This window comes from Pseudopodoces humilis, chromosome 7, assembly GCF_049639895.1.
Source record: "Pseudopodoces humilis isolate 2021_Gansu_Grassland_sample_001 chromosome 7, ASM4963989v1, whole genome shotgun sequence".
NCBI classification, from domain to species: domain Eukaryota; kingdom Metazoa; phylum Chordata; class Aves; order Passeriformes; family Paridae; genus Pseudopodoces; species Pseudopodoces humilis.
This window is the reverse complement of record NC_142206.1, coordinates 40628852-40916458: the sequence shown is the minus strand read 5'-3', so window position 1 is coordinate 40916458 and position 287607 is coordinate 40628852. Positions and strand designations below refer to the sequence as shown.

General features: G+C 42.0%; 2 protein-coding genes and 2 long non-coding RNA genes across 21 annotated transcripts; 2 read left to right on the top strand and 2 right to left on the bottom strand.

The window, feature by feature from the left end:
• The first annotated feature begins 33607 nt into the window (after nucleotides 1-33607).
• LOC148184013 (uncharacterized) lies at nucleotides 33608-35023 on the top strand. Its single transcript, XR_015773003.1, has 3 exons — nucleotides 33608-33721; nucleotides 34204-34254; nucleotides 34426-35023. It is a non-coding gene; the product is annotated as an uncharacterized LOC148184013 (long non-coding RNA).
• Nucleotides 35024-82850: 47827 nt separating this feature from the next.
• Nucleotides 82851-204958, bottom strand: ESRRB (estrogen related receptor beta). Of its 5 annotated transcripts, none has more exons than XM_005520242.3 (7): nucleotides 204833-204958; nucleotides 118610-119019; nucleotides 110672-110788; nucleotides 96312-96422; nucleotides 95528-95689; nucleotides 89435-89704; nucleotides 82851-83351 (listed from the first exon to the last, which is right to left on the bottom strand). In XM_005520242.3, coding segments are annotated over exons 1-7 (1317 nt in total). In that variant the 5' UTR covers nucleotides 204835-204958; the 3' UTR covers nucleotides 82851-83106. The 5 variants fall into 5 exon arrangements, with proteins under 5 accessions (XP_005520299.2, XP_087914316.1, XP_087914319.1 ...); XM_088058190.1 differs by lacking the exon at nucleotides 204833-204958 and adding an exon at nucleotides 160298-160372; XM_088058191.1 differs by lacking the exons at nucleotides 82851-83351; nucleotides 204833-204958 and adding exons at nucleotides 86871-86952; nucleotides 160298-160372.
• Nucleotides 91359-93216, top strand: LOC148184012 (uncharacterized). The gene is made up of 3 exons (XR_015772988.1): nucleotides 91359-91511; nucleotides 91650-91766; nucleotides 92965-93216. It is a non-coding gene; the product is annotated as an uncharacterized LOC148184012 (long non-coding RNA).
• Nucleotides 204959-245241: 40283 nt separating the features above from the next.
• On the bottom strand, nucleotides 245242-286682 carry GPATCH2L (G-patch domain containing 2 like). Of its 14 annotated transcripts, none has more exons than XR_015772883.1 (11): nucleotides 286581-286662; nucleotides 285050-285717; nucleotides 278827-278891; nucleotides 275195-275371; nucleotides 274729-274808; nucleotides 272597-272664; nucleotides 271652-271706; nucleotides 269532-269617; nucleotides 259999-260090; nucleotides 247225-255030; nucleotides 245243-246424 (listed from the first exon to the last, which is right to left on the bottom strand). XR_015772883.1 is itself a non-coding variant. In XM_088057387.1 (11 exons), the coding sequence occupies exons 3-11, from the start codon at nucleotides 285706-285708 to the stop codon at nucleotides 254858-254860; spliced, it is 1455 nt and encodes a 484-aa protein (XP_087913513.1). In that variant the 5' UTR covers nucleotides 285709-285720; nucleotides 285830-286156; nucleotides 286630-286672; the 3' UTR covers nucleotides 245243-254857. The 14 variants fall into 14 exon arrangements, 13 of the variants coding, with proteins under 13 accessions (XP_014105378.1, XP_087913520.1, XP_087913513.1 ...); XM_088057387.1 differs by adding an exon at nucleotides 285830-286156 and having other exon boundaries at nucleotides 245243-255030; nucleotides 285050-285720; nucleotides 286630-286672; XM_088057386.1 differs by adding an exon at nucleotides 285830-286156 and having other exon boundaries at nucleotides 245243-255030; nucleotides 285050-285720; nucleotides 286581-286648.
• Between the last annotated feature and the right edge of the window lie 925 nt (nucleotides 286683-287607).

Sequence of the window (287607 nt, the reverse complement as noted above, 5' to 3'; positions counted from 1 at the left end):
TTTAAATTACCTATATTTGTAATGTTTCCTGTATGTACAGTGACAGCAGCAGTGGCTGATGAAAGGAGCAGGTACTGAGTAGGTTACATGTATACATATTATGCTGAAAGCAGTAAAAAGATAATCTCCTTCCCACTACTGCTGGAAGGTAGGTATTCATAATTTCATTATATTCCTTCTGCCTAGAGGTGAGTGTGCTTTCTTCTAAACTAATTCTAGGGTTTTTTTTTTCTCTTCACTGTGGAGCATGCAAATAGATTAATGAAGCACATTACACACTGAGAGTCTTGGTTTGGTCAAAAATTAGATTAGAGTTAGGGTGAAGGTATTGAGATACTAAATGGTACAAATCTTGACATGTAAAACCAGCCTTAGACTGACCACTCCAGTGTCTCTTCAGCTATTCTAAGAAGATTAATATTGTTCATTCAAAGAAAGAGGTTCTGTTCAGATTTTCTTAAAATTCAGCCTGCATCATTCTTTGCTTTTTGTCACCTGTCAGGTCATCCTCTTGCATTGTCATAATACTACATGCTGAATTTAGCTCCATTTTCTCTGTCTTTGTAAATCTCTACTACCAAACAGTTGACAGCAGGACCCAGCCGTGAGTATGTGTGGGGTAATGCCAGGAGATGAATGTCTATCCCTGTGTTTCACACTGAAATGTCTGTACTTCTGTACACGGGGCACCTGCATTGTACTGTGAACCCCCTCTTCCTTCCTTCTGGGTTCCACTTTTGTCCAGGGAACCTTCCTGCTTTCAGGCTGAGTACCCGTGGTGAGTATGTAACGTTGGTTTCTTTTTTTTTCCCCACAGCTCCCTTTGAATTCTCTCGTTTACTGCCTGGAGCTCTTTTCAGTCAGCTATTCAGTCAGCAAATTTACAGCTACATACTACTTTCCCTTAAGCTTTTTCCCGTAGGTGTGTTTAAAGCGTGGTTTGAAGGAAATCAGGATGGTGGTGACTCTTGCTCTTTTTAGAGTGAATAAATGTCTCCTATTCACACACACACACAAAAAAAAAAAAAAAAAAAAAAAAAAAAAAAGGTAGTGTTCTACTCTCTCTCCCTACTCCCAGGGGAAAAGCCTGCACCCTTTGCTATGTTTCCTACGGGAGGGCTCTTCGGAGAGGTGGAAAGCAGACAGGGCGCTTTCACCATCCTTCATAACAAAGTTGTTGAAGCCTTTTTATCCTAAACAACAAAAACTTTACTGCGATTTTAGCTGCCCCTTAGAAGCAGGGCAAAGTTAGAGCCTCGTGCTTCCTCTGCCGAGGGGACGCGGGAAGGAGCTGTGTCCCGCTCCGGGGCTCCTCGGAGCGCCGCTCGCCGCTCCCGCCGCTCGGCCTCTGCCCACGAGGCGGCGCCAGAGCACCGCGCTTGGCTAGCCAGAGCCGGGGAGAGCAGCGGGCAGGGCCGGGGTTCCCTCAGTGGAGCCCCGCTCTCCCGGCCGGGGGCAGGGCCGGGGGTTCCCTCACTGGAGCCCCGCTCTCCCGGCCGGGGGCAGGGCCGGGGGTTCCCTCACTGGAGCCCCGCTCTCCCCGCCGGGGGCCGGGCCGGGGGTTCCCTCACTGGCGCCCCCCTCTCCCGGCCGGGGGCAGGGCCGGGGGTTCCCTCACTGGAGCCCCTCTCTCCCGGCCGGGGGCGGGGGAACTGCCGGGCCTTCGCCGCTTCCGAGCGCGGCGGTTCCGCGGCTGCTGGAGCTGCCCTGCTCTGCTCCCTGAGGCATCGCAGCCGTCGAGCCCGGGGGAAGGGAATGCTGCCAGCTCCGGCTGCAGCCCTGCATTTGTACTGGGTGACTTACCTGGCCGGTGGGCAGAGAGAAGCCGAACAGGATAGCCGAACTGGGAAGCTTGTCATGTTGCCCCACACAGTACTCGGGTGCTGCCTTCAACCGCCACCATCTCTCAGGGTACCAACCACCTCCTGCCAATCTCTTCTGCATTGCGTTCCGATGCTACATTTAAAAATTACTCAGAAATCTGGAAGAGCTTTTCAAAGTACTGTCTTTAAACCATCTTCCTTTTCATCTGAGATTGACAGATGCTTAGTGAAGATCCGTCCAGGATCCCAAGGGGGTGAAACAACTGTGCAACTGTTTCATGTTGATTATGCTACAGAGACATAGAAATATATATGATATGAGTCTGGCCCGTGTTGCTCTTGTAGCTCTATGGGAAGACAGTTTGGAGAGCCTGATTCTGCACTGTCTGAATGTAATAGAGCATATGAATGTTGGCTACTTTGGGGGTCAGTGCACACTGAAAGGTACAGTAGACATCTTTGAAGATCACTGTGTTATGGTTTCTCTCCATTAAACACCACTGTTTTGCTAAACAGAGATGTAGGGAAGCTCTTGTGTGCCTGTTGCCATCAGTTTAGTGTACAGGAGCTAGCTCAGTGGTGAGGCCGGGAGGAGGATGGTCATGTAAGGCAAGGTGGCAAGGGAATCCTTGATTACAGTTTGGTCCCATGTGTAACTGAGGTAGGGAACTGATCAGGCCTTTGCACCTGAGGGAGGTTGAGTAGAACATAAGCTAACATAAAATGTATTGATAAAAGGTCTTTCTACCGCATGAAAAAATGTTGTTGCTTGAAAGTCACAAGCCCACAAGTTCTGTCTCCAATGACATTGCCCAGATGGTGCAGCTCAGAACATTGACATTCCTGCTGGCGCTCGCAAAAGGGCTGAGCTCAGAGCCAGCTTTAGCCCAGGGTATTCTTTGGCTTCTCAGACCTAAGTTGCTCTATGGATCATGAGGGAGTGTGGGAGCACCTGGGAACAAACACATCCCTGGACACTAGTGGAGAGTGTAAAAAAACAGATGGCATGTTAGTGAGAAAGCAGCTTAGCAGTTGTGATGTTCAAGAATGTGTACTTGTACCTGCTTGCATAGAGGTTGATAGCTCAAGCAAGGTTGTGAGTGGCTTCCTGTAACTTGTCCAAGCCCTCTGTCTGTCTTGCTTTCTGCCTCAATAGAAGGTTTTGTTCCCAAACCCTTGCTGTATAGCCATGTAGTAACAAACAGATGGTCATGGAAATGCTGAGTACTCAGATGCAGCAGAGTAGAATTCCTTCATCTCTTGATGTAAATACCAAAAGCTGCAGAGACTACAGCAGTGAGGAGTGGGAAGGGTAGTTTGGGACTTCAAGCTTCCTACTGGAGCTACTTGATGACACTAGTCTCTATAGTTTTGAGGCCACCCAGGAAACTAAGAAACATGCTGTGAGACTGAAGTCCAGAGTACAGATTTCTATTCAGGGGATAAATCTCACAGGAAACTCTTTTGCTGTCTGGTGCATGAACCCTAATATCTTGCAATCCTGTTGTATCTTTCTCAGAGTACCCCAAAGTACTTAGCTATGTTTTTAAATGTCCCACTGTCCTACAAGTTGGTTCAGAGTTTAAAGTCCTGACTAACTGATGGAGGCCCTGAGGCATAGAACTAGGTTACATGATTGTTGCAAGGTCATACTAGTTTATTAGCTCCCATTTGCTGGCTTAAAACTTTAAAGGTTTTACAAAGCTTCAGAGCTTAAATCCCTTTTCAATTCTCTGGCTCTGTGATTTTTGCCTTTATTTTTTTAATGTAAACCTATTAAATCTCCTATGGGCAGCCTTTTCTGTTTGTAGAAGATCACATAATCTAACTCATGATGGGAGGAGGCTTCCAAAGCTGTACATGCTAGATAAAAATCCTGCTGATTTTTGTGTATTTATTTAACCTCTTCAGAACCTGACACATGCAAAAAATACTTTTGTTCTATGTCTGAACAGAATAGTGTGCTTGTGAGCCACGTGAGGATCTATTGGCCCTTCTGGTCCATTAGTTGTCACAAGTGAGTGTTAAACAGCATTCAAAATGAGAAAATCCTTTTAAATAAGCAAGTCCTGGGTCTTAGGAAATCTCTGAATTACTGATACTAGCTTTTGTTCCATTTGGGTATTTCTTTACTGTTTCAAGGACTGTAAGATCACCTGGAGAAGATTCGCCCTGGATATGGAATGGAAGGCAGCTAGGGAGGCTGCAATTTCCTATTAGTACTGTTTGGTGGTGTCTTTGGGAAAGACAATACCACCACATATCTCTTCTCTTGCACTTCTCCCATTCCCAGCCATGCTGTGACTGCATACTGCCCTGCCCTTGTATGCCAGAAGTCAAAAAAGAACAAGGGAGTAATGGAAAATCTGATATAGAAGTCAGTTGCTAAAGAATAGGGATATAATTAATGCCAGTCGACATAGTTTTATGGAAACTAGGTCTTGTCAAACAAACTTGATCTCAATAATGTAATCTCAAAGAATGGATGTTGAAGGCAATTGTAAAGATGTGAGTTACTTATACTTTCATAAAGCATTTGACTTAGTACTGTGTGATAGGCTGGCTAAAATTTTAGTATTGCATGATATCAGTAAAGTGCCTGTTAAATGGATTAGGAACTGGTTAGTGAAGAGAGCTCAAAGGCATCATTTGTGGGAAGTATCACTGAATGAGAGAGTGTCCAGGGGATTTGGCAAGAACTGATATCAAGTTCAGTTCTATTCAACAGGTTTATCCATGATTTGGAAGTAACTATCAACCACAGCTGAGTGTTAAGTTTTGCAATGTCACAAGATAGGGTGATAAATAATGAGAAAAACTGTAATATAAAGTGATTAGCATCACAAGTAAAGTTAATTCTACAAAAATGTGTATTAGCAGTCATGTTCAAAGTAGTACACTTGGGAGCAAGTACTGTATCTTTCAGTCCTCCATTCTGTAGCTTTATATTTGAAAAAAAGCTATTGCATTCCTTAGAGTTGACCACAGGAGCAGGAGTGCTCTGTAACCTACATGTATGGCACTGACAGACTGCTAGCAGAATGTCACAGATACCTCTAGTTTAAAGGAAGGTAGACAAGCTGAAGAGATCAAAGGAGAGGAACCAAGATGACTTGGAAAAAGAAAATAGAGCTCAGTTCATTTCAAAAACATTGAGAATGGTAGTGCAGAAATACCTTAATTGAGAACAAATGCCAGGTACACTTTTACCCCCACCATGATCAGAGGACCCTTTCAGGACAGCAGGAACCAACATCTGGAACCTAGAACAGTTTCTATTAAAACTGCTAGAGAAGTTTATATTAAAATAAGGTACATTCCTTTCAATAGAAGAATGAACAAATATTGGAAAGACTTAAAAGGATGCTTTTTGCTTTGCATATCCTCAGCATCTCTCCAGTGCCTTAACAAAATATAAGTAAAGATTAAGTAATGTAAACTTATTATCATTCAGATCAAAGTGTAATTTTGTGGTCTGAAATATAAAGGAGGGCATCCTCATGGTCTTCACTCCCCCAAGTATGTTTCCATGAAGTGAACACAGTGCTAAAATTTCCTGTTGGCTAAGCATCATCTTTGTCTTTGCATCATATGAGGTCAAAGGCAGCCCTGTAGTGTTTCACTGTGCCAATATTCAAAAAGAACAAACCCCATGACCAGGTGATTTATTATGTATACATATACACACACTCTCTATATAACTTGCAAAAACCCATCATTCTTCCAGCTTGTGCTCCCAAGCCACGAGTGTGTTTCTAGCCATGAGAAAAAGGCTTCTGTTGCTAGCAGCTTAGGCTACATGTCCAACCTGCTGCCTTCAGTCATCTTGCTAAGTCAGGCAGCCTGTATTCCAGACCAGTATTCCAGTCCTGTTTTCTGGCCCCTTCACCTACACCTAGAGCTCCTGACTTTGTTTGGTCCATACTGCTCTATTTCCCTCTTCCTCAGCCTAGAATTTCGTTAGTTTATTTCTGGCCTTCTCTACTGGTAGGAGTCAACGTGGGGAGCTCCGAAAAATGAAAAGGGTGCTAAGGAAGTCTCAGTAGGTCCAAGTAAGAAAATGCTCTGCTGTGTCCCCTTTCTTTGCATCTATGAGTCTGCAGAACCAGGGAGGGGCAATATTGGAAATACTCAGAGGCCTTCATCAAAAAATAGTAGGCAAAGATAGGAACAGGCACAGGGAGATATGAGATAGAAGAAGCAGAAAGAACAGTAGAAGAGGTTGATAGGAGGTCTTTCTAAGAAGGTTTTTTTATTAGAAGATTCAAGGAGAATAAGAAAAATTGTTTGCAGCCAAAGTTACAGTTTTGAAAACCCAGAAGTTTATGAAAGAACTCATGAAAGAACTGCAACACCATCCTGTTTCTTTCTCAGAGAGGACATGGGCTATGCCCTCTCTTCCTGTTTTGTACTTCCTGTGGAGCTGGGTTCACTGAGCTCAGGTAACAGCCGATCCTGCTGTAAATACTGATGCTGATCCTGGCAGTACCCCTGCATTCCCACAGGCTGTGACCCTTGCAACAGCTGTGTGCCCTTTACCCTTGCCTTCGTTCTCTGTAATGGCACTACCACTGATTTAATAGCAATAATATTTAAGCCTTTCTCAGATCATTCTACTTCCATTGGCCCTCTTCTTTTATCTTAATTTGGCTGGAAGAAATGGCAGCTTTTCTTGTTGTTTGCTAATGAACCTGCCTAGAGCAACTTTGCAGGTGGCAAGGAAAGCGATGTGTCTGTGGCACAGAGAAAAGCCTGCCAGTGTCTCTGTGGACCAAGACTTTTTCTCAGACATGTTTAATGTTCTCAAATCCAATGACTTATTTTGTGAGTCATATTTTTTTCTGTTCCATGTGTGATTAAATCAGCACTCTGTAAAGTTTTGTCAGAGGAAAAGAAAAATATCTGGCTTGCAGGATAGACAGTATCAAGCTGGTCAGGATTCTTATGTGGGATACTCCAAACATTTACTGCAGCAAATCTGAACTGGACTTTTCCACAGGTTAGTGCAGCTGTAGGACTGTAGCAGCTGAAGGATTGAGCTCTTGCCAGAGAAGCACTTATTAATTCACACACAATGAAAAAGTTCCAACAGAGAGACTGTTCCCAGAAAGAGAAATTACACCACTGAAGGTATTTAGCTATGCTGGGGAGGAGCTAAGGTCAAGTTTCCAGAAAAGTAGACCAGGAATTCAAGCCCAAATCCCTTATATCTGATGTAGATCTCCTTCTACATGCAGGCTTCTGTGCTGCCCAATGCAAATTTAGGAAGCCTTTTTTAGCAAATGTTTCCTTAAGATAGTGAATTCCTGCAAAACATGTAGATTCAATAAAATGAGTATTTCCCAGCAAAGCTGGTTATGCCAGAGACACAAGGAAAAGAACCCCACAGCCCACTAGCAGTTCTGTGGGTGAGATGCTGACAAGTAGGTAGAGAGGGAGATGTTGAGGTAGATATTTAGATAGCTGCGCAAGCATGGGTAGACTTGTGGCAACTGCTTAACCCCTATCTCTCTTTTGAGTTCTCTTTGAGTCTTTTGTGTTTGGGCTGTAGCATGTGGCAAATGAACAAATTTTATTTGGAACCCTAGGGAAGATTGGGAAGTTTAAACAATTCTCTATTGAATGCAATGCATGCCTGCAAAATACTGTACTCCCTTTGCCTATTTCCTTTCTGTGTACAGGAGGAATGGAACTGTGGTTTGATGTGTGATGCTTTTATGTGCAGACATGAATGTTGGGATTTTAGCCTGTATGGAAACAAATCCTACCATTACATTTGGTCTACTTTTCCTGATTTCAGTGCTGTTGTTTTGGACCAGTTCCTAGGGCTGTTTATTTCAGATTCATGGCTGCTTCTCCTTTGTGCCCATTTGGACCGGGGCTACTAATCAGTGCTATCAAAAGATATCTGAGTAGGTCTTTAATTCACCACCTTACTCTTCCTAGAATTATTGTTGTGCTTGCTTGAAACTGGAAGGATGTGTTCTCTCCAGACCCTTGGTATTGCATCATGTAAGTGCAAGGTCACTTCTACAGCCCTGGTTTTCATCCAGCCCCTCTACTGCTTGTGAAATATTCTCTAATAACTGCTTGGCCTCTGGAGTGAGATAGTCTCAGTCTATTGCCTGTGGACTTCTGGATTAGAGTCATGGCTGGCACTGACCAGCCCCCTGGACAGTAGTCTTGGCAAAGAAGTCAGGAGTTGAACAGACCATTAGATAATTAGAATCTACTGCAGTGACTTGCAGCAACGATCCTAAAGAAATGGATGAACATGGTCCTCTTGTAGTCATAGAAGTAATAAGTCCAAAAGAGTAAAATTTGCTCTGAAAATGTTTTGCTTTCTGATACAAATGCCTGTGTGTATGGCAAGCTTTTGCTGAGTTTCCTGACCAAGTACTATCTCTCCTAGGGGGACTTGCAAAGCCAAGAGGTTTATAGGAAACAGGCCTGGATCCTTCTGTGGTTTGTTCACCATCCATATAATGGTTAAATGTTTCAGTTGCAGAGTTTTCTATTGCTAGTTGAGGAATCAGAGAGAGCATAGTTCTGAAGTGTAAGCTGAACTTCAAGATCTCTTTTCTCTGTTCTCCAGGCTGAGCACAAAACAGTGGAGGGCTTTATAAGTCTGAAAATTTGACACTGAAGTTGTTGTTCTTCTAAGGAAACAAAGGGGATGGGAATTGATCTTAGCATCTGTATTCAACCTTTTTTATTTTGTCAGTACTTTTAGTGAAAAATCTCAACCTTTTCCATTTCCCCTCTGCTCTCTTGCTCTCCTGTGAAAATGAACAAGATCCGTAGCTGGGCCTACACACTTAGAGAAGTTTGACACCAACACTGTTAATTGAAGCTGGATTTTCTTTAAACATTTCCTCTTAGCAAAGATATTCCTAAATCAGAGGAGTTTACGTCTATTATTTGCAGCTCCTCTGATAAAGTGTGATGAAATATAAAGTAATTAGTCAGCAACAGCCTGCCTGAATGGCCTTTAGTGAGGCTTTGGGGTGGAGTGCTTTAAGCCTTTTTCTAAATCAGAGCCTTTGCCTGCATTGTATTAGCACCATCTCATAGGCCAGAATCTGTATGGAGAAACTTAGCACCATAGGAGTGTCTGGTAACATGCACATACCCTAATCCAGAGGGAGACCTGACTAACAGGCCCCAAATTTATTTAGAATCAAAGGTCAGGACACACATGTTAATTATGATGTCTGACTGTTTAGGCAGTAGTTTGTAGTTCACTTTTCTCTCTGCATCTGTCCTGAGCTACATTTATTTTCTTTACTGATGGCTTTGACTGATACAGAAACTGCTATTTTTGCAGAGATTTTTGCAGGAAAGACTTCACACTCCAGATAGAATCACCTCCCAAAATGAATATCACTTTTGTTGTTACAGTGACCTATGACAGACATTATTTTTACTTTAATTTGTGGCTTATAACAAGGGAGTTAAACAGATTTCAGGACTGTAGTTCAAACAGGTAGCTGAGTGTGGAAATCCAGTGAGGAATTCCAGCTGTTGGTGAATTCTTGAGGAAAGGTCACTATTGGCATGACTTCCATTCAGCACTCGGAGAACTTCAGTGACAGACCTTGCCAGATTTCAAGATTCTAGTTTAGAGAAAATATAATACTAAATTTAGAAATGGTGTTTCTAAATCAGCCAAGCAAGACAGAGAAATTCATGGCACTTTCCTGGGGTCACAAAGAAAGCCAGTATTGGAGGTGGAGTATTGTGATTGCAGGCCTTTCCTTAGGCTGTGTGTCTCCAGTAGAGAACTGTATAATCTTGTCTCCCTGGGACACTGAGCAGCAAATGCTTCAGAGTTGCCAGGAGATTGTTAGTGGGATCCTCCAGCCAGGCAAAACCTGTACCATCCAACCCTATGGAAACTAACTGCGAGCTGAAAGATTTTATGGTTGTATTGTTATCTATATTTTATTCCACTATGAAAGGGATTAAAATATTACTTTAACACATCTGATCCTCTGAAATACTACCAGGCATTTGAACATCATTCTTTGTGCATGTAGAATATTTTTCTCTCATGAATCTTGCTGATTTTCCCTCATTCTTGATTCTCTCTGCTGTTTGTCACATATCATTTCAAGAGCTAGCCCCATCACTGACTGCAGCTATTCTTTATCAGCCCCTTTGCCTTTACCACTTCCATTTGTAATTTAAACACCCTAATTTAATAGGTTTGTCTCATTATTTTGATTAATCATATTAACTCATATTAATTAAGAGATGGATTTAGGTAATGACAGAGGTTAATGGAGTCAGTTTTCACTTTCCCCTGGTTTTTCAGAGAAGGGGGGACTTGGGTAGGAAGGGAAAATAGAAAGAGAGACTAGAAAGAGTGAAAAAGAGAAACTGTTGGGGGGGAAATCTCAGTTAGCAATCAGAAATTCCCTACTAATTGAATGTCTGATTTTATTAATGATGAAATTTATAAAGGTCCTTAAGAAAAGAAAAGAATTTAGCCAGTTCAGCAGTTAAGTGTGAATATTAACTAACTCCAAGATAAAAGTTAAAATATCCATTTTCTTTTCTTTTCTCTAGTTCTTTAAATAAAAAGCTCTCTTTGACACTTCATCCCATTAGAGCTCTAGCTTCCTTTGCCATCCATTGCTTAATGTCTGGAGACTATGCTGAGAATGTAATGTCCTGTATGATTTAAGAAATGCTGACCCTGGAGGGCAGGAAGTTGATACATGGATCAGCTTAGTGCTTATTTTCCTTGATGCTTGCTCTCTGATGAGGTTTTGGTAAGTGGAAGAAGGTTTCTAGCTCTGCCCTGCACTCTGTCTCTACTCTGTCACTCTTGTTTCCCTGAGGTTTGAGAAAACACAAACCACGAGCAGAGTGTCAGATCCAGACTGAACTTTGTGTTGGTGCTGTGGGCTACATTTCTGTCTTCACAAAGGCACAGGGAATCCTTTGCTTATCCAAGACCTCCATGACAGGGTCTCATGGTTAATATTCCTGGACATGCCCAGATTGCTCCTAATTTGTCTCTTTCCTATTTGCACCAATACTATACAGGCACAGAATCTCATTTAAGGAGCGGAACTCTTTATAGCCCTACTGCCATTGCAACATGCAAATGACAGTATGAGGGTAAATCAGATGAAAGGTCTTTCATCCTGGGCTCCATGACACTTCAACTGACCTGCTTCAGTCAATGTTTGAACCAAAAGTAATTTTGGAGCTGAAATCAGTTGGTGGTGAAGTATGGGGTAGCCATGCAAGATGCCAGAGCAAGCAGTTAGCCTTTTTCCTTACCAGAAAAGACATTTCCATGAAAATAGTAACATCCAAGAGTAATATTTTTGTGAGAATGGTAATAAATTACACAAAATTTAGAGAGGTAACTATACAGGAAGAAAATCTATTATGCAAACCCTAAAGTAATAAACACAAGTAAGCACTTTGTACAATTTGTCACAAATCTAAGTCAAAAACAATTAGAAAAGTTGTTTTGTGAACAAAATGTTACCAAAAATAATTTAACAAAGTTGACATCTTTGTATACACTCTTCCAGCAAATGTTGCTGTTGAAATGTGACACCCACAGGTGACTTGTGAAAGGTAGCCAGTAAAGTTTGTAAGACCAGGTTCTAGTTTGGAGTGGACTATCAGCCTAAAGATTATAGGGCAATAAATGACAAAGCAAAACATCAGGAACATGATGACCATATCCTATAAAGTGTTTGGGGAAATACCCTTTCAGTGAGACCAACTGTAGTCATTGTATTTATGTTAAATTGGTAGAATATAGTGTCTGTGGAAGCACACACAGGACCTCTTGATTATTTTCTGATGATCTCTCAGTAAGATTGCAGAAATCTAAAATGGAATTTTTCCGTAGTGTTTCGGAGTGGATGAATGAGACACATTTTTGTTCAAAAGGCACTAGAGAAGTTGAAATCTGACAGACTAAAGACTGGCTGACCTTTTATGTGACTTTGAAGATAGCATCAAAAATCAATTTTGCTTTATGTATGATGTTCCAAAACAGGTTAAAAAGATACTACATTTCAAGACTGTTGGCAACTCAGAAATGTTGACAGTTTGTTTCTATGAAGGCAGAAAACACTGTAAAAGTAACATTCAATTTGTTGTTTTGTTTAATCTTTGCTTAATATAAGCATAATTCAACTAAGGAATGATTTCTGTGCAAAATGGCAGCTGTTCTCAACAGTGGAGAGCCATGAGTTTGAAAGATCCATTTGGTATTCCCAGTTTAATATCTTTTGGCTTGCTTATAGAAATATAAGCCTGTAGGATTTGCATTTAAAAAGCACGAGGTTCAGAAGGGAGAGAATGCTGGGTATGTAACATTAAGCGACTTCAGAAATAGATGACTGGAAGCATCTGAATGCAGCCTGACATTATGAAATGACCCAGCAAAATTTCACTAAATTGGGAATTAGAACAATATAACTGGCAGCATGTTTTTGTTCAGAGAGCTAAGGTCTTATTGATGCAGGGAAAGCCTCTCAGGCAGACTTTGTCTCTGTGGAGTCTTCCTTCGTGGTTACTGACCCATCACAGCTTCCTCTCTACCTGGGAGTATTTCTAAAACTCCAGACTCTGAAATTCTGCTTTCCCTTGAAGAATTCTTATTTTATTAAAGCCTGCAAAGCTTTTATATCTTCAGAAAAGCATGAAACAGTGGAATATTAATGGCTCAGAAAATGTAAAAGCCTGACAGGAAAATACATGTATATGCATGTGTGTGTATATATATATATATAAAATATTCAACAGTAACTTGTAATGTTTTAAGACATTTAGAAGATTATTTTGGAAACCGAAATTTTGGAAAAGTCTTTTATTTAGCAAAACTGTCAATGATCTCAGTAAAGGTAAGGGATGGACAGGACGTCAGGTACAACGTGGTATTGGGATGACTGAAATACCCTTTTTGAGACTCCTAATGGATACTATTTGAATTAATAAGTGTCTAAAGGGCAAGTTTGAAAAAAAAACCTTGACTTTAAAGGTTAGGATTTTTTTTTCCATGCTCCATCATTATAGTCTGAGGTAGAGATTTTTTTTTTTTTTTTTAATTAACAGTAAACATGCAACCAGAGATTTGCATACTGAGAAAAAGTACTAAATAGGCAAAAGCAGATTGTACTACTGGACTCTGACTATAAATAAAGATTGAAAAAAAAAAAAAGAGCACAGAAAAATTGTGTAAATAGGATATTTTTCACCTAAATAAAACCTGTGGTAGTTAAATCCTGATTTTTCTTGTGTTGAATTTACACCAGATGAAAGTCAGTGGAGTTGCTGTACAGTGTACAGTAGCACAAGGTTAGAACCAAGTGCTGGATCATAAAATACTACATGTAAGTGTATACATGCTTCTTTGTGGGTGCACTGTATCTCTTTGTCTATGCATATTCAAGTGTATATATTTCACAGCTGCTGTCTGCATAATTCACTTCCAAACCCAGCATGCGTTCATTTTCATAACTTTTTGTTCTATTACAATATTAATGGGACTATCAATGGGAAAGGACAAGAGAAGCATTTTTAATGTTTATCTGACAGTTGCAAATTTCACTTGAGGTTGTTTACTGGGATCTGATTGTTGGCAAAGAGGAGTAGGAAAGGCAGCAAGATGAATGGGATCACAGGAAGAAGAGATGTATTTATGGGTCCTCTTAGCACCATCTAAGAGTAATAAAAAGTCCTGATTTACCCCTCCTTTACCCAGTCTTCAGTTTAAAACACCAAAAAATGAGGGATTGTTTTAATTAACTTCTATTTAATCCAGGTGGGCTGTTTAAAGTGAAATACATTGCATTTAAATATGTGAAAAATAGGTGTATATGTATATTCTCATCCAGTGTCTTCTCCCTAGTGGGAAAAATGCCTGCAAATAAGAGAGAGTTTGTGGTCTTGTGTATGAATCTGCAATGTGATGTCAAACTGTGTACCAAATTACTGTCAGAGTTTGTCTTTTTTGACCTTCAGTTCTTGGACTATCCTAAGTGAGGTTTATGGGGAGAACTAAACATTTTCCCAATTTTGCTCTGCAGTTTTACGAACTTGAGCATTGCACATCCACATTTTCTGCTCAGTAGAACACATTACCTCAGACAAAAAAAAAAAGCCCCCAAGCAACAAAACCAACAGTCTTGGAATTCTGTTTGTATTTTAGTTTATATTTTAAAGTATTTAAGTATGAGTTTTTCAGACAGAAATTCAGAGCACCTAACTTTCCATGAACCAATGTTTAAAAACAGAATAAAAAATTTATAGACTATAGGTAGCACAAAAATGGTAGTGTGGTAGCCTAAGAGTATTGTGTTCCTCTCTGGTCACCTTTGTCACAGAGTACTGAAGAAATGGAATTTCAGAGGTAGGTAGCAGGCTGAGTTGTTTGGAAAAACAGGCTGCTTATCTGTAGTGGTAGTGTGAGGGAAGAGTTTAATTTTTCACACAAAATGAAATAAATTTTAAGTCGTTATGTAGATTTGAACTGCTAAATTCTCCTTCCTGGGAATTACAACTCATGTGCTTCTCTTGCTGTTCTTCTCATTAGGCTGGGCTTTTTGGGTGGGCTCTGTCTCCTTTGATGCATCTTGACTGCTCCACTAAGAAACTTTTGTGGGGACTTAGGCCAGCACTACAGAGCACTGTGGCAGATCTTTTTTTCAAATAAAGTAAATGAAGTTTCTACAGGAAGCAGAAACTTTCCCCAAAATTGTAATTATGTCAAAGGTATTTAATTTGAAGGAAAGCTTGCAAGAGCTTTCGTTTGTCAATGTATAAAATAATAATTGTCACAGTACACAGTACATAAATTCTTACTGTGTTTTACCAGTGGAGAAAAAATAAATTTGGAAAGGGACAGATACAAAACCCTTGGGGGCTAAATCAAACAGCTGTACAAAATGGGGTAATGATGGCTTCTACCATTTGCTGTCTTGTGGCAAAGCAGCTCTCAGACGGAGACTGCTTTTTCCTGCGCTGAAAGTACTGTGGTAGAAAGAGATGTATCACAGGTAGTACATGGGAAAGACAACTTGGATGGGTAATGAGGGAGTTTGACAATGAACCAGTCAACCAAAACAGTGATCTCTCTGAGATGCTGTTGTGAGCCTGTGAGCATTTGGGCTGGATTTTTTTGGTAGGGACTTCCTTTTCTGGCCTGCAGTCCTGCTTTTCCTGGATCCCTCTCTTTCCCATTCTGTGAGCTGGGGAGAGCCATGGAGGCAGACAGTGTATAGTCATGCACACAGCTCAGCTGCTTTGAAAACTGTCTTGTGGGAAAAAAGGGGGAGAAAATGCTTCACTGCTGCTTGTGACAGGGATTCCAGAGAGACACAGGGACATCAGTGGTGTCTACACATCACTGCCTGTTAGCTCCACTCACTGTTTATTAACTACCAGCACTAATTTCTGTTCAGTGTTATGTTTGGGTTAATTACAGCTAGGTTCCTTTCAGTAGTTAGGTTAATTACAGTTGTGTATTCCCTGTTGTCACTGCCCCCAAAAGAGGGTCCCATCCTGGCTTGGTTTCCTACCTACGAAGTCCAAATTCAAACTGGGACTAAGGTGGTCTGGGGCAGTACTTTGTTAAAAAGCCAATAGAGCATCAGCCATGTTGCAGGTGTCTTTACCAAAGCCTTCCCCAGCACTTTTAAATCAATGTAGATTTAGTGTGTTCCTGTTTAGAGATCCTTCCATGCACTATACACAACAGGCAGTACAGGCTTAGCTATTCACTTATCCCTGGGATCCATGTGCAGCTCTCTCTACAGTGCCACTGGTCCCTGCCTACCTTGAGAGCCAAAGCCTCCTCATTTGGAAAGCCTCCAGAAAGAGTCCTACCCTTTGGTTTAATAGTGAAATTGTTGGTATAGTATCCAAACATGTATTAACTGGCTGCCAGGGCCAAATCCACTGTAATTTCCCCCCAGTTTACTGCAAACTGGCCTTTGGATTCCAGTTCTTTGTAGTGAGATGACCTCAGCAATCTGCCACCATGAAGGTGGCATCAGCAGTGCCTTTATCTCTGGCATGCAAATGTCTACATCTTCAGTCCCCATTACTGAATTTTTCTAACCTGATTCTTCTGGTAAGAAACTAGAGTGGGTTTTGGTCATAGACACAGCCCTCTGCACAGGGAACACTCCCATTTATTGGTCTAACCATTAAAATGAAAGCCCCTGTCTAAAGACACAAGCCCCTCTTCAGTGCAAGTGACTTGACTTCACTGTCCCAGCTTTTTACTTTGTGGAAAGGAATTCGGCTCCTTCTTTCAGGGCAAGGGCTGAGGGGTGCAGCTGACAGACTGGCAAATGAGCCTACTGGAATGGAGTAGGCTCATTTCTTCCTGTTGGCTGTACCTGATTCTATTTTTAGGGCCCCTGTGGTAAAAAGTACATTCTGGGGGCAGATACCTCTCACAGCAAAGGTGGCAAATACTTGCTAGCCTCTGGAAAAAGCTCTGCAGAAGTGCTTTCAAAAGGTGTCTTTATGAAAGAAGATAATATATAGGTAAAATGGATAAGAGTTACATGCTGAATTCTACTGTACTAGAACAAGGCAGAGGTCTGCAATGCTGACAGGAGGTTGGTTTGAAGCAGCTAAACTGCTGTGCTTGGCAGCTGGGGGCTGTGGCACCTGAGAACACTAGGATGTTCAAAGAAAATTTGTGGAAAACAGACTAATTAAATAAGTGCCAAAGAGAACTTGGGGAGGTATTGCTGAATGTTACAGCTCTGAAGGAAGTAAGGAGCTACCAAAGGTGGATTTAGAAGAGGTGGTACATGGCTCTGCTTAGCTGGCTTTGTTCTGGGGTGTTGTGTATGACAGAAAACTGGTATGGCAGGACTAAACATGAAGTGATCTGTAGACAGAATTACCAGAAGAGCTTGTGGGCCTACCTGAGTTTTACGTAAAAGTAAATACGACTACTTGCTCTGAGGTGGGTGTAGTGCTCAATGAGTTGTTTTCTCAGGGTGATATTGACTGATATCATTATTTATGCGCTGTAATTTTCCTTATCATATTCTAGGCTGGCTGGTGAATGAAACTGGATGCACATGAAGAGAATAAGCCCTTGACAAGATATCTTCAGTAGTGCTATGTGTGCAGCGATGCTGGAGCTTGTTCTGTGGCTTGGGATGTTTGGGACAGACTGTGCTTTCTGCCTCTCCTTATTCTTCAGAAGTCACTTCAGCAATGAGCATTGATGTGCAGTAGACTCTGCAGCACTGATTCTCAGCTGAGTGACATGATCACAGATGGTACCTGTTCATGCATCATGCTTATCCCAGAAGCTTGTTTCACCGGATCATCCCAAAATGTTGAGAACGACTATGTTGTTAATGTAGAAATATTATTACAGTGCCTTCAAAGCTATCTGTGATGATGAAAGTCATGTACCATCTGCTTATGTGAAGCTCTGCTCCAAGACAACTTGATTCCATTTCCAGGTCATATCCTGAAGTAATAAGGGTGTTATATTCATTCTCTCTTTCCAAGGGAATGTCTTGCAGCTGTACACAGCTTTTTTCAGAATAACCTTTCATAGGACACAATGGGGAAATTTGGGAATTATGTTTAATATGTTTAGGGATACCTTTATTCATATTAAAAAAATGCTTTGCAGGTGTTTATAATGCATTTTCAGATCCTGCTCCTAAAAAAAGAAAGTGTTATGTCTAACTTGAATGAAGAAGGTGAGTAATGGTCAAAGAAGGTAAAGGCTTTTGCTCAGGTCTGCAGATAGAGTCACTAGGCATTGACGTATGAAGTCTGATGCTTTTCTTTGTGCCTCAAAACTTGGCTACTCTGCTGATGGCCTGGGGAATCACTAAATAATAACTTTGCTATGCTTGGTATTAATAAAGGTACTGTCATCTGTATTTATTGGAAGGATGGCACTGGAGTGTGCATGATGGGAAGGTTGTACAGACTAGTGAATAAATCTCTGGGTTTCACTGGGTGCTGGTTGTGTGAAGATGAGAAGGAAGCAATCTGAAGTATCAAGTTGCATTTAGCAGTAGAATTTATTCTCTCTGGATGTTGTAGGTGACCAAGAACATAAACGATATTAGGTATTCAAGTCCATTGATGGGTAATACATGAAATGGTTTTAATACAGCCTTTGGCTTTATTAACTCCCTAAAGGACTGCGTATTAGAAGAGTAGGTGGACACTTTCCCAAGCACCTGGCACCAGCTGTTGGTGAGACAGGATATTTGCTGTGATGGACCTTTAGTCTGTCTGCTCTGATGAATTTCACAATGCACGTTTTGCTATGACAATCAATGTAAGTTTTAGTCTTGAGAATGATGGACAGTTAATAATATTAAAAGCTATGACAAGGTCCTACAGCAACATTTCCACTTCAATATTCCTTGCTCTGTCCTTGTAGCACTCTGTGCAAAACCCAGTTCTCTACACTCTAAGAAGTTGACAAGTATCAGGTAGCACAGGTCCTGCTATTAGAACTGGTGATAGGGACTTGCTCAGCCTGTGATTACGTAAGTCATACTGATCTACTATGCTGTGCTCATGAAAGTGTTTCAGAAGCAGTCTGAGGTCCTTTTGTGTTGATACACGAGCTGATGTTAAATGTCGTTGTTCTAGACTTTGACAAATAAGTTAATTATATTCTGTGTTCTCTAAGTGCTGGTACTGCAATGCTGGTCACTTTCTGTCATGACTTTTGCTGCCTGTGTTGTGAAGCAGCCTGACATATATCTGGTTTGCAGGTGCCAGTGTTTTCAAGCAAGGTGAAATGATTCCAATATATGAATTCCAAGGTCTTTTTGAAATGAACCACTACGGGTGCCTAGGAGTAGCACATAATAAGTCTTCTTTCAAATGCCAATTGAGCAACAAAGCTGCTGCCATCTCAGTGTTTTGTATACTTTTGAGAAGTCAAATGGCCAGTATTAAGAAAAGCATATATCCTATATCAAAAGTGTGAGACATAAATGAAGCAACTGGGGACAAATCTTCCCCAGACCCTTCTTTATTTTCAAAAATTTTAAATAAGTATAAATTTGAAATCTGGTGTTCATTCATGGGCTAGGTGTGTAACATTCAGATTTGTTTCTGTGACTTACATGGCTGGGAAAGGAAGAAATTTTGGAGCATAGTGAAGTTTTTTCAGAAATCACACACCTTTTTGTCTGCTTGGGAAGAATGTAAATGTGGCTGTGTTTCCTTGTGATTGTCCAGAAGATAGCCTCTTCGGCATTCCACTGGATGGCCACCTGTCTGCCTGTAATAAATGATGGCTATAAAGGGAAGTGATTGCAGCTGTGATACAGCCAGAGGCATTTGTTTATATTCTTATAATATGTATCAGATTGAATAGAAATTATCACAATTGACAAATGGAGAGTGAAGATAGTTGGTGGGTATGCTCAGTAAGAGCTGGGCCAGCTGCAAACTTTCTCCAGTGAAGGCTGTCACCAGAAAGCAGGTGTCAAGCCAGCTAGTGCTGCATGGTGAAGCTGGAGGCTTGCTTGTGTTAATGATCGACATATCTTTGTATAACAGCTCAGTCAGTAAAGCCTTTTGTTGCTACTCAGGCTCCTGATGGGTAAAGGGTATAATTTTGGGCGTGGAGCCTGTAATTCAGTAAATGGGGGGCAAAGTAGAGGAGTATTCTTGAGCATGTCTGCAGAAGAGTAGTACTGCCATGTAGTGTTCCCCCTCATAGTTTAATCTTGGCAAGACCAAATGTCTGAACCCAAGCAGAGCACACTTGGCTGGATGCAGAAATGCTATTATATGTTACTATAATGATAATACTGTTGTGTAAATAAGGGAAAGGGATATTCCTCAGAACATTTTCAGATCAATAAATTGCCTTACATGGCTGTTTTCCTGAATGGAAGCTACTATTTCTCCCTCTTGTCTCTGTGTAGATACAACACTTCCTTCTCCAGATCAAGAAACTCAGTATGTGCAAGTGAGAAGTCTAAGAACTGATTAGTGGGCTGGAGAGAGAAAGTGCATTCAATCTGAAAACAGGCTGAATGTTTTAAGCTCCCACTAGCATTTGATTTTTTTTTGTCAAGTCTTGAGAGGGATACTGAAACTGAAATAAAATCTTGGACCAGAGATGGAAAAATGTCATGGCTTAACCCCAGCTGGCAATGAAGCACCACCCATCTGCTCCCTTGTTCCCCCATAACAGGATGAGGGGAGAAAGGATGAGAATCAGAAGAGTAAAAGTGAGAAAACTCATGAGTTGTGAAAAAAGACAGTTTAATAGGAAAAGAAAAAGCCATGCATGCATGCATGGAAAGCATAACAAATAATTAATTCACCACTTCCCATGGTCAGGCAGGTGTTCAACCATCTCCAGGAAAGCAGAGCTCTATCATGTATGGTGACTACTTTGGAAGATAAATACCATACCTCTGAACATCCCCCCTTCCTTATTCTCCCTCCTCCCCTTATAGGCTGAGCATGATGCCATATGATATGTGATAACCCTTTGATCAGCTGAGGTCAGCTCTCCTGGCTGTGTCTGCTTCCAACTCCTGCTGCATGCCCAGACTCCTCACTGGTGGGGTGGTGTGAGGAGAAACTATCTGAACCAAAATCAGCATAAGAAACTATTTCTCAAGATAAGTACCCATCCAAGATGCTTGACATAAATATAACACACGAGTGGACAAATCTCTACACAATTTGCTGCTGGTATAAGTAGTGAACTATATGCCCTCTATGATTTGCAGGAGAGCTTTTTGGATTCTGCATGTGAAGATATATTCCTGCAGATACCTGTAGCGATGTGCTACATCGATATTCTTGTTTCCTGTATGAAGCCATTTGGAGGTGGGGTTGTTGAAAGAGACGAGGTAGGAATGGCTGCAGAAGTAAAGTGCAGGTAAGGGTGCTGCATTACAGGTCAATTCCATTCTTTGTGTCTTTCTCCCATTTTTGTATGAAGGAATAAAGGTAGCATCACCATCTATATTATATTGTGCAGAGAGAAACCCTATGGAACATGCAACAAGATCTAGAAGAACTTAATGTCTTCTCACCCTTCTGTTGGTCTCTGAAAATGTTCCATATGGGCCCAGTCTATTTGTGAGTCTATGGGATACAGAGCTGACTTGACTGAAAGCTCCTCAAGAGAGAGGCTCATCACATAGCTGCTGTCAGGAGTAGGAATAAACTGGGTTATTAGGTGCCTTGTGTTCTTTCTGTTTACTAGAGTACTGCCTTGTGGCTGGTAAGGAATTCTTGGAGTCTTGACCTGAAGCTGTCTTTTCAGTTTGGTAGAAAACCTATGTCCCAGATCTCTGAGAACTCATTACTCCTGCTGGATGATAAGTTCAGGGAGTGCTGCCAGTCAACCCTGTGCAAGGACTTTCAGCTTGGAAAGGAATATTCTCTCTCTTAATTTTCTGTCCAGATACTGAATACTACTCGGGATAGTGTTATACATGAGTTGGGTAATTGAAAACAACATTACAGAAAAGTGAAACATTTAAAAGAAACTCCAGGTTTTTTCTTCATGCAATAGCTCTGCTGAGGGCTGCTACTTTAGGTTTCCCCAACAACACAGGAAGCTATTGGATACTAATAAACTCTCCTTTCTTTTTTTATGCTGCTTACAGTTAGATGAATGGTTATTTGTCTGGCTTCAAATGGAACAACAGACCCATTGGCTTTGGCTTGCTTCCATGTCTTAATTTCTTTTCACACTTCATGTTTGTGTAGTGAGAAGGCTCCTCTCCAGGGACCTGGTTAGATAGAGTTCACTGCTCTGCACACTGCTGTCTGGTCTTGCTAGGACAGAATGTTCCTTACATAAATTCATAAATCACAGAATGTGTGATCTGATCAATACATCCCTTACATAGTGAAATTTTGCTAATAAGCTTCTCCAAGAAGGTAGAAGGCCAAACTTGGTACGTATACACTTCAAATCCTGTTATGTCTATCAACATACTGTTTTGGGGGATTTTGTCACAGATATTGGCACTGTATAGTCTCTAAAGTAGTAATTATGATGTGTTTCTACTTATGAACCACTGTTCCACAGTAGAACATTATTTTTATCCCTGTGTTTAGAATTATGTGTTTAAGTTGAATGTCGCAGCTGTGGGCTTGTATTCTTAGTTCTGCCATCAGCTCCTGTGCCCTGGATAATTCACTATTGGTCTCTGTCCTGTACTTTAGATGGGACAGCAATACTTCTAAAACCACTCCTAAGTCTTTAGGCAAGATGAACCACTCAAGGAATGTTTTTTGAACAAACTGCTTGGCTGAAAGGTAAAGCAGAAACACAAAAATTCCTTTGCCGATTTCTTAATATCTAATTGTTTGGAAGAAAAAATCAACTATCTTTCTTATAAAGATTTCAACAGAATAATTTTGATGCTTGTTTTACACCTGAAAATCTTTACAGTAGGAAAAAAACTGTTTATTGTTTTAGCTCTACTATACTTTTGTGTGTTACATTGACAAATTCTTGTTGTCTTTTAATACAAATGGTGTTTTAAGGGTGAATCTAAGGCAGTCTGAATTTATCCACTCAGACCTTGTACTGAGAAGAGGTGATAATAAAGTTATAACTTATAACTTTGCTTAGGTAAGTGCCACTTTGTTGTGGTACCAGAAATAAGGTCTGTGCAGTTTTAACAATTAAATTAGCTACTAGCAGCAATTAGGTGTTGGCTCCTAAATATATTTGTTGGTGGGTGCAGACACATACCTAGACTTGTGATGTGTGATTGGGTGAAAGATATGTCTTTAAAAAACCCCAAAACATTGAAAACCAAAATCACGTAACAAAATAATCAACTCCTCACCTTTGGAAGTTCACTTTCTGATGTCTGATGGAACATTACGGATCTGAAGGGCAGTGCTGTTGCATTCATCTGTCTGGCACTTGAGTAATAACTTAATTTGCTGCAGCTTCAGCATAGCTGTGCTTACCCACTTCAGAGTTTAACTGAGTATTATCTTTCATGTTCTTACTCCGCTGTCTTCTTGTAGCTGAAGCTGAAAGTGTCTACTGCCATATTCATTTGGGAACACTGACTTTCATTCAGAGATGCATTTGAGCTATGGAAACATTTAAAATTAAATAGAAAGAGATAACAGGCAGCAGTGACAGTATATCTCACCTGTATAGTGCTAAATTAATTAAACACTGTGAACTCATTAGTAAAGTTATGGAAGATACAGGAGGCCATAGTATATATTGATTACATAGCTACCACCTGGATATTTTCATAGCTGCAAAGGCTTTTCCCCTAACACAAACTGCTCTGGGTTTGGTGTGGGTTTTCTTTTTCCAACCAGGACTTTCATACATAGAATAGTGGCCTTTACTCCAGTCTGGAAAGTCCTCTGCTTCATCAGCACAGATGTATGAAAAAAAACCAAACCAGTGGAGAATGAGAGGAACAGAAAAGGATCAAATTAGTCTGTAGAGGATATTGTCAGTGGAGGTAAAAATGAGTGTGAGCTGCTAAAAGCTGTTGTAGGGCTAATGAGAAGCAATGGGCTGAGCACGGCTGTTCAGTGTGCTTCCTAGAGAAGAGTGTCTTAATTCTGCTTTTGGTAGGGAAACTTTCCATCTTTGTCCTCTCTATTCACATTGACAAAATGCATGGGAACTTTGACAGTATGAACCAGCTGTATATGTTTCAACAAGAGTTCATGTAGTTTGGTATCCTGTTTGATGGTGGCACTTTGAGAAGAACGGTAGTGTTTGGTAATTCAGCAGTTTTGGGCCTTCCTGAGCCAAAAGTTTCCTATTAACTGCTGTGATGAACTACATTTAACAAAGCAAAAGGCAGAGCTGTGTAACTTAGATCTTCATTGATAGCTGAAATATACTCAGAAGTGAAACCAAAATACCTTTAATCAACTGTAGAGGTGGTTGTAGGGCAGCAGTGCCCTGGCTGTTTGATGTACTCAAAAGTGCGAAGTTCATCTTTAAAATAGGTGATAAGGGGTTAAATGAAATCCTGTGACCTGGAAAAATGTAGGACTGGAAAATACAATCTGTATGGAGCATTCTTTCAGTCCAGAAGAGGTCTCGTTTTTTTGGTGTAGGATATGGATCACAAGAGCAGCCAGTTCTCACTCCATAAATTTGTGACTAATTTGTCTTGTTCTGGAGAGAAAATGTATCCTTGTTAATATGGTTGCAAAGAGGCCTGCCATTGTGTAAAATAGAATTTTAATTATGCCAGGGTCCCTTCAACACTTAGAGCTTTCTTGGAGCACTCACAGTTTGTATATGAAACAGAACTGATTATAGCTATCTGCCTTCCTGTGAGACTAGAAAGTTAATGGCTAATGGCTCAAGCAATCAACCATTTGCAAAAGCAGCAGTGATTTGCTGACGATGTGCAAGGTCACAGCCCAGGTGCAGAGTGGATAAACACCAACCACAGGATGCTACAAGCTGGAGTTTGAGCCAGATAAGGGAAGAGGCCGATATGAAGCAGATCCTGTGAGGTGGGACTTTAGCATGTGTGCTTTTTGTCATGGCAATATCCTTATACAAGTGTCTCAGGTGTGAAAACTTCTGAGAAGTACCGACATTCACATGTAGACCTCAAGGTATTTGTCCCTTCTAATGAGCCATAGTTGGCTCAACAACTGATGTGAGAGGCAGCTGTAATATCCTAAAAGTTGTCATAAATCATTAAATACTCTGACAGGGCTCTGTGATCCCCATGTGTTATATCAGACAGTGTAAAACTCCCCAGCCCAGGGGAGGTACCTGGACATTTCCACCTGGAACCTGAGCATATATCATCCCATTGAACTTTGTGTTTTGTGGGCTTCCCCACCCCTGGGTTAAGACTGACCATCTCTTCAACCAATGGACATTGAAATTGCAACAGTCAAGTCTCATCACTGAATCCAAGGGTGGTGACTGTGTACCTTTCTACTCTTATCCTTTCTTTCTCTTTCTTTCCTTTCTGTTATACATTTTCTTAGGTGTTATTTTTATGCTTTTAGAGTGTTGCTTTTCTAACCAAGATGACTGCAAGTATCTTGTTCTACTCTAATGTTCTAAAGTTTGCAAGTAAAAGTTTGTCATTGAACCTCCTGAGAATTTTGTTATTTCTCTGTACACTGTGCAGAGTAAATCAAACACGCTTCCCCTAAACCCACTGAGCAGACCAGGGCATAATCAGCCAATGAATTCCAAGCATGCCTTGCTTGGAACTGGGCCATGAGGCTTGGAGTATGAAGAACATTTATGTGTGAGTGGCTGGGATGAAGATGTACACTAGGAAAGGGACAATTATGCAGTACAGGAGCCTGCACTGTTCTTACTTGTGCATGTTATTAGCCCAAAAAGGAACAGGCTGTGAGCAGTCCAGCCAACTCAGTCTCAGCTACAGATTCCTGGCAAGTAGATGCTGTTCAGGACTGGCATTTGTTTTGAAGAAACATAAATCAGAAAGCTATTACTTGTATGACAAAGTGATAAAAACATAGTGTGTGGGATTTCCACTTTCTTACAGGTTTACTGCTTGTTCTTTCTCTCCACCTTTTAAGGAAAATCAGGGATTTAATAGGTTGTAATAGGTTGTGTTTTGCATGTGTGTTATTTTCTTCTTTCTTTTTCCCAACCTACTGGTTTCTCTTCTCTTTTCTGATTCTGGGCTTTCCAGGCTGGCATATATCTGTAGCATGAATGTGGAGTCATGCAGCTCTGGTACAAGGCCATCCCCTTTCCCTCCTTTACCCTCAGACACATGTACCAATGCATTAATCAGTCAAGAGGACTCCTACCAAAAGAAAAATAGCACTGACTTACCTCTGTTCATCCTACCACCCTAAGGCTCCTTGTGCAGTATTTAAGCATTACTGTTTGCAGGATGGTGATCCAACCTCCCTTTGGGCTGCTTGGAAACCCTAAATGGATTAGGCTTTTATCTCACTCTTGAGAGTTTCCTACACACACACATACACACACACACAGTCTCAGCTGTGTACTTATTCTCAAATTTCAATCTAGATAGTGACCTCTGCATTTTGGTCTGTTGCAGTGGGTGGGACACAAGGGGACTCTGTTCTCTCTCCTTTCTTTTCCCAGACATCCTGCATGGAGCATTCTTCCCATATAGAACTGATGGCACTTCCCTCTCAAGTAAATCAGTGATGCCCTTACCTGGGCTGCTGGATAGGAGCAGGAGGTACAACATCTCTGGTCCTCCTTTTGTAACAGTTTCACCCCGTGTGAGGGGTGTGTCCCATGGCAGTATATCTCAGCTTATCCTTAGTGTATAATTTGCTCTGGAGCTGAGTTTTAACAGTGATAATTACCTTCCCTGTAGTTTTCCAATAAGGAACCACCACATGCGTTACATGGGTTAATGAATTAAGTACCCCATGTGACATCAGTCTCTCTCATTATGTTTGTTCCAGGGGAATGAAGGAAACTAAGCATTATTATGGGAATTGACAACAACTTGTAGCCTCATGCAGACCACCCAGCTCTTTCCACTAAATGAAAGGGCACATTCACTCTGAGCTGGATCGCTTTTGGGTCCTGACTCGCAGCCACTAGCTCATGACACTAGGCAATGCTTCCTCTTCTCCTTGTCTCTTTCTTTTTCACTTTGGCTCTTCCATCTGCTCATCTGAACAACATCCAAGAGAAGAGAGCTAACAACAAATAACACAGGGTGGGAATCTTTCCACTGCACCGTCTCCCCACTCCCTGCTCCTGTCCATACAAGATTGATAATGAAACCGATACCTTTCACCAGCGTAATTTTCATATTTAATGAGCGTGACTCAGAAACTATTACATTAATTAGTCAAATCCCACAAACCGTTAATGGTGCACACGGTAATTAATATTGTATTCAATTAAAAGCTGACCTGTTTCAGGTGCCTTCCCCTGGTTTGGGGGGCTCTTTGCAGACAGCGTATGTTCCAATGCCTGAGGCCAAGCCTTTTATTTTGTTCCAGTGGTGGGCAAGGGAGGTATTTTTTTTCCTGTTTAGATTGTATGGGTTTTTTTCTCCACGAACATATGCTGGCTTCTCCCCCTGGCCCCCCGCCCCTCCATCTCCAAACGTGCTGCTCTCACTGTACAGACAACCTGCTTGCTGTGATTTATGGGTTAGCACGGCGCGGGGCTCACAGACTGGAAAATTTCCAGTTTACACAAGAATTCCCTGAAAAATGAGCTTGGTTAATTTATTTCTTTCATTAACGAGTTTGAACTGTGAGATAATCTTTCTGAAACCTGCTATCCTTGCCTTCACAAATCCTGAGAAGCAAATAGGGTCCCTGTTCTGCTTCCACAGGTCTCAAAATCGCACCTTAAGTAGTTGTGGACAAAAATGTGTGGTCAAAACTTATTTTTGAAACTTATTTAAAGACGAGAGGTTTGTTTTTCCTCACCTGAAGGTAAGGGGTGGAGGTCCTAAGTCCTAATGTTAATTATGCAGTTCTGCTCATCTGAGTTGGCTCACTGCTATATCCTGCTGAAGCCTGTGGAGACACTGCTCATTGGTTCTGTGGGAGGAGGGTGCAAGCTTTAAGGTAAGCCCCCTCCTCTTCATTTGTGGTTCACTGGTTGCCTAAAATCCACAGACTACATCCAGTAATTTCCTGTGCTGTTTCCTCCTGTTCAGTATGAAGTGAGGAGTTGTGCATAGGTCCAGTCTTGATGCTTCCATCTGCTGATGTCATCTGAGGACCACTGGTTACAGCTGGGGTTGTTGCTTCATATCAATTTGGGCCATTCCTTCAGAATCATTAACAGCATTGATTGTTTGTGGTATACTACTGTTATGATGATGATGATGATTATTATTATTACTACTACTTCTACTACTACTATTACAATTACTATTATTATTATTTATTCATTTATTTATTTATTTTTGTGGTGTGTGTCCATTTTGTTTGGGGGTATTATTTTCCTTTTTCATTTCTCCTCTGTTGTCCTGGTCACAGTTATGGGATGTTTCCATAATACTGCTACCCCATGCTGAGTGGCTTGGAGTGTGGTAGCTAATCCCTTCATCATATACTGAGATCTTGCTTGAGCTCTCTCTGATTTTCCTGTGTTCTGACATAAGAATGATGTGGACCTGTTGGAGCAAGTCCAGACAAGGGCCATGAAGTTGATAAGAGGACGGGTGCCTATGAAGACAGGCTGAGAAATGTGGGGCTGTTCAGCCTGGAGAAGAGCAGGTTATGTGAAGACCTCACAGCAACCTTCCAGTTTCTGAAGGGGGCCTACAGGGAAGCCAGAGAGAGCCTCTTCATCAGAAACTGCAGTGATAGACTGTGGGTACAGACTGAAAGAGGAAGAGTAGGTATTAGGAAGAAATTCTTTACTGTGAGGGCAGTGAGACACTGGAACAACTTGTCCTGGGAGGTTGTAGATGCCCCAGTCACAGCAGTGTTCATGTCCAGGTTGGATAAGGCCTTCAGCAACCTGGTCTATTGATGTCCCTGGCCATGGCAGGGAGTGGTTGGGACAAGATGATCATTGAAACCCCTTAACATTCTATGATTTTGTGACATGCAAGGGGGAAATATTGAATACTGTTCTAAACCTTGTCACTAAAGCTGAATAGTGAGGAGCCATTGTCACGCATGGGTCTCACAAAAGTTGTGTATGTAGATAAATATTAAAACCTCATTTGTAATAAAGTCACCCTGCTTGCTGCTTAACAATTTGATATCTGCTTTGGCCAAAGACTTTTCCCCTGAATCACTGCTCTCTAAACAAATCTCTTGGTTTCTGTTGCATTTTTGTTCCCTAAAGAAAAATATATTGCTATTTGTACTAAGTTTCTGCAGAACAGAAGGGAAAAATATGCTCATCTTGAAAATATGCTATTGTTAGAAAGACTTTGAATGAAAAACTCATGAAATATCACTGTGATTTCTTTCTAAATAAATTTAGTTATCTTTTAAGAAATTTTTAAAAATACCTGCTTTGAAACAAAATAATACCACAAATTCTTTTAACCTGCATATGCTTCCTTTGGAAGGGCAGGTTATATAGTGACCATTTTGAATTTTCTGTTATTTTCAAGGGCTGGAGTTTTCCACTGAGCAACCGGTGATATTGACTAAGAAAAGTGGGGGCAGGGCAAAGTTGAGAACATATTGAAGCTGGGTTCCTGTCTTTCCTCTAGAGACTGAAGTTAAGGGGGTAGCATGTGAAATCCCCTTGGTGCACAACTAGTCACTGAATGTCTGCCAGTTGTTTTCCTCCCATCATTAGGAAGTTTATTGTGCCTAAATGAAGGAAAGTCTAAGTTTTGGTTTTTTTTTTGGGGGAGGTGGGGTGGGGAGTGGCATATAAATGTACATACTTCATAACAGGAAAAACATAAGAATTCTGTAAATCTTGCTGACAGTGCTTTAGTCTCAGTCTAAGGGTAAGATCTAGAATAGGTGAGCAAAAAATTCTTTGATGCTGTATTAAAGTGTGGATGGTAATACAGCTAAACTGAGGAGAAATCGTGGGATGAGTATTGCTTGATAAACTTGGGATGAAAGAGCCTTTTGCATTTAGGTTTCTTATCCTTCTGACTTAAAAGGAAATCAAAATGTGAGTAGGAACATATTTTTTCTGCCTTTGATTCCTAGGACAATCCCACTCTAATGTAATTTACAAATGAGAACATATTCAAGTAAAACTAATTGACAATGTCTAAAAGGAATCAGAGAAAGAAAACATGATCCAGCTCTTTTTCTTGAGAAAAGACATTTCTAGATCAAATTACATTAGAACAGTAGATATCTGCTTTTTTTCTCTCTCTTTCTTTGTAGAAATACCTTCATTTGATTTTCAAAAATCATGAAAACTGAGCATATTACTTGCTAAGTAATATGGAGAATAGATGAAAACAAATAACTTGGATGTACCTACATTTTATATTTTAGATTTTTCATCAGTTAGTGAACCACAAGTGATTAGATTCAATATATTTATAAAAATGGAATGTCATCCTAGAACATGGTTCCACACTGAAGCAGCTGTCTGCTTTATCTGCTTGCAAACATGCTGTGTTTTTAGCAGCTCTATCACAGGTACCTTGCAGAGGATCTTTGTAGGGCCTATGCACAGTTCTTAGCCTTCAGCCGTCATAATTCAGAAAGGCAACAGGGTTTTAAAAGCTATTCATATCTGAGTTTTACTCTTCTTAAATCTCTTAGCCTTGACATTCCTTTTTGCCTCATACTAATTTTCTCTCATAAATGGCTGTTCTTGCTCCTACATCCATTGAGGTCTAGCTGGCCTGGGGCTGCTAATTTGTGCCTTTCTCATCCAACAAGTTCTTCAGGGACCTCACTGGTTCTCTCTGTAGGGAAAAGGACATTTTTCACTGCCACTATAATATGCTGAACCTGCTGTAGTTGAGCTTCTGGATGAGTTTCATTGGCATAATCAGTTCTGTAAACCTGCCTATAATATGTCCAAAGTGACAGGCATGTAAATACAGATATGACTGCCAAAATCTGGTAATGCACAACTGTAAGGGTGCTCTAAGAGCATAATGTTTCTGTTACTAGTTAGCTACTTTCTGTGGAGCAAATCTGTAGTTGAAGAACGCAGTTGAAGAACTTACTGGCAGTCCTTTACCTTATCTTTTCTGTTCCAGCTCCAGCTGTTTGTTCCCTGGATGCTAATACAGCATAGTCCTTTTTATCAGTGGCTTCTTCATCATTTCTGTGGCTCACAGTCCTGTGTCTGATATTTACTAAATCTTCTAGCCCTGAGCCCAGAGACTTTTCATTAATCTGTTTTTTTTCCCTGGAGAAGAATGAGTAACTCCTTGGTTGATGCTCAGTTTGTAGCTACCTGGAAAACACCTGTTTTGGGAGTACTTGCTTTTTTATATATATTTACATATCTTATTTCATATGTAATGTAGACAAGGGCACTGTCTTGGCTTTTATCAAGAGTCCTGGAGGCCAGGTTCTGGGCTAATGGAAGATACATGAATGTGCCCTACCTGTGAACATTTTTGCACACCATCATGGTGGGTTTCGCTTGTTAGGACAGTTACCCTTCCTTTCTGTTCCAGCTGAGGCTCCTCTCCCTTCATCATCTCTGCTGCTATGCTTCTTTCATTATGTGCTTCTCTCTGACATTGCTTGTCCATTCCACTTGGAATGGAAGCCACCAAGCTCTTCTCCTTGTATGGATCTGCAGCAAGATGGTCAAGACAGTAGTAGCTGTGGTCCAAAACATATGATTCTCTTAGTTCAAAGGAAAAGATGTCTGGGAAAATGCTGTATGTTGATTTTCTTTTTCTGGTTTATGAAGAAGGGCAAACAAAAAGGTTTTTTTTGTACTGTTATGAGTAGATAAATCACAGCCCTGGTCAAAGTTGTCTCTCACCTTCCTCCTGAAGCTCTCTCTCTTTGCTTCCATATCTACCTTCATCTGCTACTATAAACATGTCCACCAGTATAGGTGATTGCTGTTACATTTCATTTCTCCTGGCAATCTGAGCAAGTAACTCAGATTCAAAAGATTATCCTTTGTAGCTCCTCATCTTGGATGGAGCATCTAAGCAAGGCAGATGTAGTGGCATGCAGCGTTAGGCTTAGAGTTTTCAAGGAGCCTCAAGTACAACATAAAATGATCTTAAAATGATCATAAAATTTCTAAGAACCATTTTGAAGCCTTAAAGATGAGAATCTTCTCATTAGTCCTACTTGATTCATGGCAGCTGGGTTAGAGGGCATAAGATTTGGCTTGCTGGACATGGATGCCTTTCAGAAAGCAGGAGACATCTGATCACAATGCTGAGAGCTGCTTGTGAGGATGGCAGTACCCGAGCATGAGGACAGCAGTTGTGAACTCCGTGCATCTGTGTCTCTGTGTATATCTTGTGTGTGTGTCTCCATTTCCAGCACAGGAGAGAATCCAACAATATTTCACCCAAGTGAGAAATGTTATTCTGCAGATTAAAGCCACGCAGTGCCTGGTTTTGTCTTTATTTATGCCTTTCTATTTCCTTCTCTGCTGACATGGGTGCAGATGCCGGGAAGCACTGAAGGACATAATTGGCGTTGTGAAAAATTATTGGGAAGCCAGGACGTTCCCTTGCAGTGATCCCCCCCTTCTCTTTCCCATCTGTCACCATCTAATGTGACAAAGTTTTTATCGGGCATTGAGGCAGAGGAGATTAAAAGTAAATACTGCAATCAGGAAGCAGCTGGGGGGAAAATGTAACACATTTCACACTAAGCTGAACAGCTCATCAACTTAGCCTTGTATATCTACGGCGGATGAGAGGGAGGGAGGGCTGCAGGGGGATGGTGTGGTTCAACATGCTTCTCCACACTGGGAGTCTGAAGAGGATCCTCTGCAAACAGGACTTGTACTTTCTGGCACTTGCTTGCTTTGGGAAGGAAAAAGCCTCAGGAGCCCTGTAGTTCTTCATTTGCTTTTGCAACAAGCTCCTGTAAAACACTGTTTTCTCAGTCCTCAGTTCATGTATTTTTGGAATTCCTGCTTTAGTGATGATCCAGGAGCTACCATGCCCTGTTCAGAGAGGAGGGCTTTATCAGACTTCTATCTGGCTGTTGTGGGCATCCAGATGCCATCCTATCTCTGGGGAGCTGCAGAATGAGATGTTTGTTGGCTAAATGGGAGATACTATAGGCAGATACAATAATGTTTCAGGCTCATGGAACTGGACACCAAGATATTTAGTATGCCCTGTGCTGGGCACTGTTATATTCTGTCCAAACTGATCTGCCTGCAAAGGCCAAGAAACCGAAAGCTTATGTATCATATTACTATATTCTTATTTGTGTATATAAAATTTAAGTTTGTTGAGAACTACCAGTCATATTTTCTTCTTGCAAGGCTTTTGGAAATATTGCCACAAATGTTGCCTGCTTCATTTTTTGCTGTGATATCACATGAGCTCAATGCTGTTGAACATGAATAGACTGGTACATGTGGAGGACTGTGAGAATCTTCTCCTCATCCCTAGGATAAGCAAAGCTTTGGAAAATGATCCAGACTTCCCTAGTATCCCTGCCCCTCTAAATGTGTCACCTGTTACGGAAGGTCGAGATCCTCCTGCTTCAGGAGAATCTTAGTCTCCAGCATTTGTTTGGTCCTTGGCTTTACAGCTGAGTGGCAATAAAATCTAATATCTGTCATTTCTTGTAAGGCATTTTTTCTTCAATTTTGCTGGGAAATCCCTGGTTTTTAATTAATTTTATGTGATTTCCTTAACTTACAATTATTTTGTCGTTTTCATCTCACTTGCTCTTCAGTGTTGATGAGATGTCCTGTCGTTGACAAGTTTTCTAAGGATAAAAAAATTCTAAAATCTTTACAGCTAGTTGCTGAACAGTTAGATTGAACAGTATCTTCTAACATGGGGATCCTTTTGCTGTGCTTGGTAATCTTTCAGGATTCCTAAAACTATAGACAGCCTTGACTCTGAGGTAAGTTATTGTAGCTTTTGTGCTTTGTTTATTTGTGTTTTTTTAGCGGTGGTCTTCAGTTTCTAAACACTACTGGTGCAGCTGTGGTGGGGAGACACCTGGTTTGGCCTTATGTTGCCTTTTGGTGCCCTGCTGTGGTGGTGCCACTCTGGGGCCATCCAGCTAGAAAAACTTGACCAGCTTGTAGAACATATGCCAGCAGTATGTACTTTGTCTGCATAGTAACATTTTCATTATTGGCTAAGGAACCCTTTTATCTCTGTAGTGTGAAGGTAATGAGGTAAGGATGTCAGGCTGAAAAACTTGATGGGATCTAACGACATACACTTGCAGCCCAGAAAGCCAAATATATCCTGGGCTGCATCAAAGGCAGTGTGCCCAGTGTTCTGCTCTCCTGGGACCCCAGGGGAAGTACTGCATCCAGGTCCGGGCTCCTCAGCACAGGAAAGGTGCAGACCCGTTAGAGAGGGCCCAGAGGAGGGCCACAAAGAGGTTGAGAAGGACGGAGCACCTCTCCTAGGAAGATGGGCTGAGAGAGTTGGGGTTGTTCAGTCTGGAGAAGAGAAAGCTTTGGGGAGACCTTAGAGCAGCTTTCCAGTACCTAAAGGGGGCTACAAGAAAGCTCAAGAGGGACTTTTTACAAGGGGATGTACTGATAGAACAAGGGAGAAGGGCTTTAAAGTGAAAGAGGGTAAGTTTAGATTGGATATTAGAAAGAAAATCTCTACTGTGAGGGTGGTAAGGCACTGAAACAGGTTGTCCAGAGAAATTGTGGATTCCCTGTCCCTGGAAGTGTTCATAGTTAGGTTGGATGGGACTCTGAGCAAGCTGATCTAGTGGAAGGTGTCCCTGCCCATGGCAGGGGTTTGAAACTAGATCATCTTTAATATCCCTTCTAATCCAAACCATTCCATGCTTCTATGATTTCCAGGAAGGCAAGGGATCATTATATGCTTTCTTCAGTATCCCTGCATTATAAAAAGTAGGTAACTTACTGAATTTTTTTTTCCTGTAGCTCATATGAAATCAATAACTGCTTGCTAGTGCTTGGCAGCCAAATTCTCATAGTGCTGTCTGTAGCAAGCAAGTACCAGCCCTCACTAGGGACTACTTGTATGCTCTTCTATTGATGCAATTATATGCTTCATCTTAGGTCACTGGGCCTTGAGCTGGTCTTCTATGTCATTGTTTCTCCAAACATCTGAAGGGCACTGTCATCTTACAGACCAGAACTGGAAGCTTGCCCTTATACTGGCATCAAAGACAGAAGGAGAAAAAGGAGCCACTGTCATGCAGAACATAAGACACAGAAAAAGTAAAATTAGGTGGGAGGAGCTTGGGAAAAGTGCTGGATGGGCAGAATAATGTCTGTAGGAAAGATCAGACTGGACCATTAAACCCTCTAAGGATGGAAGGTTTCTGTGCCTACAGCCTCCTTAAAACCTCATTTGATGTCTGGAAGATTTTACATCTTTTGGTATTGTGTAAGGTATTGGGCAAACTGCTAGAGCTGAGCAAAATAGAGATGGAACTCACATAATATTTGGGGACTGACAGTAGCTGCATTGGCTTTAACCTATCAAGAAACTGCTGGATAAATCTTCCCATGTTTTCCACCTGCCCCAGGAACCCAAGTTACATAGGACCTTTCAGGCTGGTGCTGTCAATCCTCTAGAAGGATTTTTTGCCCTGTCTTAACCTGTGCTCTATTTCTTTTTAGCTCTGGTGTAAATAAAGTATATGGCAAACAGTCCATAATGTAGCAAAGGAGGAAAAGATTTTTTTCTCTTTTTATTTTTGACTGTACTTATCGCTGCAATATGTCAGCATGCTGATTCTGATAGGCCAAGAAAGAAAAGACAATGGTCAACACCTGGAAGTTTTGTGTAATTCTAGCACTAGATAATTAACTTTTACATTCAAATATCTATGAGCTATTTCTTTTTGGGCTCCAAGGGAAAAATTTTTGATTAAAATCCCTGAGGAGGTGGATGTTTCACTCACATTGAATAACTTGGCATGACTTGGTCTTTGGTCAAATTAGAACCAGCATTTGTACTGCAGCCATTTCAGAGCTGATATGGTGGAGAAAAAGTAGGTACTCGGGTTACACCATGGTAAGAGCCACTGTTGGCATCTCATCTTCCCAGGCACCTTATTTATTAGAGAATCTCGGCTTTTTTTTTAATGCACCTCACTTAATTCTCTGACAAAGTCATGGAGGTAGAGATGGTGTTGCTCCTTTAAAAAAAGCTCCAGCTTTTAGACTGGGTGAAGAAAATATTTAAGTTGATTACCTATCATCTCAGTCATGAGTTCCCTGCTTCACTTTGTATCCTTTAGGTTTGGAAATGTAATGGCTAGATCCCAGATCTGGGATTCCCTTAGATGGGGAACAACAGCAGCTGATCAACCCAGGCACCTTGCATTTCCTTTCCCACTCCAAGTTAAACAGAGGAGAAGGGAATTGGGTGATTTGCTTCAAAACATTTGTGCAGAGCATCATATTGTAGCTAAATATTTTCTCAAAATTCTTGCCAGGAAGTTTGCCTGAGCATTCCTCCCATTTAATTTTTTTTCAAGCCTCAAGAAGCACAAGCAACTTATATTGATGACTCCTGATGTTTCATTGCTACTGACATTTCATTGCTAGTAGCTTTCTGTCTAATAGTATTTTTTTAAAACAGAAGGAACTGATTATTTTGGCAGCTACTGCCTGAGGGTGCAGTCATGTGAGCAGGCAGCTCTGGGTTGTGTCCTCTTCAAGGAATGCTTTACTGCAAGAAGCATTATTAGAAGTAGTGCAGAAAGTAGTACTTTTCTAGCGTTAGGTGGATGCTCTCCTGCTAAAGATCCTGCCTTTTGGATAAGACATAGAACTGAAATTCTGAACTCTTCCATATTTTTGTAAGTGTTCCCTGACTCTCTGCTGGGTGTATTGCTTGTGCTTTGTTTGGGCAATACCAAGTACTGTGATGAAGTGCAAGTAACTCAATGGGATTTATATGAGCTTATGAAGCGGAGAATAAACCCCATAGTTTGCACAGTAAATCAATTTGTAAAGTGCTTTGGGATCTTTCTGGATGAAAGGCCCTATATAAAAGTAAGCCATGACCATTCATCATTATTGAATATGAAATAGAGATATACACTCTATCAAGCTAGAAGCAATAGGCTTGGGCTCATGATTGCTCACAGGACCCAATCAGTCATCAGATCACGACATAATGCAGCTAGAATAAAAAAAGAAAACCCACAGCAAATCATTTCAAGCAAAGCAATTAATGGGCATCCAGTATAAATAGTGATCTCGGTCAGGAAGACTGGGCTTTTCCCAAGCAGTAGAGTTGACGCCAGAGTGTTAGCAGGGGAAGGAAAGATTCCTCACCAGCAGTACACTATATAAACCTACAGTTAGATAAGAAAACGTTGTATGTATGCTTTTCAGAATTGGCTTTCCATTTGGGAAATGAAACAGAAAATGGTTTTGTAAAGAAAGTATTAGCTTTTGTTCTACAATGAGCCACAGAGATATTAATTTTTTGCATCAATTTGTAGTCCAGGTACCTAGCGTTGTCACCTAAACTTGGTTGTCAGATGTAGCATCTGTGGCTCTTGCAATGCAACATGCACATGCATGGCAGGGTATATAATCTGTTTCCTTGAAGATACCGACTGCTGTGCTCTGTTTTGTGGCAATTAAGTCAAAACATAGGCTGCTCCAGTCCTCTGCTTCAGGAGCCAAGCAAACTGAGGGCTTTCTTCACTTGTGCTAGAGTTCTCTCTGTCTGTGTATTTGCCTTCTGAGGCAAGACAGTACTTTGTACAAACTTCCCCTCCTCCTCCTCCTCCTTTCTGTTGTGGTGATATGTCTGTCTCAGACTGCTGTGATGCCATGGATATAATATTATACTCTTGTTTGCTGTTTGTTTGTTATGTAGGAGAGATTGAGCATTTATAAAATATAAGGAAAGGAGGTGAAAACTGAAATAAGAAAGTGAAATAAGAAATATGAACGATCCCATTTCATAAAATCCTTCTTACCACAGATCAGGTTATGAAGAATGGGAAACTCCCATCAGCTCTTCTACTGCCATGACCACCAAGCTGCAGCCTCAGATTGTATAGAGTCTATAGCACCCTATATTGCTGCCTGCAGCTATCTTAATCTCTAGTATAGGCTTGCAGCCTGACATGTTCTGAACTCTAGAAATGACATGAAAGAAATAGAAATATTCTAGAAATAGAAATGAAAATCAAGAAATCTAGAGGGAGCAGATTAAGAACAGTGTCTTAAACTACCCTTCTGTGCCACAGGTGCTGCTAACACAATTCAATATCCCATCAGAAGTATGACTGTAGGGAAGACGGGTAGAAAAGGCCTGCTTGGCCTCACTGCTCCATATTGTGGTGTCCTCTCTGGAATGCTAGACTGTTTTGTATTGCTTTGTCGACAAGATAGGCCATCTTTCTTCCCCTTCTCTCTCTTTTATTTAAACTCTGAGTGAGATGAGGGGAATGTTAACTCCTGACCTTTCCTCCACCCCTCACTCCCCAGCCTTGTCTCTGAACTAGATACTATGAACCAGAGACCTTTCTTTTACCCACAGGCTAGAGATCGTGAGGTGCAAGGATGTGTCCCTTTTTCTTCCTTTGACTCTGGTAACAAATATTTGGACCTTTTTCCCCCTCCCCAGTGGAGCATGGATATCAGGCTGTCCTGCTACATCTGATCCACGAGGCCTCACAGAAGGCAAAAGTTGTGGCATCTGGCACAACCATTTAAGGGTCAGATACTGCATTAGGAAAAAAGTAAAGTAGGATGTGGGGGAATACAATTTGAAAATTATTCCTAAATATGTCCTAAATTGTCAGTTGCAAACAAATTCAGCTGCTGTTCCCTCTGTTTTCTGTTCTGCACATGAGGTGTATTTACTACCCTTGAATTACAAATCACATGTTGATTTTGTGGTGCTGCTATGGCACATCAAAAAGCAATTTTTGCGAGAAGTGTGAGTTAAAATCCATGTGGTTAGAGAGAAACTCTGCAGTAAAGGACCTGGGGGTTCAGGTACACAAGTCGAAGATCAATCAGCAGTGTGACTTTGAGGTAGTGAAAGCTGAGCACATACTAGATTGCATTAATGGGACTTTATCTAGCAACTCAAGGAGTGATTATTCCCCTCTATTCAGCAATCACAGGACTGCACCTGTTGTCCTGTCTTCATTTTTGGGCTTCTTAGTATAGGTAAGATGTGGACAAAGCAAAGCAAGTCCAGCCAACAATGACAAAGGTGGTCAGAGGGCTGGAGTAAATGAGATAAAATGAGAGACTGCAAGACCTGAATTTATTCAGCTAGGAAGAAAAAGCAAAAAGTGGTCTAATTGTAGTCTTCAGCTGCTAATGTATAGTTGAAGAAGAAGCAGAGAGAGTCCCAGAGAAAGAATGAGAGGCAATGAATACAACCTGCAACAGGGAAGTTATGATAGCTCTAAGGAAAAAGTTCTTCACAGTGGAAGTGGTTACAGAGAGGCTGTCTTCTTCAGAAGAGACTCAAAATTCACCCTGAGCAGCTTGATCTAAGTCTGAAGCTAGGACTGCTTTGAGCAGGGGTTTGGATCAGAAGACCTCTAGGATTCCTTTCCAATCCTATTTCTGTGATTCTAAGTGTGATTTATAAGACAATTACACTAAATTATGCAGTGAGCTAATTTGAAACATGGTGGAGCAGACCAAAACTTGTTCTTTGCTTTAGCCAGAGAAGTGGACAAAGAGCTGAATGATGTACATGTGTTTTGGTTCTTTTGCCTTCTCTTGAACTGAATCAGAATAATATCCTGAAGAAAAGGCTCCCTGAAGTCAATACATGCTTTATTTGGTATTATACAATGGGGTTTTCTTGATGGATGGTTGCATGTGTATGAGCTGCCCTCATACACCTAGCTAATGATGAGTTTCAGTGGCATTAATTAGAACTAGAGGGGACAAGTGTGCCCCTGTGAGTTTATTTGCACTTGATAACTACCTTAGAGAACTGAGTAGCATAAATGAAGGGTCATAATCAGAGATTGAAATCTCTGCTCTGTAAAACGCCCTGCTGAACAGAGAATGCCATGGAAGTTAGGCTTGCAGTCAGACATTGTTTAATGTCTTCTTGATTGTTTTTGTGCTGCTTTATTCTGTCAGAGGGAGTATCAGAGTACCATAATCTTTCTTCAGTTCTGCTGACTGAGAGAGCTTTTGAAAACAGAAATCCTGAAGGAGTTCCTGTAGTTAGTTCTAAGTTTCAGGTAGTATGAGAAATGCATTTGTACTTTCTCCTTGTGAGTCTGTTTCCAAATGTTTGCTTGTTTTTACTCATTTTTCTCTTACCATTTTTAAAATAGTCTAGGTAGGACTTGGTCTTCTGCAAGCTGTGGCCAGGAGTACATCCTGTGTGGATATTTGAAGCAGGCATAGGGAAAACTTTCCTATGGAGCCTGTGCTGCAGTGAAAAACATTACCCATAGATAGGATGGAAGTTCAAGACTCAACTAGACAAAGGCACAGCTGATGAGTTCTTGTGATGGTAGATGTCCCAGAGAGCTTCCCTCCAAATGATTCAATGAGGTCATGAAAATGCCTCTTCTCTCAAGACCCCTGTTCTCAGAAGAACAGATACGTTCCTAGGGTAGCCAGGTGTCTTGTATCAAACAATGCTGCAAAGACCGCTTGGGCTGAGACAGGTGGCCTGTGCTGCACCTTGGGGCTGGCCTGGGTTTGCTGGAGAAGGTGAGGTGTGAAGGTGCTTTAGGTGCTGTACCTGTTTTCTTCTGTGAAACTGCTGGCTTGCTGCATCTCCACATCAGCTTGTCTCCATGTTCTCACTCTGTGTCAGAGGCATGGAGCCAGCAGCAGCCTTAGGAATTGGCAGAGAAATCGTGTGTGTTTTTCATAACCTTGCGCAGCTCAGCCCTTTCTTCCACTTCACTCTGGAGGTTTTGGCCTCACGCTTAGAACCACTCTGCAAAGATCAAACTATAGTGGGGAGCAATAACCCATTCTCTCCTGGAGATCAAGAAGAATATGAAGGACCCATAGTTCCTCCAGCCTAACAGACAATTGGTGTAAAGATGTAATATTTAATGGGAAGACTAAGGCCTGTTAGAGACAACTAATTAAGCTGATAGATGACCTCCATGTCTGTTTAGCAAAATCAGTGCTGGTTCCACTACAGCATCCTTGTCTGAGAGCAGCTCCTTACCTTTTGGCTGGTGAAGGTAGAGAACTGGTTTAAAATGAGATTTTGCTTGAACTGGTTATACAGGTGTTTGTATATTATTTTCAAGACTTCACTGCTAGGTTTATATGGATGGAAAAGTTTCGCAAGTCATTGCCTGGATTATCAAAAATTGCTATGATGAGTTTCACTGCAGTGGTGTAATCCCAAGGCTGCAAATAGACATGTTCTCTTGCTCTTCTTGGGTTTGATAGACAAAACCATGGAGACTGGCTGATCTCATGTTGCTGGACCCAACAGTGAATATGAGACCAGTTACTGTATCACAGACCTGTTCCATTGTTTTGCTTTTGTACATTTCCATGTTGCTACATTACAAAGCTGCTCCTCAGGCAGGATATGCCAACCCCTTCCAGGTGGAAGCATGATGGCTCTGCAGGGCCATACACTCACGCGCAGTAGCTGTGCACTTGCTGGCTGAGTGCTTACACAGGTTTCACACTAGGATCTCTGGAGGAAAAGCCCAGAGTTCTCCGTGTTGCGCTAACCTGAAATTATCTTTCTGCATCATGCAAGAACTTCCCAGACTCTCCTGGGGCTGTGTGCACAAGTGCTGTCTGTGTGCCTTTGTACCAAGTGAGTCCAAGTGTGTTCCCCTTCAGTCCATCCCCTCCTATGAGTGAACTGTGGGACAGCACGTGTGCAAGTGCTCCTCTGCCTATGACTGCATTGCTTATTGCAAGAACATTCAAAGGAAGGCCATGGAAATGTGATTGAGTGTTTTAACTGAACTGTGCAGTGAGCACTGAAAATTTGTCAGGCTTGAGGTCTTCCTCTTCTTAAAAAATGAATAAATTCAGGCATTGGTGAGCCACAGCAAAAAAACCCAAACAAACCCAGACTTGTGCAAATATTGGCAGGGTTATATTTCAGGAAACACAGACAATGGGACTTAGAGGCAGCAAAACAGTCAGCCCTCAAAATTGTGCTGTGCATGGAGACTATGGGAATGCCAAATTCTGACATGAACAGGGGCTTTTTTAACATATTATGGCCACAGGATTCCTTTCAGGTTGTTTGGGGTGATCCCGTGGTGCTATGTAACTATGTGTGTACTGGCATGGGAGACCGATGAAGAGATCAGCTTGTGCTGAAATACATGACATGCTCACTAAATCAGTAAGTGTAACTTCAAGTAATGAGTTCAAAGTAGTCTGGAATAAATCATTCCTTGTATATATACATTCCACCCTCACCCCTCAGCTGGAAACCGTCCTGTATCACATTAGAAGGGAAGAAGCATGACTTAGCACTTTGCACAGAATCCAAAGGAATTCTGTGGCACATCGTAAAGTTGTTATCCGTGTTAAGTTACTAATCAGAACTCAGGACCTTTTCCATTTATACCACAGATTTCTCAACATTGAAACACAGATGAGTTTTATGCCCACTTTTTATCCCTCGGGCATGCCCTGATCAATCCTTAAAAAAGAATCACAGGGCAGTGTCCTAATGGACAGTGTGGCCTGTTCCAGGACTTCCTCTGACCCTGGGCTTTTGGGACTTTCTCGATTGATATCTTCTTGCCTTTTTCCAGAAGCTCACCATGAGTAATGGTAAGGCCTGTTCTTGTTGTAGTGTGAGCTTTCAGCCTCATTACCTGGAGAAGAGGTAGATATACCTGATCTGTTAACTTCTGCTCTGTCCCTGTGAGATTATATCTATTTGCAGGTATATCCAATTGAAAATTTTAATTATGGTCATATGTAGGAGAGCCAAACATATTGCAGTATGGGTCTACATGGATATCTCAGAGCACCCTACATTAACCCGGTATTCAGGGACCCTTTGCACTTCTGGAAGTTTTTTAAAATTTGTGTTTCTGTCATCAAATTAATCTGACTTTTGAAATAACTGGATTTTCCTGTAATGTTGTCACAAGAGGGCAGAATCGGGGTTTGTACATGCAGTAACATTTAGCACAACTGAACAAATTGCTACGTATCAGCTGAGCTGTGGTAACAGCTGTGTGCACAACTAGCCTGCAGCAGACATAGGGTAATTCCACTTAACGCTGTCTTCTCCTAGGTTAAGTCAAATGACCTTGCATTTATCACATGCCAGAAGCATGCACATGCTCAATTATGAAGCTAGGATTATATGCCACAACTTCTTAAGGCTCAGTAACTTAATCCTCTGAGCCCTAAAGGCTGTTTGTGTACCTTGAATGAGTATCTTCCCTATTTTTATAAAGCCAGACACTGGCAGTCAGAGTAGCATAGTATGTTCTTTGGAATGCTCTGAAGAATATGCAGGTCATTTCCTTACAAAAAACTGGCTTTGGAAATCTGGGACTGTGTGAGTAGCTGTGTCCCAAGCACGGTTACCGTCACCCACTGATAGTTTCCCAGCATGAGCTACTTCCATACCCATGGCTGAGTTATTTCAACTGTTGCTACAATCTCAATGTAAGGGTGACTCAAGTTGTTGACTTCAATCTGTTTGGCAGCTACAATAACCACACAGATCACTTTGAATTAATTCATTGGCAAATACATAATTCAAAGAAATTGCTGTGATTTTCCTTCCCATTTTTAATGGACTTTGAAACTATCTTTCATTTATAAAGAAACTACTCATAACTCTGGAATTAACAAAGCACTCAGTGAGAAAGTGCCTACTGAACTGGTCTGCAGCTATCTGACCAACTTCTGAGACAAGTTAATGGATACATATTTACCTGTACAGAGACAAATCTTCAGATATGTTTGGGTTAATTCTAGAGTTAGTTTAAAAAGTACACCCCTAAGAAATACCCTCTAAGAAATAAAGGCTTTTCAGCTTCTGACTTTTAAATAATCATTAGTGACAGCACAGAATTGCATGTCCTCTGCTTTTTAGGTGAGAACCATAAGATTGTAGTCCAGAAAGGACCTAAAAATATGCCCTTTCTGATGACTAAGTCTTTACTAGCAGGTGGCACAACTATAGGAGGTGTTGCACGTAATGTTTTCCTGTTGATATGCTTGAAACTACAAATGTAAGGAAAAAAAAAATAAAAGAGACTAAGTGCACAGACTTCACCTCTGAGCCATCCAGGTTCCTGAATGAACCATATCATAACTGACCAAATATATTCTTCCTAAATTAGCATCTCTTCTAGTTTATTAAGCAGAACCTGTAAGAGTCTGATATTAGTGTCTTCTACAGTGTTGCACACAGCTACATCCGCAATCGCCCTTACTCGAGAAGCATCTCTAAGGAGATTACATTGCATGGTCCCACCATGCAATGACCTCAGTCTGAGTCATGGATATTTTTCTTCCTGTTTTCCCCTTTTCCCAGCTGCTTCTGAACACTTGATATGGCACTGGCTTGTTATCTTGCTCCTCATTGTGGGTACAGAGGAACCTGTGCTCTGTGTGTGAGCATGCATGTGTGTGTCTGGCTGCCTGTCATTACAGCACTAATGGAAATACTGCACGGATCACAACTCTCAATTAGCTCCTCGGGAGATTGCTGTGACAGCCAGTTACTGAACAGCAAGGCCTGAAGGAATGAATTAATTTGTACTACACAGTGGTTAGAGTCACAGCGTTAGCAATGGAATAAGACAGCAATAGAACCTGATTAGATTTTGGCTGCACAGTGCAAGAGATGCTTACCTGGGGGACTGTTACCTGTTACCTTTTTTTATTTGTCTATCATTCCTCCTGAGGTTAGAAAAGATCTTGGACCATGAATGAATGAGTTTAGAGCTCTTAGTTTGGTTCTTGGAATCGCTGTCTGTCTGCCTGAGGCTGTTTGGCAGCAAGCAATGGGCTTTCATTCAACACAGACAAGGGCATGCTGCTCTCCTCCTGGCCTGGAGCCAGGCCACAGCCACTAAGTGAGTTGTGTTCAGTGGAGGTAACCCAATCTTTCTGTCCTCTTCAAACAATAGCTCTCTTCCTTATTCCTTCAGATACTCCTCTGTCACAGAGGGTGTCCTAAGGCTGCTGCACCAGGGCATGCTGGTGTCTTGCCTTTGCAATGATATATTTATACACATAGAAGAGCAAAATGTGCTTGATAAGGCAGTCTTGGGGATCTTTATAGACAGTGTGAAGTATCCAGGGCATCTGCCCACAAACAGGCACATGTTCCCTGTACCCTGGTACCTGGTTCAAAGATTAGCAGTCTCCTATTCTGTCAATCACAAAGATAAGCATTGGCTTTTATCAGTTATGCAATCACTTTTTCTTGAAACTTGTTTTTAACTTATTTTATACAGATGGTTTATTTCTGTGCAGAAAGTATTTGTCACAGTAGGACACCATCCTTTCTTTACCCTTGATCAACCACCCATTGAAAAGCCATGTGAAGCCAATGTAGTTTTGCACATGGTACTTGTTTTATCTGGGTCAGATCTGACCGTCTGAACTGTGTGACATGCAGTGCTGGGAAGGAATATGGTGAAAATAAAGGAATGTTCACAGAGCAGTCCTTTGTGAAAGGTAAGAAACATTAAAAGAAAGTTTATTCTGAAACTGTGTTGCTCTGCTAGGCTAAGCTCTTCATGTTCTGGAAAGAGAGATTTCTGAGTGGAGAGGGAAGAAGAAGTAGTTAACTGACAGCGCAACCCCTAAAGGCCATTGTCCTCTGTTTATCTGTAAAAGGACATGGAAGCAGCACCAGCCAAGTCTTTTTATGCCATCCTGGTTTTCAGGCACAAGAGGAATCTTTTGTTTTGACCGAATTCTCAAGAATCATTTGGTCTGTGGTCCCTGCACTGTCAACCAATAAATGGAGCAATTAGCATTACCTGTGTTAATAGGAGGCAGGAAATCAAGCCCAAGCTCCTCTCAGTACTGGTGCCTTTGTAACTTGCAAGTCAGCAAAGTGGTTGTAAACAGATTTGCATCTCTGGCAGAGCTCCTCCCGTGAGCAATATTGCATTGGTGTGCTTTTATTTTCCCTCATTTTGAGTACAAACTAAAGCCCAAACAGTCGATCCTTTCCTCTTTGCAGCCTGTGGCACTTCTTTGATCTTTGTGTCTGCTGTTTGTATGAAGCACGTCCCTTGCTGCACATTCTGGCCAGTAAGTGGTGCTCCCCCCTTCCTTCCTGCAGCTCCACTCTTTGTGCAGAGCTGAGAGTGCTCTCATGCATTGCTGGTGCTTTCAGGTGTGTCTCACCCAGACAGTACGTCATGCTTTGATGTACTGTATTGATACAATAATGGTATTTCTTAACGGGACTTCTAATGGTGTGTTTATAATGACATTCTTTGTCCGTACATACTGCTACAGAGGTCCTTGAATAGGTTCCTCTGATGCAGACCTCCAGATGAGAGGCATCTCAACTGGGTTTATGTGTGTCATGTTGAATGTGGCATGGCTAGATGGAGACTAGAAATACTGGGAAAATGAGACCTTGTGATTTGGTAGTTTTTGGATCCACTCGTCCCAGTAGTGTATTCTTGCCAGTTGAAGAAACATGTTTCTTTGCAAGGCTATGTGATTTGGCTGGTATATGGGATTTGCCTTCTCCAGTGGCCCTTTAAAGACAGGATCTTTTCCAGTAGCATTATTCCACAATGAATTTGGATGAACTCTGTTGTGATATTTCCACACTTGATCACTGTTGTCCTGGGGTTTTTGCCTGGATATAAAATTCTAACATGCTGACCTGATACCTGTGTTGAGTTTGTTCTTCTATGTAAAAAGCATGATACCAGGACCAAGGCAGAAGAAGTAGTTTATCCTTAAGTGGTGGTACATTTTTTGAAAGTAGCAAATAGCTACCCAAATAGTTGCATTTCAGAGACTGGGGAGTAAGACATATCTGAAGAACAGGGAGGAAGAAATGGACTAAAAGAAGCAAAGATGGGAGTACAGAAAGAGAGGAAAATTGATAAATAAAAAAAAGAGAAGTGACTAAAGCAAGAGAAGAGAGCGGGAGATTCTCTCCTGATTAGAATTCATGAACTCCATTCTTACATTAAGTCTATATATGACACCTGGCCTTTAATGTGAAGCTGCCTACGAGCATTAAAAATTAAAAGCAGAAGGTAGGATCCATCCATCTCGGGCAGCGCTGCTCCCCTCCTATCTGAGCTCTGCACAAAGCTATTACACATTGATAAATTATTTTGGGTAATAGCTGAGATATTACATTGTTTCTGAGTGAAGGTAAAATCTCTCCATGACATGGGCATTTATCAGGAGCGCATTTCATCCTATTTATTATGGCCGAGACGAGATCGCAGGCTGCGGGCAGAGCTGGCACGTCGTGCTGATCACCTCCCCCATCGCCTCCCTTCCCTCTGTCACTTAGATGATGGGATATTGATGGAACTCATGACAAGTTAATTATTAACTAAAGATATGCAGTTCACCTTTGCCAGGGGAGGGGGCATAGAAGAGAGCAACGATAGTTCTTATAAAAATAAATATATCCATTGTATCTTAGGATTCCTTTCTCCACCTTCCTCTCCCTTCTACCTGTGGTATTTTGCAGCCCCCCAAATAAACCAGATACATTATATGAATACCTGTATGGTCTAGAAAGCCAACAGAAACAAAGAAGCTCTAAGAACCTTCAGTTTTCTTCAAAAAAAGTTTACACAAAACTTTTTATCCATTGACTTGGTACTGGAAATAACTAGGGAGAAATTTTTGTTGTGAGTAGCATTGATTTCTCTCACTCTTGAGAGGGCCAGAAAGCAGAGGCATGGAATTTTGAATCTGTCCAATAAATGAATACATTCTTTCTTTATAAGGAAGATATGTCTTGACACCATCTAAATATTTCAGCTACTCCCTTCCACTGAGTGCTGGATGTTCCCCTGAAGGCTGGTTGGTTGTGCAGGAAGGTGATTACTGCAGAGATAATGCCTGCTTGCATGCTCATCTGAGCTCTCAGGCTAAACAGGATGAGTTTGCCAGCATGTGAAGGAGAGTTGCTCAATTGATCTGATCCTGCAGTTTGTTGACTAGGTTGGAGCCAAGGAACTAAAAGGCAGTCAGGTGCCAGAGGTAACTAGTATACCATTTTACACTCAGTTGTTTCTGGTTTGTCCATGAAGTATCTTAATATTATGTTGTTCAGGTAGTTCTAGAAGAAAGGTGCCATGGCTGTAAACCACTATGACAGTGGTCATTTAAAAAATAATCACAAGGCAAAATAAAACAGTCTATCAAAGGAATAATTCCCTCCATATGGTCACTTAGCATGACCTGCCAAGTAAGTTTTCATCACTTAAGAGTCCTTCCGGAGAAGATGAATGTCTGTTTGTTTTTCAAATCCCAAGCTGCTCTAGATGCCAGACTAAACTATGGGCATGGTAAATTTCATGCAGGTTGGATTTGAACCATATAGCTCATTTAGAACTCATCTAATTCCCTTCCTAAAAGAAAGCATAAGATCATTACTTTTGCATTGGGGAAAAACAAAAAAGGTTATTTTTCTTGTTGTCTTCTTATGAGCTGTGGTAGGGGGTGCAAGATTACTGCCTTTGTGTCTGCAACAAACTGGTCTCTCCAGAGTAAAATTGTACATACTTTCTTCATGCTGTTCTACTTGAAGTATTCCAAAGCTTGCGAAAGCTGATGCGTGGTCTCTGTTCTTTTGGTGTAAAACATATATGCCTGTGAAGCAGCACTGATCATGGTAAGGGAAAGCCAGTGCCATTCTTTGAAATCCACCAGTTCTGTTCACTTGGATTAGTGCCTTATACAGAAATTTCAGGAGTAGACATTTTGTTTTATTGATTTTAGGTTTCTCCTATGAAATCTAAAGTTTTGGTTCTGGACTAATGCTGAAAGTTCCTTTTAAAAAATTAAATTATTTAAATAAGTAATTTCCTATTCTACAGCTGTGAGGACTCTCTTTGAAAATATAGATTTCTAATTATTTGCCTCAAAATGGGAAATTTTAAGTACATTTGAGCAGATCAGTTTGGATTGTCAGGTGTAACTCTTCCTCCTTGAGACTATGCTAGATTCACATGCATTGAAACAGCTGCATATAAAAGCAAAACTTTCAGAGCCTTCATTTGCTTCGTATACTTCGGCTTTTTGAAATCTCTGAAAATCTAAGCTGGTTGCTATCAAAGGTGTAAGAAAGAGAGATGGGCTCCCAAGTACAGATAAAGTGAGTGCTGTCTGAAACATGGTGAGTAGATTAGCTGTCTGGTTTCCGAGTAAGAAACTGCCCATCACTGCAGTAAGGCTAATCTCCCTGTCCTTGTCTGGTCATAGTGATCAGTTTGCCCTCTACTTAATATAATAAGATATATAATAAAAATGTATTAACAACTGTGAACCACCCTCATCCCCCTTCCAAAACCCCCTGGGATCTTCCAAGGTTAGAAGATGTGCAGTATACTCACCTCAAAGTAAATTCATGGTCATTATCTTCACCTTTTATTGCACACCTTTCTCCTTGTCTGTTGCCTCTATTGCAGCTGCTTTTTACTCTGGGCCTTAGTCTGTAGTCCCTGACTGTTCAATGTAGCTGTGTTGACATCACTGGCAAAATACTAATGGTGTGATACCTGGTGGTCCCATTTATCTTCCAGAGATACCTTTCTGGTGAGCTTTGTGAGAACCACACCAGGCTGTGAACTTGTAAATATGTGTTCAGGGTGTCTGGGCTCATATGCTGTCTGTAACTCCTCCAAGGCAGAGGCTCCATCACTGTTTCCAAGCAATGTGCCCACTTGCTGGTTTTGGTAATGACAAGGCTTATAGTTTTTTTCCTAATTTTTTTACTTTACCTAGACTTTCCTCCTAGACATCTCACAACTCAAGCTATAATTTCTTATTCAAAGAATGCCTCTCACACTAACATAGGTAATAGCAGGAGTTGACTGCTCCCATGTTGCTCATTAACACACAGTTCTGTATTGGTATGAATAAGGAAGTGATGGAGAAAGGGCTATGCTTGAACTTGGAAATCAAAGCACTGAAAGCCCATATGAAGAAGCCTTGTATTGAGAGACAATAGATGAATACATTTTTGTTGAGGTCCAAAAGTACCTATCCATAATATTAGTATTTTCTGGTGAAAAGATAGTGGTACATAGTTATATTACCTGCTGGCTCTGAAAATATAAGAGAAATCTGAGTTAAGTTTATACAGGCTTTACTGGACTTAGTTTTGAACGTAACTCAGTGTGATTTAGCTGATCTGTACCTAGGAGAGTGTTTTTGGCAGTATGGGATATGTCACAGGGCAGAGAGTAGCAGCAAATCAGACAGACCAAGATGCATCAGGACAGGGTTCCTTCACAAGAGCTAGAACTGAATGTGCAGTTTAATCAGTGTTGTGTCCTGTTGTATGTGATAGAGTCTTCCCTGAGTGTGAGCTGTCAGGCAGGCAGCCTACTTGTTCCACAAGGCTTTTTGGCTGTGCTGCCCTAGATGGGAGGACATAGGATGTGCCAGATCTGGTATCCTTTGCTAACCTGCTTCCTTGTCTTTTGTTGTGACTGATGCAAAATCAGCTGAGAAGGTGCAAGGATTCCAGGCAGGTGGAAAGTTAAGGAACAGCTGGAATGTGAGGTCACATCTACTGAGATTGTATATATAGAAATTGTGCAGGGGCTCAGCTATAAGTCTCCACACCAACATAGGTCTAGATCTATCCTTGGACCTGCCTTACGTTTTTCAATTGTGCCAAGCTCCTGGCATTAATAGCAACTGAAGTGAAGATTGCACAAATTATTTGTGTTTGGAAATATTACTTTGTCATCTTTTCATTGTAGGAAATATCCCCTTCTTTTTATATTCTATTTTAGACTAATGGAAATAACAACCCAACATTTAGCTTTTCTTTTCCTGTTCTTTATACCTCAAAATCATTAGCAATTTGCACTTTGTGTTTCTTACTCTTTCTTACTTGTTACTTATAAGGGAAGATAGCAGAAACCTATCTGGTCTGTCTTCTGTGGTGCCCTTTATACTTTTTCTTTTATATTCCCTGAAATGACTGGCAAACTCACTTCATCCTTCAAATCTTTTTGTGTGATCCACTTCAGTATTTTGATGCTTTTAGTAAAATAACTGGTTCTGATGTCAGTACAAAACTTGGTATTTATTACTATCTATTTGTCTTAAATTTTATATTAAAAACATATTTTAAAATAAGTTTTTCCTAAAGTCATCTACTCTTGCTTCTGGCGAGTCTATCACTGTACACCACCTTCTTTCTGCCACTTGTTTCAGTCTGGCATGTTGTGCCTCAACTGAGTCTTCACATGACTTTAAGTGAAGACTGAACAGTGAGACCTTGTGCTTGAGGGAGGTGTGGTGGCTTTGAGTAGTACCATAAAATAAATCATTCCTACTAATGGTGTTTTCTAGGCCAGACTTGTGCTGCCTTCCTTCCAAACATGGCAAGCACAGGGTGAAACATGATGTTCCACTGTACTCATTCTGTACACCTGCAGACATTGGACACCCCCGTGCCCCCCACCTTCTCTCCTCCATAGCATAAATGGAGGATCATGTTCTATATGCTCCCAGGTCAACCCTCAGAAGCAGTTTAAGCAGCTTGGAGAAACTCACAACAACTTAAAGAATTAACCCTACAGTAATTGGGAGGGAGAGGGGGGAAACAGTGTAATGGAGGGGTGAAGAGTTTCCATAAACCTATTGCCTCAGCTCAGAGAACCTGCTAAGGGGCAGTGGTCAGAGAGAAACAGAAGGAGAGAGAGAGATATCAAGTGTAGTAATCAGAATGAAAAATGGAGCTCCGGTTACTTTAAACAAGAGCTAATTTATCACGGGAACGAGTGGATAAGTAGCTGAGTTTCAGGCGTTCAGTAAGTTCCCCGTTCTGCTCCAAAAATTATTCCACCCCTGTCTCCATGCTCCCATAAATCATCCCCTTCTTCACTTCTGCTCCGATTACCAATTACTCCTGCCTACGACACGCTTTCCCCTGCCCGACACAATCTGATGGGCCCCTGCCTTTTAATTTTACAAATGCTTTTTCCTTCTTGCTTCTCAGCTCCATGTCCCTACTCCTCCCCTCCCCAGTTTCCCTCTGGATCTTTGTTTCCCCTTTCCCTTCTCATCTACTTTTTTTTTTTTTTAATTTGTAGAAAGGGAGGGCAGTAATGTTTCCTGGCACCTCCCCCCATGAGGTTGACTGAGCTGAAGGAGAGGAATAGAAATTAATTATTTTCCCAAACCTGAACTCTCTTTGGGTTTGTGAGTCTTCTCCCTAAGCACATGATGAATTCTAGACCCAGTACAGCTGTATCAAAGGTGAAAGTCTTGTTCTTGAAAGGATATGTTGCTTTTTGTTGAGTCTTTGAAGGAAAATATAAGGTTTTTTCTTTTTTTCCCTTTTCTTTATTGTACACAGAACTTTTTTCAGAATGGAGGTATTTTGTGAGCTGTACAGCTGCAGGCAGAAGAATTTTAATTTATATTGTATTGTGCAATTTTTCCGCCTATGCTTCACTGCTGCTAATATTTACACTGGAGTACTTCTAGCTAGCTGTCATACAAATGCAGAAAGACTGATCTGTATCAAAACCCTGATAATTTAGAAAAGGCTCACACAAGAAACTTTTGTTGGTTTCAATGACTCCATACATGAAATCAACTTAAACCAAGGTTGTACTAATTAGCAATTATCTACTTTAGGAGCATATGTTGAATTTATTGATACAGCTACACCTTACTAATATAAAATCCTTTGATGCTGCTAATGAATGGTAATCTAGTGTATCATAAGTCTGGTACATTATTCAGATGCTGCATACATATGCACTTGGATTGCACTTATAAAAATCCTAGAAAGATATTTCAAACATCAAAGAACTGGCATAAAACAATGTATTGTTTTGCTTCTATAAATTTTCTTTTCACAACATGAATTATTTCTGAATGTTTGCCCAGGCTACAGTTAGAGTGTTTGAAAATCACTCAGTGATTTGAAAAGCAGTGTTTTGAAATCACTGTATGTTTATGAGTTCAGCATAGACTCAACAGTTGTGTTTGATTGTAGCAAAATAGTTTCTGGATGCTTCATTAATTGAGACTTAAATAGCCTGTGTTCAGGAGGGCTAACTTGCATGAATCTAGTAGATGCTGGCAGCTGCTAAGTTGGAAGAGCCATGCCAACTGAAGGGAAATGTTTATGCAGGTCATCAGTATGGCCCAATGTGCAAAGAGCTGTTATTTCTACCTGTAAGACATTCAATAAAATTGCTATGAGACTTACTGAATCCGAAGAGAGAAAATTCCCTTGCCCTGCTGAGAACAGGGTAGGCAAAGTGACAGCTCTGCCTGCTGTGCCACAGAGAAAGCGGCTGTCCGGAGCTGATTTTTGTGTGGGATAATGGATGGAGGAGATGGATTACCAAGTGATAAATCACACAAAGGAATTGGCTGGTGCCAGAACCCATGTGCAAGAAAATAGCTGGCATGCTCTGCAGTGGGCATTAGCATCTCCATCTAAGGAGCCACAGCCTTTATGCATAAACAGTAAGACAAAACAGGAGTTAATTATAGTACAGCTTCTTGACATGAGGCTTGTACAGCAAAACAAGAATGGTGAAGGGAATACATCAGTTCATGTTTATAGGACAGTTTATCTTTTTCTCTTCAGGGAAAGAGTTGAGGAAATCCTCTCTGCTCTCATTTCCCCCTTTTATTCTCATTTTTGCTTTATTCACATTCTTTAAAGCCATGTTAATCTCTGACCAAGGAGTATTGCAGGAGTCTTTCAATAAAGAAATAGAGGAGCTAACTGAGCATGACTCAAGTCATTCCTATCCCACATGATACATATGTAGTCCCTCTGTCCTGTCAGGGAAAGGATGGTTGCTGGCATTCACTATGTAACTCAGTAATCAATAATACTGCTCCACATCACCCTAAAGACCAGTGATAGTCTGAGCTCAGTATACTCTGGGCTGGGAAATCCATGCATAGAGAAGAGTTACTTGGAGATGGTGGAAATTTGGCTTCATCCTACAGCATCTTCCTGTGATCCAAAAGATAATATTATGTTGTATACTTTAAGTGCACCCAGAAAGTGTGCAGAGGTGCACTTTCCATGTGAAATATTTTTCCTTTAAGTTATAAGGTAATTCTTAATTCTTCTATTGACTGTGCACATGAAAATAGAGCAAAAAAGAGCACCATGCTTCTACTGTGCAGGGAAAGTTGCTGGCTCAAGGTCAAGACTTGTCAGAATGAAGTGTGCTCTGTTTACCTGTCTTTAATAACAATACTTTATTATCATTAAAAGCATAATGGAGAACGAGATTGTTGGTATTGTTATCTAGAAAGCTGTCTTTGCTGAAGAGAGAAGAATCGCAGAATCTCAGGCTGGGTAAGATTGGAAGGGACCACAGCAGGTAATCTGGTACAACCTCCCTGTTCAAGCAGGGTCATCCCAGAGCACATGGCACAGGGTTGTATCCAGACATTTCTTTAATATCTCTGGTGAGGGAGACTCCACAATCTCTCTGGACAACCTGCTCCAGTGCACAGTCACCCACACAGTAAAGAAATTCCTCATGTTTTCAGGTGGAGTTTCCTGCCCATCAGTTTCTGACTGTTTCCTCTTGTCCTGTTGCTTGGTGCCACCAAGAAGAGCCTGGCTCCATCCTCTTGGCACCCTCCCTTCAGATACTTAGAGATATTGATGAGACCCCCTTTCAATTGTTTCTTCTTGAGGCCTATACAGGTCCAGCTACCTTAGCCTTTCCTTGTAAGAGAGATGCTTCTCTCTCTCAGCCATCTTTGTTGCCCTCTCCTGGACCTGCTCCATGTCTCTCTTGTACTGAGGAGCCCAGAACTGGACACAACTCCAGGTGTGGCCTCCCCGGATCTGAGCAGAGGGGCAGGATCACCTCCCTCAACCTACTGGCCATGCTCTTCCTAATGCACCCCAGGATATTTTCAGGTGTCCAGTACTGGGCTGGCATCACAGTGGAAACTATACTCAAGTAAATCGAATTATTCCTGGCTGGGGAGTATCCTAGTGTGCATGGCCTGTGTCAGCATGAAGATGACAATGATGATCTTCTTTTGACAGAACTGTAGCAGAAAGCATTGGCAAAGAATCAGAAGGGGAAGATACAAAAATGGCACTTGTGCAAGGTTTTTTCCAACAAATTTCCTGAAATGTACAGCAAAACTAGAGGTTATGCAGCTCTCTAGGAGGTGCTAGAAGTCATCTTCTAGTCACCATCACTGCTAAATGACAGCAGATCTTTAACTCATCTTTTCAGGACAATAGTCCTTCAAACTAGTCTTTTCAGGATGGTAGTCCATGAGCATGAAAACGTAAAAGTTTTAGATATAATGGCTGAAGCCTTGGTGACTTGATACTTTTTTTAGTAATTGTAGCCTGACAGTTGTTTTTAATAATGTAAAACATTTGACCGAATCTTGACAAAGTCATCCATTACACATGGAATTAGTCCGTATGTTGTTCCATGACTTGTAGAGCAAGCGAGATTCACTCCACTCAGACATATGGGCACTGGGTTAACATCTGACACATCAGCAGGCCCTCAGCAGCATGTGTCACTGACTGTCTCTTTTAGACAAAGATCCTTGAAGTTTTACTTATATATTTTGAACATAATTTTAAAAGGTAACTTGATAGTAGATTAATCTTCCAGCTGGCTCCTCCCAAGGACTTGGCATGTGAACACTGAACACTGACATGACAGATCCACTACCTTTCTCTGCTCATTGTTGAAAACTCTATGTGTGATTTAACGTTCAGAGTTTTTCCCAGAAATCCTTACTATTGCACAGCAGTATCATCCTAGAGAAAAAGAGAGTGACCTTAGTTTGCCTTGAATCAAGCATTCTTAACCTTATGTTTATTAGGTGCTCTGAGAGGCACACTGTTTTGTGGGCCTATGAAATTTGCTATGGAAAGAACCTTTAAAAGGGTTCTTTTTTTTGTTGTTATGAAGATTTGGCTGCTAGAAATCTCTGTTTCCTTCCTGCAGCTGGTGTTTTTCTAGGACAACACTGACACAGCAAACATGCAGACTTTGTGTCCAAGCAGAGACAGACAGTTGTGTTGTAGTCTGAAACCTGGTAGAGCTACCCAAGACTGCAATAACAGACAGCTGGGCTTGCTGGGGCTGCCTCCCACCTCATCTCACCTTCCTTTGGATCTGATAGGGAGTTTTGCCAGGGTCCTCACATACAGGAAGGAAGAGCACTGCATTCTCTTTATGAACTCTCAGCCCTCCTTTGGTGTGATGCCAGCTGTCCACTCCCCACTTCAAAATGCACTGACTCAGCTGGTTGGGAGCAAGAGCAGATCTGAGAGTTTCACTGGCAGAATGCCATTGAATTTGAGGTGGAATAATTTTTTTGAAACCTAGATTTGATGTGGAGTCATAGATGTGGCTGAGGCTTTCTCTGCAGAGCAACTGTGGCAGAAGCAATGGCTATTACACTTCTCTTGGCTTCCTGTTCTCAGTACTGACACCTTCCAGTGAGAATACTTTGCTCAAATTCCTAGACAGATTTGTCCCTCCCATCTCAGCTGGGTGAGTGTTTATGCATCAGGAAGGGAGCTGAGAACTTCCTATTTGTTCCATAGGTGACTGAATGTTTATGATACCATCGCTGTGAGAATAGGCCCTTCCCATAACGAGACATCTTCAGGCTAATAATACCTGCCACATCCATTTTGTCTTGAAAACAAATCTCACTGAGGAAGGTTATCATGGAGCTCTTTAACTGATCCCCTCATATGTCCATCACAACAAAGAAAAACCAATTTGGCTTTACTGCCTGCTTGCCTAATCATCACTTAGGAAAGAAAGGAGCTGACAGGATTAGGGATACACTGGGGTAGAGGAAAATGGCTCTATTTCAGAATCCTTACCTAGAAAAAGTATGCCTTTTAGTTCTTCTGTTTTTCAGTGATAGTAACACTGTAAAGGGACAGTACTTAGCACTTGATCTGCCTAAAGCATAGTTTGAATGACTCATCTAATGCATTCAGTCTCTTCCTACACCAACACTTGTCTGCCATTTTCTTATCATCTGACATTGAATTTTCCAAATAATACTGTATAGTTATTAATTTTCTGCAATGAATTTAGTTAAAGAAGCCCGTTTTACTTCCCCAGAGGAAGAAGCAGAGTTTATGTGTGCTATGAGGAGAGAAACACAGTTTCTTCAAGCATACAGCAAGATTCCTGCTTGCAAAAACTTTAGCCAGAAGTACAGCAAGGTACAAAGAGACAAGTGGATTTCAGAAGTAGTACACCATGAAAATTCTTCACTTAGCATTTTCTGGGAGTTGACTCTGGTATTTCTTATGACAACTGCAAGTGTAACACTGACCTGTCTGTAGTCCCAGAGAAGCAGAGTTTAGCTCTGTTGTGAGCAGTGTGAAGTCTTCATTAACAGAGAGTACTGGGATACCACAGCCACAGAAAATAGGGAAAATGGAAAACACATCTCTGAAGTCTGTGTTTGAATGTGTTGCCTTCTTGTTAGCTGTTATGTACAGTTAATCTTATTGACTTTGGAATCAAAAAGAAGCATTTGTGATGTTTTACATTGCAGTTTGATTAAGTCAGGAGGAAAAGATGCAGGTTTCTGTTCCTCCTTTACCAATTGAATCTGTGCCTTCCCAGAACAGACGTGGAGGGAGGCAGGTGAACAGTTGCATTGTGCCTGTAGCTTTCGTCAGGGTCAGACACATTTATGCAGTAGAGCATTTCTTACTGACAAGGCACAAGAAGTCAGAATACAGCATGATTTTGTGAGACTTGACTGAGTTTACTCATGACAAGTAATGATAGCTTTATGAAAACAAGCACATAATTTTTGAAGTCATTAGGCTTCAAGTACTCACACCTTCCCATATGGGTCTAACCATCATTTCATTTATAGAACTACAGGAGAGATAAATAGTGTATACATTGCAGCATGCATGGATGGCCAGAAGTTTTCAACAGAAACCAGTCATGTGGTGCACCAGAGCCCAGCTATGGCTATATGACCTTCGAGCTTCTACAGGGCTGGTCTATTTCTTCTGGAGGAAAAACCTCCAGGGTTTTTGGCAATAGGCTTTCAACTTCTGATTAAGAAAGATTTAGAGCTCGTGCAGTTTCCAGTGAAGTAACTGGTGCTTCCAGGTGCTCAGTGTTATTCTGATTTGGAGCTTAGCAAGATTTTGGGGTAGCCTGGATATTTTTATTTATGTGCTTATTAATGAGGATGTTCTGGGTAGAGATTTTTTATTCTTTTCTATGAACATGCCTGGATTTTTATAATAAGATGTGTCCGTAAATTAACAGATAAATGTTTCTTGTGGTCCCTTCAAATATTCCCCATGGTTCACAGTACAGAAATGTGATGCTTTGTAAAGGAACAGCCTGCCTAATTCAGCTTGCTTTCTCAAGTCTCTCCTGCTGTGGGAGGGCATTTCTCAGGCCACCTACCCAGCTGTGGTTTTATTGTTAAAGACCTTCATTCCTAAGTGCTAGAAATCTATCTTCTTTAATTCCAGACACTAATATCTCTGGAGAAATTTTTTTTTGTATTAAGTCAAAACAAGAAGAGGCTATATTAAAAAAAAAATAAATGGAGAAGTATGAAGAGTCTGGTTATGCAGCTGAGCCCCCAAGAGTGTGTTAGAAAATATACTATTATGGTAAAGAGACCACTGCACATCACCATTGCTCACCCCTAAAAGGGGCAGAATTACCTAATATTGTACTGTAAACTATATACCACTAACTGGAAATAGGGATTTTTCTCTAGCTTATACAGTAGTTTTGTACTCTTAAAGGAAAAGAACCTGCACAAGAGCAAACCAGAAAGTGGGATAAAAAGCAAAGAGACAGCTAGCACTGATAACTGGCTAGAGTGTTTGTCATGAGTTCAGAAAATCTTTAGATAAGGTGGCACGAGGCGATTAGTGGAGGAATCATAGGGGTGATTGAGTGGGGGGACAGCAACAGGTGCTGCTGAAAGTTGAAATCTTATGCTGAAAGGAACTTTTCTCAGAACTCCTCTTCACCATTGGCCTTGGACAAATGATCAACATGGTTCTGATGAAATGTCCAAAGCCAAGAGGCATTTTCAGCATAGAGATGCTTCCGGTATAGAAATGGAATTATTGTGCAATAGTCAAAAAGCCTGTTATGACCACTCCTGAAGCAGCACATATAATTCCCTTCACCACCATCCCAGTGGGAAATGGACAAAAGGAACTGAGCACAGAAAGGTACTAGGATGACCAGTGATATGGGGAATGTGTTTTGCAGGATAATAAGGGATTTGCTAATTCAGCCAGGCAAAATGAGGAAAGAGGGGATATGATTTCTATAAATACATCAAACTGCAAAACCCTCAAGAGAGAGAACAGCTATTTAAGCTTAAGGAAATGTTGGCACAAGAAAAAAATATGTATAAACTGTCTGAGAATAAATTAGCATGGAAATTAAACAAAGGATTCTAGCCATCAGAAAGAGAAGTAAGATTTTATAATAGACTTCCAAGTGAAAAGAAACAGAATAAAATTTAAGATGGAACTTGATCTTTTATGAAAGATCTTCTGTAATGGAAGAGAGTAGACTACATGACCAAGGAGTCTCTTCCAATCTGTACTCCCACTCCACTCCCCTTTCCTCACCCTATACTGTGCCACTTCTCTTCCTTGGTACCCTGAGCTCCACCTGCTCCTGCTCTGAAGGCACCATGGATCCCTTATCAGAATTCTGCACTGCAATAGGTTGTTTTTAATCCTTCCCGTATCTCCCTATTTTTTTCCTTGCCAAGCTTGCTGGGCTGTAATGTTTCCCTTCGTGTAATCCATCACAGGCACAATGTCGCTTGTGCAAATTAAAATGCACCTTGGAATAATAAAAAAGGGTGGGTTTTTTTTTCTTCCTTCCCAGCAGCAGTTCCTCAACACAAACCATTTGTCTCTGGAAAGAAATTCAAGAATGTTAACCCTGTGTATGCTCCTATGGGGTACACAGCACCTCCTGTGAGAACAGCACTTACAGGAGACCTTGCAGTTGTGGACCTTGCAGATGTGGAGTTAAATAGCTTGCAAATAGCTGGAACTGTAACTCACTAATTTTCTGGGGAAAACATTGGTGATAGGATCCAGTGTAACAAATTAAAGATACCCCATGTCAGGACAAAGAGATACAATCCAGAAAAACTACATAACAAACCTTGTGGTGCTCCACAGAACTCAAACTGGACATTGGACATTGGGACCTTTAGAAGGAAACACTGGAAACTATTTGAGTGACAAAAGAGTCACCAGGCTATCCCATACTGATGTACTGTTCTGGAGGGTATAATTGGCTCATGGATCAGGCACTGGTCACTTGTGATACAGAAACAAACTTACAATGAACTGTTGCTGAATGAATTCTATCCTTGATGAGATGCGTCATGTAAAAGGTTTCGTCAAGGACAGGATTTTATATTTCTTCCTTCTTTCATTTCAGGGGAGGGTGTGAATTTCTCCTCAGTGGCATATAAATTCCATTTAGTTAAAGATGCATTTTAAAATCCGTTTTATGTCATAAGAAAAGTCCAGAGTTGGATTGAGAGGTAGGCAGGCACTAGATGATTTGAGTGCTTGGCCATAGGGGTGGTGTGGCATTGCACAGCCACCTAGGCTGCAATGATATGGGAATAGTAGTGTAGGCAGTAGACCAAGATGAACTACATTCCCTGTGGAGAAGCACTGGTGCTTTGATAGAAGATGCTTTCACAAGGTCATTGGTGAGAGATAGGACATCTTTCCTGTTTGTGGCATAGGCTTTTGGCTTATGGCTTGTTGTGGTTTTAAACCAATAACTAAGAAAATTACTTATTTCTTGCTGTGAGATATGGATTAGAACAAGAGCAAAACAGGCATAAAACTTAAAAGGAAAAAAAAAGAAAGTTTATTGACAAACTACAATAATAAGAACACCAGAATAAACTTCCAGAAAAACCTTTTCATCCCCTGTCTACCCACTATTCCCTTGTTCACATGACAAAAGAGACAAAAACTTTGGAACTTTGATGGTTAAAACAGTCCAAATTCTTGCTACAGTCTTTTCACCAGTCTTTGTAGAGAAAAAGAAGTTTCTTCCTGTTAATTTATGGAGTTTCTCACAAGAAAAACTATTTTTGTTATAGTTTTCCATTGCCCTAATGTTAGCTGCCCAGAGCTGCTATTATTAGAGCCCACTCCTCCCATTTTCACATCACTCTCAAGTGTGTATGGGCCATGAGTCTAGGGATGGGATTTTTAAGGATAAGTTATTCAAAGGCAAAAAGTCTTCTTCATCTGTTTCTGTGAGCTTCACTAGAAAACAGTTTTCTCATTGCCTCTCAAGGCTTCAAATCTTCCAGCACTTCACTGTACCATAATTACTCTACTTTTTACTCAAAATTTACACCTTGAACACTCTATTCCTCCCTATACACTGTCATGAATTAAAGGAGTGTTTTCAAGACCTTATTGTCCATTTCCATAGTTTTAACAGAAAGATATTTCAGCTTAATTAAAGCATCTTCTTAATTCTCTACCTTTTCTGAAGCTTCTTTTCTTTCCTGTCACTGGTAGTTTATAAAGTCTCTTTTCATGTTGATCACTCTCTTTTTCTCTGTCTGGATAAAAAGATTAATCCACAAGTCTCATCTGGGTAATGAAAGAGTTAAAATCTTGCCCAGGCTGTTGTAGGTAGTTCTGTGGCCCCGGCCGGTGCAGGAGCTGGAGCCGTCTGCGATGGAAAGTTCCTCATGGCTGCTCTGGAGAGTGTAGTCGCCGCGCCCAGCCCGCTGCAGGTCCAGAGCCTCTCTCCTTCTTCACTCAGCAGTTTCTAGTGAATTTAGTTACAGCAGAAAACCTGCAGCCGAGCCAGAGATCGGCTCGGCCCGGCCCGGCCGGAGCCCAGAGAAAACCTTCCGCAGGGCCCGCATCCCCCGGCCGGGAGACGCTGGGCCCAGCCCAGTCCCCGCCCGGCCGCATGGCCTGGGCAGGGAACGGGAGGCCTGGAGCTCCGCCACCCTTCCCAGCCAGGAAACAAAGAGAACCAAGAGAGCTCTGGTTTTACACTTTAAGGTAGGGTTCACAAGTTGATCCCACTTTTCAATGGCCTAAACTGCTGTCAGTTCTCAGCAATGACCGATAATTGGTCAGGAGAAAAGACTCCAGACAGTTCCCAGCAACTTAAACTTTCTTAAAGGTAAAGTAACTCCATGACATGGCTTCAGCTTTTGTGCACTCTAGATTTTGCTCAGACATAGATGGATGATTTTTCTTCCCCCAAAAACTGTTTCCCATAGACTTTGACTCCCATCACAGACGTTTTATTTACTATCATAGTAAGAGGACCAGTGGGTCACCTCATACTCCCACAGAGTCAGTATTCTTTACTCTCCAGGTCCTCTCTTTCTTGATGTTTTCCAGTTCAGGAGCTTAGTAACTTCTTCAGTGTGTGATCTTATTGGGAACTTATGTTGATGTCAGTGCAGTAACACTTACTTGGCTTTCTATATCAGGCACAGGGCTGGAATCATCCACTTCAACATGGGGAGAAAGCATATCCCCAAAACAGGAGCTAGACTAGGCCATGCAGGATGCAGAAAAGACAGCTGGTGTGCGAGAGAAAAAAGAGGGCCAAGCTTGGCTGGAAAACAGCTACTCAAAACTTCAGGTCTCCAAGAGAGGGGATATCTTGATTGCTCTTCATCCTTACTTGGAATAACAAGACCAGGAGTGGTTAGACAGATGGGCATGTGTTCAACAGTTCAAAATGCACAGGCATACTGAACATTACTAGCTAGGCTTCCAGAGGAAGCTCTTCTCTCTTTGTGATGGCCTGATTTGTCCTCACTAATTCAATGTTTGGTTTTTTTTTACTGTTTTGTAGAGGCTGGATAGGTGGCTGGAATTCACTCTGTAGAGTAGCAAATTCTGTTTCTATATTGTGTTTTGTCTCAGTAGCAAGGCTGTTCTACTTTTCATTTTCTTTAGGGTCCCAAACAAAAGACATAAAATCCTGGAGGATTGTTGCTTTTGAATTTATTTTTTCCCCCCAGTTTTTCTTACTGTGAGCCTTGCTGTTTCCAAGCATCGTTATAACCTGAAAATAATAATTCTAAGTGCAATCTCTTCTCAAAATTTTTGTTGTGAAAGAAATAGTGCTGTTTTCTTACAGTGTGATTGTCTTCCTTAGGCTCCCTCTTATAATGCAAATTTCATAATTTAAAGAACCACCAATTTTCTGGTAAACTTTCTATCTCCAGTGGAGACTTCCACTTTGGAAGTGGATACTTCCAAAGGAAACAAGGCTTAAGAGATCACACTGTCTGTCCACAACAGTCTTTATCTGTCTATTTCACTCATTCCTCACAATAAGTTTTGAGTTGAACCTCTCACACACAAATAAATATACCTGAAAGAGATACATAGATCTTAAATGTGCTATGTCCCATAAATTTCCCTGGACAGAGATGACAGTTTTTCAGTATCAGCTCTGAGTGAAAGATTCCTAATCTCACTACTTGCTAGAGAAACAAGAAGTCCTGAAAAGGGAATGCATGGACATCTTAATTGTGGGGAAAACTCTGACTGGAGCTCACCTGTTCTGATATGCATAGTAAATTCAGCACAAGACACAAATCTCTAGGAAGCTGGGATTCATTCATCCCCTGCTCACAAAGCTACTTGTAATGGGTTCATTATGTGCTTTCAGGATTCCCCAGACATGGTCATTTGAGTTCAACCTACTATGTGAATTTGTGTATTTCTCTCTACTGCTTTCTTCTAGACTGAACCTGCCTTCTCCACTGAATCCTCATGCTTTTCCCATTTTGCTTGTGCTCTTTATCTTCAGGTGTCTTTAGCAGTGTGTTCTGTTTAAGTGTCTGTGTCCATGGTCACCCTTCACAGCAGGAGGGCAAGTAGCCAGCAGTCTTCAGATCCTAAAGAGGACAAGTCCAAGCTGGTGTGGCAGAGCCTTCCTGCTTGATGGGGTCTTACACAGTTGTTGTCTGCAGTGAGATGAGGGTGTTGACCTAGTTCGTGAACAATTGAATATGTGGTTGACTGTCCTTGTGGTTGGCTGTGCTGGTTTGGGCTGGAGTAGAGCTTATTTTCTTCTCAGTGGCTGGTATGGGGCTGTGTTCTGGATTTGTGCTGAACACAGTGATAGAGGAATGTTTTTGTTATTGCTCAGCAGGGCTTATACAGGGCCAAGGCTTTTTCTGTTTTATGTACTGCCACACTGGTGAGGAAACTGGGAGGTGACTCAGCAAGGACAGATGATACCAACTGAACAAAGGGATATTCCAGACCTTGTGACATCACGATCAATATTTGAAATGGAGGGAAGGAAGAGGAAAGGGGAATGTTTGGAGTGATGGTGTTTATCTTCCCAAGTCACCATTATGTGTGATGGGGCCCTGCTCTCCTGGAGACAACTGAACACCTGCCTGCCATGGGAAGCGGTGAATCAATTCCTTGTTTTGCTTTGCTTGCGTGTGTGGCTTTTGCTTTTCCTATTAAACTGTTTTTATCTCAACCCATGAGTTATCTCACTTTTACTCTTCTGATTTTCTCCCTGATCATACTGGTGAACAACCAGATCACACTTGGGGGAGTGAGTGAGTGAGTGAGTGAGTGAGTGAGTGGCTGCTTGGGGCTTGGTTGCTGGCTGGGGTTAAATCATGACAATTGCTAAGAGTTTTAGATCAGCTTGAGAGACAGCATTTGCTAAAGGAGGAGATTACAAACAGTAGGGAGAGTAGGGAGTTGAGAAAGCCTGTATATGAACCCTTGCTGTGTTTGGCCTTGGAAGCTCCCTTCCCTTGCAGAGTCTCAGTTTGCCAAGATGCAGGCTAAGCTATCTGTGTCTCTTGCCATTAGTGGAGCAAAATGAGATGTGCTTGCCAGTGGAAGAATCACCGAGTATTGTTCCTGTTCTGTTAAAGAGAACTGGGACTTTAGCAGGATATATTCTCACTGGAATTAGCAGGAATTACTTTCCAGTGTCACCTAATATTGAGAGGAACGATCTGTCAGAACAGTAGTGCTTGAAAATCCTTCCTGGCTCAGGCACACAGGTTCTCTGGGTGTCATGTTTTCTGTTTGATTCAGTATGGGAAGAGGGCCAACTTGGGTCATAGATGGAGACAACAGGGAGCTGGTAAAGGCAAAACCGGGCATGATACCCCATCCCATTCTTAATTCTGTCCTGACCAGTAACCTTTTCCTCACTACCAAGCCTTGGAGTACAACAAGGGCAGCTGCACTGAGCAGAACACTAATTCATCAAACCTGGTGCTCAGGAAGCCTGACAGAGGTGATTGCTTTAGAAGTCTTGCCTTCACTAGTTACTGCCATTGCCATAGTGACCTCCTCCTGTGAAGAAGAGGTAAGCCCTAGGAAGGGATTTTTATGCTCCTCTGAAGGAAGGCAAAGCTTTGTGTGGAGTCTGAATCTGGGGGAGCACTGAATGGTATTGTACATTGTGATACTCATCTTCTGTAGCACTTTTTCCAATCTGCCTTACAGCAGTGTCCCATCAAAGGGTACTCCCTTTGATAACTACTAGGGCAGTGTGAGAAAGTTCATGATCATCTGGAGTTCTGTGATACACATCCTCTTACAGGTCTTCTGCACTGGCATCCAGTGCTGTTCTGGCCCTGTCTATTGAATTCAATGCTCTATGGAGCAGCTGAAGTTCTTGGCTAACTGAAGAGAAATTATTGCCTCTTTCTCCCCTGCCCTTTTCTGCAGGAACCCAGGGAAGATGAATTGGTCTGTTGACTGAGAGCAGAAGTAACTTGATTGTTGTGTGCTTCTCTGGAAAAAGATCACACTGCCCTATGCCCACATCTTGGTGTTTGCTGGTTTTACTGCTCTGACAGCATGAAAGATGTTTGGTTTTGTTCGTAATACTGTTATCATTTATCATTCTCTTGTAAAGCCAGAACCTGCTGCTCACCCGTCCTCCCTCTATGTTAGGTTTTCTGCTCCCCCTCCACTCCTGCCCTGGTAGGGAAACCGTTTGTATGCCAGAAACAAACTGTCTGTCCATTGGGTACTAGAAAAGACACAGGATTCTTTTTGCTTCCTGAAATCACTGTTGCCATCAATAGTGATGGTTTGACTGGGTTTCAGCTCTTGGATTTTGGAGGAGCAGCTCCAGTCATGGAGTGGAGAGCTGATAGTAACCTTATTTTATCCCATAAAGATGGTAATTGGTCCTGAAACCAGGGCACTCTTATATAGCTGGTGACTGTGGAAGGACATAATCATTCAAATGCTAGAGATGGTGAAGGGGATGGAGTGTGTAATATCCCCGTCCTTCAGCTGAGTAAGTATCTCAAAGCTGCTTGGGCTATAGCATGCATGTGTGGAATATGTGGGGCTAGCACACAGCTGAAAGAGCGTCCTGCCATCTTCTGTTTTGTATGCATGTCCCCAAATAATCCACAGTCAGCCCTCTAACTGCAGATCAATGGTACATCAGTTTCTGTGGATAAGCTGAAGTAATTCAGCGGGAAGCAGAAATATCTGATAGGACTTGGAGATGACAGGGTGAAGGAAGAAGACCTACCATTCATCCCTTCCTTCTCTCTGGCAAGGTTTTCAGATAGCTACAGCCTGAAACCTACAAAAATGTAGTTTGGGGCTAAAGATATGCAGCACACTGCTACTGTTTGTGGTGTTAACTTGGACTGTGCTGAAGGATTTGTTTCTCCTCCCTTCCCTGTCTCACATCTGCTTCAGCAGGAAAGTTTCATCTCTAGAAGCCTACAAATACTGTACTGTGTTTCTAGAAATATTGTGTACACCCTGTATGGGATTTCTCACCCACCTTGGAGAGCCAGGCTGTGATGGCAAGACTGCTTGCAGAAGGACCAGCTGTGTGAGGTTTTTAATGATGGGAGCTCCTATTGTGGGAGGACAGGGTCTGGTGTCCTCCTAGTGGTTTAGAGGGGCAAGCATCACAAATCTGCAGCTGGGATGGTGGTGCCTTCTCTGATGTCAAGTACTTCGTGGACCAGGGTGACCCTATGCTTTCTATGTTTTCTAGGAAGGCAGAAGTTACTTTTCACTGTCTAGTATCCCTGGACATTACTTTTCATGATAATTCTTCGTAATTCTGTGTTGCTTGGCAGCCAGACGTGCACTTGTGGGAATTGTTGCATCAAATTGGCTTCTTAACACAGCACTAGATTTGCTCTTGCTAGATGGAGAAGGATTTTGATAGGTGTTGGACCTCATGCAGAAGCCCATTTTGATATAAAATCTTCCCGTAAGCAGAATGATTTCATTCCATGGGCAGGCCATCATCCTTTTACTATACATTTGCCAGAGTTGCCAGCATTAGACTCTTACTATCCTTATTTATAGAGCAATATAAAGGCTCTGAGCATTTTACAGATATATGAAAGAGAAGATTCTCTCTCTTCAAGATGCTGACAGTATCTCATATATATTGGAAAGATGGGGCAATAACTCATGTTCTGAGGAGGGCCAACGCAGTGCAAGAAGAGCTCAGAGCAGAAGTCTGTGACAGGGGGCTGTGAGAGGAGGGAAGATACTGGTGAAACTTTGGTGTAGGAAGCAGGTGTGGGTGATGTGGCCAAGGGTGGTGATGAGAGAAGGTGGCAAGGTAGAAGCCTTAGGACTTGACTAGTAAGAGAAGGGGCATTAAAACTGCTATTGATGAATGGATTAAAGCCAGTCTAGCAAGCAGTGCTCCATTCCTTTTCTGCTCTCAGCACTGAGGATATTGAGAACTTCTGCACCCTCCCCACTCCCCTTCTGCTGCTCTGGTTGCTGAGAAAGAGAGGGAATGGTGTTAATGACTATCATTAGGAGTACTTACAATTTGTCTGCCAGAATGGGGAAAGGACTGAAGTTCACTTGTAGTTGGTACGATGAGAGTTGTGGTTTTTCCCTAGTGACTGCTGGGGTCTCTGTACAATGTGTTTTGCTCTTCCCTCATGACATGCTAAACAAATCCTTCATTGTTTCTGTGCAACTCTAGTGTCAGCTTGTGGGTTCCTAGGCTGGATGCAGACCCCTGTTTTAGGTCTGTATAAGCTTAACAGCAGTGGAGTTGCATGCTTTTTTACCTCTCCTTTATGGATTCATGTTTCCCTGTGACTACCAACCACAAGTCAGCAATGTCATCTGTTCAAGTCAGTGCATGTGGTCTGCACTGACCTTCCTCCACAAGTATGATAATGATTGTGGGAGAAGGCTGCAAGTTTTGCTTTGTTGTGTGTCTGTGGTAATGGGCAATCGCTGCTAGACTGAAAGACACCCTTGTCCCCCCCTCACCTCCCTCCCTGACTTTGTGCCCAACTGGGGCTAAGTACTCCTGCTGCCTTTTATTAATCTTCTCCTGGGACAGCACTATCAGTGGCCCATCAGCATCAACATGCCCTCAGTCACTAGTGCTAACTCGATGAGGGCAGTGAGGAGTGACTTACAGGGGAAGCTCTTCTCCACAGGCTATATTTGCATACAGTGATTGATGCTGGTACCTCCTCTAAACACATCCACATTTTGCATTTTAAACAAAGCAATTGCTGTACAGCTGCTCTCTGCCGCTCTGTGGGATTCCCAGTACCAGCACAGGAAGTACATACCCTTTCTTGAAATGGCCTCTCCTTCTCAGAGGACACTACAGTGAGATGAGGAGAAGGTCACTGACCCCACCTCATGTTTGAGAGCATGACACTAAATGCTGTTGTGTGTCCTGTCGGGTGAAGTGGCTTGTGGAGAGTTCTGGCTGTGTGGTCAGTGCCACACAGTTGGTAGGCTTTCACCAAGAAGGTTAAGCTCACATGGGGTACATAGCCTGAAGCCTCCTGAGTTTCCTTAAGTCTTCCCTTGTCAGATTTCAGGCTCATAGTAGGCTCCCACAATATTCACCAGTGTCTCTGTCTTGGGAATATATGAGCTGACTGCACCATGGAGCACTGAATATACATGTGTATTATCCACAAGCATTTTTCATATTATATGTATATAATATACACCCCCTCCCCCCACATATGTGTATATATAAAAAAAAAAATCCATCTTACAAATTGTCCAAAGACGCAAAAGGTGCCATACTTTATTACAGCTCCAATTGTGGATTTTTTAGCAGGGTGTATCCAAGTGAAATTCTGATTTGGATGGGGTTGTCCTAAGCTATGTCTCTGAAGAGGAAAGTGTACAAGGATGGAAATGGGTGTGTTTAACTTCTGTTTGAGAGAAGGACAAAAGGAACAAAAATAAACCTGTGGTGATACTGCTGGTATCACAGATTGCTTTGCAAAGAGGCAGTTGTTTTATCTTCTTTATTATATTTTAAGTGTTTTCTTTTGTTCAAAACAAAAGAAAATTTTCCCAGAAAGTGCCCTTTGAACAGCAGCAGGGACTTATCTATGGCTGAGGCTGTGAGTCCCTTGGAGCAGGTACTCAGTCCTCCCCTTTGTCCCTGGGGTGCATGGATCACTATGGAGGCTAAATAAACAAATATCACTTACATCCACTGTCTGGTGGTCCCAGAAAGAATGGCTCTAGAGGCTGCCAGTGCTCTTTGCCTTGCCTGCTGCACTGTGAGGGTTTAACACCTTCAACAAAATTCAGAAGCCTGCTGGCACACTGTTCCAGTGAGGCCCAGAAGAATTTTGATGAGGTTTAGTAGGAAATACCTGTTTTCACTCATTCCTGTCATTACTTTCTCATCTTTGTGCTTAGCTTAAAGGACTTGCCATGTACTTCTAGTTGCCCATTTAGTTTCTGAAAACTTCATGGTTGTGCAAAACCAGACAATTCACTATTGGGCTCTCACTGTCTGGCTCTGTAGACGTGGGAGCTCTATGGTGAAGGTGGCCCATTCATCTCCTGCCACATCATATTAATTTTGCAAATGTGACAAGCTCAGCTTTGCAAAATAACACATTACCCATGTCTTGTTCTATTTAATATTGTATTCAAATGGTCCAAGTGCTCAGTGATGTGGGCTGACATGGGGATGGCATGATGGGGAACAGCTCTGCAGACTTTGTCACATGAGTGGCAGCTGGCTTCCAGGAGTAATTACAGCTGTTCAGTGCTGTGGTACATCAAACCTCTTGGGGATTAGTGAGGCATCAGGTGCATGGGGACTGAGAGTTAAGAGCAGAGATGCTCCAGTTCCCAAGCCATAAGGCTCATAATCTTTAGAAATCCTAAAGACTGGACTTAGAGTTTGGACTTCAGTGAAAAGGAAGCATTGCAGTGACCTTGCAGAGAGCATTCTAATTTTCCAGAAATCCGGACAGAGTAATTTAAACCTTAGGAGTTTGAGAGTGAATTGCATTGCCATCATGTGGATGCATGGAAGCTAACGTCTAGTCAGAAAAATTCTGGAACCCTTTTCTATTAGTTAGAAATAAAAACAAATTCATAATAGTTATGAAGGTTGTTAAGTCAGAATGCTTATCAAAATGTGGAATGAAATGATAATAATTTAACTACCTGTCCAAGTAAACACTGAAGTTAGTTTGACCCAAATAATATGGGTTATTAGTATGAATTCTAGTCCAACATGTACATTAATGTCACTACTTAATGACATTTGGGGCTTACAGAATCAGGTGTTAGGTGTTAGAAAAATTAAGTAATTAGAAAATGAATACGCAAAATAGCTAAAATGGTATGGGATCAACATGATTCTTTTATGTCTTCTTTAGGGTGGTATTTCCAGACTTGGAACTGCATGAAGGGGTGTTAGGGAAAATCCTATCTGCTCTCCTTGAACAATTAAAGCTGTTAAAACGAGTAACTAGCTTCTTTTCTACTTATGTAAATGTGATTTTATGCAGCAATTGCAGTACCAGAAGCAAACTGGCAAAATTAATGAGTGTTTATTAGGCTTTGTGTAATCTTAAATTCATCTAAGTCAACAACAAGTACTTGAGATAGGATAGGTTTGCAAATACTCATGGTGCAAAGATCTAAACAGATGTGAAAACGTAATCATGCCTGTCTGTGCTCTTTTAGGACGTGTCAGCTGCAGGCTGGCTGGCTGTGTGCCTCCAGCTTTTTGGAGGACACGTGCCTGAGCTCCTGAGTTTTCTGATTGGGATCTTCTACTATCTGCCTCTAGCCTCTGATATTCCCCATGGGTAAGAGCCTAGCATATTGCCTGGCTGTCCCAGAAGATTCCCATGCTGGTTTCTGTCTTCTGCTTCAAGCTCCCCTGCACCCAGTTCCTCCAGTGGAGCACACTCTGTATCTATCACATGCTCTGCTCCTGACTCGTCATCTCCGGGCTGTGCCCTCAATAGCCTGGCCATAGCTTGGCCAGCGTCTTTCACAGGTCACTGCTACCTCCCACCGCTTGTTCAGAAAAAGGTATTGTGCTGCAATATAAAAGCAAATCCTGAGTCAGGAACAGAACTGAGACACCTGCTGGATCATTCTCTTCTGTGTATCTTACCAAGGAAACTGAAGGGGTGATCTGGCCTTTTGTTTCATCCTAAGACTCCATCTAGATCAGGAATCATGTAAGGTTTTGTGTAGAAAACTCTTTGCTTAAATGTGCTTACAGGTGGTTGCATGGTCTTAACATGGTACAACACAGTTTGCAGTGGTTTAAGCAACTGTCCTCATAGAATTTATAGTTCTTGTCTGTTAAGACTGGGACAAGTAAGAGACTGATGGTGGATCACTGGGACATCAGGTAGGATTTCTGCTATTGCCGCTTTTCTCTGTAGTACCCACAATGGCAATAGAGTTATGACATGAATAAATACAAATATTTCCTTATGCAGTTTTCCCCAGGACAGAAGTGGGTGGGAAAAAGGAAGATAAAAAGCCTTTTTTTTTTTTTTTTTTTCCCTGCAGGACATAGACAAATGCACAAAAAGTAAAAAGGAATAACCTAAGCAGGAGACTTCAGAAGAATCAACAGGACTTTTAAAGTAGTGAGAAGCAGTGGAAAGATGGCGAGGACACTGGAGCAAAACTAAATTAATTATTTGTGGTAGTCCTTCCCTGTGATTCTAATTTTACTTCATAATTCAACCAATTTACCTGATTCAGAGTAAAGTTCAGTGGTCTGTGACTTTCCAGATCATCCCAAATGCCTTTTTTAGAACAACTTACAGTATTTGCTACCCTTCATTACTCCAGTATAACAGCTGACTTTAATGAGAGAATTCATGTCTTCAGCAGCTCAGCCACTTCCATTCAAAACTCCTGCAGATCTCTTGGGTGTACATGATACACTGTGCTGGTGATTTATCTGTTATTTAGTAGCTTGTTCCAACACCTTCTCTCCTGACACTTTGGACTCAGGTCTCTTTTCTTCATTACTTGGAAAGGGTAATTCTAGGAGAGATGTCTCTCCAGTGGGTCTCTCTCTGGTGCAGTCTGGAACAGAGAAGCACCGTCTTTTGATGTCTGGGCAAGTACTTGTCTTTAAGGCCTGGTTCTCTTTCTTGTGTGCTGCAGAGACACAGCCATCTCTTCTCCACAAGGGAGAGCACTAGGAACCACATGAATGTGGGAGCAAGAGACACCCTGTGTCTCACACAAATGTATACAAAATGCATTTCAGCAGCTGCAGTTTTTGCTGCTGGGAAGCAGTCTCAGAACTTCTAACACTCTTCACTCCCTCCTGTTTGGATTCCTTGCTCCTGGCTATCAAAACACATATCTGGGGTAATAGGTTAAATTCTGCTTTTTAGACAAAGAGATGATTAGATATTTGGAAGATTAGATATTAAAAAGAAATTCTTTACTGTGAGGGTGGTGAAACACTGGACCAGAGAAGCTGTGGCTGCCACATTCCTGGAAATGTTCATGACCGGACTAGAAGGGGCTTTAAGCTGGGCTGGTAGAGGAGGTCCCTGCACATGGCAGAGGGGTTTGAACTAGATGATCTTCACAGTCCCCTTCCAACTTAAACCATTCTATGATTCTGTAATCCAATAGAAAATAATATTGTGCCCATGTCTCCCTACTTCCATTAAGTGGAGGTTGGGGACTGTGAAGGAGAGAAGTAACAGAAGAGGGATTATTTATTTATTTAACCTGCTTAGCAGCAGTGGCTGTGAAGCATAAAGCTATCTGCAAAGGGTGATTAATTCCTCAGCAAAGTCTGAAGCACAGAGATGCTGTGGTATTGTTTAATGTTCCCTTTGTGTTATTATATTTTTTCTCTTTCCTGTTTGTTTCAGAGGTACTATGTGTTCCTGACTTGCTGGGTAGCTAGTTACCTTGTGAGTGCTCATGGAAGAGATGGTTATTTCATTTCTCCATCACGGCTAGGAGGTCAGGTAGATACTTTTGTGAAGGACATCTAGCCAGCTCTGCTCACCTTGTGAAGCACTGTCCCAGTGCAGATTAGTTGCTGTCCCTTGGCATCTAACAGGTGAATTGCAACTATTCATAGACATAGCACAGAGAGTTTCTGTTGCAGTTTCTGTTCTTTGACTCTTTTGAGTCTGCCAGACGAACACTTTGTGCTGTGGACGGTGCGGAGCCAAAGTCAGTGAAAAGGGCATTTGCTGTGGTGACCTGTGTGAGACTTAACACAACCAGCAGAGTATGGGACCTGCTACCAAGGAGGTGACAGTATCAGTATCAGTGCTTAGCATGATGTCACTGACTGCTTGGGGGTAAGTTATTTATTCCTTGTATTGAAACAAATAGCACACATAGCAGGCAGCTGTAGGTAGCCTGCTTGTGGAGATGCTTTTGCTTGTGAGAATATCCAGAGGATTGACAGGAGCAGCTTAGCAACATGCTCTAGGACACATAGCATCACAAGCTCCAGAATGAGTCATTGATGCACCCTTTTGTGAATGTGTTCACGTGAAAAGCAAAACCCAAAAACAATTGTCAGGTCTCAGTCCAGGCTAATTCAGCCAACACAGTGAATAGGTCTCCCAGAATTTGAGAGGTCCCAGGCATGTTTTATAATAGGTTTTCAGTAATTTTTAAACTGATTTTCAAGCCCCATTCACTGGGGAGGAAGAGGTGAGCCAGGGGCCTGCTGGGTGTGCAGTGAGCAGCCATAGAATGAAATGGAGGACCCTGCCCAAAACACTTGCAATAGGCAATGGATGGCAGGAGGAGGTGCTGAGCTATAATGGCTCAATGTGCTGGGCAGAGGTGTTATCCAGCTGCAATCTCTCTTACAGAGTTAAAATACACCCAGGGTGTATTCCTCTCATACAGTTTTACTCAGCTTGCAGCACAGGCTGGTGGGCTCAGAGGAGATCTGCAAAATGGTGTCGCATTTGCTTATCTATCAATTAAAATTCTACATAGTATTTTTATAGTTATGATAATAATATTATCATTTTGGTAAATTCAAAATATTTTATTTGCCTGTCCATGGAGGTTTTGTTTGTCTCTTGCTCACTTGCAGATGCCACTACCCAGTCCTAAGGTAGACCAGGTATTTTATTTTCCTTTTAAAAAGGCAGGGTGGTCTCTTGATTCAAGCAAATTGAGAAACAGATCTTAATGTATGTCCAGGCAGGCTTTGTTCTTTTTTACTGGTTGTTTCTCTCATGTTTACATCATGTTTACATTTCTGGGCACATTTTGAAGGTGTCCATGATTTATTTATAAAAGATTTTTATTTTCTGTCATAATTTAGTATGAATTTTTAGTAGTGTTTCTATAATTGCTATAACTCAGTTTGCATTAATAACTATTTGCAAAGCAAACACAGCATCATGGGAATGCAACTATTCTTGTTAAAGCACTGGCAACACCACATGTGGCTGTGTGCTGTCCTGCTGCATGGCCTCACTGGCTTATGCTGACAGGATTTCGAGGTTCTCTCGAGTTGTGCAGTGGAGCCTGAGGTCAGTGTGGTATTTCTCTGATTTGGAATAGTTTGTTCAATTAACATGAGTTGCTGCAGCAGCTGCTGTGATCTAATCTGGCTGTGGACAGAAGTTTGAGAATGATAGGAAAGGATAACCTGACCTAAAGGGTGTCAGTGGTGTAATTTTACAAATATCCTCCTGTAGCCGTTCCTTTGGTTTGGAGAATGTCATTTAGGTGACACTGCATTTCTTGCAGCACTGGAAAGCCACCACATCTGAGCAAAGCTTCAGCAATGGGAACAGAATAAACACTGTTAGCTGGGGTGACTCTCCTTCCAAGTGGAGGGTGTCCAGAACAGTGAGCTGGCTGCCAGCCACATGGGCCTTGTTTTTAAGGAAGCTGGAACAGTCTATCCCACCAGAGGTCTGGAGAAGTTCAGTGAGATTGGCTGCCACAGGGGATGGGATATTCACTTGTGGCTTCCTCACCCACATGTTTCTGGCAGTGTGCCAGAAACGGGACAGGAGGAGGGAGCCAGCAGAAAAAGAGACTGACTAGTAGTGTAAAAACCAAAAATATATCCAAGCTAGCCAGGGAAACAGGCTGGATCAGAGCAGGAACCTTGTGATGTGAAATCATAGAGCTCTGATGAAAAGAAGAAATGTGCAGAGGGAGTGATTTAGGATTTTCTGCAGCTAGAAAAAGTGAGTTTGAGCTAGAAGAGCTCAAGACAGTGCAAGAGCTGGGGATAGCACCTCTAAAAGCTGATGTCTGTGCCAATGCTGGAAACATCACTTCCTTAGGACACTGCTGATTTTTTGTGGTGTAATGACAAAACCAATGGGGGACGTATCACCAATAAGTGATTACCCAAGTCTTGGTTACAAGGGTTCATTAGATTGAAAAATATCTGATGAAGCCATACTTCCTAAGACTGAGCCAGAGTATCACTGATTTGTAGTAGCATTAACAACTGGCAAATATATAAACAAGAGTTTGGTTGATGTGTTTGAGTTTAATAATGTAATAGAAAATTATTTGCAGCACTGACTGTTTTCAGTGTCGCGATGGAAAAGAATTTGCAATGTTGGAAATGCAATTATTGAAGGTGATTATAATTTTGGCTTCAGTTAAATAATTTTCATTCCAAGTATAACACTCTTCACTCCAATGAGATTATTTATAACTTATGTATTGCACTTGAATTAATTGGCATATGGTGCAAATTAACCCCTCTCAAAAATATGATTTATGTGCTTTGTTATAACTGATCTAATAAATGCAGCTTTGTTTTATGTTGATTCTTGCCAATTTAGGCAAAGTGATTTGAGTTTACACTGTCCTGGCTTCTCTTTATCTGATCGCTGCCCCGCTTTTTATAATTTAACAATTGCAGTTACGTCAGGGATATATGATAAAGCTTATTGAAAATATAATGCCAGTTTCTTAAAATCAGAGGAAAAAAAGTATAACAATTTCATTCATCAGAATAATGAACTTGTTTCTGAACCTTTTTATAGAACGGGCAACGTGCTGATTTTAAGCACTTAAAGAAGTAAGAGGTTGGTATTTCTGAATGAAGGAAGCTGGGATTCCTAAACAGAAATCAACTTTGTACTGTGCAATAGGAAGAAATACATTAAAAAACTATTTTGTTCAATATGTCAAGGAATGCCTTAAAATATCCAGTATTTAAAACATTCATTTGTATTATAATAAAAGGATTACATCAGAAGAAGTGCCTTATTAGTTTCCTCTGTTTTTCAGGTGGATAAAAAGAGAAAAAGATTGAGGAAAAGACTGCATCCATATAAAGGAGGAAGGAATCCAACCTGTTATTTTTATTATTAGGAAAATGTGATTTAAATAGGCTAATCTTGTTTCTAAGTTACTTTGAAGGCAATTGCGCGCTCCAGTAGTGTTGTGAATGAAAACATAACTAAATAATGCAACGGGTGTGTACATTTGTGTGTAGCTAGCTACAGCAAGAGGGGTCTCTGTATGTCTGTGTATTTCAGATTGGGATAAGATTTTTGTACTTGTCTTTAAAGCATCAAGATCAAGTGATAGAAGGCAGCCATTTGCCTTTCTCATGGTCACATTTTCCTAGCTTAATTGGTGCTGAGTGTACCCAGGGAAGGGGTAAGGCTTGCTGTCATACTTCCTCCCTGAAAAGAAATGACTGTGGGTAAAATCAACACACCTAGAAGATTATGAGTGGTAAAGAAAATTGAGCAGGATTTTTGATCCTTAAATTGCTTGGAGACTTGGATCCTTAAATTGAGAGATTTATTTATACCTCTTTGCCATGTTCTAACATTCTTCCTTGGTCATCTGCTGCTGGCTGTGTTAGCCGAGAGGGGTGCCAGGCTAAAGGCTCTGTGGTCTGAACCAACACAGATGTTTCTGCATGTGCTGTGTGTGCTTCCAAGAGAGGTTGCAGTAGGCATGTGACTCATATTTATGAATAACTCTGTCAAGCACTGAAGTCTTCAGCAAATCTGTGATATGCCATTGGTAGCTGTTTTCTTTCTTCTGTTTTTCCTTTGAGACTCTAGCCAGTTCTGATCTTTCCTGTGACTTCACCTCTACTTACGATTATTTGGATGCTGCTGCTCACAGCACACTGCTAGGTTAGTCCTCCTGCTCCCCAGGTGCAGGTGTTCCACTTTTCCTATGGTGTCATTTCAAAAATGCTGCAATAGGAGAAAATGTCTTTCCAAAGAAAGCCAGGCACACAGTGCAAGCTCTCCAGCTTTCCATTACTGCAAGTTGAACACTAAAGTTTCCTGTACCTCAATCAATGTTTGCTTTTATTTTCTGTGTCATACCTTGGCCTGAAAGAGAAAAATCATCATAGAATCATAGAATGGCCTGAATTGGAAGGGACAGTTCTCTTGCTGGTTTTCCTTTTACTTTGTGTGTAGGTAGCCACAAAAAACTACTGCACTCTTGTTTTAACATTTGAAATTTAAGAACATATCCCAGCGTTAAGCATGCCCTTAACTTTTGTTGAGAGAAATGTGTTTAGAGAACTTGACATTGATTAGTAAAGAAACCTGTTTTCCTCTCCAGCTAATCAGAGAAATTAGAGTATTTTCTTAGTATTTCCTGTGAAGCTCATGTCTAAGAGGAAATATCAGGGTCGGCCTCAGTTTCTCTCAATGCTACATGGGCTTACTATGAAGATAATCCCCTTCTCTTTTTTTCTTTAATTCCAGTGTGAGTGAACACTGTAAGCAAAGCAAGGAAAACCTCAAAAAAACCTAGACAAAGAAGGACACCCAGGAAATGCCAGTAAGGCAGCCACAACTTTAAAGGGACCAAGGAATGTTATAAAAGCCCTTAAAAGGTGTTTGAAGAGCGGGGCTCAAACTCTCTGTAGTCCACTAGCCATCCTTACCAATCTCTTGACACCATCAACTCCAGTGCCACGTGAACTTTTCAGAACCCTAAAAGCCAAAAATTGACATCCTTTTGCTATATTTAATCTGAAGTAGGACCATTTTAAAGTCCTACAGAGGTGGCCAAATCCAAACCTTCTGTGAGTGGATACAACATTCATAGGACTTATGCACGCAACGTAGGTGGGCTGTGTGTGACTGTGAGCTCTGTATGTGAACTTGGAAGGGAACTGAGTTGGTTCCAAGACTGCATCTGTCACAGTCAGACTGCTGCTGACTGTGGGGCTGGGGATAACTGTTTCCAGTGTAGAAGAAGGTTGTCATACTTCAGGTCTCACTACAGCTCTGTGCTCAGTTTGTTTTTTCATTCAGGCTCACTTTTAGCCCCTGGTCTTTCCCACTGGCCACCACTAATTCACCTCCTTCTCAGAGGGCAGGCTGGGCAGCCTCTTGATTGCCTGGTTTGATGCATCATCCCAGTGAGCGCCACTGCCTAAAAGAAGGGCATTAGCAGTGTTGGCTGAGTTGTGTTGGAGATGGAGGAGCTTAAAGAGGGTGGGATGGTGCCTGGTACACTGATAGAATCAGAGGTAGAACAAAACCCTGGGGTCCTTGTTTCTCACATCTCTGCCCCAATTAGCAAAGTGCATTTCCTTCTGTTTTCTCAAGCAGCTATGAGCTTTCCCTCTTGCCTGACCACCAGATCAATGTGAATGCCACAACTTTAGCACTTGCTTCTACTTCATAAGCACTGGGGAGCTGCTGTAATGCTTACAACACTCATGATGTCACTGCTGGGTTTAAGCCAGTGGTCTATTTTATGATTAGAGGGGTTTTTTTCCACTGGAACAACTTCAAGATTTTTTCATCGCTTGCCCCTGTTTGTTCTGTGCACCACTGAAGTGTAGAACATGGAAAGAAAAGGAGTGAGGGGGAGAAATTGACTGGTCTGTGGCAGAGACTGGCAACAGTGCCTGTCTTAAAAGTTCTCAGCAAAGCTCATCTCACAAAAACTCAGAAGCCTGCAGAGAATTTTTTCTTTTATATGGAAAAACATGAAATGAGCATTTCTAAGTGAGAGGGCTGTGGTTTTCCTGCTCTCCTGCAGCCAATACAGACAGATCATGCCTTCCCCCCACCAGCTTTTTCTGTGGAGCCATGTGCATCCCAAGGGACAGAACAGAGCAGCTCCTAAACACAATAAACATTACTCTGTCTGCATTTGTTTTTACATTTCTTTGTTTTATTTCTTGGTTTGTCTGAAATGACCTGTACCACAGGAATACAATTTATTTAACAGGTTGTTATTTTTTTTAGGAGCAGATAATAGTTAAGTAGATACTGTTTATTTCACTGACTGTCTATGACTCCCTGCATCATTCTCACAGCCTCTGTCTCTCTCTGGCTTCTCCACATAACCCAGCCACAAGAACAACAGAGCAGCCATTGGCCATATGATTGATTATAGATTGTGGATACAAAGTGGAAGCTCTGTTTTCTTAGCTCCAATTGGTAATAAAAGCTCAACATGTTACATTCTAGGGTCTTTCTCAATTACTTGCCCCTCTAATAGCTGCTTACATGTTTCTGGTGAAGCATGTTTTATTTTATATATTTATAATAGTTAAAAAGAAAAAAAAGATGACATAGCTTACAAAGAGAAAAATAATGCCCCCTTAGCATGAGCAATACTGCAAGGTTCCGATTGTTGTGGGGACAACACAGTTGTAGCTTCACAGTTTTGCTGCGAGGTGTAATGCCCAAGTTTCCCCAGAAACCTAAATTCAGAGTGGTAATTTACCTTTTAATTGATCCCCGTGAAATTTGTTTTGCATTACAGGTCAGACACTGCTGTTCCCAGAAAAGAACGAGCCCAAAACAGAAGAGCTGGTCACTTGGGAAAAACTGCCTTTTGTAGTAGCTGACAGGTACATGGTTTCTGTTATCCACACATGCAAATCAGGGGCTGGAACTGCTTTTACCATAGTTGCTGGTGTTGGTTTATTCACTGTCACTGATACACTTACCTCTACTGCTTCTCTTTTCTTTAAAGTCCTAGAGCCCATCTGTGTCCCAAGGCTCAAGCTCCATCATCTTTTGCCCCATGAAGGACAGCTGTATGACGCTGACTCTGTGAATCCTGTATTACAAATGAGCAGCATAAAGAGCACTGACCCAGAACCCACTTCCTAGTTCATGTCTCACCTTCCACATCCCCAGACCTTTTTGTAAGAGACTGTGAGCATTCAAAAGACCTAAGCAGTTGCTGAAGCTTGATTTCCTACTTCAAAGTGCATTGGGGGGACTATACTACGTTAGACTACTGTGCAATCCCAGCTCATTGCATAGCTGGAAATGCTCCTCAGCTGTGTCAATGTGATAGCACTTGTGATGCACAGCAGATCAGAGTAACTGGGAAGAGATGATTGTGATTCCTGCACTCGTTTGAAGGGCTCAAGAGACCTGATCTTCCCAACTTAGGATGGTACAAGCCTTTTAAGGGTTAAATCTAGACAGGTGTTTGTGTCCCAGTTCCTGGGGAAGAGTTTGCATTCCTTGGTTGTTAAAGATTTTAATATGTCCTAAGTAGTGTCTGGTTCACTTCCCATCCTATTTCAGAAGAAATGCAAACATTTCCCTGCATATTATCTTCAAGCAATGGAGAATATTCAGATGGGCTCCAATGTTATACAGCTTTAATGGAGAAAGAAGTTCCTGGAAAAAATGTATTTGGTATCTTCATTTTGCTGTGCCAAGGCAGGAGATGTCTCCATCCTGTAGCCCTAATCTAAATAGCCAGCAGTCTCTGTGGGTTAGAAGCTAACTCGGCAGATCTCCACAACCATGTTTTGTAGATAGTTTCCTGTTATGGAGAGCAGGCCTGAGTTAAAATACAACAAAGCTAGAAGAGACTTTTGGGGTTGTTTTGGGGAAGTTTTGGGGTTTTTTTTTGAGGATATTTGGTGGGTGTGTTGGTGTGTGAGTAAATGACCTTTCCAGCAGGGCCCAACAGAGTAAGAACTGCTTCTTAGGATCTTTTCAACCCATTTGGGACAGCTACCTTTGCACAGCAGGTTGGGACACAGTGTGCTGCAGCTCAGCTGGTGGGACTGGGAAGCATTGCAGCAGTGGTCAAGTGAGTCAGACTTACAGATGATAATGCAACCCAGCACATCTGTGAAAGCACTTACACCACAGCCAGAAGGAGTTACCAAAGTGCAGCACAAGGCAAGCTGGCTCTGTAATGCATTTCACTTTGGTCCCTCAGTCACAGATGGATACAGGGATCATGAGTGCAACCAAAAGCCTCTCATTTTCTCCCCAGCTTTCTCTGGGAGGGTGTGAGGGAGAGAAGCACAGGTACCTGCTTGAAGCACAAGGCCACTGTGTAATTGCTACTGCTGTGAGCACAGAAGGAGTACCAGTTCTCCTGTGCCTTCTGCCCCTTAGGTCTTGGTGGTTTACTAAAATACCTGAAGCAAGACAACTCCTTTACCAAGTGAGTACAAAATGAGTGGCTGTGTAACACAGGAAGACTCAAAGGAGATGGAACGTAACTAACTTAAGTACAAGGTGTGGCCTGGCTATGAGAGCTGAGAGGTCACCGTGCCAGCACCCTGTGTCTGAGCCTGCCAAAACAGGGTCCTGCAGTACTGACAGCCCTGCTGGGACATATTCTGTTCCAGCAGAAAAGCAGCCAGTGTCTCTGATCACTCACCTCAACCCTGGTTTGGAAGACTTACTCCTGAGGACAAGCTACTCCTCTGACACACCACCTTTCTCCTGGGGAAGCCAGGAAGGGGTGGAGAACAGAGGCAATAGTTAGTAGTGTCTCAAATGTAGATCAGAGGTTTTTTCTCACCTCTGGTGCCACGCTGCTGACCACAAAAAGAAGACAATATGCTCAGGTTTCATCAGCTCAGGATGACTTAAAACTAAGTGACCTAGAAAATAAAGTTTCAGAGAACACCAATAGTCAGTTTTGTCAGTCACCTACATTCCCCTCTGGCTACTGGGAATGCAGCGGTTATGGCTTAGGCAGCAGATCTAAACCAGGGCTTGGAGACAGCAGGAACCTGGTTACATAAGAGGAGTAAATAAACATTCCCCCTGTTCTTCTCCTGCCACCTCAAGGTCAGGTATTTGGTTTCTGATCAGCAAGAGAACCTCATACCAGCCCCAGGTATAATCTATGCTAGCTCTTTTCCTGCTGTTGAGGATAATGGGATGAGGCAGGGAAAGACAGTAGTTGGAATATCAGGGGTTTCATGCCATCCTCTAATTTATTTCCCTAGGCTGCCACAAGAAAGCAATCTCTCAGGCTCTAGAGCTGCCTCCTCTGAAAAGCAGTGCCCTTGATTCCTAACTAGAATTTGGCAATAAGCCTAAAGTCTCTGTGGAGCCAAAGAGCTCTAATGAAGTCTAGGAAAGATCTGGTTTGGGGTGTATTTATACTTGGGCAGTAACCATGCAGAAAAAGCCTTGTGTTCTCTGCCACAAGGAACAGGTGGGCAATGGCACTCAGCTGAGCTGAAGAGGCAGGTGTGATACACTATGGGGTGAAAAGTGTGGAAGAATTGTAGTTAGCACCACATAGGAGATGATGCAGAGATTATCAAGTCAACCCAGCACTGAAGCATAACATCAGGCTCTTTTCTCTGGCCATTTGGGAACGACTTGCATTTTCTCAGGGACATACATCCTACCTCTTCAGGGGCCTGCGGGGATTGTACATGGGAGGGACTAGCCAGGCGTAATGACACACTGTACAAGGTCGCAGAATATCTTACACAGTTAGGAGCATCTTTCCCAGTAAGAAGTGGGGCCTGTATGTACAAGTGTTAGAGGAGTCTGGGAGGCAGCCTGTTTGTTCAGGAGAGGTCCAGCAGCATTGTTCTCCAAAGGAGCATCTACTCTATAGTAAGAGGCAGAAAGGTGACAAAAAGTAGGACCATGGCTGCTTCCTTTTCTAACTGACCCCTCGTAACACCAGATAAAGTTTATATTGACTCTATTCTTCCTCTCTTCCTGCTTCTGTCCCCAGTCCCCCTCCAGAACTGGCAGAGGGAGCTGGGGAGCAGGCAGCCTGGACAGCGCTGAGAGCATCACTGATCAGAGGGGCTGAGCCCCAATGATGCCTCAACAAGTGCAAGAGCATAATCTGGTATTTCCCACAGAGAAAACAACAAAAAAAAGAGAAACAGGTGACTGATTAAAAGTTTCCCCCCTCCTGTACACAAGATTCTGCAGTCACGCCGACAGATAGACATTAAATAATTCTTCCATAATAAATGATTGGAGATAAAAGCCGGCGGTGGCTGCTGCTGCTGTTTGGATTGCTCCGTTGTCTGCATCTTTGTTTCTAGTTTGTTCCCCGGCCACTGTCAGCTGGTGCTGGGGCTGTCAGACCTTTGCCTCTAGCATTTCTAGGAAGAGTTTATGCATGGGAACCTTGCCCTGTAGTTTGATGCTGTAGAAGTGCTGCACAGCTTTAGCAGCTGTCTGCCGCAGGAGAGGCAAGGTCAGGAGCAGCTTGCCTGCTCGCCGGGGCTCCTCATTGCGCTGACTCAGCTCGTAGTCCTGCAGGGCTTCGTGGAGAAGGTCCTGGAGTTTCTGCACTGCATCCATGTCCTCTATGTGCATGGAGTCTGGGATGAGGGAGAAAAGACAGCAGATGAGTCACACATGAGAAAGGAAATCCTTTATGTTTCTGAAGCTAATGATGTTTTCTTTCCTTCTTATCTATTCTTGTGGGGATTTTTTTTTGTTGTTGTTTGTTTTTGTTACCCCCACTCCACCCCCACAACCCAGGGCAGGGGGTGAGGGTTTGTTTCTTAAGCAGAAAAAAACAGCTTGCTGGCAGGTGTGGTGCTGCTGCATGAAGTGTGGCAGCAGCCCAGCGTGTTGGCCCTAGCAGTGCAGGGACAGTAAAGGTTGCCAAGGCTAGGTGGGTGCCACACGTGCCATTTTGCCAGCCACCCCAATGCAACGCAGGGGTCAGGCAGGGGCCTTTGCGATTTGCACTTCCACTTGCCCTCTGTGCTCCTTATGGGGAGAGTCACCCTGCAAGGGGCAGCAGCAGCTGTGCTGCCGCTTGGGAGCAATCTCATTAAGAATAATTAACGCTGCTATAGCGCTTCATCTGTCTAAACTGCCTAATTGCCGTGCAGCTGCTAAGGGTGTCAGCAAGACAGAAAAGCCCCAGTAGGTCACAACCAGCGTGCCCAGGGGTGTTTCCAGACCCACCTTTGTTCATATGGCCCTGTTTTCAGAGACCACCAGCAGCTGCTCAAGGAGCTTCCTGCTGAAATAAAGGAAACCTATGGCTCCTGAATGGCATCTTCCCTTAGGCTGCCTGTTAGATTTCTATGAGCTGTTGGAGGGGCTAGCAGGGTTTGCAAGGCTCCCTGGAGAGTCTATGAAGCAAAGGTAGCTAGCTGGTAAGGACCCAGTCCAGAGCTGAGATAGGCAGCCAGCTTAAACAGACTGCTAAACTTGTGGGTAAATCATGGTGTCAGAGGGCAGCACTGAAGAGCAGAGAGGCACAGCATCACCAGATTTTCTTCTTTTTCATCTTGCTGATATGTGCTTCTTTCTTACAAAACCATGACAGAACTGGAGACACAGATGCCTCGTCTTCGTTGTTCAGAGACTTAATACTGAACCTACTGATAAAGATTCCTGCCACAAGGCAACAGATCCAGAAGCAATGGCAAAGAGAGACAGTGTGGCAAGCACACATGCACACACGTAGTTGCACCGCCTGCCATCACAGCCTGGGCTTTGCAGTGTGGCAGTGCTCTGGCTCAGCCTACGCACAAACATAAATGTGAGGACATGGGTTCCCCAGAGTGACAGCAGTGAAGGGGAGGGAAGCTGACTGAAGTGCCAAAATCTCTCTAGAAACATGTGTCATCTTTATGGAGAGCACAACACAAATTAGAGACTGTGGATTTTGTAAGATATTTGTGGTAAAAATGCTATTTATGATGCATGATTTATAAAGTATTACAACAGTTGGGAAAATATTATGTCTAGCAAGAAAGCTGTTTAAGAAGCTGTTTAGAAGGAATGCACTAATTAAGAAGGTATTAAAGGGAAGTATTCCTAAGAAGCCTACTGAAGAATGATTCTTGATGCATTTTATACTTTTTATCCAAGAGACCAGGCAAAGAAGCTCAGAAGAGGGCTGCTAGGTCATCACACTGACCTGAGCTAGACATAGAGGTTGATTCTGGAAAGAAGAGGGGAAGAAGCATGTTGCCAAGTCAGTCTGGCAACTTCTCCCAGCCAGGTAGCACCTCTGAAAAATTTCCATACACAATCCAAGAGAAGTGAGTGGGATCTGTTTCCTGCCAAGTTGCAGAGGTCATTTTGAAGACTGGAAGTATCAAAAGCTGGAGTGTCCTCTATCCTTTCTGCTTAATGTCCTTCTGGCTAGGGGCACAAAAGGGAGAAGTAATCACAGCCTGTCAGAGTTTGCAGATCCCAGCGAGTGCTAGAATTACTGTGCAATGAGCCATGCTTCAGGGCCAAGTAGGTGCTCTGCCTTTGGATACTGATGCTGCTGTACACTAGACAGAATCCCAAAACTGCCCTTCTGCTACCTGCCTTCTGTAAGGTGACAAGAATTAACAGCACTAAATAACTTAGCATATACAGTGAAGAGACTGGGGAAATAAAGATCAAAGCCTGCCCCACCCCCACGACACGCGGCTGAAAGAAGCTCAAAATTGGCAGCTGACTGCAAAAAATAAAACAACATTGCAGGATTAATTTCCTTGCAATCCATCAGTGAACTGGTGTCGATGGCATTGATAAACTGTTAATTACGAAATCAATAGCTATGAATTTTTACAGCTATCAGAGCACTGAGGTGGGGGCAGGCTGCCTGACCATGTCCCTGAGGGTCAGCTGGCCTAGCTGCTTCATACCAGCAGCCCTTCTCTAGTAGGGCTGGCATGGGGTACAGGGCAGGTGTGAGAATGGATGAGGCCCACTGCTTCCTCACCTAACTGTTCTTGCAGCTTCTGATGGGAATGGGAACCTCACAGGACCCATTAGTACAGAATTTGCTATGCATCCCTTTTCCAGATCTAGACGTTGCTCACTCCATCTTAGCATTAAAATGCATTGCAGAAAAAAAAAAGGGGAAAATAAATTTTGTCCACATTGGAATGTCCTAAAATGAATGTGTGCTGTATGCTAACCTAAGGGCTACTTAATACATAGGTTACTCAATTTTTATTCCTAAGGAAAGAGAACTTAGGAATGCTTAAAAATGCACTGCTGACTCTGAAGGGTAACAAATTAAGTCTGCAGTACCCCTATTCTATCAAAAAATGGGTGATCATATTGTTTGGGACTTGGGTGCTGCTCTGGGAATTCAGAATTCATCCCTCAGCAGAATTTCCTTGAATTATCTTTGCCAATCCCAGCAGGTGTGTTGTTGGTGTTTCACACCAAGGACTCAGAGATCAGCCTACTGTCAGCTTCTTCTCTAGTAAAGAGTGAGTGAGCTCCCACTTCTATTTTCATTTGCTTGAATTCTTAGAACCAAAGGGTCTAACCTAAACCAAAGTATACACAGGTCTGCATGACCAATTACACCCAGAATTTATCTATAGGGGAGGGAAGGCAGAAACAGGTTTAGGTAGCACAGATGCTAATCTAGGTGTTCATCTTTAAGCCCTATCTCTGATCCAAAGGAGCTGAAGCCCGGCCCAAACTTCTTTCCTCTCATTTTAGGAATTGGCTGTTTGCATGCAAGCACATACATGCAGGCTCTGTAAGTTTATGCCTGTCAAAAATATACTAAGAAAAATAACTGGCATTAAAAGAATGTGAAGGTTCAATGTTAAGTTACTACAGAAAAATACACCTGCCCTATTCCAGCTTCCTTACCTCTGTGTTGTGAGAAGCTTTAATTACATGAAAAACAAAATCCCATGCTTTACTTTCATATGATTTAATACAAATAACAAAGCAGGACTTTTGTGGATTATGCTCCTACATAGCTACACTTCTAGCTGCACTAGGAGAAACCAGTGAAGTCAGAGTCATTTTTTTTCCATCCAGCTGAGAACATGCTTTGGCCTGTGCCTCCTGACCCTTACCTTGGTATCTTTGCTCCACAGCACGGGAAATGGAACCCCAAAGCATCTGATGAATGTTGGTTGTTCTGCTCTCTGTTCAGTGTTACTCCACTCCTGTGGAGACTGCCTCATAAGGTTTACTCTGGGCTTAGTCCTGAAAGCACAGTAAGCAACAACAGCAGAGAGTGCTTCTGTTGCACTGTGAAGAACTTGACAGCACTGTCCACAACATGGGCCAAGTGAATGTCCCAGTGTGGCACTTCTCCTGTCACAACTGCTACCTTAGCACTTCAGCCTCTCTGAGGAGCCTTCTCCCTTTTTAATCCTGTGACCCTCCAGGTAGACAGGTTCATTTGCAAGTAGATTACATCACCCATGGCCACCACTGCACTGAGAGAGGCTAGCCTTGGCCATCTGCCCATCCTGGTTCAGTGGCAAAGTGAAGGCAGCAATTAAAACTAAAATAGCAATATATGAGAAATTGTAAAATGGAACAAAGTTATGAAGCGCAGAAAAACGATAAGGGAAATGAAGGACATAGGAAGAAAAGCCATGGCTAGAAGGGCTAAGGACAGTAAAGAAGTTTTATAAATATTTAAGGAATAGAAGAAAAATGATCATTTGTAGGGGGGCCTTTTCATCTGGAGATGATTAACCTGTTAATAGCAGTGCAGAGTAGATAGAAGTCCTCTGTAAGTATTTCTGTCTTATTTAGAAAAGAGAATTTATATTTATATACCTGTGTTATATGAGGATGATGAAGACTTCATAGTCTGTTTATGCAAGAAGATATTAGTACTATTAGGACAAACTTCACAGAAATCAGCAGAGCTGGGTAACTTGGCTTTAGGGGTACTAAAAATGCTGGCTGAGGGTCATCTAGGGCAGATTAATGAGTCTTGGTATTTTTAAGAAATTCAAGATGACTGGAAATATTCTAATGATGCACATATTTTCCTAAGTCATATCTGATAATTTCTATGCTAGCCTCATGTGAACCAGGGCAAAAATAAAGGAAAAACTAAAGTTGACATTCAATTAAGTCTAATAGGATGGCATTTATAAGACATGCAAATGTTGTACTTCGGGACATGGTTTTGTGTTGGACTTGGCAGTGCTGGGTTAATAGTTGGAAGTGGTGATCTTAAAGGTTTTTTCCATCATAAATGATTCTGTGATTTTACTGCCAGTCAACATGATACTTGGGAAGAGAGGTCTTCTCAAACAAACTTCATTTCATTCTCTGATGAGATTACAAGTTTGGTTGATAAAGTTAACTGCACAGATATAATAGACTTAGGTTTTTATAAGGCTTTATAAGGCTTAGGACCACAGGACATTCTCATTAAAAAATTAGCACTATGCAATATCAATAAAGAACACTTTCAATTGATTAGTAACTGGCTAGATGACAGATCTCACAGTAGCTATCAGTGGTGAATCATCCCTGAAGAAGGAGTTTTCTCATGGAAATCCAGAGGGATCAGTAAAAATACCAGCTGCTACTCAACGTTTTTATCGATGAGCTGTAAGGATTTTTTTTTTAAATTGCTACTGCTGAGGGGTGGGTGAATGGCAAACTGGGACAGAATGGTGTAAAATGGTTAGGCAGCCTCACAGAATCCTGGGCCACATGCTTACACTTGAAGTAATATATCCATAGCCACGGAACACAACTATGGAACAGGAAGTTTATCGTGTCAAGCTGTCAGGTATAAAAAGACCCAGAGCCATAGGACACAGCTCAACAAAGATCATTCTTCCAAAGCTGAACTCAGGCAAACAGACATTAAGATATGGTGCCTTTTGTTTTGTTTTTTTTAAACTGAGAGAATGATTATTAGAGTCAGCTGCCAAACAAAATGAAGATTCCCCCTCTTTTAATCCTTCCGGCTTCACACTGGATGTTTTTCTGTAAAGTGCCTTTAGTCAAACACAGATACTGGTTTCCCAGCTGGACTGCAAAGGTGAATTCTGTGACCTGCATGATGCAAATTTGGCAGAGACCTGATGTGAGACAATGAGACTCAGGGGATGTAGAGGGAGCCCTTGTCACACAGTAGCTTCAGCAGTTTCTCTTTCAGATGGGACTCCTGAACAAATTTGTGTCTGGCTGGCTTTGATACAATGTAGCCTGCTGGATTGAGGGCTGCAATCTACATCCACACTGTCTCCCAGTTAAAGGGGAGTTCAGTGTCTCTGGTACCTCAGCATCTCCAGGACAGGGCCAGGCAGTCCCAACACCACAGCTTTTTGAGACTGGGACGAGAGTTTGCCTGTTTGCTGTGTCTGACCAACACTACTGAGGTGATGCAAGTGTGGCCCACATCCCTTTTCTGAGCTCATGGCACTGGAGTCAGCTTGCTAGTGGAAAAGGCCTCCACAGCTCTTTTTACTGCTTGAAACCAGCAATCAGTCCATCCCTTTCTGTTCCACTCCCTACTACAGGGTCAGAGCACAGCTAAGTAAGCAGTAAGCCTCATTTCTCCCCGTTTCCCAGCTTTGAGCAGAGCTTTGTGAATGTTGCATGACACAGGCAGAGATTCTTAGGCAGTAGGCCCTAGTCTCCTCCCAGGTCAAATAACAGCATGAGCCTTGACTGGCTGGTTGCATGACTGGCTGGGCCAGGGCTGTACCTGAGTTGGCGAGGGCCAGAGCTTTGAGCGTGACAAACTCCTCCTTTTCCACTTTGAGCTTCTTATAGCGGCGCACCAGTTGTAGGATGGCCAGGTAGAGCTCCAGCAGCCCTGTCAGACGAGAGTGCTCTTCATCCATTATGTAATCCTCAGCGTAGACCAGCTTGTCCTCATACGGCAGGGAGCGGTACACAATGCCCAGGATGAGAATTTCCATCCAGGCACTCTGCAGAAGGCTCATCTGGTCTCCAAGGGAGAGGTTGGAGAACCCTAACAGGGCAAAAGACAAGCAGGGTCAAATGGGTGTGCAGCAAAGCCTCTAGGTCTTTAGTTTCCCTGAGATTCAAACCATCACTCTTTCTACTGGCCTGCTGCTTTAAAAAATAACCCAAAAAAACTCACTAAAGTGACCCTGTCTCTGTGGCAATCAGCACACACAGACCTTACCCTTCCCTTTGCTCCTATGCCCACCCACAGCCTCAAACAGGAGTTCTGATGCTCTGACTGCATTTATGGGAGCCCAAGGTTGGTGACAACCTCTTTTCAATGACCACTGCTTCTTTCATATCAGCAACTCTTTTGTACCACATTACCTCCCCTCTCTTCCTCTGTTGGTCTGTATTGCAGCCCATTTAGTCTGTCCTAGCTGGAAAATGAACAGAGAAGAGCTCCAGATGGCAGAAGAGAGGGCTTCTGATGGGACAGGAGGGAATGACACAGGCCTGAATTACAAGTATACTACAATCTCACATTTTGGCAAGGGTGAGAAAAAGTCCTGCCACAACAGAGCACCAAAATGTGTTCAAAAATAAATACATTTGTGATCAGAATCCTCCTATTCCTCATTGCACTCTGATCTCCATACCAGCAGCTCTGCCTACAACCTTACCCAGAGACAAAAATACCTTTGTTGTGCCATACAAGTACCTAAATCGGAGCCAAACCTAGTAGCAATGGAACCAGCCCCCACAATGAACCAAACCAAATATTCTTACCAAATACAGAAAGAGCAAAGATATACCCTGACAGCCCCAGAGTCCACTTGAGAAAGTGGAGAGGACAAAAAAAAATAGGTAAGGTCCACTTCAAGGCAGGGAAAAAGGGCATGGGAAGTAAAACTGTCTGCTATGCCCTCCATACCTGGTACCCTTGACAGCCAGACCATGAAAGATCCTGAGATGGGCACACTAACAGTCATTACAAACAGGAATGTCAAGCACCGTGTGTTGGTCCTCTCTAGGCAGCTTTTGCCCACCATGGACATGCAGAAATTACACTTTTTTGACAGCCTCTTGCTTCTAAAGGTTCCTAGAGCTGTGAAAGAATGGGACACCCTGGCATGCCTCAGCTGGGAAGGTGATGCTGTACTAGCCTCTCCAGGCAGTTTTCTCCCCAGGTGCTTATGAAGCCTTGGGGATCACCAAGAGACCTGTGAACTCATGAGCCTCTATGCAGAAGCCTCCCAGCTTGCCTGGCTCAGCTGGACTTCCTTATCCCACACCCCACCCTGCTCACAGTTCTTGGCCCCACATCGGGGCTGATGTAGACAGCCACCATGATGATAATTTGATTTCTCTTGTTATCAAGTTGGCAATTAACAAAAGAGCTGATGATTGCTATATTGACTGACTGTGGGATCTCTTTTTCTATCTGCACTATCTCAGCTGGGGAAGGGAAGGCAGAAGGGTGGGTTAGTGGTATTTATTTATCTCTACGCCATGTTTTGTGTTTGTGTTGCCAGGGGAAGCAAAGGGTGATAATGGCCTGGCAGCCCTTGGACATCCAATTTCCCTTATCAGGCCACTGAATAGAAAAGAGGCCCCAGGCCACATTAATTAACAGATACCAATCAGCTGTCACGTGCTGTGTGTGCAAGGTCTAAGGGGAGCAGTGGGTGGGAGGGAAGAATCAATACACCACTGGGGAGGAGTGCCAGAGGGAACAGCTAAAGAGGAGTCCAGGCTACTGGGGAGAAGAGCTGCAAATCCAGCTCCATGACTGTGAGACTGATTCCTGTACAGCACAGTCTGTGCTCCACATAGCCCTGATGAATCCCACCTCTTGCTTGGGCTGGGAGGTGGGTGCCTTGTCCTTTATCTCACCCTTCTGCCCCTTATGCCCTGCTCTCAGAACTGTGCTGCTCTGGAATGCAGCCCTCCTGACAGTCCAAGTGCAGGCTGCTGCAGCTCCAGTGCTTCGGATCCTGTCTCCACAGCTCTGCCTGCTGCACATGGAACTGATGAGGTTAGCCCTGAGATCAGAGGTGCACAGCCACTCTTTAGAACTTGAGAGCTCGCCTTTGGTCACCCCTCACCTAGCTCTGACCATGGAGGTAAGTCCAGCATTTAGGCTGCTGCCTTAAGTCCATTTTCTGGATCAGTCACATGCTCTTTCTGCAGCTTCATTCCCCATCTGGATTACAAAAGGCTTTAGGCCATTGCCTCACTGCAGTCTGCCAACAACACCTCTTAAAGATTGAGACACAGTCACATAGTAGAGTGAGAGGATCCAGGAGAGGCATGGCTCATACTTTTCTGCTACAGAATAAAGTAGAAAAATTGATTTAACTCTAGAAGTAGCCTGAACACAGCAGCTCTATCAATTGCCCTTTCCCAGAGGCTGTTGTGGCAGGTAAGATCAGGAGACAGAATATTTTACCCTTTGCCAAGAAGAACAGAAGAGCCAGCTGCAATTGCCCCACCCACCTGGGAATGCCCCTGGCCAAAAGCACTCCCAAGTAGCCAACAATTCCAGCTCCAGCAGGCGAGTGGGAAGAGGGAGCACTATGCTGTCAAGCCTGGACTTGAAATGTCTGACAGAACTGGGACCCTTTTCCTCCAGTGTTCACACATGTGGAGTGCAAGGGCTAAAAGAACTGTCCTTGAATCACTGCAGTAAAGGGGAAGCATAACTCTCTCATATTATAAGAGTTGAAATCAGGAAAAGTAAATGTTAATCACAGCTAAAATCACCAGCTTGCTATTTATTATATAGTGGGGAACCTCTAGTTGTGAAATTTTGTCATTTTACAGCACCCAGGAATTACTAGAATACAACTGCTCTGCATTCTTGAGCTGTTGAAGGCCCTTAGTGATCCATTTCTTGCTGCTTTTCTCAAGTCTGACCCTGAAAGATGCCCAAATCCACCACTGCCACAAAAGAAAAGCCTCTGTCTCTAGCACAGAGCTGCATGAATGTTTCCTTCCTTCCCAGGTGCACCTTGAGAAAAGCTGCTTTATTTGCAATGTGACAATTTGATGTGACATTCAGGTTGTTGTTTTTTTTTTTTAATTTTGGGGTTTTTTTATTATTATTTCAGTGGTTTGGCAGTGGGAGCTCCCAGAATTTAAAAAAAAAAAAAGTCACATAATTTGTGGCAAGTGGAGTTCATAATCTGTTAATTTATTATCATTTCTGTCATCCTGGAGGGCCATTAGCAGAGGTAATAAAAGGAGATGTAATTATAGGATCTGAGGCCACTCCAGACACAGCTGCTGTCACTCCACTTGCCATATTTCATTCTGTGCTAGTACTAATGTCTTCCTGGTGAGAACAGCACAACAGCTACCCTGGGAGAGCCTTCATCGTCACCCTTCAAGAGAAGTCTTGTCACCCTGCATCAAAGCAAGAAGAAAAGGTGGATGTTGTTCCAAGACAATTTCCATGGGGGGAGAGTGAGTAGTGGGGAGGGGGACTCATACAGAAGGGAACAACCCCACATTGGCTAAATGTGGCTTTTGAGCTCATGGCTAATAAGCTATTGAGCTAATAACATTTGCTAAACCCGATTAAACCATGTTTTATTGTTATCATAGGAAAGTGTGTTTAAGTTTTACTGATTTTATTTACTAATACTGTGGGGTAGAAGTTTGTGTTGGCACCTGGGATCCTTCAGGGTTGGTATGACTTTAATGTCACATCTTTCTTTACTAATTCCAGCGTGAACACAAGACAAGAATATGTGACTTTTTCTCCTTTCTCCATCCTTCTCTGACCATGAGTTTATACACACAGGAAGCAATGTCATGTTTTGCTCAAAATCTTTGGAAGGCAAAAATACAGGGCATAGATAATTTAGACACCTGGCAGGCTCCTGGCCCTGCCCTGCTCTGCCCCCTTGCTGCATAACTCAGTATGTTTCATACTTGTTGCAGAACTACAGAGGTTTTGTTCCATTATTATGAACTATCTTTTATTATCTTTTTTTCTCTCAGTACTGCTCTCTTATGTAACAATTCTTGAGCTCTTGCCTGTGCACAGTCTAGTTATAAAATACTGCTGCTGGTCTGAACTGTGCCAGGCTGATTACTAAGGCTGTTATTGTATTGTAGGGCCTTTGATAGGATAGGAAAATACAGAGAGAAATCTGAGATTATGGCAGGTATGTCCCGATTTCAGAAAGGAGAGGAAGAGCCCCTTTCACAGTGCAGGAGCAATCTCTGCTATACTCCTGTTCTGGGATAGTATTGCCAGGATGGAAAGCTCTGTAGCACCTCAGCACATCCCACAGCCACAAGTAGGTAACTACAGCCAGGCACTCTGTGTGAACAGAAATAGCCAAGGTTAGAGGATGTACAACAGCACCTCACTGGACAGCCATAGCAGCTAATTGCATTGCATTAAAACCATTCCTGTTAACACTCCAAGTACTGGGTTAGTAGAGCAATCCAGGCTGAGTTCTCTAATCACCACTGTAACCCCACTTGTGATGAATCAGCCCCAGATGGATTCCAGCACTAGTGATGGGTATAATCCCTGCAGATATGGCAGATCTCATGTAAGAAGGGCACCACCAAATTAACCTCTTCTCAGAAATACTGTCTCGAAAAGTTTCTTCAGACTTCATAGTCTCATCTTGTAACAATCCATATTCCATATAGCCCAGAAAACCACTAACTCTTGGGTCCCAGGAGAAACACCCTACAGAAAAAGAGGAGCAGCTACCAAAAAGCCAAAACAGGAGCAACAGAAAGAAACAAAATACATGAGAAAACTAGTCTGATCAGTTATGTTAAGATGATTCATCAAAAAAATTAAGAACTTAAAGCCAAGAAGCAAAGCAAAACAACACAGACCCATGCAGTGGAAGACACAGCATGCAGTAGTCCTGTATCAGAACCACATATATTCTCCTGGCAAAAGGACGGGGAACAGAAGGCAGGAGATTGCTGAAGTGAGCTGTTCATAGTGAATATCTGAAGCAATCTTTGTAAAGCAGTCTTATAAACCCCAAGGATATCCTCTAAGTTCCCTGGCGAGCCTTCTCCACACACTAATCCAACCTATATATTTCTGGTGAAGTTGGAGAGAGACTAGAGAGAGGGGAGCATTTTCCCTTCCCAATCCAAATCTGGGAAGAGCCCAGAATGCAACACTGAGGGCCATATCTGCTCCTTCAGCCTCGATCTACCCCACCTGCAGGTGTGGGACACTTGTTATGTCACTCAATCCCACAGACACACACTGCATACAGTCAGTGAACCTTCCAAGGCCAGTCACACTGCCAATAAGTTGTCCTCATTATTTGTCAACAAAGAAGCCTTGAGATTCACTGGCAATAGCACATCGACTATTGCAATGGGATTTGTTCTGTGACAAATCCATTATGACAAGCTTTCCTGCGTATGGACAAGAATGCCCACTGCTGAGGGGGTGTGTATCTGCCTTGTTACTAGCAATAAAGTCCAGTCACTGCCATAATATTTATTCATCTATAAACACAACAGACCTAGGTCACATTGATGTAGTACAAAACCATGAAAGTCCACCATACCATCCCTAAGGCTATTTCCCAAGTGCTTTCACCGGGCCACTCAATGCTAGATATGACAGAGAACTTCACTGCATCATACCAAAGCCTTCTGCATAATCCCAGAGCATACACACATACAGTGAACAATTTATGCACCTCCATCATAGGCTGCACTGGAGTTTGTTACCAGTGAGAGCCCATCACTAGCAGTTTTTTGTAACAGTACTTTTCACCCATCACAATAGGAAAAAGCCCTGGTTGAGGCCAAAACTGATAAGCACAGAGATAAATAATAGCTCCCTTTGCTGTTCATGCTCACACCCTTGTAAGTCCCCATTTACCTGGGATGTGCTTTGCCCAGCCAATGATCACCACCAGTTCCCTGTCTGCCAGGTCACAGAGGGTTGTCAGGGCTTTGATGTCACTCTCCGGCATGGTTGGATCAGGCATGGCATAAATCTTCTCTGGCTCAGCCACCAGCAAGTGGGACACGATCTTAGTCACTGCACATTTCAAAGGAGAAGTTGTTGTATCTCTTGTGACATAAGGTGAACCCTCCTGGGATAAGACATGACTATAGAGCCCTTAGAACCTCAGTAATGGTTTTAGTTGCAACAGAAAACCACACTGCAGCTACACAAGCTGTAGTGATCTGCCTGTGCCGAACCAGCCCTGCACAGGGATGACAAAAGCAGGAAGCTGCTGTAATGTTGTCAGTCATTGTCTCAGGTAGGTCCAGTGAGGGGAGAAGGAGGCAAAAAGTTGGTGGGATGTGGAAAAGTATAAAGAGCTATGGGTAGTATTGAAGAGAGAAATCATCATGGGACAGGTTTTGTCAACATGGCTTGGGTAAAGGAAAATATCAGAATATAACTAAATGGATTTATATAATCTCCTAGGAAAGGTCTGGTATTAAACCCTAGGTACAATGAATACAGTACCTGAGCTGTACCTAGGCCTGTGTAATTACCTCTACACTAGGATCATAAGAAAAAAATCCAGCGGTGTTGGCTGATACAGGAATAGGAAGTGACAATTGCTACACTTTACACTGTACTTTTGGGAGACCAGTGGAAAGAAATACAGTGGCAGCTCCAAGGACCACAATTCAAGACCAATACGTACATGGCTTTTTAGCTGGGGGAGGGATCTGTAAGCTCAGGTAAGTGCTGCTCTCAGAATCCAGTCTCCTTTTGTATTTCTGACGGCCTCCACGGACTCGATCCAGACGAACACCTGCAGGTAAAACCAAAAAAGTCCTCATGTTCCTTAGTGCCTTATAAAACCTTGACATGCAAATACTAAAATTTCCTAAGTAAGATGTTCCCCACACTCCAGAGAGCTTCCTTCTCCCAAACTCTTGAGATCTCAGCTGAACCAATCAATCTCAATACCAGCTAGACTGCCTCCAGCTCTATGCATGCTGCTCTGAGCTTTACTTTTATTCAAAACATTAATGAAGACAGAAATTAACCCATTCAGTCTCTTGAATCACCATAAATCTGATGGGCAGATGAAAAGCTTCAGACTTCAATGTCCTCTACGTGATCCTGCTTTTAAAAAGAAAGACTTGAAATGTCAATCAAACTTGCAGTTATAAAAATAAACTCTTAGATTGTTCTTTAAAATGAGAAGTTAAATGTTCTGTGACCTCTCACTGTTTATATTTGAAAAAAGTGACCTATAGCAAACAGATAATGAACTATGAATTCAACGAAGATGTTTCAGCCTTGATCAAGTAAGGCAACTGTAATAAAAGTAGAATCCAAATAAATAGAAACAACCTTGACTACAATAAAGCAATGATAAAGATGAAGTAGGGAGACACTGAAGAATCTGTTGCAGCACTTTCAAAATGCAGTGAAGCAAATTGGAAACAGCACTCTGAAAAAAATTCCCAGTGACTGGGAAGTACTGCATGCAAAAAAACATAGCATCATCAACAGACCAAGAACAGCAACGAAGTTGTCTTACTAGTACAAAATACAATATTAAAAAGAAACTGTGAAAAAACCCGTACAGATATTTATGCAGTTGTCTTTTATTTCTGAGCAGCCATATGGACTCTGATAATCAGTCTGTGAAATTGGAGTAACTTAGTCTTGCTGGGAGAAACAGTTTTGGAAAAAAAAAAAATCTTTCAAGGTAAATGTAGGAGCATTTGATTAGAATAAAGTTTTGAATTTACACAATACAAGTACTTCCTTAAAAACACACAGGAGTTCACCTAGACTGATCATGGGAAACAATTATGTGATACACTTACTAACCACATTAAGTCATTAATATTTTGCAATTATACCGATACATAAACACAAACAACTAAAAGCAAACACTCCACATCAGTTTTGAAGTGACACTTTTTCAACAACCTGTACACCTGAAAAAATCTGCAGTCAGCTGGCAAATATTCTGCCCTAGAAGGAGGCATGTCTGTCACACTGCATTTCAACACCGTGTTTGCTTACTCTGTCAGGGAAAAGAGAAAGCTTTTACTGTAATGCTCACACCAGCCACACCTGCACCACCTGAAACCACTACTTGCAACATCTATATCCAAATACTCTTCATGGCTAGAGCACCAAAGCAATTTGACTATCAACTGCCCATAAGCAGCAAGAATAGCAGGCCAACAACACTCAGTTGCAGCAGTCTCCCACTGAGCAGGAATGAGCAGGCGTGGAGACCTGCAGAGCAAGGGAACTGCTACTGCGGGTGGCTGCTATGGGAGCACAGCAGATGCTGAAGATTAAGGTATGAAGCTGATATAGGTGAACTCAGGTCACACTGAGTAATTTCTTTCCCCTGTTCCATTTTCTATTTCTTCTTACTCTGTATGGAGAATTCAGTGACATCCCTAAGTACCACCTTTCTTTTCCATCACATGGTAGGTATTCTGAAAATGATGCCTATTGCCTCTTTACTTCCATTTCCAGTGGCAGGTAGCCTGTGGGCAAGACTCCTTCCTGGGAGTCCAAACACACTTCAGAGAGCAATTTTTAAAAGGACAGCTGGGGAATCCCAAACCTGAGGTTATCTAGGGAGGTCCCTGAGGAACTGCAGTAATAAAATCCTGGATGAAGCAGAAAATTTTCATTTCTGTCCATGATTTCTTTCCCTCTATAAATGTGCCCTGGTTTCTTAAGAAATAAGACTCTATTCCATGCTTTGTGGAATGAATGACACCTGCCTATAATACAAGCCTATAATATAAGCCAGGAGAGAAGGAAGGGACACAAATTTCTGGAACTGCCAGTAAACCAAACAACCAGATATGAAAATTAAAATGGTCAGAAATACACTGTTGGAAGATAATAGGGCGATCCAGAACAGGCTGCCAAGACTTCAGGCCTGATTCACATCTTCCCAGGACTTTCCCAGATAAGGATCATAGGTGGGTGCATTCCCTCACACCAGTGGTCAGGGGGAGGGAAAGAAGGAGATGCCATTCTCAGCTGGCAGAAACCAGCACACAGCCCTCCAGGATGCTTTTGCTGTGCAGTTTGCTAAGCAGCAGGGAGGGGAACTAGGAGGAATAGGAAGGAAATGGGAGAAGGAGCCTGTTTCCTCCTTCCAAGGTGAATGCAATCCTCCAGTGCTTGGCAGAGGGATGGCTGCACAGGTTGCAGCAGTATTAGGGACCCTCAATCAGATTATAAGGACACAAGGGACTTAAGTGCATTAAAAAAAGATAAGAAAGACGCAGAGAGATTTACCCTCCATCCCTCCTTCCCCCACCGAGCAGATAGAGGTCTGTTTGCCCAAGGACTTCAGCTTGTTAATTCTGAACAACTGTTTGTCCTCCTCTTGTTCCCCTTCCTGTGCGACACTCCTTGAGGCAAACATTTTCAATCAGCACTTGCAGAGCCACAACTCTACCCTGTCATCACTCCAGCCGTAGAGCTGGTTAACAGGCTGAGCCCACACAGCACATCCCAGCTTCAGCTGCTGAGTGCAGTGACCCACAGGTACTGCAGTAAACAAAAGCATTTCAACCCTCTGAGTCCCTGACTGTGACACTCCAGACATAAGCATCATGGTAAAATCCTTCTTCTAAAGATCTGACAGTCTAATGGGTCATACCTAGATAGAAGGAAAGGGCATGGCCAAAAATCAGTACTGTGGTATCTAGGTACTCGGGTTAATGCCTGCTGCTCTGCTTGATTTCCTCTGTGGTTGATTTTAAGACAGGCAGGCTGGTTACAGTGCAGCTCTGAGAGGGACACTAAAGGAAAGACATTAAAATGGAGTGGGGAGGTGTGGTGGGTGAGGTCAGAGAAGCAGCATGAAGGAAAACACTGAGCAGAGAAGAAACGGAGTGGGATGTAAACTGGGATATGAATGGAAGTGAGACAGAAGTAGGAGTAGGGAGTAAGGAGTAAGGAGGAGGGAGATGAAAGAGAGAGGGCTAGAGCAAAGCTGAGGGCCATATATGCTGTAATCACAAGGGCAGGTTTCACACCACACATGCAGCTACCAGAGCATTAACTGCAAGGTGCAGCAGCCACACGAGATTCAGCTGTCCATACTGAACACACACATAGGATTTGGTACTGCAGCCTCACAAGACAGCAGCAGAATAAAGCTCCTGCTCACATGAACCACAACTGGCCGGTTCAAAGGAGAGAAGACACTCATCCTACAAAAATGTCACTACCACAGGCGGTCACTTCCTGGACCATTCTTAGTGTCAGCAAGGAGCTGAGATCAACAGTATGGGGCAAAGTTATCACTCCTTGATAACTTATCTTGCTGGCAGTTCCTTTAAATTAAGGCTATCTATTCTGGAAACATGCCCTCTCCTCCCATTCCCCTGTATGGCAAGAAAGTGCTGCTGTTCATTCAATTTTGTTACCTTTTGAGAGACCCTGCATGAAAGTCCTCCTCATCTGACCTAGCTATGGAGCTGAGCCTGGTGTATGCCACAGGGATTGAGTTCCAGCTCTCCGGCAGCTTGTTCTCAGCTCCCCTGCCTGCCCAAGGCCCCTCTGACCTTGCAGGGAGGAGGGCAGGGCCAGGACTTGTGCAGAACTTCTCAGCTCAGTATCCTGCCTGGGGCAGGAATGTCAATTTTCTAAGTGTCCTGTGGGTGCCACTCGTGTTCCAAGCACTCTTGCAGAGAGGTCTGTGCCAGCACCAAGCCTCTGCAGTGGGAGAGCTGATCTGCTGATCGTTCAAGCTCCCTGCATTTCTCTGACATGCCCCTTGGAGAGACGTCTGCCCGACAACTTTGGGATCAGATGTCCCCTTACTGACTTGATAACATCAGGCCTTGGGGTTTTTTTCTTAATGGAAGTAAAATAATTCCATCTTTTTTTAAAAGCTGGACCCAGGCCGAGACTGTTGGAAGTAAAAATAGCCGAGTATGCAGAGGCGACAGCACACAGAGTCAGGTTTAGTTTCTCTTTTATTTTCTGGGGACTAAAAATACTCTTAAAAGCTCTGTGAAGCTGAGCCCTGGCCAGTGGGAAATGCAGTCAAGGCCCAGTATCAGCTGTCGTGTCAAATTACCAGCTTCACCTCACTTTCCATCGAGTCCTATCACATGCCCATGGATTGATAGGAACAGAAAGATCTATCTTGCCAAAAGAGCTAACGGAGGAGCCAAACACAGGGTCTGCATGGTACAATATGTGTCTAGACCAAGAAGGACTCAACCAAAGGGAGCACAGGGCAAGTGCTGGCCAGGAAACAAAAGGGCTGCTTTTGCTGAGCTCCCCTGATACACTAGCCAGGTCCTGTGTCCACTGCCCACCTAATCCTTGAGCTGCAGTTTCCACACTGCTTGTTCTCCCGGGGTCTGAGGTGGGGTGCTGCTCTGTAGCTAGCAGAGCACCTGTCTCCAGGAGCTGCAGTCTAAAGCATGTGGATTGGTACTGGCCAAGGAAGCTGGAAGGGATAGGCTAAGAGCAGAGAAGACAGGAGGGGAGAAGGGTTGTATTCGAAGTGTCTCCTACAAAATTTCTCTCTTCCTTTCTGCTCTGAACTTCAGGAGAGATGACAGCATGTGGTAATGGGATGAGTGAGCCAGGAGGAAGTCTATCAAGGAAACAGCAGAGATGATCATTAAAAGTCAGGCCTGCCAGGATGGAGAAAGAAATAGACTATAGGAAAAAGCATCTCAGCCAAACAGGAATGGAGAGGCTACAAACTGACTAGGCTCTCTTTTGTTACTCAGATTCCAGCTTGGGAATGAGAAAAGATCCCTTTATACTATCAGGCTCTAATGCTGTGGCAAAAAGAGGCCAGCCCCTAGAGAGTCTTCTAGTAGGGGACTGATGCAGTTACCCAACTCATCTGAAATACAGGAAAGCAACTTGCGGGTCACAAATCAGCACTGCCAGAAGAACCCAGTGACTAGACTGGTGCAGGTTAACAAGCCTGGAAATTACACTTGGAAAGAGAGGATGGAGAACTATCCTGGGGATGAGGGGAAGTAGAGATGAAAATCCATCTCCTGTGTTACAACAGCCTACAGAGAAATTAGATCAGTTCAAGAAGGACGCTGCAACTTCTTCCACCTTTGATGGTTACAGGGTTATGTTAGTCAGGTAGGAAAGTTTCTTCACTGTCAGGCTGACTGAAGAGTCCCTGGACTTAGACTGGTTAGCCCTGTGATACCTGATGGTACCGGTCCCAGAGGCTCTCACATGCCTTGGAGCAGTGACACAAGGTGTCAGCTCCTTACACACAGAAACACAAGCAGCATGTCCCAAACGGGTGGTCCAAAGCATGGAGAGTCAGGTGAAACCCACAGAGCTTGCAAACCAGTCCTTCTCTGCCAATGCCAGCTGCATGGCTGCCAGCTCTGCAGGGCGGTATGCAGCACTAGCCACTGCCATCTCTCAAATGCACAGCTTTCTTCCCATGCTGAGCCCCTCTCACTTTGCTCACCCCACTTTGCTCCCTCTGGAAACTCAGGAATTAACAAGGGCTTCAAAGGCAAATGGGAATAAAGAATACCTCAGTACTTTGTTTTCTGCAACAACTCTCTATAATAAGCCCCACAACCACATATTCACCCTGTGTCCATGGTCCATGCAAACGTTCTCCTTTGACTGCTTCCCCTCCCAGCCCTCCAAACATTCTGAAGCAGGTCAGCAGCTCTATTGGTTATGTCACCCATGGCCACAGTGCCTGCACAGCAGTGGGCTGAGGGGCACTGTGCAAAAGGAACTAGGAAAAGACCAAGGTTGCCTTTCACAACAGGACCTAAAAGATGACTAAGCCTCAGCCCCACTGACTTTCCCAGAGGTAGAACTCAGAAATAAAGCCCCAAAGCAGTGTTTGCTGCCTAGAGGAATGGGGAGCTCTAGGTGTGATTTAACTCACCTTTAGACTTTAATAGCTCCCTTCTGCGCATCTGGGCTCCCTTGACAGGCAACAGAGAAAAGGCACCTCCACATTCAGCTCACTGGCCAGACACTTGACGTGGCCAGACCATGACAGATACTTCACTGACTACCAAGAGAAACGCAGTGGGGTGAAACCAGTGCTATCTCTAGTCCAGTTTTTTGTCTCAGTGTATTACAGTGAAGCAGATTTTGGAACTGGTAGAGGAGTACAAGCATGGATCAAGAACAACAATTTTTGGTATGTGACAAAATGGAGAGGCCCCCAGCACTACATGGAAAGAGGTCTACTTGTGATGGAGATCCACAGAGGCAAGGGAGTTAAGACTCACCAGCACAATATGCTCTGTTTTGGCCAGCCTCTTACAGCAACTCTGCTCGAGCCTTGAAGCATCTCCTCAAGTCCTCACCTCAGCAATGGCTCTTTTAATGCTAAGAACTACCATCCATTTCTTATTGAATTCTAAAATTGGAACAGCGGTGCCAGGAAGTTCTTACTAAAGACCCTATCAGGATACCCTGCAGGTCAAGAGCTGGCACGATCTTCAAAGGTGAGTCAGGGAAAGGGATTGAGAATCTCAGCAGAGCTGAGTCACTGGTGCACTCAGGTTATCAGAGGCACATGACTAAAGTTACTGTAGAGCAGTGGGGGTGTATATTCAGTCCCATCCCATTCCTGCTTACCTTGAAGAATATTACCTGCTGTGTTGTCAAAACCACCTAAAAGCTTCTAGGAAAACTGCTGGGTTCTAAAAATCCCAGGATGGTTGTTGCCGTTTTTATCTGCTTCCTATTTTCCTTATGTTTTAGAAGAGTACTAAGCATAGTTTTGGTGACTGAATACACAAAGTATTTATTATAAACTTATGCAGAGGTAATGCCTCTCTGAAGCCACCTAGATATATATTGATGGAACCTGGACTTCAAAGTTTGAAAGAATGGAGATCTAGTTAGGTGTGGTAAGAACCACAAAATTCAAAATGAATGGGAGGAACCAAATTAAACAGATTCATAATCCATTAGATAAGGGAGAAAGTGTAGGGATGATACTGGATGTGCCATTCTTATGTCCAGAAAACAGATACCAAGTGCACTCAGCCCAGTGTGCAATTTGTGAGCAGTCCATCTGCTGGAAGCCTCCTCTTTGGAGGATTACCATCAACCTGCCAAAGGCAGCACATGCTCTCTGTCACAACTCAGCTCCAGCCACATTGCAAATGCTCAATTTATGCCTTGGAAAATAGTTGGGTGTGGAAGATAGAGTCATCAAGATGCCACTCACTGCTCCTAGAGATCCTGTTTCAAATGACAGGGGGTTGCCTGTCTGTTTTTAAACACAAAGATATTTTAGAGAAGGAAAAATCATTTTTTCATTCTATTTTTTCATTTGGATACCTCCAGTAGTGATATTTCTGGCAGCGGCTGGAGGCAGAATACTCTATAAATACAAAGCCATTAAATTGCACACAGCAGCAACCTGATCGGGGCTACCTTTTAATTTCCTGACATGAGCTGGCCACTAACCCAATTACCCAGGGTCCCCGGAGGAGCCCTCATCCTTCCCAGGAAACACAAAGCAAGAACCCAAGCATATTGCAGGAATATCAGCTGAGCTTTCACTGAAATCAAATATCTTTTTGTGAACCCATGGTCTGGAAGCAGGGATGGGGGCAGGAGGGAGAGGCTGCTGGAAACACTTTGCTCCATTGAGAGATTCTTTCACTTGAAAACAGAAATTAAACACTCTCCATTTGGTTACATTGCTGAAAAGGAGCTCTGCTGTTGATTCAGTTATCTGGATTTTACAGAAGATGAAAGCTAAGTTGTAAGTGGAAGTGGCTTGAAATCACCAGTGCTTGGAACCCCTTGCTCAGATACTAGATGTCTGCATCAAATTTACAACATCACACACCCAAGTCTGTCCAGGATGACAGATTTGATTCCCTGTGAAAAATTTATGACATCAGCAGCTGGTAAGATAAACCGAAGAGTTAGGAATAAACACCAGGGCAATTCCTGCCCTGAGAACAGGGTTTCCTAATCAGACAGGGTCTTGAAGAGGAGATGGATTTAAGAGATAGCTGCTATTGAAATTTGGAGATTATAGTCTCACCATCTCAGTAGTGGGGATCACCTCCAGTATCCACAGAGATGCAGGCACTTGGGTAACACAAGGGTTACCAGGTTATTGCAAGTTTCTGGGAGGCAGGGTGTTGCCAAAGACACCAGGGAGAGGAAGGAAATGGGAACAATTAATGGGAAGATGAGCTGTATGAACTTTGTGGATCTCTTCTGTAGACTTCTCTTGCCTGTTTCACTGCCTGGTGCTGCAGTGCCAGTATCCACACATTCCAGCAAGCTTTAAGTCAGAAATAATATTAGATAGGAGAACAAGATCTTGGGAGATTTTTAGCAAAGAAATTGGGTTCTCTGTTGAATTTTAATGTTTTCTAGCATTTCTTATCTAAATGCAATAGAAGCAAAGGAACAAAGCCTGGGAAAGGAATGGTTGTACCTGGGCTTACTACAGCATAACAGTTTTGGGAAGAGAGTCATGCAGATAAGATAAATCACACATCTTTACTGGATAATTGCCTAACTTCTCTCTTGCTGTTAAAAAGCCTCCTTTTTCTGCATCCAGATCAAGACTACATATTCTTCTACCTTCCTCCCTTCTATCTGTAGACTTCACCCTCATCACACAAGGCTGATTCTTGAGAGCCAGGAGGCTAGGCCTGAGGACAACTTACCTTCAAAGACATTCAGAGTGGGGTAAAACACCTCATACGGGGCAGGTTTCCTATCCCAGGAATCCTCACTCCTGATTTTAGCACATGCAGTGCATGTACTCCTGCAGACTCCTGTCTTCTACTTTCTGAGATAAAGTATACCTGGTCTATCACAGGACACATCCCCAGGGTCCTTTCAGTCTTTGCCCTCCTTCTTGGAAGCCAACCAGTGATGTCTGCAAGGAACTGGGCAGAAGCCACTCATACATCTCAGAAAATTGTACTTGGAACCCAGTCATGGGTGGGACTCTGAGGAGACAAGTCTCAGCACTGGCAGGGAACAGAGGACAACTTCAGCAACATAATATACATTACTCCTATTAAGAAGGAAAACAAGACTCAAAGGCTGGGGGAATAATCAATGCCATTTCAATGCCTGGATGAGATTTTTTTACTGACATTTTCTTTGCTGTGTGATTTTCTGCTGTGATGTGACACAATTGCATGTGCATGCACTTCATGAAAAGCATTTTGTGACCCAGCTTTGCTTCCTTTTCAGAACTGTTTATGCTCCATTTGGGTCTCTGCAGATGTGCCAGCACAGAACAGGGAACAACACAGCTTAAGAAACAACACAATTCTTTGAATAAAAGTTCTGCAGGTCTTCCACAAGAGAAAGGACCAAATACCTAGAGAATAGCCAGTCTGTTCTCTTTGGTGTGGTATGGTTTGATATGTCTCATACTGCCTCTCCTCCACTTGCCTGTCATTTCCTGCCAAAGATGAGTTCTGTAATGAGAGGCTTTGATGTTTCATTGCAATTCACCTGTTATCCCCATGCCTCTTCTGATGATCTCAGAACCTTTCCCTTTTATGGGCAGCACTGCATTTATGCAACAAGGTTTTGGTAGCAGGAGACTGCAGGGGTGGTTTCTGTGAGAAGATGCCAGAAACTGCCCCTGTGTCCACTCCAGACAGCTCCAAAATGGACCCACCACTGCCCAAAGCTCTGCAGTGCTGGTGGTACCTCTGAGATAACACATACAAGAAAGGGTAAAAGAAGCTGAGAGAAGGCATGAGAAAATACAGAAGAAACAGCCCTACAGATACGAAGGTCAGAGAAGAGGAGGTGCCCCAAATTCCGGAGGACCTGGGGTGCCCCAGGTTCAGAGAGGCAGCAGAGGTGTGGAGGGCAAAGTTGTGAGGTCATGTTTAACCAGCCAATCAATGTCCAAAATGAAACCTCTGTGCCCACATACACAAGCCTCGTGTCATCTGAAATTACATGTGCCTCTTGAAGACAAACAAATTACTGTAGAACAGAAAGGTTATGGGTGGCTAGAGTGTGAATGGCAAGGGTATATTCTTCCTAAAACTGGCAAAGTATACGGAGTTTTTAAAAGAGTTATGAGCAGCCAAACTGCTGAAATTTCTCTGCCTATTATTCCAGAAATCCAGGAAGATCTAGATCTACTATGTAGAGCCCAGAGGTGAAGAACTACACTTAGTCATTACAGGCACAGGACAGACAGTGACGAGAGCAAAGAGAGGCAATGGGGTGGACAAACGCTGGGATTCCCAGCTCTGAACAATGCCTCTCCACTGCAAGTTGCAGGGCACACTTTTCCTGCACTGGCCATCCCCCCATGCCAGACACATCATCTTCTCCATTTGCGGTGAGCAGCATCACTGGTTGCTCAGGTTTCCTGCATTTTTGCAGAGCAGAGGACACGCAATTCTGCTGGACAAAGCTGTGAACATGCCCATCTCCACAGCCTGCAGGCTGGTGGTTCAGCAAGGCAAAGAGCAGCAGAGCACAGATTTTCTAGGGACAGCGTGTCCCTACATGAACACTGGGATTGGAGTCTTCTGGAATGCTGGACTTCAGATTCAGCAGGTTCCTATATGAGCCTGCTAGGGCTAATTAATGCTCCCTGGGGGCACACTCCAGATGGAAGGGGAAAGTAAGAGACAGGCAGCCAGACAGGCCAGCACTTCAGACATCTGAGCCAGTTGGGCTCCACGGGCAGAGCTTTCTGCTTGCCACTTTTCCCAGTGAGTCTTGCCTGCTCTGCAGCATCACGCCAGGAGAACCTGAGACAGCAAAGCTCTGGTGTCCGTGCAGTTCCCTTGTTGCAATACATTGATCAGAGCTCTCTTAAAGAAAGTGGCCTGGATATCTGAGACACCTATTGATTGCTCCATTGGCTCTCTTCCTGCCCTGATCCTCATTCACTCGGCATTGCCTGAATAACCTGCACATCTATGTTAGGGCCAGTCTCCCCAGATCTTAAAGGGCTACATTCACAGCTATTGCCTAGCTTCAGCCTACGTAGGGAAATGTCTGGTGACCCTTATATGCAGTCCCCAAGGGGAGGATCCAAGTCTCTCCTGCAGCATCAAGCTGAGCATTTCAAGTGTAAAGCCGACCTTGAAGTTGTGGTTATTTGTGCTGATGCCATCTGCTTGAAGAACAAGGTTAACGCCACGTGCCCAGCAGGAAGGAGGCGGCATGTACATCATGTATGGAAATAATAATCAGGAAAATGAGAAGAAATCATGAAGCCCTTAACTAGTTACTAATGGAATATCATATTTTTCTTGAACAAAAGGGTAGTTTCTTTACCCAGAAACATCCCCACTAACTTACAAAACCAGTGGCTTGCTCAAGGTCATCAAGGAGAAAACTGCATGGAGAAGAACTCATTTCTGGATCTTGCCTTTAACCAAAAGACTGCTTTTCTCCAAACTTTTGATAATCAAGCAGGACAAAGAACATGGCTTTGGAACCTTCTGCCATGCATGAACCCAGGGATGATGAGAGAGATGTACCAAGGCAAAGTAGGAAGGGGAGCTATTAAAAGGAAAAATAATCACAGCCCAAATATCAAGAGACGTCTTGTCCTAATGAGAGTTTGGAGACTGCAGAATAGGCTCTCTGGGGAAACCAAGACATCAGGGATTTTTAAAAACAGTTAAACTACCAGAATGGTACAGTTGGGAACACTCGTGCCTTGGCAGAGAAAAGGGATGGATGAGCTAATAGGATGACAGATCAGAGATGGAAAAGACCAATGAACCTTTTCTAATCTGAAGTCCCTTGTCAATTCTGCATTTTGAGCAATTCAAACAACAATGGATTTGTTCTTTCTAGAAACTCTTGGCTCTGTGGAGACCAAATAGTGTAACACCATTTTTCTCCCTTCTTGGATATGGCTTTTAAAGATATGTACTGATTGAATTCTGTATACTAATACTCTGTGCTTCCACCAAGCTTCACATAAAGTTAACTAATTGGTCCTCACAATTCTTTTGCAAAGCAAAGCATTATAACCCTTATTTCTCAGCCTGGGATACTGAGCAAAAGAAAGAAAAAAAGATGCCTGCCCAATATCACTTGACCACTTTCTGTTATGACACAGTACCCCTATTTTCAGATTGCTGGGGTAGCCTCCTCTGCTCTTGCTGATAATATCATGTGCTCTTGTATCCCACTGCTATCAATAAATCTTTATGCTGTATTTTCCACAGCTTTAAATATTATGGGCAGGATCACAGATAGACTAACATCAATAGCAAACCACCCTTCCCCAGTGACTTTAATGATGCTTGATCAATCCCTATATGAATAACTAAATACACTTCAGCACAAAAGCAGCCATAGAGTCAAATTTCAGTTTGCCATGAGTAGTATCCCACAGGGTCTGGGAGTTCAGGCACAGCATGGTGTGAGTGAATTTACACTGCTTTCCAGACTAACTCTGGTCTGGACGGAGTTAACTGTTTTCACAGAACTTGGAGGCTAAGACATAAAACCCTTCACAGGACCCTGCTCTGAACAGTGCTGAACTCCCAGAAGCAGAGATGCCCTGACCACACAGTCAGCACAGCAGCACTGGCTCCTGTGACTGTTTCCCCAGCTGCCAGCTCCAAAAGGCATGACTGCTCAGAAGCAGGACAGCACAGACACTGGCAGCCAGCAAGCCTGAACCTGTGCTGCTGCTCTGCAGAATGACTGGAGACACTACAGGCATTTAAGGTTGTTTTATGGGATTCATATGAATAGGCTGCAGTGCATGAACAACCTGCACTGAAGCCAGTGTCACCAGTGTATATTTGTTTTAGTGAGTAAGGGCATACATCCCCTCCCTGAACTACCACATGAAGAGAAGCACATTTCCAGTGGTCTCTAACTACAAAGTAGGTGCCTCCCTCCCAGTAGGAGATCAAGATCCTCTGAGTCTACCACCTCTACACCTAGGTCAGGAAGGGCCAAATTACAGAAGCTTGCATCTCCTCCCCTTGGTAACTGGTATGCTCTAGAAGGAAGATATTTAACCACAGAAACTACACATCCATCAAAGAAAAAAACAGGTTTAATGTCTCATCTACATTTTTAACAACACTGGCTGCCATCAACCTGCATCTCAAGAAATGAGAGAGCTCTAGTGAGAACCAATACACACTCAACTGACATTGTACAATTTATTACCAGCTGCTGTGATGTCATGACCTGGAAGAAAGTTGTATGCTGGCATCTTGGCTCCAGCATACAGGACTCGTGTATAACCACAGCCAGCAGCTGTTTCTTGTGGTTAAGCTGAGAGGACCTCGCTCTGCTGGTATAGCCATGCAGAGGGTTATGTGCAGTGCTTCTTCTTCCTTCCCCTCCTCCCCTCACTACCTTTCCCAGAGGGACCCAAGGGAAACAAACCTTTAAAGTCAATCCATAAGAATGTGTTTAATTGCCACTGAATTCCCTGTGGTTCCTCATGAATGGACAAGGATTGAAAAGGGGGGTGTGGGAGGAAAAACAGTACAGGAGAGAAGCTGAACACTGCTCAAAGAGCGCTGAACAGATCAATAGTCTGAGCAAAACACAGGCTGAGTATGCAGGGCAGGGGACCCACAGCTCCCAGACAAACCTATGCTACCAACCATCTTCAGAAAGTCTCCTGAGTGGTAATAAAGGCACATTGCACACTGTGCCACAGCTCTGCATTAACTCCATCCTTCCCTTATGATGAGCTGCCAACTCAGTCATGATCATGAAAGAGCCTCTCCTCCTCAACACCGAAAAATTACTAGGGTGCAAGAAGAGAAACACCCTCCAGACCAGCATTCTCTTGGGAAAGGGTAGTCTGGAACCACCAGTTTCCAGTTATTTGTCAAATTTGCAAGTGCTAGAAATAATATCCGAGCATAAGAGCACTGACTAGAACCATTCTCCTCTCTGGACTGACCTCTTGGTTGCTGCCCATCCTGACTCCGACGAAGCCTGTAGAAAGATGCATTCAGGAACACAAAGAGGGCAAGCATGTAGCTAGCCTGGGAGATTCTGCAAGGTCTGGAATCCCAGGCACTCTTGGCACAGAGAAAAATTCTCATTCTGACTCTGTCTTACCTTCTTTTAGCATCCCCACTTTGAGGCATTTCATGAAGCGACAGGCCTGACAGGACTTGCGCCTCCGTTTCGTGATCTCACACTCATTGGTGGCCGGGCAGCTGTATTCAATATTCCCTGTAATCAAACACAGAGATGGTCACCCAGGAATCATGTTCTCCCCATGGATCCAGGGACAGGCTGCAGTGCCCAGATATTCCCACCACCATCAGTCTGTAAATGCTGCATGTTTGCTCATTCACTTACACATCCTCTGAGACTTTACCCTGCTGACCTAGCCAAGGGGATGACTGCAGTGCTGGGCTTTCAGGCATGTGTCTTCCAGGCATGTTGTCATCTCTTGTGCTGCACCCCTTGTAACTTGGCCTGTTCCCTGAAGTCCAGGGATAAGAGTGGGAGCAGTTCAGACATTACTAGAATTTCCTTTGCTGCCAGTCTTGCTTCATGTCTGTGGGGTAGATATAATCTGTCCTTCCTTGTCCTGCTTGGGGAACCAGGGAGCTTACAAGACTTGCAACTTCCCCCTAATTCCACCCCATTCCTCTCACTACTACTCATCTGCCCCCAAACGCAGTTTGTCAGCAAGAGCAGAGGGTGCTGCACAAGTTGCTTCCATTCAGGCTGTATTTCGTCATTGTGCAGCATCTGAATTTCAATAGCCAGCCATGTATCAACATTCTCAAAGAGCTGGAAATTGAAATTCAAGATAGATCTCAAGGTAATAAACAAATTCCTGTTCTAGACACAGAACATTACAGACCCGTGAGCATGGTGATCTGATCTCATGATCAGATACTCGCTGTGCCCCACACAGGAACAGAACCAGAGCAAACCTGGAAAAAACTCAGACACAGTCTCACTTTGGGAGGTTTTGCCTTTGTTTGAATGCCAACCTTTCTCACCAAAGCCAGGATCAGAGCTCTGGAGAGATGCAAGATTTTTATTTTTTTGTTTGTTTTGTGGTCCAAAAGCTGAAAATTTGCCCCCTAACACAGAGACACCACAGTAAGGGCACTGAGCCTTTATAGCAGTAGCAGACAGTGACAGCTCTCATTTGGAAGCTGAAGGTCCCTCCGCAGTGTCAAGCAGATCCCCAAGCTTCTGCATGACTTTACTCCCTGGATCCTTTGTCAAGCATGGTACTGGGAAGAGTCTACAAAACCTACATCATGACTAAATGGGAGAGGGTCAGAGGACATGAATGTGCTAGCTGCCAAACACACACTGTGTGCAGCCCGAACAAGCAGTTCTCTAACACACATCTGTACTGGGATCATGATTGCTAAAGAAGAGGCTAAGCATTGGGAGTTTTATATCAGGCCCAAAATCATGTTGTGCACAGCAGAGATTGAGAGCCACAGCTGGGCACAATCCCTGCCATTACTGCAGAAAGCAGGGGCATCACCGGGGAAGGCACAATCAGCATTACCCAAGCAGAGCTCGACCAGAAAAAACTGTCATTTCCAAAAGTTTACCAGAGTTCTCGGATTTTTTCTTTTTCTTTTTCTTTTTTTTTTTTTTTGGTGTCTCAATTTCTTTTATGGGTCCTGGGGCTGGCTGCCAGCACAGTGAGTTGCTCACAGCTCCCTGTAATTTCTGTAAGTGCCCTGTGATAAAGTGATGAGATTAACTCATCGAAATTCCAACAGCCTCCCAGTGGCTGGCAGTCACACCACCAGCCCAGCTGCCAGCACAGGGGCCTCAGAGAGAGCTTCCCTTCACTGCAGCAGCTGGGGATGCTGCAAGGTCCTGCAGAAGACTATCAGCACACAAAGGTGTACACAGACATGGACAACTCTGTATCCAACAACAGAATGTGAGTCAAGTCTCTATGTGTCATAAACTATAGATTATGTGCCCCAGAAGGAAGGTGCAAAGAAGGGACAATTAAATAGACAAGGCCTTGCTTTGAGCTGTTGCTTATTAGAGGGATTTCCTTTACTTAGAAAATACTTACATTTGATCTGAAAAAAATGGTAGAACCTCACTAATGCCATGGCACAAGATTTACCTAAAAAATGGCCTCAAAAATCAAGTGGTAGGTGAACAGATCAGAGTCTGGATTTCTTCTAAGCCTTCATATATCGCCTTGGAGGGCAAATCACTCCCTCTTCATGTCCTAGTTTGCTCATTTGAAAAATGAAATTAACACTAAACCTACCTTCTGGAGAGACTGAGTCTTTATTCGTTAAGGTGTAACTGTACTTTAAAGTCTTTAGATGAGAGATGCTACAAAACAGCAAAGGACTATTAAAGTGATAGAACATGGTTTTTTTTATGCTGGAGAACTGCAAAAGTATCCTATTTTCTGCAAAATTAGACCTCTGACTATTAAACAGCTTGGAACATAATTTCTGTTGCATATATAATAGGAGCACCTCAAAATTGCGCACCAAAATTTGGTCATTCAAGAGACCCTGTATTCACCCTACCTCTCTGGAACAGGATGGACTTGGAAGACAAGAATGCCTCCCTGAGCTTGGGGAGCATAGTAACGTCCCACCCATCTCCTGCTTAAATTAGGGACAGGGTCCTCAGGGGAACAGAGCTTGAAATCAGTACAGCACTGAGGACACAAGCTACTCCCTGCTTCCTGATTCTACCTTTCTAAAAAGCCTTTCTGCAAGGAAACTCATGAAAGACTAGATAAAAATAACCACGAAATTCCTTAAATAATTTTCAGCTTCTGATTGCTAAAAAGCCCATCTTGCTTTTTCTCGTTTCTTCTTCATTGCCATTCACTTCAATTAGTCTTTCTAACTGAGGCATCATAGCTCAAGTCCTGGTGTGAGGAGAGGTACTTTGTGAAAATCAGATGAAAATCTCTCCATGATCTGCATAAGGTAAGAAGGGTTATTTTTTAAGCCTCAGCTTTCAAAGGAAAGGATTCAAATGAGGCTAGGTGGAAAATGGGATACATTCCAGAACTGCTTGCCTCATCAGGGTGGCACACCTGACTCCTGTTCACAAAAGAGGGCTTGGACATTTCACAAAACCTCACTCAAATCAACCTCCTGCTTGTACAAGCATGCAGGACAGTGGTTTTGGGGCTCCCTACTGGCAGCAAGTTTGTCTGTGGGGTTTCAGACATAGAAATATTTTACAGAATTTCCACAGAAAAGGTCCTGCACAGAGCTTGCTGTACAAATGTACTGAGGCAAACAGAAAACACTAGACTAACAGAGCTGAGGTTGCACTGAAGATGTTTTTTCTTAAATTCAAGTGATAGATCTGAATAGTAATCAGCTGTCAAGCACTAGATCATGAAATACTGCACTTTCCCTGGGTAAGCTTTAGAAATTTTTGGAAAGCTGTGAACTCCCACCTGAAAAGTAGCAGGCACTTTTCTGAGAAGGACAGAAGGACAGGACAGTGCCTGGCTGATGTGGCTGCTACTGCAGGGATACAAAACCTCCTTTGTGCATTTGGATTGTAATTCTCTTCTGCTCAGTAAAAACTCTGTCAACTGCTCCTCTTCCTGGGAGCCACTCTAAGCACCACAACAACAACCAGAAAGCCCTAGAAGACTTTATTACAAGCCTGTTATAAACCCCTACAAGTCTTCTGAGCTGCATTATCCATCTCTCAAGCTCCTTATTGGTGTAAAGGCATCCCAACACAGCAGTTCTGTTGCTACACTCACTGAGTTCAAAGCTTGCAAGACTCAAGGTGGAAATCCACAGACGCAAGCACTTTGCCTAACACACAACTTTCCTATCCAGAAGATGATGTGTGTCTCTTTTCTCTGAATCTCCAATGTTGTGTTGAGCTTTAAGCTTTTTTTTTAAATAATAATGGGTCATTTTAGAAATAGCCTTTATTTTCATCATTTGAGGATGAAAAATAGATGCAAGGTAGTCATAGTCATGAGTATACTTAATAATAAAGGACTCATATCATTATATAGCATTGTTATTAGTTAATATTCAAAGTAGGCAAAACCACCTACTAGTTGTGACAATAAATGAACAAAAGACAATGACAAAATATCTGACTGATAATGCTCTACCTGCTGAGCAAACTATTAAGAGAAGGAACAGACTTTGATTGAGAATTTCTATCCTGTAAAAAATCCAGTATTTGCCTTTGTCTAAATTTGGTTGAAAGGATTAGGTAGGATTTCTATGGAACAGAAATTAAAAAAGCTTTTATTTATAAACATCCCAAACTATCTTATATGTAACACACTCACTCCTTTACATTCAGCTAATATGAAATCTTTTGTTTCAAATCAGACCTCTCTTGAGTACCAATAGCAGGACATTTAAACATGTCTGAAATTCAGATTCTCTTCTATTTGCACTAGATTGCACATTCCACAGTATTTGTAGTCAGGTGAGGAAAATGCAAGCTGCCACTAGAGTATAATCCCATGAAACAGTACAATGATAGGGAAACAGGTTAAAATTTTGTGAGACAACCTAGCTGACTGAAAATGCTTCAGGCCAGTTTAGGTTTTCTGACTGCCTCAAAGTATGGTAAGTCCAATCCTGGGGTTCAAAATACTATGTTCAGAGGGAAAGACCTGCAGCCCAAGGGTGTGTTCTCTCAACTCACCTCAGGTTTTTACTTTTCTATGTCAAGCATTGCCAACATTGCAAAGTGGAAATGACACACAGGTTTCCAGGCCTCAATCCTTATTCTATGTAACACAAGGTAAGAAAGGACAGAAGTGTTGACACTCCCCCATAATCTGTGGGACAGGTTAAGGTGTGTTGGGTGATCCTGTCTTCCTGTCCTAGTTCAGGAAAACCAAACACTCCATTTCAGCTAGAAGGGAATAAATGGTTTGGATTTTCCTGCCTTATTTTTTTTCTCCTATCATCAAAATTTTTCTTGGGAAAATCTGACTTGGTAAAAATTCCACTTTTCTTTGGAAAAAGCCTACTGACAGAAAACTCCCACACAGCAATACCAGTGACCTCAGAGATAATCAACCATGTCCATGCTGGCTCTCAGTCTATCTTCTCCCCATCATTTGAAAAGCAGCAGCCCTTGTGTTGTCCATGACACCCTGGCCTCACCTGGCCTCGTGAGAAAGTGAGCTGCAAATAAATCATATTGCTTAGAGGTCTGCAGCTTGGATGCCCACTCTTCCTGCTGCAGCTACAGCGGCAGAGGGAGTTCAAAGGCCATTGCAAGATGCTCCTACCTCAAGATATGCAGGTCTTATGTGAGTTAATGCAGCTAAAAAAACCCTAATAGGCACAGGGTAATTTGTAGCAGGGGAGGGGGGCTAGTTGGAAGGGGGACTTCTTGTGAAAGTCTGCTTCATGATCAGGGGTATCTAGATAGGGCTGCAGTAGTTTAGGAACTCAGCACAGATTTAGACCCATTTTATGGCAGCATGCACATGTAAAGCCAGCAAAGTAAATACAGTCATAGTATTCATTAATTTTTCACCTGTCAATACTCAAGCACAGAGAAGTGAAGTGGCTTGTCCAAGACCACAAAAGCCTGATGATAAATTTACCCATTTAATCTCTTGAGCATCTGGGAAATCCTGGGGTTATTGCTCCATCTTGGTGCTCAAACACTGAGTCAATGCCACTCCCACATTCTGAATCATGGCACTAGGTACTAGGGTACTGGGAAAGCAATTATATAACATACACATCTGCATGCTTTCTGCAAAGGCTACATCGATGTTAGGCAGCCTGGATGAAGATGCTTTCACTTTGTTAAATGCTTTAAAACAGCTACTGAATATAGTAGAGTTGTGGGATAAACACCTTTTGGAAATGCTCTTGCCATTCATCTTCTCTTTTATGTGACCCTCAAATCCTTTTCTCCTGCACACCTAGGGCTACAGTTGGATATCATGCCCACAGCAGCAGAGCTGTGGGAACAGTGTGTTTTCTTGACTCAACCAAACTCTGCAGACCTATTTGCTGCCTGCTTCCCTGCACTCAGCCTTCAGCTGCATAGCTGAAATTGCTCACCCTCAGGCACAGCACACTTCACTCTCACACTCTTAGGAATAAAAGCATTTTGGTACCTCAGTTGCCAGCCCAAGCTGATGACAGGGTGAGAGAAATTTTCACTCATTCCCCCCCAGCCCTGTCTGCTGCATGTTAACAGGCAATCAATTAGGGAACCACAGAGAGAAAGAATATGGCTAGGGAAAGGAAGATGGAGGGAAGCACTCTCCCCTCTTGGGATTCAGTCATCTGGCATATTACCTGGCTGATACAGGCTCCATGTACTGCTACCATGCATCATTTTCTTTTGATTCTCTCTGAAAACTCTTCAGAAGTTCCTGTGTTTTTTTCTCCCTCTCAAGGACTCTTCTGCTCTGACACAGAGGTCCTCCAGTATCATTCCCATGAAGGGGTAAATAACTGGTCTCTTCCTGTATTAGGAGACCCCAGGACTTTGCTTCAGAGTGCTACCCTGTCCCTGCTTTAGCACCTGAATGTGCCTAAAAGAAACACTAGGAAGGGTCCAAGGGCTGGAGAAGGGAAGGAGTCAGTGCTGACAGAAATGCAAGTAAAATTCACATTCAATCACAGAGATTCAGCAATGACAAATTACAGAAACCCTGCCAGGGAACAGGCCAATTCCCTAAGGACAGCCATGGCATAATAAAGAAAGGAGTATCAGTGAGGCAGAGTAATTATTTCCACAGCTGGATTTCCACATTAAGGAAAGATATCTAAAATCTATGAAAACAAGATAGATATAGTGACTTTTGTGGAGACCTGGGATAAACTGCACCCTGTACCATTCAAGAGTTGAACATCCCCAGCAACAGAGTGTAATCAGATCCATTCAATTAACAAAGTGAGTGGTCTCTCCACACTTGCATTTGTTTCATTTCACAGGAGGCAAGGAAGTATTGATGTGGTGGACTAACCCCAGCCAACAGCCAAGTACATGCACAGCTGCCTGCTCACTGTAGACCTGCCTTCAGTCAGCACACCGTACTTGGGCAAACCCAATACACTTTCCACTGAAAGATGAATGATCCTGTCTTTTTTCCAGCTAGTGGAGGAAATAAAGGGGGTATCCGTACGTCCCGGCATGTTTGTTCACGTGGGGTATGGGTATGTAAGTATACCCAAACATCCACGGATATTGGAGGTTGTTTGGATAAACTTCTGCTTTTGATTATATTGTAGCTGCACATGTGCACATCTGCAAACACTTTTTGCAGTCAGGACACAGCCATACTCCTCATACCTGAATTGTACATGAAGGAGCAACTCACTGCAATTCATCTACATGTGCATGCATTGAGGATTTCAAAATCTCCTGAGGAATTGCTCATCCTTAGTGAGACTGACAAAAACTTCACTGCCTAGTTTTTTTATCTTCAAAGAATCTGCATCTTAACGAAAAAGGTTGGTAAAACTCGAAAAGGAGAAAAAGAGTGACTCTCACAAAAGTTCTCTGTCCAGATTTGTGCTGAGGTTTGTATGGAGTTCATGGCTACATATCAGGACTGGTAGGACAAAGAATTTCTCTACTCTTGTAATGCTGGAGCTTTCACCTTAAGGTGCAGATATGTCTACATACATTCCATCTCTTGACAGAGGCACCTACCCTTCCAATGGGCCTTAAAACACCATTAGAACACAAAGCATTTCCTTTCCAGGCCTTACTCCACTAGATGCCACATTCTCATAGTATCAGTGCCACTAGCAGAGGCAGGAAGATCCACTAGTCCAGATACCCAGATCTGGTAGCCAATCAGGCAAGGAACTTGGCAAAGGTTCCTACCATCACACAACCTAACTCCATGTCCATGTTGATTTGGAAGGACCAGAACTGAGCAAGAAGAAAGAAGAAGCATACAAAAGGATGGAGAGTTAGGTGCATTAAATACATTCTCCCTTTCCCCCCTTTATATGACACTGCAGTCTCAGCAATGTCTGGGGCCATGTCCCTTTATCTCTATGGAGTGAATGCCTCAGTTTCCGTTCCTTCCCACCATACCTTGAATAGTCCTCTTGAAGAAGGCTTTACATGCCTCACAGGAAGCCACGCCGTAGTGGTACCCAGAAGCAATGTCCCCACACACCAGGCACAGCCGCTTGGGGATTGCGTTGAGCATGTACTCGCACTTGGTGGGTGAGTCCTCCATGATGGCGCTGGCACAGTCGTCGTAACGCTTACGGCAGGACCCGCCGCCAATCCCCGTGCCATTGAACATGGGTGGCGAGTCTAGGCCATTGGGGTGGCCGCCCATGGCGATGCCGTAGCCACCGCTAGCGTCGGAGGAGCCGCTTGGGCTGTGGTGGCTGATGGCATCGATGCCAGAAGATGGGCTGGAGGGCTCGGTCTTGATGAAGGACCCACAGCTGGAGGAGAGGTGCCGCTCCTCCGTGGCCATTCTGCCGAGCAGCCTGCAGGGAGAGAGCAAAGGCACTCAGCAATCACCTTTATGAAAAGAACTTTACCAGCTTTTCAAGCTCTTCATATTTATTTTAGTCACAGATAGTCTTATTCTTTATAAAAGTGTTCAGTCTTTTCTTGGAAGACTGCTAAATTTTATATTTACAGCAATGAGTTTCAGGGATTACTTGTGCGGTGTATGAACAAACAAATCCCACTTTTATTTGCCTATAATGTATTTTCAGCCTGTCAGACTCCCTGAACATCTCCCGACTCTCCTTCTCAGGAAATGTAGTTTTGCCATGTTCTCCTCATTCAGCTCTTCATTATCTATATGATGGCTCTTCATGCAGGAGTTTTTGCAGATCTCTTATCTGCTTCATCATCCATCTCAGAACTTCCTCTAGTCTGGCTATTTCTGTTCAGTCCAGAACAGAGTTCAATGAGCCAGCTCCTCAGCAGCACAAAACTGGCACCGCTCCATCACTTCTCCAGCTGAAGGTCTGGACAGTAGTCAAGACAAAGGCACGCCATCAATTACCTAGTGACGTTACAATATTTTCTATGTTATTTTCAGTCTACATATTATGTAATTCCTTGCACTGTTTGCTTTTTTTCCCCTCTTTAAATGAAAATCTAAATTGTTACCATTTCTTCAACAAATAGTACCAGGAACTTACTTACTTACTGTTACTTACTGCAACACTCGATCTTATTCCTGAGTTGCTACAGTTAATTTAGAATCCATTAAGATGTATGAAAAAATCAAATTAATCCTTCTGGTGTGCAATGTTTTGCAATTGTCAACAGTGCATTTCATCTGCCACTATGCTGTGCAGTCCAGACACCCAGCTTTACTAGGATCCTCTGGAGCTCTTCAGTCTTCCTTGGTAATTTGATTTCATCTGCAGTCTCATTGTTCACCCACTTCCCAGATCATTAATACATGGATCAAACACACAATACTGATCTTTGTGGGTGATGCATGTTAACCTTTATCATGCTGAAAATTGACTTCTCTCTTTTCTGAGTTGGGTACGTCTAGCCTTCCTTTCTGTCTCTGACACCTTTTAATTGATAATAGTATTAACCTGAGAGGTTAAATTTTCCCTTCAGCAAGACAATTTGTCAAGGGCTTTAAGAGAAACTAAACATGCATTTTCCTGATGACATGGCCAAAGAATTCTGACTGACTGGAGATGCTTGACTTTTCTTCTTGTAAGCTCTGCTTGTTTAAAGTTACCACACCATGGTCATGTGGGTAATTTCTATTTCTATTTCAGTTTCAGCCTATTTACCTGGTATTTGTGGCAAATCCTTCTGCCAAGAGATCAAATCCATCAGGGGACAGGACAAAACATTCTGTGACTCAGCAAGGCTGGAGTGCACACTTTTAAATATCACATCTGTGTGTCTGTTGATAGGAATATAGATGTTTGGTATGCAGCAAATTCACAGTCCTACATCCTTATGATCTCATTTGACCTAAGTATCTCCTAATTTTCCCTTCTCTGTTTCATCCTCAAAGTTTGACCTCATCTCCTATCTCTGGTATCGATCAGCCAAGTTTGTTTTTTGGCAAGACTGTTGACCTTGAGAATATGGGCAGGCATCTCACGTTCCTCAGCTGCTCTGCCTGGTGTTACTTGAGAGGAATCCAGGTTTTGGGCCCTCTCAGAGACAGTGTGATGAGTTGATAAATGCCCATGCTTTGCCCAGAGGGCCACAATGAACTAGAGGTCATGGAGCAGTTACAGAAATTGCTGCAGATGCATTCATCTCTATTCCCACAGGGCACCTGGACATACTGCAGATCTTCTGGTGTAACAACAGCTGACTGTGTGAAGGAAGATGAAACTTTGCTAGCTGAGACTAGATCTTAGCATCTCACAGCAAAGCTGAAACCTGCTGTGCAGGCTCTGGAACCTCCCCATACCTGAGAACTGCATCTGTGGTAAAGAAATTAAGATCACTGGGCACAGCAACATGAGGTAAAGGTTAAAATGGAAGGCAAAGCAACCATAAAGCACTGTTCTGCACTGTGGAACTCCATGGTAAGAGAAGCTGGAGTTGTAATTTTTAAGGCAGACAGAGGAAAACACTATGAAACAGGAATGACAGGGAGATGAGCTGTACTAGGTAGGTTCCATCAGTGGAGCCCAAATCCCAACTTCTGTTTCTTAAATAGTCCAACATTCATGGATGACTTCAAGAGCACTTACTGAGGTATTTTCCTTCAGTGGAGAAAGAACAAAAAATAAAATCAGAAAATAAAAAGAAAATAAAGTTAAAACAAAAAAAAAAGGGGGGGGGGGTAAGGAAACAAAAAAAATAAAGAACCTGAGGAAATAAGGAGCCTTCCTTCCCCAAGGCATGCAGTGTTTGATGGTGAATCAGGAAACAAGCCCCCTACATCCTTATAGATGAGGACCCACCTGTTCCCTTCCAGCAGGCAGCAGTACATAGCAAGTTCTGGTTGGATGTGAATGCATGCTTGAGAGCAAAAGCCCTTAACACCAAGACAGATCAAAGATTACAGCTAAGGTGACTCCAGCCATTCCAGAGCATGTGCTTTTCTTTTCTGGCCTCTGACTTTCTGCAAGTCTCATGGAAATCCTGTGCTGATTTTTAAACAGTCAGAGTGTCCCCTGGCAATGAGATACAACATCTTGAACTTCAAGAAGAACAGCTAAATGTGTTTTGCAAAGAGTTCAAAGTGATGAACAGCCATTTTGCTTGGCTCTAGTTACCTTAATAGGAATGTAAAAGGAGAGAGACTTGATCCAACTCTCCTCTGTGCTGGCACAGGAAACTCCGTTACTATTTCTGTGCCCATGTAACAGGCTTAGAGGTTCTAAACATTTCGTTCTTTTCACCTTTCCTCATCATAGGTCATTCCTTCTAATCCCTTTAGCATCTTTGTGGTCCTTCACTGGATTTGTTCCAATTTCCCTGGGTCTCTGTTGCAGCAAGGTGCCCTGAACTGCACAGTGCAATGCTGCAGCACTACAGGGGAGAGTCACTCTGGAAAGCACACAGCCAGGAAGACATATGGACCAACTGAACAGTAGCTTTGCCAGACATCAGGTTGCACATCAGCTCACAAAATTTGATAGCCTGTCTCATTGGGACCTCTCTGAACATAAGCTGCTTTTGCCACCGTGCTCTGCACAACATGAAATTTGGAGATTCTCCTTGTTCCAAAGTAGATCCAGTATCATCTTTGCACTGCACAGTGCTAATTATCACTTGTTTTACCAAAGCCTGCTCACAATCCTCATTTTTTCAGCCTAGCTCTTCTTTCTTCTATGCTGATTTTTTTTTAGTATCTTTTGGTTCTGTCAACTGTAAATTTGAGAGTGATCACTTTTAGGTTACTTCCAGGTCACTGATGAGTATTTACAGTCAAAACACTGTTCTTTTGGACACCATCTTTGCAGAAGGATAAAGAATATCTCTAACCCTTCTGTTTACACTGTCATTTAATCCATGATTCATTTCACAGGATTTGTATCAAAACCAATTTGATCTAATTTCCCTAATAAGATTTTGCACAGCTTTGTGTCAAAAGCCCATGCATGATCCAGAGTCAGTCTATTCACTGTATTCCTTTTGCCCACTAATTATCTAATTGCATCAAGAAAGGTTATTGTCTGCTGTACTCCTCTTTGATAAACCCACTGCTGTTTATCACTAACAATGCTGTTAGCCTTTATGTGCTTGTAACTGCCCTCAGACAAGTGTGCTCTGACCTCAGTGATTCTGGATGTAAACACACAGGTTTAGACAAGCCAAGGTCCAAATCTGTGCTTTAGGTCTTTATCCATTAGTGTTCTTTCCTTTGGGCAGCAATGTTGGGTAATGTTACAAGTTTCCTCAATTCTCCAGCCCTTCATCTTTTGCTATTTCTCTGCAATGGCTGCCATTAAACGCTTATGTGTTTAATGATCTTTTGAGAATAACAGCAAAAATAAGAGAGGGAAAGATTGCTAGATGGGGAGGAACAGAAAGGGACAGAAGACTAGAGTTATAAAATTAAGGCAGTAGTGCCCATGATTTTCATTCTTTCAAACATCAAGGATTACAAGTTTGGAATTGATGCAGGTAAAGCTATTTTATTGCACATCCTTCAGGGTTATTTTTGCCTGGAATAGTAATTTGTAGCTACATGCACCTCTTTACCCCACTTCTGGATTTGGAAATTACAATAATTCAGTAGTCTTTATGTATAAATGAGAAAAAAAATGTCCACTACTCACACCTGTTTAGCAGGACAGCCAGAATACCCAGCTTTGTAACAGAAGGTAACTTCTCCCCACCAGGGGAACTTTTTATCAGCTAAAGGTATACACAATTCAGTAACTTAATATCATCTGAACACTGAAGTGCTCATGCAAACCTAAATACTTGACCTCCTACACTATCCAAATAGCATTCACTATTCCAAAACTGGATCAAAAAAAGTTTAGTGACAACACTGCTGAGCTTCCTTAGTGGCTGAAACCTCATCTTCAACAGGAAATGCAAGGACAGATTCAGTTCTATACTCCAGTTTCCCGAAGAAAGTTAATGAATGGGCATATGTTCTGCCATGTAGTCCAGTCCCTTCACAAGTATTTTCTGATTTAGTCATAAAGTCACCAACTCAGCATGTTGGGGATTTCCAACAGCAAGACTGAAATTATCATTAAAATGGGTACTGAAATGCAACTGTAGAACTAGTATCAGCTGATGGAGGGGAAAAAGAGAAAATACTCAGGCCTTCCTCAGGAAAAAAAATCTTCCCTATTCTGGGCACAAGGAGAAATGTAAAAGGTCGGAAATGGGATTTTTTTGTGGGTGGCTCTCACACTGGATATGGATTCCAGACAGAATGAAATCTTGATTTTCTAAAGTTCCATAAAGTGGAAAACCATGCAGGTAAGATGCCTGTACAGCTTGTAACTTCCAGGTGCCATATGGCTGTTCTTGTGTAACTGCACTTCAGCCCTGAAGTCTTCACAGTAGACTAAAGTTATACTGACAAAACCTGAGAAGTCTGCCAGTATAAAGCTGCTCACTTCAGGCACGAGCTTGTGACAAAAGCACATTTTGGACTGCACAGAAATTTTAAAACCAGTCATAGAAGACGAAAGTAGTTTTAATCTGCAAAAACACCAATGATAAAACATCCATTCTCTTCTCTGGTACAGACCTATTTCTGCTATTGGTATTTGTCAGTTCAGATCACACAAACTTGCATTGCATGTGTACATGGGATGTGCATATCATGGGCAACACAGATTCTGTGTCTTGTTGTGGGCCACATGAATGAGCTTTGCAATCCACAGTGGACAGACAAACAATGTAGGTCATCTTCTCAAACACTGGCTGCAACTCCAACAAGCCAGATTTTGTCAGGGTGTTTTTTTAGATACAGAAGACAGAAATAAATAATGTTTCCCAAGTGTCAGGCTAGATGTGACAGCTGCAATAACAGCCAGTGTAATTTTAGGTCACTTACGCCAAGAGTTAATGTCATAGAGCTGAGCCACACCTGTTGGTCAACCTGCTTTTACCATGGACAGCTCACAAACACGCTCCCACCTTTGCCTCACTGAGAACACCCACCAAAGTGCTAGGGAGGAAAGGGATCAGCACCCACACTGGTTTCTCATGCTCTTTTACTCCATATGGACTTCAAATGAGAGAGCCATCATTTAGAGACTTTATCTACACTGACAGCTTTTCTCCATTCAACAGTCCAAGAATAATGCCAACGTGCCATTTTACTGCTGTACAGTGGATAACTGTGGGTAACTCAGTTGTACCAGGATTCTTTTCTGGGCTTATTCTATCATACAGGAACATGCTCTGTTCCCAGGACAAACTTAATTTCTCTCTGAGAATAGGCAAGAGCTTGATGCACCAGCATGATGGATGTGATCATAAACATAAATATACCAGTGCATGGGCTTTAGAGAGTTTTTGTTTCAATCACAATATTTTGCATTGCTATAAAGGGCAAGAGTCAGAACTCAGCTCAATTTAACTACTTTTCTCTGGAGTGCAGATCTGATTTCTAAGAGTTTTGCCATGTTTCCTAGCGATGCCTCCCTTTGGCTTGCATGGGTTATGCTCCTATTCTGTAGAGTGTGGCCAACCCCAGACAGTCAGTTTTCAAGGCATCTGTCCATAACATGCCTCCCCAACACTACATGCTTGTCTTTGGACAAGCTAGTGCTCACATTCTGGCTCTTATACAAATAGTACTTGCTTGTCTAATGCCCAGTAGATATTTTATCCCTTTGACCCATTGCATAACCAGAGCCCAGTTACATACCAGTAGATCTTCTCTAGCCCAAGTTAGCTCATGCTGAAAAAAGCTTCCACATCAAACTGTCTGGAGGCTGCTTAATAAATAAAAAAGGCTCTCGTGGGCAGAAGACATTATGGATTTCCTACTAGCCTTCATCCCTCTCCTCATTACTGTAATTTCTCTTCACCCTTACGACAACGGTCTTGTTAGTAAATGGTAAAAAGTATTACACAGATGAAGTGACAATTAATCTGGAGGTGTGACACATATTATCAGTTCACTCTGTTATTAACACACTGCCTTTTGAAGGTCCCTTGCCCTCTTGGTGTACTAAATGGCACTTCCCCCAGAGTGAATTGCTTTAGCACTTGAGCTAATGCCTCTTGCTTATACTTACTGTTGGTACCACAGCAAAACAAGAACAGGGTTGACTTGCTGTTCACTATTCATCCAAGTTCCACCACCACCCTTTTCCCCCAACATTATCATTCTGTGTTTCACATTTCCACTTACCCCACTATTTCTACATTCACAGCAGTTCAACTACTTTGCCTGCACACAGCAAAACTGCAACTCAATCCCTGCTGAAATACTCAGTTAAACCTTCATTTCTTCTTGAGTGTCTTTCTTTATACTCTGCCTATCTAGAGCACTTATAATCTATATCTCCCTAAGCACCTTCAGTGTCCTTTGGACACTGGTGAATGAGACCCACATACAGGAGGCTCAGTAGAGCACATTTCAAACACTTATACATCAGAATTTTGCTTCCACCTTCTCAGAAGAGCACGGAAAGGGAACTTCTAGCTAACTGCCATTCATATCACACTTACTTCTGCATTGCAGCCTGATCCAATATCTCATCTCTCAGAGACCTCTGACTCAGTATCCTCTCAGTATTTCTAAGAGAAAACTGCTACTGGTACAAATTTTTCAGTCTGCATTTTCTTGCATTTCAAGATACTCATTGAAGACATCCCCTTCAACCTGGCCTACAATTCATGGTGAACAGGGCACGAAAAAAGAGAGACCCGAAGGAATTGCTTCATTTTTCTTAGTGTTTCAGGAAGGAGTTAGGATGGGACATACATATCAAAGACATCACCCTAGAAACAAATGTGCAAAGAGATTTCGTAATTGACATTTCTTTAGGAACACTAGCTTACTGAAAAGGAGGAGTTTGGGTTTATCAAGACAAAATATGAACTCAAATGTTATTCAACTTGGATGGATTAAAAAATTTTCTGGGTTTGAGCTGGTAATACTTTCTGGGAAGGTTTCTGTTTCTTACGCTTCAACAACACAGTGTAATGGGATTCTTCCACCTTCTCCCACCCTGGCCAACAGAATCCAGACAGATTAGACAGGCTTTGCCTAGATTCCACCTGTAGCTCTCAGACAAATCTATAACTAAGTGTCTCATCATTAGAACATTTCTCAAAACCTGACAGATCTTGAAAAACTAACTGAAATTAGTTTCACATAAATTACAGCATAGGAAATAACAAAGGACAATTAGTGCTTTTTAACTTGATTTTTTTTTTAACCCTGCCTCTCCAGAAAGGATTTCTAAGATGATACAATGGCAAAGCAAGGTGACTGTGAGTAACTGCAGACCTTTTCTCCTAATGAATACCACAGGTGGAAGGAGAAAAGGTCACATATGGAAACAGTGGTTTCCTTCTGCACACCTTACACTGCTGTAACATACAGGATTATCCTTAGCTACCTATTTAGAATAACCTCAAGGTTCAGTTTTGCTGAGTCTCTAAACTCCACCTCTGGTAAGTACTTAGCAGATCTCTTAGCACACACTGCATATATTAAGTAGGCAGCTGTGTCTGATCCAAATTCCAGTTTCTAACCCCCACAACTTACTGTAAATCTGTTTCATTCATCCATCTTGCTGAGTGTCCCCATTTCCTTTGACTGACAAAGCAGCTTCCTGTCCACTCAAGTCCGACCCTACCTGAGGCCCCACAATGTCCCGCATTCTTACTTGCCTGAACCAAGAGATGAGATCAACAAACTGCTCATTAGATAGAAACTGTATAGCAGAATAAACACATTGTTTTGCCCAATACCCTGCAAAACTTGCATGTTCCTTTCTCTAGATTAAAAAAAAATAATAACCTAACCAAACAAAACCCCCCTAAAAATCTCAGTTCAGACAAAACTAATTTTGAAGCAAAATACTTTTTAATTACTTCAATTTTCCTCATAAATTGGCATCTGTAGAAAAATTTAACTAAATGTGATTACAAAAACCCACAAAAATAATCCTCTTGTCACCATGAATAGATTATTTTCTCATCTCATGAAGTTTTCACTTTTCTCTCTTACTGCTTCTGAATATGAACGGAACGCAAGCTTGCAAGCTCTTTAACCTCAGTTTCTCTTCCTCTTCTATTCTTCAGCATCCCTGCTAATGGCTGAGCAGAAGCTAACACACAGACATAGCAAAGCAGACAGGCAGCCAGACACCAGCAAAGAAGCTGTACAGCTGCTTCTACACTTTCATATAGTACCTTTCTGAGATAACTTTAAATGTTACATAACTTCATTCTGTAGAGTATCTGTGTACAGGAGGAATGCATGAAGTTACTGTGCAAATACACACAACCCCCTTCTCCCACACCTCTCCTTTCCTCATCATGTGCATGCACCTAGATACCATTCCAGTAGCTTTGCTACAGAAGCCAAACTATGACTTCATACTTCCTGATCATCACCGTAAGTGGTCAGATCTTTATTGCAAACATACTGCAGTAAAGCAAAAACAATCAAAAACCACCGCCTAACTGAGCCACATCATCTGCAGTCTGCACCTTGAGGCACACTCCTGTCTCTATCAGAGCATGGGAGGAGGACCTCACATGGTTTTACATACATCTGCAATCTGTCCCATCCCATATTTAAGAACAGCTTGTTCTCCCTCCAGAGGTCTGGAACCCTTTGCTGATGCAACCAGGAGGGGGCCCACCCTCTTCAAAGCAGGGACCCAAAAAGAAGCAAATTTCAGCAACTGACGGCCTGGTGTGACCCAACTGAAACCGGCCCACCCTGACGGCATGTCCTCCCCGCTGCGCTTGTTCCCTTTGCCCTTGGAATGCTATCACTTGTTATCACGCTGACTTCTCCAGATGGGGCATTTTGGCTATTGATCTGATAAATAAACAGCCTGCTCGCTCGATCAAAATGTTATTTTGCATTTCAATTACTGTTCGCTAATGCAACCTTCATCCCGCCAAGAGTGCTGCTGGCAATGACACTCGACCTGGCACAGGCGTTTGCAAGCAAATTCGGCAGCACCCGCTGCAAGCACCTAACGGGATTACCAACCTCCATTAGATGTGAAGAGAGATGGACAGACAGTGGTGGGCTGAAGGGGAACAGACACACGCAGAACAGAAGGTGTGAGCAACCCGGACAAGAGGTGGACAGAGGCAACAAGACAGCTTTACCAGATATTTTGACAGTGAGAGAGATCTTGAAAGCTAAAGATTTTCCCTCCAGTGAGCAACCCCAACAGCTCATAGCAGACAGACTGAGCTCTCTGTGTGTGAGCCATGCAAGAGTACAGAGCAATGGGAAATAAAAATCAATGTCTGGTGACAAGCCAGCAGTGAGCACTGCAACCCATCAGGGCAAACAGGGTCAATTCAAAAGCAGGTTCTGAAGCCTAGCTCCACCAGGGTTCAGCAGGCCCTAGAGGTATACACAGCATTCTGCATCTAAACTTGCAGGAAGGAAACCCTCTTAATCCTTGGATGGTTTGGCATCTGTAGAAAAATTTAACTAAATTTTAAATTTAGTTAAAATTTAACTGAATCTTAAACTTTGGATGGTTTCCCAGAAGAATCCTGGTTGCTGGATTCTTCTGGGAAATATGACTGCCTCTGGAGAATCCAGTGGTGGTACATGAAGAAAGGGGAATCCAGAGGTGTTGCTAAAACCTCTGGTAGGTGTTGATGTCTATTCATTCAGCACTCTGTTTACATCAGGGAATCCTGTGCCAAATCCACAGACTGGTTTCACTCAAACCCTGTCTACAATAAGAAACACAAATACTAAGTCAGTGAGCAGCCACCAGCAGTGAGGTCAGGCATGACTATGTGGTTATGAGACAACTTCTAGTCCCAAGATATACCTCACCAGGTGGCTGGTTTTGCACCAGACTCCTGCACAATGCAGAATGTACCTTATCCCTCTTTCTTTTTCCTACCTAAACTCCAAAAGGAAATGTAATAAAGTGACACAAACCCCACTGCATGCAAACAGTGGTCAGTGCTTTCACCACCCCATGCACAGATTGCCTGTCTGGATTTAGCTCCCAGCTGACAAGATAATATAAATCAAGTAAATGCACTTCTCTCAATTTCCAGAAAGCCTTTGTCAAAGATCTTTTGCCAGGCCTGGACAAATTTCTCCCATTTATAAACAGACAGCATTCAAACTGAAACTGCCAGTCATCCAGGAGTTAAAAATAAACAAACCCCTGTAACACCCTGAGATTATATAAACAAAATGCTAAGTATAACACACTGAATGAGATCAATGTGATGCATAAAGACAGGATCTATAACTCCACACACTCACACTTCATCCGCTCTGTGTGCCCAGCCTTCCAGTTCCCTCTGCCCTTGGCAAACTAAGTCAGTGTCCCACAGCCATCTCTCTCTAACCAGTCTATGCTGTAAACTTCACCCTCCCAGATCTGCCTCTGTGCCCACTCTTAGGAGCAGAGTTTTGGGAATCATTCTACATGTCCAGAACCATAGGTAACCACGCCCAAACTCAACCCAAGAACCCATATACATGTTGTGACTCCTAGTCACTGGCCCAGTGCTCACAACATGGGACAGGGAAGTAGAGTGTACTCAGCCCTTAACATGCAGCCAAAATGTCTCACAGTCTAATTCCAGCCTCAACACCGATCTTACAGACTTCAGCAAGTCACTGCAGTTCTCCAGGACACTGCTTCCCCCAGCTGACATGCTCCTGAAGGACCTACCTCTCAGGAACACCTAGAGAGTCAAACAGCAACTATGACTGAAAGAATGGAGCATGCAGATGAGTGTAGTAACCAGAACGACGGACAGACAAATTCTACCCTCACATCACATCCTCTGCTCCAGATTATCAGCAGAATTTGAACCTCTTTCGGCAGTACCACAGCTCTCCAGTTTGCCTGTGTAAGTAGTGTGAGTAGCTAGTGTTTTCCTGCATGCAAGATAGCCAGAGGAAGAAAACACTGGCTTTGCAAATCTGTTGCTATAATACACACCAATTCTGACCTCCTCCTCCACCTCACTGTACTTTAAGCCCAGACCCCTGTTACCCAGTCAACACAATAACCTAATCTCTAATACTGCCTAATCCTATCTCCATCTCCCCACATGCTATTCCACACACCAGCTGCCTCCTGATCACACCTCCATACAACCCATTTTTCTAGTCTCCTTTGCAATTATACTTCACTCCAAGATTTTCCATCAAAAATCAATTTTTATTTAAAAATGCTATTCTGTTTCATTACAGAACTAAGTCAATTTTGGCAATGTTTTTTACTGTAGAATTTCCAAAACAACTTTTAAAAATAGTAGATGTTTAACTTTGTTTTGCTCCTAACACTTTGTTTAGCCTGTCATGTGTTGCCTTGTGTTGTTTGATGAACTAATCACATACTGTTTCAAGGACAAAATGAAAGAAAATGTTGGAAGTTTCTTCAAAATAAATTTTATTTGAATTTCTACTTTGCCTAAAATTTCAGGTTGCAGTCAGATTTGTGAAGAAATAACAATGTCAAACAACAAATACTCTGTGAACCAAGATTCTAATTTCCATGCAGCTCCCCTCCCTGTGTTTTCCACACACCCTCTTATGCTTTTCTCTACTTATATGCATTCAGAAATACATATGTTCTAATGTACACAGAAATTTTTTGATGTTTCACATTATCTTTAGCCAGGCAACATAGAGAGATTGGGACTGGGAAACAAACTGCATCTAAATCATCTGAAAAGGTGGAATTCTACATAAAAGTTCTGGAAATTCAAGAGAACCACAGAATCTGTGCCTCAACTCAAAAAATGGTTATCCTGTATTACTCAGAGATTAACCATGTGTCAAGGAGCATCCTGCAGCCAGAAATCAATCCCTCTGATTTGAAAGCTGAGTGCTGTTGGAGAAACGCAGTTCCACTTTTCCATCTGGTGCCATTTAAACTTTACCCCATTCCTTCTGCATCACAATGAAATCACTGCTGGCATGTGATCAGAAGCTCTGAAACCCTGGCTGCCGATCAGTTTACAAGAATTGACCTGGACATTCTATCCACTTTGATGAGAGCCTGAATGAAACTTCTTTCTCATTCACTCATGGTAAAGAGTGCTACTTCTTAGCATCTCTGTGACCCACAAAAAATGCTTTATTTTACAGCTCACTGAGAAAAAAATGTTGTAATTGAGTACAAGTAACTTACATGACACCTAAATCTTACCCAGAATTTTCTAGTTACAGGGGAAATAAATCAGAAGTAGTTGTTACAGTATCCTGGCTCTTCATTTAAGCCTTGATCCAACTCCTATTGAAATCAAATTGTGATTCCTATTGATCTGAACACGAACCAGACCTCAGGATCCGAAAAGTCATCTGAATGTCGAACGCTGCAGCTATCCCATGACCTTTACTGGATTTCCAGAGACTTGTTTTCTAGTGTTTAACTGCTCCTTCTCCAAACATGCTTTTATTTCAAATGTTCCTGGGAAGGGAAGGAAAGGAAGGCAAACTTTTCCCAATAGAGGACTTTCTCAGAAATTCCCACTTGCACTAACAAACACTCTTCTCCTGCCAGTCACACTGCACAGGTTGCTGGCCCTACCCACACATTGCAAGTCACAGGGTAGAGTGCATCCATTCATACATCTCCATCTCCAGGTGACATTCATTGGCCTGAGCATCTCTCAGAAGTCATGCACTGCCAGCTCTAACAGGCTTCTCCACTCTGTTCAGTTCACTCCAGAGAGGAAATTCAACAACAACAGGCTTCTTAAAAACATCTAATACGGATTTATTTATTTCCTTGGATTCATCCTAGGCAGATAAATCAAAACTCTAAATGCCTCTGACAACTTTCCTGCTTGCAAAGAGGAGGCAAATTCTGTTCATGTTAAAGAAATCTTCTCACTTCCCACTTTCCCAGCCTGGAAATACCATTATTCTCAAACCAGAATGAATTTAAGGAACCCAAGGTACAAATCAAAACAGCTAAGAGTAGCCAAACTGTCTCCCATGCTGTACCAACCACCTTCACAGAGAGAATGCCAGTCCACAGGGTTAATAGCACTCACTCTGTAGGAAAATCACTGCTCTTCCCAGCTACACCTGAGCTGCCTGTTCTGACTTTCTGAGGTACTGGCTGCCGTGCTGTTCACCCCTTGGCATTCACAGCATATGGTACAAAACAGGCTGAATCAGCAAGGGAGCTACAGAGACTGGATTGCAGTGCTAGGAGAGGTTGTTCCTGACTGTGCACTAAGCTGGTGAAAACATGAACTTCAGTGTTAGTCCTCCTATTTTTTTGTGCATAATTTAGCTGAGGTGTTTAAGTTCTTGACAAATCTGCAAACACTTTAAAGTTCCTCTGTCCCTGCAGAACTGCTGGATAGAGTTTCAGACCATGAGCTGTTGAGAGAGTGCCTTGTAATATGCTCCTTCCAAATTAAAAAAAATTAAAAAAAAACCCTGTCAAATTTGGTACAGCAAAACCTCACTCAGCTACAAGGCAAGATCCCTCCAAAGGGACTCATGGCCTGAAACCCTCCTGGAGGGAAATGCAACCAGTCTCACAAGGGACCAGATCATAAGTAGGAAACACATTTCCTACAAACCTAGAGTCTTTGATCAGTTTGGAAGACTGAAACATAAATAGGAGTGTTTTGTCCAGCTTCAACACTGAACAGGGGAAAACGTGTTTAGCAAAAACACTGGCTTGCAAACTAGAGCCATTATTAAGGGCCTGTAGTCTTCCACCAATCCAGATAAATGAATTTTGGTCACACCTAGTTAAAAAACAGCAAGAAGGCACATTTTAAAATGCCACTTTGCATTACAATCCCCTGCTTCACATTGTGTCTGGAGAAGCCTGAGCTAAAGTAGCAGTAAAAAAGGAAGAGGAGTTATGGATTCTAGTGTATCCCATCAGAGCAGTGTTTATTCTAATCAATCAACTGAAAAAATAGTAGCTGAGAGTAATTATTAATAATCAAGTAAAATTGGATTATTTCTCTGCACTGCAGTGTTGCCTGGATGGGAAGGCTGGTATAGAAATAAAGTTCATCAGAGCAAGCTACTGAAATAAAACTGCTGGCCTCAGCAAGTCATCAAAGAAGGTGGAAAAAAGGAATCTCAACTATGCATATGGTAGACTACCTATAGAGCATGAAAACTAACTAAAATAATTACTTGAAGGTGGCCCGGCAGCTGAGTTCAGGTGTTGAATCAATCCAGTTGTATATCCAAATAAGAGCAGCAAGACCTACTGCCAAAGTCCTCCATTTCTGAGGTATCTGGTTTTGTGATTTCTCATTCCTGAACACACAGTCAGCTCCCTCTCCAAAAATGCACTTCTTGAGAGGCAGGGTCTCAAACCATCTCTCACCGTGTTGTGTCCTCTGTGTAGCTGTGGTTGAGGCTGATTTTATACTCAAGCAACGCAGTTGAAACATGTATCATAAATGACCCCTCTACTGAACATTTTGTAATACACTGAAGTCAGGAGATCTGGTGTGACTCTACCTAACCAATGCATGCCACTGCACAGAGAGGGTCACAAACACAAATACTGAGCTGAAACTACAAAAAAATGCATTTTTACTGCAAAACCAGTGGCTTAGTCAACTTCTCTCACAAACACATAGGTGCAATTATATTAGTCATCTGTGTCCAGAAGTGCCTTGCCTATGCAATCAAATGGATATCTTGTAAATACTTTGCAAACACAATTTAAGAGCCTTCACTGAAAACATAAGGCAGACATGATATCAATGGACAGACTGGGTATAACCCAGTAAAGCTCCCTTCCAATAAATGGAATTGTACCAGTTAAAAAATTTAAGGCAGCAACTCCTAGAACACTGTACTCCTGGCAAGAAGAAATAGTACCCAGCTGCAGGGGGAATACAATTATGCTACTGAAGGAGGCAGAACTTGGAGTTTTCTGACATCTGTGTGTGCAAGACTTCAGCCATAAAACCGAATTAACACAGCAAACATTTTGTGTTTAACAGCTTACTAATTACATTTTCAAATTAAATATTTACTCCTATCTTGAGTATTTCTACAGCACCCAACAGAATCTGAGTTACTCCTCCATTTATTTTAACGATTTCTTAAATTAAAATAATTCTTTATTTTAAAAGGGTCGAGGAGAATCTGCAGAGTTTCTTCCCCTCCCTGTCTCCCCTCCAACTGGTTGCTCCACAACTCCCTCTACAAATCCTACAGGAATATGGGATCTGAAGAATGAAGGTTAGATATAAAACTGTAAGTGAATGTACATACCTACTCCACTTAGTCTAACAATCCCTAAGGCTGGTTTTTACATATCACCTGGAGCAAAACACCTCTTTCACTGTCCCACTGCAAAGATCAGCTGTGCTGGTCTATTTATTTCTATCTAACTTTTTTTTTTTTTTCCCTATATCAGGAAGGAAGGAGGAAGGAAGGAGATACACATGGTTCAGTATTTTACTTCAAGTTGGATCAGTCCTGGAAAGTTTTGATAGTGTGGATCATCTGCCAGAGCAAAAGCGTACTATTACTCCTACACTGTTAGTGCCTTTAAGTGCTTTAAGCAGCAGCCCACAGAGCAGGATGAAGGAATGAGAAGAGGAAAAGATAGTTCTGGAAAAAGAGCATGTCAAGTTCTATCTGTTTGCATGGGAAGAAGGGGTTAAGCCTGCTTTGAGGTTCACTTTGTTCTCCATGGTTTGTGCAAGGCCATCAATCAATCAATCCTCTCTCTTTCCTCCTTTTTTTTTTTTTTCTGGGACCCACTGCAGGAATATCATGCCCAGGATCTTGTTTAAATCCACGACTCATCTCTGTCAAGCCAATTCTTCCAATCCTCCCCCAAGGCCCCCCTCAAGACACCCCCTCCTCCTCTCCCCGAAAAGGGGCCTTTTGAGCTCGTTTTGCTAATGTATTCTCAAACCAAATTAGGGGCTCTGACTCTCGGTGAAGTTCGTGAGTTAGTTGCCGCGATGCACTGAATTAAAGATACCATCTCGGACTCAAATCAGATTAGAGCCCACACACACACATGCAAAAGCCCACTTTCTAATCAATTTTATAAAGGGCCTTCAGCAGAGATACACTAATGGTATTGAGCTAAGATCTTTAAACTAAGTCTGCAAGAAGTCTGCGGAGATAAAACACACACTGTATTAAAGAGAAAGCTCTCCACTGTGCCCTTCCCACCAAGAACCCTGTGCACATTGGAAGCGCACCTCAAAATACAAAACAGCTCTCTCAAACCTGAGATGTTCCCTCACATCCTCCTCTCCTCTTCCTTCCTCAGACCTTTAATTCCCTTCTTTCGGTCATTTCCTGTCAAACGGCTGCAGAAGGTCCCAGCACAGAGGGCAGAGGCGACAGGGGAGCTACAGAGCCATGATACGTGTTAAGAACTAGACATAATGAGAACACATGAACCCTTTTAGGCCTGTCACATGAACCTCTAAGAAGCGGGCAAGGTGAAAAATCAGCTGACCAGCTTCAGGGAGAGCTCCTACCTCAACTCAAGTGCCCTGCAGTTACACACAAGATGCTGGGCACATGCAACTGAGACGCCACAACAGCCACATCCTGAGAAAGATGTGACTAAGTGAATGCTAAAGGACTCCTTTTACAGAGCAGCTGCTCTATGTGGCCAGCATCTCTGCATCCTTCTGTCCTCATCTCTCTGTTTAGCAGTGGAAGTTCTCATCTATGGCAGCAGGTTTCCTTCTCTGAAACCAACATTCTGACATGAAAAATAATGTTGCATAAGACAGCACACAGGAGATTATGATGAAAAGAAGACAAAAGGGTTTATAAAAGAAGCTGCAACTAAATATTTAATAGACCACCTATTGCTCAGTCACCACTAACCAGAGAATAAGGCTATCTCTGAATCCTCTGGTTATGCCAGGTTTTCTGTGTCAGATCATGGAATAATCCTCTGCTTTGTTTTAATATTTTCAGTAAAAATACCTCAAAACATTTCAAATAAATTCAAAAGCCGAATCTCAGACCCCAACATTTGTCTTTACTTGCTCTCTAGAACGCTGTTTCTAACAAAAGGACAAGAGGATTGCTTGCTAAGATAACAGAAAGTCTGTATTTAAAAAAAAAAATCACTGCAAAAATTGAAATTCACCAGCTTTCTCTAAGCAAAGGGACCTCAAGAGGGAACGCAAGAGAACTGTGACGGATAGGGGTCTGACTGCTTGGCACAGAAGCCTTGCTGAGAAAATTTTTTCAGAGCTCAGAGGGGCTTCCCTGAGACAGCTTCAGGACTCACACCACTGAGGAGTTCTACAATGATCATGTGCTGAGGATGACGCCACTTTTCAATGCAATTAACCTTTCCAGCCTAATGAAATGGGCCTATTGGCTGCAGTGGCAGCAAGGAGCCCCCTGACTCTGGCAGGCTCCTCAGGACAGGTTATCGAGGTTGCAGAGCGTTACTGCTCCACTTCTATTTGCAGGCTGCAGCTAATTGATGCCAGACCTGAAAGGAGCAGGCAATGCCAGCCCCAGTGTTGTACTCCAACATCATATTGATCCTTGGGAGCAGGGACTTGGGTCTGTGCCCATTGATCTGCTGTGTCACAGGCAGCGTTCTTCCAGGAACGTACCCTGGGCAGCAGAAGCACACAGCTGGGAGAAAGAGGAAAGCATATGGACCACTCTAGGGCTGATACTACCTTGTCACTTAGAAAGAACCAGATCTGGGATGGAGCCTCAAGCTTTTGTGCTGTTCTTAATCCAGCTGGGAAGACAGGCATAACAGCCCTCCCAAGGGTGAGTAACAACTGCTGTACCCTTAGGGCTGACACTTAGGAGTCCTTTCTAGCTGTTGAACTTTGACAACTGGTCAGGGGAGAAAAGGAGTGGGATGCAAATCTGGTATTATGGGACATGGCCACAAACACACACTGCATGTGGAGGGAGGAAGGGAGGAATGGGTACCTTTGAGTCCTACATCAAGCCATTCTGCCAACACAGCCCATGGACATTTCAGTTCTGGAGTTCCAGGGAGCTACAAATCAGACCCACATTTACATATGACTTTAAGAGTGTCTGTTGAGATTTACCCTGCAGTGTTCAGTCCACCATACTTCATTAATTTCATATCTGCCACAGGGGTGTCACCAAACTTAAGCACTTGAAATATTAGAATCTAAATTATACCCTTAAAATTATTAAAATGGTATTAAACCCAGAAAATAATGCAAACAAAAAAAAAAAAAAGAATTTGTCTTCTGTGTCTGTTTCATGCTTTCAAGCTGTGATACCAAAATTCCTTCTAACGTTAAGGGGAAAAAATTTGCATTAAGAAACAAAACTACAATTATTTTCACACACCTTCCTCACTGTCTTTTACAAATTGTTGCTGGTTTTTTTTTTTTCAAATACTCGGTGTGTTTTCCAGTTTTTCAGTGTGGTAAATATATAGCAAGGATATATTCAGGACTTGGCTTCATGTCCTACATGAAACTCTAGTTCCATTCTGTACACTTACTCATTGGAAAATAAAGAAAGAAAGGAAGAGCTGTCAAGCAGCTGGTTTTAGGAGCTTTGAGATTTGTTGTCCATCCCACCTTACATGGGGAGGCTTTCTTGCTTTGTGTGTAGGCCTCATGGAACAGCAAAATCCTCCCACAATACCTCAACATTCAAAGGCAGAGGAAACAGTGCAGGAGACAGAACATGCCTATGGAAATACATTTTGAAAAAATTAATTCTTGTTAACATCTTTAACAATGTAGAGCTGTACACATTCTGTGTGACATCCAGTAATATCTACTTCGCCTAGAGGTCAGTCTGGAGCCTTCTATTACACTAGATGACAATCTTTGGATAGAAATAATTTATTTTCTTGGAACTTTTGGCTACAGGAAAGACAAGCTGAGGAAACCTAGACTTCTGCACAACAAGGGGCAACAAGCATTCTTGTATCTGACATGCTCGGTGATGTCTCAGTTCCTAAAGAGCAATTTCCTCCCCTGTCATTACAGAAACAGTTTGTCACATCTTAGCTCCAGTGAATATTTCAGGACAGCTAGAATTGAATTCAGCATGGGGAAAAGGATCTCCTACAATCCCAAACAAGCATCTTACTCTCATTGCTGCATTTCAGGGTCAGTGATGTGTGGTCCCATCCTCCTGCAAAATTGAGAGTAGGCTGCTGATCAGCACCCTGTCACAAAAAGGTAAGTGCTGCCAAGGCAGCAGTCACCAGAGAGGCGAAGATACAACGTTAGTGTTTAAATCAGAGCCATTAGGTGGGGAAGGAAGGAACTAGGAAGTAACATTTCTGTTGTGGAGACCATTACATGTTCCTTGGGTCTGAACAGAGCCATATGGTTGCAGGGAATGTAAGGCAAATAGATGGTGAACAGAGATTCGTTGAAGCCTCATGGTACAGAGACTTTCAGTGCCAGCCATCCACAGGCTGCCTCCTCTGGTGCGGGTACCAAGGAAAGTTTCCTTATTAGAACTTCCTTTTAAAAGAGCCTTTGGCCATGAGGGTCCTAAATTTGACAAGCAAAGGGTGATACTGCAGAACTGTCCAGGAGACAAACCTAAGTAGCAGCTTTGCCATCGTTACTGACCTGGGAAGTAACTAAACCATCAATATTGGCTTTGTCAGGTTACAAAGCTTCCCAGAATAGCAGAGCAATATACCATTCATACTGGTAGAATTCAAACACTTTAACTCATCCAGTCTGGGGCAAAGCAACTCTGCAGATTAGGAGGAGGCCTGGCTGAGCTGAGAAGTGCACCTTGAGTGGCTCTAACAGGCATGTAATGCAGTCTTGCATTATTCAATTTCAATAGTGAGACAGAGACAATGAGAGGAAGATGGGAACCATGAGGGGCAAAGGGGATGGAGAAGAATCATTAACTTTGAAAACTCTAAAATCTGTCAGAAACAGAAAAATAAGTTCCAATAACTTTAAGTCAAAGGCAAAAGTCTGGATCAGACAGAGGCAGATACACCTCAAAAGGAAAAAGCCAACAGATAAGCAGGAGAAGCAAGAAAAATATTTTGTCATTTATGACTTTAGCACAGAGTATGAATAGACACAGGACACAGACACTGTGATACAGATGCTGCCAAGATTAAAAGGTCTCTGAAATTAGTGCTTATGCACACTGCAACACACAGAGATCTCCTCACCAAGGAGGGTGGTTTTGCAGAACTACAAAATGTGCTTATCTCCAGTATCTGTGCAAATCAGGACTGGCATGTGCAATGTAACTTTATACATACTCATTTAGGAATATGCTTGGAAAGAGGCAGAGTATTATTTGCTGAAAAATCTGTGTCAAGGCAGCACTGATGCATTTGCACAGTACATGCCTACTACAGAAATTCAAGCTAAACAGCCCAGGACAAGACACCCACTTCCAGGAACTTCCTTCCCACTAAAGCAAAACTGGAAAACAAACTAATTTGTGGGATGATGACTGGGATAGGATAGGTTGTACTATTAAAGGCATTATTCTCATTATGAAAGCATTTCACTGAATCAAAGTGTTAGGCAGTGTACTATGTATTAAAGGTCTTGGTCCATAAGAACTTCTATTCCAGAGACAAAATAAAAAATGGAGAATATTTTGATTCAAAATTTACAGATGGGGAAAGAAGCAGAGACTTGAAGTGTTTGCTCAGTATACCTAGGGAAGTTATAGAAGAGCTGGGATTGAAGCTTGGGCTTCAATCTTTATTCCAGCTCTAGAGCATCCAGTCTCCTTAAGAAACAGAAAGTGGGAAAGCTGCCTAATCACAGGAGTTACTTTGTGGGCATCCAAGAGTAATGTATGTACTTCATTTATTGGTAGGGACATAATGCCTCAGAAAAAAATCTTTTTAACAACAAAAATAACAACAACAAAAAGCTGCAAAAACTTTTTTGATTTGCTCCAAAACTTCCTTTATAAATATATTGTAACAGTTCTTAGGATTTCTTTTCCTTCATGATGTATGTTTGGTTTTGCTTCAGTTATTTTAAGAGAAAGATTTTCACTCAGAAATGACAACAATGAAAAGACATAATTTCACTTCAGCACAGCTAGGAAAAAAAAAATCAATTTTCTCAGGCTAAAATTTTAGGACTGCCTTAGGAAGTTAGGAAAAAAAAAACCAACAAAACACTGTAGAGATAATCTCCACTCACTGGGAACATAAACCAGACAGCAGAAGGAAGTACTGGGCAGGAGAATCATCCACTTGACTGTCTGCAAGAGAAGGAAGGAAGGAAAGAAGGAAACAGGGAAAGGTTCCTTCTTCCAGGCCAGAAAGCATTAACTCCACACTCTGTGAGCACTGCAGGATTTGGGGAGCCTGTGCTGCCATCTTCAGGGATGCTCTCACCTTTCTGTGACCCAAAATCACAAATGAAGGAAAACAAAACAGGGGACATTTCCACAAAAAATAAAGAAGAGAAAAATGAGATATCAGCTCTGCTCTTTTACCTCTGGGATTGTTGCTTGCCTGGTCATGACTAGCTCACAGGGAAACACAGAAATTAAAATTGGGAAAGCCAAGTAAGTCCTGCCTAGACCATGTGCATCCCCAGGCTGCACTAAAGCTAACTAATCATTGCTGTTTTGCCCTGTCTGATTTCTCTCTCCTCTTCTAATGCAGAGTGGGATTATTCACTGAGCCTTGATGGCAGATGCTCAGTCGATGCTAACTAACCATGTCTTCTACAAAGCAATTTCAAAGAGACAGAGTGAGAGACCCTGACCCTTTCCCACAAGGGCTGAATTAAAATGAGTTAATTGTGTGCCCACAGGCTTCTCGAAGTCCTGCTTTGCAAGAATGAATCACAGGTATTCCAAAAACACATGGATCTGTTACTCTTCCTCAGACAAAACCGTGAGATTTGAGAGGTTGTTGGGATATGTACTGTGTAACAACAATGTTACATCGAAGAGGACAAACACAATTCTCATTGTTTCTGACCTAGTGGACATGTGCACATCTTGAGTCTTTTTTAAGTGATTTCTGATATGTGCAATTCTCCCTTTTTTTTTTCCTGCTACAACTCATCCCTCACTACTGTAAATTCTTTGCTTCTTCTCTTACTTCTTACCTTGTTACACATTCCTTACATTTTTCAAATTGCTTTACAGGCTTCCAGCCACAGGGCCCTCATGGGTCAAATATTACACAACAAAAACCAATCCACTAATACTGCATTTTGAATCTGAAGATCATGTTGTTCCCTACTTACTATGCTAGGACAGGACTTTCTTTGCCGGTCAAAACACTGACTGAATGAGTACTGTATTCTCCAGATCTCTCTTGTCCTCTGGCCTCACTATCCCCACACCCTCAGCAAATACGACTCTTTCATCTTCTCAATTCATCTAAATGACAAAATAAGAAACAACATTTTTATTCAAATTAATCACCAAGCATTTGCTCCTACTTAGGTCACGATAACTGCTGAGGGTTACAGTATAAAACAGTACTATTGTACTTTAGTAACATTAACAATCCATTTTTGCATAAAGCTTTTGGCTTTATACTTTATTTCACCTAGGTTACAGTTATTACTTGACAAAATGGAAGAGTTATTTTTCTAACTGCTCAAGTTACTGTAGAAAAATACATTACAAATTATGATTTACAGTGAATAAGAAGCAACATGCAGTATGCTTCACCCACAAGGCTACTCAAAATTGTATGCACATTAGTAGACCATTTCACTCTTCCCATCTCTGAAGCCTAACACAGTAGTAGCTCTTCTGCTGTGTACAGAGCTTCTGAAGCAAAAAAGAGAATTGTTTGTCTCATTACAACTGTAATGGAAAATAAGGAAAAATGTAAACATCTGAGCTGAAATCCAGAACACTGGAATCCACCAAATAATCAATACCGCAATGCCAAGATGGGCTCCAGGGACACAGGACAGCCCTGATCCTGGGTTGAGGTGCCAGCTCTCAGGGTAAAGAATTTTTGGTCAGCAACACCACTTTCCCTGCCTTCCACATTTGCTTGCTTGGCTCCTGCTCAGCTTTTCTAACCTGCAAGAGCACTCAGGATTACAACTTAGCATAAGTGTGAATGAAAGAGGAAGGAAAAAGGAAATGGTTTGCTCCCAACCATTCTACCAGAGTACCAGAGTAGAGACTCTTAAAAAGTTGATTGAACAGAGGAGAAAATTGTCCTTTTGCTGACAGATTATTTTAGTCATACCACAATACTGAATAGACAGTCATGTCTCATGTTGTTCTGGTCCTTTCTGTGATCTATCACATGCTCTCAGCTTGGTCCCTCTGTTTTACTCATGTCTCAAACATGCACCTGCCTTCCCCCATGCTATCCCCCACTTCACTCAACCAACTGGCTGATGCCGTCTTGCAGACAGTGCCTGTGATGCCCCTCTCTACAAGACCTACATCTACTGAAAACCCTGGCAGAAATCAACTCACTGATGAAGGGTGAGATGTGCAATGAAGGATCCATGGTTTGCCTATCTGAAATCTGTACAAAACATAAATGCCTTCAGTCTATAAAACTGGACAGATTGTTTTTCTTTTCCCCAGCTGCTGCTGGTCTGAGGGAAAGAATAGAGCTGTCAAATCCTTCATCTTTTGAGCTTTCTGACCTCTGCCTCGGTGCCTTCTCTGCTGATCCCTTTTGTTTCCCTATTCACACCACACTTCCCAGGGCAGTACCATGTTTCACCATACCCCTACACTGGGAGTGCACTGCAGTCTGGGCCCTGGGAAGAGGCATTCCCCGAATTGTCCTGGAGTGAACCTGCAGATCTGCTGCTCAGTGCCTCTGAACCTCTGTGACTGCTCCCACAAGGGCCTGTGGAGGCACAGGAGAGATGTGTGTCACACTGGGCACATGGATGCTGCTGCAAAGGAGGATATGAAAGGCAAATTCTTCAGGAAATAGCAGTGGCTACTGCAGGCCACCACAGGGGAGCATGAAGAGAGCCAGCAGGAGACAGCTTATCCATGCTGCGCTTTGGTCTATGCAGTAATCCCAGCCTCTCATTTTCATAAGTGCTAAATTCACACAAAAATGTTTTTTTAAAAAACCCATCACAGGCGATTAAGCTGTGATCTAGATTAATTAGCTGCCATATTTCATTTTTAAAATCAGAACTGGCCTGTGCTGACACCAGGGAAACTTATGATATTTTCACTCATACCTAACTGCCTCTGATTTTTCACGCTGCCTAGAACTGAGCGGCTGCTCCCAGCCTCACCCATCCATGCCAAGCAAGTGCCTTCACCTACTGCAGGCACCCATCCAGGGTGCTGGGGTGAGGGTGGAGGACCAAGGATCTCCTAATGAAAGTGCTGACCCTGGTGTAACCTGTGTGCCCCAAGTAGCATTGCTTCAGTGTTAAAAACAAAAGATCGATGAATTGTATAATGTACTTTTACTGCTGTTAATTTTTCTGAGTGCTGCTGTTGTGTGTCTTCTAGAGGCTAACAGGACCCTTTGGCCACAAAGCAATATTTACTCTACCCTGGCAGCTGGGCTGCTGGAGGCAAAAGATGCATCCTTGCTCCCCAAGTGATAAGGAAATGTCAGAATGCATATCATGGAGAGGACGTATCTGACACAGGCTCAGCACCACTGCATGCAAACATGGCTCAGCCCTACCTCCTACCTCTGGAAGTTCTTCCACTTTGCTTCTTTAAATCCTTCCAGGACGCAGGAGGTAGGCAACAATACTGTTCGAGCAAAATCTTACAACTGACTTTTCAAAACTAATTTTTCAGGTGTTAGACCCTCTTGTCCAGCACTATATTTCTCCCTGTCCATTAAAACTGTAGCTCCTCAGAACAAATGCTGTTCAACTGACCTCCACAAAGTACCTTTTAATCCTGATGACACTTTAAATAAGTGTTGGCTCAAAAAGCCAAGTCCCAAATCTCCAGCTCCTACTTCAATTCTCTCATGGATTTAATACGTTCACACTCCTGTTATGCTGTTTTATGTACTACCTTTACAGAAGTTGTCCTTACAGCACCTTCCTTAAGCCAAGGAGATGCCCTGAGAGTCAGTTCAGCGAGAAGCATCTCCTGCAGCAGAGACAGAGCTTCACAGAAGATATCCTTGCTTGCTTTAGCACAGCTGGAGACACACAAGAAGTGTGCAACGGGTGCAGAAGGCACGTAGGTGAGGTAGCAAATTAATTTACACCAAGAAGTAGAAGACAGACACCATGTTACTCTCCTTATGTTCATTGGCATATGAAGTATTTATATGAATAATGATGCAAAGTATTCCTTAAAACCAGATAAAGCACAGAACCTTCCTTTCCTTCCCCATCTCTTTCCAATTTCTAGAGCAAGCACTACGCAGCTGTAAAGAGACACCAGAACAGGAACTACAAAGCAATTCCATCAGCTCATGAACTTCTCAAACAGAAGAGGTTTGTCGCTAGAGGACACAAAGTATTGAGGGTTCCCCAGATAATCAGACACACAGCAGCTGCTTCATGAGGCAAAAAAGCCTTCTTTTTCGGGGTTTTCTCAACCTTTATATAAGCTTCTCCAACCAGGGGACCCTGATCGGTAGAAGGAACAACACCCCTCGCATCCCATTGGTGGGATAAGAGAGAAAAACAAGCTCAGAACATCTGTGCCTTGTTTTGGGAAAGTAATTCCTTATTTACACAAATAACCCTTGAGCGAGAAAGGTTCCCAAGCCTTTCCCTTGGGAACAGCCAGCATCTGAGAGCTTGAAAATTCTCTCAGGTTCAGAAAATCATGTCCACAGAGGTTTGCCGCGTGCTGTTCTCTGTTCCCTCCATCCCACTCAGCAGGAAGAACTTCATATAAAAGCTGGGGAAGAGTGAAAACCATCTCTTGTACCACACTGCAAGAGCCAAAAGGTAAGCAACCTGTGATCCTTCAACACAGCAGGAAGGCTTGAAACCATATTAATACCCAGCAGTGGCCAGTAGAACATACCAGAAAATTTTTTAGAATTGATTAGTGGTCCCCGGTTCTCTCATTTTCCAGCTCACTGACTGAGCTTTTTCTCTGGGGGATATCCTGTAGTATCTCTATCCCCATGAAAAACATCAGTTTCCTTCTTCCACATCAAGTCATTGTTCCTCTAATTTGCCCCAGTCAATGTGCAGAGCTCCACTCCCATCCCACCTCACAGCAATGTGTATTCCTGTCTTCTCCACTGGAGCAGAAGTGCAGCACAGGCCCCCCACCAGCTGCTAATGTGTACCTTTCTTTTCTAGTTGCAGGGGTGCTAAACACACTGCAATAAATCCCCTCATCCCAAGGGAATAGTTCTTTTTCTTCAGGCCCCATGACGTTATACACAGCAGCTCTTCCCAATGTCAGAAGCTCCATTTCAATGCTCCTCTTCCCTCTGAAAGATCCTGCTGCTTTATGCCTTACTGCGGGGCAATTTGCTCCCATCACCACCCAGCTTTCAGATTGCCCACCATGGGGGCAGGCTGTGCTTTCAGCCAGTGACAGGGTCATGATATGGCCATCAGGCAGAAGGGACCTGTGTGCTTCCGTGGGCAAGCTTTTCATGTGTACCTCTTCGTCACCTCACAAGGATGCTGATCACTACTTTCACCTTGCAGCAGAAAGACAAAAAAAGCCAGTCTGCAAAAGTGAAGGAAAGTCTATTTCCAGTGCAACAGCCACATGGTGCACACTGAATTAGAAAGCTGGGAGAGAAATGGAGTAGTTTTTCAATGTTTGACCCCAATTTTTAAGCCAATTCCCATTCAATTTTAGCAACAGAAACGTGTGCATGTGCTAGCAGAATCTTTCTTCCTCCTCTGTGATCTCTCTTTCTCCTAAAGCTGTTGTATTCAAATTCCATTTTGCAGGAAGTAATGGCTGTGTATTTTCAGACGATCTTCAGTAAAGTTACATGAGAAGTGGTGTGAGAAACAGATGTTTTGTACCACACCTCAGACATAGACCTTGGTCACAAGTCAAAATGCAGCCACAGGGACTCGACCTTGCCATTGGCTTTTCAGCCACCATTTCTCTGTCCCAGTCTGACCTCAAGCTCCATGACACAGGTTCTACCCTTGTTTGTCCTTCCAACAGCGCACCATCTCCAAGCAAACACAGCTCCAACAGTGTTCACTGGAAGTATACTCTTTACAATCCAAAATGCTGAAGATCATTCTGAATCATCAGCTCTCCTTTGGATGTCGTGTAGAGCAGTAGAATATTGTCTAACACTGCATCTTGCATTTCCTTGCAGCATCAGAGTTCTCAGGATACTACAGAATCAGATGGTACTAAACTTAGACTTCCTACCCATAGGGAGGTTTTGCTTAAGGCACAATTTGCCTTCTTCTTCATCTTGATTTTATCTATTGCTATAAAGATGAAATTGATACTCAGCTTGATGGCATTATATATATAGATACCTTAAAAGAACCTCAAAACCAGATCTGAGTCTCTTCTTCTCAGCTATCCTGTTGCAGTCTTCTTTCTCCTTTGCACAGGAGATGGGTTTCATCCTTATAAATTTGGCAAAGGGCATTCTCCTCTGGAGATCTCTGGAATTCTCCACATGCTGGAATGCTACTTTGGAGTCCTGATTTACTCAACTCTGGTGTGTTTTTATCCAGATAATATTCTTTGCAACTTCAGCGAGTTCACACTTCACCTGCTCTCACACCTCATTTGGCATTTTGTCCTCTGTGCATTTTAGCAATGCATCAAACTGCTCCCCAGTTACCACTGTGCAGCCTTCTCCAACATACTCCAAATTATTCCCAAAGGGGTGAAAGAATCATTTCATGCATTAGAAGCATGAAACCTGAATTCTGAAAGAATCAGCCAGTGATCTGAGGCACTAATAGCACCTGGCAGAGTTTTAAGGAAAGAAAATCACTTGTTTCTGCCACTCCCATACGAAGGTTTAGTTGATTCCTGCCCCCTAACTTCAGTATGATTTTTTATACGGGTCCTGCGTATTTCTTCTTCTATTGTGATGTTGAATTGAATGGCCTAATATTAATCTTGCACCAATTTTACATTAGTGTAACCAATCTGATTTTCAGAGTTCCCTGTCATTTACAGTAGCAAAAATGACAACAGATTCATATTCAAAGTACCTTGGAAGACAGTTTTAAAAAGAAAGTCCCCAAGCATGCTCAGAGGTTGTAGATGGCTTCTTCATCTTGTGGTTTCTGCTTGTCTAGTTTCCCATATAAATTCTCAACACCATCCTCTTTCTTCAACAGCAGTGACAGCATTTCATGGTTGTTAGCTGCTCTCAGAAGATGAAGTAACCTGGTATAAATTACCTATTGCTGCAAGTGCAACAGAACCTCTTAGCACGGTAGTCACTTCTAGAAGGCTGCAAGGACTGACTACATTATTACAGGCAGAAGGTTTTCTGTCATGGTAGAAGTCATTTTAATATGGCATTCTCCTCAAAGATTTTTCTCTACAGCTATTCAATGCTTTTTCCCTGGTTCAGCAATCCACATCATGAACAGTGGACTACATTCATGTCCTAACTCTCACATCAGTGATGCACAAAAGCTGCAATGAGACCACTCAGATGGCATTCTTCCAGGAGAAACCAGAGACAATGAGGATTGAGAACAGCAGTGAAAGTAATGGGCAACCGCCAAATGAATGGACTGTTCCTGGTTAAATCTGCATTTAATTGTTTCTCATTGCTATTCATTTACCCTGTTAAGACAAGACCAGGTATCTGATCAACAAGATGATAAACCAGCTACTGAGTAAAAAAAAGATGAGGATATTTAAAACAAATACCTCTACATATTCATCACATTGTGATGTGGATAAGCTATACTCTAAACTTGATAAGAAATTCCTGTATAACCTCATAAGACATAAGAGATGATTTTGGTGAACCAAATGTAATTTTAAGACAATAAACCTGTCGTTCTTAGCTCAGGTTGCCAGAGCCCAAGAATCCAGGTCTCAATGATCTCAATGACAGTTATGCCCCAAGGAACCAGGTAGGGGATACTTCTCTTCCACATACATTTAACCTACATGGATCTAGAATTTCTGCGTGACACTTCTTTTAGGAAGTGACTGACAAACTAGAAAGAGTTTTAATACACCATAACGTGATCAGGCAAACTCAAGTAGGAGATAAAAACCCTCAAAGGACACATGAAGCCACAAACTGTAATATAGTAGGGTCTTTCTGAACATAAGCCAACACTTTTTCCCTGCTGTGGGTGACCAAGCACGTGGACAAGTTGCTCAGAAAGGTTGCGGTGTCCCCTATCTTGGAGATATTCAAGAGCAGTCTGGACGTGGTCCTGAGCAACCAGCCCTAGATGGTCCTGCTTGAGAAAGGGGTTGGAGCAGATGACCTCCAAAGGTCCCTTCCAACCTCAGCAGTTCTGTGATTCTGTGAGACCGCAAGAGATAGCTCCACTTTGGAAATGGTGTACATAAACACAAATGACACAAAAAAGTCATGAAGATTAATGTATTTCTCAAAGACTGCATGAAACTCATACACAAAACAGTAAGGTTTCTCTTTCCCCGTTAAGCTTCCTTACCATGAGATCTTCATAGACTGTAGCATCGCCCTTCAGGCATCTAAACTTATACTAGTAAGATGCTGAAGGGAGTGCACAGCAGGGATGACAGAGAGTCTCCCTGGAGATTCCATCAGATCCATGAACATGGAAGTGCTCTCTTAATGCAGTAATGAGAGCAAAGCCAAGATGCCCAGGAGAAACCCACTTGTACTTTTCGAGGAGGACAAAGTAACTTGAAGATTTTCAAAGAGCCGTTCTGTGAAAACAAGGGTGTTTGGGCTGCTCTCCAGGCCGGCCCCGCAGCCCCCCGAGCAGCCCGGCGCACTGTCAGCGGAGCCCTGCAGATGGCTGCAGAGCTCTTCCAGCTCCTACCTGCGCCACAGTCATGGGCACCTGGAGGCAGGGACACTGGCCAGTCCTGCACTGAAGGAAGCAAAATTCTTCTCCTTTCAAAAGATGGACACCTCTCTATGCTGCCTTTATTTCTACCCAAATGTAACAGCCTGCAGGCTGAATATCACTGTTTTTAACCTCACAAAGATCCTCCGTTTGCAAGTTTTCCCACGGTGACAGCTGAAAGACAGAGATGCTGTGGCTCTTGAATGTGACAGTGCACTCCCCATACACAAGAACAATTTGTCGCTCAAGATGCTTTTCTTAACAAGGGTCTGTAGACCCAAGAAGCTCTTACGAAGCAGATATTTGAAAAGATGCATCCATTCCTGTCTTGCCCATGCGGCAGCCACATCCTTCTTTTCCCTTCCCCAGACTTCCGCCTAACTGAGCTGAAGGGCTCGCAGCCTTCTTCTTATACCTCATGTCAGGCTCAAGCACTGTTCCTAAAACACTTTCGCCCACCATCTTTCCCTTAAACCCTATTCTAAAGCAATGAATCCTTAAAAAAAATAAAAAAAAAAAATAATTAAGATCTCTGCCACTTTGGATGCCCTCCTTCCTCCAAAGCCATGTTTCCTATTTCCTTCTCCCCTCTCCAGTCTTACACAGCAGATCAATGTAGGGACAGGGGGTTTTGCACCACAGAATTCTGTGTGAAAATCCTTCCTCTATCTCAAGGGATTAATGAACTTTTCTGCATCCGCCTCGTATCAGTTCCACGCTTTGGGCACAGTAGCCTGATGTCTGTGCAGGTCTCTTGACAATTACGGACAGCTCCCCACCACAGGAACACTGACACTCAGTGGAATTCAGTGCCCAAGTCAGATCACTCTGCTTGAAAATTCCAGCTGCAGTATGTTAGCGGGAACCATTTCTCTGTAGTTTATATTTACCTGGTCCCTTTCCAATCTATCCATCACAATCAAGAAATTGTCTTCTAAGAGGGAGTCAAGAACTTATAATAGACACCAGTGGCCCATTCTCTTTTAATCCATCCAATATTAGATTCGTTAGTCACCAGGATAACAATCCTATTTGCAAATCAGCTACCTTTATCAGATAACCAGTGGGACCTAGTACAATACCTATTAGTCAAACAATATCACAACCAAGATATATAACTGCTTCTGTACAAAAACCTTTCTTCTAATCCTTCTTAAACTCAACAAGACTGATTGGCTTTTATTATTCGTGAATTAATTTTTAACTCTTGGTCCAGCAGGGGAATTGAATCTATAACATATTGCAGAGACCGAAGCAAAGTAACAGTATGTTGAGAAAGTAAACCAACCAAAAAGCAGGTATTTTTTCTTCTTTCAACGAACAATTAAGAGGGCTGAATCTGTTTTGCCCTAAACACACAAGGGAAAATTCTAAGGAAAATTAGCACATTAAAACATGTATAGATAGCACATCACTGTATTGTGAGAGCTTTTGTTTTTGTTTCATAATTATGTTATTTAAAAAAGGCTATGGAATTAAATTTGTTAGTATTTTAAGAAACAAGTCCATGTTAGACTAGGAAATCAAGAAGGGAAATTTCAACAGAGGCAGTCCATATTATTAGAGAAGTAATGATCATGGGCAGTGATTATAGTTGCTCTGTAATGACAGTCCCTTAACTGTAATAGCTAGGAAAAAAGAAACTGCTCTGTAGGAAAATAAAAAACACTTTAAAAAAGAATAAAAATACAATTTTCAGATACACTGTAGGCAATGGAATTGAAACAAAATCCTAAAATAAAATATTTCATAATCAAATAACCTTTTACGTTATTCCATAAGGGGAAGCCCACTATATTTTGTGGCTTACTAGACCAAGATGGCATAAAAAAAAAAATAATTCCAAAGGCACCAAAAGTCAAATAAACAGATAAAAGAAATTCCAAATTGTTGGCTTTTATGGCTATGGCGCTCGAGCACATCTTTATCTTGACAATGTTATAGCTGGATCTATGTTCTGCATATTGTTTTTCAAATTACTCTGTGATACTCCATCTAAAGAAAATCTCAGTTCCTCTTTAAAAAACTCCAGTTCATTGATTTATAAACAGGAGATCTAACTGCAGTTATTTAGCAGCTAATCCTATATAATCCATAATAATATATATTCCCAGAGAAACACCCAATTTTTTCAGCGCACATGTTCCGTATGGCATATTTGTACAGCATTTTACATTTACAAAACACCTTCTATGTAAGGCCATGAACAGATTTACAAGCTTGAATTAACAAAGAATGGGAACAATCTTGTGATGAAGACAGAAAGACCTATCCTTATTTCTTTCTATATATTTATACACTAATACACGCAGAAATACATAACGACATGCAGAAAGTCTTGCGTATGCATCCGAAAGGATGTTGGATGGATAAGTGAGATAGCTCATTAAGCAACATCAAACAAACACTTGATTATATGTAAAATTATATACCTTATGTACATGTGTGTTCTGTTAAATTGTAGCATGTGTACAATTATGTAAAATTAAGTGTGTGTACACATCTCTGACAGACATCCATCCATGCACTCACGGATCTTTGTATGCAAGAAAACCCTTTTCGGTCCTACTCCGGCACACCCTAGTCCTCCACATCGTGCTTGGTGCCCCTACACAACTTGTATCGATTATTTCAAAGGAGATACATTTGTCATCATCAATATAAAACAATACCTATGAATGTATGATACACTTAAACATCATTTTCACAAAGTCATATTTGCTGCAACCTATAAAGGCAAAGAGAACCCACAGAAGGTGAAGTCGTCATCCTTCACAATGCCCAAGCACAAAAACGCAAGTTCCTGCGTCGGGATTTCCCTGGCTTTGCAAATGAGTTTTGGTTGTACAAGACAGCTGTGACCAGGCTGCACATCATTGCTCAAAGTCGCTGTTTAACACAGGTGTGTGGAGAGCCCTCATCCAGCCAGATACCTCTGCATTACTGATTAATCTGATAACAAAATTTACCTACTGCAGACTGTTGGGCAATAGGCACCGATGCTTTTAGAATTTTTTCAGTGTCTCCATTACCCCCTTAACCTACAAAAATGACCAAAAAAAAGCCCTCATCAACAGAAATACAAGAACTATGAAGAAACTGAATTAAACTCTTAAGAATAAAAATAGAAGCAACACTGTATCTGTCTGAAAAGGAACAGAAGCAGGACTGAATTTATGTGTTCTAAAAAATTAAATCGCTCTCCCTCTTCAGCACTTTCTGAACTGTTAAAACTAGATGGCCATCACATATCACACATGGTCTGGAAACAAAGAAAAATAAAACAACAGCAAGTCCTTAAAATCAATGTATAAATTATAAATTGTTTTAAAAGTTATAAGCAAAGCATGTAGAAAATGTACACATTGAAAATGTGTCTCCGTTAATTCTGGTTATGTGCAGTAAAAACAAAATTTACACCAAATCCCCAAAATCAGTAACATCCTATGTTCATCACTGCTATATTGCCATGTCTGTGAAAAACTCATCTAGATTAGTGTAATTTCTTGAATCATGGAAATGCGTTTGAGAAAGAGAAACTTGTCAGTTTGACTGAACAAAACCAAAAATAACACAGAAGACTTTGGAAAAATAAAATCTGTTGAAGAATAATTCTTTGGTGTTCTTCAGCTCTTTAATTTTTTAGTATATAAAATGATGTAAATCTCACTGAGAAATTTGGTTTGTAATTATTCATGTCAGTACATTGAAAAAAAAAGTACTTGCAGAAACTGATGGAAAATTGTATTTCTGTTTTATTTTCATCCAAGTGCTTATACATTCTTAAAATTATCTTCATATGCAAAGTCATAATTGAAGAATTGAACATTTTTTTAAGCTGTTCTTTTGACCTTTGTCTTGAGTGAAAGGACAGCGAGACAATACACTCACCAGCATTGTTCACAGTGACGGCTCCATCACCAGAGATTGAAGGCCATTATTACAAAAGGGAACTTTAAAGTGTTTAAGTGTTTAAAGAAAAAGGGGGAAAAAAACCCAGAAAATAACAATTCTTAATGTGCCATATGCACAAACATCTTTTCAGACCAGCAGACACACAGCAAAAAAAAAAAAATCTTCTTGTAAAAATATCTGCAGTAAAACACAATCAATTCAAAACAAAAGGTGCTGTAAGAAATTTTCTCCTGTTATGCAGGATACTCTAAGCTGGAGGTCCCACTTGTATCACCCGCACTATAGGCTATGCTAGTTTAAGAAAAATACATGACTCCTATAATACATGGTAAATCAAACACAATTTCCAGGAATGGAAAAGGAAAATTTGGACAGAAGGAAGGCATCCTCATCAAACACTCTTATCCTACCAAGAAGAAACTAGAATAGGTTTCCTTTTCCTTCCAAGCCTTCAACAGTGTGCAATATTTGCGACATGTCCTTACTGTCACGGCAAAAATTGTATAAAAACAGCTACCATCTCAACATTTAACTGGTTTTCTTTCATGTATACAAAAATGCAAGAATAAACAGAACTCTGTCCAAAACAAGAACAATCCTATCACAAATTTTATTGCAGTCACAAGTTTTATTGCAGTTATTAAGTCTTACCTTGAAAACAAAAAAGAGACTATTAGTATGAAGAAGTGAAGTAGCCCCTTTTTGCTTCCTATGCACACATAAGTTTGTGACTTTATGAACTGATTCTGTCTTGTCCACTAAATTCCTATCAGGATCAGGAATACCTTTTGTAGGACAAAAAAGTCATAAGGGTGACTAGAGTGAGATTTGCCAGGATTCCATAAAATGAATAGGATTTGCTAGATATTTATTCCTCCCCCATTCAGAAAGGGAGTGCAAGAAAATTCCAGCTCAGCAGGGACAGAGAGCCATCGCAGGTTGTGTGATAACAGCTTGCCACCTGCTTTTCGCAAGTTGTCTCTGAGAAGTGCAAGGGGCACTGAGTAGTAACGTTGCCTGTGGTGATAGGAAGGCACTGAACAGCTCAGTATGCAAAAGCACTTACTGGTACAGAGTGCTCTTCACAAAGGGCATTGCAGAATGCTTTCCAGGCTGTGTCAGAAGTGCTAGGAAAGGAAATATTAGTGCATGTGTCACAGGAGGAACATAAGCACTTGCTATCACAATAAAAGGAGGTATAAGCAAATACAGGTACAATGCTGCTCATAGCCAAAAAAAAAAAAGGGGAGGGGGTGGTTGGCAGGGAGAGGGAGAAGACAGGAACCTCAGCAGCAGTCACATTAGAAGGAGCATTTCTCTGCAAGAACAGCAAGGGTTAACAGTGGCATATAAGCTCTGGTCCAGTCAAGATAGGGTCAAATGATGTGCAGTGAAAAGTTTCAAGTCCTCAATCCCCCAGAGCTTGTTTGCTAATTACATTTGCAATTACAAACATGACAAATATATTATTACACAGTGCATTCCACCTTGAGCAGACATGTTTCTCCTCACGGACAGTCATTGCCAGCAGCCAGACTCTCAAGCCCTGGAAGAATCAAAGTGCACTGTGCTCCAGCTGCAAGAATCATTTTTTTGTGGGCATCTCTATTGCTCTGAAGAGACATGGCAAAGCTTTAGCAAGAAGCAGCATAACAAGGATGGAAACAAATGCAAAGAGTAAGTTATTACAATTTAATTCCTAAGAAGTAAAACTTGCCAAGTCAATAGCTATTACTAACAAATAATATTGTGTTCTGTTCCCAATGACAAGCACAAAGCACTTCTCATGTAGCACACATGCAAGCTACATAGAAATTACTACATTCAAAACTCAAATGCAGCTAATACCACGAAGACAGAAAGAAACCAAGTGTTTCCTTTGTTTTTTGGCAAGGTCACCATAACCACGTTCTGCTAATATCTTCTTTATTAAGTTCCTTCACTAAACAAACAACCATTCTGATTCATCATTTGCCACGCAAACTGATCTTTACCCTTTTTTCCCCCCAGTTTCTACAGTGGCATTACCTAAGAAGCTCACTGCTGGGTTCTGGGCAGATGCTATATTTACTTGCTCACACTGCGCAGACAAAAAATTCTGTTGTGCTCCCTGGCTGTAATGTTACCGCCAGTAGCTCCACAGAATAAAGAACAGGTCTGACTGGGAAGAATTTCCTAATCTCTGCAGTCTACACTGGAATTGCTGATGTGCAGCTCTATGACCCCCAACTCTTAAACCAAGGAGCACAAGTTAGAATAAGAAGATGGGGAAAGGATTTTGGCTTTTTTTTATCCACGATTTGTCACCACTTTTTTCTACTTTTACTATTTCTTTCCTTAATTAGATCTCTCTTAGACATTTTACACTCTTTAGAGAAATTCTACCTTGCTCCTGACAGAACCCATAAATTTCATCTACACTCAGGTTTAAACCTTTTTACCTTTTCCCTGTTTCTGTTCCCTCAGAGAATTTGTATCCTTCAAGCCATGGAAAATTTTGTAAAGAGACCCACTGACACAATGCACAAGACTTCTTATTGAACTGAAATAATTTGAAGAATACAGGTATTTTCAAACAACATGAAATTCAGAGCAGTACTGACAGTGCAGAAACAGGGCTGGGAAATAACAGCGGAAAGGGCACAGAGAGTAGAGCAATGTTCTCTTGGAGAGGAAGAAAACGGGCTATGAAACCTCTATCACAGCAACTTTCTCTGATGCAATCTCTCCAAAGTCTTTCCCCTCTCAGGCTAAATGCAATATTTATTGATTACTTCTAATCAATACAATGAAAAAATCCTATTTTTTAAATATATTGATCTTTCCATATTTCTCAATAATTGATAATGATTAGATCATGTTTACTTTTACAAGTGGAATTAGAAGAGGAGGGAAAAGTTAATACAAATATTCGAAAGGTACTGATTTCCTCATCAGCCCTGCGCTCACTGAGCTTAGTGTACTGAGACCCTGTTTTATGATGGGAACCTTGTCAGAAACCCAGTAACTAAACCAATTCCTTATAGAGGTTTTTCAATTTATTCTGTCAATGAAACAAACAACTCCATCCTATTCTCTCCAATTAACAACTCCTCCCAGTCCCAGCCTCTGAGATACATTCAGAGCAGGCAGTTGCATTCAGATTCTCTGACTCAGATTTCTTCCCATTCACAGAATATGGAGATTTCCAGTAACCTCTGAAATCAAATCACATTACTTCAATCTATGCTTTAGGGTCAGTGACAGCAACTTTGTTAATTCTCTGCTGCAGGCTCTGGAATTTGCTCCTTCATTGCCTTAAAATTCCAGCATTATATCATTCCATCTCTCTATCAAACATGGAATTTATTCCTTTCAACTTTTTCCTTCTCTTCATAAAATAATTTTTATTTTCATTACAGCAGTGACTCACGTGTATCTCAGAGTAAACAGTGTAAGAGACAGCACCTGGCAGGATGCTCTCATTTGCCAGTGATTTTTATTTTACCTTCATAGTGGCTCTTTGGTCACTTTCTGTCTGTCATGTAGAATATTAATAAGAAACAGAAATGGCAATTTTGTAGTCCTATCAATATTTCTGGTGGCAACCATAATGAGCCAGGAAACAAAATTCTCCTGAGATTTAGAAGTTAATATGGGAAAGTAAAAATGCCGTATTCTACTCTCTTCAGAAGCAGCCTTAGGTTTGCACACGAGAGAGATACACCACCAGGACTCCACATGACATATGCATGTGTGTATACCTGTGAGTATACCTACACACAAATATTTACAGCTGCACACATGTGCTTGTGTGTGACTATAATGACATCTTTTACATGGCAGAGTGCACATCAGTGGTGTCTGCACACGCACTCCCTTCCTGCCGTACCGCAGACAGGCGCTGTCAGTGCAGTTTAACTAATGTATTCTCACCATATGCCCTCACCTGAGAGACAAACTGCAGGTACAAATCACTGCCTTTGTTAATTTTCCAATTCGAAAACACTTTAAACAAATTCCAATTCATACAAAAGCTTCTTTCTTGGAGCTGCATCATCTACCCCAGGGACAATTCTCCCAGAGGTCAGTACCAAAATGTAGTAAGCGGTTGCTAAAGAGTGGATTTCCGTGTAAGAAAATAAAATATACGTGGCCTTAGGATACATGCACAGAGGGTCAAAACTAGGAAGAAGCATTTTCTTACTCTCCCTGAAAGATTCCGCACCGAGAGAAACCACACACCTGCTAACCAGAACTTCCACAGGTTCCTTCCTGGTGCGATTACTTAGATCAGCACACACAGGCAATGGAAAGGGAATTTTCACTGCTTGAAGAAGATGAATACAAAACCTGAAGAACAAATTAGAGGCAAGGAATTCTTTTGCCTAGGTTTTGTTCAGACTCCTTTTCAGTCTGACTGTTACAAAAATTAAGATCTCATCAAACTCCAAGGTGAAAGGAGTCACCTCTCCTCTCCTTTGCCTTCTTCATTTGCTCTCTGTTTCAATAATTATGAGGTGAAATACAGTTTCCAGGGAACTGTATGGATCGTATATTGAGTGACCACATCCACTTCTCTTCCAACATTTTAATCTTCCTCATATTCTTTCCTATAGCTTAACAAGCAACTAAAGAAGAAGCAGTTTGCAGTATTTTAAAATTTGTTCCTAATTAACGTTTAATGTGGCAAAAATTGCCATCCACAGAATTAACAGTGGAATCTAAAAAAAAAAAATAAGAAAAAAATAACTTAAAATCATTTAAATCGCTAGCAGTCAAAAGAATAAATCACTACAGTAAGAATAATATGCTCATGCAGCTAGTTAGGGATACAGGCACAAATACAACACCTGTATTTACTTTTTATGTTCACAGGCTAATTGTGTTATAGTGGGAGAAAAAGATGGTTAAACAGATATAGACTGGGCCAACTCATCCTCAGCTACAGGAATATAATGTGAAATCTAGCCTTAAAAAAACTAGAATGTAAATCAAATCAGTACCTGACACTCTGCACATATACCTTTATATATATTGTATTTTTAAAGCTGTTCATATTTTGCTTATCTCAGTAACTTTTTTCAGACTTTCCTGCACCATCACATTCCTTTAAATTAAAAAAATAGAAAAAAAATGAGGTGGAAATATTTTAAATTCTATTTCTCTGTTTTACCAAACCTCAACAACATTCAAGAGCAGGTCAGTTGGCACACAGAACCAAGCACCTCTTTAAACAAAGAGCTCTCCAACAGTTTCTCATCTCAAAAAGCAGCACTCCCTGCCTGCTGTAAAGCCATAGGGGCTCAGTGGCACTTCCCCCAGGGCCACCTTCATCTGTCTACTCAGCAGCCAAGGAGTTGTGCATATGGGTAAGTTGCACTTGACATTTTTGAGAGCTGACTGAAAGCCCATGAAAAAGTAAAAAGGGTGAATGGCAATATGACGTGCAGATTACTTCTTACTGTTTTCATGTTGTTTGAGTTCCTTTTTCTCAATTCCAAAAGTACAAAAAATAAAAGGAAAAAAGTTAAGAGACAATATAGTAAGTGATGAAGACCTAGCTTTTAATTGTGGCATTTTGTTCTTTTCTTTTTTAATGAAGGTAAATGCATCTTCTATTTTTGCCTTAATATTAAGACTCCCAGCAGCATACAGAATACATTTCCCTTAAGAAACTGTTTGTTTATTTTTAATTCAAAGTGGAGCAGCCACAAGTGTAGCACCAGTGGGGAAAAGAAAATCACATGGGTTAGATTATTAATTTCTATTAACAATACAAAGTCTCATTTTAATGAAACTGCTGGAAGCTGGGGATTAAAGGAAAGAAAAATGAGTGTAAAGACAGATGGGATATCAGAAAACAAGGTACAGAAAGACAAATAAAAGCTGAAATGAGGGAAGAGGGGTATTTGTTGATGGTTTGTTTGATTTTAATTATTTTAATTATTTTAATTTTACTAAATACAATGTATTCTTAAGACAAAAGCAATGAAATAGGCAAAATTACTTAATTCCCACCTCTGATGACATAAAACCTGCATAGGTGACACACGGATTAACATGCAAACACACAAAAGAGGACTCTGCTCAGGGTGAGATTTATTGGAGAAACGCATTTAAAATTAATTGTTACAGTCAGCTGGATGTGAACGCTGAAAAGGTTTTGCCTTGTTTCCTAACTTCCCCAACAGGATCAAACCAAACTTAACACGCTAAAGTGATTTTAAACACAGCATTACCAGGCACAGCCCACTTCGGAATACAAAGAGCACTAGCAGGTGCTAAGGTATCAGCCTCCAGTCCCAGCTTGGGATGTCTGTTTGCCAGCCCTCCGACTCACTCACTCTTTCCCTGGGCAGGCTATCCAAAACAGTAGTCTGTGGGAAACTGAATTTCCATAGCGCATTTCAGATGGAAAATAGACTTTTAAAATAAAAGACGGTGCTTTGATGGATCTGCTTCGTATAATTTTATATGCACAACTCTTTATAGGCACCTAGTAATTCATCTAATAAAAATCCTAGCACAGACGGAAAGTAAAACTGCGCAGGAAGGACTGTCAGTGCTCACTGTTAGCTGCCTGTTCCTAGGAGATGAAGCGTTAGAGGGAGAAGTTACACGGCAAGAAGGAAACACAACCAGCACGCCTACCCCCCCAAGTGCTGCTCCGCGGGCTCCGGCGCACCTGCCGGCGCGGAGGTGCGCCCTGCCCTGCCGTGCCCTGCCCGCGCCCGGCCGCTCCGAGACACCGGCACCGCGCTGCCCCGCGGGGGTGGGCGGCGGCGGCTCTGCGGCACGGAGGCAGCGGGACTGCGGGGTCGCTGCCCCATGTCGCCCGCAGCGGGACGCAACGCCGCTGCCAGCCCGCCCCCGGCCCGCCCGGTCCCGGCACGGCACACTCACTGGTTGTGGTAGCCGAGCGGGTCGGAGATGCACAGCTCGGAAATGTCCATCAGTCCAGTTTGAGCATTCCCGGTTGGAGGAGAAAAAAAAAAGGGGAAAAAAAAAAGAAGAAGAAGAAAGAAAGAAAGAAAGAAAAAACACAAGATAACAACTAAACTGCGTCGGGCTGGGGAGGTGGGGAGCGCCGGGAAGAGGAGCCGGCCCGAGCCCGGTGGCGGGGCAGGGGCGGCAGGAGGCAGCGCCGCTCCGCTCCCGCACCCGCGTGCGGACACACTGACGGCGGCAGGAGGCGGGCAGCGCGCAGGACACGGCCACGGGGGATTTCGCCGCCCCGAGCCCCGCTGTAGCTTTAACGCCGGGAGACGGATGGAGACGGCAAGGCGGCTATTGGCTCCCGCACGGGGGCCGGGCTTGGACGGCGGCTGGGGGAGGCAGGGCCGGGGGGGCCGGCACCGCAGCGCGGCCGGGAGCACCGCGCAGCCCCGGCCCGGCAGCGCTGCGCTCCGCGGGGACGGGCAGTCCCGGGCCGGGGCCGGAGGAGTCGGGGCGCAGTGCGGGCCGGCAGCCGGGCTGCCCCTGGCCCGGCGGCGGGGGTGACACGGGTGACACGGGTGGCACGGGATAGTAGCTCCGGCTCGGTCCCGCCGCGGGAACGGTGGCAGCGCAGCGCACGCGCCCCTTCCCTCTTCCCCATCGGTCTGTCTCTCGTGGACAGCGGCTGTAGAGTTTAGGCTTATGCAAAAACTTGAGGTAAAGGGTGCCCCGTGGCTATTTAGGCGGGCGGGCCGGCGGGCGCCCAAGCAGCAGCCCCCATGCTCAGCACAAGGCTCCGGCGGGCCACTGGAACATGAGTGTCCCAGGCGCTGTGACATGCGAACACACGACTCCACCAACACACGCTTCGTGCACATGCAGAGCCGCGTCTGAGCGCGGCACAGCCTAATCGCTGCACTCGGACATCTGTTTTCCCATACATATATCCATTGCCACAAACGCGTGCGGAAGAGCACCCGAATCCCGTTTCAAAGCAGTGTAATTCAGGTGTCACTTCAGTGCAGTTTATGAAGCCACACTGGAATAAGTCGTGGCACGTGAGATCAGAATCAGGCATTCAGGACAACAGCACACATTCCTAGGCACAAAAAAAAAAAAAAATAGCTGCAGACCCTCAGAAGTCTTCACAAACATCAAAACTGGCTCATACAACTAATTTCACGAAGGACATATTTTCAAAGCTCTGCGTATGTATCGACTGCTGCTAGAGTCTGTGTCCTTTCACACAGACATTTTCACACTCACACAATTGCACTGCATGTTTGCAGCAACACACCAACACCTATCTTAAGGTCCCTCTCCATAAAAGCATGCAAACTTCTTGGGCATATGCCTACCACACACAGTCCTGCACTGAACGCTTGACTCACACAGAGCTGCACTAAAGGTACTGCTTGCCCCTTGCTACCTACTCTCTACCTTTCAAACTGCACTCCCAAACCTCACTTGTATCTTTCCTACACTTCTAGTTCATGTTTAGATGTTTGCTGCTCAAATATATAAAAATATCCTTAAGAGGTAGACAAAAAACAGAGGCCTTTCTAAAACAAAAATACATACAACTATATGTGGATAAAAGCTTCATGCTCTTATGCCAGGCAAACAAAAGTTTTAAATAAAGTAGAAATTAGAAGGGTGTTTTTAAATATAAAACCCAGAATCTAATTTGAGGCAAAGATGTACAACACCAGCAGAAGCAAAGGGCGGACTAGAGCTTTTTGGATGATGGAGTACTACAGAATAAAAGAAAACACAATGTGGCTCAGTTATAAGCAATAAACACACAATAAATTAGGCTACGACTTTTCATACAATCAGTATTTGTAGAAACTTGAGAATATTCGGAAAAGAGGAATGTCCAAATTCGAAGCCAGTTCCAAACCTCCTCTACCAGAGATCTTTAACAGATGCATATAAACTAACAGTGCCCTAATGTGTTCCCAGGCCATGTGAGGACAAGTTAGGTGATTCTGATCACCTATCTTTAAAGGATGTCAAGACAGAGGCCTTTTATGGTAAAAGGTACACATGAAGACAGAAAACAGGTTAGTTTAAAAAATGGAGACAGAGAGATGTATCCAGTTCTAAGAGTACAGCAGAATCAGATTACCTGAGTGTTGCAGGTGGCACAAGTCAGATTATACATTTTTCTTCGACCAGAATTAATACAAATGAAACATATATACATAATACCTTTGTACAATTAAGTGATATATCATCACAGCAGAAACTCTAAGATGCTTTAAATGTTGAAGAGACAAGACACAAGCTTTAGCACATCATTAGCATTAGTAGGGCCCAAGGTTGTAAGGAATCTCACTAACCACATTGGAGAGCACCTGCCCAAGGAGAGGCAAGGACAAAACCAGCACCTTTGTGTTCCCAACAGAAAGCTGAGGCCAGAGAGGGACTGACTGGTGACTTAGTTGCCCCATAAAGAAGATCCTTGTGCAGTAGCATGAGAGGCAGGAGGAGGCACACAGGGTCAGGGTTTAGGCAGACTACAGTTCAAGAGCAGTCAGGGTGTTTGCAGTGAGCTGAAAACAATTTTCTTCAGAAAGGTGCACCGTGGCTGGATCCTGACTGTGCAGAGATTAACTCTGGTGTAGGCTGTCACTGAATGGGAGACCAGAGTGGGAATGGCTTGGCAGGCAGGTCCTGCTCTCCCAGTAGCTGTTTTAATTTTGCACTTTAACTTTCATGCAGGCTGAGGTGATGCAAGCAGGGAGCCATGAGATTGCCTGGCACAAGGTCCACAGGACTGAATTAAATTATATCAACAGTACAATAGTGGGTTTGTACTCTGGAAATGGGCTGTTGCTGACAAGACTACCTGGGTGAGGTGGGCATTTGCAGTACAGAGCAGTGCAGAAACGTAATATTAATCTCTTCTGACTCAGTGCAAATGGACAAATTGAGCTTCCCCTGCCTTGAGAGCAGCTTGTGCAGAGGTCTGACCCTTCCTTTCTGAGAAGGATAGAAAGGAATAGTCTCTGCCGGTTGAGCTTGATCTGCCAACCTGAATTCCTGAAGAAACAGAACAAGAGTCCTGCAAGCTGATTTTGGAACTTCAGAAGGCTTCATCCTTTGCAAACCTCCACACACAGCTGAGCTCTTCTCACAGCTTTAGCCAATTTCTCTTCCCCCAAAGAATAAAGAAGGAAAAATTGATCTCAACATGGCTATCCTTCAGATATGTGTGGTTTTTAAAACAGTTCCAGGACTAAGTTAGAAAGGACTGTAAGATTAAGCTGGTAGATCTGGAAGCAAAAGATCTTTGTTAAGGCAAATCCAAGGCAGAACTCCACATGGAACAGAAACACCAGGCTTGGCTTGTGAGCACCGCCTTTATTTGCCACCCTGACGGAATCCTCCCCTGGAACTGCTGCTCTCTCACTGCAGGAGGGGCAGGGAACCGTCCTGGCCAACTTAGTCTGTGGCCTCTGAACAGAGCCTGTGCAGAGGTGCTCTTCTAAGTGCCACCCTTTGGGATGGCTTTCATAAGGCAGCCTCTGGCATCTGAGGTCACCTGTTCTCCTCACGCATTGTCCCAGTGCAGAGCAACAACGTCCATCAATATTAACCTTGGACAGATCACAATCAGAGCAGTACAGGCTGATGGAATGATAGGCAGTATCAGTTCTTTGAGACATGCAATATGGAAAGAAAAGGAAAAGAAAAGGGAAAAGGGAAAAGAAAAGGGAAAAGAAAGAAAGAAAAGAAAAAGAAAAACAAAAAGAAAAACAAAAACAAAAACGAAAAGAAAAAGAAAAATAAAAAAGGAGAAAAGAAAAAAGGGAAAAAAAGAAAAAGAAAAAGGATTGTGATATATGCAGATCCTAATTTTCCTGGCTCTTCCAAGGTATAATGGATAGAGACTTTCTTTGAAGACTTTTCTCCAGCCTTTAATGACTAATCTGGTTTTGATAAATTAATGTTTTACTTTTTAAAAAAAACTTTTATCATGGAATAATGATCAACTTTCCAGCAAGTTGACTGATTGATTGACAGAAATTTCATTTGGTAGGAGTAACCTGGAAATCATGCCAAACAAACTTGATTTCACTTGTTGATAAGGTGCCTTTTTTTTTTTTTTTTTTCCTTTTCTTTTCTGACTAAGGAAAATGCAGAAGAGGAAGAGACCTAGCTACTTTTTGGGTTTGGGATTTTTTTTTCCCTTTTATGAAGACTCTATTATTGTATTTTCACAAGCGAATGAAATGCTGTTTGTACAGGGCAAATAAATATAATAATTAGAAGACCTAAACTGGGCTGAGCAGTTTGTATATACACTTTTTTATCTTGTCTTCTGGGGAAAGAGGAGATTGATGACATGAAATCTTTCCCGCCTCTGTCTCATTTAAGTTACAGAGGAGTCATTGGGTTAAATTGGGAAGACAAGCCTTTCACACCTTTGAGGCAAATAGAACTGTCTGACTTCGCACAAGTCCCTGTGTTACATGCCCTGATCCCTCTGCTTTGCAGGGCTAGTAGCCCAAAAGAGAAACTTAACTACTCTGAACACAGCTCCCTGATGCCTTGTAGGCTCTTACAGACCAGCCTTCCTTATTTAGGGCTCTATTCTATTTTCTCTTACTCACCCAAAGAGTTTGTTCTCCCCACCAAAAGCAATGTCTTCTTTTCTAACAGTTTGTTGGAAATCAAATAGATGTTTTTTTCTGTAAAAATCAAATTGGCCTTGCAAACAGTATCCTTCCATCTAAAGGTATCATGATGAAGCTCAACATCTATTTAAACAGAAAATAATTTCACGTTGCTATTTTTAAACAATGAACACCCATCTGAACTTCCTTAGATGTGCTTCAAACATTACCTAGTCTTTAGAATGTGTTATAATTCACAACTTATAGAATGCCAAATCCTACCAAAAAGAGGTCATGTGGCTTGCCCCAACTCAGTCTGAGCAGATCTGTAGCACAAGAGTCTGAATGTAAGTGTCTTAACCCTTACTGTCCCACTTTAAATGAGAATTCTCTGTCCCAAAAGTGTGACCTTAAATTCTGTGCTTGGATACAACAGTGTTAGGGGCCCTGGGTTAAGACAAACACAATCTCTACGTTGCCAATGAAAAGTCAAGCCTTGCTTTAAGGCTTGACCCATTTATAACTGGGTTTGTTTTTTTTAAATATATGACCAGTGCTGGTTTTTGTGATTATATACCCATTTTTGACTTTGCAGTGTTAATAGCAGGACTCAGTTCTACAGCAGAACATGTTTCTGCTGACATCTTAAATAAAAGTTCACTGCAGATTCATACACACACAAAGATAAACCGGGCAAAGGAAATCCAACTTCTGTAAAGTTAAAACAGAGCTTCAGAGTAAGGGGCAGGTGCAGGGTATTTTACCAAATGGGAAAGAATAAAGACAATCAGAAGAGAGATATTTCTTTCCAGATGACGGAAGAATTTGTAACAAGAAACATAGAGGCAGGAGAGGAAATTATATAGCTGGGATTACGCCTTCTGTTCTTCCTTGTATCATCAGGTAGCTGGGGTATTTGATGAGAACTTCCATCCTATTTGCCCAGAAATACAGCAGTATTATCTTTCACATTTTGGCAACCTAATCCTTAGTCAATCTCTGCCTAACTGTTGTTTAGGTAAGTGGACAGAAACCTTCTTCAGTAAAAACAGGTCATTAGAGAGGTAGGTTGATCTTCTAGGCTTAGAAGACTTCAATGAAAAGCTGTGATCCAGCTCCAAATTTGGACCTGTTGGTGGTCTTTTTTCTATGATACATTACACTAATCCTCTGCTGGATTACTGTGGTTGGGCAGAACATGGCCAGGACCTTGACTGGAAAGTGATTTTTATTCACCCTCACAGCTACACATAATTTATTAGCACAGTAACTGCTATTTCCTATACTCTTTCAATTCCAGAAAAGCAGAAATTAATCCTTCCCCATCCATGATCCTAGAGGTCCACAGGGCAGTGGCTGGGCTATTTGCTCAGCTGCCAGGAGGAAGAAGAGAACACAAGGCATCAAGGAATATTTACCTCCGCTTAGCTGTTGCAAATCCTTCATCACAAGCATGACCTTCCTAGTATGGTGGTTCATCCTGTCAGATGGGATATAAAGTCAAAGAGTATCTTTTCAGCTTTTGCTTTCCTAAAATTACACAAGCTTCAAGTACACTTTGAGTCTGGTATTGCAAAAGGCCAAGGAGGATGGTCAGTAAAACAGGGGGTGCTTGTTCATTGCTCTGATTTGGGGAGATGTTTAGCTGGTTCCCTCTCCAAGCCCATGCACTCCAAGCCCTCCATTCTAATCACCCTAGGACCCTAATATTCAGAGTATCAGCTTACTCACTGAACTGATCAAAAGAAATATCTGTCTTGTCAGGAGAAATAACAGTTACTTACTCTTGTGCTGCATGCCAAAAATTAAAACACTTTTGGCATCTGCACTGATAATGTTGAGTGGCTCAACTCAGAAAATGAGCAGAGTTTAAAGAACCAAAATGCTTCAGAGTTACTATTGTTAAGAAAGTATGTCTGCTGAGGGTCAGCCAGTGAGGGCAAAGGGTAATTTTTCCAAGTCTGTGATGGAAACACATGCAAGATAACTTATTTCCCAGCAACAGCAAGGAGGTGGCAGCAGTTTGAATACAATGATGTGGCAAAAGACGGTGGGTAAGTGTGCAGATTCCTCTTAGCTGGGTTTTCTGAGTAGGTAAGAGTTGTTTTAGAATGTGAGATAGGCTGTTATAAAGAAAAGCAGTGAAAGGACTTTCCTTCCCAGGGTGTAAGGGATGAAGGAAGCAAGGATTAAAGCCCTTCATTTCCCTGCAGGAACCTCCATCTGGCCTCATCTGGGCACAGCTGATAGAAGACTATTGACTTCACCAGGTCAGTCAGGCCAAATACAGAGGAGCTCACCAACAGTGGATCTATACAAAAGTATTTAACAGTGAGATGAACCTGCAGGTCCCAAGTGGCATTAGCAAACTTGATATAGTTTCTGTCTGGAAAAAGTAGAGGTATCAGATGATCAGGACTGCTCTTCTGGCCACCATCTCCAGTCTCAGAATACTCCAGTTTCTAATATTGATAGACTACAGGTTTTGGCTAGAACCACACATGACAGGCCAGCTTCATTCTGATATGCTGTATCAGCAGCACAACAACCTCAGCTCTCCTCGGCTCTGAATCTCCGAACAGCTCACTTAAGTACATGTCCTTTTTAAGATCTGTTCTGTACTAACTTGAGTGTTTGAAGAGCAATTCAGATTTTTTACACAGCTCCCTCTTGAATTTATTTATTACTTGGATAACATTTATTTCACTTGTTGGACAAGAGAAAATTGCTGTGGCAAATTATTTGATTAGACAGCTTTGCCAACAAACCCCATCCCAAGCTTCTTAACATACTTTTAAGTACCATCATGAGATACATGTCTGCATCACATTCAGACACCTTCAAGTAAAAATGCATTAGGAAACCACTGTTCTGTCTACAAGTCATTAACATTCAAACACTATGCCTACACACCATGAATGATCAAGTTTTTGCAGTACATTTTCAAAAAATAAAGAGAAAAAATAACAAGAAAAATAATCCTTGCTTATAGCACAAATCATCACTTAGGCAGGACCATATAAACATGCCTGCTTTAGCTACATAATATATGAATATACAGTATCAAGAGAATAGCCAGTCATGAAGAGAAAGATGCTGGTTGTCAGAAAAAAAAGCTCTTCCATGCAAAGGAAAAGAGAAGTTTCACCAGTTCAGTTCTAATTCTGTTGTGCTGCTCTATGTATTCGAAAAGATAAGTATCTCTCTCACGTGTGGAAGTACAAGCCCCTGGACATCTTTGAAAAGTTCTTGTTGAATGAGTTGCAAGTCTTAAAACTTCTGAGCTCCCAGTACAGAGGCAGTTTTGGGCAGCAGTAAAGTCTTCTCCTGACAGACCTGTACCTGTGTCACTGGATTTCAGCAAAAATACCTTCATCCTTCATAGTCACGTGCTGCCATCTTCACCATTCCTATGGCAGTAGTAGAAAGGATTACTTTTCAATATCATTGTTAAGGCAAACTCAAATTTCAGTCCCATGTGGTCAGAGGGTCACTTTGGTGCAGCCTCCTAGCAACAGATCCCTGTGGTCTCCAGATTGCTTACAAAAGAAAATCCAGTATTGGTCTTTTGCTAATCTCTTCAACAACTTTATTTTAGCAGTGATCAATGACTACTAACACCTCCCTTCTCTGTTCCTCTGTTGAACATAGCAACCTCCTATTAAACATTTCCAGTCAGCTGAACTCAGTAGAACTCAACTCATGTTTTAGACCTCAACATCTGGCAATATTTCATAACTTGCAGTCAGCAATGCAGTAAAGGGTGGGCTTTTGTGACATAACTTCCAGAAGTTCTTGCTAGCGCGTTTGTCCTGTGAACCATGCAGTCTGGGGACAGCACTTCTTCTCGTTAAACCCATTGCTTTTCCAGTGTACCAAGAAGTTAGACAGAAACAGAACACAAGGAAGACAGTGGGAAAGACTGTCACTGCTTCAGATGCAGAGGTCCACTTAACCACCAATGATGGGGCACCCCTGCCTTGCTAATGACAGAAGGTTACAGGCAACAATACCACCTTGAGATGCTACGCTGTTCTAGCAGCTCATTTCATGTGGATACTCATTAAAGTGACTGGTCAAAGGGGATGGTTAACACCAACAAAAAACATAAGTCATTAGCCATAAACCATTTGGGCTGAATCAGCCCATTGGGCACTGTAACCATAGGCAGGGCAGCTGCATTCCACCCAGACAGACTAGTCCCTCTTCCAAAGGCGCTGTGGGTATGAGAGTCATCAGCCTGCAACACGATACAAGGATGTGCTAGTACACATCCCACAGGATACCTGACCAGCACTGTAAGGATGTTCACAACATGCCTTGCATGTCCTACTGCCAGGCAGGTAGGTTCTGCTGGTAGAGGTAGTGCTAAAACTTCTCTATAGACAAATCTAGATGACACCCATCAGAGGAACAATAAATATCTCCAAGGGCTGCACTATGATACAAACCAAGAGCATTTATATTTGACTATCCACTTGCTATTTAAGGAGCACTTTTTAAAAAATCTACAACAGTTTGTACACACAAGGTACAAAAGCAACAATATAAGGTCTAAATATTTGTCAAGCTGTCAAATGCCCATAAATGACATGCTGTAAAGTCAGCTGATCTGAAAAGTGAGAGCCTACACTCCTAACTTATGTTCCCAGACCTTTACCTACACACTGTGGAGCAAAGGATAAGCACTCAGATGTCTCAGTGATTAGCTCTCCCAACAGTAAAACACATCCCAAAAATATAGTGTCTTTAGAGTGGTGTAAGAGTTATGAAATGTTTGGGGGATGTCCATGAGCATCACATGTGTCCACTGCTCTCAAGCAAGGTTCAATGCTATCTGCAGTACCCTTGGAGGTGTCCTGTAGAGATTTGTCAAAATAAGGTATGGGGCAGCCTGAGAGAACCAGAGAACTGTGGCTTTTCTGGCACTGCTTACTATTTCACCCAGCCAAAACTCTTGATACTACATAAATATCCCCCAAACCCCTCTCTCTAAAGGAAGAAATTGTTCCTCTAAAACTAAGATGAGAAGCTGGGTCATCAGATGAAGGCAAAATTGGTTTAAAAGCCATTAAGAAGAAAGCAACCTAGGCATTCAGGAGTAATCACAGCTTCTTGGGCTGATCAGGAGAGACAGAAGGAATTATTTATTTATGGCCTTCCTGCTCTCCCTGAGCGGATCTCTCCACTGGGGAAGCTTTAAGAGGAGTGGGGAGCAGAAGGCAGGTGCAGCTTGGAATCCTCCAGAGATTTTCCTGGTCTGGCCCTCAGGAGAGTTAAACACAGTTCGTGCTCACAATCTTTCGCAGAGCAGGGAAGGCAAGCAAGAGCATCACACAGATCTCTGCTGGGATGAAGCACATGGAGAGCCCCAGGCACCCAGACTGCCATGCAAGCTTTGCACAGCTTTCAGCAAGATCCCTTTAGAGCAATAGTGCTTGAGTACACAGCCATTTCTCTCTTCTTGTGGTTCAGCTACTTCCCTTTAAACACAGATCAAGTGTCTCCAGGGACCCAGCAAGCATTTAACAGACCTGCCTGATGGAAGGACCTCCAATGAGAAAACCAAGACCTGAAACTCCCAATAGACATCCTCAATTCAATCCACATCTGAGAAAGCAACCCTGAAGTTACATTCAACCAGATTCTAACTGCACAGAAAGCACATCAGTCTAGACTGTATCCAAAGCTCACCTAACATTTTAAACTTAAGGAGAGGGAAAGACTAGCAAAGTAAACTTAAAGAAATTGTGAACTGAAAAAGGTCAGCATGGAAATACAGAATTATTGATATAGTACCAAGAATTCCTTTTCGAGATACAGACAGTACTTTCTCAATGCAATTTCTTACTGTTTCCCAAAACTGGAGGATAACTGGAGTTATTCCCTAAAAGCATAATTGATAGTCTTCTATCAACTGTTCCTTAAAAGAACACCTTTCAGTATTCAGAGATGACCCTTCATAACAAACTAAAAGAAGCTGTAGAGACAGACAGATCTGCCCAAGCAGACAGATTTGGTACCCATCTTCTTGTTCTGGCTTTGGTCAGAGGGCCAGAGAGGGGTACAACCACTACCAGAATCTTTCACTAGAAGATGTTGCAGAACTAGTGTTACAAGAGGGTCACTGATGGGGACTGAACAGATTATGAGAGGTAAAGCCTGTATTGTGTCAATTCATGTCTGCCTGCAATACATTACTGATGAAATGCCAGAGATTGAGATGAAAAGGGCAGGAACAGATGGCAAACTACTGCTCTAGACATATCTCATTCAACTATCCCAGTTTATTTCTGCTCGGCCTCTGCTAGTGTATCTTGCATTACTCCACAGCAATAATGTTCTTCCTCAACTCTGGTCTCAAATCAGTATATTGTTTTGTGCCATTAAAGCTACTGCAAAGGCAGTTGTGGTAGCAAAATAACTCATTATGCATAAAGTGCTTTGGGAAACCTTTGAAAAGGAAAGGACTGAAGAACAAGAGACTACCATCTTTGTCAAGATCAGTGATCCAAGGCAACCTCAACATCAAAAAGGCACAAAATCTAACCACGAGGGTGTTTCAGCCAGTCCTAACTGCCTCCTCCCCAGTCTGCTCCTCCTCACACATAAAGGGATAATCTGCTACTTGTAAACATATAAAACCAGATTTGTTCTTACAGTTTATATTCCTCCAAACAAAGGACATTAAAAAAGGGAAACGTTTTCCTTTCAATAAAATGGGTCTTACTCGGCCTCTCAAAGGAAAATTCTTCTGCTGCCCATTCAGAGACAGGTTATGTCTCTAGAGTTGTGTAACCTTTGTTTCTCTCTCTGGGAAGCACATCATTGAGCACTGACAGCTACATAGCCCTGAGAGAGGAGTGCTCCAGAGATGGTTGCATACCCAGGGAGCTAAAACCAGCAAGCCAGGGCTCTCCAGGGAGCTGTTCTGCTTTGGCCATTGACTTGTGGCTTTACAGGGCCAAATCACACACACTGCTAATTCATAAGTGCTGGGGTTATTAATTTGTGTGCTTTAACATATGTTGTTTGGGAAATTTAATTCATCCCTTAGTTTGCTAAATACAGCTTGTCTTGAGACCCTGTAGTGTCCTTTGCCCCTTCATACTCCTATGCCATTTTAATTTCCCTTCCAACTTGCTAAAATAAAATAAAAAATAAATACATTTTGATTTTGTTTCTGGCCACTCGACCTAGCTTTCAGAGCATGGCACACCAACTTCTCCTGCTGCAATGGTCAGATTACAAAACCAAAATAAGAACATTTGGCTCCCTACTGGCTGGGCACAGGCAGCCCCTGCTGATATTAGTGATGTCCAGTGTTCACCTCCTCCTCTTGCAGGCTTTCTTTGCATGAAAACGTTTCCATAGTATAAAAAAGGTATAATTTGAAATAGATTAACTTAAGCTGGTGCAAGAGGCACTCATTACTATTGAAACTTAATCTGTTTAGACAACCAATGGGCAAAAATGAAGCATCCTCAAACTGGCAGGAGAGCATCCACAATTTGGATTTCCGGTAGTTTAAATGGATTGTTCCAAAATCAATGCAATTTAAAGCATACATCTTGTGTAGAAAAGATCTTCTCTGAACTGAGGAAACAACAGCACTGGTGGAAAAAATGACTGCTTGTGCAAGGGTGCAACACACATTAATGACTACTACAATGCAACAGGAAGCAGCAGCTGAAGAGGTAGGGTCACTTTCTTGCACACAGCCTGTTGGGAAATACTGCATTCAAGTCGGCTGCCTACAAGCATCCAAGAAAGGGTATCCAGTAGTGACATCCAGTTAACAAAAGTTTCAGAGACATCCCAGAATACTCAGGATCCTCCCTTGCCTGGGAAACAGGAGGGGAAAAGGAAAAAAAAAACACATGTGGGCGCTCCTTCCGAATGTTTTCTGCCGCTCGTGCAGCACATGCATTACACAGAGGTGCAGGCTTGCAGTCAGCAGAGGATGCAGATGAGTTATTGTAAAGTGAGCGCTGGACAGAGCAATAATATACATCTTGCAGCACCCCTGCCCTACATCTCTGCCATCCAGGGCAGCCCACCGAGCCCTGTTATGGAGAAAAACCTCTCCGAAGATACAACAGTTTTTGCGAGAGACTGGGGCAGAATCCACTCCTGTCAAACAGCTCTCCGGACCAGGATGTGACTGCGGCTGGCGAAACATGTTATCTAATGAAGATTGAGGCAGGCAGGCAGGCAGAGACGATCCCTCCAGCCTGTTAATCCACTTAGGGGAGGAGAAGGGAAACCTGAGCTGAATTCCTCTGTTCCGTGCAAGGGACTGTACTGTCCTGGCTTTAGCACTCCAGGCAGAGCAAATCCAGCCAGAGATGGGCCAGGGAAAGCTCTGAGTGCAAGACTAGAGCTTTTGGGAGCCAGGAGCAAGAGCTGAGGCATGAAACCACAGTCCCTAGGGACTGATTGAGCTTTACTTGCCCTCTCATTGGGAGAAAGCAAGAAGGGCATGTAGGTGGGCTTTAACGCAACAGCAGGGCAAGGAGAACAAACACACCTTACAGGCTTTTCACTGCGCTAAAATGGTTCCTAAGAATCAGATTCCTAGGTTAGCAAGTCAGAGTGAATATTTGCTCCCCAAATACCCTTCCCCACAGTGACTGTACGCCAGCATTGCCTCCTGTCCACCTTAAGTGGCGGCGTGTAGGGTGATGGGCGCCAATCCCAGGAAATGTCAGATTATCCTTAACCACCAGAGGGTGCTCCCCATCTCAAAGACAGAGTCAATGTCACAGATGCGCCCTGACAGCCAGAGGAGCCCTGATTTCCAGCAATCGTGGAATCCGAGTGAGGGAAAAATTAGAAAATTAATAATAAATAACAATTAGCGATTCTGCTCCTGTGCTTCACTTCTGTTTTCCCATCCCTCCTGGCTAGGCAAACTAAGGCCCCCTGTCCCATTTGTCCTCTGCATCCTGCTCAGTCAGGTGATTTTCCTCACACTGATGATTACACTTTTATTCATTCCTCCTGGGTAGTGGATCCAGAGCAGGAAATAAACACTTTCTGCTTGGCAGGTCTGTAAGAGTGAGACTCCAACTTGCCTGTCCCCGAGCAAGATTAGCATCATATCCTCTGGTCAGACTCGGTTTTTGCAAATGAAGGCCTGACCTTACCCCTGCACTGGCACAATGGTGTGAGTGCCACCAGCCCTTATGTTCAGGTTCTTTTACCCCATTCTGTCCTAAGCTGGTTTTCCAGAGAGCAGAGTGCCTGTTGTGCAGGGATGCTTCAGGAAGGTGTTTTAAAACATCTGTTTGGGGCACCAACACTGCTTAACTCTATCAACAAGACACCTGTAGGCAAAGACTGTTTACTTGGTAATGCAGTGACCCACAGGCTCCCTTCCTTCTCTCACTGAAGGGCAGCAGAGGTGTGTGACTGGAGTTGTACACTCATGAGCTGTGCACCTGGCAACACAGCACCCCGTGCCTCATCTTCCTGCTTGCATTGGTTAGAAGCAATACCCAAGAGTTGCATCATATGTGGAGAACAGAGCAGCTAGGATGAAATAATAATGGTTATATTCCACCCTGAGATTCTGAAAAGAGCTTAAAGCATGCCAAGTAAGATCAGACACCTATGCAAACCAGACTAGCTCTGCTGACATGTCTGGCATAACATCTGTTTGTCCTAGCCCCAGCTTACTTCGATAGCCCAGGTCTGTATATCCCATGGGGAAACCAGCTCTCACTGATGGCTCCCACCCAGCACATGTGCTGCCTCTTGCTCTCTGACCCCTATAGGCATGGATTGTTTTATTTTTTTTAATTATTCTGTCCTCTCCTTTTGCCACTAATACCAGGCCCTGCCTAAGGGGATTTTTGCCTACGGGGAGAGTTGCTGCACTTGGGTACCGTAGCGTCACTTTTTTGTGTGTTGTCTTTAAACCACAGTACATTTATCTGATGAAACTGTTAAAACTGAGCAGGTAAGCCACTTCAAGTGACACTCACTCAGTCTCTTACACAGGTTAAAATATGTTTGATAGGTTTAGCTTACTTTATCTCCTGAATGAACCATTATCTGCAGTACATATGGGAGCCAGTGCTTTCTGAGTCATCAACCAGCCAACAATAATACTAGTCATCCTTGAGAGAAGCATCACATTCTACAGCCTAAATAGGCCAACAAATTCTCCTTCAAGCATTTGAGATAGTTAATAAGAGAGAAAAAGGGGAAAATATAAGAGAAAAAGATTTTATGGCACATTTCTTAGACACCTGCAATAGACAACTCTAATTCTGATGAACAAAATGTCAGGGATACATGACAAAGGTCTATTTCCTCTACTATTCATAACATTCTGTCTTCAAATTATAGCAAATATCAGACATGGAATAGAAAGGTTAACCAGCATTTTGTTTGTACACTGATCATCCTAACACCATTAACGTTTTACTTCTCAACTTGATAGAGTTTAACACTTCTGCATTACTATTATAGTCACTACATGCTTAATAGAACCAAGGAATGGTTTGGGTTGGGAAGGACCTTGAAGATCACTTAATTGCAAACCCCTGCCATGGGCAGGGACACTTTCCATTAGACCAGGTTGCTTCAAGCCCCATCCACTGGCCATGACTACTTCCAAGGATGAGGCAGCCACAACTTCTCTGGGCAACCTGTTCCAGTGCCTCACCACCCTCACAGTAAAGAATTTCTTCCTAAAATCTAATATAAATCTACCCTCTTTCAGTTTGAAGCCATTCCCCCTTGTCCTACTGCTACATACCTTTGTAAAATGTCCTTATATTTGTTCATAAACAAGCACATAAGTAGTCATCAAAAGTGTGGTTATTTAAAATTACGTACTTTGAATGTTATATTTCTGCAGACTTTCAGTAAGACCTTAAGCTTTTGCCATTCTTCCTGCACACATTACAGCAAAGACTTCTGAAGAAAATTCCTAGCCCTAGTGACATTGTCCACCAGCACTTTCAAACATATTGCTGCTGGGGGGTTTCTTGTTTTAATTACTGTTAGCAGGCTGTAAGTTCTCAAGTATCCCAAATTCCTTCACTGTTAAGAACAAGAGCATCTGGGTGTAAGTTTTGCTCATGATGGCAAAGGACAGGGTCAGATCTGCCTTTCTCATGCACACAAATCTGCACCTCAGTGGAGATGACAACATGTGGAACACATAATATAGAAATGAGCAGGTTTTGACTACCTGCAGTTGAGCTGCAACTACTTGAAATACTTAGTCCAAATGGAGAGGCTGGGGCAAAACGATCTTAAGGTCACAGACCTGCAAAGCTTGACAGGACTTGTGAAACAAAGACAAAAACTGTGTATTAATTAGACCAGACTACAAGTGAAGTCAAGAGTTAGGAAAAACCACAATCGTATTTACTTGTGAAAAATACTCCTAATCCTCATGCACATAAGCATTATTCTAGAGTCCATAATTACAGGATCATGTTTTTTTCACAGTACCCTATCTCAGACTGCACTCAGAGGGGATTTTTCCTATGTAATGAGCAGCTGTTTGAGATGCTGGTTTCTGCTCATTGTTCAGGGTGTGGCCCCAGGCCTTATTTACTGCACATTATTCAAGCCTGGCTCTAGAGATTTATTAATTTCCTTATGTGTTTTTCTATGGACTTGTCATTATGCTGTCCAAGAGCTTCACTACTCCAAGATCATTTATTTCCACTTACCTCTATGAGAGGAGAGGGTACTTTTAATCCCATTTTATGGATGAACGACTGAAGATGATGTTAAAACATATTTGCTAATTCTGTGTGCCTACTCCAAGACACCAACAACCTGACTGATCTGTGCTTGTATAGCACCTTGGGTTTAGTGGACTCTCATTTGGTTAATTTGCAGCTTTAAGCATTCAGTGTTTCTATAAAGTAGGCCCTTTGGGACCAAAAGGTTCCCTATAAAATAAGGAACACACAATTAAACAACCACTGGCATAGCAGCTGCTTCAAAAAACCCTCAAAACTATCATATAGAAATGGTCACATGCAGAAAAGAAGAAAAGAAGTAAACTGTCAGGTCAGAATTTCACTGCCTCAGCTGTAAAAGCTTCCCTTTCTCTCCTGCAGTCCCTTGTCTCACTCGGTACACACCTGACAAATGAGGCAGGGGTCCTACAGATGGTCTCTTTCACTGTGCAACTGTGATTTACCTCAGAGCAGGTCCATCACATGCAGCAAGTGAGGCAGGGGTCCTGCGAAGGACACAGCACACAGTGATGTAGCTAAAACACGAGTTGTATAAGACACACAGTCAGGTAGACAAAAGTGTTTGAAGAAGATAACTGTTCTTTCTCCATTGTCTAGTTTTTGCATTAGTACCATTTGAAATGCCATTTTTAGAGTCTGTTGTTACTTTTACAGCAAAGAAATTCTGTCAGGAAGCATCACAATGACAATTTTGTGGATTATCAGATGGGATGAATCCATCACTACAACCAAGGTAATAGAGTAAACGGGCTGCAAAGGTAGCTCATCCTCCTTTGTGAGAACTGTCATGAGGAGCATGAAACACTGAGTGAATTTCAGACCCTGGTGACAGTTGAGAAATAATGATGCAAAGGCTCTTCCAACCATTCAATCCAAGTCATGTCTCCTCTCTAGCCCACCCCAGCCCACTTTCTTCTCTTCACTGTCTCTGCCTTCCCATGCTAACCCTTTCCTTTGCCCTCATCTCACCCCTCCAAACACTATTCCCCCACACTCCACAGCCTTAGCCTCTTGCTCATCAACTGCTTATAATTATTTGCTTCCCCTCCTCTTCTTTTTGCCCACCCCCCCTTGCCCTGTCTTTCCATTCCTGTTTAGTGGCCCCACTTACTGACACTAGCTGATTTAGAGCTTAGCAAAGAGGAATCTTCTTGATTTGTTTTTAAATGGAAAGAAGGTGTAATTCAGGACTTTCTCTTTAAAATATAAAAATTGCTGCTTTGGATAAAAATTTCCAAAAATATTGGAAAGTGGCAGTGGTATGAACAACTGAAATGAAACCCCACTGGATGCACCAGTAAAAAAAAAAAAAAAAGATGGTACTACTAGTCTGTCTGTTGTATGTGGCAGTGGAAATGAAGATAAAAATTAAGGAAGTTGGTTAAGCAAGAAAGAGCACTGCTGCCATCTCTTTTGAAGACTTACCGTGGTTGGGTATATTAGCATTTGGATGGCAGGCCTTTGAAAGAACATGGAGCACTTGTACTCCTTTTGTAAACTGTCCTGGTACCTTATGGATGCTAGTTCTTATTTGATATAGGCACCTGCACACATCTTGAGCTTGCATCAGCTGGACATACATGTCTTAACATCTCACAGTCACAAAAAAAGAGGGCTAGGACCAGGTCAGGTATGAGATGCATCCTTCCATCCTGATGGATAATGCCATAGCAGCATTATTTTTTTCAAAACAGGCTGGAAAAAATACGTGTCAAAAATTTTATCCCTTCTCCAACAGTTTGTTCTAATGCTTCTGCATCAGTACCAGCTTGTAACATCAAACTGAGATCTCCCACATAGCAATCAAAGCCCATTTAATTCCAGCTCTGTCAACATCAGACATAGCAAATGGCTTTAATCACTTCCTCTTGGACACAGCTTCTTTCTATTTGAAGATACATTCCCCAGATCTTGCCTAATATCTAGATTTCCAAGACAGAAATACTAACCTTTCTAACAGAAACAAACTAGCACTTCAGTCCCTTTAACTTAATTCCTGGGCATCCAAGTTTATCACTTGGAAGGCCAGAGAGTTTATACGAACATCAAGAACAAAGCACAAAGTTGCAGCTAGCCTGCTGGCTTGCAGTAGACAAACCAAATTTTCCATCACTTCCAGGGAAACTCGCTGCAGTTAAAAAACAAAAAAGTGGGTGGGGGAGAGGTGGGGAAAGAGAGAGTGTTAGCCCTTCACTGAGGCAAATCTCCCACCTGGATTCAAATTCTCACACACTTTCAAAATCTTGATCTGGAATTTTGGGAAACTTGAGAAGATATATTCTGATAAATCAAGTCTATCATGTGTTACATTCTCTATGTTGAACAGCAGAATTTCTCAGCAGTCTTTGATGAGGCTGAGAGCTGTTCCCATGGTCCTTACATCCAGTGTTGTGCCTTGAGTACAAACCAGACAGATTTAATATAAAACAACTCCCTGGAAACTGGAAGTCCACATCCTTGGTACATGTAGAGTGTACACAACAGCCAGAAATGTGACCACAAATGTCATAAACTTAAGAATGTGAGATTTTACATTAATTAGATAACATGAATTTACCTCCAGTGTTGCAAACTGTGAGCTCCCAGGGAAGCCAGGAGCCATTCCATGAGGGTGGGAAACAGAGGACCCTTCTCTGCCATAGGTGTTGTGATGGGGGAAGGGGAGCTGACAGCTCAAAGGCACGAGCAACGGCTCTGTACCCTGTGTTTGCACAACTGCTTGGGAGCGATTCCTTGGTGATGTTATTCACAGGCCTTGGCTGACAGTAAATAAGACGGTGGAGCTTGATTCATGAGGGATGACAGGAAATCTATAATGTGTGGGCTCTATAATCTGCTCGCTACTGCGTAGCAAAATGAAAGAACAACAGTCCAATTACCAAGTCCTTGCTGATCCCAAGCACATCCTCGAGATCTTGTTCTGCTTAGAGCAGTGGGAGTTTATTTGCAACAATGTAAACCAAGCTTTGGCACATGCCATCTTCCATTTTGGGATGGCAACAGTATTTTGGAAGCATCAGACTGCCTTACAGTGGATAAAAATGCAGCCAAGACTGTGGCATGACCTTCAGAGAAAACTTCTGGAGAGCGGCAAGCAAGCTTGTTCACCAAAGGACTGTTTTCATGGACACCAATTGCTTGCACTCCACTGCAGGCACTGTCTGTCCCAAGGGGCTAGTTGAGCCATGGAGCAGTGATCTACCCATCCTCTTGCTCTGTGGGGGACCGTGAACACCATTCCTGTTTTGTGTCATGACACAAAACAATCAAAATGCTCCACGAAACTAAAATCAGAGGTATGATCCAGCAGGACACAGAAGCTGGGATACAAATGATGACCAAAAAACACTTTAATGGGAAGGAGATAGAAAATGGGAGGGGTATGTGTATTCTGGGGCCAAACAGAAGAGAAGATAGTATGGCTGAAAGATAATATTCCAAACAGATAGCTGAAGATAGTATTCATACCAGGTGCAGAACTGTCCCGAAAGACAGCAGGGATGAAGTCTATGACAGAAGCAGCCACAGAGCAGACTGCCCTCCTACTACCAGTGCTGAGGACACATCGAAAGATGGAAGAAGGTTTCTTTCAGACAGAACAGCCATGGTAGTAGTGGGAGGGAGGACAGCTGACAGTTCCAGACAGAAGAAGAAAATAACTTTGATTCCTACTGTGCAGTGTCAGAAAATCCACAGGGAAACCCAGGGCTGAGAAGGCACAGGACCAGTCAGGTGAGCATCCTGGTGGCTTAGAAGAGCCAGTTCTCTAATTTTTCTCTAACCAAATGTGTTTCACTCCTTGGGCCTCTGGCCCTTAACACCTTTCAGATCTTCTGCCCTCTAGGAAAGGGGCAAGGGGAACCTTTCCCACTCTGGCAACAGGTAAACAGCATGTCAGGGTGGGGAGAGCAGAACAATTTCCACTTGATTCCTAGCGAAGGCCTTCTTTGCTGAGTACACACTCTGGGGACTGCTGTCCTTTCCCGCTTCCCCCTACAACAATCTCTGCTGCCACCTCCCCTCCCTTGTTATCTGTCAGTAAACAGTAATTAAAGAAGTGGCCTGCTTGATAAAGCTCCCGCCTGCCCTCACACGTGCTGCCCTCTCGGACGTGTCTAATTAAAATCCTGATGAGAAGATGAAGAAATCCCAGCAGCTGGGAGTGTGCTGACTCTCTCTGCGCTCAGTCTCTTCATTACTGACGAGCAGGCAAAGAGATATAAAGGACCCCGGGAAATGCTCCGACAGACCAATCGATAGAGCCTTTTGTGGGACGTGATGGTCCGCTCAGGACTGCTTTTTGAACTGTGTGGATAATGAGGATGCTGGAGCGTGGCTCACTGCGTGGGGCTGATGGGGCTGGACTCCGCTGCCAGTCCTGCTACACTGCTGCTCCCAGAAGCACACTCAGGGCCCCACAGCTCCCACCATACAGTGAATCCACACAGTTATAATAGTTGGGGCACATGCCTGCCCCCCACCAACCCAGCAATCATTGCTTGTAGTGCCAGAACCCTGCCAAACCTCTAAGCACTCTATCAGTTCTGCGCAAACATACAACTGCAAAATCCTGAGGCCAGCACAAACCTTCCCTAAGTGAAACCAACACCACACACAACATGCACACCTTTGTGTTTAAATGTGTTCTTATACATGAGAACGCTGTGCTTTCACTGCTGTCCCAGGATTTTGTGCTAGAATGAAAACATTGGTATGCACAAAATGAAACACAAAGGTTTACACGATGTGCACAGCAATATCGTCGTTGTGAATCACTATAACTATATTTAGACACACTTCACTTTGTGCAAATATATCCACTACACAGTTTTGTTCCTCTGGGAGTTTTTTAATGTGATATCGGCTTTACCTGGAAACAAGCCTATTTTCACTGTCCAATTCATGTTTCTGTCAAACACCAGAGGTTTCCTTGCTCTTAGTTTCTAGATGAAAGAAATAGTAAAAAGATGGAAGCAGATCTCTACTTTCTAAAGTTGGAAAGTGCATGTCAGGCACCTGCCTCCATGTCCCTTCTGAGACAGCAACAAACCCACAGGAGGTAAAGCACCTTGGGAATTAACATCATGTACAAGAGTGGGAGTGCATACATGGTTGCAAATACATGTGCACAGTGTATGTGCATGAAGGACATGCACATTCCACATGTGAAATCAATAAAAGAGTGAGTTCTGTTCTGTCTGAGTTCACACCTCTTGCTTCACAAACCACTACGGTTCATGCAATCAGCAACAGTCCAGCAACAGTTGGTTCTCTTTTCAGAGTCCCATCTAAGTCCTTGTATGCAGTTTATTCAACAGACCCAGACGCTTTTTTTCCCACTCCCTCAACTGCAATTACTTTTACAGACTACATGTACTGGGGGGGAAAAAAAAGAAAAAAAGCTTGAGAAAAATATGTTCCATAAAAGTCTCATGAAGTTAAAAAAAAAATTCTCTTACAATTGCCATAATCTCTTCCACTGTCCTCCTTGTCATGACAGGTTCAAGGAAAAGGAACAAATCATTCCTGGACTAGTTTAACACTGAGTTTAACTTGCCAAAAACCCCAAACCATCTCAATATAAATAGCCAGTAGCAAAATACAATCAGCAACAGCAAGAAGTGATCAGGCAAATACAGCAGCAGTCGACTCAATGTTAAAAGCTCAGGAATGCTACTGCAAGGGGATTTTGGGGAGTCCACTGGAAAAGATGAAAGAAGAGGGGCAGCAGATGAGAGGTCCCATGGCAATGGCGACAGAAGCACTATCACTGGGAAGTTCACAGCTTCTCTTGGCCCTCAGCCTCCCTTGGCAAGAGATGCTGTTGCGCAGATCAAGACAGCAGCGCTGGATGCACAGAGCTCACCAAGCAATCCCTGCCTGTCCCACTACCTGTACTTGATGGAATGACACATTGCTGCAGCAGCTAATAAATAGAAGTAATTTGATTAGCTTTCCCTAACTAGCGATAAGATCCTGACAAACCCTTTTTAATGCGTTTCTGGAGCAGGATGAAATTGTTTCATTTGGCGAGCAGGGCCCCATGGGAGTTGCCTCCAAGCTCCTTTAGTGAGAGGTAAAAATATGCCAATCATTAATGAGGGGAGAATTACGGAGACTTTAATGCAATCAGAAAAGAGGAGCCCTGAGGCAGCTGGGGAATAAAACCTGTCCTTAAATCAGAGGCAGGCAGCCGGAGCATGGAAATAAAGGCATACACAAGCATGTTCATGCACACACACATACCTACCGCACACACACAGACCTTGCAGAGCTGCTGTAAATACACTGGGAGTTTTGCCTGAGCAACAAACACCTATCCAGCAAACAGTAACCATATTCCCTCCAAAAGATTTTAAAATTCACAGTAAACAATATCCATTTGGCAGCCCCCTCCCACTGCCAGGAGGGGATCACAGCCCAACAGAAATGCAGGTTTAAACATTTAAAAAGCCAGAGCCTTTTGTGAAGCAGGCATATTAGCTGCTTGGGTGTCAGGCAGCAGCAGCAGCAGCAGCGAGGCAGCTTTGCCAAGTGGAAAGGTGCCTCTCTCAGGGCCAGACTTGCTGCATGAACACAACGTGTATGAACTGCTCACTGTCCTGCACTCATGCCAGAGCAACATCTACTATACGGTGAAAGGCACTTCCTCCCATCCCCTCTCCACTCTCTACTCAACCACTTCAGTGAATTCCCTCCCTCGTGCACAAATCATGTAATGTTTATTTCTTAGCAAAACAGAAGTCTTAAAGCTGCTGGCATTTTCTCTGGCGCTGTGGCAGGCCCTAGTGGCCTGGCTGGTTCATGTTTGCAGGGGTGTGTGTTCTTTCAGAAACTCCTCCAATGAAAGAAAGCATTCCGTCTTTCTGCAGCAATTCTCTAACCCTTGTTTGCATAATACAGAAGGCTGCATCAGCACAGACCGTCCCAGAGTATGCTAGCTCCCAGTCAAATGGCATAAAAAGCAGGACAGTAGTTTTCCCGTATCTCTTTCAGATTCATATTGTTTAGTTGAAAATAATGAGCAAGACTGGGATATCAAATACCAGACACCTTTTCTCTGCCACATACACAGTACTTCAGCCCTTTTCCCTAGTTTGGATTATCACAAAAAGGCTGTGCTTCTGCACCATATTCTCACATACATTAGATAACTGTGGAACTAAAACACCGGGGCAAGTGACTACCAGCCATTTAGCCCTAAAGACAAAGAAGTTACAAAGTCAGCAATACAGAGTAAAATATTAAGAGCAAGTAAAGAGGGAGGTGTCCTGAGACATGGAGCTTGAAGTTTAGGAGGTCAGTTAAGGTATGCAGCTGGTGCTCTCCCAAACGTGTATCAAGCACAGAGCTGCATGTCCCACTGTTAAATGATCATAGAATACTTATCCTCAGGTAAGGAGGCCTGCACATCCCTCAGCAGCAACTCCTGTTGGCTACTTGAACCCTATGATGATAGGCTCCCAAAGTAGTATTGCAGAGCTCTCTGTAGCTGAATGTTCAGAAAGAAAAGCGCCTCAGAAGAAAAGAAAACCTCCAGGGTTCTCCCAAATTCTGTGTATCTAAGACTGAGAGATCAAAGCAACTGTTGGGTATATCACTCAGCCAGACTGCATGGTCTCAAAAGTCAAAGAAATCCCTTTCCAGAAACACAAACAAGTGAGAAGACTTTATGACAGAAACCATCAAGACTCTAAAAAATAGCAAGCAGGAAATTCAGCATGGCTATAGCGCAATGCTGTCTAGCATCTAGAAATTATATTTCTGCCTCTTTTGAGTCAGGGCCAATTTTGGCCCAAAGTTCCAGTTGAATTCAGTGATTTCTTCCAATCAAAAGCTTTAGGCTATTCAAGACAGCTACTACACCTGGTTCCACTTCTAGTGGTGATCCAGGTTTTACTGTCACAGTGCAACTGATTCTGTGGTGGCACTCAAGCAAGCAGAGCTGCCCTGTGTCTCCCCTGAGCAGCAGCCAGAGCTCTGAGATGGTGTCACACACTGTGGCTCCACACACAGGCCTGCCTTGCTGCAAGCAGCTCCTTCTCATTCTGGTTTGTTATGATTAAAAATGCACATCACCCAGCGAGGCCTTGGAGTGGAACTCAGCTGGAAATTGGATCATTAATATTCCTTCTCATGCCCATTGCCACAATTTCTTACCTCTCCACAAGCAATTGCTAGCAATGCAACAATTGAGGGTCTCAGACTAAAAGTCAAGACTACAATGCCCATTGTTACTCCAATTAATCAACCTTTGTCCATACCCTGGCATCCCATCAAACTTAGGCCAGTGTGCTGCATGTCAGCTCTCTTTCAACCCTTTGAACTGCCTTTCCCCAGTTTATCTACCAAAAGCTCTTAAGATCCATATAATCTTAAACCATCAGAAATAGGATTCAAGATTATCTTCATTCCCAAGCAGATGGAAACACAAGGAAAGGAAACAATTAATTCAAAGACTCTATCTACTCATAGTTTTAACTCTTGGTCACCACACTTTCCCTACAGTTAAAGTACTCTAAATGGGTTGAGGAGATAAATGCAAAGCAAGGGTAGGACATACCACATGATGGAGAACCCCACACATGTACAAAGGAGGATATTTTCTTATCTAGCAGAATTACCTACACAACCTCACATCAATCCTATGTGCTGTTACTGCTGCAACTTATTAACTGGGCAAACTAGGAGACGTGCAAATCCCCCACCAGGACTAAAATGATCCTTTGACAAAAAGGATCCAGAATCATAGAAATGGCACAGCACACAGACCAAGGGATTGAAATCCCCCATAAGTCTCATTGCATGGACTCACTGGCCTATTTGAATATGCCTTCCTGTATGGTGTTTACATCAGGCAGCAAAAAGCGCAACACAACCAGGACTACAGCACTGACCATGGAAAAATAAAAATGAATAGACATATTTTCTTTTGGGACTTTAGCATCATGTCTGTGGGCATTGGTACCAGGCAGAGGATGTTTGTTCTTGCTTGTCAACTTACTGAGCTGCAATTCCTTTGGCTATGTGCAGCACAGTGTCCAAGAGGTGGAATATCTGCTTGAGAAATGGAGAAACCTGCCAGCCAGCAACTAGCATAAGGCAGCTGGGAAAACACCACTGCTCACAAGAATCTGGACAACAACAACTATAAATTCTGCTCCAAATATCTATTACTTCTCCTTTCTCAACTACCTCAAAAACATCTCCTCCCAGTAAACATTTTGCATCTTAGGTGGATAAATTGTGTGACTCAAAGGATCAGTTACATGCCACTGAAATGCCCCTCAGGCTGAAGACTTGTTTTGTGTCCCTCTCCTTAACACAAATACAATATAAATACCTCCAGAATTAAGTGTTCACTAATTATCACAAAGGCATAATTTAATTTTGAACTGCTCCTGCCACACACCAATTTGCATGTTTGGCACTTGCATTTTGATGTCACTGATTCTTTAGTTTTATTTTATGTCAGAAATAATAACTTTCAATGAAAAAACTCTGACAGTAAAACACATGGCTTCATTACCAGCCACTTCAGTGCAGAAACATAAATGGTTACCATCTCAGAGTGATGGGCTTCATGAATGTACGCTGCATTATCAGCTGAAAGGAATTAAGAGAAGGAGCTGTCCCACCAGTCAAATGGAATAAACAAAACCCTGCCACACCAATTTGAGATAAGCACAAAGAAATAAAAGAAGAACCAGAGGGTCTGCAATCATATGACCGGTCTTAACTACTTAATATATGTACACTTTCCCAAACCAAAAACCTAATAAACATACTGTGCCACACCACAGACATTTCCCTTCAAGGAGGAGGAAGTAGCCACCACCACTGCCTGCTCCCTTTGGCAGCTCAGTCTGTCATTGGCATCTCAGCTTAGCACTCTGTTCACAAGGGCAGAGCTTTGATGGTTCCTGAAAGCCAACAGAGCTCCAGCAAACACAAATCTGCAGCCCACAGAAAGACAGACAAGTCTTACATACATCAAATATATTTTAAAGAGACAATAGATAAAAACAAAGCTCTACTTTAGGATTTGTCAGCTCTGGACTTCTTCAAAGCTATACAACATGCAATGTCCACACAAGGACCAGTGACTTCTTGTGTATCACTGAGAGCCACAAACTGTGGGTATCTCAGTCATTCAGCCTTCTGTCAATGCTTGAGTGTCAGCTTTTCCTGCCTGAACTGAGAGGCAACCCCTGGGTGTTCCTAATCCTCCAAGCCCCAACCTCCCCAGCATTCCTGGGGGCAACTTACACGGCCTTGTAGACATCCCCTCTCTGTGACCATGACAAGGGCAGAGCAGAGGGTGCTCGTGGCAGTCTTGCTCAGGGAGCATTGGCTACCATGCCACAAATCAACATAACCCTCAATTTATTTAAAGGGGGGGGCGGGGGGGGAGGCGCAGGCAGAAAAATCTTGAAAGGCTTCTTCTTTCCTTCCAATTTTTCCCATCTTCTACCTCAGTTCTGGCTGGATTCCCCCTTCCCCCTGTCCTCAGCTAGCACTGCCAGGCTCAGTCCTCCTCACCCTAGCCCCCCCTCCCCAAGGACAAGCAAAGTTATTACAATAATGAATTAGCCAGGCTGCTTACTGCTGCCAGTGGCGAAGGCAATTATCCCACTCCACGTCCCCAGCCACCGCTCAGCTCCCTCATAAAGAGAGGCTTTTGGGGCCGCTTTGTGCTTTGATTGGAAATGAAGAGATTGCTAATTAGGGAACCCCTGCTGGGATCGGGCTGGCAGGAACAATGGTGAAACGGACGGAGCACGCGTCCATTTAGAGCGGGGGGGTTTGGGGGGGGGGGGGGAGAAGAGAGAAATGTGAGCCCCTCTGTAATGTAGTGCATCCTCTACTCACACCATTAACAACAGGGCAGACAACTTTATAGAGATTTTCACCTTTTAAAGTATGCTAATTTGTTTATAGAAAGCAATAATTTGGTGTGTGTTTGCAGGTCAAAGCTTGTAGTTTTTGTGTACAGTTTGCATTGACGCATGCGTGCATACATACACTCTTGAAGAAAACGCCTCTGGAAACAGCTGTGGGTATCTACACAGCTGACCATATCTCTCTTGTTATTCACTGGGCAGCAGGCATCAATCCTGCTTTAACAGGGAAAGATGCTCAGAAAAGCCTGTTGATTAGTATTAACATAGAATTTTAATGCCTGAATTCACAAATCACCAAAGTTGAAAATGACTTACCAAATTAGTCAGTTCACCTGAGGCTTGCCCAGGAATCGCTTCCACTGCTTTGCCCAAGAGCTTTAACTGACAAGTGGACCTCCGGGAGGAGAAAATTTCACCATTAACATAATGTTTTCTTAGGCTCATCCTGAAATTTCTTCTTAATTCAATTGCTCTAAATATCCATGGAGGGTCATAGGAGCTAAATTCACCTTTCTCATTTGACAAACTGTGCACCAAAAAATTAGAAAATACCTCCCTCACAATGTAAAAGCACACCTCAACAACTTCACAGAACTGCAGCAACAGCCCTTATACACATATTATGCCATGGTGCTGGGATCTAGTGACTTTTAACTCTTGTCAAAGTAAAAAGTACCTTCCCCAACATGTCAACATGCAAATCTCACCATTTATAAAATACAGCCTATCAACAAAAGCAAATGTCTCAGCTTTTTGTGCAAAGTTGATAGAAAGCAGTTGGAACCTATCCTGCATGACTTGGTTAACTAAGTAATTGTATCAGGGGAGCATACAAATACTATTTGCATAATATTAAAACTGAAAATACAGTTTTCAACCATATATTTGACTCACCATGCAAAAAATTTGCATACTGTTGATTAGTGCAATGTACAAACTATACACTGAGTGATTTATGTAAGGTAAAGCAAATTTCAAATTTCAAGACTGAATTTACATATCAGAATTCCTTTGCAGATACTGAAGCATTTGAATATACAACTAATATTCCCTGAAATATTTTCAGTAAAGCACAAGTCTTAATAGAAAGTGATCACTAAAGGCAGAAACACAGCTGAACTGAAAATGACTTTCAAATTCACAGACTGTTTGTCCCCGCTGTTTGCTCACCTCTAGTGTTTACATCCTTCAAACAGTTGTAGGTAGCTTTCACGTTCCCTTCTTAGTCATCACTTAGCCAAGCTTCACATATTTAGTTCTTTTGATCTTCCCTCATAAAAACAATCCCTCCAGCTCTGTTATCATTTCTGTTGTTCTTCTCTTACTACCTTCCAAGTTTCCTCTGCATTTTTTGCTGCCAGTGCCCAGAGCTGAACCAGATCTCACCAGCACACGCCCTCACTGTGTCCTGGTGTCCTGCCTGCACACAACACAATCCAATCTCATACAAAGGCCAACATCTGCAGCCTGCCCACTCTGCTCCCTTGGCCTGGCATGCTACATTGCCAACACAGATGAGACTTGTCTGTCACTACCATTCCCCCAGACTCTCCCATTCATCTTTCACCTGTGTTCCATTTACCTGATGGAAGTATTTCCCCTCATGTAGGTATACAGTCAGAAAGTAAAGCCCTGTGCTGAAACCATGCTTAGGGTTGTTTTAGGTTGCTGACAACCCTGTAGTTACCTACTGCATGTATAAAACCTGACCACTCAAAAGAAAGGAAACATCTACCTAGTGATGCCAGAAGCCAAACTGTAATGTGGTGTACAGTGGCAAAGCTCATTTGCTTTCACTGCAGCTGTACCAGTTTACAGCAGCTGAGAAGCTATTTCCATAAGTCTTGGATTGTCCATATCACAATCACACTCAGAGAAAGTACAAAGAAGGGTATATTTCACTGCAGCAGCTGTTACTCTGATGTATGAAGCCTCTTTACCTTGATTTCACAAGCAAAGCATTTACATTTGAAGGATACAGGTATACTGAATGTACAAGCAATTCAACATACCTACTAACTGGTTCAGGAATTCTTTGGCAAAGCACTTGCCATTGCACTCTTGATAATAAAATTCTTATTTAACAAAAGAGGAATAAAACTCATGATAAAATTATGGATGGACACCTGTATATGAGACTGATGAATGGGCCTCTTTACTAGTCCACTCACAGGGTCTGATTTTGACTAGCCTAAATATCCGAGCAAAGGGGGATGAAAGAAAGTGGCCTTCTCATGGCATTATAGCAGGCAGGGCAGGGAGACATATTGGAAGAAATAATCAAATGTTCTAAAATCCAGAAAGACAGAAGAAAGCTCATTCTCTCTTAGACTGGTTCTACTGTGCCCTTAGTAACATCATGCTACTGGTTCTGTCCTCATGTAAAACTCACTTTCTTTCAGAGCCAAATTTCCTTGAGGTAACTGTGTTCTTAATATTCATTCCTGTGTAAAGCCAGGAAAGTACGAACATAAAACACCCAAACCAGGATTTCTTCCCCAAATTCTTCCTGAAACAACTCAACCACATTCTGCCACACAGAGTATGGGCAAAAGGCTTTTGGAGTGTATTGAATTTCTTTCTCTAGTGGATTTAAGTGTAAGATTTTTTATTTTAAATTACCAATAAATCACATCTCTTCCTGCCCTCTGCAGAAGCATAGATTTTCCCTTAATTTGACACAAATGTGTGTTACATTCACAGAGCATAAAACTGCAATGTTCCTGCCTATATGTTTGCTTTAGGAGTTTAACTTTCACAAATTCAACGGTAGAAAAACAAAGTCCCTCTACATAAGCTCTTTAATGCAGCTCTGTTGCAGAAAGCAGAGATCCTACTGTCCTTCTCCACTGAGCTACATTTGTCCTGCCTCCTCCCTTGTGTCAACACATGTGTTGCACAGCCCAGATTGAGGGTCTAGTCTGGGTTAAAAATTAATAAAGGTTAGCTTAATTCAAACCAACCACATTCAGGATTACTGTAAGTCCATCTGAACACAAATAACTGTACATGGCATATGACATGCAGAAGTTGTGAAAGTTGTGAAACCATTAGCAATGTCAAAGGGCTTCTTAAAAGCTTTCACATATGGGGTATTTTTCTTTGAAAATGTCCCCATTTGTATAGATAAATGATGACATGGTTGAGACAGAATGAGATTGAAAGACATAAGTTACTGAACTGAAAAGCATGGTGCTGTCAAACTAATACCTGCTTGAAACAAAACCTATCCAATGACAGATCTGAGAAGCATAATAAATTTAATTCCAAGAATAGGCTAAGGGTTGACCTGATCTAATTGTAAGTGGGGGAAAATTTAATCGTGGAAAGTTCTTTAATCTAGCTTTAAAAGAACATAAGACAAAATTATTCTTGGTATCTGAAACGAGACAAATTTCACTTAGCTGTAAAGACATTTTTAAACAGCCAGAACCAGCCATTGGGACTACTTGTCATGAGGCATGCTGATTTTTCTATTGCAATGTCCCTAAATCAAGCTTGTATGTCCCTCTAGAAGATGTTGATGTTGAGAAACTGCCCAGATAAGTGCAGGAGTTACTAGGTGAATTTCAGATTTTACTGCTGTTAGGCCTAAAACATGAATAGTATGGGTCTGCCTTAAAATCTGTTGAGAGTCCTTGTGGTTCTTTAAGAGTTGTAGAAAACAAGACAAGTGTTCAAAGGCAGCATTTGCTTTGCTGAAGCTGTTCACTAAGTGTTTGAGCTGTTTGTCCAGTACTTGTTTGTTCCAAATAAGCTTCAATTGATACAAGCCATACATGGTTTTCATAAGGCAATTTCTTATACATTACAGTATTCCTGCTATGAAAAACTACACATTTCTGCCAGAGGACATATGCTTTATCTACCAGAAAGTATAAAGCATATTCAAAGAATATGTAAAGGCTAATGGCAAATGCTGTGCAGTGCAGTGCACAAATCTTGAAAAGTGGTCACTTAAATTTGTCCATGTGTTGAATTCAATAATCTTTGGATTGGTTAGAGGTGAGGAAAATGAGATTTATTTTTTTTAAAATCTCTTTTACTGTCCTGAAATTTAGTTCAAGCTTCACAGAGCAAGCCAATGAAAACAAATAATATAAATTCATCACATCATGGCTACAAAAGGGTAAAGAGAGCTGCTTGTCAATCAGTCAAGCCCAACATGTTTGCCTTGCTATTGAGGTTTGCCTACACTACACACTACTCATTTTCAGTGTGCGTGCACTGAAGACAAGCTGTGAACTCTGCTGTAACACATGCTTATAAACAAGAGAGGAAAAACTGTTCTTCCAGTTTCTCCCATATTCTGGCTAACTAAACATGGCCTTATTTTTAACAGATAAAACAAATCCATCATTTCATTCATCATCTTTCATAGTATTGGGGAAAGCACTGTTCTGTTCTTCTCCATTACATATTCATTTAGTACTTTATTGCCCACTGAAGGCTCCTCAAAGGCACATACCATTATTCTGCAACTCCCTCTGATTTGCATCATTGCAAGCTGTGCTCAAAAACTGATCACCTGTTCTCTCTGCAACATCTCTCAAATATCAGCCTTGCTTTCCTACTACAACTTAATGCCCCTTGGCTCTCAGCAAAGAAAAGCTATATTGCCTTTTCTCTAAAGGGATCACACCAGCCTTTTTGTCTTTCTGGATTCTGTCCTTCCGTAAGGATGACCCAGGACAAATTATGTTCATCTCATCAGAAAAGGCAAAGAACTTATAAAAATACTTCTTACATTTATTAAATATTTTTTAGAGTTTTCTTTACTCTGAAATGAAACCATTAAATACTCTGTCTGAATTCAGTGAGGTATCTTTTGAAATCACTTTCTGAAACAACACATTGTAGGAGCAAAAGTCCTTGATGATATTGTTAATTTTTAGGAAGCCCAAGTAATACTTAATCATCTGAAAAGATACACTAGCGCAGCTTGGGCAAAGAGAAGACAGCAGCCATCAAAGTAATTTGTGGTCTCAGTTTCAAGTACCTGATTGAAGAAGCAGTCCCTGAATTCTGGCAGATACAGAATTCCCTTATGGAGCTCCAGGATGCACCCATGAGGGCTGCAGCAAGGCTGGCCCAGACCACAGGTGCAGGACTTGCCAGGTGGCAGTCTCTTGAAAAGGTTGTCTGGGCTGGAGAGAGAATGTTCTCCTACACACAAAGAACTGCTACCCTTGACTGGCCTTGAAGACAGGTTTAAAACAGAGAGAGGAGTCACTAAACTCAAAGAATAAAACATTCTTAATAGAACCACAATAAAGATTATACAGCAGTTCAAGAGACTGGTGCAAGGTTGTAGCAAGGGGCAAAAAACGACCCCATAGAGTCTACTGGAAGGCAAAGAGCATTTAGAGATAGGGCTTAAATCAAAAAAAGTATTGAAGAGTGCAAACAGTGAGGAAGGAACTGGGCAACATGAGAGAGAACTAGGGAGAGGAAAAAAATTAGGATATCATTTAAACTGTATAACTATGAAAATTTCTCTTGTAGTAGAAGGAATTTACCTCCACAGCTGTCACCCCAGAAAGTGAACAGGGGTGGAAGAAAACTATGCAAGCAAAGCAAATCAAAGAGAACAAAAAGAATGGAATAACCCAAGAAGCATTTCCACCTCTGACTGTTGTGATCTCACAGCCTGGAATATTTGGTAAACTTAGGAGATTTGTAGCTACTATAACAAAACATACATAGAAAACAGAGGACCAATGCCTCCCCACCAAATCCGTGGTATGTTACTGTTAAGAAACAGTTTTCCATGCTCAGAAGAGGTTATAGGCTTCCCCTTTAAGGGAGATTTAAGTATGGGACTATTTTTTCTTCCCTAATGATAGGAAAAGGAAGTGAAGGAGGTCAGAGTCCTGTAGATCTCTATGCACTCCCTATGGTCCAGTTTAGGAGACTTAAAAGGATTCAGATTAACTGGGGTGGCTTTGTTGATTACACACAGAGAGGAAAATGACCCCATGTGGTAAGTGTTTCCAGGACAGCTGCTCCGTTGGTGAAACACTGCTGCATTCCAGAAATAAACTCCTACAGTCAAATTAGCAGCTCGAGTCCTCTCCACAGAAATGTGCCTTTACTGAAGTTGCAGCATTTCCCAGACAAATGGGAAACCAGCAGCATAAATTCCTGCTTAGCTCTGCTTTTAAATAGAAAACGATACAAAAAGATGTTTGTACAATATCAAATCATTCTTCACAGTCACATAATTGCCTCACGTTATTGATGGGCTCAAAACAAAAAAATTAGGAAATTTGGAATATTTCTGGCTGGTTTGGAGAACTAAACCTAGCACAGTTCCCTAACACTTCAGGCCTGTCACAAGTTTTCCAGGTCTGAGGGCTTATCAAGACTTCAGCATAAAAAATTTTGGGTTGATTCCCATGCACATCAATAACCACCAGAGCAAAGTACTGAAAAATGCAAAAGATTAAAATCTACATGTGATGCAGGCTAGGAAGCACTGCTGCCTCTTTGCTGGCCTCTTCTAGCTCCCAAAAAGCAATGCACAGCTGTCCTCTCACCACAGAGGTGAATTCTGGCCCATGAAAGTAAATGTGTTCAGAAGCCCCAAGGCATTTAATGTTTTACTGAAGACATACAGCAGCAAAACTACATAAGACCACATGAGCTTCCAAGTTTACACAGGTTTACAATTACAAATTTACAGATGGCAGCACTGGTAAAGGCCCAAGAAATCCTGGGGAAAAAAAAAATTTAAAAATTCCAAAACACCAAGCCACAGTTTTCAGGAGATGAGAGGAAACATCTTCAGTACTCTGGGCTCAGAGGACAGGTGTTGTACAAGAAGCATGCTTCACCATATAACCACTGAGTGGAAGATGTTGGTGATCCTTCCTCTTTCTCACACAGTACTCTCATCTTAAAAGCAAAGTATCTTCTTCTTGTCCAGTTTCCTCCTCTGTCAGGTAAAACCTGGGAAGGTCTTCTCATGTGCTGCACTGCAGAAAGAAGGTATGGGGGGCACATCACTCTCTCTCTCACTCACAGATGGGAAGTTGAAGCCAGAAGCCATTGACAAGGCTGCAAGGAACAAGTACCCGCAAGACAAAGGCCCTGTTGGCTGCTCTAATGTAGTGACCATTTGCTTCAAGAAACCTTTGCCAGTTGATGATACAGCAATCCAAATGTCCTCTGCCTCAACACGTCACCAAGCCAAAACCCATCAGCAGATCTCAGCCTTACAGAGAAAAGGACGTGATAAATCGAAACAAACTCCCAGCTGCTGCATAATGTGGTCTTAAACATAAATACCTGAAAGGTCCTCTAACCCACTGCCTCTTTCCCTTTGGGCCTAACTTCTTCCCTGAAAATGTTACCTCAAGAACCATGCAGTCAGTGGGAAGGAACACAGTACCATACAGAAAGGGTAAATTCAGGAAGAATCGTTTCTGCTTAGCTCAGTCTTGCTCCACGGCTGCAATCTTCTCTTCACTGTTATTTTCAAATTGGCATAGCTTTTCTATCCTAGGGATTTTAGCAGCTTTAGAAACATACCTATAGCAGGAGAAAAACATTCAGGGTAAGCAAGATTGGATATCCCAAAATATAGATTCTACATGTCTGTAACATAGTAGCATGTAAACAAGTAACTGCAAAAAGTGACAACACTGAATCCAGTTGCAAGAAAAGTTATTAGCAGAGCTACATCAAGTCAAGTTATAATGTCACTTAGCCCCATATTCTAACTCTGATATCAAACACTAACATGTGCTCAGGGAAAGACTGTAAGAAAATTTTCCCCCACTCTTAATCTTGTTGGACCTTTGCAGACCTCATAAATCAGTATGTTGGCAGCCTGTGGCTTAGACAATTCCATCTAGACCATAACATGTACTCGCCACTAATGAGTCCACATGTCCTATAAATGCCTTTATGGGGATATCTTTTTTAATCCATCCATAACTTTGTCATTAAATGACACAGAAAAGAACCCAAGACTAATTTTAATTTAATACAGTATTTAATTTGTTTTATTTAAAGCATTTCTTTTTGGAAAAAAAATGATGACTACCTCATTGAAAAAGTAAGGAAAAGACACATGTATGTAAAGGTACTGAGAACATGTAGCAGAGCTCTCTTCTTAGCTAAAAAAGTGGAGGTGCTAATTTTGACAAGCAAAGAATTAGACAAGGAAAAGACAGGAAAACATAGGCCTATGCTCTTTTTGGTATCTTTTTGTTAAGTCCTTATCAAGCAAAGCCACCTGTACTCCCAAGAAGCCACACTTTCAGCAATACATTGCCACAAATTCCAATCTCAGTTGCCCTCATCTTTCCTCTAGCCACAGACCTCACGACTGACTCTACCCCTACTAGTCTCTTGTTTTGAATCAAATTGGAAGCTCTTTCAGACAGAAGCTGTCTTATGGCTAAATGCAGCAGCCCCAGCTGTAGGGAATGTGACATGATACAAACAACAGGAGCAAAACAGAAGCAACATCCAAAGCTGCCAGTAGAACTCGTCACTATAGTCTGAGAGCTAGTTAAGAAGTAGAACAGTCACAGCATGAGATTTATTAAGTAGTAGATAATAATTTCACATTACATAACACATGATGTTGCATACTATATTAAATTCATTATTGTGAGCCTCGAATGTTCAGCTACTGATCAAGTCCCAAAATAAACATAATTATATATTCTATTATGCATTAGTGGTTATTAATACCATCTTTTTTTTTTCTTTTTAAGAATATAGCTGGCATTGCTTTTTAGTTGTTCCCTGAAACCTTGTGGTATAGACACTTTTCTTCTTTAAAAAAAAACCTGCAATTTTTCTCATCATCTTGTTTCACATGGTCGAGATGTAAAGTCAAACATCAAGTGCTGCAATAAAGTTGTTGGCAACATCAAAGAGGATGAAGTATAGAAATTATATGTAGGGTAATTAAATGGCTCTGTATTTTATTTGCATATCTCTATATATAAGCTGGCCTGACTCAACATAGCAGCAATTCACAATAGCTTTTTCGGCCCTTCTAGCTTTGTGCAAGATTTTGCAACACACTCCAAATGGTCCCAAGATTTCTTGGTCTTCTGACCTTGCTATGGGAAGCTGCAGAGACCTGCCTGAGATTCCCAAAAGCACAACACATCCAAAAAGAGAAATGATGCAAAGCATGTTGAAGTAGTATGCAGAGACAAAAAGAGATAGGGAGCATCATGAGCAGTCTGCTCATTTATTTCTACAGGTGAAAGTCCAAAACTTGTCGTTATCAGCAGTGGTCCAGCAAACAGTGTGAACCAAGCCCAGTTCATCAGCTGCTTGCAACTGAGGCCTCAAGGCAACAGTGTAAGGGCTTCCCCAGCCCACTGTGCTACACGGACTACTGAGAGCCCAGACACCATCAAGGCCTCCACTTCTCACAGGCCCGTGGTTGCAGAAGTGCCCAACAGGTGCTCAGAGCTAACATTCTGCAGTGCTGTGCTCCATGTACAAATTTCATGCATGCACAGGGGTGGTGTAGCTGAGTGACAAAAAGCACTGCTCCTCCAGCAGCCCCTGCAGCAGGTGGGTGCTTCTTCTTCTGCCACCCTGAGGCCAGGAAGAATTACCTGATTTCTCAGGGCAAGTTTGGTGCTTCGGTGCAAAGGAAGTCGGATGTCTCATCATCCACCTCCCATCAGCCCACACAAGTGAGCTGGCTTCTGGCTAGGAGTTGGCATTGGGGTCACAGGATAAAAGCACTTGGACCTCCCTGGTTCAACTTACAAGCAAGACAAGCTGAGTGGCAACTGTCAATTGACCGGAAAGGTGAAGGGAAGGAAAAGGATGGGAGAGATAGATATCCTGTGACATGACAGTCTGAGACTTTGTAGAATCACAGAAAAGTTTGGGATGGAAGGGACCTTAAAGACTATCTAGTCCAACCAGTGCTTCAGACCAAGATGCTGCCAGCAAAGTCTCAGTATGGCAATTCACAAGCTAACATTTGCAGTCAATCTCCATTAAGCACTATAAAATACAAACATATTCTGAGCTACCTCTGCTCAATCACCTCTCCCTGGGAGCAGACAGACAAGTGGCAAACTCAACATGTCTGGCATGGCTTTTTTTCTGGAATGAGTTAGTAACAGTGCAGCTTCTCCTTTGCATTATCCTAGGTAAACAGAGGTTGTTGCTGGCACAAAGTGGCTCAAAGTGGCAGGAACAGCATTATCACTTCAGTGCTGTTTCCTGAAGGATCAATAAGCCAAGACAATCAATTCTTCTGGCTAGTCCTTATTCCCCAGGAGAAGCTGTGACTCTCATCCCCCTTCATTTAACTCTTCACAAACATAGCAGCAGCCCCATTAATTCTGTCCTCCTTAAACACACATTTCCCAAACCCATGTGCCAGGAGAGATTACAGAGCTAGAACTGCTGTATCCAGGGCAACAGGGTATTACCAAGAGGTATGGCCCATCACCTCAGCACAGTCGTAACATTATATACGTTTGGAGCACATGGAGACATCCTCACATCTGATTTCTTTGTACAGGACAGAGGGCCCAAAGAACCTGTATCTCTCTATCTCCAACTACTTCTCTGTGCAGGGAGTATAAGACAGTCCCAGAGCACCAGCTGACACACAAAGGGCTGCAGAGGCAGTAGATGGCATGGACAGTCATTACAGAAAGTCACAAGAGTAGAGCCTATTTAGAGACACACAAAAGTGAGGTTCAATCCTCTGTCACAAAAAGAGAGTAAGAAGGATGGGATGAAAGCTCAGGAAGAATGGAAGAATCGTGTGATTATCTGCAATGTGAAAAAGGGAATAGAGATTACAGGAGGCAAAACAGGACTGTACTCAAAGCCTGCAGTAACACGAAGAGTTTTCCTGGGATCAGGCAATTCTCCATAGACAATCGAGAATGGAGAAGCAGGGACCCACTTAAGAGATGGGCAAAACACATCTCATCAGTGAAGAGGCTCACCTTGAACTGAACAGGGAGCCTGCCAGAGCTAGAAGTGAAGAACAGCAGTGATACAAACAGCTTGGTCTAAAGACTGGCATGAATGTGCTTAAAGCTGTACACAGCAATTTCCACCTAAAAAAGCAGTGGGACTTGAGATAGGCTCCTCAAATGTCTTTCTGAGCGAGGATTCTGAGAGAGGATGCTGATGCAAGTAATCTCTTCCTAGCCAGTGGTGCACTCAGAAAATCCTTGTCTCCCTCTCCCATGCAAAGATAGCATTCACCAATATTTATAACTTGAGTGTTGCCACACTTTCAGTGCTACAGATCGTAGATCAAAAAAAAATATGACTGAGAAAATCCTGTTCACATGAGCTCTTCACCAATCTACTTGAGTTCACATCATCAACAGGGAAAGGTTGAAACCCCTGTAGCAGGCCATGGGGACATGATGCAACAGAAAATAATTTCTTATTTAAAGGGAAGAAGCAGAAAAATCTGCCAGTGATAATAACTGCAATTTTAAAATGTCCAGGACGCCTGCGGGGGGAAAAAAGGGTCTAAGGATGAATAAAAAAGCAAACAAAAAGAAAGGTAAGCCTGGTGGCAGACATACTCTCTTCTCACCCAGAAAGTTACCCTCTAGGTTCTGTGAGCTTTAGGGGGATGTTGATTAAATGCCTATTTTAGTACACAGCTACCAGTCATTTGCTCAGGCCTACACAAAGAGGTGATCACAGAAGACTGGGGGAAGAACTTGTGGAGTTTGCTGATCCAGCAAACACAATTATGAAGAAAAAGAGAATCCATTCTGAGCACAGCGTGAAACTCTTGTGAGCAGGATCATTCGCATCTCACATGGTTGAGGGAAAGGAAAGGGCAGCAACTCCTTAATGAATAAAAATAGCCACTTATGCTTCCTTCTGGTATATGCTGGGCATATGCTCTCCAGGATCCAAACAGCAAGACTCAGTTGCAAGATTTATCCCTCCAGAAAAAATAATTTCCCCTAAAGGTGCAGCACTTTTTCTAGAGATTTGCAAGTGTGCTGAGACTTTAAAACAGTTGTTACTTTGAAGACGGCATGTCAACTTAGATATGTGCTTTAAAGTTTTAGAATTGCAGTATTTCCTTCCTTGGAATTCCTATGCTACTATATTTGTTAAAGTACTTGTAGCATGCAGGAACATGGTAGCTTTCTTGGGAAAGTAGAAGAACACTTTTCAGCTTCCCAGTTCTTTGTAAACTGTATGTATGCCAGGCAAAGCTTCACTGAAATGCAGCCACCTTCAGGGTAAACAAGTCATTCATAAGATTCAGCATAGCACTGGAAAGGACAAAAAGAGGAGAAATAATTGTATTTTGCCTGAAAGGTCAGCAGGGGAAATCTAAGTATAAACTGCTAATCTAAGTATAAACTGGCCACAGCAGAATAGTGCAGGAGAGGAAAAGGCTGAGGCAAAAATATAGGAAACTGTGATGGGAAAGAGAAGGCAGGAAAAAAAAATGTTACACAGTTTTCAGCTCAGCCACAGAAAGCTTGTGTTTCAAAGTGATCTGCTGTAGATTCCAGTGATTAGAGGGTAACACTATTAATATGTATCTCAAATGCATATAATAAAGTACACTCTAGCTGATGGTGCTCCTCAGCAGGTCCAGGCACAGAGCACAGAGAAAGGGGCCTCAGGCATTCACATCAGGTCGCAGTTTTAAATAATTTTTAAACTAGGGCAAGGTGCCAAATCTTACCTCAAGGTGCTACATCCAGATAGACATGTCAGCAAAAATGCCAAGTTTGGGGCATACAGGATGACCATTGATTCACATGGTTCCAGATGAAACAGTGACTTACTTTTTTTAGCCAGAGCTTACCACTTTTGAATAAACCTGGAGCTTCATCTCAGCCGGGGTCACTACGACTAAACTCAGACCTAGTATATAGGACAACACCACTGAATGTTACACGAGAATTAAGCTAGTCTTCTATTTGCTTGTTATGCCAGAATCAGAAAACCTTATTGGTGGCTAGTATGAAATGTATTTAAAAAACTGCAACCAAACAAACCAAGACCCCTACCAAACAACAACAACAAATAAAATGAAGGGGGTCAACTCTTGTTCCCAGTACATACCCTCTTGTTTTCAACTATGCACCTATGTCAGTGATTCACAGTTTTTCCCATGGGCAAATCAGCCACTTGGGATTTATAGAAGATTGTTCTTTGTAGATCTTGGAGTTATTTTGATGGCAGCCAGATATCATTTTACAAACAGGGAAACTGAGGAATACAGATATATGACTTGGCCATGTGTCAGAAAACAACAGGTTTCTATCCCCATTCCTTTCCAGGATCTCTTTTCAGAAGAGTAGCACAGTCTTGATTTTGTGCAGTTCACCTGCTGCAGACAAATTTTCTAAGTCCCAGCTCAGAGCAAAAAAAGCTTACTGCTGGCTAGTTCACAACACACCAAGTCTTAGCAACAACACAGAGGTCCTGGGCTTGCTGCAGGCAGGAAGGCCTGCTCTTTTTCAGCAACAGAAAGGTCTTCTCAAGCTGCCCACGCATATATGATGAACTCATTGCAAAAGCAATCAGGCACTAATTTGGTCAATCATTCCTGTCACAGCAAATACAGTTCTTCAACTAGATTATTCGATGCAAGACTCCAGCAAAATTGAGGGACAGAAAAATGCCTCAAAAGGTACCAGTCTACAGAACAGAAGTAGGATGATTTAGATATTGACACATCCATACTTTATATTTTTTTCGTTTTTAAAGAAAAGGTGACCCAAGAGTTAAGTAGAAACAAAACCAAAAAGCATTAAAAAATTAAATTGTGTCTTCCAGGCATTAATAATAAAAAGGTAACCCACCCTCCAATCCTTCTCATTTAGAAGAGTATTTATTCGGAGTTTCTGTTAGGCGGCTGCATGCATGCACTGCATGCATCCTGCTTCACTGAAGAAGAGCCTTTTTGAAGCATCACTTGACTTTGTTTTAAATATCTTGCTACAGTTTCCATTTTAGCTCGTGGGATGATTATTTTCTCTCTAACTGAAGTTATACAGCAGTTGAAAATGCTGATGGCTTAACTGGTTTCCTTTTTTTTTTTTTTTTTTTTTCCCTCTCCACAGCAGCCCTGAGGGGTTTTAACTCTTTCTTGCAGCACTGAAATCCTGCTTTTGGAGTTCAATGTTTAACTCGCGCTGGGAGACTCATAAATATTCGGAGTCACTCTCTCCCTCTCTGTTTGATTAGGAAATGAGCCTTTAACTCAATGTAATCCCCAAGCCATTAACAAAAAAGCCCTCAACAGCTCCACTATTAGAATTTCACTCCTAGCCCACAGAGGATTGAATTAGATTAACATAACTACCCACAATCTGAGTTTATTTTCTGTGCCAGATAGAAATGTGTCTTCAGGAAAGGAAAAGAAGAGAGCTGGAGAGCAAGCACAGCATAATGAAATGTAAAAATAGATGAGAAAAATAGATGGACAGATGTACAGGTAAAGTGATAAAAAAGGTAAGAGAGAGACAGCTACACAGTCTTTAATAACTGGCTGCTGGCTTTGGGGGGTTTATGCAGAAGGCCCCTCAAAACACAGAATTGTTTCAGGAAGTGTATTTTTATCCTGCTTGTGTTTACTTCATATTCTCAGGGATTTACTGTGAGACACCTGAGCATGCTGTACTCCAGACACCTGTGCAGCAGATTTGGCACAGGTTTTATTTATAATTCCCAAGAGATGTCATACTCAGCAATGAAAGGAGAGGCATGGAAAAGAGAATCTGCATGTCAATCATTACTTTGCAGTCAAATAAACAAATAAACTGGGATGAAACAAAATATATTTGTTGGGTTTTTTAAGGAATAAAAAGAAATCATGCAATAGCATATGTACAGTAAGACAGTTTGGAGGCTGATAGGTGCTTAGTCCACAAAATGTGAATCATTAGTGAAGCAGAAACTAAATAACAAACACTTTCTACTACATAATGCATTGGTGTTCCCTTTAACCACAGGTAACTCCTTACCTCCAAATAAAAGCAGTATGAGAAAGCATTGATGATTATGCCACAGGACAGTAGGTGCTTGGTTATTTTTTCTCCAAAGCAGTAATAAAAAGATATGGCAGGTAACAGGGAAAAATATTCACATGTGTTTGAAAGAGAAGGATAAAGCCCAGCAATTATGTGGACACAACTACAGAAATGTCCAAACAAATTCTTAAGACTGAATTTTGTATAGCTTTGTTCTTGGAAGACTTCTTTGGGGATGCTCAGATTTCTGTGAAAATGTATGGTAAATGGGGGGGGCGGGTTGCAGTTATTTCCAAGCATAGTCATGCTAATATTGGTTCTGTGTATGGAAGAAAATAATTATTTATCTTTTTTTTCAGCAATGTCTCTTGATTTTTAATTTTTAGTGGGACCTCAGACCAGCTATATGATAGATTCTTTGTTAGTTCCAGAGTCAGCAATTTTAGTCCTTTAATGCTTTTCAGAAAAATCTGCTCTCCTTTTATTACAAAATAACATTTCATTATCACAGAGAAGCAATAAATGTAATATCATGATAAAACAAACAGAAAAGGACTTAAATCATTTAAATACATCCATTTTTAAGTAAAACAAAAAGCTTTAATAATCAAAATGAAGCTTCATATGATGACAACGATCACAGTTTTGTTTTATTTGTGAGAAAAAAAGGTTCATAATAGGTAATTTGTTCTAATGATATTTTGGGCATTATTTGGGCACATTAATTCACCTGGCTTATCCATATTCTCCTAAAAGCCATCCTTATATCAAAATTCTAGCTGAAAGATGGAGTATTCATATCAATGGCTAAAAACTTAGAAAGCATTAATATGTAGACAATATTTTTTACTCCTAGTACTTAAGCTAAATGCTCTAAGTATTATAAAACACACATTGAAGAAATGCAAAACAAAGAACTAAAGAAGAAGCCTATTTGTCACCCTTCTACAGTCAATCCAACAAATTCATCTATCAGGCATTTTTCAGAACCTGATGTTTTAACGGTGAGGCAGCTGTGGTACTATTACTCTGTTTTTATTTGACACTTTTTCCTCCAAATTATTTTAAGTTTTGCTGCATTTAATTTATTTTTACCCTCAAAAATGGTAAATTGTGGGGGAAGAAAGTTTTCTAGAGCATATATTTAGTGAGAAATTTATGCTAAAAAACTTGACATACCACAGTTAAAATTGTAATATTAAGGTTTTGGGGAGTAGATATAACAAGGTTATTTTCCTATACTTAGAAATTAATATTAACCCTAAATTGCATAAAATGATGTAACACAAACCTCTGGAGCAAAAATATGAAACAAGAAAAACCCCTTTATATTTTGACAAAAATATTATACTAAAAGCTATTAAAAAAATTCAGAGTCATTATTTTTCTCCCTCTCTTCATATTTATACTAAAAGCTATTAATAAAAAACAATTTCTGACTAATTATTGTTCTCCCTCTTTTCATATTTCTGTTAATAAAAATAATCCAAAAACATATCATTGTTCAAACATTTTACATCTTGGCTGCTTTAAAGCAAACATCTCGTTGGTGATGAGAGAGTAAGTTCCTTCTTTGATTATCACTGTGCCAACTTTGCAAAGACTTGCACCCCTCTTTTGTCATTGAAGATACTTCAGTTGCTTTGGGACTTTTAAAATTAAAGAAATATCAACTGCTCAATGATAAATGCCTTTAGTAAAAGCAAAATTTCATTGCATGTGTCTGATAAAAGATTTGATATGCAGCTGTGGGGGTATTGGGTTTTGGGTTTTTAATAGAGAGAAGGTTTTCACTTGGTTCTTCTAAGACAGGACTGCTAAAGTTTCCAGGTTTGCCTTTACCAGCATGGGATAAATAGCACCTGTCCTTGGTAAGCCCTTAAGCAGAGTTACGTTATACATTGACCTTTTTGGAATGCCAGCAAACCTGACTGTTTCTATTCCCAAAACAAAACTGTTCCACTCAAACTTTTATTTACTTATTTCCAGAGGAAAAAGCCACACTTAAATAGAGAAACTGCCCGATTTCTACGAAGTTCTGAACCAACTCCCCTGCTTGTGGGTCGCACTGACCTTCCTTTGACAGAGTGAAAATCGAAAAAATTATTACCTTTAACTATACCAAGATGTTGCCATAATTTTTAGACCAGATAAAAGGATTTGTGCAGAACAATGCTTGGATTAAAAAAAAAAAAAAAAAAAAAAAAGAAACAAAACACAAGCCCATAAACGCAATAAAAGCTAGAAGTTCGCTACTTACATGCTGCAGGCTGAGAGATGAGGTTCGAGGCTGGAGTAGAATTTCCCTTGCCCTCAGGTGTTTCTAATTGCTGATTAAATATCTTTTGGTTCTGCCTGCACCAGCCGACAGTCCCCTCTGCGTCTCTGCCTCTCTTTGTGACTAGGACACAGTACTCTGAGTCCCAACCTATAAATAGATCCCAGCTCTGTGATTGATATAACAGGCAGCTGACAAAAAAAAAAAAAAAAAAAAAAAGAAAAGGAAAAAAAAAAGAAAAGAAATAACCAGGTCTTAAGCAAGGCAGCAAAAGCTGGGCTTTTAACTCTGCACTGTGCCCAGGGTGGAGTCCCCCACAGTCACCCGTGGGCATCAGAAAGAGAAAGTGCAAGGCAATTACTTTCCCAGCAGCATTACAGCAACTTGAGGCATGTAAAGTGAATGAACAAAATTCACTGCACAAAGAAGGAGAGGCAAAACACAACTAGCAGACTGCATCCAACTCTTTTGCAATTTAACAAAAATAAATGCCATTTTCAAAACAAGCTGGGAATTCTGACAGAACGAGAGAGGAGTTCAGAGTTGAGCTCTGGGGGTTGGTCCAGGCATGCTTGTATTTCTGCTGCAGAATAAACTAGTGGGTAGGTTGGCAATTTAACAGCTCGGCAGTCTACTAAGGGTCTCTGCCCACAAACACTATTTGATGAGGCTGTTCCTGCAAACAAAACTGAGGGCAGTGATGGTACCTCCCTATTGACTCAGCAGAAGTTACTTCGCTCTCAAGGACCTGAACCCTCATTTCTGCTTAAGTCCTTGGCTGCCACGAGATAGTGATGAGTTACAGATATCAGCAAAGCTCTCTTACAGAGGCTGAGCTGGGAGCCCACCATCTGGAGAGTGACTGGAGAGAACACATCACAAATGCTTCTGGTCTGGTCCTCATTACCTGGATTTTCCTATATTTAGTCCCTACAGATTCTCCAGTTAGAGACACAGTCAGGCAAGGCCAGTAACCTTTCCAGCAGGCAGCTGTTTCTCCAAGCCTTTGCCAGCTCCTAGATACTCGTGATCTCCAGTAGAACCTTAGTGACTAGGGAGCTTCATAGCAAACGGCATGGAAAGCAAGACAGCTAATGATGAAAACCAGTGGAAGAGTGGGGAAGAAGAGGGAGAATAGTAGGCAGGGAGAGGCAAAACAGCTTTCATGACACTGCTGTCTTAGGCAACATCTCCTACAATCAACCCTAGCATCACGCTCACTTCTGCTGAAAAAAGTATGAGTGCGGGGAGGGTACCAGACCCACCAGCCTTCTTTTCAAAATATTGCTAGGCTTGCTTTAGCTGAGATGGTAAAGAAATGCTAAACTCACAAAGAGCAGGATAAAATCCTCAGGCACCAAGCTATGCTGAACTCCATGGTTCTTTGGCTCAGTGGCTAGCAGTACCTGAACTATTTAAGCTAGTTTAGGCATGTCTACACCACACTGCAGCTGCTGCTGTTACTGGAGTAAAGAAAGTTAGCTAAACAAGAGCAGCTATCCCAAATCAAAGCAAGGACCCACCACATCGGAGTCAAGGTCTCATTCAATTTCAGCTATTGATTATTTAGGAAGACACAGTAATTTCCTCTTTTTTGGCCAAATCCTATTACACGCTTAATTCACCTTGTGTCAGTGTCCTTTGTGTCTAAGCTGTAGGATTAAGTTAAGGAGTTTTACTAAAAAAAGCTGGTTTTGCTGGAGAGGGGTCTGATGAAGCACTGGGCAAAGACTCATGACCATCAGTCATTTTCTTCAGTTGAGCTACTGTCCTGTGTGAAGTCTGGCTTGTCACTTTACCACAGCTGCATATCCCTCAGCTTTAAAAAAACAGAGATAACAATACTTAACACTGTGCTTTAAAGCACTTTGATATCTACAGATGAAGACCTACAAATGAAGGGGAGTGGAGGGGAAGTATCTGACAGGCTGAGCTCCAGCATGGAAACACACCCTCAGTTGCCTACTGGATTCTGGTCCTTAACCTAGTTGAATCAGATCTCAGATCAAAAATTACCTGATAAACAAAGAAAAAAAAATATTTTTGCTCTCTCATCTGGGCTGGCTAGTACAAGATGTTTAGGGGCTTTAATAGAGCTGTAAAACCTTTTACAATACCCATTGCCATCAGAAGGAATTTTAGACACTCAGTACAGAGAATAATCAGGCTAAGGCACAGCAGATGAAGGCAGATCAAGGTCCCAAAACCAAAATCCAAAAGTCACTTTTGAAAAACTCAGCTTTAACTGCCAGACTGTTCTTTGCTGTTATGTTGCTGACATCTAAAGCTCTTCAAATTCTACTCTGTCAAGCTTTGTGTTGAATGGAAAAGCATCATCCCTGCCCCCTTACATTGTCATGGGCTAAACTGATGCTCTGGTGGGAAAACCCATGATGTAGTCTAAATCACAAGGATTTTTTTGGCACGTCTCAAGCAGGTAACTGGAAAGTTCTATTCAGTTCTTAGGTCCATGTCCAGTGTTATCACTAGCATCCCATACCTATACAGCAGAAGAAGCCCTGGCCATACACTAGAACCCCATTCTTCCACTTTCTGCTTGAAGGGTGAAGGAAGGAGGTTTTGACAGCATGCCACAGTTAACTAGTGTGAATGAACTTTGAATGGAGTAGCATTCCTCCATCCTTCCTCTCTGCCTTTAGACAGAAGGATGTATGACCTTAATTGCACCCCAGTGGGGCACCCAGCAATCCAGAGAAGATCTGCTTTAGATAAAACTTCAAACACAAGTTCCCCACCCCCACTGCCAGCACCCTTGTGCACAAACACCACTTAGTTCCAGACTCTAGACTCAGGGAGAGGCAGGTAAAGAATCCAAGAGTGGAGGCCGTGAGACTGAATGCCCACTCAAAACTCTGCAAAAGAAAGCCATAAATTTCAAAAGCACCTTCAGATACATTAAAAACAACAAAAAAAAATCACAAAGATAAACATTAGTGACTTGTAAACTCTAGAAAGGCTCACCCCTTTCCTTGAGGTACCCAAGTACAAGGTACGCTTGAGGTACCCTTTACCCATTGTAAAGTGCAAGTGCAGTTTTGCAGTATTTTCTACTTGTTGCTTGGGAAGATATTTTTTAAAATGCTTCTTGCTAAGGCCACTTTGATCATGCACCTGTACTTCAGTCTCAGATCCTCAGTTCTGAGGTAAAATTTCAGTGCTTAATTTCCTTCAGACACAGAGTTTGAGTCTCACACATATAAATCTGGGCAGAATTTGCTCAGCTGCATGCAAGCTATGATAGAAGAATACAAAATATACTTTCCTTTTAAAGACAAACAAAAATTCACAGATACCCCTTTTTAAATAGGGCCAAAGCAAAAACAGTTGAAGCTTGAAAATAGTGGTCCCATCAATGTAATCTTCCAGTTGCCTCCACCCATACATTAAACCATACAGATAATCTTTGTCCCTTCTCCCATGTGCCTCAAGATGCTTTGGTGCAAATCAAATTTACACATTGTAAGTTTAGAGCTCAGAGTCACTGCCGCTTTTATATCTGGAAATGCAGGTATGAATACAAATATTAAAAGATAAACTGAAAGTCAGCTTTGCAGTTTCCAAGGCTAGCCACCAACTATGAAGAATAATTATAATACACAATAAAAAGTTTCTTCATCAGAGTCATGCTACTTTGAAAGAGCCTCACAAACCCAAAATTTCTAAATAGCTGTGTTAGTGCCCTGCTGGATTTAGAGAGGTGTGAATTGCACACATTTCAAACAGAGACTAGTTACACACAAAAAAATATGTTCTAAAAATGATTTTTTTAGTTTGTTTGGTTTTTTACATAAAGGAAATTAATGTAAAAACCCCAAAACCAAGTCTTCTTCCTGACTTCTTCTTGACTGTGAAAATTACAAGACAAGAAGTAAAAGATAAAAGAATGAAAAAGTTTGAGTAGCAACTCTCTTCTGGATGCTTGGCACATATAGTATGACTCTTACATCTAATAGGAAGTTAAATATACTATGCATTTTGATACAATATAGTCTGAAAACCAGCAATTGCTCAAGAGAAAAATGCTGATATTATTGCAAGATTAGTGTTTTTTAATTCCTTATTTGATTTTAATGCCATAAACTTATATTGCTTCAATATTCTTTTTCTGTGCAACCAATAGCCATAAAAGGGCATTTTTCTTGCACACATTGAGCACAGAGTTCATATGTTTGCATCCACCATTTTCATGTACCCTCCAGGATGGTTCATGCCATTTGCCATGTCAAGTCTCTGTCATCAGCAGGTAAAGTCACACTGTTCTGTTAATACTCTTGTAAACTTGTAAAGCTCCTTCTTTAGTTCCTATATATTTTGCTATTTTTCAGGAATGTCAAAATGACTGAGCTTTTAACACACGTCCCCTACCAGATTTAACCATTCCAGCTAAAGGTGTTAGCACTGGCTAGCTGCTGGCCAGCTGGAGATAAGGACTCTAACAGTTCTTTGGCAGAAGGGAATACTCAAACTTTCTGCATAGATACAAGTAAAGCATGTCAAGCTAGGAACTAAAGAACTTTCCTGGATTAGGCAGCACCCAAGTCTATTCTTTCTTTTCAGACGTTTGGGCAGAGAAAAGTCTTCACCTGGCACAGCTATTTGTAGAATTAAACTGTGGAGAGGCAGCATCTGTGGCTACTCAAGCAGAGGTTATGCCATTGGCTTGAAGAAGAACAAAAGCAAGCACAGAAGAATGCTCCTCTCCCTCGTTTTTCTGAGTCCACCAGTAATAACAATACACTAATGAAAAATAGCTTGGCCTGAGCAAAAAGACACATACCAGAGTGTTCAGAAACTATCCAGAGCAAGCATTCAGTTCTACATGTACACACAGAAATAAAATCTGTAAGGATTTAACTAAAGCCTGCAAGCACTAGTAGAATCATATGCTGTGTTACATTTAAATACACAGCCTTTGTCAGTCTATCACACACAGTATGATAATAGTCTCTTCTACCTTTACCTCACTTAGATCCATTCTAAACTTTCACTCCTACTACACAGCCTTTGCGTAAAAGAGCTTCTGTGTTTGCACCCATGAAAAAAAACAAAAAACAACAGAATAAGAATTCTTGGATGTACTCCTGCCTAAATTATGCAACCACGATATTCACTCACTGGAAACCACCACCACCCTCTTCCAGCAGCACGCTGCAATGCATTCCTCCAGCGCTGGGCTGTCAATTGCATCATTTGGAGCAAGCACCTCCTGCACTTTCCATTTGCTGCAGATGCTTCACAGAAACTCATCACTGTTGTTGTACCACTTGCTCAGGACCTTGTTTAGCACCAGCAAGTCCACACCTGTGCTGGCAGGGCATTAGCTGTGTACTCAGACAAATCTCAAAGTAGCCCAGCAGCCTACTAGGGTCGGCTTCAGGCAAGAGATACTGTTTCATGTTCTCAGTGACCTTGTCCTGGTGGGGACCGAGAGGAAGCATGGTAACTGTCATAATAGAGCTGGTACCAATTTTGATATGAGGAGGAGGAGGACAAAGTGAGATTTAAGCCATCTCTGGTGCCAGATCAAATAGAGAGACCAGGATTGCCAGAAACAGCTTCCCCTTGGGTTTTTGTTTTGTACTTAGTTCAGATTCCATCAGACAACTACTACAAAACCCAAACAACTACTTTATAACCACAGACAGGCCTAACCATGATGTCTGGCTTCAGATCTAAACTCCCTACAGCCAAACTGTTAGCTCAGCTCCCTTGAAAAAGCATCACCATTTTCCAGATTTGTGTGTCAGGAGGCTGTCAGTGCTCTCTCTTCTCCTCTGCAGGGAAAGGCTCCATATTCTTTGTGTGTCTTGCTTGATTAAAAGGTAAATTTTTTAAAATAAAAATGGTGGGAAATAACTGATGAAGTTCCTCAGAGGAAGAGGATATTCTGCCTGCAGACACACAGATGAAGAGTAAGCTTTTCCAGGAGAAGGCCTCTGCATGGAAGCTGAGGGGTTTCACCTACCCCGTTCCCACTGAGGACATACCAGCAGGCTAGCACAACTCAGCAGAGCTCTTAAAAAAAAGTAAGGTGCTGTGCAAAGTCTGCAGCTTCTAAAGTGAGGAAAGACTAATTCTGCAGCCGGACCTACATGAGTCCACTCCAAAGCCACACCATTGATCTCAGTCCTGCCTGACCTCTCCACCACATCAATTGTGTCAGAAAGAGCCCTCACCAGTCTCACCAGTCTAAGGAGAAGGTGCAGCTCAAAATACTATCAGCCAAGGGTCACTCAGCACACCCACACCAGGTGTCTGTGGCCAGGTGTTGGCAGCGGGGTGGCTACAGGGCAGCCTCAGTGAGGAGAGGCCGGGCTATGCCTGATACGGCCTGTTCCAAATGGCTCCAACCCGCCCCTCACAGGGCACGGCTGAGCCCCTCGGCCAAGATGGTGGTGCACAGGGGAAAACATGTTTAAGAAAGGGCAGAAAACACTGCACAGGCAGTGAGGAGTGACAAACGACCCCACAGGCACTCAGGTCAGAGCAGGAGGGGAGGAGGCAGTCGAGGTGCTGAAGCAGACAGTCCCCCATGCCCCTGCTGAGGGCATGGTGCAGCAGGTGGATGTTCCCTGAAGGAACTGCAGCTCACAGCTGGCCAAGGTCAGCCCACGACATTGTGTCACAATAGATAGAAAAACTTCTGCTTCCTTCAGGAGCTCTCCCTCTGTACCCAAGACCTGGTCAAGCAAGTGCTCCTGGCCAGGTGATCTCTGGGTGATGTTGCTATGGCTTTTGTGCTGGATATGCCACAGGGACAGGTAGGAGAAGACAGGCAACCAAAAATAACCCTGAACAGTACTAGGTATTATGGGAGAGACTACTTTCCCACACAGATGACACTAAACCTGCTATCTACAAATCCTGACTGATGAGGAAACAAAACACTTTTGTTTGGGAGGCACTTGAGGGCACACATGACTTCTACAGACACAGCGAAGTATATGCAGTTGCCTGCCTCAATTCCCTTGCTGGCAATGAAGTTCTGCCACCAGAATACACTCCCTCACTGTGGGTAAATCAACCACAAAACATCTGGCTAAGTATTACTCACCCCCCACCCAGAAATCTCACACATGAAACTACATGACTCCCTTGCACCTCTAGGGGAACAGGAGTCTGCATTTCCAACTAAAGCCTCTCTGCTCTGTGCCATCTAAAACCACTTCTGAGCCCATTACATGGCTGCCAGGCCTTTGGCAGAGAGCTCTAAGCCCTTTTAAAATGTTGAACAGGTACAGACCCAGGTAGTAGCCTTCTCTCCCTTGTCTCTTTCTTTATTTAAGCTAACCATAGCAAGTTCTGCTGAACTTATGGCTCAGCTTCCTCTCAGCAGTTAGTGAGGTGGTTTCTTCCTCTTCACTGCAATTCTCTTGCAGTCTCCTTTGCCCCCTCATTCTATCACCTCAAGTAATTTTTTTATCTTAGTGTTGCCAGTCACCTCTAAAAGCTCTCCCAACCTGAACCCTTCCTGCTCTGCAGCCTGGAGCACCTCAAAACTCAGAGCATTTCCTCTTTAAGAGAGTGAAGAGAAGGAAGGGGAAAATGGCAAGAGCCTTTTCTATAAATGTAGTTACCCATATGTGAAAGAAAGAAGAGTTTGACAAAGGATTTAGCGTTCCTTTCCTCTACCCTCCAGGCAGCCAAAAATTCAGATACTCAGCATGGAGTTCATCCCACATGAAGGAGCAAGGCTACAGCACACAAAGGAGACAAGCTCCAGGGGAAGTCTGTGCAGCTGCACGTCTTTACTGCTTGTTTCACTCACTCAGGATTTGGTCTGAAGATGCTTTGCGCTGAGAGAATGTGAAGGAAGGGACACACACATGGGCCCAGCAGAGAGCTGGCAGGGCCAGGGGGTACTGGGATAAGGTGCCAGGTGTTCAGACAAGTGCACCACAGCTTTCCCCACAGCCCAAAAGAGCCACATGATGCCAGCCAACAAAACGTGAGGCTGAGAAAGAGCCAAACCGCCAACACTTCCTCTGCAGACAATCTTGGCATGTGCCACAGAGAGCATCCCCCTTATAATGTCTCTGTGGCCTTCTTCCCCTTCTTCTTCCTGTGCTCTTGGAAGCGCTATAGGCCCCTTCTGGGCTCAAAGCTGTCCTGCAGTTCATCACAAGTATTCAAAGCTGCTGGAACCTGAGCTGGAGATCAGGTATAGCACAGTCCATAGCAAGCTATATTACCCTCCATACTCCCGTCCTCATCCCCACCCCCACCTACCCCCTGTAAAAAGACGTCACATTCACCAAGGCTTAGCAGTGAGAAGGGGGGAGAAAAAAATCTGTCAAATTCTTAACTTCAAGTGGATTTACCCAGAGCCCCTTGGAAACAGCTGCTTGAGGAAGGTTTCTGTCGAGCTCGTGTTCCAGATGCAGACATTTGGTTGCTCAGTCCCTTGCTGTTGCTTTAGTCTGTGCTCTTGCCACACCTGGACCTGTCCTCACCTGGAATAACCAGTCCCTTCCATGGCTTCTGCCTAGGGCCCTGCTGCAGCTGGGAGGTGAGGCCCAGCTCCTCTTCTGTTCCCTCCCATAAGGAATGTGTCACAGGCATGGCCTCACACACTCATACACCGCCTTGCTGTGACTGCCCACTGAGCACAGGGAGGAAGATCTAAAGCACTCATAGTCGCTTCTTCCCTGACACATCATGTACCACACAACTGTCCTGTGCTTACAAGCTTGGGGAAAAACACCCACTATGAAATCACAGCCTTCCTCCACCACCTCTGTGCAACAATGAGCTCTGTGCCAGAAGTGTTGGATTCCGCCCTGTGCATGTTTTTGAGGCTGGGCAGCAGTATCACTTTGCTGCCAGCTAACAGGAACTCCAGGAGAAGTCCCGTTTTTATGCCACACAGCAAATAAAGGTACATTAGCAAAACAAAGCTATATAGGGCTATTTGAGCATGCTCCTAACAAGCTGGTTTGGATTTCAGCAGAAAGACAGCCTCATTCATTTGGACTTTATATCCAGATGAGATCCAGGCTATATTAATTCAAATGCAAAGCATATATGAGATTGTATCTAAGCTGAATTATCACTGAGCTAATACACCCTAAGTAATATAGACAAGAACAGAACCTCTCTTTCTTGAATATATTATGTACCATGCCATGAGATCCTGGAATTCATTTGCCTGGTGACCCCCCATGGAAACTTGAAGTACAGACTATCTTCTTCTCTTTTTAAGTGTAAGTTCTCCAAAGCTGTTAGGCTACATATGTGTCATTCTCCCAAAGAATTTTTTTTGCCACTTATTTATTATTTGCATTTTTAAATTTGTAAAAATGGGATGTTAGGAAACATATAGCCTGTGGAAAGGTTTTCATGTCTCCTTAAGTTTTCAAAGAAAACAGTTCATGTTTGGAAAAAAAAGTTAATTTATTTTTCATTTTCTCACTGGTCATTAGGCAGAAAATGAGACTCTAATTTAGAGGCATGTGGACTGCTCTTTGTAATCATGGGCCATTTCATATTTCTTGATGGTATTAGCAATATTTTCCTCAAGAAAATATTTTCCTAAATCTCTGTGGTTCTTTTATGAAATTTAACAAAACACTCAATTTTTAAATAATTATTTTCAAGTCTTCTGTGTTAACTGGTATTGTTCTGAGTGGTTGCAGTAACTTGGAGTAATTGTTACTCATTCTAGAGGAGCTTAATCAAAGAGTAAAAAAGCAAACAAGGCTTGATGCCCAAAGCCACGAGGAAGCAGTTCCTTGCCCTGAACTGCTCATTGATTCCCTCCTTTAAAGGCGATTTCTTCAGCCAGATCCTCCATAAATGCAAACTCTTATTCAGCTCCTTCTTCAGAATGTGCGAGACTGTGTGGAGAAACTGCTTCTGCATTGCTATATTATGTTTGCAAAATGTTACCTGTTACCCTTGCAAACATTGCTAAGTGAGTCATGGACAGCCTCAGTGGGCTACGTAATGGCAAGATTGCAAACAAAAGCTCTTCAGCCATTACCTTTATTTAGTGTTCAGAGCAGGCAAAAGTAAGGAAGTTCACAGGCAAAAATGTCATTAAGGTTGTGCCATGACAGAGATGACTACATAGGTACTGCTCATCTCTGAGACTTAATGTTTCCAGATGCCTCATAAATGATAATTTTTACTTCAACTAATTACAGACACGCTGTGGTGACTCCCCAGACAGACTTTTAGGTTATTGGTCTTATTATTATTATTATAAGCAGCATTCAGAACTTGTGGTCCTTTGACATTTAGCACCACGCATCTGTAAGTATGCAAATATGGTCTTTACTGCAAATATTTTGTAATTTGAGGCCTGGTTCCCATCATTTTTGTGCAAATGTAACTATCCCATTTCAAGATATTCAAGAATATTTCACTGAAAAAAATTATGTAACTATAACCACGTTCATTTTTAGTCTAGCTTACATATCCAAAGAACCTATGCTGAACTAAGTATGTCATAATAAAGTAATATTCACTCCAGAACTGGACCAGGTTGACTATACTGGGATCCAAAATCACAGGGAAACCAGTACTCAAAGAGTCTGATGAAAACTGGGGCACACATAAGTTGAGGGCAGAAGACAAAGCCAGTACAGACATCATCAATTTTATATCTGCACTTCAACTTAACTTCTTTAAGAATCTTCTATCCGAAACAAAGATACCTTGTTTGCAATAGCTTTCTCTGCTGTCTTTGACTGGCTTTTTAACTCTACTATACTGGGGCTGCACTGTTACTCACCTCTTACTGAATTCCAGGGAATCCACATGAATTAGCAGGATTATGAATGTCCAAAAAGAAGGAAGCTCATGCCTTACTATTCACTAGAGAATCTGCAAGACACTGGCCAAACAATGGATCCTCTGATGCACTCACAGTAAGATGTGAGCCTCAACTGAACTCTTCTGTAATTGGGGCATTTGGACAGTCCCTGTCCCATGTGGATTTCCTGGACTCTAATAAGCATAAGCTCATCCTGCAGTCTTTCCCTAAGGTATAATAATAAGGTCTCTACCTGTCACCTATTTCATGAAACTTGTCTGAACTTAATACCTTTCAGACTCTGACTGGGTGCAAAATGCATTTGAAATTAGATAACAGATTAAATAGCTACACAGACTTAACCAGTGCAATCACATACTCAGTATTCCCTTAGAAAAACAAGCCTAGCAATAAATTCAAATTAAAAAGGGCATTTTTCTAAGGAACACAATTATCTGTATTTAATTTTCTTTAAAAACAAAACCAAACCAGGCAGACAAGTGACACCCACAAGGAACCAAGGCCAGAAAGAGCTGGATGTGGAATCAGTAGCCCTCACCTGTGCAGTGCTCAGCTTCTTCCTGCTTCACTCTTCTTGTGCTGCCACATCCCTCCTTGCTGATGAGCATCACCCCACCTCAACCCTAATCTGCCTTACATGAAGCATAGGAAGAGTAGGTAAGAGCTTCATGAGTGCTCCTGGATTCTGTAATTGGTGGCAGATTTAGAGCTAACAGTTTCCTTGGCCCCAGAGATGTGCATGGACTAAAAACAATCTTTCACGTGCTGATAAATTGTGTACTGTTGCACACAAAGCTCTGAAACTGAAAGCCAAATTATTCATCCAGATTTAGCGATTCTTTTTACCAGTTTCTCTGTTTCAAACCACCCCTGTTCACTCTAGATCTCTTAGGGAACATTTGAAGTGGTGATGGTAGGCTGCAATCTGGATAGCTGTTTTCCTTCTGTGCTCTATTACTCCAAGGAGGGTGGGTAGATCCTCTGCATGTTCCAACAGTAGAAAGGTCTCTTGGAAGAAAATTCAGCAGACAGCTACATTCTCTAGAGGCATACCACAGAATAAAAAGATCTGGATTGTGTGGTCCCATATGAGGTATTAATTCTGTCTCTTTGTCTTATCACTCCATTCCTCCCACTTTGCAAACCCAAAACACTTTCTCTGAATAATCACAACTGTACTGATTTCTTCCCTCTGCAAGGGAGCCAGGAGCCTGCACTGATATTTTTAGGTAACCCACTTGCTCTGTTTTCTTTCCCCTCTGTGAATAGATCCTTCTCTTATTCTAACCCATAATCTCACATACATTTCTTATCTCTTTCTTGTCCTGGAACTCTCTCAGAACTGTGAATGCAGCACCTACTGCTTACATACAGGGATACACTATTGCTTTCTGCTGGGGTTTTCTTGCATTCAGCCCTCTCCCAGGGCCGAACCAGAAGTATAGAACTAGAGACTGCAAAAAGACCTTGATAAAAGTACTAAGTGGTTGAATATTATATAGAAAGCCAAGCAATCCCAATGAATATTTTTTATGATTATTCATCAAGGCTGATAAAGAACCTATTCCAAAGGAGGGGGATAAAAGACCCAGCCAGCAAAGGAAGGTAATCCACAACCAAAGAAGTTTCTCATCTAAATTCTCTTCTGTTTCATAGTGACAGTTGGCATAAAATATCACTGCTCTGACATGAGGAAGCCTTGGTGCCAAGTCTGTGGAAGCATGAACAACAAAACCAGTAACAAGACAGGAGACAATCAGTCAGTCCTTTTGTGGTTGTGTCCAGCCCATACTGCTGCTGTCTCAAAGGAGTTGAGAGTGAGGTTTGATTCTAACCATATCCTGGTTTTTCATTTCTCTCATCTTCTGCTTTGGGAATCTCAGGAATGTCTTTTTACACATATCTCTTTCAGCCTGTGTGTTTTGTCCTACCCATCTCCTTTTTTTCCTCATGCTTTCCATTCTCAATCTCAGTCTTTCAGTTTCTCCTTCCTTTTTATTTTGGCCCACAAACAACCCCCTTCCCCTGCATGTCAACAGCAGTGGGAAGTAACCTAATTAATAGTTTCTTGATAGGCTACCCCACACATGCACACACCCATCCCCCCAGTACCCCGCTGGCAATTCAACAGCCCTCTCTCAAGAAAGGAAAATATTTCCATACTAATTAATAACAACATTGGGTATTTCTGGGCGGAAGGATCTGGGATTCCCATCTGGGCCTAGATCTCTCGAGCTGATGGAGCAACTGTACCTCAGAGCACACTTCCTTTTCCAAATCCTTGTGTTATTAACTGTTTACACTGTTCTTGGTATCAAACATTTTTGCAGCCTGGCTTCTGTGTTAGCTGGTATCTCTGTAACTGAGTTCAGGCTGAATTCCTTCAGCACTCAGACTGTGTCTCTCATTTAGCACATGGCACTTGTTCAGAAACCTACAGTGCTTCCCTTCTCTCTTCCCCATCAGGATTCACAGGAGCCAAGGAACTTTGCATGCTGTGGTTCTCAAAGGACACAGATGCTACTGTATCCATTTAAAATGTCTTTGCTGCTTGACTTCCCCTGACATCCACTTCCCTGTCTCCGTTTCTGCCACAACCATTTCTAAAAAAAAAAAAAAAATCAAGCACTGTTTTTGAAATATTCTACAGAGGAGTAGTTCTCAGTGCCGACTGAGCTGGATCACAGATTTTATTCTCCAGATGTAGTAGGATAGTGCCACTCCTATCTTCACCCAGGAGAAGGGGAAGGTAGTAAATGCTTCATTAAGGGCTGTGCTTAGAGATGGGCTTCCAGAGAAGAGAAGAAGCATATGATAATTTTGCTGTCCTATCTTGGAATCACCAAAAAGGGAGAGTTGTGTCTTCTGCCTCTAGAGGTGACCTGACACAAGATGACTACTTGCTTCTTCTGCATCACAGGCCAGAAAAATTATGAAAATCAATTAAAGTGTGAGGAACACTAGTGCTTCTGAAAAAAATGCAAGAGACCTCTTCCCAGTAAGAAAAAATAGTACAGGTCTTTTACCATCTATCACCTCCTTAAAGCTATGACAAATAAGCAAAAGTATATCCTAGAAGCCCTGTACAGACAGCTGTCTTAGGGGACACAGTATTGAAGCAAGACTGCCATTCTCCATCACATGCACTGGAGGACAACAGGCTGTCTCCACAGACTGTGGAAGAAGCAGAAACACCAGCAGCAGCTACAGAAAGGTTCACAGTGGGAAGATGACTACAATAACAGGTCCTTCTCCTGTACAGTGACCTGGAAAAATACTTCCAGAAAAATACTTAGATAAAAGAAATGTACAACAAGGAGCACATTTATGGAGCAGTGAGCCAATGAAAGGCATCTTCAAAACAGAGTAATAAGGAAGGAAGAGAAAAACAGAGAAAATGAAGATAAGTGAGGTGCCCCCAGTTATTTAGTGCTGCCTGCTCAGCCTTCACAGCTTCATATCCTCCATGTATCTACTTCCCATGCCAGCTTCTTCTGAAGAGTCTTTCATCCCTCAGCTGCTGTCCCAGCCTTGGTGGGTTCTCACTGTCCCCAGTGCCTGCCTGGCCACAGTGTGGCCCAGTCTTCCCCATCTCCAGAAATGACCATCCTTGTACAGCGAAGCCCATGTGTCTATCCACAAGGCTTGAAAGAAGGAAGTATGGAAGGAATGAAGGAAGAAAGGATCCCTCTTAAAGAAGAGGGAAGAAGGATGGAGACACAGGCAAATAGGAGGGAGAGTGAAAGGGGCCATAAATTCCCTTCTAATTCCAAATAATTCCGATTACACGGATGAGTAGTTTTCAATCAGAAAGATAATCTCAAAGATAGATGGCAGGATAATTGCTCGTCGGCGCGACGTAAATATTGTGTCGTTTCTATTAATCTCAGCGAATCGGGTGTCAGGGTTGTCACTCATTCATCAAAACAAATTAAAAAAAAAACATATTAAAAAAAGAAAGAGATGCTGGAGGGAGGGGGATGTGTATCCAATAAGCAGCTGAAGGCGTGCACGGTAATGAATGCCGCTTACAAGCTGTTTGCATTTTTTGGTTTATAAAAGCCAAAGGTAACTCAGGCAGTAGATCTTTATTAAACTCTTGGTAGGCACTGCAAGGGGCACTTCTGCACACAGAACTAAGCAATAGGGCTGCAGAATGGGACTGTGGTTGTGAAACAAGGGAGGGAAGGAAGTGGACAATACATCCTAGATATGGGGCTGAATAGTCTGGGCATTAACAACAGGCAGGAGGTACTGCAGGTTCATGGTACCTGGAAGAAAGGACAGAGATCACATCACAAAACAAAGGCAGTGCCTCCATTGCCAAGTATAGGAATGTGCAGGGAATGGAGAGTGATGTGGAGAGGTCAGGTAGCAGGACACACAGTGCCTTGGTGCAATTTTGCCACACTGGCTGCAGGATGACAGCATGTCACTGCCCCACTTCTGTATCCACCTGTCTGCCTAGTATTTCATCCCCAGGCATTGTGCAGCTCCTCTCCCTGCCCTTGCAAACCACCTGGCCTTAGGCATCACTCTCACAGCCCTTTGGTCCCCTGACTCTCCTGTATTGGCTTAGTTCATTACTGCTGACCCAGCAGGACTGACTCCCCCTTGCAACCCCCAGCGCTCTCCCCCTCTCCTGAAACACACTCATTTGCCTGGGACGGTGCCCTGGTCTGGGAACTACAGGGAAGAGCTTGGTTCATGCACTAGTCAGTCACCAGAGTTCCCCCACTGACTACACAGAAAATTCCTTGGGAGGACCCTCATTCCATTCTGATATCCATTTCCTAAGGACTGACACCACTTTCCCCAGGTCAAGAGCCCTAGACTTAGCTTCTGTACAAGGGATTTTCTGTAGTGAATGCTGGGCTGAAACTACCACTCACATGACAGAGTTGGCACAGCTTTACTGGTAGAGATCAGGTAGGAACAAATAACCTCAAAGAAAAGGCTCCCCATACAACTTTCACCTTACCCAAGGATATAGTCATATCTTTCCAAGAGTGGAAAGCTTCTGCTTGACAGTAGCCTCCAGCCATGGCATCCTGTGCTGCAATCCACCACAGCTGATGAACTAGTCAAGGCTAGATTAGCAATTGAACAAATAACTTCCCCAGAAAATTCAGCCATGGGCAGGAGCAATTCACAACTGTGCAGAAAGGTTCTCTGAGCCGGGATTGTTTGAATCTGCTGCTCACTGCTGCGATGCAACAGGGAGGCCTTTCAGGACATCATGGTCATCTGTAGTCACTGAAGTGGTGCTCTTCAAACTAGTCACCTCACTTTGCTCTTGAACAAAATTGTTTCATTTTCCTTGCCTGTAGTCTGGAGCAGCCAAAACACTACCTGAAGCTTGTGCTCTTGACTGGTGTATCCTAAGTACCTTGAGATGAAAGAAATGCAAAGCTATTAAGTTTTTAGACCAGACTTAGTTTGTCAACAAGTCAGACAAGTTTTGGCCTCCTGAGCTCCAGGAAGAAGCTGACAGGTTTTGGCTGTAAGTTAGCTTAGTGCTTTGCAAACAGCCCCCTAACACAAGAACCTGAACCAGTGCCCAGGGTCTGTCTTCACTAAACGGATTTGAAAAATGCTAATGTTTCATCCTTGGCCACATTAGTGTTTCTGTTCGTTTACTGCTGCTGTTTGCTAAGTGAACATATTTATTTTAAAAGCCATTCTATTGGTAGCTCCTGTTGAAATTTGGAAACAAATTCTCCATGAACATCCTCCTGCCAGGCTACAGCAGAACTGGTCCCAATGTAGGACAAGATTCATTAGGATTGAGTGCTGTTCTCACTGCACAGTCCTCTGGGACAGCGGGAGCAGGGATATTTGTCCCAGCAACACATTTAACCTGTCAATCCAGCCAGCAACGCAATATCCGCTGGGGATTTCAGTTGCTTCTGTGATCCTGCCTTATCTCCCTACATCCCCCGGCGTGCCCACCGCTCGGTGAAATGTCACTTCTCTCTCCCCTTCTTCCAAGATGGAAGTGAACTTGTGTGCCTGGCAGGGGTCTGACAGACATGAGCTGAAAGGCTGTCAAGGACCCACTGAAAAGCAGGCAAGCCACACTGTGTCAGATTTCGGGGTGTAACACTGCAGCCTTCTGTCTGCTCTTGGGCTAACTCTAAATGGAACCTTTGATAGGCAGCCAGGCAGCTGTCATCACAGGGTCAGCCTCAGAAGCAGGAGGGTATGAGCACCTGGGAAGCACATGCCAGCGAGCAGAGAATAGCAGCAGTATTGTAAGGCTCCCTGCTGCAGGGAACCAGCAACACCAGAATGAAGGGAGAGTCAAGCATTGGATAATGAAATATACCAAGGGCATCCATCCATAAGTCCTGAAAAAACCTTAGTTCCACAATGACTTCTCAGGGGTGAAGTGTCCCACAAAACCAGCCTCCTACTAACTCCTTGGTGCTCATTTCCCTCTGAGAAATTAGCCAGAAGGAGGCTCTTCAAGGGGAAAGACTGCAAAAGTAATTCTCTTCAATAACCACCCAGTATCATTTCTCCCACCCCATGGCTGAGGACTATATCAGCCTCTGACTTCTCTATGACTGGTGTCAGATCACCTAAACATGGCTTAATGCTCAAGAAGAATTTGCCATTTGTCTGTATGTCACACCTTTCCCAGTGAGTCCCTGAATGGCTCTCTACAACAAATGACTGAGCTCACCCATGAAGGATATGAGGGAAGAGTAGATCCACTCTGAAGGGAAGCTCCTCAATTCCCTGACTCAATGGTCTGATCCCTATGCCCATGGAAATTGGAGTTAGAATTATGAGCTTAAAGAATGAAAACTGTATAAACTATACACAGCAATATACAAATAATTAACTTACAGTACCAATTCAGTCAGTGCTCTCACTCCTGAACAAGACCTGGTCCTTTGTCTAGTGGACCTCTTTAAAAGTACCTCTCCAACAGCTTTGAGAATTCACCAGCTGGCAATCTAGACCTTCAGGTAACATTTTTCAGAGATATTCTTGGAAAACCAACATCCGTGGAGCAAAAGTTGTGTCACAAATGAGAAAGTGGATTAAACTGAAAATGTTAGTATAGAATGAACAACTACTCTTCAGAATGTGTACAGCTAAAAAACTTAGTAACACCAGGGTCTGTGCTAGGGTTACTGAGGTATATTGTGAATGACCTGAAAACTGAGAACAGGTGGTAGAAAAATGCAGACGACAGCTTCATTTAAATTAATCAAGATAGAAGTGGACCAAAAAGAACCTCAGAGTGACAAAGCTGGACAGAAAAGCAGAAAACTGTAGGTGAAATTCAGCATCAGCCAAAGCCAGGCAATGCCAATTGCCCTTAGAGAGCATTTCAATATGCCTGGAAGTTACAAATTAATACAGGAAACAGACAGTTAAATGGAAATGACATTTCACTCCACTCCACAATGGTGGCAAGAGGGGAAAAAAAGAGCAGTGAAAAAACCCACCACTTATTCAGATATACCAGGAAGGAAATACTAGGTGATAATAGACAGGAATTTTGGTCCCTGTGTTTTGTGCACTACAGTAGCACTGTCTCCAGTAGTATGCCAGGGGAATCTCTCAGGAGAAACGTTGCTGTTCTCCATCTTTTTTCCTTCTTTATGCAGCACCATAAAGAGCAAAAGGAAACTATGCCCTCAGAGACCCGTAACAGCTGGTTAGCATTGAGTATCTTCTGGAAGAGAGCAGAGACAGGAATGCAAAGCTGAGAGAGAAAAGTTTCTGTAGACTATAAAACATATGAAACCACACTAACTCATGGGACTTACCCCACCAAGTAGCACTGAGTTAAGCAGCACATCTTAAGCAGGATTAAAAATTGTATCGGATAGATATTTGGATTATAGCGTGACCTACACAGGTTCTTTGGTCCTCCTCACTGACATCAGCCAAAACTTGCTGCAAGAATATCATAGCAGTTTGGAACAATCTGCCTCCTCACATAAAATTATCATCAGGACAGTCAGAGATCCAGTTAAAACTCATAAGCTGGTAAAACTCTGAACATTAGTGAATAACAGTGCACCCAAGCCCACATCAGTGACTGGATGCCACCTGAGGGAATATTCCATAACCTTTATAGTTAAATTGGGTAGCAGCTCTTTGGCTTAAGTGGTGATTTGTCTTTAGGCCTTGTGTACTAACAATAGCTGTTTCTATACCTAAGTTCTTAAAAAAAAGAGAACATACAAAGCTGTCTCCTGAGCTTGCCAATGTGCAGCCAGCTAGACCCAACTTCTTGGAGAAAAGCCAAAGAATATCCAAAATTGGAGGCTGAAGTCAACCCCAGACTGACAGAGAAAAACATCTTTCCCCCAAAACTGACTCTTCTGAACCATCAGCCAGGCTGGGAAATAGGACTTGGAAGCCAGGGAGATAATTGGTGCAAATTGGCGTGGTAACTTCTATACTTGTACATGTCACCCCACCTAGCTTTATGTCAAGTGCTGGATGGCTCTTCTATGTAACTCCCCTGCAACTTATTATATCGAGACTGCCCTCCTTTGTCTCTCCAGATGAAGAGGAAGGTGTGGTAAGGTAAGTCTGCTGTGCTACCCAGAGGCAGAACAGGTGTACTGGCCACTAGAACCAGTTGCAGAGTCAGGCTGAAAAGCAGTGCAGGGTAGAAAGAGCCATCAAAGGCAAAATTGATAAGCTTCTCTTGTTACATTTCCCATCTCTGCCTCACCTTTCCATGACCTTTACAGCCTGGCAACCCACCACTGCTGAAATGCCCCTCTTGCAGACAGCATTTCCCACATACTGTAAGAGCCCAGGATCAGACAGTTCCAGTATCTAAACTGAGAGGCAATACTTCCTTCAAAGATTTTGTAAAAGTGATTCTTGAGTATGTCAGGATCAATGCTACTCTCCAAAACAGTTTTAATATATATTCCATTTAAACTTCTCACTTCTTCCACTCCTCCACAGCAGAACCTCTCAAGACTGGTAAGGTGCATGGTACAACTAAAGCCAAGGAAAGCTCATTTGCTTCCACTTAGCCTCTGTCAGCCTCTCCTGAGCACTACAAAGGCTATGTAGAGACTTTATCACTGCTGTGAGCACCGCTGGGAGCATCCACGACCCATGAGAAAGCCCACACACACAGATGCAGAGCACTCAAGCCACCCAGCCTTGAGAGAGATATGCAGAATTGTTCTTCAAGGGGTGGATTTTCAGAGTCCTCTCACATCACCTACCTCACTGACCAGAGCTGCCACCTGCAGCTGGCGGGAGATGTAGGAGCATGTTTACTACATGTCCCAGCTGAACAGGAAAGTCAGGTGCATAAGGGACAACATCCTGAAGCAATGGATCAAAGCAGTCTAGCCTGACAATGAGGCAGATTCCTCTTTTCTCTCTCCATGGAGCATAGTCTTAGATTTCCTACAATGGACAGCAATTTACCAGCTTCCAGACACTAAACAAATACTCTGACATGGCTGCATCTTCTTCTGGCACCATGGTTTTTTAGGTTTCTCATCTCCACACACTGTGTTCAATGTGATTTTTTTTTTTACTTCCACATGTCCTGGCAGCAGGGATCTTTCTTTCTTACTTTTGCTTCTAATTTTAAATCCCTTAGCATCTCCACACTGCAGGCATTGACAGTACTCCAAATTTAGTATCCTTTGCACATTTAATTAATGGTTGCTTTACCACCTCTTCCGTACATCTAATCAAAAGGATTAATCATACCAGCTTGAATGGCGATTCCTGTCCCACCCTGCTGGCCATTCAGGCTATTAAACAACCAGCTTTGCAATGGCAAAGACCAGATCTTTCTATCTCAAGCTAATGTAATTATTTTACAACCATCATCATACTTCGGTGAGTTTTAAGTCCCCATTCCTACTCTTCTCTGGAGAACAAACACATATTGCTAATTGCTAATGGGGTTTCCTGTAGTTGAATCAAATGCTTCACCAGTGATCAGATTCCTGTAAAATATTAGTCAATGAAAACATGAGTGAATAAGCAACAACACCTGAAAGCCAAGAGCACTTTCAGAACTTTACTGTTCCAGCTGTATCCCTATAGGTCTATAGGGCCTGACAGGATTAATTGAGAATATTCAAACAGCAGCTTGATTCATCACAAAGCCTCTCAACGATTTTTGAATGGTCTTTGGAATCTTCTGGTTGAAAGTAGCTGACTTTACAGGCTATGGGTTTCTCTCTGACCTATGACTTCTTTCTGATCCATTTTCAAGAGGTGCAAAACCCAATAAATTACGGTCAATCACCCTCACCTGTGTCCTTCAGAAAATCATGTAGTTAGTCTCCTTAGAATGTATTTTGGGCACACAAAGGAGAAGGTGATTAGGAACAGTCAGCGTGGATATTCCAAGAATAAATCATGCCTGACCAACCTGATTCTCTTCTATGATAAAATGATAGCACTTGTGGACAAGGGGAGAGTCATAGAAGGCATTTACCTTGACTTCAGCAAAGCATTCAGCACTGTTTCCCAGAATGCCTCAAGACTGATAGTAATCCATTATGAGTGGACTATCAGATGAGTTAAAAACAGGTTGGATGATGAAGCTCAGAGGGCCGTGTTTATATCCTACCTGTAGGCCAGTAACAAGATACATGCAGGGGACCTGTCCTGTTTGACATCTGTATCCATGACCTAGAGGATGCAACAAAGCACACTCTTATCAAACTTGCACTTGACACCAAACTGGGGAGACCAGTTGATATGCTTAAGGCAGGGTTGCTATCCAAAATGCCCTAGAGAGGCTGCAGGGCTAACATGAACCTTACAGAATTCAGCAAGGACAAATGCAAAGCTCTGTACCTTGAAAGAAATAATCCACCGTGACAGTACATACTAGGGTCTGCCTGCCTGCCTGGGTAGCAGCTCTGCTGAAGAGGACCTGAGGGCCTGATGGGTCTTCAGCTGAATATGAGCCATCATCATCATTTGGTGCCCTGGCATCAAAAATGGCCAACAGTGTCCTGCATGGTACTCACAGAACCATAGCCACACAGGTTCAAGGGATGTAGTTATTCCATTTCACCTGGCACTTGACAAACTCCATCTAGAACGTGTTGTCTAGATTAGATGCCCCGTTTCAAGAGAAAGATTGATAAACTGGTCCAAGTAGATGGAGGGTGAGCACAGGGATCAGCAGTTCAGAGCATTTGCCCTGTGATGAGAGGCTGAGGGAGCCAGGTTTGTTGAGCCTGGAGAAGGTTTTAGATGGACCTAACAGCAGTTTTTCAAGAAGCACCTTATTGAGAACAGAGACAGGCACTTTACAGTGGGTTGTGCACTGGCAGTACACAACAGACACAAATGGAAACAAGTAAGGTTCAAACTGGACAGAAGAAAAAGCTTTTCCAGCGTGAGGTCAACCAAGCATTGAAATGAGCTGAAAAGACAGGATGTACAACCTTAATTTTTGATAGTTTGTAGGCTTTCATGATCTAACTCAATAAACACCTGAGCAACCAAGTCTGAATTCAGTGTTGGTCCTGCCTTAAGTAAGGGACTGTATCAGAAACCTCCTGAAATCCCTTCTAATCTGAATCTGTTTGTAATTCAATTATTCTACAAACAGATTGCAGAAGACATTAATTTTTTGCAAAGGTATTTCTGGAGTAGAAGCAGGTGAGGAAGCAACATGACCCGCCTGCTACTTCCCACCAGCTCTGCAATTACTGCCTATGGAAAAACAGCTTTTCTCATGGCACCCATGAATAGATGGGCCAGGATCAGAGAAAAAAACAGCTGCTCTAAGATGATGACCTGACCCCAGCCATTCCCAAACCCATCAAACTACAGCCATTTTTTCTAGTACCAGTGAGGGAATGGCTCATGCCTTATCAGAGGTACCACTGACCACTCTGCCAGCAACAGCAGTGTTCTGAATGCAGCATGTTGTACAAGTATCAACCTCCCCAGTATGTTTCTCCATAAGAATACAAATCCTCCAGAAGAAAACCCCTAAAAGTCTATTTGTACCACGAAATATGCAAAGCTATTTCCATGAGAGACAAATAAAGTGGACCTTGGGCAGAGTCATATCACAAAGAAGTTTGAGCAGTTTATTTCTTATCTTCACATCTTTAAAAAAATGTTATTTCACACACACATAGACTTGTCTCCTTATAAAACTAGATATTGTGGTAGAAAGAATATCCTGGTATAGGCCTAGATAGTTGGAGAGATGGCAGACTAATTCTCTCTAAAACCCAAAGAACACAAGATGGCTTGTGCAATATATCTTATGATGAAGGAGATCCTTTGTTTTTTATATTCAAGACATGAGGAAATATCTTTCAAAAGTAAAAGTTTTCAATTGGATGAACTCAAAGAACTCCAAAGAAGTCACCAGTGATGTCATTTAACACCTTTTTAAAAACTAAAAACCCACCCAACATGAAACATGACTGAAGTAATGATAGGAAAAATCCTTTAGTTTGAAAAGGACAAAGAGAATGTTGGCAGAGAATTCTAGATCAGTTAAAGTCAATCTCAACCTGAATAAACAATGAAACAGTTAATCCAGAATTATACTGGGAAAAATAAAATCAGAGGCTAAAAATATAATGAAAAGTAGGTCTTGCTAGGCTGCTAGCCTCTCTCTCCAGGTCTTTCTTTTTTTGTTGGTTGAGTTTTTTTCCCAGTTTTTTTTTTTTTTTTAAACATGAATGCAGGTCTGGTAGGCAAAGACAGCTGTGCTAATGCAGCATACCTGGACATCTACAGCAAGGCTACAGCCATGGCCACTTCAGGGGTCATTTCACATGCATTGTGCAGGTCCTAACATATTCCTGGGACAGAAAACAATTCTGTTCAGTGCATGCACCAAGCTCAGCCCCAACTATCCTCTGTACATAGGAAGCCAGTAGTGGCAGTCTGATGACAGTGGCATGCTGACTGCAGGGGGAAAGCACTGGACATGCTGCTTTCACTCAGTCTGCCCAGTGCACTTTGCTCTGCATGTCGTAAAGCCACAACAAACTCTAGACTGGACTGCAGGAGACGGGAACAAAGCATTCAGTCAAAGGACTGACACACAAGGATGGCAGGACAATCTGTGTTCCCATGGAAGGAAAGGGATAGAGCTGGAGGTTTCTGGTTATGGGCAGATTGCAGCCCCTGTCTCTGGAGAAACAAGTGTCATGACAGACTTGGAGAAATGTGAGACAGAACAGGCATCTGGGCAGGATACAAAAATGTGCCTTGGTCTGGGACAAGGACGACACTGGACTGAGTTTTCAGGAACCTCATGAGGAGAGGAACATGTAGGACAAGATTCTTTGGCCCAAACTTCCTTCTGTGACATCTCAAGTAATGAATGTGTACTGCAAGCAACTCATAGGGTATGTAATCCATGGATTAAAAACAGGCTCCCCATTTGAGATTCAAGAGCAATTGTCAACAGTAAGATGACATTACACACAGACACAAGCAGAAATCTGCACTGACCCATTGCATTTCCAGCTCATTGCTGGTATTGGTACAACCTACAGATGGATGGGATCAGTTAAAACATGGATAAGAGGCTGCTCTCAATGGCAAGACTCACATCATTCTCCACAGCCTGGCAGTGCACAGCCTAATGCAAAATAAATTTGGAGGCACAGATGCTGCAGGGGAGTATCACAGAGATAAATGTGGGGTTCCCAAACACAGCATGAGCTCTTATGTAACCCTAGGATCTACAACATGGGAAGGATTAAAAGCGCTATGTAAACATCTTGCTTACCTCAATTAGGCAATTGCTAGAGCCCTTGTCCCCCATAGGTGCAAGCTTTTTGTCCCCTTGACTAGTCAAAACTGAGAGAATGTGCTTACCATGGTAAAGCACCAGAGAGCACAATGCCAGTCTTGTAGAAAGAACTGTAAAGAGATACAGAGCCAAAAAGTTGAAGTTGATGGATTCAGTTCCGAATGAAATACTGCCATACTGCCTCCTAACGGCAGGGGGAATTATACGTCAGCCAAGGGAGAAAAGAACTCACTTTTCTGTGGCTCACACATGAGATAAGTTACGACATAGAATTGTCTTCAAACACTGCTTACCAGTATCCTTGCAGATGTCCTGGAAGAAATTCTGTTGCAGGACTCTATTTTCACCTGATGAGAATACACCATCTTGGACTGCTGAAAGACTGCTGTGTCATCTGAGAACATATTAAAAGTCAGCTATCTACAGAGGACCTGCAACAGGACTCGAAATATGGAACAGATCACGCAAGGTTAGTAGAAACATGACTGGATCACAACCGTATCTGAGGTTTTCGATACTTCAGCTCCCCAAAAGACCCCTCATCACTAGCTTTCAGTAATCAAAGGACGTGAAGACACTATCCCAGAAAATTAAATAAAAGCTATTTCATAAAACAAATTCCATTTTCACTTGAAACCACCACAAATTGTCTGCAATGCAAGTCCTCTTTGATAGGTAGGCAAAGAGACAAAGCAGCTCTGAGTGCTCTAGTATCACTCCATAAAAGCACTGAAAGTCCTAGCCTGCAGTAACTGATCACTGGCTCTCTATTGCAACAGTTCCCATTCTGTTTCCCCATACTCCCTTTTGTCAGGAGGTATTGCCTATTCAATCCTTGTTGGGATGTTTTCTGGAGCACTGTGATCAGCACTGAACCAAAATTGTCCAACCCTTGTGGACCCTTTTTTTTCCCTCCTACTATCAGAATGAGATTTCATCTTGATGTTCAGAGCTTGGAGACCCAGAGGTCAGAGGCCACCACACGATCCACTGAGCCACCCAGTCCCTAGATCACAGTGTTAACAAATCACCATTTATCTTTGTTACTGCAGCAAGTGTCCAAGGCAAAATGGTGCCAAAGATCATATCTGTTGGGATAACCTATTGATTTGTGTCATATTCTGCCCAATCCCTATTTTATTCTTGCTCAGGCAGAGGTCAAGACAGGTTAAAAATAACTCCTTCAGTCTGAAGTGCAGGACTGAGGAATTTAAAGCCAAGCTGCTCTTCCCAAGGGTGGGGGTTCAAAAATCTCCAAGACAAGCAACAGAATCAGAAATCTACAGCAGGTGTGAGCAAGACCTTGTAGTCAGGGAACTCAAGCCATGGCAAAAAAGTTTCACAGCTTTAAATGTGAGAGATTTGTTTGGGTTTTTTTTGAGAGAGAATAAATCAGTCATCTTAGTTCATTCAAGCAACTAAGCATTACAAAAGTTTACGTGATGTACATACACAGTAAATGTTTTGAAATACCAGAGCAGATTAATGCAGATGCTGTTACAGCATTCACATCTCCTAGCCAAAGTACACTGACCAACATCAGCATAATTCACTGTCCTTATTTGACGGTAAGTTAAAATTTTGACCTTTATTACAATGGTAAAAAAAAATCAAAAATATCAGAGTTGAAGCAGTTACTGCTGTTCCTAGTACTAATGTTCATGTGCCATTTTTGTCAGAGAACTCTCTAGGTAGATGCAAATTTTATTTAGATTATTTTATCACATTTCAAAACCTTGTAGTTAAATTGCCAACACTTTAGGGATATTTTCCCTTCCACTAATATTATGCCCTCCAGAAAATGAAATTTTAAACTAATACACATTTACCCTTCTTTTTCACTAAAGAAACGTTATGTAAATGCAAAGCAAAAAACATTTCTTTGTTGCATCTTCATGAACTTCTGAAAATTTTGCCCAGTGATGCAAAAAAGGACCTTGCCTTTACTCTGGCTTCATAGTCCCACTCTCATATATAGATTAAATGATTAAGAAAGGAACAGAGTTTGCTAATGCATCTTCTAAAAACACAATTTCTGACACCTGTACTAAAGCTCAGCAGACTTTAAGGGGCCTAACAGTGGACAAGTCCTTTCCACAGAGAGATTTACATCTAAGTATCATTCAGTTAATGGCCACATTACTACAGACCTGACAAGTCCTCCATAGAAGAAAGGAAATTAAACCAATCTATGCTACCAGATAATAAAAATATGGACTCTGAATGATAGAGACAGAGAATAAAACATCCCAACAACTCACCTGTAGAAGAAGAGGGGGTATCAGCTGTACAGCAGGTGTCAGAAAAGTCACTCACTTTCCCAATCAAACATCAAAAAATATTGCTTCCCTTTCTATATCATCCTTGGACTTGAAGAGACAGTATATTTTAGGAATATACATTAGTCATAGCACTCTGGATGAGAAACAATTAAGGATTTCATTGCACTTGCGCAAAAGTTACATGGGAAGTGTGTGGTACCTCCCTGGGAAGTGAATGAAACAGAAACTCCAGTTCTGCCAGGACAGCTCCCAGATGGAATGAGAAAAATCTCTGTACAAAGTACTTTACTGAAATAGAGCAGTAAAACCACCCTAATGTTGTAACAAAAAGCAAAGGAAAAATCAGGAGGGGCTGAGGTTTTCCTGGGCTTACAGACTGGTGCAAGGCAGGCAGGCTGGCTCACCACACACAGCATCCTGCAGTTTTGGCAGAGGAGAAGGGCATGTGAGAGCAAGCAAGGGATACTGAGGCAAAACTTCACAGCACAGACACTATTGAGAAACATGAACATGTTCATCTCTGCCCTGTCACAAAACTGACCTGCCCCATGGTTAGGCAGGCACAGAGATGACTAACCTTGCTGACTGTCACAGACAGGTTTCTCTCTGTAACAACCAAAGGTGGAAGAGCCAAAGGGCAGGTTATGTCTCAGCAATATCATTACTTATATGATACATGCTCCAAAGCCATCTCTTCCCTTACTACATTCTTTCACTGGCCACTTCTGGAACAGCAGGGCAGAGCCCCACTCTGGGCTGCAGGAGCTGGCCACAGGAGTCACCCAGCTGGGGCTGCTCATTTTCAGGTTGAAGAGGAGACCACCAGCAAAGGCAGAAGAGCAGACAGGGCAGGAAGCAACAGAGACCTGGCAAAGCCCTCTCCTCTCTGCTCACTCTCTAGTGGTTCTGCAGGCGATTACTCCAGAGCATCCAGCCATACCAAAATCAATAAACAATTTATACGCAGCCCAGGGAATTTTGCCACACTTAATAAAAGTCTCCAGTCACAGTTATGGCTTCATTTCACCTTAACGTCTTCTTTAACTGTCCCTTCTTTTCAAGATCAATTAGAGGCACGTGCAAAGAGAAAAACAAACAAAAAACCACCACCCCACCTCCCCATAACAACCAAAAAACAGGGAAAAAGTTTAAAAGCAAGGTCAAACTGGGCAGCCCAGCTTCTCCTCACCATTCTTCTGAGGCAAACCCAGAAATTCAGGGACTGACAGACAACACATTGGGACACCCTTGCAGCCTCTGGTTCTGGGCACAGATCAGCAATACAACAACCTTATTTATGAGAGATGGAGTATTTGGTAAGACTCAGTTGAGCCTACAGAAGACACCCGTGTTCCCTGCAATTTCAATGGAAATTCAGCACCTCTGAAAAATTCCAAATACAAAGGGTGAAGCTCTACCTATTCTCAAAAGGGCCACAGATCAGACACCTTTAAGTAGCTCTTCATCTTGTGCTAGGATGATCCAGTCTCACTGTCCCAATCATGCTCTGGCTTTTGATGAGTGAACCCTGCCACTGAATCACCTTCTTTACTCCACTGATTTGCAAGAGGGAAGGGGTAATGAAGGAGGGTAGCTTCCATTAATAGCAACTGGGAGGGAAATAGCTTTTGATCTCTCCTTCACTTTCTGAATTGAGGTGCTAATATTGCTTTGATGTTGTGTATTCACTTTAAAAGTATTAGAAAAGCTGTCTGTGTTTTCTTGGTTATTTGTTTAAAAAAACCAAAACAAAACAACTATCTCTGCACCTGGGATACCTGCTCTTGAGCAGGACATAAAACAGTGAAGGGCCTAGCCCATTTGCCAGACTTTCAGTCCTTATAAAGCTTCTCAAGTTCAAATGCTTCCTCAGATAGAACCCAAAGTCTCTGCCCTAGCTAAGCTGAGCCAATCAGCCACCATAGCCGTTGCAGACAAGAACAGCTGAAACAGCCCTTTTCATTGTATTAAAACTTTTCAGACTCAGGCAGAGTAGGATTCAACAGCTCTATGGCTCTGATGCCAGCACTGCCTTTAGGTCCTTAACCAGAAACATACAGTAGAAACTGGCTGAAATCATTACAACTTCTCAATTCTTCTCACTGCTGCAGGAATCAGCAAGGGAAGATTTGCTTTGGCTTCATGCCCTCAGACACAGGAAGGAATCACCCAAGAGCAACCCTGGTGAACCAAAAACTGGGGTGACTGACCTCTTCAGGGAAGACACTGCTGAACTGCTGCCACTCGATAGCATGGGCCCAGAAAATACTGTTCCCACAGGTAATAGCTTGGCCTCTTACACTGCTCTTAGAAAGAGGGACCTTTTCATTCAAAAGAGGTTTTGAAACGCAAATAATGGAGACCGTAGAAAACAGAACAAAACTTATCACCATGCCACTGTCACCAGCAAAGCACCTGGCCAACTCAGGCCTCAAATCTGAGTGGATCTATACTGAGCCTGGGTCTCCTCTTGTGCCTCCTTCTCCAGAAAGAAAGAGCACAAGGGAGGAAGCTTGGGACAGGCAAACACCATTCTCTCGCTGGCTCACACTGCTTTGGTAGGGCATGCACAGAATTAAATGCATGCACACTGTCAGCAGGGTTGTCTGGCTTTCAAAATTAAAAAAACCCAAAGAAGGTGGACAATAGGTTAAGATACAAGGAACAAAAAATTGCTCAGCTTTCAACCCAAACCATATTTCTCCATTAACATCTCCAAAAAGTGAACCCTGTTCTCCAGCTAGATCTCTGTTCAAAATATATCTACCTCTTATCTTGGTTCTTCTTCCTGCCTGCACATACCTTCATACATGTATCTTCCCTGATGACTTTTAGTGTGCTTTACCTAGAATGCCGAGATGCTCTGGCTTAGGTCCTGAACGTTAAGGACAATTAATTCAGCAATCAACAATTTAGCAGTATCTCTTTTTTGCCATTTCATTTCACACTGATGTCATAACAGATCATGTATCATCCTGCCCTTCCTCACCTTTACTACTTGTGGCTTACACCCACATCCTTCTCTGCTTGGACAGTATGTTCTCAGAACAGTAAATGCTCCTATTCAAAGTCTATAAAGCCTTAGAGGCAGATGGACTTCAATATTGACCAAAACCTTCTAGGGACTATAGGAGTACAGAAAGAGAGGAAAGACTGAGTTTACATTGATCCCACAGGCTACAGCAGTAGCTCAGGGCACCTTGGTCCTCAGATTCTCTGAAGTACTACTTTTCCAGAAGGCCACCTGGCCAGTTTTCTCCATACAACCTTTGTTGGAGGAGTTCAGATCTCTTCATCCACCACTCACTTGATACTGTGCAGATTTTTCAGCACACTCACACTAAAATAACCTGAGTTTGGATCAGGTGGAGTGAAGCATTTCAAAGAAGGTTATGCAAACCTGCACCTGTTATATCCTCATAATTTGACGCCTCTCAGGGAACATCGAGATCACCAATATATTAAAGCACACATCAGAAACCAATAGGGTGTTAAATATTTCCAATTGAGAAGGGCCTGTGTCTGGGAGGAGAAAAAGTAAAAAACTGCTGCTGCATCACAAGCCTTTGGCAAGACAATTTTCTTACATACCATATGTTACCTATTGTTCAAGGCTAAATAAAATCTATCTTCGCTACTTAAATGCAAAGTATCTCAGTAATACCCTGCAATAGAGAATTGGTCATCACCTTGTGCCATGGTGCTACTGCCTGTGTCAGCGGGTACACAGCAAGAAGCCCTAGAAACTGTGACCTTCAGCAAGATGCAGTCACAAGCTACTGGCTTGGTTGGGAGTGTTTGGAGGAAGAGGAGGGGTCTAGACAGGATAGACATGGAGACCAAATAATGGATGTCCTAAGTTAGTCACTGCATGGAGCCACTAAAAACTTGAAACAAAATAATTCAGTCAGAGTATCACTGGGACAGAGGTGAGCAGAGGGATGAGATCTCATAAACCATCCACTGGTAGGAGTCCAAAAAGAACCTTCTCCTCCACAAACACTCAACATTTATTACACATCAACTTTATATCTACCTAGAAAGCACCAGTTAGAAGCAAGGCAATCTCCCAGGCTGTAACAAAGCAAGCTTTCCATTAATAATCCATAATGCCACCAAGAAAAACAGAAAGAGCACAGCATTTTCAGAACGACTCAAGATTCTCACCTGCCCATGAAACCCAGTTTTGTAAACACAAGTAAGCTAATGGGTTTTTTTGTTTTCCCTTAGTGTCCAAACACTTGGTTATATCCAACCAAGGTCAGGAGGTGACCATGAGCAATAAAATTTTCTTAACCACTTGCAGGGACCTGATCCTGTGGGGATGCAAAAAAAAACAATGGTTCCTTCAGGAAAAAAGTAAGAAGCCAGTAACAACAGGCTATATAAGAATCAACAATGATACCTATCATGGCTGAAACACTCTTTTTGCTTTTTTTTTTTTTTTAAATAAGCAAACACCCCATATAGAAGGTTCCTCCTTTTTTATAGCCTGAGAGTTTCCATATTCAACAGAAAATCATTTTGCTGAGAAACCAAGAGCTTTATCTAGGGATGGAAAAGGAGACCTAGTAGGATGTATAAATGGAGCTAATCATGTAACCAAATTAGATGATGTCCAGTTAATAATGACATGTCATAAACCTGTGCCAGAATATGGGGAAATGGACCAAACAGTTTCCCAAAGGGAGACATGTTAGAGCCGGAATGGTAGAAAATATAGACTGAGTCTAGGCTTCTAAGCACTGCATTGCATTCCCTGGGTACATAAGGGAAATTGAGGGGCTGCTTGAGAAACAGGTCCCTTTTCCCTGATCCCCCAACTGCTGGCAAAGCTGTGATTTTATACAAGAAAAATTGAGCACTAGCAGGGTCTGGAATAGAACAGGTCACAACTCTTTTTCTCCCTGCCAAGATAGTAGTCCTAAGGGTCTACCTAAGCAACATATTTGCTTGTCTTACCCTTTCAAGGATCACTTCAGCTGTAGCATTGCATTGGACCCTCCCATCCAACTGGGATTGCCTCCAATACCTTTAATTGAGAGGAAGTATTTAATACAGGAATACCCTGATGTTAATGCCTTGCCAGAGATGCATGAAGTACTCCAGGATGTCAAGAGGCCTGACAAATACACAGACCCTTGGGACAAGGTCTTTTCTGCTTTTTATGGGCTGATGCAGTCTCTGGAGGTGGAAGTGGAACTGCAATACAGGTCATTGAAGCGCCTGAAAATAAGACCATCTTGCCCTTTAAATCAACCTGCTTTATGCTTTCCTACATAGAAAAATATAGTCACATGTTATGCTCTTTCCTTAAACTCATACCCTCCAAGCCCCAGAAGCAGATAGTAACTGCACTTCTGCATCTGAAAATTACTCAGCTCAGCTCATCTCTGCCTCAGAATGGCAATTGCATTGCCTGGATTGCCTCACTACAAGCACAAGAGGGCTGGAGAGTCAGACTATCTTTTCAGCTTTGGAGGAATGTAACCACTACATCTGTGTGCTCACAGAGATCAAAGAGCATTCAAGCACTGACACTGCTAACCTGGACTTGGAACATAGGAGAAAACAGCGACCTTTCTGGATTTGAGTGCACACCCCAATCAATCATACATATTTCAGACATTTGTTGTTTCTTTGTGGGGTAGTTTTTTGCGTTTGGTTGGTTGTTGTTGGGATTTCTTCATCCTTTATAAATGGCAGTTCTTTCCCTTCTGACTTCACAGAGTCAGACTCCAGACTGCTTCAGCACTCCCATCTGACAAATTTTCACCTACCTAACCTGCTAAAAGGGAACAAGAAGAACAAAACATTTGTGTTACAAATCCAGGACAGCTGGATTTGTAAAGGGCAAGCTGTGGGGTGTTTGTTGATACAACAGAGAACTTGAGAGTGGGCTCAAGTGACAAAAATGTGAGAAAAAGTGACACCTGCATTGCCCAGTGTCCTTCATTCCGCCTCAGACAAGTTTGTCACTCCTGTGAAATCCTCACTTGGACATTCTGTCCTTCCTTGGTGACTCAAACACTTAGCAAGCACCCCCATTAGCAAACCCTAAGTCTCCCTTTCACAAGTTGCAGACTGCTGTAGAAGGCCACTATACCAGGCAGTAACACCTGCTGGAAAGAAAATTCCTGTAAGCAGATTCCTTGTGACTGAAGCAGCAACCTTGACCAGTCACTTCAGAGCCCCGTTACATCCATAATGATACTGTCTCCACCTTTCCCTTCCCCCCAGCATGAAAGATGAGTGGTTGTGTGGAACGAGTCCCCGAGCTGTGATGGGAATCCGTCTCGCTTGGCTGCAAAAAATATATATATCCTGGTATGGCTGTGATGAATCCTTTCATTATTCATCTGCAATTGCCCTGCTACTGCTGCTGTTCTGTTCTCACTCTCTCTCTTTCTTTTATAAATAAAAATGGAAACAGATTAATGACAAATATTGACAGAGATTGCTTTTAAAGAGCCACACCTGAATGTGGGCTTATGCCACTGCTTATGAGGGAGAAGCAGTGGCAGAGCAACATCAGAGGGATGGGAAGACTAGGAAAGACTAAGAGAAGGGAAAAGATAAAGATGCTCCCTCCAGTTGGGCTAGGTGAGTACTGACTGGAGGAAGGTATCCTTCTGGTGATGTGGAACTCAATTTGCTCCACCAAATGAGCTCTGGATTAACAGAGCTGTGCATCCAAAATATCTGAAGTAACTCTGGACTAACAGAGCTATGCATCCAAAACATCTGAAGTAACTAGAAGCAGTCAGTTGCACTGTCAAAGATACTCTGGAGCAAAGTTTACAGAGACTACAACAAAATATTCACAGGACAAAACCACAAAACATAGAGGGGCAATTACACATAGATCACCTGGGGACCAATAAACAGTACCTGATAATGTTCTTTGTCCCACTCCATTCCAGGTGACCAGTGAACATCACAGCTCTAGTTGGCACAACTCCCAAAACTACCTGTATTTTAGGATTGTGACTCAGATAGACCAAACAAATCTGTAGCCAGGCAGGTCACGGGTTGACACAGTGAGTGAATGCATCCAATGGAGGCAAACCTGGCCTCATGCTACCCTTCCCTGTCTATTCTCCCTGTGAAACATAATAAGTGTTATAATGAAGTAGCATTCCCAGAAGATGAATTGTTTATTCCTATTTAACATTTCATCCCCCTGTTGAAGAAAGCAGGAGGAGGGTAGGCAGAGATGGTATCTAGCTCCTAGAGAAAGAAAAATCAACTCTGTGTTTACTTCTCATCTTAAAAAAACCTGTTGTAGCCATTCTGAGCAGATGGGCTGCAGGAAACCAAGCTCCAAGTCCTGGCCTCTTATAACCAAACTGCACCTGTTCTTTGTAGATCCTGGCATATTTTTTCTCATCACACAAACAGATGAAAGACCTGACCTACAAAATGGCTAACTCAGACTGCTTGTTGTGCCACACAGTGTTGCAGCATCACAAAGGGCAGAGAGCTGCAGCCATTGCACTTGCCTTAGTATTTAGCCCAGATGTTGCATATTAAACCTCCTAGGTGCTGTGTAAAACCCACAGATTGGAGTAAGTCTGTTCTCACAGTTGGAGGGCTGATGCTACTCTCTTGTCCTACACACCTACCGTTGCCCTTCAAATCAGCTGAGGGTTCAGAGATTACAGGGGTTTTTTTCTCCATTCTTCTCTCTGCTTTTAGTCTCTTCCTCATCCTCCACAGACAGCTTGAGTTCTGTTATCACTTCTCTATATATTTCTATCCCTACGGTGATCTCCAGTGATTGCAGTCTCCTCATCTTAGGTCCCATGCTTCCTAGCTCAAGCACCATCTATCTACCTGAAGATTCCATGTCTGCCAAAATCACCTTCTACCAAACCATTTCCAAGGCTATCTCCCCTTCCTGCCATTGGTTACACTTCCTATCCAGTTCCTTATTCCCATCAAAGTGTTTGGCATCACATATGAGAGCAGAGATGTGCACGGACTCATTGCTGCTTGCTCCTTGCCAGCCTCCCACTTAACTAAACCCATTTTCATCCTTCCCTCTGAATTACTCCTGCTCTTTTGGTGCCAAGCCACTCTCCCACCCTCCTGTTCTCCTCAGAGCACACTGCTCCTTGGACTCCTTTCAACAGCAGCTAATTCAAGACATTACAGCACAGAAGCCTGTGCCAACATCCAGTGCATAAACAAAGATGAGATACACGAGAGGAGAGAACACACTGTCAGCATTTAATAACAAACACTAATTGCAAGCAGGGGGATGGACTTCTCCATTCCTGTTCTCTCAGCAGCCTCAAGTGATCTGAGCCAAGGGACGTGCCCATTCACAAACAAGGATCCATTAATCGCTAAATGACTCAGTAGCCAAGTGATTGCCACCAGCCTGCTTGGTGTCTCACCAATCCACTGAATGGACTGGATCTTGGAGTTTTATTTGCACTTCCTTAGTGCAGGGACACAGAAATATAAACCCTCTAGTGATGCAATTTCAAAGGCCTTTCAGGTCTGCTACAGATCTGCCACACAATCCTTGCAAAATTTTAAGTTTTCTCTGTTGCTCCCATTTTCCTGAGAAAACTGCCTTATATCAGATCCCAAAAACCTGCAGAGCAGGCTGCTTGTGGGCCTCAACATTAGAGATTATGTTTTTAATAACATTCTCATTCACTAGAAAAACATTCTCATTTAGCTGGTTCTCAACACATGCAACATGATGTACAGAGACCAATTATTTTCAATAATTTTGCCCCATCATTCATTGTGCTTCACAGATAAACAAATCAGACCCCAAATGAGATGACACTGTTGTAAACGACACTTTGGGTTCTCTAGAGCAGGCAAGTCCCTTTCAGCCTGAATTCCTATTTAGGAAGCATATACAGTTATGTCACAGGAAATATCCCTTCTCTCCTCAGATAAAGAAAGCATCAAAACCCTTAAGGGACACCTGGGACAAGAGGCATACGCAGTTCTTGGTCACCCCCTATTACAGTCTGGATTTTCTATGGTCTGCTGAATCCCTGGAGACCATGGGGTGGTGGCACACATCTGTAAACAACTGAGCCAAATTAAAACTTTGGTGCTTGCCAGTTATGTGAGTCTCCCTCATTCAAACCACTATTCCCAGGACTTTCTCCCAGACCACTCAACTCCCCAGTTCCGGTCCTGTCATCATACCTTGGGCTGCCTCTAGCACTCCTTGTGCACATCAATCAAGCCAAATCAACTGACTAAACCAGCAGAAATCAAGTCATTTTTTGCAGTTAAAGTGGTTGATGTGGCTCAGAGAAGTCAAAGGAGGGAAAAGTAGGCAGCAGGAGCTTACAGCCAAGCATGAAGAAACAATGCAGTGAGATGGAAGGACAAGGCTTTTCCTTCCATCAATCATAAACCGTTTACCTCACTTCATAGCCTTGCATCCTGTATTTCCAGCAAAAACAATCCCTAAAATTTCAGTCAACTGCAGACTTTTTAGAGTGCTCTAGGATGTGCTAGGATGAAAAAGTAGCACAGAAACAGAAAGTCAACACCCTTCCATATTTCTACATACTATAGGGTTGCAGCTTCCACAGACACTCAAGGTGATGTTGGAAACCCTTTACTGTGTATCTGCAATTGAACTCACTGTATCCTGATGTATCCAGCTGCACATGCATCATACATGCTGCTGCTCTAGTCCTCACGGTACTTCTCCACTGACTTTAAGCTACACAGCCCTTCAGAATTCAAAGTCTGTCCCCTCACTACCCTCCCCTCCTCAGGCTCTGGGACCAGTAGTTGCAGCATTACTTGGATATTTACTTAGGGCAGACTTATGAGAGTTTTAGCTGTTGTCTTGCCTTGAAAACTTTATTAGCTTTGATGTTGCTTTCCAAATGAAGACTCTGCATTAACCCACACAATGTTTTACCTTCACAACACTGAGCAGATTTGAACTCTGTGGAAAGACAGAAGATCTGAAATTTACTGACCTTCACACCCCATTACAAAGCCCACCTTTCACTAAAGCTTATGTTTAATGAGATGACATGAAGGGCTTAAATAATGTATAGTATTCATATGGATATAAACTACCCAAGCAAAGGCCTACTCCTGTCTCTTCTTCCTCCTTTATCTTGCCCCTTGCGTCTCACAGCTTTGCCCCTTTGCCCTTGTTCTGACTCCTTCCTGATCCTCCCACCAGGTGACAATTTGAATTTTAAAGCCATTTACATTCCAAAATGTGCATAATCAGATTTTTATCCTGTACTTTTCTGATGTGACTTTTTTATTATGGCATCAAGTACTGACCCATAATAAGGATGTAAATGCCCACTTTAATGTCTATTAGCAGTATCTGCAGATGCATATAAAATTATAGTATCATCACATAACTACATATTAACCTCTTGAGCTCCATGACAAACTCTCCAGGGAACACTGTATTCCAATTTTCAATTACCAGCAGTAGTAGTTCAGTGACAAGCAGTAGAAGTTGTACTCATCCATATCCTAAATACTCAAGGTACTTGCAGAATGACAGAGTAGACATATTCTAAACAGACCAGTTCCGATGCTTCCAGTTGCCAATTATTTGTGACAAGCATTTGGGTTCTTCCCAGGAACAAATACACAGTTACATTTAAGTATACATACTTAATGTACATACATACATACATGGGATGTGACTTACCTGAAAATAAAATTGTGGTTTTCAGCAAAGTTGCTTCTGAGTCATACAGTAGTGCACCATCATCACTTTATCCACGGCGATTAGCAGGAAGAAGATAAGGTGTACAGCAACATACCATGTGTCATCTTTTATCCTTCTGTTGAGCAAACAATGCACTTTGCTCAGAAAATGCCCACTTAGCACAGGTGTGAGGTGTAATGTGTGAGCAAAGAATGATGTGGACTGCAGTACTTTACTGCAAGGGTAAGAAAATCACAATTGCATCTATCTGTCCAGTCCCAAAATGGTATTAATGGAAATTCAAACATTCTGATTTTCATCTTTCAGGTTAATGGAATCTGTTTACATGAGGAAAATACACTTTGTATTCAGTTGCAAACAGAGCCTGCCAACCCACATCTAACAAACAAACACAAGAAAGTTTGTAGAGGGAGGTTGTTTGTGTTTGTCTTTTTGGTCTTTTAAGATGCACTAATTTCTCTATAAGTTGTAAACCAAGAGTCCATGAAGGGAACAGAACAAGACTTGGGATAATAAAGACAATAGCTAGTAGCATTTTCTCTTTGTACCCTTCTCCTTTTTTCCAATACAGCTCAGTCAGATGACTGATTCTGGTTCCAAGGGCATTCTTCCCAAAATATACACTAAGACTTCTGATATTTTAAAACTTTGCTGAATTGGGAATTAGAAGGCAGTCTATAATTTGTTAAACAAGAGTCAGGTTTACTTCACTAGAGAATCATTGCTTTGTAGTTTAGAGAAAAGAATCAAGAGACAATACTTGAAATATCACTGCAAGAAATGAGTCAAAATTCATGTCATCCTATGATGTTCAGGTAAAAGTATATGAAGTGTGAGTGAAGTGTGAGTGTTACATAGCAAGTTTTCACCTACCTATTGCTCTTTCTTGAGATGCAGTAGACAAGTTATTTCACAGCAGATTGTCAATGATACTATGCATTTGGGAATGTTCTTTCAATTCCTTTGAGGTCCAGGACTCATAGTATTTCCAGGGACAAAACATATTTGGGGAAATTAAAATACCTTTATAAGGAAACTCCAATACAAAGTGAATGCATACTAAGAAGTCCTAGCTCAAAAATAAATAATATATATATATATACACACAGAGGTATACATATATCTGGTTACAGATAAAAATACTCAAAGGGGAAGAAATCCCTTTTCTGCCATCCTAAGCTGTCCCTTGGTCCATACACTTTACAATAATGCTAAATCAAATGATTACAGAGTTTTTTGGTTTTGAGACTAACTCTCTACAGAGCACTGAAGAGCATGATTCCAGAGAGGTGAAGAACTCAAGGAGATGAGAACAAACAAGTCTGACTCAATGACAGAAAGGACAAAGCAGGAGGCTCTCCAGATTTGCACAATGAAAGCAACTGACCATCAGCCCTGGAGAGATGCCTGCCTGCTGCCATCCCTCTCTTAGCTGAGAAGCCACACCAATGAATCATGTCATGAAAGACTTCATCGATAAGGACAGTGCTTCTCACCTCATCAGTAATTGTGGCTGGATGTGCAGAAGCTCTGACCACTTAGAGCTGCTAAGAAAGTTTGTAGGAAATGTGATTTGAACCTACAAAAGGGTACAAAGTCAGTCTCTGCAAATTGCCAGTGTCTGTGTATCTCATCTTAGGCCCCTCAAATTCAGAGATAACTCCTGGGTTATGCTTCAGTCTCAGACTCCTCACTTATACAATAAGGGTGACAATAACATCCAAATGTTCAGCATACAAATTCATGCTGTCATAGCAGGAGGTACCCTGAAGATACTAACAAGGAAATTACTTTTTTCCTCTTCTGAGTGGAGTCTGGATACTGTGCAGTAAATAAAGCTTGAAGTCAATCCAAGTAAAGGGGAGGAAAAAAAATCCAAGCCAGCAGCTGGACAAATAGAGAGTCTCAACTGTCCTCCACTAAGGTAGGAACCTTGTGTGAAAGGGGGCAAATGGAAAGCCTGAGACAGGCAACCCTCAAACCCAACAACAAATCATGCAAGTGCCTGATTGCATTGCACTGTACATGCAGAAGGGCACTGATTACAGCAACATGGGCCACTCAAATTGCAGCCTTGGCATCAGAGCACAAATTTTCTGGTTCGTTACTTGAGAGGTGAGTGGGGGTGCTGAAGAAGATTCTTGTTTAAATGTCTAAATACATATGTAAGCAGATGTCATGCAGCCTATCAGTGTGGGGAGGACGGTGAAATGTCACCTTCTCCAGGTAGCCCCTGCATTGTTTGAGTGCAGGCCAACAGCCACACCTCATGGCCCTTGCTCCCCACCCAGGAATCAAACCCTGCATGTCTTATTCTCTCCTTCCTGTCTCCACAGTATCTGAAAGGACCAGTAAGGGATAAAAGATTCACAAAAGCTGCCCTTACTGTTCACTGGATGGCCAAGAAAGAAAACATATGACTTCTTTCACTCACCATACAACATTCAGCAGTAGGAGTGTCTGGCTCAAAATGGGAACATGTGTTTCCTCATGGAGGAAGGCTAGGTGAGTCAAACCCCCTGCAAATTATTTTGTGAAGCAGGATGAAGAGCCCTAAGGCAACACTGGTGAACCTCTCAGGAAGCTGGTGTCAAAATTACTAGGGAAACGTCAGTGTCAGTGCTGGCATTAGTTTATCAGAAACACCGGTCTGCCATCACTGCACCTGCAGGCAGTCTGTGAGCTATGACACTTCTCAGAGGAAGATTTCTCCGATCTTTAGGTACAATTCTCCAATCTCCAGGTAAAATTTTTAAAGTGCGTTTTGAGAACTCTGTGTGATACATCTGCCCTATTGCAGCAACTCCTAAGATCTGCCCACATTCTCATATTTAGACACCTCCCTGTCACTCCCCCACTAAAAATTAATTAAATTAATGTAGTTTACCACTTTGAAACCCTAAACATTTCATTAAAAAACTAGGTATCTGTTCTTACTGGGTAATTGTTCTATGCCAGTAGAGAACGAAGCTTGTACCCCAGAACTGAAGTACCTTTTATTTATATGTGAGAAGTTCTCCATTAATACATAGCAAATCTACTTGAATGGATGTTAGTGTTGGCAAAATGAATTGATATACATTAACTATCAGTTGAAACTGACTTGCCGATTTAAATGACATCCCATTTGGGACTGGGCAGATCTGAAGCAGTGGCTTAGAAATGAAAGACTATTTAAGAAACTCTAGAATCGTTTCCAATTCCAAACAGGGAGTATCTCTCTTGTCTAAAGACAATGTCCTGACAAACTGGGAAACAAAATCATTACAAAAAAACTCCAAAGAACAGACATGATAAATTACCTCAAATCCTTCACTCAAGTTTGCAATTCAAAGCAAGAAAAGCATAGTAACTCCCTACAGACCTTCAGATCACAGTTTATACTTCATACTTACCAAAATGGTCAAGGAAGCATGCAGATTAATGGAGAGCCCAATACTGTAAATCTAGTCAGATGACAGCAAAACCTCTGTCAACTCTCAAACCACTCTCAACTCAGTTCGCTTTATATCAGATAAAACACTTCTTTCATATATTGATTTATTTCCAGTTTCTATAATCAGAACAGAGATTCTGCAAGAGCCTCATTCAGAGAATACACGTCTTATTTAAAACAGAGGAATACAAGCAGGAATCTTTCTTATTTACGTGTTAACCTTAAAATAGAGTCCCAAGAACCCAGAGTCCAACCCCTATCAAACAGTTAGATCTTATGACCTCATAAAATATATGGGACATGCACAAGGTAGCTCTTCACAGACTTTGAGTAGGTGTGTTTGTGAGCTATCTCTAGGAGAGCCCTCTTTGACAGCAGGAGGAAGCTAAAATGCAATTGATAGTAGCTTTTGGCTCACTGTCTGGTGTTGTCAAAACCTGAGGGAAAATTCAAAGACTTCAGCAGTGCCCAAGGGCTCTGGTCAGGCCAGACCAGTCTCAGATCATGGCTCTCTTAGAAATGCCTCCAGCAATGAAATCTCACATGCACCAATCTAGGCAACCTAGGCTTTAGCTCCAAGTTCATTTTTATGCCCATCTGCAAGACAAAAGATGGTTTATTATTTAGTATTTCCAACGCCACAAAAGGTTTTCTACCACACAGGCATGACACTCTCTGATCCTCTTCTGATAAAACTAAACAAATTGAGCTCTCGAGTACTGACAATTATAAATATGATTGGTACAAAATTGTGCTATAACATTGCTAGAGGAAATGCAATAAATTTCTGAATTTAAAAAAAAAATAATCTTACTTTCTAGGACCTTGTACGTTGCAAAGCAGTGGTAAGAACTTCAGGTTCAGACCCAACTGCCTGAACATCACCTCCTACGGTAGTGTTACAGCAGCGTTTGGGCAGCAAAGACTAGCAGCATATTTGGATATATGAATATATGAAGCCTGAATAGCAGTTTTAGAACACTCTATAGGAAGTGTAAGTGACTCTTAACAGTTACTCTGTAACTCTGAAGAATACTTTAAGTGTAGACACTAGAACTGAATGCGTATGGATGTGGAATACCAGGCATTTTCATGCAGGAGCACAATTAAAGGTTAAATGACAAGTTTTACAGTATGAAGCTTATGAGAAATGATTTATATGGGTTAGTGGGTTACATAGGACTTGTTGACTGGGCATACAAATACATGTCAAAAAAGCCTCATCGTAAAGAAAGAACAAGACTTTTCAACCTTGCTGAAAAAAAAAGCATTGTAAGAAACAATGTCAAGATGCTGATATTAGGAAAAAAAAGTATTCCAAGAGAAGATGCTATTTACTTATAAAGAGGGTAATTAATAAGAAAATTGATTACAAACAAAGATATGCTAATCCTTACTTGATGTTTTCATCATCAGGATGTGTCCTTGTAAAAATATATTTGAATCCAGTTGCAGGATAAATACCATAATCAAAAGTTCAAAAATGTTTTCTCCAGCCTTGAAGAAAGTTTGAACATCTCTTGTACATCACTGGGCTAAGAGAACACTAAAAAAAAGTATCACTATATTACTGTTTCATCTTTATAGTGCCCCCCAGATATCCAAACTAGGTCATTGTGAGAGACAGACTACCAAGACAAGCAGACTTTTAGTCTGACACAGTACAGCCTTTTTCATGGTGTTCATCCCATTTCCTTCAGAGGTTACAAAGACAAGAGAGCAGCTTTGCAAAACACTGATGATCCTCACAGTACTGGCATTTCTGCTTTAGGACATTGAATACTGTGCTTATAACACACAGGGCTCAGCAATACTTTTTTTTTTTCCAATACTTTTTTCAGCAATACTTTTTATTGTCTGCAAGTATATTTTGCATCTTTCTCTGATATAACAGGCTGTACTAGTCCATTTTCCAGTTTTACCAATTCTTTAAGTCAGTACAAGAATTCTCTTTACAGTATGCCAGTGAGCACATCTTTTCAACTCGCTGGACTCACAGTGACAGCTATGTTTGCAGTTGGGAAGGCATTCTAGCCACATTAAAGTTGAGAAGGATGTTGAAAATTCCTTCTGTCTCCACAATGTAAATCTGTATTTTATGTCATGTGACTGAGGCCCAGCCACACCTGGTTCTTGAGGCAATGGTGCCAGTTTAGTCTCCCTGAACTTGCCTGTGGCACTATTCACTTTCTTAAAAAAGAGATGCCTTGGTATAATTAAGACATTAGGTCCTCTGTGATGAGTTCAAGCCTTTTGTACTGGGTAAAGTTAATGTCCTAAGATAATCTTGTTTTACCTCCTATATAGCAAGTGTCCTCTTATGCTTTATGCCTTAGGAAGCATTACTGTAAAGTATTTTTCCTGCATTTGATGGTACAAAAGGATGTCACAATCACAAAACACACACTGGAACAGAATACAGGGAACAAAGACACAGAAATTAAGGGTAACAATGAAAACAGAAGTTCATCTTCCTTTGATAGTCTCCTAACAGACTATTAAAACACATTTTCCGAACAAATGTAGCATCCTTCACTTTTAGTGAAAAACTCTCTGGTTACAAACTGTTCCTCAAGACAACAAAGAAAAGTTCTTATACATTTGACATAATTTCTTCCCAATATCTAAGCACACATACTGCGTTTTGTAGCATCTTCCTTCTTCAGTACAGAAGGGGTTACAATAGAAGAGGCACTCCATCATGCTTCTTGTTGTCCTTCCTACAATTTCCCTTCTCATCCTCTGCCCACTAAGCAGGTCTCTGCAACATCCACAAAATAACAGCAAGAGCATCTACAGTTTGAAGGACAGCACTAACCTACTCAATGTCATTATTCAAGAGTGATGCTGGCAAGACACACCTCTGCATACCACAATCACAAAGCTAATCTATCATTCAGTAGCACTAGTCCCAGCCTCTAACAAGTTTCTCTCCAGCTCCTGTTTTGCTGCTTTCTTCACTTGTTACTGTACCTTAAAATCATAAAAAATCCATCAGGACAGAAACTACATTATTTTAATTCAGTCCTCTCCAGTACCTACCAAACTGGGCACTAAGCCTGTCTAGAGCTCACTGAACTACTGGAAATATGCAAAGAACAACTAGAAAATGTACTTCTCTCAGCTCTTGGTTTCTCTTTCACTGAATGTCCATCTTCCCCCTATATACAGAAGTATGTCATTTTGAGATTGGCCACTGCCACCTAAGGAAACCAGTTGCAATTGCATGAGGTCTCCAGAGACAAGTAGAGGTATGTATATATACATCACCTTTTTAAAAAGATAGGAACGAGTATTGGTGGAGTGATAGGCTAGTCAGCCCTACCTCAGTCCCCTGTAGCTTTATGAAGCAAGTTTTGGAAGCCACTTCTAGACACCCAAAGGACAAAGAGATGACTAGGAACAAACAGACATTAAATGATGTAAAATCAAGCCTATGAACCTGTCTTCTATGATGGAATGATAGGCTCTGAGGATGCACAGAGGGCAGTAAGTGATGTCTCCACTGACTTCAATAAGCCTCTTGATGCAGTTTCTCACAGCACCTTCAAAGCCAGATGGGAGAGGTACAGACTGGACAGCATCCAGCAAGAAAGATCAGAGAGAAACTGGCCAGGTTAAGCAATCAATGTTTTGAGATCTGCATGGTGGCCATTTATGAAAAGCATGCCTCAGAACACTGGGATTGATAGTGTTCAAAAATCATTAGTGACCCAGTGGAAAAAGACAGAAAATACTCCCAACAAAATCAGAAATAAAGCATGTTCAGGAAGGGAGACACTGATATGCTGGAGGGTGGGAGTACCACCAAGAGGGACTTGGACAGATTGGAGGAATGAAAAGATAGAAACATCATGAAGTTAATGATTAAAATAAAATAGTTCAATTGGAAGGGACCTAAAATTAATAACTAGTGCAACTGACTGACCATTTCAGGACTGAAAAGAAATTAAAATAAGGGCTTTGTCCAAATGTCTCTTAAGCCCCAAGAGGCCTGGGGCATCAACCATCTCTCTAGGAAGCCTGCTCCAATGTTTGACCACCCCCTCTGTATGGAAGATGTATAGAAGTGTTTCCAAATGTGAAGTCTGAATCTCCCTTGGCACAGCTCTGAACCATTCCCATGTGCCCTGTGACTACATACCAGGGTGAAGAGACCAGCGCCTCTACCTTCACTTTCCCCCCCTCGGGAAACTGTAGAGTGCAGTCTCCTTTTCTTCAAACCAGACGAAACTAAATTCCTTCACCAATTCCCACAGGATATGCCTTCCAGCTTTCACCAACTTGCTGTTTATTATTTGCTCTGTTTTAAAACTACATCATGATCCAGTCAAAGGAGGGGATTATCCTGCTCCCCTCTGGTGCAATCTCACTTTGGGTCCTGTGTGCAGTTTGGGGTGTCACAATATAGGAAGGACATAAAGCTATTAGAGAGTATCCAAAGAAGAACTAAGAAGATGGTGCTGCTCCTGAACATATTTAAGAATTCCTTTTTAAAGTACATCCAGCCTTCCTAGATTGCTTTGCCCTTCAGGACTGACTCCCAAGGAATTCTGTCAATCTCCTGAACAGGCCAAAGTCTGCCCACTGGAAGTCCATGGTGGCAGTTCTGCTGGTGCCCTTCCTTACTTCAACCAGTATTGAAAACTCTAACATTTCATGGTCACTATGCCCAAGACAGCCGCCAACCACCACAACACCCACTAGACCTTTTTTTATTGGACTTGATGATCCTTGTGGGTCCCTTCCAACTCAGGATACCCTATGATTCTATAATTTAAAGGACTTTAAATGCCTTTCAGTAGCACCAGTATGATCTCCTCTATAATTTTTCCAGGTACTGGGGCTAGACTAGCAGGTCTGTGTTTCTTGCTTCGTGCCCTTCTTCTATACTAGAATAATGCTGAGTAGCTTCTTGTCAACATGGACCTTTCCCAAACTCCCAAAACCTTTGGTAGGGATTGAGAGAGGTTATGCTACAACAACTAGCTCCTTCAGTACACTGGGATGAAGCCCACCTGGCCTCATAGACTTACAAACATTCAACTGGTCCCTTAAAATCTCCGTGTACACAAACAGAAAGTCATTATTCCCACAGTAATGGTCCTCCAAATCAGAAGACAGGGCAGCCCAAGGTCTGTCAGTATTGTAGGAGACCAAGGCAAAAAAACCAGAACTGAATGGCCCCACTTTTTCTTCACTCCAATTTGTAATGTGATCATCTATAACAAATATTAGTCCAATGTTTTCCTTAGACCTCCTTTTGCTATTTATGTACTTCAGAAAACCTTGCTTGTCTGACACAACACTGGCCAGTTTCAACTCTAATCAAGTTTTGGTCTTTCATATCTTCTCCCTGCATATGTGAACTACAGCTCTGTAATTTTTCTGTGAAGCTTCACCTTGCTACCAGATATCATACTATCTCCCTTTCTGAGATTCAAGAGGTGTTCCCTGTTCAGTTAACCTGGTCTTCTGCATGGCTTGTTTGACTTTCAACAGAGAGATTACCTGCTCTTGTGCTTTTACAAAGTGATTCGTAAAAACTGACCAGCACTCAAGGAACAGCACGCTAGTAACTAGCTGATTGAGTCACCTGAAGTTAGCTCTGCTGAAATTCAGGGTAGCAACTTTGCTGACCACTTTCCTCATAAAATCAGAATTTTTAAAATTACCCATTTCATGATCCTGTGGCAAAGGCAGCCACCTAACATCATATCTCTCAAAAATCCTTCTTTATTAATAAATAACAGGTTTAAGAGAGGAACTTTCCTAGTTGGCTCACTGAGTGCTTGTGACTACAAATTATCTTCAAAATACTTCATGAATTTCCAGACTTGTTTGTCACAGTAGTATGGTATTCCCAGGTCCTGTCTGAGAAGTTGAAGTGTCCCATAAGGACAAGGAGAGTGACAACTGGAGAGAAAACAAAACTGAAAAAAGACTGGGGAGTCCTGGTGGACAAGAAGTGGAATATTAGTGAGCTGTGTGTCTTTGAAGCAATAATCACATACTGGACCACCTTCACAGAAGCACAACTACCAAATCAAAGCATGTTATTACTCCTTTTTACTCAAGTAATCCACATGGGAAGCAATATCATTCACACTGTGAACTCTCTCTGTGTGAGCAGAGTTCTAAAAAATCTGCCTTAGATGAAAAAGAGAGGCAAAACAATGGACTTACTTTATTCATCTAAAAATACTGTAGATATTAAAATCTGTATCAAGTTACTAAATATGAGATAATCTGAAGATATATTTTGATAAATACCCTGGAGTAACAAGATACATGATCCATTTAGCTGGCCTACCACTCAGGACAATCAAATTTGGTTGAGAATCTGACTAACTTGTAAATGGAGTCTAACCTAGAAATAGGAAAGACAGGACAGCTGCAATAGTTGGAGTCTCCTGGAACATCCAGAAAGTTGCCATGGCAGGAAGTGTGGCTTGTCAAGACAAGACCTGCCAAGACCTGTACATTGTACCCATGTACAGCCATGGGTACAATCAGCCTTAAAAGGCAAGAAATACCTCCTAGGAGCTTACAACCTAAGTAAGGGCTTAACCAGATAACACTGCTACTGTCCTCAATAGGAAAATCTGACAAATTCTCTTCCCTAGCCCCCTGAGAAAAATCACATGATGCATTGCAACCCACCCCTCCAACACTACAATGAGAAAAATGCTCTTGATTCCCTAAGACCTTTCTTGAAAAAGTTTTTAAAGCATCCTGACATCACAGAAAAGAAAAAAACTACTTTGGACAATACTCAGAATGTAGCAAGATATATCACAATTGATTTTTAAAAGGGAATACAATGCGTAAAATATAAAATTTTAGCTGACTGATCAGTATTCTGAGTAAGTCTGTTGAATAGACAAACTATGAGAGGTGGTGGAGGATACTCCATGAGATCAAAAACACTCAATTTCACAAATGCTCTTTTAGGGATCCTATCATTGGAGCAGCATGCAGTTTAGATTACAAGGTTTCAAATCCTAATTTTTATCTGCAAGTTGTCAGGAGAACGTGACCACCTTTCCCATTCACTGTACTCATGAGTATTAGATACTGCTCTGCAGGTTTACCTTCTCTTCAGATGTTTTAGATTACAGGCCCTCCAGTGCTGAAATTTCCTGTGTTACCCCTTAGGCACCACTGTTCAAAATAGCTACAAGTAAGACGAAGCCATGACAATTTTAAAACAGGAACACTTCTTCCTTCACAAACTGCTACAGCTTGTCCTGTAATTCAAATGGACTTCTGTATTCCTTCATTAAGGTAAGAAGGGTTTCCCTGTTCTAATTACTTCTAAAATGTACCACCCAAATAAAAAAAAAGAATAAAAAAGAGTTTTGAGAAGGATTTATAGTGACAGATCTGACAGTTTGCTTGTGATGCAAAATATAAATCCAATTTGGATGTCTCCCCAAGAATAAGTAGGTATTAGAGGATCAGACACAGTGTGCATATAGTATAACTATATTTGTCAATCATGATTTAGCAAGTCATTCAGTTTGTTTCATGTATATTATGATCATTTCCCATTTTAATACACAGTTAATATAAATCACCGCTTCATGTTCCCCCAGTAAAATCTGTCCCTCAGTCATTTGATTCATAAGAGAGCAGAACACTGCAAAATCACTAAAATCAAGCAAATTTTGCTATCTGATTAAGAGAACTAGATGCATAGCCACAATCAAAATAGATTTTACAAGTTTAAACTGTCCTGTCTGAAAGCTCCACACAAGGAAAGCAAAAAGTTCTATTCATACAAATAGATCCTGTTTTTAAAGGATTTAAGAAGCTGTGAGGCCACTTGTTCCTTGGCACATACTATACAGGTACATATTCTGAAAACATAGTCCAAGATAAGCTCCAGAGTTATTAGAGAGAAGAAACCCTTGTCCATATATTCTGCAACACAGAAGGTAACAGCAGACCAAGTGGAAGTTCTATGAAGAGAATCTCTTCAGTGTACACTGCAGTGTAATGTGCAGTCATCAGCAGGTGGAGACACCTCCAGTAGATATAGCAGACAGTACTTTTGAAGGGAGAGAGAGCACGATACAGAAGGAGTCTGATCTATACCCATAACGCTCTGACCTCAGGTGACACTTTAAATGGCTTTTTTGTTCAATGGCATGTTAACTTCAACAAGCATCCTTTAGAAACACTAACAGACATTTTTTAATTTAAACACTGAGATACGGATGTTTTGTGTAATCTTCTACCATACTGCAACAATATTCAAGGGTCTCGGTTTCTATCCAGGACACCAGCTTGCACATTTACATCCAAGTAGCTCTCCCAAATCCTTATCCAGTAGGAGGTTTAGGAATGAACATGCAATACACAAGACTGAAGACATTCAGAACAAGGGAGAAGGAAAAGGTCTAACGGACAAATGCTGCCTGTGAGCTAATGGCAATTTCTACATAGACAAGCACCATATTTGCTTTTCCAGAAGCAACATGATTTGAGTCCATTAGCACATGGCCAGAAAACATTCTGCTAATACGGGATTCAGGTTTCATGTTTCAATGTGTTCGTATTCCCTCCTCATTCCCCAGCCAAGAAATCCTTCTGGCCAGGAAGCAAGCAGAGAGAGACTCCAGCCTCCCTGAATGGCAGTGGGACTTCCACCCTGAAAATGCCAAATACACAAACAAGCAACATGTCCAGGGGGTGATTAAACATCTGAAAACCCAAAAGAACCTGTACATGACCCATTACATATGAGCTGGAACCAGGGAAAGAGATGAATTCTTAATAAATACAGTGATAGCAGGAAACTTTCTAAAAGCCACTGCAGTCTCAACACTGATTACCTTTTCTTAAGCACAGATTCACAAACATGACTTAGGTGTGTGAGGCACACAGACCTGCCTGGATGATGGCACGCATCACGCACCAATACTGAAGATACCACTACTGCCAAACAAGATGTTTAGTGCAGACAAACACCAGAATCAAACACTTCCAAAATCGAGCAAGCTTTTACAGTTACAATGCTTCCTTTTAGCTGTATCCAGGGCTCTTCTCTGGTGGCATTTTAAAAAAGTTACTGGAGGCAGCAATAGTAGATTTCTCAGCTGCTGGTGTTTTCCCAGTCCACTCAGAGTTCTGGGATCTCAAGGATGGTGTTGCTGGTAGCTCTGACTCTGCTGCATCCATGTGAACAGATAAAGTTGCTGGAATATAAAATTGCAGGAAAGGGGAAACAGAGGAAGACAGTAAGAAAGGGCAATAAAAAAAAATTAGAACAACTGACTTCATGGCAAATCCCTCATATATATAATTTAATTTATAATGGTATTATTTATTAAATTTCTAGAAGTTCTCCATCCAAATTCCTTTGAAATAGAGGTTCTTGATAGCATTAATGATTTTGCTCTAATGATTCACATATTCAAAACTCCAAGTTCCCAGTCCACTAACTGGTTTCCTTAGTCAGAGCTCCTGCTGAAAATCAAAAGTTTTAGCTACCCCATATTTAAAGTGAATCAATTCACAATCACTCATCTCAAAATAACTTGGACTCTTTGCAAAGACTCAATTAACTCTCTGCTTGAGACTTTCAAAGTCGCTGAAGGTGTGGCAAAATTTGGGTTGCTAAGCTCATCTAAAGAGGAAAATATACCTCTCCTCACCCAGTAAGGGCAGTACCATGAACCTCCACATATAACCAACATGGTAAATCAGCATATTATGACAAGAAACTGCTTGCCAAACTAGGTTGAAATCCCTTCTCATTTTCTCAATACAACCACTACTTCAAAATGGGACAGGCTATAATAGCCAGAGAGATTTGCAGATCCATAGCTCAACCCAACAGTCACCCAAATTTCCAGAAGGATTGTCAAAAACCTAGAGGTATGAGAGTTTACTCCAATTCTCAGTACTCTGAATCACTCAGTCCTCACAAGCAGAACAGGGCCAGGTAAAGAAGAGTAATTGCCATACGAGTCTTTGGGGCAAACAGAATATTTTTAACAAGTAACTACTTCAATACAAAACATATTTCTTCATTGTAGTCTCACAACAAATAATAGTTGTTTGTGTGTTGTAATTACAAGTTGCATCTGCTGCTCTGTAGTGGATAAAGAGTCCACAGCAAGCCTCAACTAGAGGACAGATTGCTTTGAAGTTTAAATAAAAAGTTGGTTCAATGCTTGAGATTCCACATTCTGTACATCCAAAACAGTGAGTCATTCCCATACAGCTACAACACAGCTGATAAAAGTACCTTGCAATTTTACATCCAGCTCATCATCTTCCTCCATCTGAAGGTCATACGAGACATGAAAAACCCCCAACAATTAAGTCAGTCCTTAAACTCACAATCACTACCAATACTAGACTATGTACCCCTTGCTAGCAGCCTTCCCACTCAGGCTCTTCATCTTTCCTCATAAAACAAAAGAAAAGGACTGAAACCGGCTTCTTGTTTCTAGGTATGACAAAGAGTGAATAATTAGCAAGAAATAGGAGAGGGAAAATTCACCAAATTGCTATTACTCATCAGACTGTTCTCAAATAAGCAGTTTCACAGGCTGCTGTCACCTTTTTTACAGGCTAAGTATGAATACTTGCCAAGACAGACAAAAATTTATTTATGCAGATTTTTTACCCCAGACTCATCGTAATAACTGATTAGGATGCCAGTTACCATGTGCACTGCTACATACATAGAGGATTGAACCACATAAACATTAAAAACATCAGTGTAAAGATGCTTCTTTTGGACTATGACAGGTTTATCATAAGAAAAAAAAGTAGTTGTTCACCGTTTATTGCACAACCATCTGTACTTGTGGCCTATTCTGGCAAAATGAAGACAGACGTGACAGTCTTCATCAGATTCCTTTCAAACTAGAGAACAGCTTCTATGAGAAGCTATTTCATGCCATATTTCTCAGACAAGCTCTACTGTGCCACTGGAGATATTATTCCAAGTCTACATTCTAGACTAGATTCTAGTCTGCAGTGGAAAGTAACTAAACACAAGGACACTATCCATGACTTCGAATCAGATCACTGAAAGGTCAAAGGACCTTTATCACCAATGACCTTCTTCCTCCCTAGGCACTGGCTGTTGGTCACTGAGTTGGACAAATCTCTGGTCTAATCCAGTAGTCAGCCTTAACTTCCTCCAGATTTCCTTATTCTACTGCCAAACTACACCAGCCAGATTTTTGTTCTCATCTGGTGAAGGCCTCATGCTTTAGGGCTCAAACTGTTTGTTTGCATAGTGTGGAAAACATGAATTTTCAGTTCTCTCTGAATATTTGCATAAGTTTTCCCAATTTAATTTTGATAAAACTCACTTCCTGAAGTGCAAATTAATTTTGAATTTTCTGCCCACTTTTTGTTGTTCTCAACAGCTCAGTTATGGTATTTAGGCCAGTTAGCCTCAGAGAGCAGTATTAATACCAGAATTTTAATACTACAGCAATACAACAGAGACGCAAGGCACTTCTACAGTAATGCAGTTTTTTGATGTTCATGCAAGGGTCTCTGCATGAAAGTATGTGAGAAGACATGGAATAAATTTAGTTGCTTGGTTTCCAAATAAACATTATATCTAGGTGCCTTTACTCATACCTGCACTGAGGAAGGAAATAGCACCCACATTTCATGTGCCTTTTATAAGCATCTTCTGATTTCAGCCAAATTCAACTCAAAACTTTCTGTGGATGGTGGGGGGGTGAGACGACAGGGGAAGATTTGTAGCTGCATGTTTAAGAAAGAAGCTAAATTCATCACAATGACAGGGGATAGTGTTGGCAGAGATTTGAGCTATTTATTCTTTTAGGAAAATCCTATAAAGAATGACATGAGGAAGCCTCTATCTGCAGTCTTGTTCATCACACTGGTGAGGAGTCCGATAACAGATGTATGCAGTAGCGTGATTTAGTGCCGGGAGCTGGCCCCTGATGTGTATTAATACAGCGGCAAAGCGGAACGAGCCCCTCTTCATCACTCATCTCTATAAAAGAGGTGGAATCCGAGATGGCCCGATGTTCGGCAGAGCAAGCCCATTTGTTCTGCTGACTGATGAAGCCAGCTCAGGCTGTGTCCTTCACCTCCATGGGGCACTCAGGTTGCAAAAAAGGAGATCACTGAAGCAGGACCTGGTCAACAAGTGAGACGAGAGCAGTTGGACTCAGCGAAGGAGCTATTTAAAGGTGAAGAAATCCAGCACTCTGTGCCTGCATGACAGGCATGGGCCTGCATTTTGATTTACGTGTGTTTCACCTTTTGCAGAACACCACAAACATAAAAAGCCTCAGAAGTAAAAAAAATGAGGCTGCTCTGACTCCTCAGGCACATGTATATGGCATTTATATAGGGGTGAGTAGATGCATGGCAAGGGAGAAAAATCTTTATCTCATCAATATCCAACATAAGAGTGTCCAATTCTACATTATTGCAGAAAGATACTTCATATCTTTTTAGACATTAGTAATTCCATAGCAAAATCTCCTTTGTCAGAAATTACATCAGATTCCAGAAGTTTCCAAGTTAGATGTCCAGGTTGTGCTTCAGCTGTAATTGGGAGTCTATAGTAGAACATCATTTAGGACATAGCTTCAGCTACCCAATCACAGATGTTTCTTTCCACAAGTCAGTATTGCAGCAAACCCTGCCCACAGCTGTTCACTTGGCTGAGGATATTTCTAAACAGGGTCTGAGGAAGAGATCTTTACCATTTCTGACCATTTGCAGACCTTGTATCTTGATCATCAGCATAAGCATCAGCCTGTACTCTACTAATTAGACTTCTTCCTTATTTTGTACTACATAATAATCCTCTCTCCCTCATCCATAATAAGAAAGCTTTCCAAGCCCCTGTGCTATTTTCCAGAGCTAAGCTTCAGTCCAGATGCACTCTCAACTCTTCCAAAAGTGTTCACTATACAATTTGCCTAATCGGGGAAGTACAACTTAAATAGCATTTTGAATCATGTAGGCATGGACACAGAAGCTCTCCTTATAGAAAGTGATCAGCAATGCAGTACAGAATACATTCTGAATAATAAGTAAATGGACAGGTAACAGGGGACAGTGAGACATTAGCACTCATACCAAGAAAATCTAATATTCCAGTGCTAAGATTCTGTGATTTCGGATACTACCCTTTTACTACAGAAGCTTGAATATGGAATATATGGAATACTCAAAAGCCAGGAAAGAATAACCTAAATAAATAATCAATAATAGAAGAGACTTTTGCTGAATAACAGATTACTAATGTTCTTTTCTTTTTTAATACAGAACCCTTCTGAAAGTTTGCAATCCAGACCAATGGCCTGGAGAGAAAACTCAGCATTCTTCCCTACTTCATTATTCTGTCTATCCACCAGCCCAAGGAAGAAACAAACTTCTTCCTATTAATCATCAGTTTATTTGGTCTTCCCCACTGTTTTCACATCTCCATTTTTTCCACCATCTTATCCACTACCTTGTTACTGGATTACAAGAATATTTATTTAATAAACTAGTTGAAAGAACATGTGTCAGTGGATAGTAGCAAGATAGGGTAAGGTGAAAGAACAGAAAGGAGCATCCTAAACCCCACCATGTTCACCAGACTAAAGCTTTTTCATATTCTAATGACTAATCAATGACTTTTCAGAAAACTGCCGCATGAAAATAGACCAGCATTTTGAAGACTACATCCACGTAACAAGAAAAAACTATTTTCATCCAGAAGAGTAAGACAACCACCAAGGGAAAAAGTGGTTTCACCTAGTGATGATACAAAAATTGCCAGATTTTAGCTCCTGTGAAATTGTCTACAAATACCCTGGTAAAGGGCATCAGAGCCACCAGCTAATGCCAGCCCAACACTAAAGGAGCACACCGTGCACACTGATAGCTCTCTATTACCACGAACTGCATGATTTAGGATAGTGGAAATAACACCTTATGAAGAAGTAAATTACTATTCACAGTAAGGTGAAGCACTGCAAATTATATTAACTTAACATTGCTACACTGCCAAAAATTTGTTTAGTAGGCAGCTTTTGATGCTATGCAAAAACACATGATATGCTCTCTCACACATTTCATTAGTTTCAAACCAAAGTAACATCACGTTTGCCTATGGCATTTTGCTCAAAAGGGACATGACTATAAAAATGCTGTCAGGTTACCTGATGTTTGGCTAGACATGGAGGCTGCAGCTGGCTTTCGTTTCCTCTTGATGTCCCTTGAACATGGTGGTCCCAGGTGGACATTTGCTTGCCTATGGAGAAAATGAAACAAACTAAACTCCACTCCAATATCACATTTCTGTAAGACTGACCAGTCACATCCAGCTCCTTCTTAACTAGTAAGTAGCACAACCCAAAAGTTTCTCAGGGAGTTTTGCTGTCATTCTTTGGCAATATAAATTATGCTCCCATTTCCTTTAAGAGCTCATACATAAACTGCTCAGAAGAATAATTATATCTTAGCCTTTAAATTAAAAATTATATCTTTGCCTGTTTATTTGTTAACTCCAAACTAACTCCTTGCATCCATAAAGATGTGATCAAGCAGTTATACGGCATGTGTCCTACCATTACTTCTATATGCAATAATAAATGGCTGCAAGATTGCTCTTTATATAAACTGTGTGATATTTGCTCCTTAGTCAGAAATTATTTTGCAATCTATTTGGTACTGTAGAGTCATCTTAGAATGTACCTATAACACCAAATGTCCATGCATATTATTTCTACTACAACAGTAAGTTCGTAAAGCTAGGAATGCAAGACTGTCTCACATGTTTTTAAAATCATTATTTCCTTATCAAAGTGCTGTGTAAACAGCTGAATCTGACTTTTGGCAGCCTTGTTGTACCTCTAAACTGGCTGAAAGGCATAATCTGTCCTGTTAATATCAACTGTTAAGTCTGAAGCCTACTGATGGCCGTTTCAGTTTAATCATTTGCCAATTAAGAAGTAGCCATTTGCCAATTAGGAAGAAATCTGTATTGTTGGAACTGACTTGAGCTGAGAACTCCTTCAAGTCATATACCTGTAAGGAAGCAGAGAACTTTAACTCACAAATAACAGTCTTTACAGCAGACCAGAGAACTTCCTCAAATACCATCCATAATGAATATAAATGCATAATTTAGAAATTACATTGGGTTCAAATCCCTTCTTTGTCTGATGTAACAGACTTCCTTTAGCAAGTTCCTTGGTCATTCTTACCATCAGATCTGATGTGCAAAATACAGAACTACAGTGCAAATAATATCAGTTAAAGACTGTGAGGAGCTTAGATGGTATGAAATTTGGAACCATGTAAGTTTTGATGACTAAGTGCTGAAAAGCTTCACTATCTTCAAAGTTTGTTATTTTGATCTTTTTAAAACATCCTGAAAGTTTAACAAACACTTTTATCACATACTAAAGCCTTTGAAATATAAAAAAGGAAAAATCCATGGCTTTCTATTTCCACTACAGAAATCTATTAAAAAAACCAAACCCACATATTTACAATATGTATTGTTTTAGAACCTGTATTTATACAAAATCAAATTGTGCTATTGTATCTATACAGAACAGTGTAGGGACCACAAAGAAATTCCTACACTAGTCCAGTCTATAAATTGTTTGAATGCTGCTGGGTCTATCTACTTACCTGAAAAAAAAGTGCAACCACTAAATAAAGGAATTAAACTACTGTTCCATCTTCTCAACTAAAATTCAAAAGTTCTACAAGAAGTCTATAAGATCTGTCCTCTATATCTGACATTAAAGAACAGTTTCAAAAATTTTTAAATTGTGCTATATTTCGCAGTCAGTTTTTTAAACCTGGGAGCATATATTAATACAACCAGACAAAGAAGTCTCCTGAGGGGATTGAGTGTACTCTCAGTAAACTCACCAAAAACCAAGTGCTGGGTCCTTCACTTTGGCCACCACAACCCCATTCATTGCTGCAGGCTGGGGGAAGGGTGGTTGGAAAGCAGACCAGAGGCAAAGAACCTGGAGGTGCTGCTCAGCAGCAGCTGAACATGAGCCAGCATGTGCACAGGTGGCCAAGGCCAGTGCCATCATGGCTTGGATCAAGAATGTGGTGGCCAGCTGAACCTGAGAAGGGATCATTCCCCTGTATTCAGTGAGGCCACACCTCAAGTCCTATGTTCTATTTTGGGCCCTTCACTACAAGAACACTGAGGTGCTAGAGCATGTCCAGAGAAGGGCAATGGAGCTGGTGAAGGCTCTGGAGCACAAGCCCTTTGAGGAGCAGCTGAGGGAGCTGGGGGTGTTTAGCCTGGAGAAAAGAAGCTCAGGGAAGAACTTATCACTCTCTACAACTACCTGAAAGGAGGGTGTAGCCAGGTGGGGGTCTCCCAATCAACTGGCAGAAGAATGAGAAGACAGTCTCATGCCGTGCCAGGGGAGGTTCAGGCTGGATATCAGGACTTTCTTCAAGGAAAGGGTTGTCAGACATTGGAATGAACAGCCCAGGGAGGTGGTTGGAGAAAGCATCCCTGGAGGTGAAAAGCTTTCAAAAATACTGGCACACCTACAGAATGCACACTCAAATCTCTCACCTCTAATTAACTTGTGGATGCTAATTAACATGTGGATCATGCTTTTGATCATGATTATAACACGGGCTATACAGTGTTTTTACATAGCTGTAACCATGTATTCTGAAACATCTAAACACACATAGCCTGAAGAAAAGATCCTGTTTTTTATTTTGCACCAGTGACACAGTATTAGATTACTAACTGCACAACTACATAATTGTATATAATAATCTAATTAATTTTAATTCATATAAAAGTAACAAAAATAATTTTAAAATGTTCCCTTTTTAATTTTATGAACTTACACCAACATTAGCCAGTTGATACTTAGAATCACTATGGACTAGAAAAGAAGTATGCACTATCATTTCCAAGAGACTATGCAATTTTTCCAGCTCACAAATGTTACAGCAAGATTTTGCCTAAGAGCTCCTGGCTCTCAGCTACATATTCAAACATCTACACTTACCCGATGATTACACAAGAGGTTAAAAAAATCAAAATGAAAACAGAATAATCTCAAAATCCCTTATTGTAGTGGAAGTAAAAGCAAATAATACTTCAGTTGAAGACTACTAGCAAGAATGCTGTATCTAGTAGCCCTGCCTCTAAGATACAAAGGCTCAGAGGTCATAAATTGTCTCTGTAACATGTTTTTCATTCAGGTTTATCCCTTATTGATCACCCACGCTTCAGTTAGTAAATCAGGAACCTATTGATTACTCACTGGCTCTGACTGACCCAGTGGTAAAAATGTCATTTCAAGTGGCTGGTGCACTTTACAGGCACCATAAATCTGCATGCAGGGAATCTCTAGGTGGTAAGTACCTTGGGAGAGAGAAGAGCAGATGACTGCATTCAGGGATGATAGTCCTCATTAAGGCATGGACAGAAAGCATGTCTGAGGTATAGCTTATGAAATATGCAGATTTTTGGTAGATATCTCACTTTTCAATGTAAATTTCTAGTAACTAGCTTGCATGAAGATCTCTATCAGTGAGATAATAGAATTAGTGAATCCCAGTTTAACAGCAGACTCCTACAAACACCACCACCACCACTTCGAAAGTCAAGTCATGGATATGCACAGTTCCCAACAGAGCGGTGGATAGGCTGAATTATAAAACATGAAAATATTACAAGTAGCAACGATGAATTAGTTCTCCTGAACTTTAGCAACTCTTCTGAACAGTTAAAAATTACTCTAAAGTAGACTATAACAGGAAAGGCTGACAGAAAATACGTATTTGCGCATTGTCTCAACCCTCTCTGTGAAGATCTGGGACTAAACTTACAAACTAGAATAGGACTTACACTATCTTTCCTAGCCTTCAATCTCTTCTGCTAGGCGTCCATGCTTTCTTCAGTGTTGCATAAACAGAAATGAGAAAATAATTCCCTGATTTCTTTTGGACTATGAAAGGTTTATCATAAGAAAAAAAAATTTGCAGTGTTTAGTCACAGGTGGATGTGACCAACTATGAGACTAACATGAAAACATAGTTTACAATCTAGAGATGATTGAAATTCTAACCCTGGAAGAGAAAAAGGAGAACACACTTAGAGCAACATATCAGGGTCAAAAATGTGGCTGTTTTGTTGGCTGCAATATATTCAACTCACATAGCAGTCACTGCCAGGAGTTAGTAAATGAAAAATTACACATGTATAGGAAAAAATGGCTTTCAACAATATGAGAAGTCTATAGTGTCTTTTTGACAGTGATAATATTTTTTGTAATCACACTAAAGGAATCATTCAGGAAATACTTTTTGTCTTTTGTTTTTGTTTTTAACATAGTACTTATGGTACTCAGTTCTGCATGCAGGTCATGGTGGAGAAAAAACAGGCTTTGTTATGCAGAAAGATTAAATTCATGGTAGTCTCCAATGTGTCAGAAGTAATTCTTCCTTTCATTTCTTTTCCGCATATTTATTCTATGTCTTTATTTACATGCTTTTTAATGACCAGTACCTGCATACACAGGACTCCCACCTCACTTCTACAGTTTGAGATGACCATGCACTGGAGCTTGACACTATTTTACATCTACCACAGTATTTCAACAAAAATTTTCAAGAGAAAATTAGGATTGGTAATATAATCTGTAGGAGAAAATACAGAGCACAAGCAGACACCAGCCCACAAAGAATCTTACTGAACAGCATCAGGACCCTGAAAGCTTCTCTATCTGTGAAATCTAAATTGTAGCATGAAGTCTACTCTTTTAAAATTCAGGGTGAAAATCAGCTCAATCTCACAACAAAGGTCTCTGAAGTGGCCATACAGAGCTAAACGTGACAACCTGTGGCCTTCTTGGAGGCAAGAGGCACACTGCACACTTGGGGGTGTGTGCCTCTCACGGTCATCTCGTAATATTCAGCTTGTCTGCTTACACTCTTTATTCTAACCCTATCCTTAGAAGAAGCAAAGCATGTGGATTATACAGTGAAAGTGAGAGGCAGTCATTAGTCTACTACTATAAAAACAAGGGATGTTATTATCCTCATGTTAAAGTGAATGTTAATAGAGACTGCCTTTTAACAAAGATACTGCTACTAAAACTCCACACAGCCCAGCTGTTGCTGTTGTGATGCTCTATTCAGAGCAAACACAAACCAAATGAAAGGCTCTTTCTCTAAGCCCTGAGGTGTTACCTGAGGCTGTTGATGGTGGCTTCACAAAATTAATAGTAAAAGCAGAAATCTTCCTCCTCTTTGACTACAGAGCCAGCTGGGCACCAGTCTAATCTGCACATAACACGTGTAAATCAATACAAGTTGCTCATCCTATCTGCATGCAAAGCTCCCGCACACACAAGTGGTTCTTGCTATCACATCCCAGTGTAGATATTCCCGATGCACAGCAGTCTCCTATGCACTGCAGAGCCTCTTGGGAAAGCTTCTAGAGCACATTTTCAGACTCCAAAATCTCTAATAGTTTAGCTCACTTCTTTGATCATCCAAATCTCATAGATCTTCAAGAGAAGCAGTCTGTTCCCCAAGTAAGCATTATAATGATGTGGCAATTCTATTCCTAAAAGTCTGCATGTGGCAAATGCAAGTGAATGCATTTTCTTCCTGTTTTCCATGTAAGCACTCTAAGCAGAGAATATGTGATCCCATATATTATATTCCCTATTTTCACACTGAATCACACTGTATCTGTGCCAGAAAGACTCCTACTGTTTGCCAGATCTGCTGAGTACACAGATTTGAAATAGCAAGGAAAAAAAAAATATTCTGAAGCCAAGGGGAATTTATTTTTCACTCCAGAGAATTAGGATTCATCAAAATGGGAATATTAGGCTTCAGTCAACTGCATGTGACACTAGGTTGATAGCTGCTGTTCATTGCATGCCTGTCAGAAGAATTCAGCTATATTCCCAACTGGAATATTAGCCAAGCTTTAGCAAAGAAGACATGAAAATCCTCCAGCTAAATGGAAAAAGAGTAAAAAAAAAAAAAACAGGGAGATAGGCTGCCTAAAATGAACTGGATACTGTCTTGCCCAAGCAGGAAAGTAAGGAATTGTGGACATCTGTTCACTCCTTCAGCTGCCTCAGAAAAGGCCTGATATTGCAGGCATTCCCTGTATTTCCACATGCTTGGGTAAGAGGCAGAAATATCAAGATCTCTGTGCACAGATAAAGAAGTGGCAGAACAATATTTATTTTCACAAAAGTATTTCTAGAGCTAGAACTAGAATTTGAGATATTCAAGTCTGTTCAGTTTAATAGCACCACCAAATGCAGAGTATGGGGCAACTGGCAGCAAATGAGGAGATCACTCAGCCCCCCTATATCTTTATCCCATATTCCACGCAAATGACAGACTTGCTTCTATATCAGATTAAACTCTAGATTTACAGTTAGTATTAACAAAGTACATGCAAAGCAATTTTCTTTATCTGTGTTACTCAAAAGTCTAATACAGTTCTTCAAGTCTCCACCTTCAACATCTACCTACCATCCAAGGTCCACTTTTCCTATGACCTCCAGTAGGAATATTTAATTGGGTTTTTTTCACTCATAATCCTATTTTCAAGGCTAGGCAAATAATAAACAGCATTAGGGACAATTTATCTTCTACCTTTCTCTCTTATTCTGTCTACTATTCAAATTAAAGGGAACATTGGTTCTAGGCTCTTCTGAAACTCTTACCTTGACTCAAGGGAATAGCATTCCATCAGCCAACAATCTACAACATCTTCTCAGCTACAGAATATTGAATAACCAACATCTAATAAGGTACTCAATTTCAGCCTATACAAAATCCTCTTAAGCAGAAGGAGCTCAACAACAAAATTCTGTTCAAACCACTCCTCTCAGAGAGGCAAACAGGCAGAGGGGAAAGAGGGAAGGATCCCCTGAGTTGCCCATCTAAGTCTATACTTACTTGCTTTTAGCAGTCTGCATCATGAAGTCAAAACCTTAACAGACAAGACATGATTAGCAAACGTTTTGTGCTCTTAAAGGAGAGTAATTATAGGCATGTGAAAAAAGAAGAGATCCCTGAGGTACTCTTCCTTGCATGCCTCCCGAGAGGCAGCAGGGCCATTAAAAATTCCATGATGAAGAGGAAAAACAGTCTGGGAACAGCCAGGAGGCAATACAGCAAATTAATACACCAGCCATCCCTTGGGAAGACTGCAAGAAAGCAGAAAACTCTCCTTGCTTCACAAAATAAAATTATACCACTAATGATAACAGTCACCACACACAAAACTGCTTCTAATGATGGGTGTGAAATTCCCAGTGCTGTACATACACTTTGAATGAAAGCTCTTCTCATCACAGACATAAATCAAGAAAGGTAGTGTACGATTTTTACTGCCTTTCAAATAAGACTTCCCAAGGAACCTTCCACATAGGCTTGTCAGTGTCAAGGAGGAGGTTCTTTCTCAAGACTCAGCTGCACTCAGTACTTTGGCCTTCAGTTCTGCCTAAACAAAAGTACTGGGTTGCCAGTCTTCCAGATAAACTGCACCAAAATGATTGAGACAAAGAAAATAGTTTCACAGCAGAGAGAAGACTCCACTCAGTAAATATACTCTACTGGACATGCTCCATGATAGCAGAAACAAAGCAGACAAAGGAGATTTTGCATGGCACAGGAGGCATCAGGTTGAAGAAACTGGATGGCCACAACATCAAGACCATTTCTTTTCTAATATGTCTCATGTTATTTCAGAGGATTTGCTTTCCACACACACAGCCATCCCATTCTGGCAAATTCCAGAGCAGAATTTCTCCAGGACAAGGTGCAAGCTGTTAGAAGCTTCCTAAAGCACAAACTACTGAAACTGATTCCATACATGGCAAAGGCAGGAGATGTTAACTGGGGCAATAGCTTATCTGGGCTTACAGAGATCAGCTGAACCTCCTGTAAGAAAATGGATGAAAATGTATGAAATGAAACGAGTATGCTTGGCATGTATAGCTAAAGAACTACTATCAAGAAAATGTTTCTCTGAAGGAACAATTTCCTTCTGTGCCCTTAGCAGCATCTTTACATAAAGCAAGCTCCTTGTACCAAAGAGTTCAACCCTTGCCACATACATGGGGGCCACAAAACATATTCATTCTTTTCGTATTTCTTTCTCCTATAAAGGTTCTTGAGCACATTTCACAATAAAATAGGAACTATTTTCTCAAATTTCAGGCATTTAAAAACACGACTGCATCTGGGATGATACAATTTCTCTGCCAACTCAGGAACAATTCATCAGTGATTATGTTTGTCAGGACACCAGCCAACTGTTCATTAGAGGAGGGAACCAAACATATATATTAACTGGTTAAGTAGACTATACACCCAGAAAAACCTAGCAAACACAATCTCTCCAGGCTTAGAAATCCCTTGCAAAGAGCTTGGCTTTGGAAAAGGCCTTCACTGACTGTCATAAAGGTAGAGATTTTGCCCAGTTTGAATTTGCAAGCAGGATTTGTCCAGCTCACTGTTCTGGAAGACAAATTTCCATAAAGCACCAAGTAAAACACTGGAGGCAAAAGAAAGGTTATCCTAGATGAAAATTAAGAGACCATTCAATCTTCTTGCTTCACAGGCAGAAAACATCACCAGAGTGGGGCAAAAGCACAGAAAGGAATCAATTTGCTGATGCACAGTCTTCTGAATTCTTTTTATTCTCATCCAGTTGAACATTTAAGAGCTGATTTCTTCCTCCCTCCCCTTTTCCAGCTTTAACATGCTGGCTACAGCAGCATGAGGTCATGGTGCGACATCACAGAATTCCCTGCAGAAGCCAGTGGGAAGAGAGGCTTTGCTGGGTGGGTGCCAAGCTTCTGTTCAGACACATACAACCTTAGTACATTTTTCATGCTCTATTTGCTAATTAACAAGGGAAAGAAAGCCATGAAGCTGAAAGTCCAGACATTTCTTTCAGATTGGGTCCCTGGTACAAGCACATAAGCAGAATTGTGTCCAAAGCAAGGCTTTGTCTACTTGCACAGGGAAAGAGCTCAAGGGCACCTTACCTATAGGTAGTCACCTGCAGCACAAAAACAGGAGTCACCTCTAAGGCCAGCACTTGAATTTAATTTAGGATTAGTCAGCAAAAGGTGCCTGAATAGTATATTAACCTGAACTATGCAGACTCAAATATACCTAACATCTGGCCAAACCAGATCTAAATTTCAGCTATTGCTATAGAGAGATATCAAGCCATTAGAGGTCACCTCAGGTGAGTTCTTAATCTGCTCAGAGGGTCTATTTTAGACACCTAGGATACCAAAATGCTTCAGCATGTTACCCACACCAGTTTGTCAGCATTTTCCCTCTCATTTTGTTCCAATTCTAAAAGTGGGCAATGATACTATGTCCATTTGTACCTACAAAACAGACTTGCAGCAATTCATTGCATATTTCAGAACACAGTGCAGTTATTTCTAATAGAACAGTATATTCTGCCTGTCATACACTGTTTCATATACTGTAAGCATTTAGTTCATTGAAACTCTCAAATAAATTGCATTGCTACGTTTTGTGCTAAATTTGGACATGAGCTGCCCAGGGAGAAGTGCATTAAGTTACAGGTCCATGAGTACTGTTCAGATCACACAGTACTACTGAAGACATCCAGGAGAGGGAAGTGAGACAAACCCAAGAGAGCAGAGCAGAGCAAGGGAGTTACCTGGCAGTGCAGTGTGCTGGTGAGCATCTTCGGTGGGAAGCATCAGCAAGCACATCCAGAGAGTACAGAGGAGATAATGGATTGAACTGGAAAGTCAAGAGATTTTATTTAAGCAAAGCATTAAAAGAAATAGTGTCCAGATAAAGCTCCTCAGATCTGTTCTATTCATACACTATAAGGAGACATTCCTGGCACCTCAAGGGGTAAGACTAGATGAGAAAAGACTCTCATTTCAGACAAAAGGCTAGTACAAAGGGCGAAACAGTAAGTCTCATAACCACCTTCTCACAACAGACAGCCTCACCACACTCCTCTTCCAACCTGCATTATTAAAAATGTTGTTTGACCAAGAGGGTAAGTGCTCTATTGCTGCATGCCATGAGAAAAAAGTCTGCTTCTCTTTCAGAAAGCCTCTTGTCTACCTTCACATCACAGAGAAAAAGGTCACTGTTATGAATTGTGGAAGCACAGAACTTTTTCCTTGCATAGAGCAATTCCTGTAGTCCCAAGGGTTGTGTATATCACTGAAACAGACCTCTAGAAGACTCACATCCACCAGGTTAAGTTCACAATGAGCACTCAATTCATTCCATGGCAAGTGAGTTGCTCCTTCCACTCCCCTCCAACCTCACAAGCTGTTTTTGCAAACTGCTTAAAACAAATTTTTGAAGCAATGCATGGTCATACTAATCTAAGATACTCTGTTAGACATACACTAGACAAATCTTGAGGGCATCAAACCTGTGCAAGACAGTTTGCTGTAGAAGATGAAACAGACAGGATTTTTAATGGTCAGGACAGAAATGCAATAATCTGGCCAATCAATGCATGGAACAAACTTTCCTCAATGTGTAAACAGAAGCTTCAGACTGGTAGTTTTTCCAGGGTACCTGCTTCATACTTGTCATTAGGCACTTCCTCTTTATTTATAACTCACACCTCAAGCAGGAAATTAATTTCCATCTTCTTTTCAAAGTGCTACACCAATCTCCAGAACACTTTTCATGTATTACTAGGATTACTGATGCATTTTCAATAAGGACAAAGGAACAATCCACACCTGTAGCAGGACTCATCATACAAGCTATCTGCAACTTCAGAACTCAGTATTAGGCCTTTACCCTCCACCTTTCTAAGAAAGAAGATGCATCACAAAGCTGCTGCAATCAGGGAGCTCCCCCTTAAGTGGGACTGCTAATTTACTGTCAGTGAAGTAACATTGCAACTGCACAGTAGGGAGAATCACCAGGAACCCTCTAATACTAGAATGGCTGATTCAAATTCATTTATGTAAAACAAAAGTTACTTACTTTTGGTCATTTTAAAGTTTATGTAGTTACTCTTATCTTTAGCAGTATAAAAGCAATCTGTAAAATGGTCTCACTAAAGGAAAATACACAATTGCACAACGGCAATTTCTTTAAAATTATTTCTTGTCATATACACATTTCTAGTCACCTGAAAGGTAAAAAAAAATTTCAGTCCTACTGCTCACCAACCATAAAACAACCTGCATAGGAATAAAAAGGAGTGTACATGGCCAGGAAGTGTTACAACATGACTGCTTAAATGAAAGAGAGGTTTATTTACTCTTTTCTATTAAGAACCTGAAATTTTATATCTGAAAGTAAAAAAAAAAACCAAAAAACCAACAACTCCTAGCACTGAAGCTAAGACCTACTGGAGAATATAAAAGTGCACACACAAGAGTTTCAGTTACAAGAATGCCTATTTCTCCTGCTTATCACCTCTTACATTTTTCTGTTACAACTGCTATTTAACTACGTAATTTAAGCTCACCAATTTTTCTTTTCTCTGTGGATGAGACTATCAGGTAGAAGCCTGAGCCAAACAAGGCAAAACAAAGCACTTAAAAAAAAAGAAGAATGTTCCACTTCTTATGGAATTTTGAGAGGCCAAAGCTCCTCCTGTCAAGAAGTATTTTCCCTGCCACTCACTGTCAGAAAGGATGGCCTACACTAACCTGAAACAGGGAGATAAATAAAAGGAGCTCCTGAGGTATTCAGTTTAAATAGACAAAACAACGCCGGAGAAGTGGGCTGTGTTCAAAGCCCAGAAGACATCAGTTAACAAAATGAGAAGGGACAGGAGTGCCTTACCTCATGTGCACAGGCCACAGTGTGTGGGAAATCAGAAGCCAGCACTGTGTTCATTCTAGAGAGAAGGAAACCAAGAAAATAAAAAAGGAAAAGCAGAGTCACCTTACCTGGTTGCGATCTCTCTTCCCCATGGATGGTAACCAAAAACTGGAAGGAGGCAGAGTCGAAAGGACAGGTGGGAGCAATGCCAAGGAACAAACACGGGGGGGAAAAAATGAGGGTTGGGGATAAGAAGAGAAGGGGAAGAACAAAGATGGAGGGAGAAGGAAAAAGATTAAACATCATCAGGAGTCATATTAAAAACAACAAATTTCAGATCCAAGGAAGAAAATAAGGTATCAACAGCTGGTGAAGGCTGGACCCACTGGACTACAGTCAAGACATGCCATCCTTACCTACCCATTCCCCAAAACAGCATTAGGGAGATGCCAAAGGATAACCAGCACGTGCTTTCCAGTGCTAACTACAATTTAAATACACTAACTGGGGAAGGAGACATAACACCAAAGAAAGTAAAAGTAATTTCACAGCTGCCTTGTCAGCATCATTTCTGCAGTCTGGGTATGTGCCCAAAGTACAGCTCCACAAAGAAGCATTTTAAAAAATGAACATATGGGGCTCAGTCTTCTCTTAATGTCCAAAAGATCTGCAGTTACTGCAATGTCACATTATAAGGGAGAACGAAAAAAAAAAAAGCTGACTGGAAAAAAGGGCATTTGAGTAGTGTCCACACATTGGGGAAGCCTTATATAAACATTTGTATATAACAAAGGGGAAGTCAGCAATTACGAGTAGAAGCCCTCAGTAGAATACTGTCTCCCATTCCACAGGTTATGCTTTAAGAGTCCACCCAGCTCTTCAAGTCCTTCACCCCCAAAAGGAAGAGGATACTATAGATCTTTTTCCCCTCCCAAAGTTCTATACAACAGCTGTTGAGGGCCTTACTCTTTCTGGCGTGGATCACTAACAATATGACCTAGCCTCTCGGTGCCCAGAGTGCTCATGGAGGTCTCCTGAAACACAAAGACAGGTAAAAGGTTGCAAATTCACACAGTAAGCAGAGAATAGCCTGCTGCTGCCAGTAAGAACTAATCTTACTCCCCTGGGTCACATCCTTTCCTTATTAGCCCACTCTTACCTAAACATGTTCACTCCTTCCTTTTAGAACTTCACCTGAGATGATTTAACTAGTTAAAATGGCAGAAAATAATTCAATTTTATTTATGAGGCTTGTTTTTTATTTTAGTGATGATTTTCGCTTGCAGGGGGGAGCACGATAAACTGGACTAGAACAAAGTATGTAGCACAAGGATGCATGAGAGCAGGCGAGATGGCTGGGAAGTGCTTCTTTTCATGTTACTGATGTCAGTTGGCTTCAAACAGGCTCAGATAGGACACTACACTATTCCATTAACAGTGGGGATTCACCAACCACCAGTGAATAAATTAAGAAGTGAAAGCATGATGCTTTTGCCCTTCCTGAAAGCAGCAATTCAGCAGCAGGACCTCCAGCAACTAAAGAAAAGGTAGGTCCTGGGAGAAAGGACTTGCTCCGGGAGTATGTTGCTTCCTGCAAGATGCTGCCCTGTGTATGTGCTCAATGCTGGCATACATGTACACACACAGCCTGAAGCACCAGCTGTTCACATCTGCATAGTAACTGCCTCCAAGAAAGTATACTTTTCAGGAAGAGGCTGAAGATGAGGGCAAAAGTCTTTCACAGATAAGGTTTGTTTGTGCAAGGCACATAGGCAAAACACACTCAAAGTCTGGGGGCAGTTGTAGCAGCAGGGGTGAAAGATGGGCTATTTGTTACAGCAGGAAAATTATTAACTTAAAGTGCCATAATGTTTAAATTTACAGTTTATTACTGTGTAAATTACAAGCCATACTTTTGGTAATTAGCAGCTCGCTGGCGGGGAGCTCTGAATGAAACTCATTATTTATGATTACAATTTCGAGAGAGATGGGGAAGGGGGAGCAGTGACCTCCGCTGCAAATGACAAAGATCCCTTTAAGGTGATGAAGATGAATTAAACAAGTAAATATTATCCTTCTCATTTGGATCATTAGAGGTGTGCCGCCAGGCCCAGCCACTTGCAGGTGGCCTCAGGAACCCTACGTGTAAGTCAGTTTCTTGCCAGCTGAGGATTCATATTTTGAATGCCGGTTACAATTAAGCAAGGTGAGTGGAAGAAAGAAGGGGCAGACAAGGATCTTTCAAGTATGACTGAACAGAAGGCAGCTGTCGCACTCCTCTAGACTCCGGGCCCCCCTATCACACCTTGTTAGCAGACTACGGCCAGCCAGCTCAGAATTTATGCCAGTGTTTTCAAAACCACAGAAGCACATCACAATAAAAAGAAAAGCCAAACACAGTCAACACCTTCCTTCTCAGAACCATCTTTTACAACAAACAGGAGCATTCAATACTCCATGATGCAGACCTAACCAGGTGTACCACTCTCTTTTAGACAGACATCAGCAAACTACATTTTTTTCTATTAAAAAAGAACTTATTTTGTTTGGTGTTTGCCCTACATATACTAAAACTAGTCAATAGCTTTGGACAGCTTTGTCTGCATTTACTGTATATTCCTTTTTACTCTCCTGTCTTCCAACTAAAAATGCAACTGCTAAAACCACCTTCCTTTGCTGCCATTCATATCAGTCTTCTTTCCTATATAAAATTTGGCCTTCCTTCACCTTTGAGGCACCTCTTTCCCCTTGTACTCTCAGATGAGCATGCACAAGTCTCATGCCATCATCATTTTCCCCTACATTGTGTCTAAATCCTCTTGATATTTATGCTCCCTGTCATTCTTCTGCAGGCCTCCTTTCATACTGCTTTCAGCACTGATCAGCTGTCTTTGCCACTCCAAATGTGCCTTAAAATCCACTTAGTCACTCAATCATCTTCTGACAGTCAAAGCAGTTAAACAAATCAAACAACACATGAAACAAAAAATATACAGGACCACTTTCTGCAGAAAACAATTTACATGGTATCTTAGAATAGTACTTCAGGATTGATCAGAATTTGAAATACAAAATTACCATGTTTCAAAAGGGCATACCTTGCCAACCAGCCTCCTCCGACCTTTACGGAGACAACGGGCAGCAGCTCCTGGAAGGCGATTCAGACGAGCATGAAATCCTGAAAACCAAACACAGAAAAACTGAGCAATGAACACAGAAGATTCTTTGTGACAAAACCACCAGGAAAATTCCTTAGTTCAGTAATCAAATCAAATCCTCTGTCTCTTGTTTTTCAGTCTCGAAGATGTAGCTATGCCAATTTATTCACAAATCGAATAAAATCCTTACTTTTAAAAAAAGGAAGACTGCCAGTGGGAAGTTGGTATGACTTATTTCAGTAAATTCACCAATAGTGCAGCATTTTCTTAACTGGATTTAAAAAAAAAAAAAAAAGATCACCAATATTTACACGAATTACCTATGTTTAAATGTAACACCTATGAACAGAATCTGCTCTTGCCATCATATCAAAAGTTCTCAAACACAATTCCTTATGGACCTCACCTCTCTGAGCTGGCCGTGAGGGCAATAGGAAGGTGGAAACAGAGAGCTTGCCCAGGCCTGAGTCAATCCTCTCCACTTCAGATCGGTGATCAGCTCCCCATTTGGGAAGAAGGTTCGGGACAGTGAATCCTGGAACACATTCTCCTTCATAAAACCAATCACTTTGCTCATCATCTCCTAAAGAAATAGGATGGAATTAGCCATAAATAACATCGGTGTACTCTGTGACAGTCCCTCAAAATACTACAAGTAGGCACATCTGAATGTGAAACAGCTGAAGTCTCATTAGGAATTCGTTCTTGAAGAGCCTTATATTTGTATTCTGTTTCAATGATCCTCAGTAACTATGGGGCCTCACTAAATGCTTTAAACTATCCAACTCATCAGTCTCCAGAATTTCCCTATAGAACAAAGCCTCTTTATAGACCTGCCTAGGGCAGGTTTAGCACTCTGTTGCTACTGCATCTCATCAACCTTAGTTCAACATTGTGTGATGTCTTATGCAGAACTCTTTCTCTGAAGTAATTACTGCGACACCAGAAGAGGCCAATCATTTGGCACATGTAATAGGCTGTCACAGGAGAGACTTCACAAGAGGGGAAGACCAGGCTCACAGTGTAAGCAAAAGAAACATACTGATGAGAAAGACCCCTAGTCTCCTAAGACAGCAGCTAAGACGAAAATACAGAACTATCTGAATTGGTCACTCTGAGTTCAAGCACCATGCTGTGAGCTGCTTTCGATCAAAATTTCTTAGAATCTCTCAGAACTACAAATCCTCTGCAAAACTAAGGCAGCAGCATCAGAAGTCATGACCAAACTCTCCATGGAGCTAGATCACTGTAGTTCACACAGCTGCAGCCTAAAACTGAACTGCATCACACTGTTCATAGTAAATCTGTCTGAAATTCCCTCAGAGCAGTAGCACATGAGCAGCATGTGAAAAAAAAAAGCAGGAGGACAGCAAAGAACCTGACACACGTAGCATTTCAGAAGCCAAACTCACATAGTCCCATGCAATTGCAAGATGCTTCACCTTGCCTTAAAAAACTAACACATCTAGTGTAGGGAAAATTCTCATTTGCCTACCATTAAGTCTCAACTCAAGCATCATCACTTACACTCCTTTCCTCACTGAGTTACATTATTCCTGACCAAAGTCCATTATGCCACACGTCTTGCTGGGAAAGAAAAAAAAAAAAAGAAAAAAAGAAAAAGACAGGAAAAAAATAAGAAAATAAAAGAAAATAGAAAAAATAAGAAAAAAGAAAAAAGAAAAAAAGAAAAAAGAAAATAATGAAAAAAGAAAAATAAAGACAAATAAAAACAGAAAAAAGAAAAAAAAGAATACAAGAAAGTAAAAAAAAACTCATCCTAGTAAGAATGCTCCAGTCTTGCACATAACAGAAGCAGCAACATACAAAACCAACTCTGATCAGCAACAGGTAGGAGGACAACCTGAACGCTTTATCCTAGAGCTCTGACATTGTTTTTTCTGTCCTGAATCAAGCTGACCCACCAGTTATATCTTTAAATATAAAAACCCCACCTCCACTTCATAGCAAATTAAGTAACATTGGGTAGCTCTTCTAAGAGAGCATAATTTGTGCAAAACTACTCCTAGAAATTTGGGTCTGTGAGCATAGTCTACCTCAAATCACTATTTTCACAAGACAAACTTTAATGATCAGCATCATATGCTAATATTCACTAATTTTCACTGTGAGAGATCCCAATGCATGTAACAAATATAAAACCAAAAGAACCCCACCTTACAATCAAATTATGAACTAGGATCATTCTCACAGAAGCATGCTGGTATGTGCAGTTGCAAAGATGATTTATTTAATTAGCAGCAGCACAAATATTACATGATGCAACCTCAAAAGAAGGAGGGAAAAAACCTGCATTTAAGAATGCTGCCAGTTTAAATTTCCCATTATTCAGCCTGGAGTTGTGCTGGAAACTATTTATAAGGTGGTGATTATCTGTGACAAAAAAAAATTGTGCTCGCTCCATCTCACTGACATGGAAAGCTGTTGTTTTTTGTTTACTTCTTGACTAAGAATTGTCAAGAAAAAAAAAGGAAAATGAGGTATTTTTTATTTAGTCTGAAAGCACAACAATATTTTTAACCCTTTCAATGGAACTGTAAGCTAATACATCTTGGCCAGAAAGCTATCACAGTATAAATTGTTTGAACAGAGAGAGACCAGATGACAAGGATGTCAAACTTCTTCTCTTACCTAAACAGGGAAGGCTTTGTAATTGGCCTTTATTAATTTATCTCAGTAATATTTCTACATGTTCCTGTATATTGAGCATCCTACTTCTAGTAGCAGCCAAAAATTAATGTCTAAAACAGGATATAAAATCAGGGCAAGTATATAGGACAAGCATATAGACAAGTATATATATATATATATATATATATATATATATACACACTACCCAGTCTCCATCAATCTTGTGTCAGGTGATGAAGTAAAACACTTCAGTCACCACTCTGCTTTGTCATCTGATATACAAGTGCTCACTAATTTCAGCTCCCCCTGAACAATCATCAGTAAAAAGAGGGCAAAAGATTCTACTTTTCTGTTGTCTTTGAAGAACCAGAGTCTGGAAACAGTTATTTTTCAGCAAAGGTCAAAGCTGATATTTGAAATCCCTGCTCTTAAGGGAAGTATTATACTCCCCTAAGACCACAGATTGGTCCGACAGCCTAAAATACCATCAGAAAACACAAAAGCATGTTTGCTACCATTGTGTTGCTTCACACAGGTACCTGGGCCATTAACAAGCTAGTGGAAGCAGCATATTCTACTGAGCTATACTTTAGCACTTGTATATTCCCAGAAGAGATCTCATCCAAATCTTAGCCTGTGAAATGTGACAGAATCAGAGTGCACAGAATTGCAGGTCTCTAGGGTCGCATTCCACATGCTCCAAATGTAACAGTCCTCAATGCCTATGTGCCTACTACAACCTATTTCACACTTACTTCTGCCATATCCCCCATCAACTGAACACTGTGCTGTGGTTGGTAACTAAAACCAGATTGCACTTCACACTCAAAACTCCTAAGATACCATTTCTACAACAGACACTGAAAATACCACATTCAATTAATGCACACAAGAGCAAGGTTGGAACACGTATTTAAAGAAATAAATCACATAGTTCCATCATCTTCTTAGCACAGCCTATTAGGTGACTTGTCAGTATTACATAATTTTTCCCCCCATCTTCTTTTCCTGCCCATAGAGAAAACAACTAACAGATTCAGGCACTAATGGTATGTAGACACTTAAAACATCTACAGAAAAATCATAAGCTGTGCCCTTTCATTATGAAGACCTCTCAAATTCCTCTTGTATGTCTGTGCTTTTCCACAATAATAGCTTCTTATATTGCAAATATTATGGATCTGATGCACAAAGTATTTTATCAGGAAAATGTAGTGTTATGAAAAAATCATACATTTGTAGCCCTCATCTTATTTCTTAACTTCTAGCCACTCCCTGCCACCAGTTTTTCCTCACACACCTCTCTCTGTCTCTCTTCAAACATATATCTTTGCATTTATAAAGAAAGCAAGAAATTCATGAGGAAAATCACAGGACAGTTGTTACCTTGGCGGCCTTCATCATTGGTAAACAGGCCAGTATCACTACTGCTGCAAACACTGCTGGTTTCACTGGAACAAAAAAAGAGAAAAGAAAACAAGGTTACAATTGCAACAGCACAATACAAAAACTACATTTTACATTTTACTTTTACAAGACCAAAATGCTTTACATGTCTCACAAAAACTGTATTTCAGTCAGATACATGACTGGCTCTAGAACAGAACATAACTACACTTATCAATGCTGCATCACTTGAAAAAGAGTAGAATCCTGTATCTAGTTTAGTTCTAAGTTATCAAGAAGTAATTAATAAAATGGCATTTGCCTGGGGTACTAGAATTAATAACCTAAATATGGTATCATCTCAAATACTCACCAGGAAATTACACGCAGTTAAAAACTCTGTCTTTGGGTCACTTAACAGCTACTGAAAGCCCTCTTTGGTTTTCTACTTCAGATTTCTTTTCCTCAAAAATGTTACACTGTCACACAAACAGCTTCCCCCCCCCCAAACTTTTATTCTATAAGGAGTAAAGAGCAGCTGCGACATTTACAATTCTCCAGCTAAATACCTTAGCACAGCATGACCTGCTGTTGCTGAATGTAACCTTGTCATAGCATGCTTTGCATTTGCTGAAGCACTGAGAGATTTAATTCTTCAACAAAAGAATAAAACTAGAAATTAATGTGTAGAAAGCCATTAAAATTGACTGCAAAGCTAGATGAATATTTGTAGAAGTACATGTCCGTGTCAGTCCCAAGCATCTGAAGGCTTTAATGCTGACCTGAAATCATTCCTTGGATACTTCAGGCAATACTTCCTCTGATTTAGCCAAGAGATTCTAGGACAAGCAGAAACTACTTACTGCCTACTCCCTGAACGCTAAGACCTTAGATGCAAATGCAGGTATAAGTCAGCACTAGAATCGGTCTCAAATCAGGGAATGCTGTTTTAAAGTATCTCTGGATGCCTCTTTTCCAGGGAAACTGGATCATACTAGAGACCAGTATCAACTGGAAACCCCTTGATTTACAAGGCTGAATGATGAGGGACCACAAAATATGTCAATCCAAAGAACTGCAGGAACAGAATAAAACTCTATTTTGTGAGCATATTGCTGTTCTTAGAAAATGCACTGTAAAGTTCAAACTAATTAACTCATCATGCTGGTATCTAAAATTCTGCATCTTCATCATTGTATAAAGGCCATTTATACTTAATGGATGAACAATTTGTACAGCATCCTCACCTTCCAGCATGTAAGTTAATATTAAATTCCAAATTAATCCATTACAAAGCTTGACTGTGCATTCATCCTCCCACATATACACCACAGCAATCATGGCCAAGGACTGAGAACCACAAATTAATTGTTTTATCCCAAGCTCTCCTACCAACTCACTGTATGACCCTGGGCCAATCTCTTAGCGTGCCTGCTTTCCCTTTTGATAGTTTGGATAAACAATCCTCACAAGCTGCAGATGCGAGGACCAAGCGACAGCTTCATAAGGGTTTTAGCATCCTCAGAAGAAAGGTGTCTGAGAAAGGAAAAAGCACTGACAAGTATCCAGGTCATATTAACAGTACTTTAAGCATTCTGTTGCACTGAGAGCTCTTTAGTTGCTTGGAGAAAAGCATCACTGCCAGTGCTTTACAGGAACAAACTTTCAGGGATTTCACCCTCTTCACTACCCCTTTTACACTGCAGGGCTGAACACAAACTAGACTCCTATGCAGGCCTTTCTGCAGGTCCAGTAAGCACTGATTAATGACCTCCACTTGCAAAGGAGGCTACTTACCTTAACCATGAAATAATGAATGCTATTGATCCAACAAGCTACTGCTATAGAGTATTATTGATCACCCAATCTTTGGTTAAAATGGTCCTCATTTAGCAATTTCACTGTCGCAAACACCTGGAGCAAAGCATGCTTATAATTAAATACTTTGGGGGAGTTAAACAGAGAGGTGATGGACAGAGATCTCAGGTTTCCCCCATTTATTCTTTTGCCTGAGCTATTGTTTGTGTCAAGAGGGATATTGATTTTCTATAAAAATAAGAAAACAAGAGGCACCGAGGGGCTGCAGAAGGTCAGGCTGGGCTGGAGAAGGAGGGGAAGCAGAACACTCTGTCTTTGTCACTTGCCTTCCAAGAGAGAGGAATTTTTTTTTTTTTTATGGAGAGACTGGCCTCCAATTCATCAGCTTAGCCAGACTCATGAGTGCAACTGCAGACTGTCATCAAAGCAGCTCTCTTCCAAAGGGTAAAGCAACTTAACTGCACATTCAGGATGGGAAATGTTCATATTCCCAGGCCAGAACATTGTACTGGTTTTGGCTGGCACAGAGTTAAATTTTTCTCATAGTAGGACTTTGGTTCTATGTTTTGGGTTTGTGACCAGTGTTGATAATACAGGGATGCTTTAGTTATCGCTGAGCAGTGCTTACACAGTGCCCTGCCAGTAAGCAGGCTGGAGGTGCACAAGATCGGAGGGCACACAGGCTGGACAACTGACCCTGACTGACCACAGTCATATCCTACACCATATAACGTCATGCTTAGCAATAAAAGCTGGGAAAAAGAAGAATGAAGTCAGCGAAATTTGAAGTTGTGGTGTTTGTGTTCCCGAAGAATGTTATAAATGATGGAGTTCTACATTCCTGGAGATGGCTGAACACCTGCGCACTGATAGGAAGTAGTGAACTCCTTATTTTGCTTTGCTTGCACACATAGCTTTTGCTTTACCTAAAGCTGAGAGTTTTCTCACTTTTACTCTTCCATTTTCCTCCCTCATCCCTGCAGGGGAATGAGCAGGTGGCTTTACGGAGCTGAGCTGCCTATCCAGGTTAAACCACAACAAATACATCAAGATTAAGGCAGTGAAATCTTACAGCATTGGTGGGTCAGTAGAACCCCAGGTTTGAAAAAGTCACAGTAAGTTTTGGTACGTGAAAACAGATGAGACCAACTGCATATCTTTCACAAGTAAACACACTACTCAAAGTGATTTTTAGACAGCTCTTGTACTATGATTTGTTCTGCCCTCAAACCAAACCCAGACCATTCTAGAAATACCTAGCTTAGACCAACAAGAGAAGAAACTTCAGCACTCAACATGTAATTTGTCTTTATTATGGCTGCAGGGAATCTCAAAACGTTTAGGGACAGAAAGGCATGTTACTTCTAACAGTCTTAGCAGCTAATTGTCACCTTCGTACAATATACAAACAATTGCTTAAACTAAAACCACTTGTTTCTTCTGTTTGCATAATTATTTATAGATCAGGCATTGGGTCATGTCATTACCCAATTCAGAACCATCATAATTTCCTTATCATGTTCCTGCACATTCAATCTTCTCTCAATTTATGTTCACCTTTTGCCGTGTTTGGCACACAATTTCTAAGATTTCATTATAATGCACACTTGAATCACAATACTGCAGCTCATCTTCCTCCAGAAAAGGACTGGGCATAGTCCCACAATCAAAGTAGAAAAAAAACATTTCCTCATTAAGAACACATATTCAAGACTTTCTCAGTGAATGGGAGTTTTTCAACTGAATAAATAGGTCTTTGACCTGGCTTAGGATTAGAAGCCTACTAGAAAGCAGAGAAAATAGTGGATATTTCAGCATTTACAGATTCATTCCTGTATAACAAACCAAAGCAATTGCTAGTGTAGGGAAGGAAAAAGAAGCTAAAAAAAAAAAATCCACTTTGAATACACAGTTTGCCTGAAAACCTGTTTTGTCACATCCCCTATTGTTATAGGGGTGAACAGTAGTGGAACCAGCTCAGTATAAAAGTTTTGTAAATCACCAGATCACCACAGACTGCATCCAAGTCCCACAAACAGCACTAGTCACCTTTTGTCCCATCAACTTGTGATGACAACCACACCATTTGCTATCCCAGGCATCCAGTTTTCTTCTCCCTTCCTTAGGATATGCCCTTGTCATACATCTGTGAAAAGTACTTCTCTTACTGTACCAGAAAAAACAGCTATAGCACAGTAGGAGTGAGGCAAACACAGCCAGTTTCACTGTGCTGCAAGCAGCAAAGTGCTATATTTAGAGCAGCAGAGACCAAAGCATGATCATTCACTGCTGAGAGGGATACTCTGCAGTGAAGAGGGCTGCATGTATTCCTCCCTCCAACTGTGGCCCTCCCTAGTGAGTCACAGCACAGATCACACATGTGGTGTTGGAGAGGTCAAATATTCCAAGCACTAGCTTTCCAGAGAGAGTCCCAAGGATTTGGCAGCAGATGGTAAGTGTCATTTGATGCATACACTAGCACAATAATTAGTCTGAGAGCAAGGGACAACTGAGACAGAACAAAGCCATCTCCCAGCATGGTCCTCAAGTAACAGTCTGGACATAGCTCTTTATTTACTCTTTCCAAGGCTGGCACAAAAAAAGGCTGGATGAAAGCCTGCTGGTTTAAGTTCAAGTTTGACATGATGGAACAGACCGACTGGTGTTAGAAAAACCAACTCAAGGAAAACTGTCCATCACTGCCACATCTAGTAAGGGTATCTCTCAGTCCATCACCGCTGACATGCACTCTTCAGGGGCTACTTAGCACACTTCTTTTCCTGGACTAAGAGCAAACAGCTCTGAGAAGATAAAACTACTTTAACAAGTAGTAACAAGAAGTTTCCATTCACAAGTTTCTTGTAAAACCCCACTTTACACCCACTTTTTAGCAACAACAGCCACTGTTGAAAGAAAAAAGTGACCACACTGTAAGAGTTACATGCTACTTATCACAACTGGCCCTGTAAAAAGGCAATAGTGGTTCCCTAGACCACAGTGAGGACTTACTATAACCTAAGCTTTTCACAGGGTCCCAGAAAATACCACTGAGAAGTTTGCAATTCCAGCTATTATCCACAAAGCCATAATAATGAAGTGCCACCTGTCCACTCTGACAAACTGCAGGACCTAGATTGTCACAACACTTAACTGAACCTCAACATATGAACAATCATACTGTATCAAAAAGTTAGACTTCCCAAATCCCCTCTATTTGATAGCGATATTACAGTGCTTGAGAAAAGAACATGAGAACATGACAAATGCAGACTTCTCTGTATGCTCCTCTAGCTTTTAGAAGTCAGCAGTTTAAGGACTTCCTGAGCGGGATTTTTCATCTGGGCTGTAATGTTTAACAGCTCCTGATATATCTATGCTCCACACTTCCCTTTTGAACATATTTAAATTTTGACCTCTAAAATGTCCTGCAGTAGAGTTCCAGACTGCATGTTTCATGAAAAATAATATGTTTTGCTTAAATGTCTCCTCAATGTCTGCTGTTCTTACACAATGATTATTAAAAAATCAGCAATCACATTTGCTTTTTGTATGCTATTCATTAAGAAATTTCCTCCATTTGATTCTTAGCAGATGCCTCTTTTCTAACCTGAAAAAATTCTTCAGACAGAAGCAGTTTTATTATCCCAAACCTTCAACGGAGAGAATAAAATTCACACTTGGAGAAAAAAATTCCAAAGCGCAACACAAACTTAGACCATGACATCTGCATGTCTCATTTTAATCCTCTGCATGTAATTCTGCCACAAATTCATCAAAGTTCTCCAAAACTGGACACCAAGACATCAGACTCCACTGTTTGCACAGGCTTATCCTGTAAGTAACATAAGCTCCCCATAACTTTTCCATTGTTTCACCACATTCTCCCCATAGCTAGACTTTGACGATCAGATTCAGAGCGGAAACGTAGAAATGCAGGCAAGGTTAGACTGAGGTTTACACAGTACCTGCACAGAGGGCTAGCAGTAAGGATCTGTTATCTACTACTACTTATAGTAAATGCTGAAAACAAGAAACTGAGATCACTTCCTATCAATCACACAACACAAGTGCCAGCTGTGGGTTTATTCCCCAAACCATAGGCCACAAGCATGCCACCTTGTAGCTGCAAGGCCACAGACATTTCAGAGGACTCCTTGTGTAACAAGAGCCAGAAACATACCAGCCTGCCAACTTTTCAAGGAAGCATTCTGGATCATCATACAGTACTGACAGGAAAGACTTAGAAAAAATCTACAGTTTAGAAGCAGCTGAGATATTTCTCATCTTCAAACAGAGAGCAGTACTGAGTAATTTTAAGAACTTCAAAAAGCAAGGCACAGCATTTACAAGCAGCTGCAAGCAAGGCGGCCATCTGACTAGCACAGAGAAGAAACCAAGATCTCACCATTCCGACATGTTTTCATCTGAGCCCTGTTTCTGATCATCAGCTTCACACTCCATCCGCTCCTTCCTTCCCCCATTGCTGAGGAAGGGCCTTTTCTCCCCTGACTCGCAAAGGCCATGACTGGATGATGTCCAAGGGGCATTCTCTTTCCAGCGTGAAAGACGCTGTTTCTTGGCTGACTTGAACCTGCAGCCCCTCTCATAGTTCCATTCTGACACCCTGAGCTTTTGCTGGAGACTGGCAGCCACCTCTGATGTCACACGTTTGACTTTCCGTCGGCGCCTGAGAGGTCGACAGGATGCATTCTCTGTAAAGGAGTCTGACTCATGCCACAAGTGTTGCTTGCTCCTCAGGGTGGCACTAAGAGCTGGATGTCGTTTGACCACTGCCATGTCATCAGAGTCACTGAAATTAGCTGTCAGCACCTCACGGCAATCCTTAACAGCTTCGTCCAAGCTTGACTCTGAGGCCTCGCTGTAGCAGCAGGCATGTTCTGCCTGATGCGTGAAGTCTGAGCGTCGTTTACGACCCCGTCTCTTGCGAAGCTGACGCCGCTGCTGCCGCGGGCTTAGGGCCATCTCTTCCCATAGCTCATCCAGTTTGTTTTGCTCTGAAGTCTGCTCTAAAGCTGAAGCCAAGTCATGCACCAGTTCATCCATTGGCAATGCCTACTAAAAATGACAACAAATAATTAGCACCAGACGTAAATACTGCTACCAACACATCACTGGACTGTGGTATGCTAGAGCCGTTGTAACATTAATGGAGTTAGACACTTACTTTGAAGCTACCTGGGAGGACCCAGTGCAAGATAACTGCCACTTCCTGGGCTAACACTCACTTCTTCTTTCTGCAAGAGTTAAATCCCTCTTCTAGCCATGGTGGCACAGATTTCTCTCTACTGCAGCAGTTGGGTTGAGTGCTCTGTGTCTGAGAAGGTCTAAAAGGTTCATCTTTTGTGTTGAAGCAGCATGCTCAATTACACATCCCAAAGGGTATGGAAGCCTGCAACTAGTTTTTGCTACCCGGTGTCAGTAAAGCCACAGAGAAGGGTCAGCCTGCTTGACAAACAGATTGAGTCTTCCAAAAAGTAGACAAGCAGCAAAGCTGGGAGTAAAACAGATGGTAAAACAGGTAGTTTGCAAGCCAGCATCACTTCAACAGAAAAGCAAGGCGCACGGGACCCTGAGCTCCTCAGAACAGGGTGTAGGAGACCAAGCCCCAACTCCTACTGCCGAAAAATACCACCCCTAAATTCAGGGCTGTCAGTGTGCTAATCCCAAAGTCCTGGCCAAATCCCTCACCTCACAACACCCCTCTCCCTACCCGTGCCTTGTAGGCGTGGGACTTCACTCCCCACCGGCCTCAGAAACACCCGCACTCCCAGCCCGGCGAACTACCCACTGCCACAGGCCGCCTGCCTCAGCCCTCAGCGACCCGGCCGCACTGACTCCCTCCTCTGGGGAGACGCCGCTACTTCTGCCCGACACCCCCCAGCTTCACCGGGAAAAGCCGGGAGAACTGCCCTCACCATCCCGGACGCGCAGCCTCCTGCCGGGCCTCCCCACGACCCCGCTCACCGGCCAGCGCCCCGCTCCGCCAGCCCCTCGTCAGCGCCGCTTCCGGCCTCCCCGGCCCACTTCCTCCGCCCGCCCCGCCTGCGGGCGGGGCCGCCGCCGAGCCCTGACGGCCCGGCCGGGCAGCGGCCCGCCCCGCCGGCCGGCCCGCCTCCGGGCGAGGACTGCTGCCGGGTTCGTGCTTCGCTCTGTGTTTACACTGCGGCTGGTGCCGCCGGCGGAGTCATTACTGAGCCCTTACCTGCCAGCGGGGCAGCCCTTGCCATATACGTAACCTTTAGATCCTTGGTTACCGTATTTTATTTTTAATGGGGAATAAACTTGGTACCCAAACTCCTCCATTTCGTGGCTGCCACGCTAGTTGTGTGCATCCTAAATTAAACTTCACGGTGCTACTCTCCTCCCCTTAAGGCTTGTATCTCTTTTCCCATCATGCCGATTTACACATCACCAACAGCCATCGGAATAAAGCTAAGAGTGAACCTACTACCATCCAGTTTTGTGTAACATTCCGTTTTATTTCTCAGCTTTCGTGATGCGTCTTCAGGGGGATTTGAATGGGTTTTTTTCATCGTCGGTTTGGCTTGGTGGTTTTTTTTGTTTGTTTGTTTCCCTGGGGTTTTTTGTTTGGGTGTTTTTTGGGTGTTCGGGGTTTTGTTCATTTTTTTTTGTTTGGTTTGGGGTGGGAGTTGGGAGTGGGGTTTTTTTGTTTGGGGTTTGGTTTGATTTTGTTTTTTGGTTTTTGTTTCTTTTTCACAAAGGTGTTTGGGGTTTTCTTAACCGATGTAGCTGCACTCACATTCAAGCCAATAGTGGTTCGTTTTCCATGTAATGTTTTAAAATGCAGTATATCAAAAGTTTTGCCAGAGTCCATATCTATATTATGTTTGAGGTATTCTCTTCATTAATTTTGTAAATTAGAGCAAAAGAAAGTAATCAGATTTATTTTTATGTGATTTATTCTCTATAAACATACATACT

Coding starts and splice junctions, on each gene's coding strand:
- ESRRB (XM_088058190.1), bottom strand. CDS start 160,347: ATGGACATTTCCGAGCTGTGCATCTCCGACCCGCTCGGCTACCACAAC. Junction 96,423..110,671: donor AGTGGGGATGCTAAAAGAAG/GTAAGACAGAGT, acceptor TTTTACCTGCAG/GTGTTCGTCTGGATCGAGTC. Junction 89,705..95,527: donor CTGGGCAAAGCACATCCCAG/GTAAATGGGGAC, acceptor TTGCCCTGTTAG/GGTTCTCCAACCTCTCCCTT.
- GPATCH2L (XM_088057385.1), bottom strand. Junction 278,892..285,049: donor GATGAAAACATGTCGGAATG/GTGAGATCTTGG, acceptor TTTTTGTTCCAG/TGAAACCAGCAGTGTTTGCA. Junction 255,031..259,998: donor CATGTCTAGCCAAACATCAG/GTAACCTGACAG, acceptor TTTATATTCCAG/CAACTTTATCTGTTCACATG.